The 265402-nt window shown below is 41.1% G+C and overlaps 13 protein-coding genes, 2 long non-coding RNA genes and 161 other non-coding genes across 190 annotated transcripts; 141 read left to right on the top strand and 35 right to left on the bottom strand.

The window, feature by feature from the left end:
• The first annotated feature begins 5227 nt into the window (after positions 1-5227).
• Positions 5228-8212, top strand: LOC124189670. 4 transcript variants are annotated; one of them, XM_046582096.1, is made up of 4 exons: positions 5228-6010; positions 6150-6222; positions 6883-6965; positions 7078-8200. In XM_046582096.1, the coding sequence occupies exon 4, from the start codon at positions 7187-7189 to the stop codon at positions 8087-8089; it is 903 nt and encodes a 300-aa protein (XP_046438052.1). In that variant the 5' UTR covers positions 5228-6010; positions 6150-6222; positions 6883-6965; positions 7078-7186; the 3' UTR covers positions 8090-8200. The 4 variants fall into 4 exon arrangements, with proteins under 4 accessions (XP_046438052.1, XP_046438049.1, XP_046438050.1 ...); XM_046582093.1 differs by having other exon boundaries at positions 6883-8212; XM_046582094.1 differs by having other exon boundaries at positions 5228-6000; positions 6883-8212.
• A 158-nt stretch (positions 8213-8370) lies between these two features.
• On the bottom strand, positions 8371-9429 carry LOC124189676 (fibulin-7-like). The gene is made up of 4 exons (XM_046582103.1): positions 9292-9429; positions 9017-9211; positions 8819-8941; positions 8371-8755 (listed from the first exon to the last, which is right to left on the bottom strand). Exons 2-4 carry the CDS (start codon positions 9072-9074, stop codon positions 8568-8570), a joined length of 369 nt encoding a protein of 122 aa, XP_046438059.1. The 5' UTR covers positions 9075-9211; positions 9292-9429; the 3' UTR covers positions 8371-8567.
• Positions 9375-10516, bottom strand: LOC124189867 (P-selectin-like). The gene is made up of 4 exons (XM_046582348.1): positions 10138-10516; positions 9717-10053; positions 9541-9653; positions 9375-9472 (listed from the first exon to the last, which is right to left on the bottom strand). The coding sequence occupies exons 1-4, from the start codon at positions 10514-10516 to the stop codon at positions 9375-9377; spliced, it is 927 nt and encodes a 308-aa protein (XP_046438304.1).
• A 1770-nt stretch (positions 10517-12286) lies between these two features.
• LOC124189673 (complement receptor type 2-like) lies at positions 12287-12912 on the bottom strand. The gene is made up of 2 exons (XM_046582099.1): positions 12504-12912; positions 12287-12391 (listed from the first exon to the last, which is right to left on the bottom strand). The coding sequence occupies exons 1-2, from the start codon at positions 12910-12912 to the stop codon at positions 12288-12290; spliced, it is 513 nt and encodes a 170-aa protein (XP_046438055.1). The 3' UTR covers position 12287.
• Positions 12913-22517: 9605 nt separating this feature from the next.
• Positions 22518-25466, top strand: LOC124189671. 2 transcript variants are annotated; one of them, XM_046582098.1, is made up of 4 exons: positions 22518-23289; positions 23429-23501; positions 24166-24248; positions 24361-25466. In XM_046582098.1, the coding sequence occupies exon 4, from the start codon at positions 24470-24472 to the stop codon at positions 25349-25351; it is 882 nt and encodes a 293-aa protein (XP_046438054.1). In that variant the 5' UTR covers positions 22518-23289; positions 23429-23501; positions 24166-24248; positions 24361-24469; the 3' UTR covers positions 25352-25466. The 2 variants fall into 2 exon arrangements, with proteins under 2 accessions (XP_046438054.1, XP_046438053.1); XM_046582097.1 differs by having other exon boundaries at positions 24166-25466.
• A 1150-nt stretch (positions 25467-26616) lies between these two features.
• On the top strand, positions 26617-29832 carry LOC124189697 (histone-lysine N-methyltransferase PRDM16-like). 6 transcript variants are annotated; one of them, XM_046582134.1, is made up of 8 exons: positions 26617-26865; positions 27511-27771; positions 27846-28094; positions 28166-28357; positions 28431-28519; positions 28595-29221; positions 29345-29421; positions 29501-29832. In XM_046582134.1, exons 2-7 carry the CDS (start codon positions 27545-27547, stop codon positions 29374-29376), a joined length of 1416 nt encoding a protein of 471 aa, XP_046438090.1. In that variant the 5' UTR covers positions 26617-26865; positions 27511-27544; the 3' UTR covers positions 29377-29421; positions 29501-29832. The 6 variants fall into 6 exon arrangements, with proteins under 6 accessions (XP_046438090.1, XP_046438084.1, XP_046438089.1 ...); XM_046582128.1 differs by having other exon boundaries at positions 26618-26865; positions 28151-28357; XM_046582132.1 differs by lacking the exon at positions 26617-26865 and adding an exon at positions 26905-26951 and having other exon boundaries at positions 28151-28357.
• A 260-nt stretch (positions 29833-30092) lies between these two features.
• On the bottom strand, positions 30093-31221 carry LOC124189704 (perlucin-like). The gene is made up of 4 exons (XM_046582145.1): positions 30982-31221; positions 30771-30865; positions 30603-30708; positions 30093-30519 (listed from the first exon to the last, which is right to left on the bottom strand). Exons 1-4 carry the CDS (start codon positions 31136-31138, stop codon positions 30269-30271), a joined length of 609 nt encoding a protein of 202 aa, XP_046438101.1. The 5' UTR covers positions 31139-31221; the 3' UTR covers positions 30093-30268.
• Positions 31222-35429: 4208 nt separating this feature from the next.
• LOC124189701 lies at positions 35430-39504 on the top strand. 2 transcript variants are annotated; one of them, XM_046582141.1, is made up of 2 exons: positions 35430-35528; positions 38399-39504. In XM_046582141.1, exon 2 carries the CDS (start codon positions 38508-38510, stop codon positions 39387-39389), a length of 882 nt encoding a protein of 293 aa, XP_046438097.1. In that variant the 5' UTR covers positions 35430-35528; positions 38399-38507; the 3' UTR covers positions 39390-39504. The 2 variants fall into 2 exon arrangements, with proteins under 2 accessions (XP_046438097.1, XP_046438096.1); XM_046582140.1 differs by having other exon boundaries at positions 35442-35584; positions 38343-39504.
• On the top strand, positions 35730-38266 carry LOC124189703. Its single transcript, XM_046582144.1, has 2 exons — positions 35730-36492; positions 37994-38266. The coding sequence occupies exons 1-2, from the start codon at positions 35756-35758 to the stop codon at positions 38079-38081; spliced, it is 825 nt and encodes a 274-aa protein (XP_046438100.1). The 5' UTR covers positions 35730-35755; the 3' UTR covers positions 38082-38266.
• A 739-nt stretch (positions 39505-40243) lies between the features above and the next one.
• Positions 40244-43445, top strand: LOC124189699 (histone-lysine N-methyltransferase PRDM16-like). Of its 5 annotated transcripts, none has more exons than XM_046582135.1 (9): positions 40254-40485; positions 40594-40671; positions 41123-41388; positions 41463-41711; positions 41768-41974; positions 42045-42133; positions 42209-42835; positions 42960-43036; positions 43116-43445. In XM_046582135.1, exons 3-8 carry the CDS (start codon positions 41162-41164, stop codon positions 42989-42991), a joined length of 1431 nt encoding a protein of 476 aa, XP_046438091.1. In that variant the 5' UTR covers positions 40254-40485; positions 40594-40671; positions 41123-41161; the 3' UTR covers positions 42992-43036; positions 43116-43445. The 5 variants fall into 5 exon arrangements, with proteins under 5 accessions (XP_046438093.1, XP_046438094.1, XP_046438091.1 ...); XM_046582136.1 differs by lacking the exon at positions 40594-40671 and adding an exon at positions 40887-41005; XM_046582139.1 differs by lacking the exon at positions 40594-40671 and having other exon boundaries at positions 41768-41782; positions 41858-41974.
• A 949-nt stretch (positions 43446-44394) lies between these two features.
• LOC124189702 (endoribonuclease CG2145-like) lies at positions 44395-45756 on the bottom strand. The gene is made up of 5 exons (XM_046582142.1): positions 45615-45756; positions 45407-45551; positions 45136-45335; positions 44839-45071; positions 44395-44747 (listed from the first exon to the last, which is right to left on the bottom strand). Exons 1-5 carry the CDS (start codon positions 45676-45678, stop codon positions 44514-44516), a joined length of 876 nt encoding a protein of 291 aa, XP_046438098.1. The 5' UTR covers positions 45679-45756; the 3' UTR covers positions 44395-44513.
• Positions 45757-50540: 4784 nt separating this feature from the next.
• On the top strand, positions 50541-55801 carry LOC124189794 (aminopeptidase N-like). The gene is made up of 18 exons (XM_046582265.1): positions 50541-51195; positions 51268-51729; positions 51802-52019; positions 52160-52315; positions 52498-52665; positions 52753-52862; positions 52948-52981; positions 53057-53176; positions 53261-53304; positions 53382-53640; positions 53719-53840; positions 53911-53969; positions 54036-54234; positions 54297-54762; positions 54831-55001; positions 55082-55225; positions 55300-55375; positions 55441-55801. The coding sequence occupies exons 1-18, from the start codon at positions 51181-51183 to the stop codon at positions 55585-55587; spliced, it is 2970 nt and encodes a 989-aa protein (XP_046438221.1). The 5' UTR covers positions 50541-51180; the 3' UTR covers positions 55588-55801.
• A 2877-nt stretch (positions 55802-58678) lies between these two features.
• LOC124190217 lies at positions 58679-60184 on the bottom strand. Its single transcript, XM_046582798.1, has 2 exons — positions 59892-60184; positions 58679-59826 (listed from the first exon to the last, which is right to left on the bottom strand). Exons 1-2 carry the CDS (start codon positions 59959-59961, stop codon positions 58898-58900), a joined length of 999 nt encoding a protein of 332 aa, XP_046438754.1. The 5' UTR covers positions 59962-60184; the 3' UTR covers positions 58679-58897.
• Positions 60185-80309: 20125 nt separating this feature from the next.
• Trnav-cac lies at positions 80310-80382 on the top strand. Its single transcript has one exon. It is a non-coding gene; the product is annotated as a tRNA-Val (tRNA).
• A 225-nt stretch (positions 80383-80607) lies between these two features.
• On the top strand, positions 80608-80680 carry Trnak-cuu. The gene has a single exon. It is a non-coding gene; the product is annotated as a tRNA-Lys (tRNA).
• A 102-nt stretch (positions 80681-80782) lies between these two features.
• Trnav-aac lies at positions 80783-80855 on the top strand. The gene has a single exon. It is a non-coding gene; the product is annotated as a tRNA-Val (tRNA).
• A 1639-nt stretch (positions 80856-82494) lies between these two features.
• Positions 82495-83539, top strand: LOC124190130. The gene is made up of 3 exons (XR_006872849.1): positions 82495-82553; positions 82618-82725; positions 82817-83539. It is a non-coding gene; the product is annotated as an uncharacterized LOC124190130 (long non-coding RNA).
• Positions 83540-85660: 2121 nt separating this feature from the next.
• Positions 85661-85734, bottom strand: Trnan-guu. Its single transcript has one exon. It is a non-coding gene; the product is annotated as a tRNA-Asn (tRNA).
• Positions 85735-85839: 105 nt separating this feature from the next.
• Positions 85840-85912, top strand: Trnav-cac. Its single transcript has one exon. It is a non-coding gene; the product is annotated as a tRNA-Val (tRNA).
• A 230-nt stretch (positions 85913-86142) lies between these two features.
• Trnak-cuu lies at positions 86143-86215 on the top strand. Its single transcript has one exon. It is a non-coding gene; the product is annotated as a tRNA-Lys (tRNA).
• A 97-nt stretch (positions 86216-86312) lies between these two features.
• Trnav-aac lies at positions 86313-86385 on the top strand. Its single transcript has one exon. It is a non-coding gene; the product is annotated as a tRNA-Val (tRNA).
• Positions 86386-88024: 1639 nt separating this feature from the next.
• LOC124190132 lies at positions 88025-89069 on the top strand. Its single transcript, XR_006872851.1, has 3 exons — positions 88025-88083; positions 88148-88255; positions 88347-89069. It is a non-coding gene; the product is annotated as an uncharacterized LOC124190132 (long non-coding RNA).
• A 2118-nt stretch (positions 89070-91187) lies between these two features.
• Trnan-guu lies at positions 91188-91261 on the bottom strand. Its single transcript has one exon. It is a non-coding gene; the product is annotated as a tRNA-Asn (tRNA).
• A 105-nt stretch (positions 91262-91366) lies between these two features.
• Positions 91367-91439, top strand: Trnav-cac. Its single transcript has one exon. It is a non-coding gene; the product is annotated as a tRNA-Val (tRNA).
• Positions 91440-91668: 229 nt separating this feature from the next.
• On the top strand, positions 91669-91741 carry Trnak-uuu. The gene has a single exon. It is a non-coding gene; the product is annotated as a tRNA-Lys (tRNA).
• A 102-nt stretch (positions 91742-91843) lies between these two features.
• Positions 91844-91916, top strand: Trnav-aac. The gene has a single exon. It is a non-coding gene; the product is annotated as a tRNA-Val (tRNA).
• A 6234-nt stretch (positions 91917-98150) lies between these two features.
• On the top strand, positions 98151-98223 carry Trnav-cac. The gene has a single exon. It is a non-coding gene; the product is annotated as a tRNA-Val (tRNA).
• Positions 98224-98453: 230 nt separating this feature from the next.
• On the top strand, positions 98454-98526 carry Trnak-cuu. Its single transcript has one exon. It is a non-coding gene; the product is annotated as a tRNA-Lys (tRNA).
• A 102-nt stretch (positions 98527-98628) lies between these two features.
• On the top strand, positions 98629-98701 carry Trnav-aac. Its single transcript has one exon. It is a non-coding gene; the product is annotated as a tRNA-Val (tRNA).
• Positions 98702-99216: 515 nt separating this feature from the next.
• Trnan-guu lies at positions 99217-99290 on the bottom strand. Its single transcript has one exon. It is a non-coding gene; the product is annotated as a tRNA-Asn (tRNA).
• A 408-nt stretch (positions 99291-99698) lies between these two features.
• Trnak-cuu lies at positions 99699-99771 on the top strand. Its single transcript has one exon. It is a non-coding gene; the product is annotated as a tRNA-Lys (tRNA).
• Positions 99772-99868: 97 nt separating this feature from the next.
• On the top strand, positions 99869-99941 carry Trnav-aac. Its single transcript has one exon. It is a non-coding gene; the product is annotated as a tRNA-Val (tRNA).
• A 6242-nt stretch (positions 99942-106183) lies between these two features.
• On the top strand, positions 106184-106256 carry Trnav-cac. Its single transcript has one exon. It is a non-coding gene; the product is annotated as a tRNA-Val (tRNA).
• A 230-nt stretch (positions 106257-106486) lies between these two features.
• Positions 106487-106559, top strand: Trnak-cuu. The gene has a single exon. It is a non-coding gene; the product is annotated as a tRNA-Lys (tRNA).
• Positions 106560-106661: 102 nt separating this feature from the next.
• Positions 106662-106734, top strand: Trnav-aac. The gene has a single exon. It is a non-coding gene; the product is annotated as a tRNA-Val (tRNA).
• Positions 106735-107252: 518 nt separating this feature from the next.
• Positions 107253-107326, bottom strand: Trnan-guu. Its single transcript has one exon. It is a non-coding gene; the product is annotated as a tRNA-Asn (tRNA).
• Positions 107327-107431: 105 nt separating this feature from the next.
• Positions 107432-107504, top strand: Trnav-cac. The gene has a single exon. It is a non-coding gene; the product is annotated as a tRNA-Val (tRNA).
• Positions 107505-107734: 230 nt separating this feature from the next.
• On the top strand, positions 107735-107807 carry Trnak-cuu. Its single transcript has one exon. It is a non-coding gene; the product is annotated as a tRNA-Lys (tRNA).
• A 97-nt stretch (positions 107808-107904) lies between these two features.
• Positions 107905-107977, top strand: Trnav-aac. Its single transcript has one exon. It is a non-coding gene; the product is annotated as a tRNA-Val (tRNA).
• Positions 107978-108703: 726 nt separating this feature from the next.
• Trnan-guu lies at positions 108704-108777 on the bottom strand. The gene has a single exon. It is a non-coding gene; the product is annotated as a tRNA-Asn (tRNA).
• A 105-nt stretch (positions 108778-108882) lies between these two features.
• Positions 108883-108955, top strand: Trnav-cac. Its single transcript has one exon. It is a non-coding gene; the product is annotated as a tRNA-Val (tRNA).
• A 230-nt stretch (positions 108956-109185) lies between these two features.
• On the top strand, positions 109186-109258 carry Trnak-cuu. Its single transcript has one exon. It is a non-coding gene; the product is annotated as a tRNA-Lys (tRNA).
• Positions 109259-109360: 102 nt separating this feature from the next.
• On the top strand, positions 109361-109433 carry Trnav-uac. Its single transcript has one exon. It is a non-coding gene; the product is annotated as a tRNA-Val (tRNA).
• A 518-nt stretch (positions 109434-109951) lies between these two features.
• Positions 109952-110025, bottom strand: Trnan-guu. The gene has a single exon. It is a non-coding gene; the product is annotated as a tRNA-Asn (tRNA).
• A 105-nt stretch (positions 110026-110130) lies between these two features.
• Trnav-cac lies at positions 110131-110203 on the top strand. Its single transcript has one exon. It is a non-coding gene; the product is annotated as a tRNA-Val (tRNA).
• A 230-nt stretch (positions 110204-110433) lies between these two features.
• Trnak-cuu lies at positions 110434-110506 on the top strand. Its single transcript has one exon. It is a non-coding gene; the product is annotated as a tRNA-Lys (tRNA).
• A 98-nt stretch (positions 110507-110604) lies between these two features.
• Positions 110605-110677, top strand: Trnav-aac. Its single transcript has one exon. It is a non-coding gene; the product is annotated as a tRNA-Val (tRNA).
• A 515-nt stretch (positions 110678-111192) lies between these two features.
• Positions 111193-111266, bottom strand: Trnan-guu. The gene has a single exon. It is a non-coding gene; the product is annotated as a tRNA-Asn (tRNA).
• A 105-nt stretch (positions 111267-111371) lies between these two features.
• On the top strand, positions 111372-111444 carry Trnav-cac. Its single transcript has one exon. It is a non-coding gene; the product is annotated as a tRNA-Val (tRNA).
• Positions 111445-111844: 400 nt separating this feature from the next.
• Trnav-aac lies at positions 111845-111917 on the top strand. Its single transcript has one exon. It is a non-coding gene; the product is annotated as a tRNA-Val (tRNA).
• Positions 111918-112435: 518 nt separating this feature from the next.
• Trnan-guu lies at positions 112436-112509 on the bottom strand. The gene has a single exon. It is a non-coding gene; the product is annotated as a tRNA-Asn (tRNA).
• Positions 112510-112614: 105 nt separating this feature from the next.
• On the top strand, positions 112615-112687 carry Trnav-cac. The gene has a single exon. It is a non-coding gene; the product is annotated as a tRNA-Val (tRNA).
• A 230-nt stretch (positions 112688-112917) lies between these two features.
• On the top strand, positions 112918-112990 carry Trnak-cuu. The gene has a single exon. It is a non-coding gene; the product is annotated as a tRNA-Lys (tRNA).
• Positions 112991-113087: 97 nt separating this feature from the next.
• Positions 113088-113160, top strand: Trnav-aac. Its single transcript has one exon. It is a non-coding gene; the product is annotated as a tRNA-Val (tRNA).
• Positions 113161-113675: 515 nt separating this feature from the next.
• On the bottom strand, positions 113676-113749 carry Trnan-guu. Its single transcript has one exon. It is a non-coding gene; the product is annotated as a tRNA-Asn (tRNA).
• Positions 113750-113854: 105 nt separating this feature from the next.
• Trnav-cac lies at positions 113855-113927 on the top strand. The gene has a single exon. It is a non-coding gene; the product is annotated as a tRNA-Val (tRNA).
• Positions 113928-114157: 230 nt separating this feature from the next.
• On the top strand, positions 114158-114230 carry Trnak-cuu. The gene has a single exon. It is a non-coding gene; the product is annotated as a tRNA-Lys (tRNA).
• A 98-nt stretch (positions 114231-114328) lies between these two features.
• On the top strand, positions 114329-114401 carry Trnav-aac. The gene has a single exon. It is a non-coding gene; the product is annotated as a tRNA-Val (tRNA).
• A 518-nt stretch (positions 114402-114919) lies between these two features.
• Positions 114920-114993, bottom strand: Trnan-guu. The gene has a single exon. It is a non-coding gene; the product is annotated as a tRNA-Asn (tRNA).
• Positions 114994-115098: 105 nt separating this feature from the next.
• Positions 115099-115171, top strand: Trnav-cac. The gene has a single exon. It is a non-coding gene; the product is annotated as a tRNA-Val (tRNA).
• Positions 115172-115400: 229 nt separating this feature from the next.
• Trnak-cuu lies at positions 115401-115473 on the top strand. The gene has a single exon. It is a non-coding gene; the product is annotated as a tRNA-Lys (tRNA).
• A 97-nt stretch (positions 115474-115570) lies between these two features.
• Trnav-aac lies at positions 115571-115643 on the top strand. The gene has a single exon. It is a non-coding gene; the product is annotated as a tRNA-Val (tRNA).
• A 515-nt stretch (positions 115644-116158) lies between these two features.
• Positions 116159-116232, bottom strand: Trnan-guu. Its single transcript has one exon. It is a non-coding gene; the product is annotated as a tRNA-Asn (tRNA).
• A 105-nt stretch (positions 116233-116337) lies between these two features.
• Positions 116338-116410, top strand: Trnav-cac. Its single transcript has one exon. It is a non-coding gene; the product is annotated as a tRNA-Val (tRNA).
• A 230-nt stretch (positions 116411-116640) lies between these two features.
• Trnak-cuu lies at positions 116641-116713 on the top strand. Its single transcript has one exon. It is a non-coding gene; the product is annotated as a tRNA-Lys (tRNA).
• A 97-nt stretch (positions 116714-116810) lies between these two features.
• On the top strand, positions 116811-116883 carry Trnav-aac. Its single transcript has one exon. It is a non-coding gene; the product is annotated as a tRNA-Val (tRNA).
• Positions 116884-117398: 515 nt separating this feature from the next.
• Positions 117399-117472, bottom strand: Trnan-guu. The gene has a single exon. It is a non-coding gene; the product is annotated as a tRNA-Asn (tRNA).
• A 105-nt stretch (positions 117473-117577) lies between these two features.
• Trnav-cac lies at positions 117578-117650 on the top strand. Its single transcript has one exon. It is a non-coding gene; the product is annotated as a tRNA-Val (tRNA).
• A 230-nt stretch (positions 117651-117880) lies between these two features.
• Trnak-cuu lies at positions 117881-117953 on the top strand. The gene has a single exon. It is a non-coding gene; the product is annotated as a tRNA-Lys (tRNA).
• Positions 117954-118050: 97 nt separating this feature from the next.
• Trnav-aac lies at positions 118051-118123 on the top strand. The gene has a single exon. It is a non-coding gene; the product is annotated as a tRNA-Val (tRNA).
• Positions 118124-118638: 515 nt separating this feature from the next.
• Positions 118639-118712, bottom strand: Trnan-guu. The gene has a single exon. It is a non-coding gene; the product is annotated as a tRNA-Asn (tRNA).
• A 105-nt stretch (positions 118713-118817) lies between these two features.
• On the top strand, positions 118818-118890 carry Trnav-cac. The gene has a single exon. It is a non-coding gene; the product is annotated as a tRNA-Val (tRNA).
• Positions 118891-119120: 230 nt separating this feature from the next.
• Trnak-cuu lies at positions 119121-119193 on the top strand. Its single transcript has one exon. It is a non-coding gene; the product is annotated as a tRNA-Lys (tRNA).
• Positions 119194-119290: 97 nt separating this feature from the next.
• On the top strand, positions 119291-119363 carry Trnav-aac. Its single transcript has one exon. It is a non-coding gene; the product is annotated as a tRNA-Val (tRNA).
• A 6124-nt stretch (positions 119364-125487) lies between these two features.
• Positions 125488-125560, top strand: Trnav-cac. Its single transcript has one exon. It is a non-coding gene; the product is annotated as a tRNA-Val (tRNA).
• A 230-nt stretch (positions 125561-125790) lies between these two features.
• Positions 125791-125863, top strand: Trnak-uuu. Its single transcript has one exon. It is a non-coding gene; the product is annotated as a tRNA-Lys (tRNA).
• Positions 125864-125961: 98 nt separating this feature from the next.
• On the top strand, positions 125962-126034 carry Trnav-aac. Its single transcript has one exon. It is a non-coding gene; the product is annotated as a tRNA-Val (tRNA).
• A 515-nt stretch (positions 126035-126549) lies between these two features.
• Trnan-guu lies at positions 126550-126623 on the bottom strand. The gene has a single exon. It is a non-coding gene; the product is annotated as a tRNA-Asn (tRNA).
• A 105-nt stretch (positions 126624-126728) lies between these two features.
• Trnav-cac lies at positions 126729-126801 on the top strand. The gene has a single exon. It is a non-coding gene; the product is annotated as a tRNA-Val (tRNA).
• A 230-nt stretch (positions 126802-127031) lies between these two features.
• Positions 127032-127104, top strand: Trnak-cuu. Its single transcript has one exon. It is a non-coding gene; the product is annotated as a tRNA-Lys (tRNA).
• A 123-nt stretch (positions 127105-127227) lies between these two features.
• On the top strand, positions 127228-127300 carry Trnav-aac. The gene has a single exon. It is a non-coding gene; the product is annotated as a tRNA-Val (tRNA).
• A 515-nt stretch (positions 127301-127815) lies between these two features.
• Positions 127816-127889, bottom strand: Trnan-guu. The gene has a single exon. It is a non-coding gene; the product is annotated as a tRNA-Asn (tRNA).
• Positions 127890-127994: 105 nt separating this feature from the next.
• Trnav-cac lies at positions 127995-128067 on the top strand. Its single transcript has one exon. It is a non-coding gene; the product is annotated as a tRNA-Val (tRNA).
• Positions 128068-128297: 230 nt separating this feature from the next.
• Trnak-cuu lies at positions 128298-128370 on the top strand. The gene has a single exon. It is a non-coding gene; the product is annotated as a tRNA-Lys (tRNA).
• Positions 128371-129684: 1314 nt separating this feature from the next.
• Positions 129685-129757, top strand: Trnav-aac. The gene has a single exon. It is a non-coding gene; the product is annotated as a tRNA-Val (tRNA).
• Positions 129758-130272: 515 nt separating this feature from the next.
• Positions 130273-130346, bottom strand: Trnan-guu. Its single transcript has one exon. It is a non-coding gene; the product is annotated as a tRNA-Asn (tRNA).
• A 105-nt stretch (positions 130347-130451) lies between these two features.
• Positions 130452-130524, top strand: Trnav-cac. The gene has a single exon. It is a non-coding gene; the product is annotated as a tRNA-Val (tRNA).
• A 423-nt stretch (positions 130525-130947) lies between these two features.
• Trnav-cac lies at positions 130948-131020 on the top strand. Its single transcript has one exon. It is a non-coding gene; the product is annotated as a tRNA-Val (tRNA).
• A 230-nt stretch (positions 131021-131250) lies between these two features.
• Trnak-cuu lies at positions 131251-131323 on the top strand. The gene has a single exon. It is a non-coding gene; the product is annotated as a tRNA-Lys (tRNA).
• Positions 131324-131420: 97 nt separating this feature from the next.
• On the top strand, positions 131421-131493 carry Trnav-aac. Its single transcript has one exon. It is a non-coding gene; the product is annotated as a tRNA-Val (tRNA).
• Positions 131494-132011: 518 nt separating this feature from the next.
• Trnan-guu lies at positions 132012-132085 on the bottom strand. Its single transcript has one exon. It is a non-coding gene; the product is annotated as a tRNA-Asn (tRNA).
• Positions 132086-137938: 5853 nt separating this feature from the next.
• Positions 137939-138011, top strand: Trnav-cac. The gene has a single exon. It is a non-coding gene; the product is annotated as a tRNA-Val (tRNA).
• Positions 138012-138241: 230 nt separating this feature from the next.
• Trnak-cuu lies at positions 138242-138314 on the top strand. Its single transcript has one exon. It is a non-coding gene; the product is annotated as a tRNA-Lys (tRNA).
• A 102-nt stretch (positions 138315-138416) lies between these two features.
• On the top strand, positions 138417-138489 carry Trnav-aac. The gene has a single exon. It is a non-coding gene; the product is annotated as a tRNA-Val (tRNA).
• A 518-nt stretch (positions 138490-139007) lies between these two features.
• Trnan-guu lies at positions 139008-139081 on the bottom strand. The gene has a single exon. It is a non-coding gene; the product is annotated as a tRNA-Asn (tRNA).
• A 408-nt stretch (positions 139082-139489) lies between these two features.
• Positions 139490-139562, top strand: Trnak-cuu. The gene has a single exon. It is a non-coding gene; the product is annotated as a tRNA-Lys (tRNA).
• Positions 139563-139659: 97 nt separating this feature from the next.
• Trnav-uac lies at positions 139660-139732 on the top strand. The gene has a single exon. It is a non-coding gene; the product is annotated as a tRNA-Val (tRNA).
• Positions 139733-145972: 6240 nt separating this feature from the next.
• Positions 145973-146045, top strand: Trnav-cac. The gene has a single exon. It is a non-coding gene; the product is annotated as a tRNA-Val (tRNA).
• Positions 146046-146275: 230 nt separating this feature from the next.
• Trnak-cuu lies at positions 146276-146348 on the top strand. Its single transcript has one exon. It is a non-coding gene; the product is annotated as a tRNA-Lys (tRNA).
• A 124-nt stretch (positions 146349-146472) lies between these two features.
• Positions 146473-146545, top strand: Trnav-aac. The gene has a single exon. It is a non-coding gene; the product is annotated as a tRNA-Val (tRNA).
• Positions 146546-147060: 515 nt separating this feature from the next.
• On the bottom strand, positions 147061-147134 carry Trnan-guu. The gene has a single exon. It is a non-coding gene; the product is annotated as a tRNA-Asn (tRNA).
• A 105-nt stretch (positions 147135-147239) lies between these two features.
• On the top strand, positions 147240-147312 carry Trnav-cac. Its single transcript has one exon. It is a non-coding gene; the product is annotated as a tRNA-Val (tRNA).
• A 230-nt stretch (positions 147313-147542) lies between these two features.
• Positions 147543-147615, top strand: Trnak-cuu. Its single transcript has one exon. It is a non-coding gene; the product is annotated as a tRNA-Lys (tRNA).
• Positions 147616-147712: 97 nt separating this feature from the next.
• On the top strand, positions 147713-147785 carry Trnav-uac. Its single transcript has one exon. It is a non-coding gene; the product is annotated as a tRNA-Val (tRNA).
• Positions 147786-154024: 6239 nt separating this feature from the next.
• Trnav-cac lies at positions 154025-154097 on the top strand. Its single transcript has one exon. It is a non-coding gene; the product is annotated as a tRNA-Val (tRNA).
• A 230-nt stretch (positions 154098-154327) lies between these two features.
• Trnak-cuu lies at positions 154328-154400 on the top strand. The gene has a single exon. It is a non-coding gene; the product is annotated as a tRNA-Lys (tRNA).
• A 124-nt stretch (positions 154401-154524) lies between these two features.
• Trnav-aac lies at positions 154525-154597 on the top strand. Its single transcript has one exon. It is a non-coding gene; the product is annotated as a tRNA-Val (tRNA).
• A 515-nt stretch (positions 154598-155112) lies between these two features.
• Trnan-guu lies at positions 155113-155186 on the bottom strand. The gene has a single exon. It is a non-coding gene; the product is annotated as a tRNA-Asn (tRNA).
• Positions 155187-155291: 105 nt separating this feature from the next.
• On the top strand, positions 155292-155364 carry Trnav-cac. The gene has a single exon. It is a non-coding gene; the product is annotated as a tRNA-Val (tRNA).
• Positions 155365-155594: 230 nt separating this feature from the next.
• Positions 155595-155667, top strand: Trnak-cuu. Its single transcript has one exon. It is a non-coding gene; the product is annotated as a tRNA-Lys (tRNA).
• Positions 155668-155764: 97 nt separating this feature from the next.
• Positions 155765-155837, top strand: Trnav-aac. The gene has a single exon. It is a non-coding gene; the product is annotated as a tRNA-Val (tRNA).
• Positions 155838-162043: 6206 nt separating this feature from the next.
• Positions 162044-162116, top strand: Trnav-cac. Its single transcript has one exon. It is a non-coding gene; the product is annotated as a tRNA-Val (tRNA).
• A 230-nt stretch (positions 162117-162346) lies between these two features.
• Positions 162347-162419, top strand: Trnak-cuu. Its single transcript has one exon. It is a non-coding gene; the product is annotated as a tRNA-Lys (tRNA).
• Positions 162420-162542: 123 nt separating this feature from the next.
• Positions 162543-162615, top strand: Trnav-aac. The gene has a single exon. It is a non-coding gene; the product is annotated as a tRNA-Val (tRNA).
• Positions 162616-163130: 515 nt separating this feature from the next.
• On the bottom strand, positions 163131-163204 carry Trnan-guu. The gene has a single exon. It is a non-coding gene; the product is annotated as a tRNA-Asn (tRNA).
• Positions 163205-163309: 105 nt separating this feature from the next.
• Positions 163310-163382, top strand: Trnav-cac. The gene has a single exon. It is a non-coding gene; the product is annotated as a tRNA-Val (tRNA).
• A 230-nt stretch (positions 163383-163612) lies between these two features.
• Trnak-cuu lies at positions 163613-163685 on the top strand. The gene has a single exon. It is a non-coding gene; the product is annotated as a tRNA-Lys (tRNA).
• Positions 163686-163808: 123 nt separating this feature from the next.
• Trnav-aac lies at positions 163809-163881 on the top strand. The gene has a single exon. It is a non-coding gene; the product is annotated as a tRNA-Val (tRNA).
• Positions 163882-164396: 515 nt separating this feature from the next.
• On the bottom strand, positions 164397-164470 carry Trnan-guu. The gene has a single exon. It is a non-coding gene; the product is annotated as a tRNA-Asn (tRNA).
• Positions 164471-164575: 105 nt separating this feature from the next.
• Positions 164576-164648, top strand: Trnav-cac. Its single transcript has one exon. It is a non-coding gene; the product is annotated as a tRNA-Val (tRNA).
• A 230-nt stretch (positions 164649-164878) lies between these two features.
• Trnak-cuu lies at positions 164879-164951 on the top strand. Its single transcript has one exon. It is a non-coding gene; the product is annotated as a tRNA-Lys (tRNA).
• A 123-nt stretch (positions 164952-165074) lies between these two features.
• Positions 165075-165147, top strand: Trnav-aac. The gene has a single exon. It is a non-coding gene; the product is annotated as a tRNA-Val (tRNA).
• A 515-nt stretch (positions 165148-165662) lies between these two features.
• On the bottom strand, positions 165663-165736 carry Trnan-guu. The gene has a single exon. It is a non-coding gene; the product is annotated as a tRNA-Asn (tRNA).
• Positions 165737-166144: 408 nt separating this feature from the next.
• Positions 166145-166217, top strand: Trnak-cuu. Its single transcript has one exon. It is a non-coding gene; the product is annotated as a tRNA-Lys (tRNA).
• Positions 166218-166314: 97 nt separating this feature from the next.
• On the top strand, positions 166315-166387 carry Trnav-aac. The gene has a single exon. It is a non-coding gene; the product is annotated as a tRNA-Val (tRNA).
• A 6544-nt stretch (positions 166388-172931) lies between these two features.
• Trnak-cuu lies at positions 172932-173004 on the top strand. The gene has a single exon. It is a non-coding gene; the product is annotated as a tRNA-Lys (tRNA).
• Positions 173005-173106: 102 nt separating this feature from the next.
• On the top strand, positions 173107-173179 carry Trnav-aac. Its single transcript has one exon. It is a non-coding gene; the product is annotated as a tRNA-Val (tRNA).
• Positions 173180-179420: 6241 nt separating this feature from the next.
• Trnav-cac lies at positions 179421-179493 on the top strand. The gene has a single exon. It is a non-coding gene; the product is annotated as a tRNA-Val (tRNA).
• Positions 179494-179721: 228 nt separating this feature from the next.
• Positions 179722-179794, top strand: Trnak-cuu. The gene has a single exon. It is a non-coding gene; the product is annotated as a tRNA-Lys (tRNA).
• A 102-nt stretch (positions 179795-179896) lies between these two features.
• Trnav-aac lies at positions 179897-179969 on the top strand. The gene has a single exon. It is a non-coding gene; the product is annotated as a tRNA-Val (tRNA).
• Positions 179970-180484: 515 nt separating this feature from the next.
• On the bottom strand, positions 180485-180558 carry Trnan-guu. The gene has a single exon. It is a non-coding gene; the product is annotated as a tRNA-Asn (tRNA).
• Positions 180559-180663: 105 nt separating this feature from the next.
• Positions 180664-180736, top strand: Trnav-cac. The gene has a single exon. It is a non-coding gene; the product is annotated as a tRNA-Val (tRNA).
• Positions 180737-180966: 230 nt separating this feature from the next.
• Trnak-cuu lies at positions 180967-181039 on the top strand. Its single transcript has one exon. It is a non-coding gene; the product is annotated as a tRNA-Lys (tRNA).
• A 98-nt stretch (positions 181040-181137) lies between these two features.
• On the top strand, positions 181138-181210 carry Trnav-aac. The gene has a single exon. It is a non-coding gene; the product is annotated as a tRNA-Val (tRNA).
• Positions 181211-181725: 515 nt separating this feature from the next.
• Positions 181726-181799, bottom strand: Trnan-guu. Its single transcript has one exon. It is a non-coding gene; the product is annotated as a tRNA-Asn (tRNA).
• A 408-nt stretch (positions 181800-182207) lies between these two features.
• On the top strand, positions 182208-182280 carry Trnak-cuu. Its single transcript has one exon. It is a non-coding gene; the product is annotated as a tRNA-Lys (tRNA).
• A 97-nt stretch (positions 182281-182377) lies between these two features.
• On the top strand, positions 182378-182450 carry Trnav-aac. The gene has a single exon. It is a non-coding gene; the product is annotated as a tRNA-Val (tRNA).
• Positions 182451-188689: 6239 nt separating this feature from the next.
• Trnav-cac lies at positions 188690-188762 on the top strand. Its single transcript has one exon. It is a non-coding gene; the product is annotated as a tRNA-Val (tRNA).
• Positions 188763-188991: 229 nt separating this feature from the next.
• Positions 188992-189064, top strand: Trnak-cuu. Its single transcript has one exon. It is a non-coding gene; the product is annotated as a tRNA-Lys (tRNA).
• A 102-nt stretch (positions 189065-189166) lies between these two features.
• On the top strand, positions 189167-189239 carry Trnav-aac. The gene has a single exon. It is a non-coding gene; the product is annotated as a tRNA-Val (tRNA).
• Positions 189240-195444: 6205 nt separating this feature from the next.
• On the top strand, positions 195445-195517 carry Trnav-cac. The gene has a single exon. It is a non-coding gene; the product is annotated as a tRNA-Val (tRNA).
• A 230-nt stretch (positions 195518-195747) lies between these two features.
• On the top strand, positions 195748-195820 carry Trnak-uuu. The gene has a single exon. It is a non-coding gene; the product is annotated as a tRNA-Lys (tRNA).
• Positions 195821-195917: 97 nt separating this feature from the next.
• Positions 195918-195990, top strand: Trnav-aac. Its single transcript has one exon. It is a non-coding gene; the product is annotated as a tRNA-Val (tRNA).
• Positions 195991-196505: 515 nt separating this feature from the next.
• On the bottom strand, positions 196506-196579 carry Trnan-guu. Its single transcript has one exon. It is a non-coding gene; the product is annotated as a tRNA-Asn (tRNA).
• Positions 196580-196684: 105 nt separating this feature from the next.
• Positions 196685-196757, top strand: Trnav-cac. Its single transcript has one exon. It is a non-coding gene; the product is annotated as a tRNA-Val (tRNA).
• A 230-nt stretch (positions 196758-196987) lies between these two features.
• Positions 196988-197060, top strand: Trnak-cuu. The gene has a single exon. It is a non-coding gene; the product is annotated as a tRNA-Lys (tRNA).
• A 97-nt stretch (positions 197061-197157) lies between these two features.
• On the top strand, positions 197158-197230 carry Trnav-aac. The gene has a single exon. It is a non-coding gene; the product is annotated as a tRNA-Val (tRNA).
• Positions 197231-197745: 515 nt separating this feature from the next.
• Trnan-guu lies at positions 197746-197819 on the bottom strand. Its single transcript has one exon. It is a non-coding gene; the product is annotated as a tRNA-Asn (tRNA).
• Positions 197820-197924: 105 nt separating this feature from the next.
• Positions 197925-197997, top strand: Trnav-cac. The gene has a single exon. It is a non-coding gene; the product is annotated as a tRNA-Val (tRNA).
• Positions 197998-198227: 230 nt separating this feature from the next.
• Trnak-cuu lies at positions 198228-198300 on the top strand. The gene has a single exon. It is a non-coding gene; the product is annotated as a tRNA-Lys (tRNA).
• A 98-nt stretch (positions 198301-198398) lies between these two features.
• Positions 198399-198471, top strand: Trnav-aac. Its single transcript has one exon. It is a non-coding gene; the product is annotated as a tRNA-Val (tRNA).
• Positions 198472-198986: 515 nt separating this feature from the next.
• Positions 198987-199060, bottom strand: Trnan-guu. The gene has a single exon. It is a non-coding gene; the product is annotated as a tRNA-Asn (tRNA).
• Positions 199061-199165: 105 nt separating this feature from the next.
• Positions 199166-199238, top strand: Trnav-cac. The gene has a single exon. It is a non-coding gene; the product is annotated as a tRNA-Val (tRNA).
• Positions 199239-199468: 230 nt separating this feature from the next.
• Positions 199469-199541, top strand: Trnak-cuu. The gene has a single exon. It is a non-coding gene; the product is annotated as a tRNA-Lys (tRNA).
• A 97-nt stretch (positions 199542-199638) lies between these two features.
• Trnav-aac lies at positions 199639-199711 on the top strand. The gene has a single exon. It is a non-coding gene; the product is annotated as a tRNA-Val (tRNA).
• Positions 199712-201495: 1784 nt separating this feature from the next.
• On the top strand, positions 201496-201568 carry Trnav-cac. The gene has a single exon. It is a non-coding gene; the product is annotated as a tRNA-Val (tRNA).
• Positions 201569-201798: 230 nt separating this feature from the next.
• On the top strand, positions 201799-201871 carry Trnak-cuu. The gene has a single exon. It is a non-coding gene; the product is annotated as a tRNA-Lys (tRNA).
• A 102-nt stretch (positions 201872-201973) lies between these two features.
• Positions 201974-202046, top strand: Trnav-aac. Its single transcript has one exon. It is a non-coding gene; the product is annotated as a tRNA-Val (tRNA).
• Positions 202047-208307: 6261 nt separating this feature from the next.
• On the top strand, positions 208308-208380 carry Trnav-cac. The gene has a single exon. It is a non-coding gene; the product is annotated as a tRNA-Val (tRNA).
• A 230-nt stretch (positions 208381-208610) lies between these two features.
• Positions 208611-208683, top strand: Trnak-cuu. The gene has a single exon. It is a non-coding gene; the product is annotated as a tRNA-Lys (tRNA).
• Positions 208684-208781: 98 nt separating this feature from the next.
• Trnav-aac lies at positions 208782-208854 on the top strand. The gene has a single exon. It is a non-coding gene; the product is annotated as a tRNA-Val (tRNA).
• A 694-nt stretch (positions 208855-209548) lies between these two features.
• Positions 209549-209621, top strand: Trnav-cac. Its single transcript has one exon. It is a non-coding gene; the product is annotated as a tRNA-Val (tRNA).
• A 230-nt stretch (positions 209622-209851) lies between these two features.
• Positions 209852-209924, top strand: Trnak-cuu. Its single transcript has one exon. It is a non-coding gene; the product is annotated as a tRNA-Lys (tRNA).
• Positions 209925-215691: 5767 nt separating this feature from the next.
• Positions 215692-215764, top strand: Trnav-cac. Its single transcript has one exon. It is a non-coding gene; the product is annotated as a tRNA-Val (tRNA).
• Positions 215765-215994: 230 nt separating this feature from the next.
• Trnak-cuu lies at positions 215995-216067 on the top strand. Its single transcript has one exon. It is a non-coding gene; the product is annotated as a tRNA-Lys (tRNA).
• Positions 216068-216165: 98 nt separating this feature from the next.
• Positions 216166-216238, top strand: Trnav-aac. Its single transcript has one exon. It is a non-coding gene; the product is annotated as a tRNA-Val (tRNA).
• Positions 216239-222477: 6239 nt separating this feature from the next.
• Trnav-cac lies at positions 222478-222550 on the top strand. The gene has a single exon. It is a non-coding gene; the product is annotated as a tRNA-Val (tRNA).
• Positions 222551-222780: 230 nt separating this feature from the next.
• Positions 222781-222853, top strand: Trnak-cuu. The gene has a single exon. It is a non-coding gene; the product is annotated as a tRNA-Lys (tRNA).
• Positions 222854-222977: 124 nt separating this feature from the next.
• Trnav-aac lies at positions 222978-223050 on the top strand. The gene has a single exon. It is a non-coding gene; the product is annotated as a tRNA-Val (tRNA).
• A 515-nt stretch (positions 223051-223565) lies between these two features.
• Trnan-guu lies at positions 223566-223639 on the bottom strand. Its single transcript has one exon. It is a non-coding gene; the product is annotated as a tRNA-Asn (tRNA).
• A 105-nt stretch (positions 223640-223744) lies between these two features.
• Trnav-cac lies at positions 223745-223817 on the top strand. Its single transcript has one exon. It is a non-coding gene; the product is annotated as a tRNA-Val (tRNA).
• A 230-nt stretch (positions 223818-224047) lies between these two features.
• Positions 224048-224120, top strand: Trnak-cuu. The gene has a single exon. It is a non-coding gene; the product is annotated as a tRNA-Lys (tRNA).
• Positions 224121-224217: 97 nt separating this feature from the next.
• On the top strand, positions 224218-224290 carry Trnav-aac. Its single transcript has one exon. It is a non-coding gene; the product is annotated as a tRNA-Val (tRNA).
• Positions 224291-230496: 6206 nt separating this feature from the next.
• Trnav-cac lies at positions 230497-230569 on the top strand. The gene has a single exon. It is a non-coding gene; the product is annotated as a tRNA-Val (tRNA).
• Positions 230570-230799: 230 nt separating this feature from the next.
• On the top strand, positions 230800-230872 carry Trnak-cuu. The gene has a single exon. It is a non-coding gene; the product is annotated as a tRNA-Lys (tRNA).
• Positions 230873-230995: 123 nt separating this feature from the next.
• On the top strand, positions 230996-231068 carry Trnav-uac. Its single transcript has one exon. It is a non-coding gene; the product is annotated as a tRNA-Val (tRNA).
• Positions 231069-265402: the final 34334 nt, after the last annotated feature.

The following is a 265402-nucleotide window of genomic DNA, read 5'->3' on the forward strand; positions in this document are numbered from 1 at the left end:
TGAATCGAAGTATGGGGTCATTCCGCCGGGTTTCGAATTTTTTCGTCGCAAAAAAAATTAGATTTGCTTCATTTTTTTATCACGTTTTCTTCATAACATGAAAAAAACATTGTACCAAAGCATTTTTTTTATCGTGAACGGGAAGCCTGCAATTAAATGTTAAAGTTTTGCGCTTTTTCGTTTTTTTCCTATGCCTTTTGTACGCGCGCACCATCCCTCCCTCTCCCTCTCTCCCTCCGCGGGGAAAGGAAGCGCGTGCATCATAGGCATAGAGAATAAAAACGAAATTTAAAAATTCATAACTCTTGAACGGGTTGCGGAACAAGTTTCATTCTTTAACAGCGCGTTCTTCACAATTACACCTATTACTCGTAAAAATTTGGATTCGATCCAAACGACCAGATTTGATCAGCTGATTATTTTAAAAAATATATTTGAACTGAGATTGCTGCATGAAGACAAAATGGTTTTAAAGTTCCAAATGCATCATTAGAAATAGAAATATTTTTTCTTTTTTATCGTTATTTTATATAATTTAAAAATTAACATAAATGACCAGTGCAGTAATTTAAATGAAAAAACGCACATAAAATTTGTGAAAAGGGGCAAAACTTTAACATTTAATTGAAGGCTTCCCGTTCACGATAAAAGAAATCCTTTGGTATAATGTTTCTTCGTGTTATGAAGAACACGCGATAAAAAAATGAAGCAAATCTAATTTTTTTGCGACGAAAAAATTCGAAACTCGGCGGAATGACCCTTTGGTGTAATGGTTAGCGTACTCAAATTGTAAAAGTGTTGCTAAAGGTTAAAGCCATCGTCCAACCGGTAATAATGTGGATAATTCAAAGACAGCAGATAACTGTGATAATATACCGTTAGCGATGGTGGTTTTCAATTATTTTCGTCAACATTTATTCATTCATTTTTTTACTTGTATTATTGGTGAGGGTATAAAATTTTAGTAGGGTACTACTGCAACTTGGCTCTTACATTGCAAATAACATTGCAATTACAATTTACATTTCTTATCGTGATTTAGGGCAGTTTTTAACGAAGTCGATTTCAAGCACAAAGTATTTAAAGTAGTGCGGTTCAAAATCCTCAGCTAGTCAAAAAACGAAAGTTAACGATAATTTAGTGTAGAGATTAGAGTGTTCAAATCTGCAGTCGATAGTTCAAGTCTACGTCTGGTCTGAAAATCAGCATAATAAAAAATAATTTTTCCTTCTGCTTTGTTAGTAGATTACGAAAGATGCGACGAGAAAATTCTCCTCGGGTAGGTTGTAAACTTGTAATAATGTTTCATATTGTAAAGTTCTCATAATATTTGTCATTGAATTTTTTTTCTAAAAACTTAATGTGTTTTCATGGTGCTTTAGCATTTCTCTGTATTTTAGTTAAATGCAATAACGTTCCCGCGTACGCCCTTCCCTACTAACACAGCGATGTACCATGGATATGACTGCAGCGTACTCTCAAGGATAAGGGAGATACAAACAGCATATCCATGGAATTCTTCATGTTGATCCTTATTTCCCCTTCCCCGCACGTACCATTTATATGTCCCTTGAATATACCGGTTTGTGTATGCACAGTATCCATATATAATAAAAGAACAAGCTTTTGTGGGAGGAGCCTGTGTCTGTCACGCATAATGTCACGGATAATGTCACGAATATTTTGGGGGAGGAGCTTATTCATGTCTCAAGGGGAAGGAGCTTATTCATGTCACAACGCTGTGATTGGTCAGTCGAGTCGCTGCCCAAACATGCCCAAACATGCCAATCACCACCAGATGTCTATAGCGTCGCCATGATGACGCAATCTTTGATGTCCCAGCCACGATCTACCAGGAGAGGTACCCAAACGCCCTATCCCTTTCGTCAGCCAGAATAATCAAGGGACTTAGAAGCTTCCTCAAAATGCCGCTTGGATCGCGGGCGTGGCTTGGCCACGAGCTGTTGTGTGTTGCACAGTCTCCCTCTCCCCTCCCTCCCTCGATATATTCGTGGAATCCCACCCCAAACCGCCGGCGGCAATTGGCGGCAATGACAGCATTGAAGAGTTCTGACCAAGCTACGCCCGCGATCCAAGCGGCAAATTAGGGAAGCTTCTGATTTCCTTGATTATGCTGCTGCCATGGCGTTTGGGTACCTCTCCTGGTAGACCGTGTCCCAGCCATGACGCAGCAACCAGCATCACCACCAGATGTCTATAGCATCGCCGTGATGACGAAATCTTCAAGTAAGGTAGTCACTGGGCAGATTTCCCACGATAAAATCTATTACGGGCAGATGATTAAGCTACAGGAAAGCGAATAGCAAAACAGTCCAACTTTACGCTAGACCAAAGTTCCCCGGATTTGAACGGGTCCCCCACAGTCTCGGACACGGACGAATATGAGTCCGGGCACGGATTCACAGATCGACCCGGAACCTGCTGAGAAATAGGAGATCTAACAGCCAGACGAGGGGTTGTCAACTCGATCCGAAGGTGTACGGATCTTAAATCCAAAAATCATTTTTTCAGATTTTTGGGATTTTTTCAGATTTTTTCAGATTTTTTCAGATTTTTTCAGATTTTTTCAGATTGCTATAAAGTCTTATTTTACCAGATGGAACACCCATTGATTGACGTGGCTTTACTTTACAGGTAATTGTCCAGCGCTGGACAATTTCTTTGCAAACCTCTGACAAAATTTGGAATGTAACTTTGTGCCCAGGTGAAAGTTTGAACTTGGACGGGCACCGTGAAAAGATAGATCAAAATATTTGTAGTTTTTCTTCTTTATTCATAATTTCGAGAACATCAGGATCACCAAGTACATCTCGGATGTACTCTTCAATCATGACACTTGACTCATTTACTTTAGCCAACGCACGAATTCCACTAAAATTGAGATCGTTAAGTATTTTTTTAATACTTTCAGGTACAATGACCTTGTTTTCTTTTAACAATTCCCATGTATCGTCATCCTCTCTAGAAATACCAGAATTTATAGAAGTCATTTTTCCCATCAAAAATTCCTAGCATGGCACTGACAGAAGACAGACCAAAAGACAGACAGAAGCCCAAAGGGGAATTATTAACACAGTAAGGGGAATTAGAATCGATAACGAAAAAAAATCGATTCTTGTAAAATTTTGTCGATTTATTAAACCAAAATTCTTGGAATTTTGGGATTTTTGGGATTTTTTGATTTTTTGATTTTTTTTTATTTTTGGGATTTTTTAGGGATTTTTTTGAAAAAATCCGAGGGTGTACGAGGATTTTTTTGAGTTGACAACCCCTCGCAGCCAGATTAGATCTTTCATTTTAAAGGTAAATCAGAAAAAAACATCACACTCTTTTTTTTTCGTTGATTTAATTTCAATATAATATGTTTGAAGCTGTTTCGATGAATTACAAAAAATCAGTTTTAAAAAATGTTTTTCTTAATAACGTTTTTTTTACCATCCATCGCCGTTTTGATTACTTAAAAAAGTTATAAAATCTTCATATTTTCTCTTTTGAAATTAACAAACAGTATATAGCCGTACATTTGAGCTAAGCTTGGAGCTTAAGCTTAGCCGAAGCATGATGGGTATGGAGAGATTATCGAATGGTATGGCTTTGGTATGGGTAAGGGTATTATCTGATTTGTTACAGCATGACGGAAATTTTTTAGTAGAATCATTGACCTGAATCAGTTAAACAATTTGTTTAACTCGTATTGCAAGTGAGACGCGTCCTGATGTGATGTGTGTCGACTGTTCTCGATCTTTCTTCCCGGAAGCCCAGATAGTCAGATACCTCTTAACATCGATGAAGGATGTCGAGGAAAAGAAAGAAGTCGCCAATTTATAGGAACTTGTATTTATAGAATAATTGTGGCCGAAAAAAAATTACCGTAAAATTACCGTACCTACAAGAAAAAGTAGAGAAAAAAATCCCACAAAGAAATGTCTGCTTCATAAAATTTATTAAATCCGATTAAATCAAGAAAATAAAAAATGTTTCTATCGGTATTAGGTCAATTTGTGCGATGACTTGAATGTTCTTTAGTGCCACGTAATCGAATCACGTCACTGTTCACCGGGCACGCCGTTGACACAACCATTGGGTTGCTCAATAATCCCGCGCAACTGAGCCCATTCACATCTTTTCTGTCCATTCGGCATAGTCTGACATCATCGCATACACGGACTGACCCTCTAGTATGACTTTAGATCATAACATCATCCGGCATTACACCTTCAGCAGCTGATTTCCAATTGGGATTCTAGTATGAACCTAACCATGGACTACTTAAGCTAGAGGACGGATCACTTCGTTAATTCCTATGTCGGCTACCATTTTTTTTTTTTGTTACTGAAATCAATAGAGCTTTAGAAATGAGCTATAGTTTATTAAATTATCCCTATGCGGCAAATATTTAATTTCGATGATATTCTAATTAGAAATTGACGGAGGTGCTCGTTAGTTGTCGCCGCCTAGCGGTGATTGTTGGTTTACCACTCTATGATTCTCTGGTTTTGCTTTGGTTTGGTTTGATTAGGTGCGTCTGCTATCTATGATTCTCTGGTGATTCTCTGGATTCTGTTTGTTTCAAAAAACCATAGTTTAGAATTCTTAGCGCTAGGTGGAGACAACCAACGAGCACCTCTCCCGTTCCCCTCAAAATTTAAGCGCAAATATCTTTTTTTTTAATATCTTCACAAGAAAGGAGCTTTGGAGACTTAGAATAGCTTTTTAAATCTCTATCGATTGACCCTTCTTAAAAAAATATGATTAAAAATTCACCCGACAAGCTATAACACGGCGGGATAGGACGAGGGTCCCGTCCTCTAGCTTAAGTAGTCCATGACCTAACCCGCGGACGGGACTTCTGTTTTGAACCGCTAGATTCGCCGATAGATCGATCAACCATCGGATAGAATTACAGTGGCGCCAGAGCGGGGGTGTGATCAACTAACGTTGCTCACTAGGGGGTTCGAACCCTGGTATTGATAGGTGCAACTGTTCCTAAGTGACGCCTTATCCAATACATCCACTGTTCCACAATTGAAATAATTTAAAAAAGGTCATGTTTTTAATTTTAGTAGATGATTGCCAAACATGTAATCTATTGAATCAGAGCTATAGACTCCGAATTCTATTGCTCTGATTGAATTTATTAAAATTTTAAAAAATTTAATTTTTCGTATACCGGCAACAGTGCCACTGCAACCTGTCATGTTTCATTTTCATTTCAAAACAAACAAATAACTTCGTCTGCAGCAACACCTCAAATAAAAAACAAAGAATCGAACGTTTCGTTGGTTTCGTTTAGGAAGTAGTAATTTAGTATAAAGATTTCACTTTTTACCAGAAAGATAGTAGTTGAAAAAAGTTGAGTAACAATGGAGTTAATCTTATCAAAGAATTAAAAACTTGTATCAAACTAAAGATAAAAAAATATTGTTTTATGCCTGCAACAAGCCACAACAGCCCATTCTTCTCCAGTCGGGGAAGAAGTAACATTCATCCCCAAGTGTCCAACAGGGAATAACAATGCCATGGCAATTGTCTTAAAAAAAATTTGGATAAATGTTAGTTACTTAAGCCATGTAAGGAAGTGTGAGTGATACTTGTGCTTGGCCTTGAATCGATGTAGTGCATTTCAACAGTTTCAGAATTATTTCTTTACCTTTTTATTTTATCATTTCTCGTTTTGACATTGGGGAGGCCCAACAGACAGGAATAGTGTAAAAAATAAGTAAAATAAGTAACAAGAATGGCCGGCTTGAGAGAAAGAACATTCATTTGTGTGTGAAGGCAATTACATTGTACTGCAACCGAAACTGTAAGAGTAGAATTTATAGAATGCAATTTGGGATCCCTACCTCCATCGTCAAGTTCAGGCGAGTTCAGGCATGTTCAAGGCCAGTTTTATTTTGTCACGGTGTTTGCTATGGATGAAACCGTGCAAAGAGCTTACCTTCATATTCAGTTCACGTTCGTCCCGTCCAATCGTCAGTAAATATGCGTAAATATGGAAATTTCAACCTAGCATAAGAATTAATTTCATTGACCCATAAAATTCTTATTACCACGTTTAATTATGTGTCATTTCTACTGTTCCGACATTTCTAATTTTTTTTCATTTATTTCCTTGTCCAAAACAGATTAACCCTTAACGTCTCCCTGCGTCTCCTTTGCGGCCTGATCAAAGAAGAGAAAGCTGATGGCGAAACAGACGTATGTATGCTATCATTTCGTGCCCTACAATCATAAGTTTTTGTTGCACACAACTGCAAACTGGATAACGACTTTATGCACAATCTCCGGTAGTGAATTCAAGAAATTCCTGATTGTCAGTAGTCTCTGCTGTTTGACCAGTGACGCGCGCATCATTTAGACTAAAAAAATGTGATAGCCTATAATTTTTCGATAATGACGATGGCAATAGATTCATTTAATGGAGAAAGAAAAGGTTGCTGGGCTCGACTTGACAATAGTTGAGCATTTTCAACGGACAACTTTTCGTTTAAGAGTCAATTTTTTTTTTAACGTGACCGAACATGAATTCAGGATTAAATCTTTTTGTTCGGCACATTATGTTCTATTGAGATAAGAAGCTAAGTTATTAGATATGTTGGTTATGTAAGTTAGTTATGTAAGCTTTGACATTTTTCAGTCGTCAGACCAATATTGAAATTACGCAATAGTTATAGATGGCGCCAGAATCTAAGAAAAGTGTCATGTAATCATTGACACTGACTTCCACATTTAAATTAAATTTGACTTATTTAATATTAAACTATTTAAACTATTTTTTTATTGAGTAATATTCGGAAAAATATTTTACATTTGATTAACATGATTACTAATTTGAAATCATTTAAATTTTACTTGTAGAACCGTTTAAACTGGGAAAAATGGGGATGCCACTGCTGCTAGTCTGACCAAAGGTTACTTATAGGGGACCGAAGATTTCTAAAGTAAATCGAATTTCACAGATCAAAACTTGAATTCAACCATGTCTTCCACCAACATGATTATTTCTCTCGTCTCTGTCTCTACTGTTGTCATCTTCGCGGGTCTCTTCGCCAGTTGGTGCGTTCGCACAATACGCACATTGATAAAATCTCCATCCAAATCGGAGCTGAAACTGCAAGGATTACCAGTACAACCGACCCGCAAAGATGGCCAACCCGAGTCGATGAGATTCCAACGTCGAATCCAATCCACAATGGCGGCGTTCATAGAAAACGGAATGGACGATGAATTGGCACCTCTTGTCGTCTCTCGTTTGGAATGGTGCAACCAAATCAACCGCTACCTGGACATGTTGAAGAATACGCCAGAGTCAATCGAGAGTGTGGCGAATGGCATCGAGGTCCTGATGAATTACCACCAACTTCATCGATCGGAAGCGGAACAAGACCTCGTCGATGCCATTTTCAGCAGAGCTTTGAAAAACGGAAGCATTTCTCACCTTTACGCCAAACTGTTGAAGCGACTAAGGAGCGGCGACCAGAAAGGCTGGACACAAAACATCGTCCGTCTCTTGTTCCAATTCGCCGTCGAGGAATTCAACCGGCCGCTTGACAGTGACGACGAAAATAGCAAGTCGAGAGTCGAAAAATTCAACAACGTCAAACTGATGGCCGCCATTTTCAAGAGAGAAATGCCCGGAGTGCCGGACGGTTGGATCACAGACTGTGCCGAGACTTTAATCTACCGTCTCGAGACCGGAGTCACTGAAGAATCGGTTAAGCAACTCTGCCTCTTCCTGACGACGCTGCTCATCGCTGAACCCGGAGAAAATTGTGATTCGATTACCCCGACCCGACAGAGACAATTGCTGACCTGCTTCGAGGCTCTGGAACGAGCGGCAACTCCACCCAAAGTCCCTCAACAACCGGACGTGAAAATACAGAAATCGGATGCAACGACACAGACGTTGAAACCTGAGAGCGACGAGAGCGACACGGACACTTCTACGGACGAGTCGGACACGGAAGAATATGAGGCGGGCCCGGATTCAGAGACTAATGGCCTTCTGGAACCTGCTGAAATCCGCACGAACTCGGCTTCTGCCTCTGACAACCGGATGAATTAGAAGAAACCGGATAGTGCGTAAACTTAAACTGAAAGCAAAGTTCTGATCGTACAATTAATTTCTTTTTGTCTTCAATGTAATACGTTCGAATTGAAGCTATCGATGAATTACAAAAAGTCTTTTAAAAATTTGTTTTTTCTTCTTTTTTTTTAACATTTCACCCTAAATACTGAAGGTGCAATACTTAATTATTTGTCAGTAACAACACATTTTTACAGTAACAACCCATGTATTTTTCCTTCACGAAACAACAAACATTTGTTGACATTTAGCTAGACCAAACAAACAAACAAAAAAACAACTTGTCGAGAAATTATTCTACACGATTAATTAGTAATAGCGTGCAATTGTGAACTAAATCTTTCAGTTGCTGTGGGTACGCGATTCAAGAGAGCAGCTACGTTTGTTTTATACGCAAACTAAATGTTAAATCTAATCAACTCAACTCAACATGCATTTAATGTAAAAAAAAAATGGTTTAAATACCGTGTTGACAACGGTCCCCGCTGTATCCAGGCTGACAAGTACATTTACGATTGTTGGAATTGCAGGAGCCTCCATTTAGACAAACCGTATCGCATTGAGATTCGCAAACCGGAGGCTGACCTGTCCATTGGCCGTCTGCCTGGCAAACTAATATGGCACTACTTCCCTTTAGATGGCGACCTGCATAATTAACGCCAATCGCATATGTATTACCCAAATATATGTTTTTAAGGGCAAATTTACCATGTTTGCAGCTAACAAGAAGTCGATCCCCGAAGTGGTACTGTCCACTTCCAGCATCAGCCTCTCCACTGATGACGACCACAGAAGCTGTTCCTTTAGCAACTGGATGACTGCAGTGCACTCCTAAATGAATCAAGTGGCCCAGTTTAATCATCTATGATGGCCTTTATTTAAACAGAAGATTAGAAATGTTTTTACTCTTGCAATGGCCCTTGACAGTGGACCACTGTTGATTGTGCAAACACTGAAGCGTCATGTCACCGACCGGTGTGAACCCTTCCTGGCAGCGAAGAATCAATTGCGTGAATCAATTGCGGTGGCTATTGGCTTTCCGGATGCCGGAGCTATCGTGTGGGGAACGGCTGGAGGAGGCGCGAAGCAAGTCAGAGCTGGCTGATGGAAATTTGCATATTTAGCAAAGCCAGTCCGCAAACGGAAAGTATTTGAATCATTTATTCGGGATGACGCTATACCTTCACACTGAGGCGACACGGTCGACCAAGTTCCATCCGCCTGGCAGGTGGAATCGTCTGCGCCGATTAACCGATAGCCGGTGCTACAACGTTGCGAACCCGGTCGCCAATTCGCCATATTGCCGGCCAGTTCCCATCACAACTCCTTGCAATGGTGCTTGAGGTTCATTGCACCATACTCCTATAATTTTTATTTGGTTTTATTATTTCATAGTTAGGATCAATTTTGTAATCAAAATTGATAAATACTTTGACATTGTGGTCCTCGATCGCTCCATATTCCTTGGTCCGTGCAAGTCCGTTGACCCGGGCCAAATAGTTGATATCCACGATTGCACGTGTAGTGAGCCGTAGAATGATAACTGGAAATCAAACCAAACATTAATGACATCAATCTAAATGAATTCCTTGAGAAATAAAGTTACCCCATGGCCAGCTGTTGATTATTGAGCTCTTGATTGTCCGAAATCCAATTGGTCAACTGGACAGTTCCATGTTCCGGATCTCTCAAAGGTGGACAAGTAATCAGCTGGCAACTAGGCGGGCGATCGCTCCACGATTTGTCCGTCAGGCACCTTACAGTGGCGGAACCGACCAGAGTAAAACCCGGTTTGCATTCGAAACGGATGGTGGAGCCCGGAACGAAACCACCTACTGTCCAGGATCCATGTTCCGGGGCTTCCGATACTGCACAAACGACCGGATCACAGGCAGGATCTTCTCCCGACCACCGACTGTTACTCAAACATGTTCTAGATTCGACTCTTAAACATCAGAAAATTGAAACAAAGTCAAATTTGCAGCAGCTTAAAATTTAAAATAATTAATTTCATTTCATTTGCGTACCAGAAAGGCAATGTCCGGTCTGACAGGAGTAGGAAATCGTATCACCGACTCCTGTGCCGCGGACGACGGCAAATCTATTGTCGATATTCGGAGGATCGCCGCACGAACGAGTCACACAGACGGGCATTGCTGGATGGGACCAAGTGCCGTCCGGCCTGCAAGTGATTTGCTCCTCCCCATTCAGTTGATATCCTTCCTGGCAGCTGAAAGTAATCCGGCTGTCCAGAATTGAGCTCGTTCCGCTGACAGTTCCATGTTTCGGCACCTGGACATCTGGGCAGCGAATGGGTTGACAAACTGGAATCTTCTGCTCGTCCCATTGCCCATCATCGGCGCAGGTTAGCGCAGATATTTGGGGGTGTTCCAGCACATAGCCCATGCAGCCGGCAACTGAACTGGATCGTCTCGCATAACCCGTACGAACTTTTCAGCGGTTGCGTGAATTTGAAATCACCGATGACTGCTTTCCCAGTTGACAGTTGTTTCGGAAGAGAACACAGCTGAGCTTCACATTCCGCTTTTCCTTTCCAAATGCCGGCCGGACCACAAGTCAAATTGGATCCGAGTAATCGAAAGCCGGGATCGCAACGGACTATCGCCGTGATGATATCCGGTCAAATGACTTTCGATTGGATTTGACTATTCGGTGGGATCGGCGGAGACTCGCACGGCCATGGAACACAAGCCGGAAACGGATGATTCCAGTCGCCCGTCGACGTGCATTCGGTCAACGCGCTGCTCACCAAATCGTATCCGTCTTGACAGGGTTTTGCCATTGGGCGCTGTTGGCGGCCCGTCTTCTGTCCATCCGACGGCGGATGGACGGGCGTGATGATTCCGTCTTCCACTATGTCGACGAAATCACATTCGTATTTGACGGAATCCAAATTTGAATATTCCTTTTTCCCGTTTCCGTCCAGTTTGCCGGTCTTGACGACGGGCGGTTGAGGGCACCGAATCAGCTCGTCTCCATTTGCCCGTCTCCAGACATTTGGCCACCTTGGGGTTGTCGTCGGTCAGCTGGTAGCCTTTTTTGCATCCGTAGTGGATGATTTGACCAACCATGGCCGCTTCCTCCGTTTCGTTGACGTTGGTCACTTCATTCTGAACGGGACGAGATGTTTACCCATTCTGAGGGATGACGGCCGGCGGGCAGGAGACTCTGGAACAGACGGGCGGTTTGGAAGACCAAGAGCCGTCGGCCAAGCAGCGCCTCTCCACGACGCCGGAATCGTTGTCGGATTTGACAATTACGTAACCTCTTCGGCAGGTGTAAACCAAAATGTCGCCGTAGGTAGGTAGGTAGACTTCCGGATCTAATCGAACATCCGCTTGTTTGAGTGAAACAACGAAGTTGGCAACGAGGCCCGGATTGGGACACTCCACCGGGCGACAGGTGGGCATTATTCCGCTCCAATTTTCGTCATCTTCGCAGGACAAACGTTCCGGGCCGTCTAATTCGTATCCCGGATGGAAAACGAATTGAACGACTGAACCGTTGTGACAGTCCCGTGCTCCATGGTGCTGGGCAGACGCTCGCAAAATATCTGATGGCACGACGGCTCTTGGTCCGTCCAATCGCCGGATGGCAAAGAGGATTGTTCCCGCGCTCCGACTAATTTGTATCCTTCCTCGCAGTCGTAGAGAATGACAGATCCGGTGCCGAGACTGGTGGCCGATCCGCCCACTTCGAATCCCATGTATCCGTGCTCAATGATGTCCGGGATGGAACACGTTCGAGGAACGCATTTGGGCTTGGCTCCGCCGATCCATTCGCCATCGCTTCCGCACGTCCTCTGCTGCGATCCGCTCAGCACGAATCCTTGGTCGCAGCGGAAGAGCGCCTTCAATCCGAAATTGGTGGACGTGAAAGTGACGGACCCGTTGGCGGGAGTTTCCGGCTCGCTGCACACGTCTTCCTGGCACCGGAACGGCTCGTTGGAATTGGATTCCGCGTCGCTAACGCTCCAGGTCCCGTCCGAATTGCAGACCAAAGTTGCCGGCCCCGAAGTGGCGCCGGCCTGGAAGCCCGTGTCGCATTCGTAGGTTACCAGTTGGCCCGTTTCGAAACCTTCGACAACAATTGTCCCGTGATCCGGGTTGTCCAATGCCGGACACGTGATTCCGGAAATCGATGCCAGAGTCCGGCATTAAGGTAGACCCTGGGGCATCCAGCCGACTGTTCCAGCACATCTTCGTCGTGTTCCACCCTCCAGCAGGAAGCCCTCGTTACACGAGTAAACCACTTCAGCACCTGTCGATTAATCGATTCAATTCAAATTTTAAAAAATAAGGAATGAATTCTTATTTGTCTACTCTGATTGGACTTTTAAAATATTCACAGACTGGATGGACACTGTTCTTGCCCGTGTAGAAAACGGTTTGGGCGTTGACCATTTCACCGTCAACAGCTGACGTGTAGACCCAGGCGCCATTGTCGATCGCATCCGGCGGAGGACACTCTTCCGGCAAGCATTCGGGAATGTTGCCCGACCAGGAGCCATCTTCCAGGCAAACTAGGAGGTCGGATGACGTGCTGTGGAATCCATCTTGGCAAGCGAAATTCAGCTCCTCTCCGGCGACGAACGGTTCGGCGGCCGATTGGGTCCCGTTGCAAACGAGCGGGGCTTCGGCGCAAGCGACGGGCAGACACTGAGGGGCGACACCCCATCGATTATCGGCTCCGCATTCGATCCAGCTGCTGGCGCCCATCAGTTTGAAGCCGGAATAACACGTAACCGGGGCTTTGCTTCCGAAAGTCTTTCTCTTCCGCATAGACTCCGCCGTTGTCGACGGTCGGCGGGGAGCCGCAGTCGACTGGCATGCAGACGGGCAGGGTGGCTTGTTTGTTGCGATCCAGCCAAGTGCCACTCTCCGTGCATTCGAGCTCGGCCGGACCGAAATGCTCGAATCCAGACTGACAGACGTAAGAGGCCACCGATCGGACACGGTCGTTATCTGGGCGAGAGAGCTGGACAGTGGCGTGATCAATTTCCGGAGGCGTTCCGCACTGGATGGGCACTCATTTGGAAATTTGGCCGATCCAGAATCCTTCGTGACTGCACTGGACCTTGGCCGAAGATTCCAGCTGGTAACCAAAGAGACAAGTGAACGTCAAGATGGAGCCGGGCACAAGAAAGTAGGGCAGATCTTCCGGCCACTCTGTTGGTGACGATGCCGTGCTCGACGTAAGGTGGGCGTGTGCACGCCAGAGGCTGGCAAACCGGAAGAACGTCGTCCCATTGCCCTTCGTCTTGGCAGGTCAAGGAATACGTTCCATCCAGCCGGAAGCCGGTCGAACACGGAAAAGTAATAAGGTCGCCAACGGCGTAAAATTCCTGCGACACGGGCGGCTCAATCTGGGAGCCGTTGACGGGCGGAATCGGTGGCTCACAAGTGACCGGAACGCATTCAGGCGGATAGCCGCTCCATTGGCCGTTTCCTCGCAAGTGCGTAATCCGTCGCCGGACAGGCGGAAGCCTCTCGTGCAGTTGTAGGAGACGGTGTTGTCGTAGACGAAATTGGTTCTGTTCACCAATCAGTTGAGAATGTATCCGGGAAATCCGCAACTGACCCGTTGGCATTCCGGATCGGGACCGGACCATCCGCCGTAGACGAGACAAGATCGACGAGACGACGGAGTCGAGAGGAGGCCCAGTTCGCATTCATAGACGGCCTCGTTGCCTTCGACTTTGACTCCGCCGTGTTGCGGCGGAATTGGATCGGAGCATCCGCGGCAAAAAATCGACTCCTCCACTCGAATTCCGCGGCGCAGTCCGTGCTTGAAATCGGCCCAGGTGATGAGGTTGCCACGATATTGGCTGCTGGACTCGCTGTCCAGCTGGTGGCAGGAGAGGGTCAGGCCGGCGATTTGTTGGTCGTCCAGGACGGAATCCCACAGTTTGACTCCGTACAGCTGGCCGACGAAGGATTCGGCATTGCTGAACCCTCCGGCGCGGACGTCCTGCTCCTGGCCGAGGATGACGGTCCCGTTGGGATGGATCGACGAATTGCTGGCCAATCCGAATCCCTTGTCTTTGAGCTCTCCGTCCGAGTAGATGCGCCACTGTCCGTCCAGTGAATTCCACGTGGCGCAAATCAGGTGCCAACGCCCGTCGTTGGCCGTCACGTCCGTCACCACTTTGGCGTCGTTGACGTAGAGAAACGAAGCCGGAATAGTCCGTCAAGGTCAGCGAATTGGCTTCGTCGTCGGTGGCGTAAGAGAAGACGGTGCCGTAGTTCTGCTGGTCCGTCGTCTTGATCCAAGCGCACATGGTCATCTGTCTGAGCGGCCTGGCGTTCGTCCAAGTCCGCCCTCCCAGACGGCGTAGTCCAGTTGGCCGGCGCTGGTGAATTATAAACTGAAATCGGAATTGACGGCCGTGTTGCAAGTCGATCCGACCACTCCAGGTGGGCACAAACAAGCAAAGGATCCCAGTCGGTTGACGCAGGTGCTTCCGGCTGCGCACGGTTCCGGCAGGCATTCGTCAACGTCGTTCTAGCAAAGTGGGCCGTTGTAGTTGACCGTTGAGCGGCTGGTAGAATCCGACCGGACAGGAGAAACAGGGGGCCAATCCCGTCTCGGAAACGAGTCCTCGTGGAGAGACGGACTTTCTAGTCGTCCAGACGACGGGCGCCTCGGCGCCATGTGGTCGAACCCGACGGGCAAGGAAGGCAGTTTCGCTGCGAGTACTCGGTCTGGTACGTTCCTTGCGGGCAAGTACTGCACCGTTCCAGTCCGGTTGGAGATTAACTTCCAGCCAAACATTGAGCTGAGCATTCAAAAAAGAATTATCATTTTGCTGATTGATTTCATGGCGGCAAGGATGATTTCTTGGTCATCAAATTTTCTGGATGCACTTTGCTTGAAGAAATTAAAGTTAAAAACACTTCTGAATGTGAAAAACATTCAACAATTTCAATTTTGAAACATTAGTTGTTATTTGTCGTCAAATAATTTCAGTGTTGTTCCTCCAAGAAAATCAAAACGTTTAAAATTACAAACAGCGAAGTAAAATATTGAATTTACTTACATAAACTATAAAACTTAATGCTGCAGCATGAAACAATTCAATAAGACTTACAGGAATATATGAAATTCAAAGTTTACCACTTTCTACTATCAACGTGATTGCTTTCACATTGACATGGTAGCCTATTTTTCTGCAAGAACAACACTGGAATGATTTCCTGACAAACAACTCATGTTGGATTCACAAAAACTAAGTTTATTAAATGATTTCCATTAACTTTTATCTCTAAAAGCATAGAGCAAATAGGAAATTTTGTGTTTTCCGAGATGTCTTTGCTATGGTGAAATCTATTGCAACGAAATATTTCGTTGCACTAACTAGCCATTTTGGCTATTGCAACGAAATCTTTTGTTGCACCACGATGATATGATGATCCCATGACCACCTGTCCCCAGAGAAAATGGTTTCGAGAAGTTTAAAAGTTTGTTTGTTGTTGTTTGACACTTTAAACTGTTTGTAGCAGACGACATAGCCATCTAGCGGATTAACATTGCCATAGGGGAACGGGTGGGGTAGTCGGATAAGGCGTCAGTTAGTAGTACTAATGTACTAACAACTTGACCCCGAGTTCGATTCCACATCCGGGTACATCCTTGAAAAAATGAAAAACAATTAAAAGAGCCTTTGACCGTAGCGTAATCGCTGCGGTATGGGGTCAGTCTCAAGACGATACCTGTGCGCTTCAGGTGAGATTTGACTGCAGCATGCTCTACTCAGAATTTCAAGGGGAATTCTGGGCTGCAATGGGTCCTTAAGTGTAAATTGCCCAAATGACGGCCTGCGATTGCTCACGCAGACGGTCCCACCCCCCACTGACGGGGAAGCGAGTGGCGGATAAAACCGAGCCAAGGCGAATTTGAGCAAATAAAAATGAATAAAATTCGCCGGACGGTGTACAGACTGCACGGGCAAGGGTCATTGACCTTCTTAAGGATGAACAGTCGCGCGTAGTCCTAGCATTACGTGGTATCCATTGAAAGAAATCGTCTTACCGAGTTTGTTGTCGCAAAGTTTCAACGCTGAACTACCGATATCTGTCGTCGTAGCTAGGTGAACCACTCCGCCAATTAAACTTGCCACCGACCTTCCGCCTTTCAAATAATTCACGAAATTAATTCACGAAAATGCCGAGGTTGCCGATGAGGCCGTTGAAGCCGTTGCGCACACCGTACTATGTCCCTTCCCACGCGATCTATGACATTGAAAAGTTTATAACAAGAAAGCCAACCAGGCCAAAGAGGATCAGATCATACAAACGTACGACACCAACCAAGTCAAAGGTCCAGAAGAATAAGCTTCCCAATAGAATAGTCCTGAAGACCGAGTCGAAGGCGGCAGTAGCGGCTGAAATCGCCAAGGCCATGAAATCGAAAGCACCAACTATCAAGAAAGAGGCGAATTGGACATCTCCTACCTCATCAGTCCTTACAACACCTGCAGCCCAGCCTTCGATTAAGTTAACTATACGACTGAAGGCCTCGAAGATCCACTCGTCAACTGAATATGAGATTGTGAAGCTGAAGAATGAATAGATGTAATTTGAAATTGATGCGATATCGGTGTAATACTTTCGGAACAATACAATCAAAATTTTATTTTAGTTATTATCGATTTTTCATTGATTGACTCCATTTAAAGAAGAAAAAAACAATTCTTAAATTATTTTTCAGATCCAGTAAATTGGATATTTCTTTTCACCAGAATTATGATTTCTCAGAAAGTTTTTTTTTGTCGTATCCACCAGCCCTTTAAGCCAATTGTTAGGACCTAAGCGCATTTGAAACCCCGCTCCCCACGATTCTGTTTTACTTTATTCATTCAGCAGATTGGTTGGATTGCAGGAGTATTAACTATTAATGTCGATTAAATTTCGGGTAAACTGTCCCAAAAAATTGTGGTATTCATCCTGTGTGAAAATATTGCCGAAAGTCAAAGCTCTGAACCTCAAAACCTTTCATGTTCTCGAAGCAGTAAAATGGAAATTGAGTAAAATCAAATCATGCGTTAAATAATTAAAAAAAAAGCGATTCATGAGGAAGTTTACTTTCATCGGAGCTTAATTGTTTATTGGTTTTTTTACTCGTGGTTTTTTCAACAGTTTTAGAAAGTATATACCCTCAAATAGACTACGGAGCAAAATGTGTTAATTATTTGTTGAGAAGGTTTTACGTCTTATTGCCGGCCCGATTGATTGCCCGTCAATGGACTCAATGCCCTTTGCCCTCTGGTTTATTTTGCCAGCAGTTGAAAATGAGAGACGAATAAAGTGAAAGTGTTTTTATGGTCTCGGGTTTTCCCCACAGGTTGAACTAAGTAAATTTTTTAATCGAAATTTATTATTTGTCCTGCCTTTACACCTTCTCTTTAGCATAAGTTGTTTTTGATCCTTTTAGCAAAATATAGTCCTTCATTGGATTTAACGTTTGATCGTTTTTTGAGCGGTGATGCTCGATTTTTCTATCGATTCTTAAGAACGGCTAATTAGAATAGAATTTTAGTGTCGTCTGCTTTCGCTTTGTGTCAAAGTTTCGAAGAGACGAATTTTAAGATTCTAAAGAAAACAGAACGATAGCGTTTTTGCCTTTTTGGATACTTGGCTGCACGAACAAAAAGTAAAGGTAAAACAAAAAATATTGCATGTGTCAACTCTGGTCGCAACTTTTTATAAAATCGCTTGATACACACAGCATGCAGTTCAGCAGGTAAATATAAAACGAAAGAATACAAATAGAATGATGTTACTTTTTCCCTTGTGAAGATCTGAGGCCTGAGCATCGTCATATCATATCCACAAGATATGCCAGTTTTGGTTGTGCTGGTGTTATATTTACCTGTCATTAGCAACAATTTCAGTATCATTGCTAGGATTATATATGATTTGTGTTATTACTTTTATTATTCCCACAATCTGCTAGATATTTTAATTATGCAAAATATGCATGCCTTGCACAAATGAAGATGTGGAAACCTTGATTGATTTTCCTGTTTATTAACAATTTGAGTTTACCCAGCACTGCCTTGTTTTCAACTTCTCCTTGCTTGTTTGTTCCTACAAATATTTTTCGTATCCCAATTTTTTATTTATCATTTAGATAAACATCATCCTGATTAGAGAAATCTCCAATGTCGGCCGATGAGTAACGTATTCCTCCCCAGTTCCCCTATCTTTAAATGTCCTCGTGTACACCCATGCGAGTGTGGGGGTATTCACGAGGACAACCCTTTTATCCTGTCTGGTGGATTCAACTTCGTTTCTACGGGTGGAGCACTTATTGTGGATGCCTGGCCGTATTTCCCAGGCTGAAAGGTAGGAAACGAATTTTTTTTTTCCTTTTGTGAATTAGAACAACTGCAGATCAGGCCTGTTTTTGTTACCTCACAACTTTGTCTGTGGGTAAACAATCCAATTTGAAAATATTTTCACTTTTACTAGTTTACTAGTTGCACTTAAAATTTCATGACTAAGAGGGACCTGCAGTCCTGCACTGGCACTTCCTGGTTATTTGTTAGAACAACAAACACGAGGTAGTCGTATGCTACAGAAATAAAAACGGGTTATTCTTTTTTTTTTTAATGAAATGTTTATTATCAGAATTAAATTTTGATCAATCAGCACAAAATTTTATTTTTAGAAGATTTTCTTTTTGTATCAGGCGGTGAACTTCGTGCTTCAGAGAAAGAGTTCCGAGGTGTTCATTGATGCGGAACTGTCGACCGTGACGGATCCAGCGGATTTTCAGGTTTTCGTAAAAGATGTTCCAGTGATTAGAGTTCGACGTAAGCGTCCACAGTCAAGTCCGGATAGGTGCGATCGCAATGCTCCCGTATCTTTACGACGTCACGATCGAATAGGATCAGCTCCACCAAAATCGGGTCAAAGAGAAGCACTTCTGTTGGATACGAACGGGTCCATCAGGGCCACGGGCGAACCGGGCAATAAATGACGGCCACTCGCGATTACCTCGAATCACTTTGGAGAATCCGGAATTATCGGCCATTTCAATCTCGAGTATCAAGTTCGACAACTCTTCCACCAGGTGGAGTAGTTCGTGGCGGAATTACCCCACATCCGGAATATTAATGCTGTCGCATGTCCCTCGAGTCAGAATCTTTTTGCTCTGCGTCACCTCCAAGTTTTGCCGATATTCCCTGAAGCTGAAATCCAATTTGTAAGTCGAATTTTGTTCAACAATTTCTTCAAAGTGGAGCCGGCCATTGCGCGGAAGAGGTCGGGTCTCTCGGTAAAGATGTTCCAGCGCGCGTTGAATCGTTTGCAAAGTTCAGTGGCGACATCGAGAGTGGCGTAGATTTTGTTCACTACCGTTTCATAATTTCATAATTTTCATAATTCCATAATTTTACAGAGCGTTATGGAGAAAATACGATCGTGCATTTGTCGATCCTGCAAATATATCGCCGGAGACCATTGCGCTCTTGCAAAAAGGTTGGTCAACCAAATCATTTGTCGGTGTAGTGGCTATGGCTGTAGATTCGTGGGGTGAAAATGGGTGGTTCAAGTCCACATCCCACCGCTATCGTTTATTGTGAACATCAGCGTGTATGGGTTAGGGTATGTGTAGTACCGACGAAATATCGTGATAAAAATTTTCACGAAAAAAAGCGACACAACAACAATAAATTTAATTTGAAAATGGTTCAAATTCTAAAAACAGAGGGAGTGTAGTTAATATAGTTAATATATGATCGACTACCGAATCCCACATTCGGCTAACCAATCCGGGATGGTCAGGTAAGTCAGCATTTGCAGCCATCGGTTCAACAGTTTCATCTGCTAATTTTTGGTGATCTTTGGCACTTTCTTTCTTTTCCGGTTCTAATGGTAATTCGGTAATGACTTTTTCAGTGGACGCGTCATTGTGCGGATGCAAAATCGGGTCGATCACCGAGTGCCACACACGGCTTACAAGTCCGGGAGTGGTGGGTTCCAGGGTCTTCTTATTCATATTCCTGGCCAATTCAGTCTTGTTTTTCTTAGCAATCGACACCGGTGGGTAAGGCTCGTTGTAGTGGCTGCGGGGAACAGGGTTGGCTTTGAAAGGTTTCGGTTTCGAATTTGTCCCGTCAGTCTTTTTAATAGCGCTTACCACTTCGGGTTTCGGGGGAAAAGTCCAATCACGTGGATGGATCTTTTTGTCCAAATGGGTTGGTAATGGACGGATAGTCTGGGAATTGGGAATGGCGGCCGTGATTGAGGTCGAGCCAAATCCTTGAAAAAGGAATCCAACTTTGGGCATTTGTTGGGCCCCATCAGCCGTAGTGGAATTAGCTGGTATTAAGTGGATTTTATCCGGATTCAAAGTCGTTGGTTTGGTCGCATTGACTGTTGTTGGTTTAGCCAATTGTCTCCGATTGTCGATTTTGGATTTGACAAAAGGAAATTCTTTCTTAGCTCCAGGCAGTTTTCGAATTGGTTGAGTATTCATTTCTGACTTGGAGTTCGTATTCGTAGGTTAATACAGAACGTATAATTTGTATAGGAGCGGAACACTCTCTACTTATAACCTCGCTATCCCGAAATTGTTCAGCAAAGCCCTGTCGCCACTGATTTGGCTACTTTTTTAAATTAATTGTTTAACGAAAATTGTTTTTAATCAGATAATATCAACACTTATTATTTTAGCAATAATGTTCATTCATATTTAAAAGAATTAATCTATTTAAACTTAATCTTTATCTAAAATTAGTTTTCGTTGTTTCGGCGATGTTACAAGATGCCCTGTGCTGGTCACTCTAAAGATTGCCGCAAAAATAAGTGGCGCCAGGTGTTTGCTGCGGCACTCTTGGGATAGCTAGGTCATAAATATGGGCAATCCTCCTATTCTAATTATACGTTCTGTATAAACTTTCACCGTAAATACTAAAGATGCATTAATTAATTATTTTTCGTCGGTGTTTCAACAACCGGCCGTTACAACGCAGACGCTAGAACCTGACAGCGACGAGAGCGACACTGACTCCATGATGAAACGGACACGAAATGAGAAATTGGCCCGGAACCTGCTGAGAAATAGGAGAGCCAGATCTTACATTTTAAAGATGAATCAGAAAAAAACATATCGCATAATTTATTTTTTTCTTGCCGTTGATTTAATTTCAATGTGAAATGTTTGAAGCTATTTCGATATGCCTTACAAAAAGTCAGTTAAAAATGTTTTTTTCTTAATAACATTTGTTTACCATCCATCACCGTTTTGATTATTTAAAAAAGTTATAAAATCTTTTTATTTCCCCTTTAGAAATTCACAAACAGTATACAGCCGTACATTTAAGCTAAGCCGAAGCATGATGGGAATACTGAATTTTTGGGAGTAATGTGACGAAAGGAAATGAATAAACACCAGTAAAAAATGTCCGTTTCATCGAATAAAGCGCAAGATTGCGATCTGTGCATTGATAGCTGTTTGGGAATTAAAGAACATCGAAGCGATTAAGCGAAGAGGATTAGATTGCTATTACTAGCAGGTAAAGACTGGGTAGTAGGGTTAATCAAAATAAAGGAGGAAAACGACAAGGATTGAAAGAAGAACAAACTGGTAACGGCGCCACCTGGTGGAGTGGGTCGAATGTTCTCGATAATTCTTCCCGGATACATTAAAGCTCAAACCATCGATGAAGAATGTCGAAGAAAGAAGAAGGCTCCAATTTATTAGGGACATTTGATAATTGTTGCCGAAAAAAAGTACCGTAATTATTATTAGTAATTTACACGTAATAAATCAAGGAAAAAGTAGAGAAAAGAATCCCGCAAAGAAATGCGAAAGAACTTCATCAAAATTATTAAATCAAAAATATTTCTTGTATTAGGTCAATTTATTATGCGATGACGCTGAATGTACTTTAGTGCCACGTAATCTAATCACGACACTGTTAACGGGCACGTCGTTGACTCAACCATTTGGTTGCTCAACCATTGGTCCGCGAAACTAAGCCCATTCGCATCATTTCTGCCCATTTGGCATAGTCGATTGGGATTGGAATTCGAACCAACGGATCGAATTACAGTGGCGCCAGAGCGGGGGTGTGATCAACTAACATTGCTCACTAGGGGGTTCGAACCCTGGTATTGATAGGTGCAACTGTTCCTAAGTGACGCTTTAACCAATACATCCACTGTTCCACAGTTGAAATAATTTAAAAAAAGGTAATGTTTTTAATTTTAGTAGATGACTGCCAAACATGTAATCTATTGAATCAAGTCTATAGCTCTGATTGAATTTATTTAAATTTGAAAAAATTTAATTTTTCGTATATCGGCAACAGTGCCACTGCAACCTGTCATGTTTCATTTTTTCAAAACAAACAAATAACTTCGTCTGCAGCAACACTTCAAATAAAAAACAAAGAATCGAACGTTTCGTTGGTTTCGTTTAGGAAGTAGTAATTTAGTATAAAGATTTCACTTTTTACCAGAAAGATAGTAGTTGAAAAAAGTTGAGTAACAATGAAGTTAATCTTATCAAAGAATTAAAAACTTGTATCAAACTAAAGCGAAAAAATATTGTTTTAGGCCTGCAACAAGCCACAACAGCCCATTCTTCTTTTTTCTCCAGCTGGGGAAGAACGAAGAAGTAACATTTATCCCCAAGTGTCCAACAGGGAATAACAATGCCATGGCAATTGTCTTGAAAAAAATTTGGATTTAAAATGTTAGTTACTTAAGCCATGTAAGGAAGTGTGAGTGATACTTTGGCTTGACCATGAATCGATGTAGTGAATTTCAACAGTTTCAGAATTATTTCTTTACCTTTTTATTTTATCACATCTCGTTTTTGGCATTGGAAGGCCCAACAGACAGGAATAGTGTAAAAAATAAGTAAAATAAGTACCAAGAATGGCCGGCTTGAGAGAAAGAACGTTCATTTGTGTGTGAAGGCAATTACATTTTACTGCAACCGAAACTGTAAGAGTAAAATAGAATGAAATTTGGGATCGCTACCTCCATCGTCAAGTTCAGGCGAGTTCAGGCGAGTTCAGGCGAGTTCAGGCATGTTCAAGGTCAGTTATATTTTGTCACGGTGTTTGCTAGGATGACACCGTGCAAAGAGCTTACCTTCATATTCAGTTCACGTTCGTCCCGTCCAATCGTCAGTAAATATGCGTAAATATGGAAATTTCAATCTAGCCTAAGAGTTATTTTCATTGACCCATAAAATTTTTATCACCGTCGTTAATTATGTGTCATTTCTACTATTTCGACATTTCTAATTGTTTTTCATTTATTTCCTTGTCCAAAATAGATTAACCCTTAACGTCTCCCCGCGTCTCCTTTGCGGTCTGATCAAAGAAGAGAAAGCTGATGGCGAAACAGACGTATGTATGCTATCATTTCGTGCCCTATAATCATAAGTTTTTGTTGCACACAACTGCAAACTGGATAACGACTATATGCACAATCTCCGGTAGTGAATTCAAGAAATTCCTGATTGTCAGTAGCCTCTGCTGTTTGACCAGTGACTCGCGTATCATTTAAACTAAAAAAGCATGATATCATTTTTCGATAATGACGAAGGCAATAGATTCATTTAATGGGGAAAGAAAAGGTTGCTGGGCTTGACTTGACAACAGCTGAGCATTTTCAACGGACACCTTTTTGTTTAAGAGCCAATTTTTTTTTAACGTAGACTGTGACCGAACATGAATTCAGGATTAAATCTTTTTGTCCGGCACAATATGTTCTATTGAGATAAGAAGCTAAGTTATTAGATATGTTGGTTATGTAAGTTAGTTATGTAAGCTTTGACATTTTTCAGTCGTCAGACCAATATTGAAATTACGCAATAGGTATAGATGGCGCCACAATCTGAGGAAAGCGTTGGTGATGTAATCATTGACACTGACATACGCATTAAAATAAAAGTTTACTTATTCAATATTGAACTGTTTAAACTATTTTTTATTGAGTAATATTCGGAAAAATATTTTACATTTGATTAACATGATTACTAATTTGAAATCATTTAAATTTTACTTTTAGGACCGTTTAAACTAGGAAAAATGGGGTTGCCACTGTTTCTAGTCTGTCCAAAGGTTACTTATAGGGGACCGAAGACTTCTAAAGTAAATCGAATTTCACAGATCAAAACTTGAATTCAACCATGTCTTCCACCAACATGATTATTTCTCTCGTCTCTGTCTCTACTGTTGTCATCTTCGCGGGTCTCTTCGCCAGTTGGTGCGTTCGCACAATACGCACATTGATAAAATCTCCATCCAAATCGGAGCTGAAACTGCAAGGATTACCAGTACAACCGACCCTCAAAGATGGCCAACCCGAGTCGATGAGATTCCAACGACGAATCCAATCCACAATGGCGGCGTTCATAGAAAACGGAATGGACGATGAATTGGCACCTCTTGTCGTCTCTCGTTTGGAATGGTGCAACCAAATCAACCGCTACCTGGACATGTTGAAGAATACGCCAGAGTCAATCGAGAGTGTGGCGAATGGCATCGAGGTCCTGATGAATTACCACCAACTTCATCGATCGGAAGCGGAACAAGACCTCGTCGATGCCATTTTCAGCAGAGCTTTGAAAAACGGAAACATTTCTCACCTTTACGCCAAACTGTTGAAGCGACTGAGGAGCGGCGACCAGCAGAAAGGCTGGACACAGAACATCGTCCGTCTCTTGTTCCAACTCGCCGTCGAGGAATTCAACCGGCCGCTTGACAGTGACGACGAAAATGGCAAGTCGAGACTCGAAAAATTCAACAACGTCAAACTGATGGCCGCCATTTTCAAGAGAGAAATGCCCGGAGTGCCGGACGGTTGGATCACAGACTGTGCCGAGACTTTAATCTACCGTCTCGAGACCGGAGTCACTGAAGAATCGGTTAAGCAACTCTGCCTCTTCCTGACGACGCTGCTCATCGCTGAACCCGGAGAAAATTGTGATTCGATTACCCCGACCCGACAGAGACAATTGCTGACCTGCTTCGAGGCTCTGGAACGAGCAGCAACTTCACCCAAAGTCCCTCAACAACCGGACGTGAAAATACAGAAATCGGATGCAACGACACAGACGTTGAAACCTGAGAGCGAAGAGAGCGACACGGACACTTCTACGGACGAGTCGGACACGGATTCAGAGACTAATGGCCTGGAACCTGCTGAAATCCGCACGAACTCGGCTTCTGCCTCTGACAACCGGATGAATTAGAAGAAACCGCCGTAAACTTAAACCGAGAAAAGTTCTGATCGTACAATTAATTTCTTTTTGTCTTCAATGTAATACGTTTGAAGCTATCGATGAAATACAAAAAGTCTTTTAAAAATTTGTTTTTTCTTCTTTTTTTTAAACATTCGCCGTAAATACTGAAGGTGCAATACTTAATTATTTGTCAGTAACAACACATTTTTACAGTAACAGCACATGTATTTTCCCTTCACGAAACAACAAACATTTGTTGACATTTAGCTAGACCAATATGCACGACTCAAGACCCATCCACAAATGCCATTGACTCTTCTATTTTCGGTTGGGAGTTTGGCTCTCTTCATGTAACAAACGCCATTGGTCCATGTAAAATGGTTGCAATTGGGATTAGCAATGCAGACGCCTCCGCACTGGTCTGCGGAGCTTGGCTTTTGGGCGATGTCGTTATTAATCCAGTCACAGTTCCACATCCAAATAGTTTGCCCGTTGTCACCATAATTGTACTGACGGACTTGATTTTCTCCGGCTGATGACACCCAAGCGACGCCTGCGACCAGCATCCAAAAGAACCAGCGGATTTGAAATGATTTGGGTGCCATGGTAATACTTTTTCTCGAACTTTTCCTTTTCTGTTTAATACCTAATGTAAAATAAAATAGAATTGAGGGTGTACTGAAAAATGGAGCCAAGAAAATTGTTGTGCATTACTGAGTGAAGTTTGAACTTGTCAGTTGTCACCGAGGAGATGGTAGGAACTGTGCTCTTTTCTAAAAAAATCTGTCTTTTTATATACTAGGGAAAAAGACACCTTAAACTGCAGTAATTGGATTTATCTGTTCAAAAGTGAACACAGACGATGATAGAGAAAGTGGATTGCTAGGGAGGGAGGGAGTGTCATCTGGGATTTTGGAAAAGTCACTGACCGTAAAAACGAAAAATAAATTTGCTCTAGTTGACTTAAAAGGTCAGTTTATTTAAAATAGTGCGATGCCGAACGTGTTAAGATAACCTTATCTAGGTAATGTTCGTATAAATTGTTTCTTTTTCGGCCATTGCTCTTCTCCTCCTCTTTTAGCGCTTATTGTTACATTGATTACTTTATCTTCTAATTTTCGTCCTTTTTCCTTGAGTTCATTTGGATTTGTTAGTTCATTTGGCGAATACAGATGACTTTAAATTAGCTAATTTTAATTTGAAGAATGTAGACTGAAACTGAATCATGACTGAATAAAAAATTGAAACTTATTTCGGCAATTGACAACACTGCTTCAGCTGACAGCTGTTAGTCTGTCATGATGATTGATGAATGAAGTTAATCGAATCACAAACAAAAGAAATTCAAAAATTTCATTTCCAGAAGTCCAAAAATAAAATTTGTTACCAGAAAAATAGCGGAAGAATAAATTTAAAGTAACGTTGAAGCTTATCTTGTTAACGTGTGGTCGTGTGGAAGCTTTTTTGGGCTCACAAATAGAAAACCGTCGCCCATGCTTATTATCGTCTGAAGACCATTTAAGGTAAGTTTACAACAAATTATGTCTTTAGTCAGCACAGTCAGTATTTGGCTAAAAGTAAACCGAATTAACCGGGCCATCAAAATTAAGTAATTAATATATTTTGTGTAGTTGTGTACTGTAGGTGCTGAAGTTGTGCATGTGGTTTTTTAAGAGACATATTTGCAGAGAGTGCATTTGAATTCCTTGGTATGCATATTTTGGTGATTAAGGACAGTAGACGGATATTTAAAGTTTAGATCACACATATCGCTTTGATATTTAAAACCTGTTTAAAGAGGTGCTTCAAAATGCAAATCAGTTAACTGTTTTCAAAGCAGTTAATAATTTGTTTATTACCTTTTGTAATGCTTGCAAGATGACCCCATCAATTAAAATCATGTTCTAACTCTGAGACAAAAAGTATGTAGGCAGGGAGTTTTTCCAGTTTGAAATTGTTTGTGAAAACATAGGAAAGTGAACTTGATTAACTTTGACTAAATCGCTGTTTGGAATTCAGCTATACAACATTTGAAACTTAGTGTAAGTCTGATCCCTCTATACCCTCTAGTTTATATCTATGCTATTATAACAATTAAATGTGTCACTGAAATTGATATTGACTAGGATTCCAAGTACATATATCTAATTACTTGTTTTACATCCTAGCTCAGCCAACAGATTTAGGTTTTGGTGACATCAAATGGATAGAATGCCAAAAGTTGGGAGGAGACACAAGTGGCGTTTAGTCCAAGAAAAAGGCTCTTTCGCCTGCTCACTATGTCCCTACAGCAACGATTTACGGTGCAGGTTAAAAGAACACTATACGAAAGCCCACGATAAGACTATCGGAGATAATGAGTGTTGCGGTATCAGTTTTACCAGCAAAGAGGACCTTAAAAACCACATCTCTACAAGTCATCTTCATAAGTAAGTCGAAATTATTTGCTTTAAAATTGAATGTGAACTGATTTTGACAAATTATTAACTGTCGTAAATTTCAGATACAAATGTCCTGACTGTGATAAAAATTTTACTTCCCAAATTGTACTAAAAAATCATCAGAATTTTGTCCACGGTGATTCCAAGGAATTCAAGTGTATCCTCTGCAAATACGAAACCAACTACAAAAATGGTCTGACAAACCACATGAAACACAAACACGGGAAAAGTTCCAAGTATATGCAGTATGGCAGCGTTTTTGTCAAAAACAAGTCCCTGAAACAGAACACCGCAACGCGGCTTCACCAAAGGTAATAAACAGACTATTAGCTGCTTTGAAAACAGTTTACTGATTTGCATTTTGAAGCACCACTTCAAACAGGTATCAATGCGATATGTGTGATCTAAACTTTAAATATCCGTCTATGCTCCTTCGTCACCGAAATATGCATACCAAGCAATTCAAATGCACTCTCTGCAAATATTCTGCAGCACGAATGGCTATTTTAATGAAACACATGAAAATGCATGAATCAGATGACGAACAGTCGTCGTCTTCGACGGTGATTGACAAGTAAGTCGTACTTTTAAAAAAATTTGCCAAAATTAATTCATCTCAAGATGATGCTCATTCGTCAATTGTGTAGTGCTACTCTTAGCAGCGAAAACCGTGAACGGACGGATGTCGAGGAAGAACCGATAGGGTTCAGTAGAAATGATGAAAATGAAATTAAAGGTGATCTTCATTTTAATAAATTTTATTAAATATTTTTGTCAGTCAGTTTGTTTACATGTATTTCACATTCCATAGAGCAAGACCCACCTGATCTTCAAATAGAAGACGTGGCAAGACCGGAACCCCATTCATCATTACATTACAGATCAAGTCAGGAGAACATCACTGATTTAGAAAATGTTGTAGACATGGAAGTGAGAAGCGATGACAGTAGTTCCCCTTCATCTGTCGTGGGAGTTGAGCCTCCAGATTTACACCCACTATCGTCAAGCCAATCGCGGCCAGTTGGGGCGACTCCATCTCATCGGCTAAACTCAATCCAGGAAGAGGCTCGCCAACTAAGGACGCAAATTTCCCCATCAACGACCCTTTCTGGGATTCTTTCTCTACTGGAGCGTTTACTAGAACTTTCCGCTTCCACCACGATTGAAATTCGTGATTCTGTGAAGTTTGAAATGCGTTCTCAAGCCATCGAATGCTTCGAATACTTGTGGAGCGCTTCTAAAAGGGCAGTTTGCGTCTGGGAAGACATTGAAGGATCGATGGAAAGCAACCCTTCCCTCAAAGCTGTCCAGTATGCATACGAATTACTTCCTACATTTATTAAGTGGCACAAGATAAAACATCTCGAAATGGTGGGACACGTAATTTTGCTCAGTATCAACACTGTTAAGAACTCTCAACATCAGGCATCGTTGATCCGTGAGTTTTTCAATTATAATTTTTTATCAGTTTTCTTTAGTTCGAAGCATAGCTTTATATTTTGCCCTTGTAAGCTCATTGTGTTTATTTATATGTTGTTTGGCCAACATATCGACGTGGTAGGACAACAAGGAGCGGAACGCAAGCGGCTTTAAGGACGATTGGGGTGCGTACCGCCTCATGTATCGATACGGAATTGGGCAAGTCATATTTGATGATACTAAGATCTTAATCGTAATCGGGTTTCATATGTTTAACATCACCATTGATCATTTTCAGGAAAATGCAAAGTCTTTATAGCCCAGCCGATGTATCGTATCTCAAGTATTGCGGGAAGGTCTTCGGTCTTTTTGGGTTAAAGGCTCATATATCTCAGTATCACAAGGCTGGCGGCAAAATCTAATGGAACCAACCATTTGACCCTTCTAATTCCGTTTAGTATATTAGTGTTCTCTTGTATTTGTTGCTACCTGGGTACTAAAATTTTATCGCTTGACTTAGTATAGTCGAGGAGAATTCTTCATTTTCAGTGTTTGGTTTACGTTTCTTTTCTCGGCTGTTTATAAGTTTTGCCAAGAAGTATTACTAATAAAGTTCCAGGTACCTTTATATCTGCCATTGTCGATTTACTCGGAACTTCGCAGAAAGTGTAGCAGATTGCTCATGCAGTTTGCACATGTATCGGCATTAATATTTTATCGTATTTCGTAACGTTTTTACTGTTTTAGGATAATCGCCTTTCTCTAGGACACAATCAACCGCGAAAATTGATGACAACATTTCGGTGAAACAACTTTTTAAAGTTCCTTTTTTATAATTGTAATTAGCACATGTGATCAAAACTAACTTACGTTTTTTAATCTATTTCCAGAATTATCTTAACATTCCCTTAAATTTTGTTGGCCTCGATTACAATTGAAAAAGGTCGATATTTGTGGTCACCACGATTTTATTCCCAGTTAAATTAAAATTGAAAAGTGAACATTAAGGAGGTTAGTAGTATTTGATAGTATAAATTAAATTAACTCAGATTACACCTTAATCGATTTACTGTTTTGGATTTGTCTCGCAGATTACTCCGGCAGTCTTGCTGCAGCGATAGTTGTCCCAGTGCCATTGATAGTAGTCGCCGTAAGAGAAACGTAGACTAACGCAACTTGCGGCCTCGTTGTTGGAAGGCTCACCCATTTTCCAGTTGGTGTACGTCATTGGCTTGTAGGGCCTGAAAAGAGCCCATTCCCATCTTCGGTCTTTTCTAGAAAATTTACCCGAAGTCCAGTAGTCCGAGTAATATAGTCCTAAAAAGTATTCATTCGATTATCGTGCACATATCTAAAAGAGGAGTATGATGTTGCCATTTGATTGATCAGTAATTTCTTACCTGGATTATATTTGCCATATACAAAAATCGAATAATCCTCTTCATAATCTTCAATCCTGAGCAGAGTCATCTCACCCTGTCTGCAAAATTCTCTTGCTCCAGCCCACTTGAAATAAGAAAGAATGTGAAGGAAATCAAAGAGAAAAGGAAAATAGCGGCAACACTTACGTCTAAATTCGCCTTCACAAAGCAGTAGCATTTTCCACCACCCTTGTAAAAACATCTGACGAAATGCGGACTTGCAAGGAAATAAGGACATTCTTCTGTTAAATAAAATCAAAATCAACTGATCCAGGTAAAATTTATGCAAAAACAAATTTCCGCTCAACTGATAATATCTCAAACTTTTTTTGAATCTACTTGATACTATTATATTTACTTGGTCTAATCGTTGTTATTATTTTGGTTGTAGTTTTCGGCTTTCCTGTAGTAGTTGGTGGTGGCGGTATGTTGCTGTTCGCTGTTATTATGGCTGGCATAAAAACTCCTGCTGTCATCAGGAAAAGGAACCAACGACCTCTAGAAGTTTTAATCATCGCCTCCAACTTCGCCTGTCGTCAGTGAGGAGAAGAAGATTGGAGTCGTTTCTAACAGAACTGTCCCGTCAAGACTACTCGTCTTTTAATCAAGTAAGCGCTCTTTTTATACCAAGGATTATAGTTGCAAGATTGTCCACTTGTTGCGAAACGTTTTGTGCAAGTGGAAATTCGAAATGCTTTCAAGTGATTACGGAATAGTTTATCTGGGTCTCCTTCTGGGGTAAAAAGTCAATCGAATTCAATTTACCGACTTCGATCAATGTACGCAACATCACCTTGTAGTTGTTGCATTTGTTTTAGCGACTTAGCGAGACCGTTAGATGCAATTTCTTCATTGGCTGTTGGGTCATTGATCTTGTTGTATCGTCTGTTATCGTCATTTTTCGGTTTGTGTGTTACATGAAGAATTCCGTATTTCGCATATCGTTTCTTTATTCTACTCTTCGTCTACTTTATATCTTTAAAAAGAAATCCCCCCCCCCCCGTACTCATCACTCCCATTTTGACTCATCCCATCTTCTCTTTTCACCACGTCTTCTCATCTCGTCTTCTCATCTCATCTTCTCATCTCATCAAATATTAATGGGTTGTCAGGGAAGGTGCTCCGATCATGCATAAATAGAGAAACAAAGACAGTCAGTTCCTTTTTTCTCCCATAAGTAGTGATATGTTTAATTATTAATAATGTTGTGTACAAAAATATTTCCTTGAGCGCAAGTTAAATATTTTCGAATGAAACAATTCCGAACATAAAATCCGTAACCACCCACACTGTTCAGCCACTTTTAAAGAATTGATACTTGGAACTTGTTTTACCCGTTTTACCGGCTTTTCAAGTTTTCAATAAGAAGTAATGGCAGTTGTTACCCGATTACAACTTTTTTTTCATTAATTCGAATTTCGATTACAAAATTCTTGTTGTCATTCTGCTTTCATGGTGTTGCCGATTACGGCGACAAATCAATTATTACCGAAATGTGACGTCTTGTTTAAATTAAGTCGTTTATTTCCGAAATGTTGAATGACTGTTGAACGAGCATGTTAGAGGTCTTAAACCATGAAGTAGGCTACAGGAGAAATTCCAGCTGTTTGTGACTTTGTGTGCAGTAGCTGTCTGCGCTAACCTGGCAGTTTTTCACCAGTTAAAAATGATTTTGTGCTAAATTGTTTCATTGTAATTTTCTTTAGATATTCTTAGTATTATTTTGCAGTTTGGCACATAGTTCAAAGAATTCAAGAAAAAAAAATTAGTTGACCATTGAACTGTTCGATTCCCATTGTTTGAAACATATTATAGGCCTACATCCCTGCAGAGATCCCCCTGAGTTTGAACGGACTAAATACGTATTACCATCGAAAGGCAGTTTCTGTCACAGTCTAAAAAACAACGCTTGAGTTCAGTATCGCCATACTCTCATCCTTATATAATGTTGGTACTATTGCATATTTGCCTTAAGTCAGGTAAATCAGGTTAGTTAATTTCATACCCCCTCCTTTTTCTAATCCTCTTCTGTTCCACCCTACGATGTTCGTGTGGGGAATTTGCGCAGGGTCGATTTGTTCTTTTGTGTTATTGAAGTTCGACATCATTAATAACTTGACATCATCATCAATAACCTTTTTTAGTTTGTTAAGAACGAAGCAAAAAATAAAAAAGCGCCACCCGGTGGCCATACCCTATTTAGTCCGTAAATTGGGGCGGGAAGTTGCTTCCTAGATCCTATTTAAATTATTAGTCCTTAAAACCTTCGAGTTACATACACGCATTTAGCTGCTTCGCTAGTGCGCTATCTTATAACTTTTGCATTTCGTTTAACAACATGCGTAATGGCTTATACGTAATCGGGGCGTTGTCGGAGAATATGGTTAGAGTGGGAAATTTTTGATTTATGAAGGATGCTTAACTTACCGTTACTATACCTACCTATACCCGCTACCCTGTCTTAATTCACAGATTATTCGATCTCCGAATCACATCACAGTGGCGCCGTAGCGGGTGTGTGAGGAACTAACAATGCTCACCAGGGGGTTCGAACACTGTCATAAAGGTGCACTATATTCATTCGTGATGCTGGTCAACGCCTTATCCGATACACCCACTCTTCCACAATATTAATAATTTTAAAAATGTAATATTTTTAATTTCATTGGACGATCGCCAAAAACGAAATCTGGTTAATCGATGATTTAAAAATACTGGTAAAATTTTAACACACTATATCTCAATCGGTTTGGTTTCGTAGTCTTCGAAGTTCGAATAGGTCTAACAAGTGTGTATGAGTAAGAAACTATTTAACGTATTGAGTTTACTGGTTTTACGAGAATTAAATTTATCGATTAGCATAAGTCTATGTTATACAAATTGTCAATTGCGACGAACATCAGCACGGAAATGTCCTCCAATTTTGATTGATGCCTGCGAATTTTAATATTTGTTTCAATCGCTTTTCTTTCTAAAATACCGGGCCAGTGTGTTGTAATTCCACAATTCCGCAATAGCACTGATGTTTCATCATGGGAGATTAGGGCGAAAACGAAATTAAAAAAACAGCAGATAATTCAATTTTTGGTTTTTAATGGAATAAAACCTGCTCTTTTGTAGTAGTTTTCTTTTCTTCAACTTCTGAGTTTCTTTCCAGGGAACTTATCGAGCCTTTTTGGCCTCGCTTGTCCAGAAACTTGAGAAAATTGTCCGTCCTCCCTACCGTGGGCGACCGTGGGTATCCAGTCATCAACCTCAGGGTATGAGGGTACATCCTTTCGTCTTCTTCTTTTTTACTTTCATATTGTTATTCCTTTTCGACTAGGGTGAGATGTTATTCCGGACGTGGAACGATCTGTTCCGCGGCGGGAGGGCCAGCGAATTATCCCCTGCCCGTCAGCTGCGACACGACATTTATAGTTTCAACAACCGCAGCATCTTCGGAGACATTGTCTGGCACGGCGCCGGACCCAGCGGCCAACGCCAACTTGACTCGTACTGCGACTCCTGGACGTCCAGCGACGCCAAGACGCTCGGAGTGGCCGCCTGTCTCATCGCCTCCTCTCCGTTCCACCAACAGCAGCAGCAGACGGTCGGCCGTGGCGGTGGTGTAAGTTAGTTATGTAAGCTTTGGCATTTTTCAGTCGTCAGACCAATATTGTAATTACGCAATAGGTAGATGGCGCCACAATCTGAGGACAGTGTTGGTGATGTAATCATTGACACTGACATACGGGCGTCCCTAAACTGCGAAAGCGAAACGCGAAACGCGAAACGCCTAAAATGCGGAAAAGCTGTGCGAAACGGACCAAAATTTTGGGACCGTTTCGCGGGACCAAATGCCGGAGGGCATACTAAAGAGCGAAACATCTTGCGAAACAAATAGTTTTCCTTTTCTCCACAGAGGTCCAAATTGACGGAGATTGCCGCCATTTTTCATTGTCTCCCGCTATGATGAGGCATTAAAGGAGGAAGGGGGGCAATCAAATTCGATTTCTTCGCCACTACCCCTGTATGTTTTCATGCGCATTTTACGATTATTAAACTAATGAAAGACATAGAGCAGCACGTTATGGTGATATTTTTAAATAATAAAATATTAGGTAATGGCCCAGGGATTATACGTTACATTAAATAATTTAAATCAACCAGTAGGTACGTGCACAAAGAAAGAATCGGCCATAACAGTATGAGTGCCTTATATCAAGCTAAAAATCAAAGCTACCATGTTCCAAATCAAGCTAAAATTTAATCAGCTAAAACTTTCCTTAAAATTAAGAATGTTAATCTGATTGATACTGATACATGGAAACGAGAAGTTCCATTAATTTTTTTTATACCAATCTTCTAATTAAAAACACCTATTGCATATTGCATTCAAGGTATTTCGTATTCATGGTCAACACACAAATAGACCAGCGGACCAGCCATAAGGTGCGCGAAACTCGAAGTCTCGAAAATTTGAAACTCTTAACAATTTGTTTGTTGACGGCGTCCATTGTCGTCTGCTACCAAGACGTTTACACTGCGACGTTTCGCACACACCGATTTCGCAGTTTAGTACGGACCCAAAGACTAAAATGCGAAACAGGGTCCCAACTTTTTGGTCCGTTTCGCACAGCTGTTTCGCATTTTAGGCGTTTCGCGTTTCGCGTTTCGCTTTCGCAGTTTAGGGACGCCCCTGACATACGCATTAAAATAAAAGTTTACTTATTCAATATTGAACTGTTTAAACTATTTTTTATTGAGTAATATTCGGAAAAATATTTTACATTTGATTAACATGATTACTAATTTGAAATCATTTAAATTTTACTTTTAGGACCGTTTAAACTAGGAAAAATGGGGTTGCCACTGTTTCTAGTCTGTCCAAAGGTTACTTATAGGGGACCGAAGACTTCTAAAGTAAATCGAATTTCACAGATCAAAACTTGAATTCAACCATGTCTTCCACCAACATGATTGTCGGTAAATTCGTTCGACATTGACTGTGTGCGACCTCTATATTTCAGCTGCTTCTCAGCAAACAAAAGAACAACAAAAACGGGGGATAGGTGAGAGATGGCGCTCAGGTGGGCGGACCTTTCCCTTAGACACATCAGATCTCTTTTCGCTCTCGTTGTGCAAACATCATGTCGGATCCCGAACAGTCAAGCGATTCTAGCTCAAATTCTAGTAGTTCAGGCTCCGACTCATCAAGAAGAGGAGGCGTAAAGAAATTTCGTCTCTCAAGTGAAAAGTCAGCTAGTTTGGCCGACTGGGTCGTATCGGGTTTAGATGACACTCGAGCGAAAAGTGCTAGAGAGGCCTTTAGACCCAAGCTAAAGAAGAACGCCGACCTGCTGATCAACCCCAATCTAGATGATGCATTCTACATCCGGCTGAAGGCAGTTAAGTCATCTTCGGCAGCCAAGGTCAACATCGACCCAATCGAGAAAATCTACAGAAACCAAACCTTCAAGATCCTTGACTTAGTCAAGCCCATCATGTTTCTAGCAAGTCGGCTCAAGAAAAAGAAGAAATCCCGAGCCGACGCCAAGGCGGTCAAAACAGCTCTGAAGCTCTGGGCGGTGGTGTACCACGACATCACGAACGCGCGACGCCGCAACATTCTGGCCCAAATCTACCCGCAGAATATTGGACTGCTAGACGACAAAGCTGTCCTGCCAACGGGTGGAGAACACCTCTTCGGTCCGAAGTTCACCCAGGCCCTGGTCGAGCAAGTGAAAACTCTGAACGCTCTCGAAAACGCGGGAGCCCCTCGCGCGCCCGGATCTAAAGGTGGTCATGATCAACGCCAATCGAATCGCGATTTCAGCCACCCCCCTTCATCTTCAGGCGGTCGCTATTCCAATTTTAAAGGATCTCGGTATGTCCAATCTATTCTCCTTTCCTTTTATGGGTTTTTTCTCTTGGACGCATAGCGCGTTTTTATGTTAAATTGTCAAGACCGGCTTTCGATCGGTGGAATTTATCAACGGTGGCCCCATATCTACAACTAAATTCTATTTGTGATCCCGTCCAATTATTTGGGAGCGGGTTGGCTCACCAAGCTGAACTTGATTGACTCATACTTGTCGGTCTCAATTTTTTCCTATTTTTGAAGGCCTTTTGAAATTCCTTCAGTTTAAATGGGGGCGTTTTTCTTCGAATTCGTGCCCCCCCTCCTTCGTTTTAAACTCAATGTGATGGGCGTTCACCAGACTAGTAAGGGGAGTGGTAACCTTCCTGCGGAAGAACGACCTTCGCCTCGAACTTTATTGGGATGAGATTTTAATCTCGGCGCACGGGTATAGCATTGCCCCAGCACACTTCCGTGCTCTTCGGATCCCCTTAGATTCCAAACCGGATGGTCATCTGATCAGGTCAAGAGAGCAATTTACGCTTTCGGCACGTTTACAAGAGGCTCGTAGAAGTCCTTCTTGGTTGGTTTCAAAGGCAGATTTTACATCTGGCCGTCCGCTCATTTTTCCCGACGACGGATTTGTCCAGGGCGTCGGATGCATCCTTTTTAAGAAGGGAGGGGGGCAGTATGAAACGAATAAGGACTAGGAAACTAGCCGAGATTGCCCTAGCAACACCACTGACCTCCCGTCCCTGATAGAGCTAGCAACGGAAATTCCGCTCCTTCTCTTCCCATCCAAGTAGGCTGATCTCCCCGTTGGGGGAGGGTCATCCATTGACAGGAACGAATCCATCTGTTTTATCGCTCGGTGGTTCTCCGGAGTTGTCTGGAAGAACGAACCTTTCCGAAGGAAATTATCGAGCTCATACTGGGAGCAATTCGATCGAATACGCACCCTGCATACCAGTCCGCTGAGGTCGCTGGGAGCAGTTGGTGTAAGCAACGGAACCACAACTCTCTGTTGTCTGGCGTCAAGGAGGTATTAGCTTTCCTTGTTAATTTTCATTCCAGCAAGAGCTGCAGCACGGTGGGAAGGAACCCTTCGACAACTATTCGTATGAAAGAGTATTGACGCCCTTTTAGACGAAATGCCGATTTGGTGGCGCATCCATGTTACACAGTCCAGCAGGGCTCCCACGAGCTCCAATTTTCAATCAGGCGTTGGTAACTGTCGACCATCAGGGGGTCTCATCTTATATCTTATTATATCTGATTATATCTTGCTTTAAAGACACAGTCAATGTCGAACGAATTTACCGACAATTTGTAAATTGTTCGAGCGAGCTTTAGCTCGCGATGAGCAATTTGGATTGTTGGGGGAATGGAGTGAAGACATTGACTGTCTTCTAACCACCCATCCCGCCCACTTCATTCCCGTTATCATTATGTTATTTAACTTGAATTAGGTGCAGCATCCGATTATTGACGGCCCACTAATTCCTCTTTCCTTCTATCTTTTTGCTAGATACAACAATGATAGCCGCAGATCCAATTTCGACCGTGGCTCACCCAATCCCGCCAATAAAGGCGATCAGAACATCAACAACAAATAGGCCATTTGAACCATGGATCACCTTACACATTTTCCGTTAAGCCAGATCCACAGTTTGTTTTTGCTTCCAATTCTGATGTGTCTAAGGGAAAGGTCCGCCCACCTGAGCGCCATCTCTCACCTATCCCCCGTTTTTGTTGTTCTTTTGTTTGCTGAGAAGCAGCTGAAATATAGAGGTCGCACACAGTCAATGTCTTCACTCCATTCCCCCAACAATCCAAATTGCTCATCGCGAGCTAAAGCTCGCTCGAACAATTTACAAATTATTTCTCTCGTCTCTGTCTCTACTGTTGTCATCTTCGCGGGTCTCTTCGCCAGTTGGTGCGTTCGCACAATACGCACATTGATAAAATCTCCATCCAAATCGGAGCTGAAACTGCAAGGATTACCAGTACAACCGACCCTCAAAGATGGCCAACCCGAGTCGATGAGATTCCAACGACGAATCCAATCCACAATGGCGGCGTTCATAGAAAACGGAATGGACGATGAATTGGCACCTCTTGTCGTCTCTCGTTTGGAATGGTGCAACCAAATCAACCGCTACCTGGACATGTTGAAGAATACGCCAGAGTCAATCGAGAGTGTGGCGAATGGCATCGAGGTCCTGATGAATTACCACCAACTTCATCGATCGGAAGCGGAACAAGACCTCGTCGATGCCATTTTCAGCAGAGCTTTGAAAAACGGAAACATTTCTCACCTTTACGCCAAACTGTTGAAGCGACTGAGGAGCGGCGACCAGCAGAAAGGCTGGACACAGAACATCGTCCGTCTCTTGTTCCAACTCGCCGTCGAGGAATTCAACCGGCCGCTTGACAGTGACGACGAAAATGGCAAGTCGAGACTCGAAAAATTCAACAACGTCAAACTGATGGCCGCCATTTTCAAGAGAGAAATGCCCGGAGTGCCGGACGGTTGGATCACAGACTGTGCCGAGACTTTAATCTACCGTCTCGAGACCGGAGTCACTGAAGAATCGGTTAAGCAACTCTGCCTCTTCCTGACGACGCTGCTCATCGCTGAACCCGGAGAAAATTGTGATTCGATTACCCCGACCCGACAGAGACAATTGCTGACCTGCTTCGAGGCTCTGGAACGAGCAGCAACTTCACCCAAAGTCCCTCAACAACCGGACGTGAAAATACAGAAATCGGATGCAACGACACAGACGTTGAAACCTGAGAGCGAAGAGAGCGACACGGACACTTCTACGGACGAGTCGGACACGGATTCAGAGACTAATGGCCTGGAACCTGCTGAAATCCGCACGAACTCGGCTTCTGCCTCTGACAACCGGATGAATTAGAAGAAACCGCCGTAAACTTAAACCGAGAAAAGTTCTGATCGTACAATTAATTTCTTTTTGTCTTCAATGTAATACGTTTGAAGCTATCGATGAAATACAAAAAGTCTTTTAAAAATTTGTTTTTTCTTCTTTTTTTAAACATTTCACCGTAAATGCTGAAGGTACAATACTTTACAATACTTAATTATTTTTACAGTAACAACACATTTTTACAGTAACAGCACATGTATTTTCCATTCACGAAACAAAAAACAATCGTTGACATTTAGCTAGACCAATGTGCACGACTCAAGACCCATCCACAAATGCCATTGACTCTTCTATTTTCGGTTGGGAGTTTGGCTTTTCTACAAAAGTCTGTCTTTTTATATACTAGGGAAAAAGACATATTAAACTGCAGTAATTGGATATATCTGTTCAAAAGTGAACACAGACGATGATAGAGAAAGTGGTGTGCTAGGGAGGAGGGAGTGTCATCTGGGATTTTGAGTAAAAGTCACTGACCGTAAAAACGAAAAATAAATGTACTCTATAGTTGACTTAAAAGGTCAGTTATTTAAAATAGTGCGATGCCGAACGTGTTAAGATAACCTTATCTAGGTAATGTTCGAATTTTTTTCTGACCATTGCTCTTCTCCTCCTCTTTTAGCGCTTATTGCTACATTGATTACTTTATCTTCTAATTTTCGTCCTTTTTCCTTGAGTTCATTTGGATTTGTTAATTCATTTGGCGAATACAGAAGACTTTAAATTAGCTAATTTTAATTTGAAGAATGTAGACTGAAACTGAAACTGAATCATGACTGAATAAAAAATTGAAACTTATTTCGGCAATTGACAACACTGCCTCAGCTGACAGGTGTTAGTCTGTCATGATGATTGATGAATGAAGTTAATCGAATCACAAACAAAAGAAATTCAAAAATTTCATTTCCAGAAGTCCAAAAATAAAATTTGTTACCAGAAAAATAGCGGAAGAATAAATTTTTAAGTAACGTTGAAGCTTATCTTGTTAACGTGTGGTCGTGTGGAAGCTTTTTTGGGCTCACAAATAGAAAACCGTCGCCCATGCTTATTATCGTCTGAAGACCATAAGGTAAGTTTACAACAAATTATGTCTTTAGTCAGCACAGTCAGTATTTGGCTAAAAGTAAACCGAATTAACCGGGCCATCAAAATTAAGTAATTAATATATTTTGTGTAGTTGTGTACTGTAGGTGCTGAAGTTGTGCATGTGGTTTTTTAAGAGACATATTTGCAGAGAGTGCATTTGAATTCCTTGGTATGCATATTTTGGTGATTAAGGACAGTAGACGGATATTTAAAGTTTAGATCACACATATCGCTTTGATATTTTGATACCTGTTTGAAGTGGTGCTTCAAAATGCAAATCAGTTAACTGTTTTCAAAGCAGCTAATAATCTGTTTATTACCTTTTTTGATGCTTGCAAGATGACCCCATCAATTAAGATCATGTTCTAACTCTGAGACAAAAAGTATGTAGGCAGGGAGTTTTTCCAGTTTGAAATTGTGTGTGAAAACATAGGAAAGTAAACTTGATTAACTTTGGCCAAATCGCTGTTTGGAATTCAGCTATACAACATTTGAAACTTAGTGTAAGTCTGATCCCTCTAGTTTACATCAATGCTCTTATAACAATTAAATGTGTCACTGAAATTGATATTGACTAAGATTCCAAGTACTTATATCTAATTGCTTGTTTTACATCCTAGCTCAGCCAAGCCAACAGATTTCGGTTTTGGTGACATCAAATGGAAAGAATGCCAAAAGTCGGGAGGAGACACAAGTGGCGTTTAGTCCAAGAAAAAGGCTCTTTCGCCTGCTCACTATGTCCCTACAGCAACGATTTGCGGCACAGGTTAAAAGAACACTATAAGAAAGTCCACGATAAGACTATCGGAGATAATGAGTGTTGCGGTATCAGTTTTACCAGCAAAGAGGACCTTAAAAACCACATCTCTACAAGTCATCTTCATAAGTAAGTCGAAATTATTTGCTTTAAAATTGAATGTGAACTGATTTTGACAAATTATTAACTGTCGTAAATTTCAGATACAAATGTCCTGACTGTGATAAAAATTTTACTTCCAAATTTGTACTAAAAAATCATCAGAACTTTGTCCACGGTGATTCCAAGGAATTCAAGTGTACCCTCTGCGAATACGAAACCAACTACAAAAATGGTCTGAAAAACCACATGAAACACAAACACGGGAAAAGGTCCAAGTATATGCAGTATGGCAGCGTTTTTGTCAAAAACAAGTCCCTGAAACAGAACGCCGCAACGCGGCATCACCAAAGGTAATAAACAGACTATTAGCTGCTTTGAAAACAGTTTACTGATTTGCATTTTATAGCACCACTTCAAACAGGTATCAATGCGATATGTGTGATCTAAACTTTAAATATCCGTCTTTGCTCCTTCGTCACCGAAATATGCATACCAAGGAATTCAAATGCACTCTCTGCAAATATTCTGCAGCACGAATGGCTATTTTAATGAAACACATGAAAATGCATGAATCAGATGACGAACAGTCGTCGTCTTCGACGGTGATTGACAAGTAAGTCGTACTTAAAAAAATCTGCCAAAATTAATTCACTGAAGATGGTGCTCATTCGTCAATTGTGTAGTTCTACTCCTAGCAGCGAAAACCGTGAACAGACGGATGTCGAGGAGGAACCGATAGGGTTCAGTAGAAATAATGAAAATGAAATTAAAGGTGATCTTCATTTTAATCAATTTTATTAAATATTTTGGTCAGTCAGTTTGTTTACATGTATTTCACATTCCATAGAGCAAGACCCACCTGATCTTCAAATAGAAGACGTGGCAAGACCGGAACCCCATTCATCATTACATTACAGATCAAGTCAGGAGAACATCACTGATTTAGAAAATGTTGTAGACATGGAAGTGAGAAGCGATGACAGTAGTTCCCCTTCATCTGTCGTGGGAGTTGAGCCTCCAGATTTACACCCACTATCGTCAAGCCAATCGCGGCCAGTTGGGGCGACTCCATCTCATCGGCTAAACTCAATCCAGGAAGAGGCTCGCCAACTAAGGACGCAAATTTCCCCATCAACGACCCTTTCTGGAATTCTTTCTCTACTGGAGCGTTTACTAGAACTTTCTGCTTCCACCACGATTGAAATTCGTGATTCTGTGAAGTTTGAAATGCGTTCTCAAGCCATCGAATGCTTCGAATACTTGTGGAGCGCTTCTAAAATGGCAGTTTGCGTCTGGGAAGACATTGAAGGATCGATGGAAAGCAACCCTTCCCTCAAAGCTGTCCAGTATGCATACGAATTACTTCCTACATTTATTAAGTGGCACAAGATAAAACATCTCGAAATGGTGGGACACATAATTTTGCTCAGTATCAACACTGTTAAGAACTCTCAACATCAGGCATCGTTGATCCGTGAGTTTTTCAATTATAATTTTTTATCAGTTTTCTTTAGTTCGAACCATAGTTTTTATATTTTGCCCTTGTAAGCTCATTGTGTTTATTTATCTGTTGTTTGGCCTACATATCGACGTGGTAGGACATCGAGGAGCGGAACGCAAGCGGTTTTAAGGACGATTGAGGTGCGTACCGCCTCATGTATCGATACGGAATTGGGCAAGTCATATTTGATGATACTAAGATCTTAATCGTATTCGGGTTTCATATGTTTAACATCACCATTGATCATTTTCAGGAAAATGCAAAGTCTTTATAGCCCAGCCGATGTATCGTATCTCAAGTATTGCGGGAAGGTCTTCGGTCTTTTTGGGTTAAAGGCTCATATATCTCAGTATCACAAGGCTGGCGGCAAAATCTAATTGAACCAACCATTTGACCATTCTAATTCCGTTTAGTATATTAGTGTTCTCCTGTATTTGCTACCTGGGTACTAAAATTTTATAACTTGACTTAAACTAGTCGAGGAGAATTCTTCATTTTCAGTGTTTGGTTTACGTTTTTATTTTCCGGCTGTTTATGAGTTTTGCAAAGAAGTATTACTAATTAAGTTCCAGGTACCATTATATCTATCATTGTCGATTTACTTGGAACTTCGCAGAAAGTGTAGCAGATTGCTCATGTAGTTTGCACATGTATCGGCATTAATATTTTATCGTATTTCGTAACGTTTTTACTGTTTTAGGTTATCGCCTTTCTCTAGGACACAATCAACCGCGAAAATTGATGACAACTTTCGGAATCAACTTTTTTGTGAAACAACTTTTTAATTTCCTTTTTTATAATTGTAATTAGCACATGTGATCCAAACTAACTTACGGTTTTCATCTATTTCCAGAATTATCTTAACATTCCCTTAAATTTTGTTGGCCTCGATTACAATTGAAAAAGGTCAATATTTATGGTCACCACGATTTTATTCCCAGTTAAATTAAAATTGAAAAGTGAACATTAAGGAGGTTAGTAGTTGTTGATAGTACAAAAGCGTGATAGTATAAAAACCCTCCTGTCAAATACTCATCGCTTTGATTTTCGCTCATCCCGTCTTCACTTTTTATCACGTCTTTTCACCACGTCTTTTGACCGCGTCTTCTCACCTCGCCTTCTCATCTCATCAAATATTATTGGTTAAATTGGTAAGGATGCTGCTTACTTTCGTATCGCTTTTGCCCTTGCTGACGTGACGTGTTTATACGGCAAATTTATGCGTCAGTGATGAAGTAAAAGAAACTTTCGTGTTTCCTTTTGGGAGGTGATAAATGCTTATATTAGTGTCTTTGCTGTGTGTATTTGAGCTATCGGGGAGGGTGATTTGAACCAAGCATAAATAGAGAAACTAAGTTTGACTAAGTTCCCTTTTTCCCCGTATTCTTTAAATTTAGGTTTCATTGGTTTTCTTTTTTTATTTCGCCTTAAAAAGTACTTAGTTAGTAGTTAGTAGAGTTACTTTATCTGTTATTTCTTGAACATATTTCGTTCCTATCCGCTCTTATTACCTAATTTAACAATTTAACATATTATAGCAATACGCATACTAGTATATTTCTTGAAGATAAGCCAATGGCGAAGGCTTGCATAAAATTTAAATACCGGCAGGTGATGATAGTTTGGGTTTTGGTCAGTGGGTAAATTAAATTTAATAGGTAGGGTAAGCGCTGCCAACATAGGTATTTCCATTATACGCCAAAGTGTAAGTTTGGTAAGCGTAGGGTGTGCCATCAGCGCCGAGGAGTGGGCACTTGGCGTTGGGTCTGGACAGGAAGCAGACGGTGGCCAGGGCCAATTCGATTTCGGGGCTGCCAGACACAGAGATGGAACTGATTGATTTGTAAATGCCGTCCCAGTTCATGGGCATTTCAACGACGGAGCTCTAGTTAAATAAATAACCAACCGAATTGAAATGAAGAATTTTATCGTTTTTAAATAATTGTTTAAGGTCTTCATATAATTGAAATACTAACCACGCCCAAATCGATTTTGGTCATGTAGCCCAGGTAGTTCATCTTTCCGGCCAATTCGTCGCGATAATACTTGATCCATCCGTGGTATCCGGAAATGCTGTTTCCGTTCTTTTCTCCCAGGAAGACGTGTTCCAGTCCGGAAGAGCCTTCAATTCCCCCACCGCGATTGTATTGGCCCATCCAGATGAGACGCAAGTACTCCTTGAAGACGGCGATATCCGCATCAGCCAATCCTGATTGTATTTTTGGTAACCAATAAAATATTATCTAGAATTTTTAAATGAATTAAGTTAATACCTTTGGAAACAAGGAATTCGTGGGCTTGTTGAAAAACACTAGTGGCCAGAATGGCGTCCAAGAAAGCATCGTTTTCGGTCTGCTCTGCAGCTGTGATCACTTCAGTCACTTTGCAGTTCTCGTCGTAATTGTCGAAAAGAGCCAACAGAGCGCTGATGGTCGGTCCGGAGAAGGCATCAGCCGGAACACTCGTAAATAGCCTAAAAAGAGGTAATAATAAACAAAGTGACACAAGTACATTTTAAAAATAATAATACGAATAATGACTAACGGTAGTGGAGCTTTGTCTGTGGTGCTTCCGGATGTCGTGGTTGATTGCATGTTAAGGACAATACCCTGGACAGCGTTAACGTCATCGATGTGGAGCTGCTGGGAAAGAGCCTGGAGCTCAGCATCGGTGACTGTTGCCCTTTCAACTATTGATAGAATTTGTGAGTATAAAATGAAATGAATTACGTTTTACTACATTTTTTATTTACCTGCATATGCATCAATTCGTAGAGCACCAATGGCGCAAACCGTTAAAAGAGCTAGGAACTTCATGGTGAACTTCTGTTGGGGAACAGTTTAGATCTCCTGAAACGACTGGTACACTCATTTCTTCATTTATAGTAGCCCCGTACTGAGCCAAACGTCGATAAGCAAGCAAGTAGTAAACACGGATATAACCATAAAAAAGGGAATGGTGCGATTGTTCGGACTTTGACGTTTGATTTACGAATAGGTATGCGCCCGTTTGCTTACAGTCCATCACGTTGATTACATGTGATTGAACGAGGTCACATTATGTTATAGTTAATCTAGACATGTATGCGCTCAATAAGCTTGTAAATTATTGCGATGAGGCAATCGTCGGTCGTTTTATTTATAAGTAAAATAATCTTTATTTGAACTGTTGGCCTTAGCTATCTACAAATAGAAGATAACACCGTGTATATTTCAAAAATTTTTGAACCAAGAGTTCAATAATCCTATATTTCAGTTTCACTGATCAATACCATAAGCAGTAAGATGTTTAATTCTTAATAATGTAATGTACATAAATATTTCCTTGAGCGCAAGTTAAATATTTTCAAATGAAAAAATTCCGAACAAAAATGCGCAACAAGCACAAATTCATAACCACCAACACTGTTAGCGACTTTTAAAGAATTGATGCTTATAACTTGTTGTACCAGCTTTTCAAAAAGAAGTAATAGCTGTTGTTACCCGATTACGTTTCTTTTTTTTATAAATTCGAATTTTGATTACTAAATTCTTGTTGTCATTACGTTTTCATGGTGTTGCCGATAACGGCGACAAAAACGGCGTTTACTTCCGAAATGTTGAACGAGCATGTTAAAGAGTTCTAAAACCATGAAATTACAGCTGTCTGCGCTAACCTGGCGGTTTTTCATGGGTTAAAAATTCTTTTGTGCTAAATTGTTTCACTGTCATTTTCTTTAGATATTCTTGGTATTATTTTGCTGTTTGGTAGGGCTACATAGTTCAAAGAATTCAAGAAAAAAATTTAGTTGACCAATGACCACTGAACTGTTCGATTCCCATTGTTTGAAACATATTATAACATCCCTGCAGAGATCCCCCTGAGTTTGAACGGACTACAAGTATGTACCATCGAAAGGCGGTTTCTGTCACAGTCTAAAAAACAACGCTTGAGATCAGTATCGCCATACTCTGATCCTTGAATAAAGTTGGTAGCTACTATTGCATGTATACCTTAGTAACTCAGGTTAGTTTATTTCATTCCCCCCCTTTTTCTAATCATTTTCTGTTCTAATTCTTTTGTGTTATTGAGCTTTTATTTTCTTACATCATCAATATCCTTTCATCATCAATCCTTTTTTAGTTTGTTAAAACGAAAAAAAGGGGTCACCCGGTGGCCATGCCCTATTATTTAGTCCGTAAACTGGGGCGGGAGGTTGCTTCTTCCTATTTAATTTAAGTCATTTGTCCTAAGCCTTCGAGAGTTACATACACGCATTTAGCTGCTTCGCTAGTGCGTTATCTGATAACAATGATGTGCATTTCGTTTAGCAACATGCGTAATGGCTTATACGTAATCGGGGCGTTGTCGGAGAATATGGTAGAGTGGGAAATTTTTGATTTATGAAGGATGCTTAACTTACCGTTACTATACCTACCTATGTGTCTTAATTCACAGATTATTCGATCTCCGAATCACATCACAGTGGCGCCGTAGCGGGTGTGTGAGGAACTAACAATGCTCACCAGGGGGTTCGAACACTGGTATCAAGGCGCATCGTATTTATTCGTGATGCGACGTCTTATCCAATACACCCGCTCCTCCACCATTATAATAAATTTAAAAGGGTAATATTTTTTGATTTCATTAGACGATCGCTAAACATGGAATCTGCTGTATCGATGATTACAAACGATACTGGTAAAATTTCAACACACTGAATTTCAATCGGTTTTGTTTCATAATAGGTCTAACAAGTGTGTATGAATAAGAAACTATCTAATGTATTGACTTTACTGGTTTACGAGAATTCAATTTACTTTTTCAAAAATAAATTGTGATGAAAGCATAGATGCCATGAAATCAAAAGCAATAAGTTGAAGGAACTTATTCTTACCTTACATATCATTATCTTCTAATTATTTTATTTTGGTAGAATTTTAACAAAAAACTTTGCAATGTATTGATATCGTTTGATTGCGACTTAATCGACGTAAACTAAAACGTTCACGTTAAGACGTAATCGTTGACGTAAGCTTATGCCCGAGTTGTTCGGCCCCGCTGTTGGTGGCGCTCGTGTCGTACCCATTCGATGGCACACCCATGGACTACTTAAGCTAGAGGACGGGACCCTCGTCCTATCCCGCCGTGTTATAGCTTGTCGGGTGGATTTTTAATCATAATTTTTGAAGAAGGGTCAATCGATAGAGATTTAAAAAGCTATTATAAGTCTCCAATGCACATTTCTTGTGAAGATATTAAATTAAAAGATATTTGCGTTTTAATTTTGAGAGGACGGGAGAGGTGTTCGTTGGTTGTCTCCACCTAGCGCTAAGAATTCTAAACTCTTCCATGGTTTTTAGAAAGAAAACAATCAGAAACCAGAGAATCACCAGAGAATCACAGATAGCAGACGCACCTAATCATACCAAACCAAACCAAAACCAGAGAATCACAGAGTGGTCAACCAACAATCACCGCTATGCGGCGACAACCAACGAACACCTACGTCAATTTCTAATTAAAATATCACCGAAATTAAATAATTCCCGCATAGGGATAATTTAATAGACTCTAGCTCATTTTTGAAGCTCGATTCATTAGAGTAACAAAAAAAAAATGGTAGCCGACATAGGATTTGTCGAAGTGACCCGTCCTCTAGCTTAAGTAGTCCATGGCACACCCCACAGGCCCACACGGCCACACCGATTTCCTGCTTGCTGCATTAGGCATTACTTGTCTTGTCCAAATGTCAAGTGCAAATTATTCCTTGATATTTTAGTTTCGATCTTTTGTTGTTGAGTCATTCTCTTCTCTGGTCAATTCATTTCTCGGTCAATTTTATTGCGACGAACATCAGCACGGAAATGTCCTCCAATTGTGATTGATGCCTGCGAATTTATTTGTTTCAGTCGCTTTTATTTCTAAAGTGCCGGACCATCAGTGTGTTGAAATTCGGTTTCTTCTTTGTACATTCAACTTTCGACAGTTATTACGTAATTTAAAAAAAAAAAAAAAATTGGGCTTCTTTGTGGTGGCGTCTTTGTGCTTGTTGATTTTTATTTCAAAACAGTTCCAAGTCAACTTGAATTTCATCCTCGTCAAATTGCAGCAAACCAGCTACTCACCTAAGTAAATCAATTTTAATAGACCAACAGAAACTAGTTATGTCTTTCGAGAATGTCCAACAGTAAAAAGTGAAATGTCCGGAAATATCATAGAAGAACACCTTTCAAGTTTTCCCGATCCAATCGAATCGCGACCACAAATTTTGTTGTCTGCATTTTATGCAACACTTCGAACGATATCTAAAATTGCAAATTACGTACCGTATTTATTTGAGCTTCATTTTTACCCTTCAAAGTGTTTGAAGACAATCATCTGTTGCCGTCTAATACCTGTTTGATTATTTATTGAAAATGAACCATGTTTAGGCTTACTTAAATTCTTTTCCTTTGAAAGCTTTGATGAGTAACGGTCGATGCCTTTCTTTCTTGTAACCCAAAGTGATTTGCAATTCGGTCGTTCAGTATCTCATTTGGTAGTGCTGGGTACATCCAAATCATCCATCTGGTTCAATGCAGAATTCTAGCGAGTTTATTGCGGGACTTATTGGAAAAGGCTTAGCTTTGATATTCGTCTCCATAGTACATTTCCATAGCCAGCTCATAAGAAGACGTGCACCGTACACCATAATCGTTTGGCAGGAAATGTGATTGGGCTGCACACTTGTAGTTGGGCTGATATCCATTTTTTCCCTTCTGTTTTTGTCAATTGCTTTCCATTTGACCCTTCGTTATTGGACTTTCCTCCTCATCTAAAGTGAACATGCAAATCCATCTCAAGTCACCTCAATCGGTGCCATTACAGAATTAGATCTTTGAATTGCGTTTAACTTTGTTTGGCTGATATCAAAAGTACTGTATTGCCGATTATATTGCGATTATATTTCTACCAGGCCACTGGTAACTGGTATATCGCTTATTTCTTTGTAATACCTTTTTTTGTTATTTCCTGAAATGTAAAATTTAGAAATTAGGTTGATGAAGTTGATTGCGTCATTAATTTCCCAATTCCTCAATAGCACTCAAGCATTTGCTGCGTATATACCTGCATCGTCAGTCGAGATGTTTCATCATGGGGAATCAGGGGGAAAACAGCAGATAATTCAATTTTTGGTGTTTTTAATGGAATAAAACCTGCTCTTCTGTATTGTCATGGGATTTCCCTAGCCGCAACCGTCCCCGTTCTTGCGCTTTTCCACGGCACACAAGGTCAGAAACAGAAAAATGTTGTGACCAAAAGAAACGACATTGTAGGAAAGTAATTTACTTGAATCGTTATTTACTGGTTTATTTTGGTTTTAATAGATTGTATTTTATTTCTTTATACGTGCTTATATTACACCTAGGTATTATATACAGTCTGGGAATTACGATACAAATTTCTTTATCATTAGACATTTAGACAGATAAATTTCTTTTCTTCAAATCAACGATCCGCAAAATTCATTTTAGACGAGATTTATTACCATAACTGTTTTTAATGCAATGCCAAAAGCACAAGAAAGGTTTAGAATAAATTCAAATTTGGGATATGAAAAGGGATGACAACCAGAGAAACCCGTTACCATTATTTCGATGTTATTTTTCTTTGGAACTTGTTTTAAAAATGCTGTTTTTTTTCAGAAAAGAAAGAAATTTCGTGATCGTTGGAGAGCGACAGGAGGAGGTGTCGAGATAGAACAGCAGCACACGATCGAGTCGTCCACAGTTAGAGATAACAATGAAAGACACGCATGAGTCAATTTAACTGGAAAATTCAAGAAAGGCCCATAAATAGTAATGTTGTTGGGACTGGCTTGAAATTGCGAACTCTTCTGCTGAAGGTGCAACAACCGCCGCCATGGCCAAGAGTGGCCAACGCCCTTATAGCCTACAATCCGCGCGCGATTCCTTTTCCAAAATGACTAGCGAAATGTTTTGATATTAATTTCAAGGCCAATGTCCGTAACCGGGGAACTGTTGGAAAACCCAGCCACCACCAATCTTCCTCGATCTTCCTACGTATATGTTGAAGAATCAATTCAATGTCGTGCATCGGTCATACACCAAAGTCAGAAAGAAAAAAGATATGCGAGCGAGATGAGAAACCAGTTGCTGGCTCATGTGAATGCACCTGTAGGGAGGGGACTTTGGGTGTGGCCCATATCTAGGGAAGGATTGTCATGCGGATTCGGACAGCGATTTTCGGGGGTATAAATTGGCCCAGCCGAAACATGAAAAAGACACACTTGATCGCCAAGTATCAGCCCAACAGCAACTCTCCTCATCCTCAACATGTACAAGTCAATGGTAAATATTCCAATTTAATATTCTCTTCTTACCAAAGATTAAAAAATGTGCAATCGCATTTTATTATTCCAGCCCCTTTGTTGGGTTTTGGCGACTTTGGCCGCTTGTGTCTTCGCCATGGAGGCCCAGGATCTGGAAGCTGCTGAGCAATTCTACCACATCCATGGTGTCTATTACCCAGCCTGGTCCGTCGCTGTTCCAGCTGCTGTTCCACCTGCTTATGCTGTGGGTGGTCAATTGGCCTCTTTTTCGCCCGATCCCGATCCCGAGGCCACCACCAATAAAGCCGCTGCTCCCGATTCGTCTGGTAGCGACAAGAAAGACCAGCCTCAGCACGACACCACCAGCAAGAAGGACGTCCGTTTGCCGCGGACCGTCCGGCCTATTCACTATGATGTCCGACTCTTCCCCGTCTTGGAGAAAGGCAACTTTTCCATTCTGGGTCAAGTGTCTATCGACCTGCAATGCCAAATGGAAACGGACCGCATAGTCCTCCACAGCGCTGACATTGTCGTCGATCCGCAATCCGTCAAGGTATTTACGGCCCAGTATATATCCAGCAGGGGATGCTGAAGGTTAATTGGAGCATTTTGTTTTCTTTCCCAGGTGATTGAACAGGGAAAACCAGCTGGAAAAACCCTGACGGTTGCTAGCGACGGGATCCATTATGATACGGATATGGAGTTTCTCATCATTCGTCTCAAAGATAAGGACAAGCTGGCCAAAGGCGCCAACTACACGTTGTCGATGAATTTCGTTGGCAACCTGACCGATCAGCTGCGGGGCTTGTACCGTTCCACTTATAAGGAGGATGGAGTTGAAAAGTAAAAACACACAAACTAAGTTACCTGATTAATTGTCTGCAGCCTCTCTCACCCGATCCAATCAAATTCCCACTTGATCAAATTTCCTTGATGAGCGAATTTCCTCGAAAGCGTCGATATAAATTACTCTTCGACATCAGGTCCATGGCCGTGTCTCAAATGGAGCCGACGGATGCCCGCCGAGCTTTCCCGTGCTTCGACGAACCCAACATGAAGGCAACTTTCACCGTCACTTTGGGTCGTCATCGCCATATGACTGCTCTTTCCAACATGCCGCTGATCAAGACAACACAAATGCAAGTCGCGCATCATCTCATAAAATATCTAGACATTATTATCTTATTATTTAACAATTTCATGTTCAATTGGCATCCGTATTGGTGATTGCATCTCAGTTTAACGGCAGTTTCACATGCATTCACGGCTTTCACGCCTTAAAATGATTCTTAATATCCTTTTTAAATATTTGGCTTGACAGGGAAGGCATGGAAGAATTTTATTGGGACCATTTCGCTCCTTCGGTCCCCATGTCGACTTACCTGGTCGCCTTCATTGTGGCCAATTTTACGCAAGTCGAGGCCGACGTCGGCAACGCAACGTGGAAGTTCAACATTTACGCACGCCCTTCGGCTCGCAACCAAACCCAGTGAGTTTTCTTTCCTCCTTATGTTCACTAATCAAATTTTCTCTCCCAATTTTGAAATAATAATCTCATTTGTGTGATCTCTCAAAGATACGCGAGCGAAATTGGGCCGAAAATTCAAACTTTCTTTGAAGACTATTTCCAGATTCCGTTTCCGTTGCCCAAGCAGGATATGATTGCCATTCCCGACTTTGCTTCAGGTCTTTTTTTAATTTCATTCAATTTTGTTTCGACTCTGCTTTGGGTTTTATTAACTGAGATTCGCTTGCATTTCTCTGAGTTCAGGTGCCATGGAAAATTGGGGATTGATTACTTACAGGTTTTTAAATTAAGACAATTCTTTGGCATTTTGAAAACATAATAATGTTCATTTCTTTTTTTTTTGGTTATTCAGAGAAACTGCGCTGCTGTACGATGAAAAGAAATCGTCGGTTACCAACAAAGAAAGAGTGTGCGAGGTAATCGCCCACGAATTGGCTCATCAGTGGTTCGGAAATCTCGTCACAATGGACTGGTAAGGATTGGATAGTTGCCATTTGAATTATTTCTCGAATACAATCACCACTGTGTTTTCTTTTTTTACTTAATCATTTAAAAGGTGGACGGACTTGTGGTTGAACGAGGGTTTTGCAAGCTACGCAGGTTTTATTTTAATTTGCTATTCATTTGCTAAATATCTTGGTTCAATAAGTATTGAATGTTTTTATTTATTGATGCAGAGTACCTCGGCGCCCAACATGTCGAACCAGGGCTGAAATGGCTGCAGCAGTTCGTGACTAGCGAACTGCAGAACGTGATGAGCTTGGACGCCCTTGAATCAAGTCACCCCATCAGCGTCGTCGTTCACCATCCGAATGAAATCCACGAAATTTTCGACCGCATTTCTTATGGAAAAGGTGCCACCATCATCCGGATGTTGGCCGCTTTCCTCGGTGAAAAAACCTTCAGACAAGGACTTTCAAACTATTTAAAATCACGGTAAGTGGCCTAATGGCGTAATAATACTCTGCTCGCTGTTTAAGACCTTCTTGAGCTGATTCCGTTTGTCGCCAACAGCCAATACGGTAACGCCGTTCAAGATGATCTTTGGGACGCGCTAACTAAACAAGCGAAAGTCGACAAGGTCCCACTGCCCACCGACGTGAAACAAATCATGGACACCTGGACTTTAAAAATGGGTAATTTGGCGTACTGAAGCTCTCGAATGTGCCTCAATCTAATTTTCTTGTTTAAATGGTGTTGTTGCAGGTTTCCCGGTCGTCACGGTGACTCGAGAATACAAAAACAATTCCGTTTTCCTCAGCCAGGTAACACAAATGGCATATCCTTATTACTCGACAGGCAATAAAATGTGTATATCAAATGGAGAATAGGAACGCTTCTTGATGCAACGTTCCAACGCCAGCAGCCAGGACAAAACGGTTTACCTTTGGTGGGTACCACTAACCTACACGACAGACTTCGAGACGGTAGGATCCACCTGGTTAGCTGACGGACAGACTAGCAAGAAACACGAACTGAGCATTCCAGCCGATAAAAATCAATGGGTCATTTTCAACGTTGACCAGACGGGTAAGTTTCTGTGTTTAACATGATTCGGCCAGTTTCACTATTAACGCGCATTATAATTTCAGGTTATTATCGCATCAACTATGATTCGAAAAATTGGCAGATGATTGGCCAGCAGCTGATGACCAACCACTTGGCCATTTCCGCCATCAACCGAGCTCAAATTATGGACGATTCACTTAATTTGGCCGAAGCCGGCCTGCTGGATTACGAAACTGCGCTGAACCTGACGCGTTACCTGGAACACGAAGCCGATTACGTTCCGTGGGATGCCGCCCTAGCGGGCATGAATTACATTTCCTCAATGATGTCTCGCACTTCCGGATACGGGTTGCTGAAGAAACATTTCCGCACAATCATCATGCCGCTGTACAACCTGGTGGGGTTCGACCAAAAGGTCGGCGAGGATCTTCTATTGACCAAATTGCGTACCAAGGCCGTTTCGTGGGCTTGTTCCATAGGCAACAAGGACTGCATCAGCCGAGCTGTCAATTCCTACGCTCAGTGGATGGCCGATCCTGAGAATATTGAGTAAATCAGAATTTTATTAGTAATCTAGTCTTAATTTACTTACAGCTTTTTGTTTCCTTTTTTTGAAGTATTATTTCACCTAACCTGAAAGGCACTGTAGCGTGCACAGCCATCGCGGAAGGCGACGAAGTTGAATGGGAATTCGCTTTGAACCGCTACATGGCCAGCAACGTGGCCAGCGAACGAGACGTTCTTCTTACTTCCTTGTCGTGTTCAGAAAAGCCCTGGATTTTAGCCAAGTAAAATCAGCTTTAAAATAGAATTTTTAATTTGATTTGATTTTTCAATTCTTTGATGACAAATTCTTGTTTTGGTATAGGATGTTGGAGATGAGTCTCAACCCGACCTCAGGAATCCGAAAACAAGACGCTGGTCGCGTCATCAGCCAAGTTGCTTCCAATTCACTGGGTCGCTACATGACTTTCAACTTCATTCGTGAAAAGTGGACGGAATTGCGTAAAGTGTAAGTGCTTGATTACTACTGCCTGTATCCTTCATCCTAAATAATTTGTTTGATTGATACCCTCTCTGATGTAGGGTTCCGACCAATTTCTTTTCTTACATTATCAAAGCAGTGGCGAAGTCGTTCAACACCGAACTTGAACTGAAAGAAGTAAATCAAGTTGCAAAAATGACTGACTGATCAATGCTAAATTTCCTGTTTCATGTACGCAATAGTTTATTCAGTTCCGGGAGGACAGGAGTGAAGAGCTTAGTGGTGCGGAACGAGCTACTGAACAGGCGATCGACCGGGCCAAGAACAATCTCAACTGGATGAGACAAAATTACCAGAAGGTGGTGGACTGGCTTCAACGCGTCTACTAGAGTCGGCAACAGCACACAAATCCTGATATTTATCTGCAGTAGAAATCTCCTCACTCTTTGCTTTTCTTCTTTTGGTTCCCCGCTACATTTCACACCCCAACTAATGATGACAAACCACATTACTGGATGATTTTCAGAGATGATTCCTTTTGGAAACTCTTAAGGAAATCAGGAATTCCCTTTGGTTAATTACACTTCGTCAATTAAACATCAATGAGCTCTACATAAATTTTTGATTATTGATTGATAAAAAAAGGTCACGATCAAAGCCGGGGAGAAATTGAAATTAGGCTCGAGTGCCAAAATATGTATGAATCGATGAACGGCAGTTCTAAACAGTTTTCGTGTTATCAAAGAAGAAAAGAATTAACTTAAGATAGGATTAATTTTGGGTTAATATTTGGAGGATGTGGCAACTACAGGACATTCCAGCCAACAACATGAAATAATAACTAAACATGTCCTTAGTTAATGCGGATGACACCCCTGTTATGGTAAAGGTTTAGGCGAGGACTTAGATTATTCTATCTCGACTACCGCGGTAGACAAACGGCATAATTAGTAATTATTTAAGGTTTTGAAAAAAAAAATCCGTACCTTGGCTTAGAGGAGCGTGTGTGCGGTTACCTAATACAACTCGGATGCTCAATCAAGCGCGGGAAATTTTAAAAATAAAAAGGTTTTTAAAATGGAGGATAATTGCAATTTGCTTTTATTTCACATCATAATTCTTCGTTGTGTACACAGACATGAAAGCAAGATGCTGTGTGTAATTTCACGAACCGATGTTGTTGGAAGAACGAGAAATAGTGGCGAATAACGACGACAATTAATCGACGAGTTCCGAAGCTATTCGTGAGTGGCTTTTAAACCGTACGCTTATCGCGGATCAATTGGGCCGTGATCTCGGCCATTTGGCGGAGTTTTTGTAGTGTGGCGATTCTCTGCTGATATCCTAGGCGATTTTCTTGTTTCTCGGTGGCTATCATCAAGTCGATATAGTCGGGCGCGGAGAAAGGGTGAGGCCGGAGAGCGATTTCGTCCAGCCGCTGGATGCACGGATAAGTGGATTGCATCAACTCCATCAGCTGTGACTCGTATTTGTCAATTTCTTTCTGAATGTTTTTCAGCAGCTGTTCATTGGTTATCGCCTCATTCTTGGCCCCTTGATACTGTTGCCGGATGGCGTCAGATGAACGCTTGACTTTCTCCTTCACCATTTCGTACCTGTACTTTTGATTGAAGTGTTCATTCCAAGGGCACTTGCAGATTCTGCAGCTACCGTTCGAATCCATAACGGAGCAAAGATGTTTATCTTCGTCATGAGCCCGTCCACAAGGGAAATGACAAGTTGTTCGACACTTTTGGCAGTTGGTGGTGAATTGGCCTGTCCCGCTAATGTCCGTCTCCTCTGGAACCAGAAATTCGACATCAAACTCAAAATTCTTGTTTGCGTCTATCTGTTCGTGATTATCTGTCAGAATCTTCTTGATTTGCTCGAACTCGTCGATACGGGCCAGTTTAATTTGTGTACGAAGTTGAAGACCTTCGACAAGAGCTTCAAGCCGCTTTCGTTCCTCGAAAACTTCCCGGGTCAGCGTCAAAGATTTGGCTTCCATGCGACTCAAATCGTCAAAGAATTTGTCAAAACCCTCGACTGCCATGTCGAAGTAGGTCCGGTTGAATTCGTTCGTCTGGCGGTCGCCCTTGTTTCGAAGTAAAGAAAATGGAATTATTAAATTTGTGGTGAAGAGGAAGACCGGTGGATGGATCCATGGCGACGGGATGCCGGCCTCTTTGACTGCACCAAGGACCGGCGGCAAAGCGCCGTCAGCAAATGTCACCATCAGCCGAATATTGTCCTTAATATCTTGTCCGAAAATAGACAAGATGGAGTCGAAAATGTACTGCTGAGTGGCCGTCAATCTGGAGAAGACGACTGGACGACGAAACAGACGGCCTCCAGTTGCTGAATTCCATGACGGCATTGGAAATAATCCTGAATTTGCTGCATAATCTTCTTGTCTTTCTCCAGCCCACGAGTGTCACCAAATCCTGGAGTATCGACCACACAGCCGCGTTAAACTGCTTATTTTAACGATTTCCAGTACCTACACACCCCTAACAGTTTCAGTACCCTTCAAAAGGGTCGAATATGCTACTGAAACGCAATTCAGTATTTTACTGTACTTGCTTAACTACAAATTCTCTACTAACAATTCATGTTGGGAATTTATTGCATCCCAACAGTGATCGACATTATTGCTACTGTTAATTCTGTGTAATTTGTAGGGACCTCAACAGAGGGCCCCAATTTTACCCTCTCTTCCCATTCAATCTATTGTTCCCTACCCTACTCAACCCTAAACCAACTATTGAAATACAAAAATGCTGTATTATACGGCAGTGTGAAATATATGGACTAACTAGCAACAACAAAGGTGTCATCTCTTATCTCAATCTTGGAAGTTGAACGGTCGACACCGCCAACAAGAGTTCCATTTCCAACAATTCATTTGCCTACTTTTTATGTTATTCCTAGTGAAACTGTTAGTAGGCATAGTTGTGTTCAGTAGGTTGGTCCAGCAGTTTATAAAGATTTAGTTAGTAGTCTGAAAAATTCAGTATGTTCGGGTAGGGTTAGTAGTTTGATTTTGAAAAGTAATCAATAATAAAAGCAATGTAGGTTATAGCTAGTAGTTTACAAAAATTTAGTACTTTTGTTATAAGTAGTATGAACAATTCAGTACCTTTGATCACTAGTTCAAAAAGTTCAGTAGGAAGGGTTAGCAGTTTGACGGAAAAAAGTAATCAGTTGTACGTTAGTCACATACAAAACTGTAAGTATGTTTCACATCGTCATTGCGGTTTAGTAGGTTACAACTTACAAGAAATAAGTAGTATTCGTTAGGATAGTAACTTTTGTATATATCAATGTGGCGTGCCTGTAAGGCACTAGACTGCCACACAAAAGGTCCGGGTTCAATTCCCGAATAAATCAAGTCTTCTTTCCAAGTTAAATAAAATCGAAATGGTTGGTAAGTAGGATTTATAATTGGTTAGTAGCTTGGTGCCGAATAATATTAGTAGAAATCTCCTACAACCAATGCCGTAAATGAAGTGGCCAAAACTTTTTAAGTAAGGGGTGGGTAGTAAAAGCAGGAAAGAATTTAAAGTGGTTTAGTTTATTCTTAGTAAGCTGAACACCGGATAGGGGTTTCTAATAAAATTAGTAAGGCGAGTAAGAAAAGGTAGAAGAATTGAGAAGTAGTTTCAATCAATTGGTTAGTAGGCTGTCACCGAGTAGCAGTTACATGAAAGTAGGATACCGCCACTGTGTGTCGCAACGAATTCGTTGCAAATGGTTCCATATAATTTGACAGCGAAGCACTATTTTCAACGACACATCTCGAAGATTTCGCGGGATCTTAGTTTTACCTTCTATATTAGGCATCAATTCTTGGAGTGGGTACAATAATACTTTCAGCGGAATTGCCATGTTGGCTGGATGGTTCAGTACCGACCTGCAGGCTTCGTACTGTTCTGCGACGGGCTTAGAAGTCCAGCTATTATTCCCGTCCCTTTTAACTTGATTGAAATCGCTGTAGAGAATGCACTGCAAGTCTAGCGGGACGAAACATTGTCCGCCGTCCTCTTTGTCACATTCTTGATCCTGATCCGGTTCTAAATGGTTTCTATCGTCCATGAGCCGATCTGCGAATATGCGGGCGTAGTTCCGCATTCTTTCAATGGCTTTGTCATCGTCATCATTTGTCGTGTTTGACTTTTGCTGTTGATGGGGAAAAATGCAAAAGGCTTCCAGGCCATAAGTGACGGCCACGACGACGTGAGTGGCTCCGCTCTTTATTAATTTTTCTGGACGGCAAATGATTTCCAGTTGTGAAATTGAATCGAGCGCCGAGACTTTCTTGCTGGAGCAACAACAATGTACCGCCACTTCGTTTTGACGAACAAACGTTTCCGCCTTCCAGTCCGCCCAGTCGGCCGCGTACTGCCAAGCTCTTCCGGATGGTGGACGCAACATGCCGGTCATCAGACTCATCGCCGTGTGATTATCCATTCCTAAATAAGATAGCCAAGGCCCATCACATTCTGTTACATCGTCTTTATTATCACTGGTTTCCTCAGTCGCCATCGAATGAACCTTGACAGTTCCTTTTTTTTTCGTTTTTACGACGACCAAACTGACCACATCGTCTGGATCCCACAAGCGCATATCTGAATAACATTTCAAAGTACATTAATTACAAATTCTATGTGTTTATACAGTTATTGTAGCTTACTTGGCACGATTGTATCTTCGGCGTAATTGTAAAGTGTTCCGATGGTGAATTGGCGGCCTAAAGTCATCATCTTGACACAATCTGGATCGGGTATTTCGAACGGTGTAGTTATACTTGCATATTTAACGTCTTAGCCGACGAGTGTTATTAAAATCTGCAAACTAAACCACAAATTTTTTGAGTCTGTTGTTAAAACAAACAAATGCAATCGCTACGACTCCAAAATGCCCAATTTTCCTTGGATCTGATCGTGACGAATTCCGTGTCCGATTGCGTAGTGTTGACTGACTGACTTCATTTCACAATCGATGTCCTTGTCCTACGGTGACGCCACCTATTTAGTCCAGACTATTTCAACATATGCCTCGTGATCGGTTCATAAAAACATAAAAATAGCGTTATCTTTATCTAGAAAAAAACCTGAATGCTTTTGCCGACTAGTGAATAGAATGCACACACTATTTAAATTTGAGTTACAAAGTCTATGTAGATGGGCAGGGTTTTGTACACCTGAAAAACAAACTCTGCTGTTATCTTTTAATGGCCTGACCTTCTGTCCGCAATGATACCAACGTGAAGGGATGTTATCGGGGGTTGGCAACTCACAACTTGGGTGTACGAAGATTCGGGATTCTAGAGAAATTCCGGAAGATTCTATGAGAGGAGAGATAGGGAGATTCTGGCCAGGGCGGACCAGGGTGTACGAAGATTCTGGGGAGTTGCCAACCCCCGGATGTTATATTATCACTTGCATGCGGAACATCTACTTATAAAACTATCGGGCAGACCGTGCACCTGCGAGTTTCCTTAGCCATATAATTATCCGTGGCAGCACAATCAACTTTGCCGCTTAAAAACTTTGCCAGCTTAAATTGTGGATTGAACTGATTGATAAGTAACGTTTTTGATCAGTGCCCTTGTTCAGTTTCTTCTGGATTCCGCCTGTATGAATTCCTAGCGTCAACATATAATTCAAGACAACTTATGTTTTTACTCCATTGACTTAACGAATTAAACAATTCCTAAAGGCATAAGTTAAAAAAAAAAGATGAGTTCTAGTGCCTAGTCATGTGCAGTTCCATTTTGGATAGTTAGCCCTTTATCTGCCGTAGGGACTTTTTCTCTTTTTCTTTCTATTCTTCTCTTCCTTTACCTACGAAAGAAAAAGAGAAAAAGGCGCAAAATACTGGGGGTACGGTAGGCATCGTAGTATCCCTTCCGTCAAATTTAACTTAAAACATAGAGAGCCATTTGCCTGTTCAAGAAACTTTCACGGATGACTGTATGTAAAGGTTTTGAGGTGATAAAAAAACTGTTACTCAGTATTTTTGTTGAAGAAATTGTTTCTAGTTTTGAGAAAGTCGTATTTAAGGAGGTATAAAAGAAGTGTATTCCTGGAGTCCATAATTTTGGACATTCCTTTCATTGGAAACAGGCTGGATTACGTAAGGCAAGATGAATTTTGGTTTCGGCTGAGAATATCCTAATATATACATATAATATAACTTACAAAGTTATATTACACCGCATTTCACCATTTCTTCCCAAACGGACTCAACTCTCAACAGTAAAGTGGAAACAAGAAAGTCCATAGATAAACGGACATACAATATTTACGCTTATGAACAAACCCGAAACTTATTACTTGTCTCTTCCCCATAAAATTTTCACATTTTTATAGAGCTCAATGTAAAACATGTCATCATATATTTAAATTTTCATCGAAAAGTTAAATGAATAGCTGGCATCTGTTGTCCAGGTAAATGATTAGGTATATTTCATAGTCTTATGCGACTTATTTGATCTCCAATTCAAAATGACAATTTTTGAAAATCAATTTTTTAAATCAAAATGAAATGTTGAGAAAAGGAAACTTATCCTTTGGCTGATCCCTATATCTTTTGACCATTGTAAAGGAAAAGGAAATGTCACTACGAAAGTTGAGTTTATAAGTTACCCAGTATTTATTATTCTTTCTTTTATGGTTGTCATTGGGGTTATGGTAGTCTAAACAAAGAGCTATTTTAACGAATAAAATTTATACAGAAAAGCAGATTGAAGTAATCAGAGTTATACAATATAAATTACTGAAATAAAAACAACGAAATATTCACAGGTGTCCTTAGAAATAAATTTTTTATTGAAAAATTGGAGCTTCAGCCTATACCGCTAGTGTTTACACAAACGTAAACAACCAGCAAAAATGGTGGACCCCAAAACAATTGACACGCGAAACCGTGAAGTGAATTGTCTCTATAGCGACGAACACAAGGGAAGAGAACGACAGAGAAAACGACAGAAGTTGTACTTTTAAATAAAAGGCAACGTCGCATAAACAAAGCTCAAGGCAAATTTAAACGCTCTTCAATTTGATTAAGCATTGTTATAACTTGGCAACTTTGCCGCTTTCCTCTTAGAGAATGAATATTGCAGTTGGTCTTGAATCTTTGGTCCAGCAAGCACGCATTTTATGTCGTTCCTAATAGAGTCCAATCTAACTTCATTCCAAGCATTTTTCAAGCGATGAAATATTTACAGAATTGACCAGTATTTTATGGGATTCCGAACAATTTTATGGAAAGGTTAAACAAATAATTAGATTGAGTTTGGGTTTATCCAAAATGAAAATGCCATGAATGAGGGAATTCCTCAATCTGTGAATTTCTATAAAGTCATTGCTCACACTTATCCAGAATTCATAAATTCTCTTCCTGCGATAAACAAATATTTTAGTTTATTAAATCTATGCTTAAACATTTTTAATGTTTCTATAATCAGATAAACATGGACAAATACAGGTTTTTTTATTTGGAACATCATATCAATGGTATTTAGTCTCCTTTCTGGAATTCTTTCAATACCGAAAACAATCTAGATTAATAGGATGCGAATGAGTACGCAGTAGTCGGGATTTGGCTCAATGCTGTCCGTAGGTAAAGAGCGATATCACTACTACTGCCACAGCACTAAAAGTAGATTGATTAAACGAAAAACTTGAGAAAAACTACTTTGAATTTGATGTTGAGATGAAAAATGAAAAAGTAGAGCAATTCATACACATACTAAGCATAAGCTTTAAAAATAATGCAAATATTTGGCCTACCTTGCATGGTTTTCGAACACGACCAAAGGTTCCACCAAGGCACCGGTTCAGTGACCATTCATCATCTTTCTAAACAATGTAAAATGAGCCTGTCAAATAAAGCATTTTTTAAGTGACTGGAAAAGTTGTAAAAAAAACAAAAAAAAACAATTATCTTTCCAAACTCCTTTATTTTAAAAGCCAAATACTTTTCCACTTATTTCCCCACCGCATGGCCAACGCGCGGTGCTGATTCGTCTGTCAATGGGAAATGTCACCTGCAGGGGATCATGTACGTTTCACTGATCACAGTAGTTATTGTTAACACGTTGAAACAGTTTTCTTCATCGGCTGATAAGAGGCGAAAATAAGTTTCACCGTGTCATAGTCTTAAATAATAGATGAATATTGACAACAAACATTAAGAGCAGAGCATAATTCTCCACAACTCGTCACTCGTGAATCAGCAATAAAACAAGTGCCGATGTAAACAAGGCCTTGTGGACTGGGCTGGGTAGTGGATAAGTGCCAGCTCCCCCTAGGGCTGAAAACCACAAACAGTTTGTTTTATTTTGGTGGGCTTCATAGAGGATTGCAATTGTCTGGCAAATCTGTTTTCCTTTTTCAACTCTACCCTTCAGGCTTCCGCCAAAATAAAACGCCCATCGTGAAATATTTACTCTCAATTGAATAAAAAGAAAAACAAATTTCGATAAAGGATTTCGAGCAATGAAACTGACCCAGTGCCATGAACTTTTCAGTTTTCCTTCCTTTGCAGCTTCCGCATGTTCCTGAGAGCGAAGCGAATTTTCCAACGGCGTTCTCGACTATATGCGGAGTACGTCCGTCTGCGGGCCACGCTTTCTTCCCTGTAAGTTAATTTTAAAAAATGCCGTTTGTTAGTTGATGAATAGACCTACTTGACGGTGGAACACTAAGATAAAGTTTAAAAAAATTATGTTAAACAAAACTGCAGAATATACACATGGAGGTGGAGGAATGACACATCTTCTCATCCTAGTTCAATGGAAATGGAATGAAGACGTTTATATGTTTGAATTATTTTGTCTACATCTCCAATATCCGGAAAAGGTCAACACACGAAAAATCCTGTTAGACAAGAAAAAATATTTATGCAGAGAAGGAAAGCCTCTGTGGTTGTGTCTCTAGTCTCTGGGCTGTGCATAGCCCCTTGAAAATTCAAACGATTTCTTTTGTTTCCTTTGTCATACTGGTTGTTATTTGTTACTTTCCGTAATTTAATAAATGCGAGGTTAAAAATAAATGAGCTTCATTTAACGGTGGATGGAAAAACCGACGCTTTCTACTGTGGAGCCCTTGTGTGTAGCAACCTATGTTTTAGAACCACTTATGAAATTAACGTTAAGCAGGCTGTCAATAGAAAAGGGAAATGTATAATTATTTAGCTTTATTGTTAGTATTTTCACAGTAAATTCGCTGTCCACGAAAAAACGGAACATTACGGAAATTTCACAAATGCGATTCAGAAAGCAGTGACGTGCTGTACTTCCGGATCCGGAAGATCTGAGGAAGTACCTGATACTTCATCGAGCAGCGAATTTACCTCCCTCTTAAAAACATTAAGAATAAATAGCGACTATAATTTAATCACGCAATAATTTGAAATGGCAAAATCTATAAACAAATACAGTATGGAAATACAACACGCAATTAACCTCCGCAAAAATAATTTTTTTAAATCTGCGCACCGAATACTGCTTGATATTGCTCGTTGTCAGAAAATTAATCAATTATTCACGCTTATTAATTGCTTTGAATAAAAATCTGAAAGTTTTACGCGGCGGACGGGAAGTGAAAACCAGTCAGCAAGATGATTTTGCAATGTTAGCAATCGCACTGTTGACTACAATCGCACGGGAATTACATTTTGAGATTGATTTATTACTAATTAAGTTACGACAACAATGTTAAAACAATGAACTATATTATTCTTTAAATAAAAAGTCAAAATATTCTGGTTCTCGTCCAATTGAAAGGTACCCGGTGCGAGTGTCTTCGTTCATGGACTGATAGTGACGCTATTAGTTAGTTGCAGAGAAACACTTTCTTTTTTCATTTTATTTCAACCCAATTCGGATAATGAGTGCTCACAAGACTATAACCTAGCTGACATTTCAAAACCTTGTTACAGGAGTTAGCGTCTGAAATGGGTTGGCTAATTCCTAGCACCATCACATTGTAAAGAACTGGACTCAAAAATCCAGAAAATAAATACATCTTCGCTTACTAATCACCGATAGCTAAGTAAAATTAAAATATTCTACGAACTATGTGTAAGAAAAGAGACTCCGTCGAAAACAACTTGAGTTTTCGGCACACTATCAATGCAGTAATAAAGTTCACTGTCAACCTTCGATATAAAACTCGTGGATGACTAGAGTTACTTTTACCAGAGGCGGGACTGGAAGAAATAACTGAGATTGTCGTCCGCTTTTAGAATCGAATCAAGATCATCAAAATAAAAGATAGTCCTGATCGGTATAAATAGTGTCAGCTAAACAAGCAACCGGCAATCAGCCGGTGGTTGATATTCAATAAAGCACGCCCAAACAACCGTCTAGGATGTCAATTCTTGCCTTCTTCTTGTCAAAGCTCGCCCACCACACCCCACACCACGGGTGTTTGTTACTTGAAAGAAAAAAGTGATTCGACCAAAATTCACGAGATGCAGCAATGGTAAATAGCTAACAAATCGGAAAAAATTGAAACCACTTAGAGCATCCCAGGTTCAAGAACAAAAGTAATGTAAGCATAACTAAAAAAAAAGTTAACAAATAATTCTATAATTACAAACCACGACCACCACCCGACCAGCTCTTAACAAGCTTTTTGCTGAACTCTAAAAAAATTCTGTTTCTAAAAGATAATACGACCAAATAGATAGTGTTTATAAAGTATATGGAATTCTATTGAGATTACTTACTTAAGAGTAAGACTACAATAAAAAACAGGCATCTGCAGCTGGTTACGATGCGAAACAATAGAGGAACTGAGAAGGCGGTTCACGGAAGTCATCAGCTCAGTAAATTGCTTCTTCTTGTATTGTTTATCAACAACTCTGCACATTGACTGGATGAATAATGAACCTATGCCAAAAATAAAACCCTAACACAGATTGCAACAATAAACTTAAATTAAAGAAATCGCGGTTTACTGTTCTGCTAAGCTCTTACCAGAGTCCCCATTCCTAATTGCCTGAAGTTCCTTGGGTTGACACGCCCATGCCAGGAAAAATGCTGATGTGGTGGGAAAGGCGCTGCGTACAACCACGTCCTGATTCACCCCGCTTCTACTTGGTGGTTTGGAAGCGATAAACGGTGGAGTGGCTGAGCCACAGTATACATAACTGTTTAAAACGGTGAATAAAACGTTCAATATAATTTTCAAATGTCCAATGTTTAAAAAATTACTCTCATTAAGACGCTCTCTTCAACAGACGTCGAGGAAAACAATTTTTGGTTTCCATCACAGCCCAGGGAATTTTTTGCCAGAAAATTCTGAACAAATATCGTTTATGTCTTTTTCGCCGCTATCGGCAGTTAAAAATCTAAAGCGTGTTTAAAGCGTCTATGTGACATTATAGCAATGACCAAGTGATCAAATAGATTCCAGTCAATGTCCTGGAGACTGTCGATCTTTTTGATCTCTTGGTCATAGGCAAGATCTCTTTTTAATACAACTGTGACGCCTAAACTTATGAATGTGAAATCCAGTGCATTGACATCTTTTTCAGATCCTGTTCGAGTTTTGTCTAACTAAAATGTCCTGCAATTAGTTTTACATGTTACACAAAGTAGTATACCTTTCAATTTTGCACGCAGTTTCCGATTTTCCTCTTGAACCATGGCGATGTTTTGCTCTTGTCCTGACCGGGGGATTGGCCCTTGAATTGGTGGAAGCAATTGCCGATTTCCTTTTGAAGAATGGCGATGTTTGCTCTTGTTCTGGGGGTTTAGACTTTGAATTAGTGAAAGCAGTTGCTGATTTTCATTTAAGAGGATGGAGATATTATTTTGCTCTGGTTTTTGCTGGGTCTGCACACCTCAATCTTTAAACTTTATTTTTATTGAATTTCAACGAGTTTGTTAAACTAAATAAAAATATTTATTATATTAAAATTGATCCTGCAACAATCCTTGGCTTTTCGAAAACGGAACTGTAATTTTTGGTAAGGGCTTTATTTGCGTAACGTAAATTTCTTTGCAAAATTGTTTCATCAATTGACCCCATCGGTTTAAATGGCATTAAAAAAAGATCAAAAATCACTTCTAGCAGACTTCAAACCAAAAAAGCTATTGCAAGCATATGGTTTTGTTCCAAGATAAGCATGGAGATCACTTCTGCTGATAGAATATGAACAGAATCGAAGCAGAAAATGATGAAATTAAATTTTATATCCGGTTCTTTAAGCTGTTTTGCAGATTCCTCCGTTAATACGGGTCTCTTTATATTTGAAATTCTGTTTTTTAAACCTTCTTACTATCTTTGAGAACAAAAGCAACGTAAACAGTTTTGGAGGTAAAAATTTTTCTTTTTAAGATTATGGCGTGTACTACAACCAAGTTACTTTTCAAATTAATAAACCGTCACAACTTCCCAACACCGCAATGCCGACATAAGTAAAATCTCAATTACCAAAACCACGATTTCGACACAAGTTCAAATTCCGACGTGCCAACTTCCGCCATTCGGCAGTATAAAAACTCCCGTGTTTTCCTCCAGCAGGGCTGGCTCGTTCGAGCAAGACCACACTGGCAATCCCTCTTAAGTATTCAGTAGTAACTTGTGTCTTGATACTTCTTCTCTACTATCCCGTCGTTACTGAAATACATTATAGTAATCCTCAATCCAAATTCGTGCACCAATTTCATACGAGTAAAGTAAGGCACAGAACAAACCTTACAATATTTTAAAATATATTTCTATTTCACTTTCAGAAGAACGGGAAAAATTCACTTGAGTCGTATACCAGGTATATACTAAACGGCCTAAGCTCCTACTAGTTAGTGTCTGCAAGCGGTCAGTTGAAATAAGCATCTATTTTTTAATATGATCAACTCATTATCAAAATTTTCGAATTGTTACTCTTCTTAAATCAAGCTAAAAACAACTTGTTTCTTTTTTTGCTTCTTTTCTTCCCTGGTTTCAAATTGTTTTTCCTACCCCGAAATGAGCAAGACGCGTAATTATAAAAAATACTTTAAATACTTTTACTGTTAAAAAATAAACGAAATACCAATTCTTTAGTAGTAATTATGGCTTCAAAATGCATAGTTAACAGCTGTGACTCGTGAGTCCCAAAAAGGTTATCACAAACAGGCCTATTTTACAGAATGCCTTCGGATAAGAAATAATGCAATTGTGAGTGTCTATTATCGAAGTTATTCCGGATTATGACCACTTATAGAAAACATTGTCAATTAAATAATGCGGTAGTAGGTGGAAAGCATTTTGGTGCTGAAAGTTTCCGTATAGCCATTCTGTGTATGAAAACCTCAAACTACTATCAATATCAATTGTCTTCGCTAATCAGGAATAGTAATCCTTCCTTTGCCTAAAACACTCCCTAGCTCGGCTCTATCTCGGCTCACCGAAAAGGGATGGTATTACAAATATCGTCAAGGAAGCAATGGGAGCAAAAATAGAAGAGCTGGGAGGAGGACTTAGGTTCCGTGAGTCTTATTTGAAGTTGAAATGAAACCAAATGAGACTTACGTTAGACATGCGACAAGCTGGGGGCAATTGGTTATCAATGGCCAATTATTATCTGCATATCTGTTTCTTCGTATTCGAGGTTTTTTACTGGAAAAAATTACGGAACGACTGCTTGTTATTCTGATTACAACATAAACAATTGAATTGTACATTTGCAGCCAGGGGAAAAAAATTAAATAGATTACATTTTTCAAATCGATAAAATGTGCACAGATATACATAAATGTACCCTTTTTAAGGGTGTGCGACGTTCAGGCCCAGTCATTCAGGCCCACGTCTTTCAGGCCCACTTTTTCTTTGGGGGGGGGGGGGTGGCCTGAACGTCGCAAAAATTGGGCATGGAATCCGGACTAGAAAGTCATTCAGGCCAAATATTTTCTTTTTTTATATTGGGCCGTTGTAAAAACGTTGTAAAATGTCTGAAAAAAATATTTTCCTAAATGGAGTTACTCGGTAGCCCCTGTTACAGAGATTTATGCAAACAACATTAAATTGGCTGCCTTCATTTATAAAATTGATTCATCAGTAAGAAACATTAATAGTTTTAGATGAGATCAAGTAAAGGAATATTAGTCAAGGAATGCTTATCAAGGCAAAAAATTTAAAAATTGTATTATTAATATTGTAAAATTCAAACTTGGTTGGAAAGTCCATTGAATTATATTGTCAACATAAATTGTATCCTGGCATTGTATAACCAGGTTGTTTTGATTGCTTTCCTATTTGTACTCTTCTTTCTCTTCTTTCTTATGCATTCAGACCAGTAATCACAGCAAAGAACGGGGATTTTCTAAAAGTGGGATGGATGATGGTACGGAACCACTACCGTCGGGCAGTAACGACGTAACGCGAGTCGTAAACTGCAGAATGATAAAGAATTTGGGCTAGTGAATATCAATTAAACATAAGATGTTTTATATTGTTTTAACTTTTGCTTAATAAAGAACATACCGAGGTCTATGTAGATCGTTCGCCGTTAGCTGGCAGTGAAATTTCGATTATTTTCCAATCGCAATAATATCCGGGTTGTTTCAATAACCAGAGTTTACACTGATGTATATTTTTCAGAGAAGGAATTCAAGCTTTATTAATTGTTCAATAATCCTAAAATTATAATGTAATTGTCAGCTAAATGGTTAACAGGGGTCTTATATTTTATACTTTATTTCGTGTTCCTTTTAGAATTTGAATTTACAAGAGATTTCAAGTTTGAGGTATTTCTTCTTGTATTTTTATTAATAATGCTTGGAACTGCTGCTAACAACAACAAAAAATTAATTTGCCACTTGAGTATCAATTGCGGCTATGACACCTTCCAGTATCTCTTTCCTTGGGGTATAGAAATGAGTACAAAATAATTCAATTAAAATTGTCTTTGATTAGATCCTAACAGGACCCTATTGGTCCCACTTGATCCTGGAGCTCTTCCGATGCACATTGAACTTCCGGCAGACGTACTCGTCATCATTTCTCCACCCCATCTAGGGTACCCGTTTGCCCCATGGATCCATCCTCAGTTTTCAGTAACTGATTGACAAAAGCCTTCAGTCTAGAACTGTTCATTAACCGTACAAATAAGTCGTCAGGCGAGTTCTACTCTTCATGCCCAAGTGTCGATCCATTACCTCCGCGTCTGCAGAGCGAACCCAACTGCTCCAGACGGTGACCGTCAATAAAAAAAAGCAACAATCGATCCCAGACAGCAGTACAGTAAGTCCAGGGATTTGATTTGATTCAAAACACTGGGCTCCGTGGTTTTAGTTTTGGGCGGCAAAATGGATCAGTTGGTGGTTCTATGATGAATCAGAGCCAATTTGGGATTGGATATGCCGCTAATGAATATGCAACCGAACCTGCATCAGATCCCATTTCTGAGTACCATTTTCTTACTTTTTTTCAGGCAATGTTAGATCGCAAGGACCTCATAACCACTAAACACAGCTATCGACCAGTGTGCCTGAATCGATAACGAGTCCAAGGCCTGGTATGATTCTTAACGAACGGCACTGCAGGCGTAGCCATGCCTTCACCTCGGTCCGCTGCAGGTCTTAATTTCTTTGCTGATGGCCAGCTGATGGCTCTCCCCAATCCCAACAACGGTGGCAGAGACCGGTTGATGAACCACCGAATACCAGTACGCCACCAGCTGAACCATGACTGCATGTCTCTCCCAGAATAGTAACCTCATGTATGCAAGGCAACCTCAACCTGGTAATTAATCTAATAGAATCATTTTATGGTGTGCAGTTTTTTCAATAACTTTTCGTGTTGTAAATGGCGTGTCTTCTTGGCCGTCAGCGGCAATCATTCAACCAGAAGTAGCACGGTGATAAGTAACCGAACAAGCAGCGGCAGCAGCAGAAAGAACCTTATTTTCTGTCCGTTTTCCGAATATGATTGGCGGGGGGGGGATAGCGGAGTTATTATTTCAATCAATATAATAATTGTTTTAGGAATAATAGTTAACGAACTCTAAATTGTACGTGGCTTAACAAACGTAATCGTTGTCAAGCCAACTTGTCGCGTCATCACGCCCATTGAATTGACAGTTGCCACATCGAGATCCACATCCACATCCAATCGAATTTTCAACATTGAAAATGGCGGATTAAACCTCTGATGCATCCACTGGAAACTCTTTGGATGCCATTGAAAACAATAATGTCTTATCCCACTACTCTTTAAACATATGCTTTTCCACAAAAAATTATAAGAATAATTCTGAAATGGAATTGGGCACTCAAATCTTGGCTGATGATGCTAAAGGAATGAGTAATAAAGCAAACATTATTTGTTTGGTCAAATCTATGCCAACAAGCCCAAAAAATTCAGTTGCTACCAGGGGGTAAAACATCAAAAATCGTCATTAAGGTGATCTAAAGGGTGTCGAAGAAGTGACTGAGCGTAACACTCAGAAAACAAAACAAATAATCAAACCCAAAATAAAGGCAGTTGATCGAATAACAAAAATTAATTGTGGTGGGCACATGTAAAAAATCAGCATACGTTTACTTCTAATTTATGTTGATGTATGTCTACGTAATCCAGTTGAAAATACTCCAAGTCCAGTAATGTCATTAACTGACTATTATGTGATACTGTGTCTTGGAGAAAACTGAGTCTCAAGTCTCTAGTCCACAAGGATTCCTGGAATCTGATTTAGATATTGGAGAAAATTTTATCTTGTGCAAAATGAAACCCCTACTTCACAAATATGCAACAAAAGACTGGCTGTTGGCCTTGATACATAGGGGAAGTGGAAGATCCCAAATTTCACTAGGATGTGTTAGAAAAACACGCGAAGAACTTACGTAATTACATTTTCCAGCAGGAAAGCAAAGTTGGTTTCCAGGTAAATTTACATTTGGAAATTTCATTATTCAGAATTTCATTAATTTATCTCTTTTTTCGAGAATATCTGTCAAAAGATATCTGCTTATTTGGGAAGTAAACGTCGTGAAAACTGATTTTACAAAAGTACTACAGAGGGTCGTCCCTCGCAACACCAAGATATTAAGGTTAATGCCGATGGCCATGGAAGAAGAACGACAGTAGCTGATGAACAATGTAATAATATACTGCCATAGGTAGTGCATGTTACTCACTTTTTTCTGGATTTTTTAGTGGATTAAGTTTCTTACGAAGAAAATGTGAACAAAATGATGGAGTTTATCACTTTTTTAAATCGGGAAATCGGAAACTTTTGGTGGCCGTCGTAAACAATTCGCAGAATGTGTTCTTTTTACAGTTGTCCAGGACATTGTTAAAAGTGTGTGTCCCCTGCTTCGGTTTCAGCCATTTGTAAGTAGGCAAAAAAATTGGCACTTGATTTATTTTGATTTATTTGAACAATGTGTGCATTTCTTCAGTTAAATAAAGAATTTAAAGGAATTTTGGGATGGAGGAATTGGGATGTGAAAATGATCTCATCAGATAACGGGAAGAAATCTTTAGCTAAAATTGTCTAGAGTTGTTGTCTTTACTAATCATACAGGGTATAAGAAAAAAGAATGCAAATCTTTATTTCATTGATTGCAGAGTAGTAAGTTGTGGTGTTATCGTTTTCTATAGTGGTTCAAGGTTGCCATCTTGGACAGGCGTTTTCCACCTTTAGTGCAACCACAACTACAAAGTATTGGCATTTTTGGGTTCTTTCATAAAGAATATTTATAATTTTCAAATCTTTGACTGGGAATATGAAAATGATATAATTTTCATGTCATGTAAATAAGATATTTTCTATACTATACCTACCGAAAGTCTTTGGAAGCGCGAGAGAACCCTATGCAATAACAATGTTTTTGCAGTCCTCTCCGTGATATATTTTTCAACAAACGATTGGATATCCATTTTGGTCATCCATCTTACGTAAAATCTCCCTCTTGATGTCACTAGTTTCTACGTTAACATGTCACGTCTGTGGGATATCCATTGTGGACGTAATCTGAGGGGTCGAATGCTGCTGAACCTCTGACTTGACTAAGTGTGAAACTTGACTTTCGGTGACTTGAGTCAAGTGCAAGTGAATTCAAGTTTTCTTTCGGAAACCCAAATTTTTCAGCTCAAGTTTAAGTCTCGTTTTGAACCAAAAAATGTAAGATACTTGACTCGACTTTCAATAAGTTTTTTACCCGACTTGATTTAGGTAAATACTTTATCTAAGTTGTAGGCTCTTAACCGATGCGAAAACGACACCTGCTACTTTCGACACTGGCTACCCCGACACTGGCTACCCCACACTGGGTACCCATACGGCCGACACTGGCTACCCCGACACTGGCTACCCGAGACTGGCTACCCCCGATTTGCTACCCCTGGAACACGGTACTTACAGAATACTCCCCTGGCCTTGTGTGTTGTGCCTGGCTGATTATTGACTGTAACAAACAGTCTAAGACTTTTGGCATATGTCTGCCTTTTGTGATATATGCATCTTTCATACAATAGCCTATGCTTTAAATCTCTGATATAGAATAAATTTTTTGATAGTAGCGTAGAATTAAGTTTAAGAGGGATGCCCACGGTATTAAAAACCAGTGTTCTCGTCGGATTCGAACCTTGGCCATTTCAAACTATAAACAAACTTTAATTCAGTTATACAAGGTGCTATCCATTACACCTCAGATATTGTATTGATAGCTGTTTTTATTGTTGCACAACAGTAATTGTAACTGCACAACCAAAGGTAGATGGCGCTGGTGACTGTCCCGCATTCGGATCTTTGTCCCATATTTTTATCGGTGTCCTGACTTAGGAAGGTGTTCGGCCTATACCATAGCATGAGAAACGGCAATAGCCAAAAAAGTTTCCCGAATTAGGAACAATGCCCTACATGTTACATGAAACCTAAAAATACTTATTAATACCTTGATAGGTGAAAGGGAAACGATAAAACAAGTTACCAATGTGAGAAGATTATGCAACAGATTGATGTGATCTTTATTGCCAGTTTTCGTGGTTTGCCCCTTTTTTTGGGACCTGGTTCTGCTAAATCTTTATTGCAGATAAAGCAAACCCAATATGCTAGGCAGAGGAGAAAGCTGTTGTAAGTTGTCATCTCCTAAAGCAACATGACCAGTCATTTTTTATTTAAGCAAATAAATATGTTTTGTTCACAAACCTGTAAATTGTAAATTTTCCTGTGGGAGATCTTGAAAAGAAACTTGTGTAGGATTGGGTAATATTTCACCATGTCCATCACTTGGGACCTCTGAGGGCTCTGCAAAATTGCAAATCTCGTCTGTTGATTCATAAACATCATTCTTATCTGAAGAATTGATTTTTATCCTTTGCGTCAAGCTTTCGCTTTCGGAGTAGATCCAACTATTCAATATTTCATAAGATAAAGTATTATATTTAACTGGTAAATTGGATAAATGAAATAAAATACTTAATCATTCTTTTGAAGTAAGTGGATTTATTAGATTTTCTTTGCGAAGTAACAGTGTTATATGATTAGGTAAAGCTGGAATTGTTTGGGCCACTTTGGATGATCTGTCTTGATTTTCAACAAGCGATCCTTTCCAGTATTTAAAGAGGGACGCATGAATCACCTCTCCCTTCCATATTCCTCCAACCCTTTCCGTACTCTTAAACTCTTGCAACAAGGAAAATAGAATAGTTGATTCAACATGGGTTCTGGCGATGGCAGGCATGATATCCTGGAGAGCCCAAAACGCAATTTTACAGGAATCCACGTTCTGTTTTGGAAATAATGTTGGATTGGCTTGAACTGTTTTTTTTTTTCTGGAGTAATCTGCGACCCTATTTTACTCAATTAAATTATATGTCACCATAACTATAGTTAAATGATATAGTGTACTACCTGGGTGAAAGTTAGCTATATCCTTCCATACATACCAAACGGAAAAAAGTGTGTTAATACCAGTTATGTGTGTTTTAATTGTATTATTATATATAGATACGTTATGGAAAATCTTTTGGTTTCACCGCTCGCTTAAAAGTTCCCGTTCGTTCCTGTTCGTCTAGATGGTGATGAATATTTTTTTCTGGATCAAACCGACATTGACAGCATTTTGTAGCGAAGGATATGCAGTTGGTCCCTATGCTCAATTATGTCCTGATTCATGAACAGCTATCTGTATAATCCGCGTTGTATAATTGCTGGTGAAACCGGTAAGTCTTTCCATTAAATAAAAAAAAAAACAAATTGCTTTTACTTTTGAAGTTTCATGAAATTCCCTTTTCTTAACACAGGCTTTTATCAAATGGAACACGAAATTTCTTTTATTATGTTCGTAACACACCAAGAAAATTTTTTTGTAGAAAGTCGTACACAAGAAGGTACTGCGTGTTTTCCATTGCCACCACATCGCACTTGTTCGCACTGGGCCAAACGAGGTACAATGAATTTCACCAAGTCATCAACGATTTTGCTTGTGGTCCATGATTGAGGAAATATTCTTCTGAAGAAAAAGAATAAAGTTCACTTTCTAGATTTCAGCCTTCACCAGGATATTTTAAACAACCTCTGTCTGAAGAAAAAGGTCACTTTGCAAAGATCAAGGTTAAATTCATATTGATAACGAATAATTACCAAGATTCTTATAATATTGCAGACTATGCAGAAATGGTCATGTTGACAATTTAAAACTTAAATAGTACATAACCAGTAATGTGAATTGGGATCGCTGGATAGGAAAACCTTAGTAAAAGGGAATATGGTCTAATTTTACAAAATAGTTTGTTAGATTTAACGAAATTCAGATATTTACAAACCTGTGGAAGAATTTAAGCTTCCCAATAAATATAAATTAACTGCATTCTTTTTATTCAAGATTTCTCTATCCCTTAATTTCGTGCATTTAGGTTTTCTTTGTTCATTATTAGGGCATTTCCTTTCTTTAGAACAGTCTCGTTTGCAAAGGCCTATTACAACTAATGGTCAATCGAGTTATATTAATTCTTTCAATCGCACTCATGCAGTGACCGGATAGCGGGATGACCATTGCTACCACAGTAATTCCGTACGGAAACATAAAAACATTCGAAGTTATCCGTGGAGAAACGTCTTGTGAGAACGAACTGAAGTCCACCATGTAGAAGAAACTTTATACCGTTTGCTGCAGAGCGGGAAGTCTTTGCTTCTAGTGTTTCTTTAGTAAAACATTCCATAGCATTTTTCTTTTGTTTATTCCACTTATGCCGGATATCCGGTATTTCCTAGTCGAGTTCATATAATCGTTTGTCGCTTTCATCCGAAAATGGTTGCTTGGGCTTCCCTCTGCCAAAAATGCTGACTGAGGTTGCAGATGTCGTGGTAGTTGTATCATTTTCAAAATAATTCAAGGAAATTTACGAGTGGTTCTACTTACTCAAAAACTCAATTCCTTGAAAACATGCATACTTCGCAATGCTGGAACAATCTCCGGTCTGAAAATATCCCTCGCATATGCAACTTTCATACTATCAAAATTTGTCGGATCAACATGTCTTCTGGTGAAGTCTACATAGAGAAATCCATCATTCATTGTGTTCGCAAACAGTACCTATATCAAGAAAAATAAATTAACTCCCCATTCCATTTCAGGAGGCGGTATATCATCTGGTTTCTGACATTTTTAAGAATGCGTCTGTGATCAAATGATACACACTAAAATCTAGTGAGATCCACCAGATTGGTGACTTTATATAGTCTCGTCAATCTGTTGCTCTTCTCAAAAGCTTAAACAGTTTTACATTGACTTTTGCGTTATCTCCAACAATTCTGTAAACTTTAAATCCATTTTCTTTCAAATTTTATAACGTGAATTGACAGGAAAAACTTATGATGTCTTCCGGTTAGTCTCGCAACTTGTCAACAGCCAACCAGAGCGGAAAATATCTTCGTTCAACCGGTTACGAAGAAGTTCAGAAGACTGTTCGCTAGAACGGGTGGTCCACCAGGATTCACTGCAAAGTCGTCGTGGGTGAATGCTGCATTTTTCTTAATGTTTCCTCCATCTTCATCTCTTTCGTGACCTACGATCTTCGTGACCCAGTTTCTTCCGGTTCCTCATCGTTATCATCTATTTCTTCTTCGCATTCTTTGTTGGTTGAGGTGTTTGTAATCTTCATTCATAGAGACGTCACCAAAGTCGACTTCACCCACAAACTGCTGTCTTGATTGTATCCAGAGAAAAATTGATTTAAAGGCCATTAAATCAACCTCAAAGATAATTCGTTTTTCTTGATCTGTTAGTTCATCCGCAATCAATTTTAGTCATGCCAAGTTGACGTTTGTTATTCTGACTGCGCTCTTGGTTGTTCCGGTCTAGCTTATAATTGTGTTTTTGCAGGGAAAGGAAAGTAGGTTATGCCCTCTGATAAACCTGAGTTGGACTTCTTCCTTGGTCCAGTTGACAGCGTTACGTAAAGTAAATGTCATATTTGAGGGTAACCTATTCGCTTGGTTTTTTTGTTAAATTTAATTTTTTTAAATGTAATGTTGTGTTACACAACCAGTGCACCGTCGTTTCTTACATTGAAGTGACATCTAGATAACCTGTCTACTATAGGGTGCGTTTTTCATGAAAGAAATTCCCTAACTTATTTCAGACAAGATGAAACACTGAACACTTAATTTTCTCCAAACTAAAAAACATTTTCAGATAACCAACTTTATCAGAGTCCCCATTTTTTCAGGGTCCAAAACTGTCCTAGAGTTTTTAACAAGTTTCTTTTTTTCGTATATAATTAACACGTAAGAAAATCTAGATTTTACATCGTTCTATGTATATCTAATTGACATAACAACGAATATATTGTAGAAAATATTTCTTACGTAAAAAATGCACTGAAATCTAATTAAAACAGTACCAGCAACTGTAATGTACTATTTCCATTCATAGTACAAAGCGTTTACATCTATAATATGTTAACGAAAAACGCAATGTTTATCGAAGTAACACGAAAAACAGTCAGTGAGATATAACGGTGCCGACAGGGGAATATATTCATTGACAATATCTTGATGGTTTCGGGGTTTTATTGAAATTTAGAAGCTAAATAAATAATAAATTGCTTTAATTTAATTTAGGAGTCTCAAATTGTCTATTTGGCTCAATAAAAATGCTTTTTTTTTCATGTCCTTCAGAATGATTTTCGTTTTCTGCTTAAAAACTTCTATTAATGATTATAAAGCTGATTTCGTACGCTTTTCAGAATTATAGACATTGATCGTTTTTAATCCAACAACATGTTTCAATTTGTTATTCAACTCTTTTTAAAAACTCTGCACTCTATGATGAAGTTTTTTCACAACCGTTAGGTTATGGAGTAATGGATCCTTGGGAAGCTTTTTTTTTGGAAGACTTCAATGTATTTTTCTTCGATTGAGGATCGGGGATTTCTTCAGATTGATTGGAAATTTCAACTTTCTTATATCTTTCAATTTGCAACAAATAACAAAAATTCAGTAAGTCATCGTTCGAAAAACCAGCAACTCTGTTTGAAATTTTATAGTTCAAATATCGCATTAGGTATCATATCCAAATCATCTAATTAACGTGAAATACCTTAATGGTGAAATTTAGTATAATCGAGAAAGCACCGAGAACATTGAAAACTGATTAGTTTATTAAGAACTGTAACTGATTGTTCAAAAGAAACAACTTTTTCTTCGAATAACGCATGTAGCAGCAATAGTACTGAAGTTCGCCGTGGGTTGAACAGTGGAATCGGTCCAATCAGAAATCTGTTCAGTTGCAGCATGAAAATGGAATTGCTTAGTTGTAATAGTTGATTGGATATTCACTGTTGAAACTGGTCGCATCTGATAATCAATGTAGATAGATCTTTTGGCTGAAAGAAAAAACAAAAGAGTTAATACTGTGATGCTTTCTTAGGTTCATGTTGTTAAGATTCAATTCAATAGACAAAGCTTAACAGCCACAAAATACCTGAGATGACTGCATTTTTTGAGGACCAGAGAACAAGAACAAGTATACAAGATGAGATAAGACAGAGAGACAGGATAGACGACGTTGAAATGTTATAGAACGACAAAGAGACGATCTTGGTGAGTAGACGAAAGAGAGGTTGGTTTGCATGAATGACGCTAGATGTCATGAAACTTAACACATGTTTCTTGTAGTAACTGCATATGGTGGACAGACGCTGTAATGTCCCCAGCATATTAAAAATAAAGTATATGTAACACTCAAACAATCTTATCTGGTCAGTTAAGTTCTGGCACAAAATATCTGTAAGATTGTTGTGTTATTTTAGTGTAGGGATGAGCTATTGCTTCAAAACGACTATCACTATTTATATTTTGCAATACAGAAAATGCAGTAGTTATAATATGAATGACATGTAATAAAAGTTAAAGGCTTACAGAGCATTTTCGTTGCAGCACATTTCCACGAAAGGTAAGAGGCTGCTTCTGTTGAGATATTGTTGTCGAGAACCAATTTTTAGTTTATTTTTAGATGTTTTTTTAATATTCATACCACTGGATTCATACCACTGGTGTATTTCTATTGTAAATAAAAAAAAAAACTGGTTTCACGCTAAGAAACGAACGCAACGTTCCTTTAAGCCGATTTCTAATTTAGTTAAACTAATCTGTACATACACCATGGAACGTCCGAAATTTGAGAACATAGGAATTTGAACGTTTGGATACGCTACCAATGAACAGAGTCCTCACAAGATGCCCAGGTTATGAATTATGTTTAACACTAAATTTATTGGGTATATAAGGCCCAACAGTTAAAGTAGTCCATATACCTGCATAAATATCGGTTGGGACAGCTGAAAGACGAGTTCCAAAACAACGTTAGTTCCATTTGTTTGGCTGGCATTCATTGAATGGAATTCAATTCATCCTTCCATTGTATAACAGTTTTAACCTGCTGGATCAAACGAGAAATCTTGACCAGAAAAAAGAAAGCATTCGAAAGCTGGCTGAAATTAAGGGTCGCCATAAAGAAATGAGACCGAAAATGACAGCAGACGTTGCGACAGCAATGAGGAATTCCATCATCATCTCATCGAACATCCGATCCCTTCAGCAGATACATTACATTTTTTTTAGTAAGGCCAACGCTAATAAAATGTTGCAGAAACATTGTGGGGCTTCCATAGTGTAGAGGTTATCACGTCGGCTTCACACGCTGAAGGTCCTCAGTTCGATCCTGAGTGGAAGCATCCCTATAACGTTAGGAAAAAGTAATCGTAAGAGAAAATGGAATGAAAATAATAACTTGTAATGTATCTTATCTAGACGACAACTAGACTAGAACAAAAAGACATCTGGAAACTACACACAGACAACAAACCAATCATAGCAAAAGTTATCTCACGGTTCCTGGAAAGGAAAAAATGTCGTCATTAAGACTTGGTTCATTACATTGGAATAGAGCGCAATAGTTAGCCTGGCTAGCTCAGTCGGTAGAGCATGAGACTCTTAATCTCAGGGTCGGGGGTTCGAGCCCCCCGTTGGGCGTCATGTCATATATTTGCAAATAAATGCAGATGAAAGTTAGAAGTTGGGAGACGATCGTTAGAATTTTGTAATCATTCCAGAATAATTCTATAGCGGATTGTAGTTTCCATAGTGTAGTGGTTATCACGTCGGCCTAACACGCTGAAGGTCCTCAGTTCGATCCTGGGTGGAAACAGGACAATGTATTTTTAGAAAGACTATCAAAAAAGCACATTTTGGTTTTTTTAAAAAGCCAAGTATCATGTTTCTTGTGAAAATGAAATCTACATTATGACAATGTGAAGATATTCGCAATGCTGTATCCGGAGGAAGTCAACAGAAAGGGGGAAATCAATGATGACTGTGGTTGTTGAAAAAGGTGCTATAACCCCGAAGAGACTTCTTCTGTAGCCAAACGTCAATGACTGTTGTTTTAGGGAATTGAGAAATGACTTGCTCTGGATGGGGAAGAATTCCATAAACACCGGAGGGGAATCTATATAGATTACACCTGAACCTGGAACAGTAGCTCCGGACAGAGGAAGAACATCATGAGCGTGCACCCTACGCTGCAAATGTTCAGTAGATTTAACAGTCATCAGTTAAAGAAGCCATATCGCGAGTGTGCGCTCTTCATTGGACGCTTCAGTTGGTTAAAGGAGTCATGAGGCGAAGAAATTGAATTAAAACAACAGTATTCATTCACCATGCGCCTCTCGCACGCCAAAGTTATTTTGGCCGTGCTTGACTGAAATTAAAATTACAGATTGCTGAGGACGTCTCAAACCACTCAATTAAAAAGAAATAAAAAATTCCTTTTATTTACTGTACTTTTTTTGCATTTTTGTTTTTTGTCCCGTCAGGAAAGTCCCGACCGGCACTTCAGTCACCGAAAAACGGCCAAATTTCCAAGCGACTGCCGTCCGCCGGGACAAAAAAAATTTCCCGACAGTTACACACAGCAGCCACTTAGAAAAAATTTGTCCCGTCAGACGGCTCGCACTAAAAGTCTTAGGGGTTTCAGCGAGTAGAACGCGAAAGATGAAAACAGAAATGATCCGACACTTCGGAAATTCTTCGTCTTTTCTCTTTCTCATTTTTCTCGGCCAAAAACGGAATCAAAATGTATCAATTTGAAACGGCGGAAGGAATGGAGCTTGTCCACGAAGGAATAAACTATTGAACCGGACACTTCTGGTTCATTTTCGCTTATTCCAAACAGCTACATCCAACATCCGCTTCGAATCCATTTCTTTCGACCGTTCCTATTTCAGTTGATATCAATCCAGGCTTTCGCCCGTGCCGGTGACCGCTCTTTCAGATCCCCAAACTCATTAAAAAAACAAATTGATACAACATAAAATAGTTTATTTAAGCCATTCGTCTTCATCTAAAAGGACACCATCATTTACATGATTATCAAGCACGTCAAAATCAGAATCATCAGAGGAATCAGATGAAGGATAAATCCCCAAAGGATCCGTTTCGACGGTTTGGACTGTGATCTCTTCTTCAGGATCGACAGCAAGTACCGTTTCAGCAGCAGCCTTTGTTGGATCGAGTATCCGATCATCGTGAAATTCCAAAAAGCAGTTTCTTTTCTTGGACAGACAAAGACAAATTTTGCACATACTGCACTGAGAGAATGGTCGAGATTCCTTCGTATAACCATTGGGTCTTCTCTCGGCCGTGGCTTGGCCCCATTCGCATCGTCCTCTATTATCAACGAAAATAGGATGATGGATTCCGACCTGACTGTAGCGTATTTCATCTGGCACGCTCAGTCTATCTTTCCTTCTTTTGGCATCGGGCTCTGCCGAAAGTGGAATCCCTTTCATTAATCTTGCTTCTGGAGCATCTCCTTTGCGGCCTATCTCATCATTCAGCCCGTAAAGTAAAAGAGAAGTAGTCACGCTTCGCTTGAATTCCAAAAGACTGAGATATCTTTTGTCCTTCAGGAAGGTTTTTCCTTTCTTGTTTTTCATCGTCTGGAAAGAAATTGAACAGAAAATTATTGAAGCTTGACACTCTGTCAATAAAATTTCTGAACTTACCACCAAATCGCAGTAAGTAATCCAGCTATTCACCATACATGTTTCCATGAGGGAGTAAAAGAGACGGTGCCACCATTTTTTTGATTTGCGGTCTCTCTCGTAGTAGGAACGCAGCTGGTTCTCCGTGTCTACACCGCCCATGTTATCGACGTAATCGCCAATAGCCTTTGGACAAGACTTTGTTCTGAACGAACCATCGCGCTGCTTCCTTTGCACCTTGACAGCCTCTGAGCCGTGGAAGTTGGAAGCGACCCGAAACGGCTTAGTGTCCTTCCAGATGAAAACACCCTTTCTTCCCGTTCCTGGTTCACCGCCAAACTTGGCCACAAATTCGTCCTGCGGAAGGTTCGATTCGTTGACCGTAAAAATGGGTTGCCCCACTCTGGTTTTAAGAATCGTTCCAACCGCATTGATCCCCCTTTTGTCGAGTTCGTCCAGGAGGGCGATGCTCGTGAAGAAGCGATCAAAGGCTACTACATGTCCGTTCTTGCCAAGGGCTTGCAAAGATCAAGAACTACTCCTTCCACCATCGTAAAATTGGAATCCTTGAGCGTTTCACCAATTCGAGCTCCATGATAGATCTCAAAATTATAGGTGTAGCCTCTACTACAGCATCGACTCCAGATTTTGAAGCCGCTTTTGATGGGTTTGCCCTTCATCGTTTGCCGAAGCATGGATCGACCTTTAAATTTCACCATGGATTCGTCTATACTTTGCCACCTGGGAGGCCGGCGACACTCATTAAATTGCTTATTGAGTACGTCCACCAACGATCGGATCTTATAAATAGGATCCTTTCGCACCTTCAACTGTTTATCCTTGTCTTATTCACCATGATCAGCGCAAGCCAAGTGTTTTTAAATGAATTAAAAACGCTCACGTGTCATTGCTTGATGAACGATTCCAAGGCCGTAACCAGTATCCGGCTGCCTTTCCCAATACATCGACAGCTCCGGCAAACGATGATAACCCATCAAGAACTGTATTCCGAGGAACGCAACAAGTTCATATCTGTCGACTAAACCTCCATGAAGTATTTCGCTAGACTGCCTCCCTTCTGGTCTGCCTCCAAATCTCCTAGATGGTGGATTGCCCTTTTCAACGTAATTCCAGGAGTCTCGGATCCGTTTATTTGTCTTTTCTAGCAAAAGATCAAAAGTTTGGAATCCGCCAAGCATAGACCAAAAGATGTGGAGAGGAGTATCACCCGGATGGAACTTAGAAAATACGGGGCCCACAGGTTCCTCTGGAGTAAACGCGTAGGAATACTGCCGGAACTGTGTCTCCTGATTCTCATCATCATTCTCTTTGTAATCTTCTTCCACATCAGTCCAATAGCTTACTCCCTTCCAATGCTTGTTGATGGCTTTATGGTGTGCGATTAATTTAGCATCGGCCTTTTGTTGCATTCTAAGCTTCACCGCATCTGAATTGACCTTTTTAGGGGCCATGGATGGATGTCCTTTAGAACTGCGAGGGCCACGATGTCTCAATTTCGCATTGGTCAGTCCGATTTTTTTTCGAGCGAAGTAACGAGTCACTTCGTCGTCGGTAACTTGACCGTCAGAAGAGCACCCTACCTTGGTGGTTGACCGGGTCATTCTTCTCCTCTTTTCAGGTGGCGAGGAACCACCTTCAAGATCAGCATCTTGTGCTTTATTTTTTGTTGCCTTCGACGAACCATCCGGATTAAAAGCCAGGCGTTCCAACCTGACGGACACTTTCCGCAAATTGACCGCTGACTTAGCTTTAACCGGAGGTTCTTCGTTGGCAGTCTCTTTTTCTTTTTCGGCAATTGGTTCCTCCTCATCAGCCGGCCCCTGATCAAGACCGGCTCCCTTTCAGGCGCCAGCTCCTGACCAGGCTCCTCAACCGGCTCCTCGGAGGCAACCGATTCCTCTACATTATTTTGAGCCTCATCTCCGGTATCAGTATCGATGGACGGCTCTTTATTCCCAGCTTCTCGTTCCTTTGCCTCTTTTAATTGCTGCCTTTTTAATAAGTGTAGAGGTTATCACGTCGGCTTCACACGCTGAAGGTCCTCAGTTCGATCCTGAGTGGAAGCATCAGTATAACGTTAGGAAAAAATAATCGTAGGAGAAAAGGAAATGAAATGGAATTAATAGCTTGTAATGTATCTTATCTTGATGACAACTAGACTAGAACAAGTAGACATCTGGAAACTACACACAGACAACCAACCAATCATAGTAAAAGTTATCTCACGGTTCCTGGAAAGGAAAAAATGTCGTCAATAAGACTTGGTTCATTACATTGGAATAGAGCGCAATAGTAAGCCTGGCTAGCTCAGTCGGTAGAGCATGAGACTCTTAATCTCAGGGTCGGGGGTTCGAGCCCGTACATAGCGTAGTGGTTATCACGTCGGCCTAACACGCTGAAGGTCCTCAGTTCGATCCTGGGTGGAAACAGGACAATGTATTTTTAGAAAGACTATCAAAAAAGCACATTTTGGTTTTTTGAAAAAGCCAAGCATTCATGTTTCTTGTGAAAATGAAATCTACATTATGACAATTTGAAGATATTCGCAATGCTGTATCCGGAGGAAGTCAACAGAAAGCGGGAAATCAATGATGACTGTGGTTGTTGAAAAAGGTGCTATAACCCCGAAGAGACTTCTTCTGTAGCCAAACGTCAATGACTGTTGTTTTAGGGAAATGAGAAATGACTTGCTCTGGATGGGGAAGAATTCCATAAACACCGGAGGGGAATCTATATAGATTACACCTGAACCTGGAACAGTAGCTCCGAACAGTGGAAGAACATCATGTGCGTGCACCCTTCGCTGCAAATGTTCAGTAGATTTAACAGTCATCAGTTAAAGAAGCAATATCGCGAGTGTGCGCTCTTCATTAGACGCTTTAGTTGGTTAAAGGAGTCATGAGGCGAAGAAATTGAATTAAAACAACAGTAGTAGTCATTCACCATGCGCCCCTGGGTGGGATCGAACCACCAGCCTTCCGGTTAACAGCCGAACGCGCTAGCCAATTGCGCCACAGAGGCATGCTGGTTGATTAACGACACACTCGTCAAGATCAACAGGCAAACCAAACATTACCTTTTTTTAGTGTGGCCAACGCTAATAAAATGTTGCAGAAACATTGTGGGGCTTCCATAGTGTAGAGGTTATCACGTCGGCTTCACACGCTGAAGGTCCTCAGTTCGATCCTGAGTGGAAGCATCAGTATAACGTTAGGAAAAAATAATCGTAGGAGAAAAGGAAATGAAATGGAATTAATAACTTGTAATGTATCTTATCTTGATGACAACTAGACTAGAACAAGTAGACATCTGGAAACTACACACAGACAACCAACCAATCATAGTAAAAGTTATCTCACGCTTCCTGGAAAGGAAAAAATGTCGTCAATAAGACTTGGTTCATTACATTGGAATAGAGCGCAATAGTAAGCCTGGCTAGCTCAGTCGGTAGAGCATGAGACACTTAATCTCAGGGTCGGGGGTTCGAGCCCCCCGTTGGGCGTCATATATTTGCAAATAAATGCAGATGAAAGTTAGAAGTTGGGAGACGATCGTTAGAATTTTGTAATCATTCCAGAATAATTCTATAGCGGATTGTAGTTTCCATAGTGTAGTGGTTATCACGTCGGCCTAACACGCTGAAGGTCCTCAGTTCGATCCTGGGTGGAAACAGGACAATGTATTTTTAGAAAGACTATCAAAAAAGCACATTTTGGTTTTTTTAAAAAGCCAAGTATCATGTTTCTTGTGAAAATGAAATCTACATTATGACAATGTGAAGATATTCGCAATGCTGTATCCGGAGGAAGTCAACAGAAAGGGGGAAATCAATGATGACTGTGGTTGTTGAAAAAGGTGCTATAACCCCGAAGAGACTTCTTCTGTAGCCAAACGTCAATGACTGTTGTTTTAGGGAATTGAGAAATGACTTGCTCTGGATGGGGAAGAATTCCATAAACACCGGAGGGGAATCTATATAGATTACACCTGAACCTGGAACAGTAGCTCCGGACAGAGGAAGAACATCATGAGCGTGCACCCTACGCTGCAAATGTTCAGTAGATTTAACAGTCATCAGTTAAAGAAGCCATATCGCGAGTGTGCGCTCTTCATTGGACGCTTCAGTTGGTTAAAGGAGTCATGAGGCGAAGAAATTGAATTAAAACAACAGTATTCATTCACCATGCGCCTCTCGCACGCCAAAGTTATTTTGGCCGTGCTTGACTGAAATTAAAATTACAGATTGCTGAGGACGTCTCAAACCACTCAATTAAAAAGAAATAAAAAATTCCTTTTATTTACTGTACTTTTTTTGCATTTTTGTTTTTTGTCCCGTCAGGAAAGTCCCGACCGGCACTTCAGTCACCGAAAAACGGCCAAATTTCCAAGCGACTGCCGTCCGCCGGGACAAAAAAAATGTCCCGACAGTTACACACAGCAGCCACTTAGAAAAAATTTGTCCCGTCAGACGGCTCGCACTAAAAGTCTTAGGGGTTTCAGCGAGTAGAACGCGAAAGATGAAAACAGAAATGATCCGACACTTCGGAAATTCTTCGTCTTTTCTCTTTCTCATTTTTCTCGGCCAAAAACGGAATCAAAATGTATCAATTTGAAACGGCGGAAGGAATGGAGCTTGTCCACGAAGGAATAAACTATTGAACCGGACACTTCTGGTTCATTTTCGCTTATTCCAAACAGCTACATCCAACATCCGCTTCGAATCCATTTCTTTCGACCGTTCCTATTTCAGTTGATATCAATCCAGGCTTTCGCCCGTGCCGGTGACCGCTCTTTCAGATCCCCAAACTCATTAAAAAAACAAATTGATACAACATAAAATAGTTTATTTAAGCCATTCGTCTTCATCTAAAAGGACACCATCATTTACATGATTATCAAGCACGTCAAAATCAGAATCATCAGAGGAATCAGATGAAGGATAAATCCCCAAAGGATCCGTTTCGACGGTTTGGACTGTGATCTCTTCTTCAGGATCGACAGCAAGTACCGTTTCAGCAGCAGCCTTTGTTGGATCGAGTATCCGATCATCGTGAAATTCCAAAAAGCAGTTTCTTTTCTTGGACAGACAAAGACAAATTTTGCACATACTGCACTGAGAGAATGGTCGAGATTCCTTCGTATAACCATTGGGTCTTCTCTCGGCCGTGGCTTGGCCCCATTCGCATCGTCCTCTATTATCAACGAAAATAGGATGATGGATTCCGACCTGACTGTAGCGTATTTCATCTGGCACGCTCAGTCTATCTTTCCTTCTTTTGGCATCGGGCTCTGCCGAAAGTGGAATCCCTTTCATTAATCTTGCTTCTGGAGCATCTCCTTTGCGGCCTATCTCATCATTCAGCCCGTAAAGTAAAAGAGAAGTAGTCACGCTTCGCTTGAATTCCAAAAGACTGAGATATCTTTTGTCCTTCAGGAAGGTTTTTCCTTTCTTGTTTTTCATCGTCTGGAAAGAAATTGAACAGAAAATTATTGAAGCTTGACACTCTGTCAATAAAATTTCTGAACTTACCACCAAATCGCAGTAAGTAATCCAGCTATTCACCATACATGTTTCCATGAGGGAGTAAAAGAGACGGTGCCACCATTTTTTTGATTTGCGGTCTCTCTCGTAGTAGGAACGCAGCTGGTTCTCCGTGTCTACACCGCCCATGTTATCGACGTAATCGCCAATAGCCTTTGGACAAGACTTTGTTCTGAACGAACCATCGCGCTGCTTCCTTTGCACCTTGACAGCCTCTGAGCCGTGGAAGTTGGAAGCGACCCGAAACGGCTTAGTGTCCTTCCAGATGAAAACACCCTTTCTTCCCGTTCCTGGTTCACCGCCAAACTTGGCCACAAATTCGTCCTGCGGAAGGTTCGATTCGTTGACCGTAAAAATGGGTTGCCCCACTCTGGTTTTAAGAATCGTTCCAACCGCATTGATCCCCCTTTTGTCGAGTTCGTCCAGGAGGGCGATGCTCGTGAAGAAGCGATCAAAGGCTACTACATGTCCGTTCTTGCCAAGGGCTTGCAAAGATCAAGAACTACTCCTTCCACCATCGTAAAATTGGAATCCTTGAGCGTTTCACCAATTCGAGCTCCATGATAGATCTCAAAATTATAGGTGTAGCCTCTACTACAGCATCGACTCCAGATTTTGAAGCCGCTTTTGATGGGTTTGCCCTTCATCGTTTGCCGAAGCATGGATCGACCTTTAAATTTCACCATGGATTCGTCTATACTTTGCCACCTGGGAGGCCGGCGACACTCATTAAATTGCTTATTGAGTACGTCCACCAACGATCGGATCTTATAAATAGGATCCTTTCGCACCTTCAACTGTTTATCCTTGTCTTATTCACCATGATCAGCGCAAGCCAAGTGTTTTTAAATGAATTAAAAACGCTCACGTGTCATTGCTTGATGAACGATTCCAAGGCCGTAACCAGTATCCGGCTGCCTTTCCCAATACATCGACAGCTCCGGCAAACGATGATAACCCATCAAGAACTGTATTCCGAGGAACGCAACAAGTTCATATCTGTCGACTAAACCTCCATGAAGTATTTCGCTAGACTGCCTCCCTTCTGGTCTGCCTCCAAATCTCCTAGATGGTGGATTGCCCTTTTCAACGTAATTCCAGGAGTCTCGGATCCGTTTATTTGTCTTTTCTAGCAAAAGATCAAAAGTTTGGAATCCGCCAAGCATAGACCAAAAGATGTGGAGAGGAGTATCACCCGGATGGAACTTAGAAAATACGGGGCCCACAGGTTCCTCTGGAGTAAACGCGTAGGAATACTGCCGGAACTGTGTCTCCTGATTCTCATCATCATTCTCTTTGTAATCTTCTTCCACATCAGTCCAATAGCTTACTCCCTTCCAATGCTTGTTGATGGCTTTATGGTGTGCGATTAATTTAGCATCGGCCTTTTGTTGCATTCTAAGCTTCACCGCATCTGAATTGACCTTTTTAGGGGCCATGGATGGATGTCCTTTAGAACTGCGAGGGCCACGATGTCTCAATTTCGCATTGGTCAGTCCGATTTTTTTTCGAGCGAAGTAACGAGTCACTTCGTCGTCGGTAACTTGACCGTCAGAAGAGCACCCTACCTTGGTGGTTGACCGGGTCATTCTTCTCCTCTTTTCAGGTGGCGAGGAACCACCTTCAAGATCAGCATCTTGTGCTTTATTTTTTGTTGCCTTCGACGAACCATCCGGATTAAAAGCCAGGCGTTCCAACCTGACGGACACTTTCCGCAAATTGACCGCTGACTTAGCTTTAACCGGAGGTTCTTCGTTGGCAGTCTCTTTTTCTTTTTCGGCAATTGGTTCCTCCTCATCAGCCGGCCCCTGATCAAGACCGGCTCCCTTTCAGGCGCCAGCTCCTGACCAGGCTCCTCAACCGGCTCCTCGGAGGCAACCGATTCCTCTACATTATTTTGAGCCTCATCTCCGGTATCAGTATCGATGGACGGCTCTTTATTCCCAGCTTCTCGTTCCTTTGCCTCTTTTAATTGCTGCCTTTTTAATAAGTGTAGAGGTTATCACGTCGGCTTCACACGCTGAAGGTCCTCAGTTCGATCCTGAGTGGAAGCATCAGTATAACGTTAGGAAAAAATAATCGTAGGAGAAAAGGAAATGAAATGGAATTAATAGCTTGTAATGTATCTTATCTTGATGACAACTAGACTAGAACAAGTAGACATCTGGAAACTACACACAGACAACCAACCAATCATAGTAAAAGTTATCTCACGGTTCCTGGAAAGGAAAAAATGTCGTCAATAAGACTTGGTTCATTACATTGGAATAGAGCGCAATAGTAAGCCTGGCTAGCTCAGTCGGTAGAGCATGAGACTCTTAATCTCAGGGTCGGAGGTTCGAGCCCGTACATAGCGTAGTGGTTATCACGTCGGCCTAACACGCTGAAGGTCCTCAGTTCGATCCTGGGTGGAAACAGGACAATGTATTTTTAGAAAGACTATCAAAAAAGCACATTTTGGTTTTTTGAAAAAGCCAAGCATTCATGTTTCTTGTGAAAATGAAATCTACATTATGACAATTTGAAGATATTCGCAATGCTGTATCCGGAGGAAGTCAACAGAAAGCGGGAAATCAATGATGACTGTGGTTGTTGAAAAAGGTGCTATAACCCCGAAGAGACTTCTTCTGTAGCCAAACGTCAATGACTGTTGTTTTAGGGAAATGAGAAATGACTTGCTCTGGATGGGGAAGAATTCCATAAACACCGGAGGGGAATCTATATAGATTACACCTGAACCTGGAACAGTAGCTCCGAACAGTGGAAGAACATCATGTGCGTGCACCCTACGCTGCAAATGTTCAGTAGATTTAACAGTCATCAGTTAAAGAAGCCATATCGCGAGTGTACGCTCTTCATTGGACGCTTTAGTTGGTTAAAGGAGTCATGAGGCGAAGAAATTGAATTAAAACAACAGTAGTCATTCACCATGCGCCCCTGGGTGGGATCGAACCACCAGCCTTCCGGTTAACAGCCGAACGCGCTAGCCAATTGCGCCACAGAGGCATGCTGGTTGATTAACGACACACTCGTCAAGATCAACAGGCAAACCAAACATTACCTTTTTTTAGTGTGGCCAACGCTAATAAAATGTTGCAGAAACATTGTGGGGCTTCCATAGTGTAGAGGTTATCACGTCGGCTTCACACGCTGAAGGTCCTCAGTTCGATCCTGAGTGGAAGCATCAGTATAACGTTAGGAAAAAATAATCGTAGGAGAAAAGGAAATGAAATGGAATTAATAACTTGTAATGTATCTTATCTTGATGACAACTAGACTAGAACAAGTAGACATCTGGAAACTACACACAGACAACCAACCAATCATAGTAAAAGTTATCTCACGGTTCCTGGAAAGAAAAAATGTCGTCAATAAGACTTGGTTCATTACATTGGAATAGAGCGCAATAGTAAGCCTGGCTAGCTCAGTCGGTAGAGCATGAGACTTTTAATCTCAGGGTCGGGGGTTCGAGCCCCCCGTTGGGCGTCATGTCATATATTTGCAAATAAATGCAGACGAAAGTTAGAAGTTGGGAGACGATCGTTAGAATTTTGTAATCATTCCAGAATAATTCTATAGCGGATTGTAGTTTCCATAGTGTAGTGGTTATCACGTCGGCCTAACACGCTGAAGGTCCTCAGTTCGATCCTGGGTGGAAACAGGACAATGTATTTTTAGAAAGACTATCAAAAAAGCACATTTTGGTTTTTTGAAAAAGCCAAGCATTCATGTTTCTTGTGAAAATGAAATCTACATTATAACAATGTGAAGATATTCGCAATGTTGTATCCGGAGGAAGTCAACAGAAAGCGGGAAATCAATGATGACTGTGGTTGTTGAAAAAGGTGCTATAACCCCGAAGAGACTTCTTCTGTAGCCAAACGTCAATGACTGTTGTTTTAGGGAAATGAGAAATGACTTGCTCTGGATGGGGAAGAATTCCATAAACACCGGAGGGGAATCTATATAGATTACACCTGAACCTGGAACAGTAGCTCCGAACAGTGGAAGAACATCATGTGCGTGCACCCTACGCTGCAAATGTTCAGTAGATTTAACAGTCATCAGTTAAAGAAGCCATATCGCGAGTAAGCGCTCTTCATTGGACGCTTTAGTTGGTTAAAGGAGTCATGAGGCGAAGAAATTGAATTAAAACAACAGTAGTCATTCACCATGCGCCCCTGGGTGGGATCGAACCACCAGCCTTCCGGTTTTTTTTTTTTTTTATATTTAAACGATTTATTGTCACAATTAAAATTTAAATTTCTTTACAGATACTTGGGGCATTTACGAGATTTGTGACATAAGTGACTTGCTGTGGCCAAGGAGAAACATTACAAAGAAAAAGAAACATTTCGAGACGGAAATGAAAGAGGACAAATGATTTTGGTGAAAAATGTGAAATTTAACAATACGACATCTGGGGGGATCCAAGAAATATTAACTGTAATGAGAGAACAATGTTGTATAAAGATAAGAAGAAATCAGTTGAGAAATTTGAGAGGGAATATTTATGGATTAGAAGGTGACATCTGGGGAGAATTTTTTGAATGAAGGAGGCTTGACCAGAGAGACTGTATTTCATTGATTGCTGGGGTGAGGTTTTGGCTGCGGGCGGTCCAGACGGTGATGATGTAGGATTGGATGAGTGCCAGTATTTTCTCTTTATTGGGGCCATTTCCAATGTCTCCATTTATTGTTGATTTGAGTGGTTTTTGACATCCAAGTTTCGTTAGTTGAATTCGAAGCCATAAACTGATGTGGACTTTCTCAGAACAGAGTAACATAAGATGGTCGTCAGTTTCTTGGCCGCTATTGCATAGAGGACATTGGTCATTTCTAGAAAGTCTGAAGCTTGTGAGGCGCATTTTGGTAGGGAGCTGATTATGGTTGAAATCCCAGACCAGTTCAGCGTTTCTTCCTTTCATTTTGGCCACCCAACGCCAGATGGAAGCCCAGTCGAGGTCTGGTTTCGCAACTTCGGTTCTCCCTGGTTGCCCAAGGTTAGCGATCAGGTGATTGTAGGTGGCGCGGTGATTGGATACGGTTGACGATGTGAAGATGCCAGCTTTAAGTAGAGCGGTGATGGTTGAAAGTGCGGTGGTGAAATATGGATGTGATGAATGGGATGCATTAAATCTGGGCTGGATGATTTGTTGAAGGAGATTCTTGAGGTGTGGACCCAACCAATAAACGGCTGCAGCTCTCTCAATAGCCTCGGGATGGATTAAAGATTTAAAGATTTGACGGGTGAAAAGGGATTGGAAGAATTGAAAAAGTAAGGTGACTCCAAGTCCACCTTGGAGTCGGGGGCGGATCAAAACATTTAGGGGTGGGTGCTCTCTTCGTTGTGCCCAAAGAAATTTGTTGCATTTTTGTTGGAGGAGAAGGGCTTGGGTTTTGTTGCAAGGGAGTACATGAGCTATATGAACAAGTTGTGATAAGACATGTTGTTTGATGAATAGGACGCGACCATAAAAAGTGAAATGACGGTGTGTGTTTGTGATAAGAATATTTTGTATGATGTTGAACTGTCTTTGCCAATTGTCTCTTACTGTTGTTTTTATTTCAGAAGAAAAAGTAATTCCAAGAATTTTCAAGTTGTCTACTTGAGTTATCCAATCATGTGGCCAAGTACGTTTAGGATGAGTTTGATTGAAATTGCTTCTACGTGGGATCGAACTCCTAACCTCAGGAATCCCAGCCGACGCTACTACCGTCTGCGCTACTACGGCCTGTGGACATTGATTTAAGGTCCAAGTGCCTAGACCAAGTAATTTTGTCTTCCCCTTGTTAATACGTGCATTTGTCCAGGCACAAAATTCTAGAATAATCTCGGATGCACGACGTACATCTTTCATTGATGAGACAAAAACTACTAGATCATCTACATATGCACGAACTTTGATGCGTTTTCCGTAGTGTTCAATTCCGTCAATACCCCTAGACAAGCAAACTAAAAGCGGTTCAATATAGAGGGCAAACAGATGGACTGACAGAGGGCACCCCTGTCGCACGGATTGTGCATTGTCCACAGTACCGACTATGTCATTACCGTTCAATGGGCATAGTTCAGTTATACTGTACAGCGTTTTCAACCAATCAACAAAGAGGGGGGGATAGCCCATGGCAGTCATTACTTCCCACAGAACGTCTCGATTGACAAGGTCATATGCTTTCTCTAAATCGTACGCGATAATGGCGGCCGGTTTGAGAGAAGATACCTCTTTTGATTTACGACCTGTATTATCAATGACATCTCGGATTAAACACAAGCTGTCAAAGATATAGCGGCCGGGTACACCACCTTTTTGATGTGAGTCTAGAGAGTTTTGAAGAGATTTTCTCAGACGAAAAGCCAATACTGACGCGATTAACTTATAATCGGTATTTAACAAAGAGATTGGTCGGTAATCGGTGATTTTACTCGGTGATGGGATTTTTGGGACTAATCTTATAGCTGCCCTTCCCTGCGACGGCTGGAGTTTTCTTTTTTCGAGGACGCAATTCATCATTTCCAGAAAATGAACACCAATAACATCCCAAAATTTTATATAAAACTCAAAAGGAATGCCATCTGTACCCGGGGCCTTGTTCTTTTTAGTTGCCTTAAGGGCGATGTTAATTTCATCTACTGTGAACGGATCTACAAGAAAGTTGCCACTCTCCGGGATCGAACCTAGTACTCCTCGATTCAACGCTTGAGCGTTTAACGACTGAGCTACCACTGATACACCCGAATCGTTTTTAGTGGGTTTTGTACGGGTAAGTGCACCTCTAATCCCTTCTAGAAATTTTCCAGCTAATTGGGTATCGGGGGAGGGCTGGTTCTGAAAAATTCTACTAAAGTGTTCAATTATTTCTTGATTAATCTGCTCAGGTTGGGTAATTTTACAGTTATCATTAGTTTTGAGCTGAGTGATCAGAGACTTCTGGAAATTGCTCGTTGACTTGTTCATATGAAAGGTAGATGGCTCTTCTTCGGCTATACTTTGAACGCGTGAACGTATTGCAAATCCCCTCAATGCTTCTCGCTCCCAGGCTAGAAACTCACGTTTCAACTCCATGTAACGCGCATGATTGAAATTTACATTGTTCACGGTTTCTTTTAGTTGATGTTGGAGTAATTTCCTTTTGACTCTCTGATCACAGATTCTCTTTTTACAATAGTTCATTGATAATCGCCTGAGGCTAGGTTTGAAAATAATCTCCCACCAATGATCTACGTTTTCAATACGGGATGGGTGTTGAGACATTTCTTCAATAAAGACATGCACCAAGTTTATATATTCTTCTTCCTCAAGAATTGATGAGTTAAGTTTCCATAAATTCCTTGACTTGTTCCTCACTACACTAGGAGGGGTGGTGCTGTTTATATACCCTACGATTGGTCTGTGATCCCCGAGTGGTAAGTCGTGCAAATGGATATCAGAAAATTTTACGTGATGGTGGCAATAAATTCGGTCCAATCTAGCCTGGCTAGCCGCACAATTGTACGTCCAACAAGGTTCATTTTTCCGAATTTCTCTCCAGACATCTGTTAATGAAAGGGCTTTTACTAAATCTCGGAGGGGTTCTAGTAATGCTAGTCTAATTTTAGGTGGTGTTGTCTTGCTACTTTTACGGTCATCGATCTCGTCAACGGCATTAAAATCTCCCAATATAATTGCTGGTGCCTTATACTGGGCAACATAAGCCGGAATAGTTTGCCGGAGGAAAGAATCTCTATAACTTTTATTTTGGTCACCAGATGGGGCGTAAATACACACGAAAGCAAGACCCTTTACTTCCATGGCTATCAGCCTCCCCTCCGGTTCAAACAAAATGTTTTTGGCGCTCAGCCCGTGTCGTACTAGGATGGCTGTCCCATGTTGTCTAGGACCGAGATTTGTGTGCATCTGGTAATGTTTAGTAAATACGGTGCTAGAGTGAAATACTACTTCTTGCAAACATATAATATCAAGTTTATTATGTAAAAAGAAATTGAGTATTATTTGAAGTTTGTCAGGTGACGATATTCTGTTGATATTATATGTCGCGATGTTAGTCATGATTAATATTTAAATTTGGGTTTAGAGGGTTGGGTTTTGTTATCGTGGGCTTTTTTCCTTCTAACGGCCTCCATTGCTTTGAGAGTTTTATCTACTATGGGGGTTGATGGAGTGCCGAGGGGGACGCCCAAGGACTCCTGAGTCTCACTCACATGACTAGCCTCCTGGCTATCAAGTGGCCGTTGTCCTGGCTGAATACTCCCACCAGAAAAAGAAATGTCTTCATCAGGATTTGAAATCGAAACCACTTCGGTTGCATCCATCTCTTCAACCACCTCGTTATCCATCTGATCTATCGTGGATGGAATAGATGGTACTCCAGGTGAGATTGGAGCGGGTGGAACATCGTTCCCCCCAGAGAGGGCGGGAAAAGAATTAATGTCCGCACCCGGTATCGAAACTGGAACCTCTCGAGTCGGAGACCCGAGTTCAACCAACTGAGCTACACCAGATACAATTTCCTCAGCTACCTCGCCCGAGCCAGAGGAAGAGGCAGTACGACTCCTCTTTTTTGATTGTTTTTGTTGGTCACGGAATTCCCTCGTCTGTTTCATTTTCTTTTTCTTGACCAATTTGGACGCAACAGACGAACCTACACAGTTGGTGTCTTCAGCGTCAGCATCGGTGTCAGAAGAAGATTCAGTTCCATCGGGTTTCGAAATCTGATCCTCTGGAGCTCCATCAAGAACGACAACAGTCGACGTCGTTGGCCTCTGGGCTAACTCGGGGAATGTATCAGCGTCAACAGTTGGAGCAATTGGCATTTGCCCGCCACCAATCGGGCCTGTCTCCTGGGGCTTCCTAACAGTTGTCCTAACTGGGCCACGATTTGTTAGTAATACACTGCTATAGCTACGTGTTCCAATGGGGCCTTTTGAAATGGTGCTGGGGTTTGTTAAACTACGGGGTTGCTTGGGGCAATTAGCTAAGACATGGGTGGGAGAATCACACATGCGGCATGTGTGCATTTGCCCTGCATAAGACACCATTATTGGTTCCTTGTAGCTTCCAAAGGTGATATAAGACGGAATGCTCTTGTGGATTTCCATATCCACGTTGACAATTCCAGTCTTTATCCCGTTCCACCTTGGGAGCGATCTATCCTGATACGTGTCCCAAAAAATCCGAGAAATCACTCCATACTCACGCAATCTCTTGTTTAGCAGGCTTAGGTCATCATCGAATTTGAAATGTTGAATTCTAACGCGTACAAGGTTAACTGACCTATCTCTCACTCTAATTTTGACCTCCTTGCCACTAATGACTACTGATTCTTTAGCACTAAATTTATTCAAAAATTCAATATGGTCATTGACGGTCTTGAACCCAATTCGGAAAACGCAAATAGCTCGTCCTGGTAGGCGAGAAACTGCATCAAAGATGCTATCAGATTCATTACTATCGTGCTCAAAACATTCGTAGAACTCATGCCTGGTCACTTCAGTATTACCAAAAGAGATTTCGGCAGTACGTGGCCAGACGTCTGGGGATTCCGATCCCATTTTACCCAAAATAGGGGCAAAAGGACGGGGAGAAAAATGCAAAAATAGGGAAAAAAAAACCAAAATGGCGCTCAACAAACAACAAGGGAAACAGGACACACATGCAACAATACAACAAAAGAGAAACAAAAAAAAGAACAAATAATTTTTTGACTCACAGCAAGATGTCACACTTTGGAGCTCAGTTAGACACGTCTAGTCACAGCCGAACGCGCTAGCCAATTGCGCCACAGAGGCATGCTGGTTGATTAACGACACACTCGTCAAGATCAACAGGCAAACCAAACATTACCTTTTTTTAGTGTGGCCAACGCTAATAAAATGTTGCAGAAACATTGTGGGGCTTCCATAGTGTAGAGGTTATCATGTCGGCTTCACACGCTGAAGGTCCTCAGTTCGATCCTGAGTGGAAGCATCAGTATAACGTTAGGAAAAAATAATCGTAGGAGAAAAGGAAATGAAATGGAATTAATAACTTGTAATGTATCTTATCTTGATGACAACTAGACTAGAACAAGTAGACATCTGGAAACTACACACAGACAACCAACCAATCATAGTAAAAGTTATCTCACGGTTCCTGGAAAGGAAAAAATGTCGTCAATAAGACTTGGTTCATTACATTGGAATAGAGCGCAATAGTAAGCCTGGCTAGCTCAGTCGGTAGAGCATGAGACTCTTAATCTCAGGGTCGGGGGTTCGAGCCCCCCGTTGGGCGTCATGTCATATATTTGCAAATAAATGCAGATGAAAGTTAGAAGTTGGGAGACGATCGTTAGAATTTTGTAATCATTCCAGAATAATTCTATAGCGGATTGTAGTTTCCATAGTGTAGTGGTTATCACGTCGGCCTAACACGCTGAAGGTCCTCAGTTCGATCCTTGGTGGAAACAGGACAATGTATTTTTAGAAAGACTATCAAAAGAGCACATTTTGGTTTTTTGAAAAAGCCAAGCATTCATGTTTCTTGTGAAAATGAAATCTACATTATGACAATGTGAAGATATTCGCAATGCTGTATCCGGAGGAAGTCAACAGAAAGCGGGAAATCAATGATGACTGTGGTTGTTGAAAAAGGTGCTATAACCCCGAAGAGACTTCTTCTGTAGCCAAACGTCAATGACTGTTGTTTTAGGGAAATGAGAAATGACTTGCTCTGGATGGGGAAGAATTCCATAAACACCGGAGGGGAATCTATATAGATTACACCTGAACCTGGAAAAGTAGCTCCGAACAGTGGAAGAACATCATGTGCGTGCACCCTACGCTGCAAATGTTCAGTAGATTTAACAGTCATCAGTTAAAGAAGCCATATCGCGAGTGTGCGCTCTTCATTGGACGCTTTAGTTGGTTAAAGGAGTCATGAGGCAAAGAAATTGAATTAAAACAACAGTAGTCATTCACCATGCGCCCCTGGGTGGGATCGAACCACCAGCCTTCCGGTTAACAGCCGAACGCGCTAGCCAATTGCGCCACAGAGGCATGCTGGTTGTTTAACGACACACTCGTCAATATCAACAGGCAAACCAAACATTACCTTTTTTTAGTGTGGCCAACGCTAATAAAATGTTGCAGAAACATTGTGGGGCTTCCATAGTGTAGAGGTTATCACGTCGGCTTCACACGCTGAAGGTCCTCAGTTCGATCCTGAGGGAAAGCATCAGTATAACGTTAGGAAAAAATAATCGTAGGAGAAAAGGAAATGAAATGGAATTAATAACTTGTAATGTATCTTATCTTGATGACAACTAGGCTAGAACAAGTAGACATCTGGAAACTACACACAGACAACCAACCAATCATAGTAAAAGTTATCTCACGGTTCCTGGAAAGGAAAAAATGTCGTCAATAAGACTTGGTTCATTACATTGGAATAGAGCGCAATAGTAAGCCTGGCTAGCTCAGTCGGTAGAGCATGAGACTCTTAATCTCAGGGTCGGGGGTTCGAGCCCCGCGTTGGGCGTCATATATTTGCAAATAAATGCAGATGAAAGTTAGAAGCTGGGAGACGATCGTTAGAATTTTGTAATCATTCCAGAATAATTCTATAGCGGATTGTAGTTTCCATAGTGTATTGGTTATCACGTCGGCCTAACACGCTGAAGGTCCTCAGTTCGATCCTGGGTGGAAACAGGACAATGTATTTTTAGAAAGACTATCAAAAAAGCACATTTTGGTTTTTTGAAAAAGCCAAGCATTCATGTTTCTTGTGAAAATGAAATCTACATTATGACAATGTGAAGATATTCGCAATGCTGTATCCGGAGGAAGTCAACAGAAAGCGGGAAATCAATGATGACTGTGGTTGTTGAAAAAGGTGCTATAACCCCGAAGAGACTTCTTCTGTAGCCAAACGTCAATGACTGTTGTTTTAGGGAAATGAGAAATGACTTGCTCTGGATGGGGAAGAATTCCATAAACACCGGAGGGGAATCTATATAGATTACACCTGAACCTGGAACAGTAGCTCCGAACAGTGGAAGAACATCATGTGCGTGCACCCTACGCTGCAAATGTTCAGTAGATTTAACAGTCATCAGTTAAAGAAGCCATATCGCGAATGTGCGCTCTTCATTGGACGCTTTAGTTGGTTGAAGAAGTCATGAGGCAAAGAAATTGAATTAAAACAACAGTAGTCATTCACCATGCGCCCCTGGGTGGGATCGAACCACCAGCCTTCCGGTTTTTTTTTTTTTTTTATATTTAAACGATTTATTGTCACAATTAAAATTAAAATTTCTTTACAGATACTTGGGGCATTTACGAGATTTGTGACATAAGTGACTTGCTGTGGCCAAGGAGAAACATTACAAACAGAAAAAGAAAACATTTCGAGACGGAAATGAAAGAGGACAAATGATTTTAGTAAAAAATGTGGAATTTAACAATACGACATCTGGGGGGGGGATCCAAGAAATAATAGTTGTAATGAGAGAACAATGTTGTATAAAGGTAAGAAGAAATCTGTTGAGAATTTTGAGAGGGAATATTTATGGATTAGAAGGTGACATCTGGGGAGAATTTTTTGAATGAAGGAGGCTTGACCAGAGAGACTGTATTTCATTGATGGCTGGGGTGAGGTTTTGGCTGCGGGCGGTCCAGACGGTGATGATGTAGGATTGGATGAGGGCCAGTATTTTCTCTTTATTGGGGCCATTTCCAATGTCTCCATTTATTGTTGATTTGAGTGGTTTTTGACATCCAAGTTTCGTTAGTTGAATTCGAAGCCATAAACTGATGTGGACTTTCTCAGAACAGAGTAACATAAGATGGTCGTCAGTTTCTTGGCCACCATTGCATAGAGGACATTGGTCATTTCTAGAAAGTCTGAGGCTTGTGAGGCGCATTTTGGTAGGGAGCTGATTATGGTTGAAATCCCAGACCAGTTCAGCGTTTCTTCCTTTCATTTTGGCCACCCAACGCCAGATGGAAGCCCAGTCGAGGTCTGGTTTCGCAACTTCGGTTCTCCCTGGTTGCCCAAGGTTAGCGATCAGGTGATTGTAGGTGGCGCGGTGATTGGATACGGTTGACGATGTGAAGATGCCAGCTTTAAGTAGATCGGTGATGGTTGAAAGTGCGGTGGTGAAGTATGGATGTGATGAATGGGTTGCATTAAATCTGGGCTGGGTGATTTGTTGAAGGAGATTCTTGAGGTGTGGACCCAACCAATAAACGGCTGCAGCTCTCTCAATAGCCTCGGGATGGATTAAAGATTTAAAGATTTGACGGGTGAAAAGGGATTGGAAGAATTGAAAAAGTAAGGTGACTCCAAGTCCACCTTGGAGTCGGGGGCGGATCAAAACATTTAGGGGTGGGTGCTCTCTTCTTTGTGCCCAAAGAAATTTGTTGCATTTTTGTTGGAGGAGAAGGGCTTGGGTTTTGTTGCAAGGGAGTACATGAGCTATATGAACAAGTTGTGATAAGACATGTTGTTTGATGAATAGGGCGCGACCATAAAAAGTGAAATGACGGTGTGTGTTTGTGATAAGAATATTTTGTATGGTGTTGTACTGTCTTTGCCAATTGTCTCTTACTGTTGTTTTTATTTCAGAAGAAAAAGTAATTCCAAGAATTTTCAAATTGTCTACTTGAGATATCCAATCATGTGGCCAAGTACGTTTAGGATGAGTTTGATTGAAATTGCTTCTACGTGGGATCGAACTCCTAACCTCAGGAATCCCAGCCGACGCCGCTACCGTCTGCGCTACTACGGCCTGTGGATATTGATTTAAGGTCCAAGTGCCTAGACCAAGTAATTTTGTCTTCCCCTTGTTAATACGTGCATTTGTCCAGGCACAAAATTCTAGAATAATCTCGCATGCACGACGTACATCTTTCATTGATGAGACAAAAACTACTAGATCATCTACATATGCACGAACTTTGATGCGTTTTCCGTAGTGTTCAATTCCGTCAATACCCCTAGACAAGCAAACTAAAAGCGGTTCAATATAGAGGGCAAACAGATGGACTGACAGAGGGCACCCCTGTCGCACGGATTGTGCATTGTCCACAGTACCGACTATGTCATTACCGTTCAATGGGCATAGTTCAGTTATACTGTACAGCGTTTTCAACCAATCAACAAAGAGGAGGGGATAGCCCATGGCAGTCATTACTTCCCACAGAACGTCTCGATTGACAAGGTCATATGCTTTCTCTAAATCGTACGCGAGAATGGCGGCCGGTTTGAGAGAAGATACCTCTTTTGATTTACGACCTGTATTATCAATGACATCTCGGATTAAACACAAGCTGTCAAAGATATAGCGGCCGGGTACACCACCTTTTTGATGTGAGTCTAGAGAGTTTTGAAGAGATTTTCTCAGACGAAAAGCCAATACTGACGCGATTAACTTATAATCGGTATTTAACAAAGAGATTGGTCGGTAATCGGTGATTTTACTCGGTGATGGGATTTTTGGGACTAATCTTATAGCTGCCCTTCCCTGCGACGGCTGGAGTTTTCTTTTTTCGAGGACGCAATTCATCATTTCCAGAAAATGAACACCAATAACATCCCAAAATTTTATATAAAACTCAAAAGGAATGCCATCTGTACCCGGGGCCTTGTTCTTTTTAGTTGCCTTAAGGGCGATGTTAATTTCATCTACTGTGAACGGATCTACAAGAAAGTTGCCACTCTCCGGGATCGAACCTAGTACTCCTCGATTCAACGCTTGAGCGTTTAACGACTGATCTACCACTGATACACCCGAATCGTTTTTAGTGGGTTTTGTACGGGTAAGTGCACCTCTAATCCCTTCTAGAAATTTTCCAGCTAATTGGGTATTGGGGGAGGGCTGGTTCTGAAAAATTCTACTAAAGTGTTCAATTGTTTCTTGATTAATCTGCTCAGGTTGGGTAATTTTACAGTTATCATTAGTTTTGAGCTGAGTGATCAGAGACTTCTGGAAATTGCTCGTTGACTTGTTCATATGAAAGGTAGATGGCTCTTCTTCGGCTATACTTTGAACGCGTGAACGTATTGAAAATCCCCTCAATGCTTCTCGCTCCCAGGCTAGAAACTCACGTTTCAACTCCATGTAACGCGCATGATTGAAATTTACATTGTTCACGGTTTCTTTTAGTTGATGTTGGAGTAATTTCCTTTTGACTCTCTGATCACAGATTCTCTTTTTACAATAGTTCATTGATAATCGCCTGAGGCTAGGTTTGAAAATAATCTCCCACCAATGATCTACGTTTTCAATACGGGATGGGTGTTGAGACATTTCTTCAATAAAGACATGCACCAAGTTTATATATTCTTCTTCCTCAAGAATTGATGAGTTAAGTTTCCATAAATTCCTTGACTTGTTCCTCACTACACTAGGAGGGGTGATGCTGTTTATATACCCTACGATTGGTCTGTGATCCCCGAGTGGTAAGTCGTGCAAATGGATATCAGAAAATTTTACGTGATGGTGGCAATAAATTCGGTCCAATCTAGCCTGGCTAGCCGCACAATTGTACGTCCAACAAGGTTCATTTTTCCGAATTTCTCTCCAGACATCTGTTAATGAAAGGGCTTTTACTAAATCTCGGAGGGGTTCTAGTAATGCTAGTCTAATTTTAGGTGGTGTTGTCTTGCTACTTTTACGGTCATCGATCTCGTCAACGGCATTAAAATCTCCCAATATAATTGCTGGTGCCTTATACTGGGCAACATAAGCCGGAATAGTTTGCCGGAGGAAAGAATCTCTATAACTTTTATTTTGGTCACCAGATGGGGCGTAAATACACACGAAAGCAAGACCCTTTACTTCCATGGCTATCAGCCTCCCCTCCGGTTCAAACAAAATGTTTTTGGCGCTCAGCCCGTGTCGTACTAGGATGGCTGTCCCATGTTGTCTAGGACCGAGATTTGTGTGCATCTGGTAATGTTTAGTAAATACGGTGCTAGAGTGAAATACTACTTCTTGCAAACATATAATATCAAGTTTATTATGTAAAAAGAAATTGAGTATTATTTGAAGTTTGTCAGGTGACGATATTCTGTTGATATTATATGTCGCGATGTTAGTCATGATTAATATTTAAATTTGGGTTTAGAGGGTTGGGTTTTGTTATCGTGGGCTTTTTTCCTTCTAACGGCCTCCATTGCTTTGAGAGTTTTATCTACTATGGGGGTTGATGGAGTGCCGAGGGGGACGCCCAAGGACTCCTGAGTCTCACTCACATGACTAGCCTCCTGGCTATCAAGTGGCCGTTGTCCTGGCTGAATACTCCCACCAGAAAAAGAAATGTCTTCATCAGGATTTGAAATCGAAACCACTTCGGTTGCATCCATCTCTTCAACCACCTCGTTATCCATCTGATCTATCGTGGATGGAATAGATGGTACTCCAGGTGAGATTGGAGCGGGTGGAACATCGTTCCCCCCAGAGAGGGCGGGAAAAGAATTAATGTCCGCACCCGGTATCGAAACTGGAACCTCTCGAGTCGGAGACCCGAGTTCAACCAACTGAGCTACACCAGATACAATTTCCTCAGCTACCTCGCCCGAGCCAGAGGAAGAGGCAGTACGACTCCTCTTTTTTGATTGTTTTTGTTGGTCACGGAATTCCCTCGTCTGTTTCATTTTCTTTTTCTTGACCAATTTGGACGCAACAGACGAACCTACGCAGTTGGTGTCTTCAGCGTCAGCATCGGTGTCAGAAGAAGATTCAGTTCCATCGGGTTTCGAAATCTGATCCTCTGGAGCTCCATCAAGAACGACAACAGTCGACGTCGTTGGCCTCTGGGCTAACTCGGGGAATGTATCAGCGTCAACAGTTGGAGCAATTGGCATTTGCCCGCCACCAATCGGGCCTGTCTCCTGGGGCTTCCTAACAGTTGTCCTAACTGGGCCACGATTTGTTAGTAATACACTGCTATAGCTACGTGTTCCAATGGGGCCTTTTGAAATGGTGCTGGGGTTTGTTAAACTACGGGGTTTCTTGGGGCAATTAGCTAAGACATGGGTGGGAGAATCACACATGCGGCATGTGTGCATTTGCCCTGCATAAGACACCATTATTGGTTCCTTGTAGCTTCCAAAGGTGATATAAGACGGAATGCTCTTGTGGATTTCCATATCCACGTTGACAATTCCAGTCTTTATCCCGTTCCACCTTGGGAGCGATCTATCCTGATACGTGTCCCAAAAAATCCGAGAAATCACTCCATACTCACGCAATCTCTTGTTTAGCAGGCTTAGGTCATCATCGAATTTGAAATGTTGAATTCTAACGCGTACAAGGTTAACTGACCTATCTCTCACTCTAATTTTGACCTCCTTGCCACTAATGACTACTGATTCTTTAGCACTAAATTTATTCAAAAATTCAATATGGTCATTGACGGTCTTGAACCCAATTCGGAAAACGCAAATAGCTCGTCCTGGTAGGCGAGAAACTGCATCAAAGATGCTATCAGATTCATTACTGTCGTGCTCGAAACATTCGTAGAACTCATGCCTGGTCACTTCAGTATTACCAAAAGAGATTTCGGCAGTACGTGGCCAGACGTCTGGGGATTCCGATCCCATTTTACCCACAATAACAGGGGCAAAAGGACGGGGAGAAAAATGCAAAAAGAGGGAACAAAACCAAAATGGCGCTCAACAAACAACAAGGGAAACAGGACACACAAGCAACAATACAACAGAAGAGAAACAAAAAAAAGAACAAATAGTTTTTTGACTCACAGCAAGATGTCACACTTGGGAGCTCAGTTATACACGTCTAGTCACTGCCGAACGCGCTAGCCAATTGCGCCACAGAGGCATGCTGGTTGATTAATGACACACTCGTCAAGATCAACAGGCAAACCAAACATTACCTTTTTTTAGTGTGGCCAACGCTAATAAAATGTTGCAGAAACATTGTAGGGCTTCCATAGTGTAGAGGTTATCACGTCCGCTTCACACGCTGTAGGTCCTCAGTTCGATCCTGAGTGGAAGCATCAGTATAACGTTAGGAAAAAATAATCGTAGGAGAAAAGGAAATGAAATGGAATTAATAACTTGTAATGTATCTTATCTTGATGACAACTAGACTAGAACAAGTAGACATCTGGAAACTACACACAGACAACCAACCAATCATAGTAAAAGTTATCTCACGCTTCCTGTAAAGGAAAAAATGTCGTCAATAAGACTTGGTTCATTACATTGGAATAGAGCGCAATAGTAAGCCTGGCTAGCTCAGTCGGTAGAGCATGAGACTCTTAATCTCAGGGTCGGGGGTTCGAGCCCCCCGTTGGGCGTCAAGTCATATATTTGCAAATAAATGCAGATGAAAGTTAGAAGTTGGGAGACGATCGTTAGAATTTTGTAATCATTCCAGAATAATTCTATAGCGGATTGTAGTTTCCATAGTGTAGTGGTTATCACGTCGGCCTAACACGCTGAAGGTCCTCAGTTCGATCCTGGGTGGAAACAGGACAATGTATTTTTAGAAAGACTATCAAAAAAGCACATTTTGGTTTTTTGAAAAAGCCAAGCATTCATGTTTCTTGTGAAAATGAAATCTACATTATGACAATGTGAAGATATTCGCAATGCTGTATCCGGAGGAAGTCAACAGAAAGCGGGAAATCAATGATGACTGTGGTTGTTGAAAAAGGTGCTATAACCCCGAAGAGACTTCTTCTGTAGCCAAACGTCAAACGTGACTGTTGTTTTAGGGAAATGAGAAATGACTTGCTCTGGATGGGGAAGAATTCCATAAACACCGGAGGGGAATCTATATAGATTACACCTGAACCTGGAACAGTAGCTCCGAACAGTGGAAGAACATCATGTGCGTGCACCCTACGCTGCAAATGTTCAGTAGATTTAACAGTCATCAGTTAAAGAAGCCATATCGCGAGTGTGCGCTCTTCATTGGACGCTTTAGTTGGTTAAAGGAGTCATGAGGCGAAGAAATTGAATTAAAACAACAGTAGTCATTCACCATGCGCCCCTGGGTGGGATCGAACCACCAGCCTTCCGGTTAACAGCCGAACGCGCTAGCCAATTGCGCCACAGAGGCATGCTGGTTGATTAACGACACACTCGTCAAGATCAACAGGCAAACCAAACATTACCTTTTTTTAGTGTGGCCAACGCTAATAAAATGTTGCAGAAACATTGTGGGGCTTCCATAGTGTAGAGGTTATCACGTCGGCTTCACACGCTGAAGGTCCTCAGTTCGATCCTGAGTGGAAGCATCAGTATAACGTTAGGAAAAAATAATCGTAGGAGAAAAGGAAATGAAATGGAATTAATAACTTGTAATGTATCTTATCTTGATGACAACTAGACTAGAACAAGTAGACATCTGGAAACTACACACAGACAACCAACCAATCATAGTAAAAATTATCTCACGCTTCCTGGAAAGGAAAAAATGTCGTCAATAAGACTTGGTTCATTACATTGGAATAGAGCGCAATAGTAAGCCTGGCTAGCTCAGTCGGTAGAGCATGAGACTCTTAATCTCAGGGTCGGGGGTTCGAGCCCCGCGTTGGGCGTCATATATTTGCAAATAAATGCAGATGAAAGTTAGAAGTTGGGAGACGATCGTTAGAATTTTGTAATCATTCCAGAATAATTCTATAGCGGATTGTAGTTTCCATAGTGTAGTGGTTATCACGTCGGCCTAACACGCTGAAGGTCCTCAGTTCGATCCTGGGTGGAAACAGGACAATGTATTTTTAGAAAGACTATCAAAAAAGCACATTTTGGTTTTTTGAAAAAGCCAAGCATTCATGTTTCTTGTGAAAATGAAATCTACAGTATCGTCCAAAAAAATCCGAACACCATGGTCTCTTTCTTTATTAAAAAAAAATATTTCTGCATTTTTTTCTTAATTCTAATAAATGAACTTTGTAAAACAATTAATTCTACACATAATATGAAGTCTTGAAAGTTAAAAACAAAGAATCTACATTAAACTGGGCTTTTGAAAAAGAGGTGCGTTCGGATTTTTTTGGACGATACTGTACATTATTACAATGTGAAGATATTCGCAATGCTGTATCCGGAGGAAGTCAACAGAAAGCGGGAAATCAATGATGACTGTGGTTGTTGAAAAAGGTGCTATAACCCCGAAGAGACTTCTTCTGTAGCCAAACGTCAATGACTGTTGTTTTAGGGAAATGAGAAATGACTTGCTCTGGATGGGGAAGAATTCCATAAACACCGGAGGGGAATCTATATAGATTACACCTGAACCTGGAACAGTAGCTCCGAACAGTGGAAGAACATCATGTGCGTGCACCCTACGCTGCAAATGTTCAGTAGATTTAACAGTCATCAGTTAAAGAAGCCATATCGCGAGTGTGCGCTCTTCATTGGACGCTTTAGTTGGTTAAAGGAGTCATGAGGCGAAGAAATTGAATTAAAACAACAGTAGTCATTCACCATGCGCCCCTAGGTGGGATCGAACCACCAGCCTTCCGGTTAACAGCCGAACGCGCTAGCCAATTGCGCCACAGAGGCATGCTGGTTGATTAACGACACACTCGTCAAGATCAACAGGCACACCAAACATTACCTTTTTTTAGTGTGGCCAACGCTAATAAAATGTTTCAGAAACACTGTGGGGCTTCCATAGTGTAGAGGTTATCACGTCCGCTTCACACGCTGAAGGTCCTCAGTTCGATCCTGAGTGGAAGCATCAGTATAACGTTAGGAAAAAATAATCGTAGGAGAAAAGGAAATGAAATGGAATTAATAACTTGTAATGTATCTTATCTTGATGACAACTAGACTAGAACAAGTAGACATCTGGAAACTACACACAGACAACCAACCAATCATAGTAAAAGTTATCTCACGGTTCCTGGAAAGGAAAAAATGTCGTCAATAAGACTTGGTTCATTACATTGGAATAGAGCGCAATAGTAAGCCTGGCTAGCTCAGTCGGTAGAGCATGAGACTCTTAATCTCAGGGTCGGGGGTTCGAGCCCCCCGTTGGGCGTCAAGTCATATATTTGCAAATAAATGCAGATGAAAGTTAGAAGTTGGGAGACGATCGTTAGAATTTTGTAATCATTCCAGAATAATTCTATATCGGATTGTAGTTTCCATAGTGTAGTGGTTATCACGTCGGCCTTACACGCTGAAGGTCCTCAGTTCGATCCTGGGTGGAAACAGGACAATGTATTTTTAGAAAGACTATCAAAAAAGCACATTTTGGTTTTTTGAAAAAGCCAAGTATTCATGTTTCTTGTGAAAATGAAATCTACATTATGACAATGTGAAGATATTCGCAATGCTGTATCCGGAGGAAGTCAACAGAAAGCGGGAAATCAATGATGACTGTGGTTGTTGAAAAAGGTGCTATAACCCCGAAGAGACTTCTTCTGTAGCCAAACGTCAAACGTGACTGTTGTTTTAGGGAAATGAGAAATGACTTGCTCTGGATGGGGAAGAATTCCATAAACACCGGAGGGGAATCTATATAGATTACACCTGAACCTGGAACAGTAGCTCCGAACAGTGGAAGAACATCATGTGCGTGCACCCTACGCTGCAAATGTTCAGTAGATTTAACAGTCATCAGTTAAAGAAGCCATATCGCGAGTGTGCGCTCTTCATTGGACGCTTTAGTTGGTTAAAGGAGTCATGAGGCGAAGAAATTGAATTAAAACAACAGTAGTCATTCACCATGCGCCCCTGGGTGGGATCGAACCACCAGCCTTCCGGTTAACAGCCGAACGCGCTAGCCAATTGCGCCACAGAGGCATGCTGGTTGATTAACGACACACTCGTCAAGATCAACAGGCAAACCAAACATTACCTTTTTTTAGTGTGGCCAACGCTAATAAAATGTTGCAGAAACATTGTGGGGCTTCCATAGTGTAGAGGTTATCACGTCGGCTTCACACGCTGAAGGTCCTCAGTTCGATCCTGAGTGGAAGCATCAGTATAACGTTAGGAAAAAATAATCGTAGGAGAAAAGGAAATGAAATGGAATTAATAACTTGTAATGTATCTTATCTTGATGACAACTAGACTAGAACAAGTAGACATCTGGAAACTACACACAGACAACCAACCAATCATAGTAAAAGTTATCTCACGGTTCCTGGAAAGGAAAAAATGTCGTCAATAAGACTTGGTTCATTACATTGGAATAGAGCGCAATAGTAAGCCTGGCTAGCTCAGTCGGTAGAGCATGAGACTCTTAATCTTAGGGTCGGGGGTTCGAGCCCCCCGTTGGGCGTCATATATTTGCAAATAAATGCAGATGAAAGTTAGAAGTTGGGAGACGATCGTTAGAATTTTGTAATCATTCCAGAATAATTCTATAGCGGAATTGTAGTTTCCATAGTGTAGTGGTTATCACGTCGGCCTAACACGCTGAAGGTCCTCAGTTCGATCCTGGGTGGAAACAGGACAATGTATTTTTAGAAAGACTATCAAAAGAGCACATTTTGGTTTTTTGAAAAAGCCAAGCATTCATGTTTCTTGTGAAAATGAAATCTACATTATGACAATGTGAAGATATTCGCAATGCTGTATCCGGAGGAAGTCAACAGAAAGCGGGAAATCAATGATGACTGTGGTTGTTGAAAAAGGTGCTATAACCCCGAAGAGACTTCTTCTGTAGCCAAACGTCAATGACTGTTGTTTTAGGGAAATGAGAAATGACTTGCTCTGGATGGGGAAGAATTCCATAAATACCGGAGGGGAATCTATATAGATTACACCTGAACCTGGAACAGTAGCTCCGAACAGTGGAAGAACATCATGTGCGTGCACCCTACGCTGCAAATGTTCAGTAGATTTAACAGTCATCAGTTAAAGAAGCCATATCGCGAGTGTGCGCTCTTCATTGGACGCTTTAGTTGGTTAAAGGAGTCATGAGGCGAAGAAATTGAATTAAAACAACAGTAGTCATTCACCATGCGCCCCTGGGTGGGATCGAACCACCAGCCTTCCGGTTAACAGCCGAACGCGCTAGCCAATTGCGCCACAGAGGCATGCTGGTTGATTAACGACACACTCGTCAAGATCAACAGGCAAACCAAACATTACCTTTTTTTAGTGTGGCCAACGCTAATAAAATGTTGCAGAAATATTGTGGGGCTTCCATAGTGTAGAGGTTATCACGTCGGCTTCACACGCTGAAGGTCCTCAGTTCGATCCTGAGTGGAAGCATGAGTATAACGTTAGGAAAAAATAATCGTCGGAGAAAAGGAAATGAAATGGAATTAATAACTTGTAATGTATCTTATCTTGATGACAACTAGACTAGAACAAGTAGACATCTGGAAACTACACACAGACAACCAACCAATCATAGTAAAAGTTATCTCACGCTTCCTGGAAAGAAAAAAATGTCGTCAATAAGACTTGGTTCATTACATTGGAATAGAGCGCAATAGTAAGCCTGGCTAGCTCAGTCGGTAGAGCATGAGACATTTAATCTCAGTGTCTTGGGTTCGAGCCCCCCGTTGGGCGTCATATATTTGCAAATAAATGCAGATGAAAGTTAGAAGTTGGGAGACGATCGTTAGAATTTTGTAATCATTCCAGAATAATTCTATAGCGGATTGTAGTTTCCATAGTGTAGTGGTTATCACGTCGGCCTAACACGCTGAAGGTCCTCAGTTCGATCCTGGGTGGAAACAGGACAATCTATTTTTAGAAAGACTATCAAAAAAGCACATTTTGGTTTTTTGAAAAAGCCAAGCATTCATGTTTCTTGTGAAAATGAAATCTACATTATGACAATGTGAAGATATTCGCAATGCTGTATCCGGAGGAAGTCAACAGAAAGCGGGAAATCAATGATGACTGTGGTTGTTGAAAAAGGTGCTATAACCCCGAAGAGACTTCTTCTGTAGCCAAACGTCAATGACTGTTGTTTTAGGGAAATGAGAAATGACTTGCTCTGGATGGGGAAGAATTCCATAAACACCGGAGGGGAATCTATATAGATTACACCTGAACCTGGAACAGTAGCTCCGAACAGTGGAAGAACATCATGTGCGTGCACCCTTCGCTGCAAATGTTCAGTAGATTTAACAGTCATCAGTTAAAGAAGCAATATCGCGAGTGTGCGCTCTTCATTAGACGCTTTAGTTGGTTAAAGGAGTCATGAGGCGAAGAAATTGAATTAAAACAACAGTAGTAGTCGTTCACCATGCGCCCCTGGGTGGGATCGAACCACCAGCCTTCCGGTTAACAGCCGAACGCGCTAGCCAATTGCGCCACAGAGGCATGCTGGTTGATTAACGACACACTCGTCAAGATCAACAGGCAAACCAAACATTACCTTTTTTTAGTGTGGCCAACGCTAATAAAATGTTGCAGAAACATTGTGGGGCTTCCATAGTGTAGAGGTTATCACGTCGGCTTCACACGCTGAAGGTCCTCAGTTCGATCCTGAGTGGAAGCATCAGTATAACGTTAGGAAAAAATAATCGTAGGAGAAAAGGAAATGAAATGGAATTAATAACTTGTAATGTATCTTATCTTGATGACAACTAGACTAGAACAAGTAGACATCTGGAAACTACACACAGACAACCAACCAATCATAGTAAAAGTTATCTCACGCTTCCTGGAAAGGAAAAAATGTCGTCAATAAGACTTGGTTCATTACATTGGAATAGAGCGCAATAGTAAGCCTGGCTAGCTCAGTCGGTAGAGCATGAGACACTTAATCTCAGGGTCGGGGGTTCGAGCCCCCCGTTGGGCGTCATATATTTGCAAATAAATGCAGATGAAAGTTAGAAGTTGGGAGACGATCGTTAGAATTTTGTAATCATTCCAGAATAATTCTATAGCGGATTGTAGTTTCCATAGTGTAGTGGTTATCACGTCGGCCTAACACGCTGAAGGTCCTCAGTTCGATCCTGGGTGGAAACAGGACAATCTATTTTTAGAAAGACTATCAAAAAAGCACATTTTGGTTTTTTGAAAAAGCCAAGCATTCATGTTTCTTGTGAAAATGAAATCTACATTATGACAATGTGAAGATATTCGCAATGCTGTATCCGGAGGAAGTCAACAGAAAGCGGGAAATCAATGATGACTGTGGTTGTTGAAAAAGGTGCTATAACCCCGAAGAGACTTCTTCTGTAGCCAAACGTCAATGACTGTTGTTTTAGGGAAATGAGAAATGACTTGCTCTGGATGGGGAAGAATTCCATAAATACCGGAGGGGAATCTATATAGATTACACCTGAACCTGGAACAGTAGCTCCGAACAGTGGAAGAACATCATGTGCGTGCACCCTACGCTGCAAATGTTCAGTAGATTTAACAGTCATCAGTTAAAGAAGCCATATCGCGAGTGTGCGCTCTTCATTGGACGCTTTAGTTGGTTAAAGGAGTCATGAGGCGAAGAAATTGAATTAAAACAACAGTAGTCATTCACCATGCGCCCCTGGGTGGGATCGAACCACCAGCCTTCCGGTTAACAGCCGAACGCGCTAGCCAATTGCGCCACAGAGGCATGCTGGTTGATTAACGACACACTCGTCAAGATCAACAGGCAAACCAAACATTACCTTTTTTTAGTGTGGCCAACGCTAATAAAATGTTGCAGAAACATTGTGGGGCTTCCATAGTGTAGAGGTTATCACGTCGGCTTCACACGCTGAAGGTCCTCAGTTCGATCCTGAGTGGAAGCATCAGTATAACGTTAGGAAAAAATAATCGTAGGAGAAAAGGAAATGAAATGGAATTAATAACTTGTAATGTATCTTATCTTGATGACAACTAGACTAGAACAAGTAGACATCTGGAAACTACACACAGACAACCAACCAATCATAGTAAAAGTTATCTCACGGTTCCTGGAAAGGAAAAAATGTCGTCAATAAGACTTGGTTCATTACATTGGAATAGAGCGCAATAGTAAGCCTGGCTAGCTCAGTCGGTAGAGCATGAGACTCTTAATCTCAGGGTCGGGGGTTCGAGCCCCCCGTTGGGCGTCATATATTTGCAAATAAATGCAGATGAAAGTTAGAAGTTGGGAGACGATCGTTAGAATTTTGTAATCATTCCAGAATAATTCTATAGCGGAATTGTAGTTTCCATAGTGTAGTGGTTATCACGTCGGCCTAACACGCTGAAGGTCCTCAGTTCGATCCTGGGTGGAAACAGGACAATGTATTTTTAGAAAGACTATCAAAAGAGCACATTTTGGTTTTTTGAAAAAGCCAAGCATTCATGTTTCTTGTGAAAATGAAATCTACATTATGACAATGTGAAGATATTCGCAATGCTGTATCCGGAGGAAGTCAACAGAAAGCGGGAAATCAATGATGACTGTGGTTGTTGAAAAAGGTGCTATAACCCCGAAGAGACTTCTTCTGTAGCCAAACGTCAATGACTGTTGTTTTAGGGAAATGAGAAATGACTTGCTCTGGATGGGGAAGAATTCCATAAACACCGGAGGGGAATCTATATAGATTACACCTGAACCTGGAACAGTAGCTCCGAACAGTGGAAGAACATCATGTGCGTGCACCCTTCGCTGCAAATGTTCAGTAGATTTAACAGTCATCAGTTAAAGAAGCAATATCGCGAGTGTGCGCTCTTCATTGGACGCTTTAGTTGGTTAAAGGAGTCATGAGGCGAAGAAATTGAATTAAAACAACAGTAGTAGTCATTCACCAAGCGCCCCTGGGTGGGATCGAACCACCAGCCTTCCGGTTAACAGCCGAACGCGCTAGCCAATTGCGCCACAGAGGCATGCTGGTTGATTAACGACACACTCGTCAAGATCAACAGGCAAACCAAACATTACCTTTTTTTAGTGTGGCCAACGCTAATAAAATGTTGCAGAAACATTATGGGGCTTCCATAGTGTAGAGGTTATCACGTTGGCTTCACACGCTGAAGGTCCTCAGTTCGATCCTGAGTGGAAGCATCAGTATAACGTTAGGAAAAATAATCGTAGGAGAAAAGGAAATGAAATGGAATTAATAACTTGTAATGTATCTTATCTTGATGACAACTAGACTAGAACAAGTAGACATCTGGAAACTACACACAGACAACCAACCAATCATAGTAAAAGTTATCTCACGGTTCCTGGAAAGGAAAAAATGTCGTCAATAAGACTTGGTTCATTACATTGGAATAGAGCGCAATAGTAAGCCTGGCTAGCTCAGTCGGTAGAGCATGAGACTCTTAATCTCAGGGTCGGGGGTTCGATCCCCCCGTTGGGCGTCATATATTTACAAATAAATGCAGATGAAAGTTAGAAGTTGGGAGACGATCGTTAGAATTTTGTAATCATTCCAGAATAATTCTATAGCGGATTGTAGTTTCCATAGTGTAGTGGTTATCACGTCGGCCTAACACGCTGAAGGTCCTCAGTTCGATCCTGGGTGGAAACAGGACAATGTATTTTTAGAAAGACTATCAAAAAAGCACATTTTGGTTTTTTGAAAAAGCCAAGCATTCATGTTTCTTGTGAAAATGAAATCTACATTATGACAATGTGAAGATATTCGCAATGCTGTATCCGGAGGAAGTCAACAGAAAGCGGGAAATCAATGATGACTGTGGTTGTTGAAAAAGGTGCTATAACCCCGAAGAGACTTCTTCTGTAGCCAAACGTCAATGACTGTTGTTTTAGGGAAATGAGAAATGACTTGCTCTGGATGGGGAAGAATTCCATAAACACCGGAGGGGAATCTATATAGATTACACCTGAACCTGGAACAGTAGCTCCGAACAGTGGAAGAACATCATGTGCGTGCACCCTACGCTGCAAATGTTCAGTAGATTTAACAGTCATCAGTTAAAGAAGCCATATCGCGAGTGTGCGCTCTTCATTGGACGCTTTAGTTGGTTAAAGGAGTCATGAGGCGAAGAAATTGAATTAAAACAACAGTAGTCATTCACCATGCGCCCCTGGGTGGGATCGAACCACCAGCCTTCCGGTTAACAGCCGAACGCGCTAGCCAATTGCGCCACAGAGGCATGCTGGTTGATTAACGACACACTCGTCAATATCAACAGGCAAACCAAACATTACCTTTTTTTAGTGTGGCCAACGCTAATAAAATGTTGCAGAAACATTGTGGGGCTTCCATAGTGTAGAGGTTATCACGTCGGCTTCACACGCTGAAGGTCCTCAGTTCGATCCTGAGTGGAAGCATCAGTATAACGTTAGGAAAAAATAATCGTAGGAGAAAAGGAAATGAAATGGAATTAATAACTTGTAATGTATCTTATCTTGATGACAACTAGACTAGAACAAGTAGACATCTGGAAACTACACACAGACAACCAACCAATCATAGTAAAAGTTATCTCACGGTTCCTGGAAAGGAAAAAATGTCGTCAATAAGACTTGGTTCATTACATTGGAATAGAGCGCAATACTAAGCCTGGCTAGCTCAGTCGGTAGAGCATGAGACTCTTAATCTCAGGGTCGGGGGTTCAAGCCCCCCGTTGGGCGTCATATATTTGCAAATAAATGCAGATGAAAGTTAGAAGTTGGGAGACTATCGTTAGAATTTTGTAATCATTCCAGAATAATTCTATAGAGGATTGTAGTTTCCATAGTGTAGTGGTTATCACGTCGGCCTAACACGCTGAAGATCCTCAGTTCGATCCTGGGTGGAAACAGGACAATGTATTTTTAGAAAGACTATCAAAAAAGCACATTTTGGTTTTTTGAAAAAGCCAAGCATTCATGTTTCTTGTGAAAATGAAATCTACATTATGACAATGTGAAGATATTCGCAATGCTGTATCCGGAGGAAGTCAACAGAAAGCGGGAAATCAATGATGACTGTGGTTGTTGAAAAAGGTGCTATAACCCCGAAGAGACTTCTTCTGTAGCCAAACGTCAATGACTGTTGTTTTAGGGAAATGAGAAATGACTTGCTCTGGATGGGGAAGAATTCCATAAACACCGGAGGGGAATCTATATAGATTACACCTGAACCTGGAACAGTAGCTCCGAACAGTGGAAGAACATCATGTGCGTGCACCCTACGCTGCAAATGTTCAGTAGATTTAACAGTCATCAGTTAAAGAAGCCATATCGCGAGTGTGCGCTCTTCATTGGACGCTTTAGTTGGTTAAAGGAGTCATGAGGCAAAGAAATTGAATTAAAACAACAGTAGTCATTCACCATGCGCCCCTGGGTGGGATCGAACCACCAGCCTTCCGGTTAACAGCCGAACGCGCTAGCCAATTGCGCCACAGAGGCATGCTAGATGATTAACGACACACTCGTCAAGATCAACAGGCAAACCAAACATTACCTTTTTTTAGTGTGGCCAACGCTAATAAAATGTTGCAGAAACATTGTGGGGCTTCCATAGTGTAGAGGTTATCACGTCGGCTTCACACGCTGAAAGTCCTCAGTTCGATCCTGAGTGGAAGCATCAGTATAACGTTAGGAAAAAATAATCGTAGGAGAAAAGGAAATGAAATGGAATTAATAACTTGTAATGTATCTTATCTTGATGACAACTAGACTAGAACAAGTAGACATCTGGAAACTACACACAGACAACCAACCAATCATAGTAAAAGTTATCTCACGGTTCCTGGAAAGGAAAAAATGTCGTCAATAAGACTTGGTTCATTACATTGGAATAGAGCGCAATAGTAAGCCTGGCTAGCTTAGTCGGTAGAGCATGAGACTCTTAATCTCAGGGTCGGGGGTTCGAGCCCCCCGTTGGGCGTCATATATTTGCAAATAAATGCAGATGAAAGTTAGAAGTTGGGAGACGATCGTTAGAATTTTGTAATCATTCCAGAATAATTCTATAGCGGATTGTAGTTTCCATAGTGTAGTGGTTATCACGTCGGCCTAACACGCTGAAGGTCCTCGGTTCGATCCTGGGTGGAAACAGGACAATGTATTTTTAGAAAGACTATCAAAAAAACACATTTTGGTTTTTTGAAAAAGCCAAGCATTCATGTTTCTTGTGAAAATGAAATCTACATTATGACAATGTGAAGATATTCGCAATGCTGTATCCGGAGGAAGTCAACAGAAAGCGGGAAATCAATGATGACTGTGGTTGTTGAAAAAGGTGCTATAACCCCGAAGAGACTTCTTCTGTAGCCAAACGTCAATGACTGTTGTTTTAGGGAAATGAGAAATTACTTGCTCTGGATGGGGAAGAATTCCATAAAAACCGGAGGGGAATCTATATAGATTACACCTGAACCTGGAACAGTAGCCCCGAACAGTGGAAGAACATCATGTGCGTACACCCTACGCTGCAAATGTTCAGTAGATTTAACAGTCATCAGTTAAAGAAGCCATATCGCGAGTGTGCGCTCTTCATTGGACGCTTTAGTTGGTTAAAGGAGTCATGAGGCGAAGAAATTGAATTAAAACAACAGTAGTCATTCACCATGCGCCCCTGGGTGGGATCGAACCACCAGCCTTCCGGTTAACAGCCGAACGCGCTAGCCAATTGCGCCACAGAGGCATGCTGGTTGATTAACGACACACTCGTCAAGATCAACAGGCAAACCAAACATTACCTTTTTTTAGTGTGGCCAACGCTAATAAAATGTTGCAGAAACATTGTGGGGCTTCCATAGTGTAGAGGTTATCACGTCGGCTTCACACACTGAAGGTCCTCAGTTCGATCCTGAGTGGAAGCATCAGTATAACGTTAGGAAAAAATAATCGTAGGAGAAAAGGAAATGAAATGGAATTAAAAACTTGTAATGTATCTTATCTTGATGACAACTAGACTAGAACAAGTAGACATCTGGAAACTACACACAGACAACCAACCAATCATAGTAAAAGTTATCTCACGGTTCCTGGAAAGGAAAAAATGTCGTCAATAAGACTTGGTTCATTACATTGGAATAGAGCGCAATACTAAGCCTGGCTAGCTCAGTCGGTAGAGCATGAGACTCTTAATCTCAGGGTCGGGGGTTCGAGCCCCCCGTTGGGCGTCATATATTTGCAAATAAATGCAGATGAAAGTTAGAAGTTGGGAGACGATCGTTAGAATTTTGTAATCATTCCAGAATAATTCTATAGCGGATTGTAGTTTCCATAGTGTAGTGGTTATCACGTCGGCCTAACACGCTGAAGGTCCTCAGTTCGATCCTGGGTGGAAACAGGACAATCTATTTTTAGAAAGACTATCAAAAAAGCACATTTTGGTTTTTTGAAAAAGCCAAGCATTCATGTTTCTTGTGAAAATGAAATCTACATTATGACAATGTGAAGATATTCGCAATGCTGTATCCGGAGGAAGTCAACAGAAAGCGGGAAATCAATGATGACTGTGGTTGTTGAAAAAGGTGCTATAACCCCGAAGAGACTTCTTCTGTAGCCAAACGTCAATGACTGTTGTTTTAGGGAAATGAGAAATGACTTGCTCTGGATGGGGAAGAATTCCATAAACACCGGAGGGGAATCTATATAGATTACACCTGAACCTGGAACAGTAGCTCCGAACAGTGGAAGAACATCATGTGCGTGCACCCTTCGCTGCAAATGTTCAGTAGATTTAACAGTCATCAGTTAAAGAAGCAATATCGCGAGTGTGCGCTCTTCATTAGACGCTTTAGTTGGTTAAAGGAGTCATGAGGCGAAGAAATTGAATTAAAACAACAGTAGTAGTCGTTCACCATGCGCCCCTGGGTGGGATCGAACCACCAGCCTTCCGGTTTTTTTTTTATTTTTAAACGATTTATTGTCACGATTAAAATTTAAATTGCTTTACAGATACTTGGGGCATTTACGAGATTTGTGACATAAGTGACTTGCTGTGGCCAAGGAGAAACATTACAAACAGAAAAAGAAAACATTTCGAGACGGAAATGAAAGAGGACAAATGATTTTAGTAAAAAATGTGGAATTTAACAATACGACATCTGGGGAGAATTTTTTGAAAGAAGGAGGCTTGACCCGAGAGACTGTATTTCGTTTATGGCTGGGGTGAGGTTTTGGCTGCGGGCGGTCCAGACGGTGATGATGTAGGATTGGATGAGGGCCAGTATTTTCTCTTTATTGGGGCCATTTCCAATGTCTCCATTTATTGTTGATTTGAGTGGTTTTTGACATCCAAGTTTCGTTAGTTGAATTCGAAGCCATAAACTGATGTGGACTTTCTCAGAACAGAGTAACATAAGATGGTCGTCAGTTTCTTGGTCGCCATTGCATAGAGGACATTGGTCATTTCTAGAAAGTCTGAGGCTTGTGAGGCGCATTTTGGTAGGGAGCTGATTATGGTTGAAATCCCAGACCAGTTCAGCGTTTCTTCCTTTCATTTTGGCCACCCAACGCCAGATGGAAGCCCAGTCGAGGTCTGGTTTCGCAACTTCGGTTCTCCCTGGTTGCCCAAGGTTAGCGATCAGGTGATTGTAGGTGGCGCGGTGATTGGATACGGTTGACGATGTGAAGATGCCAGCTTTAAGTAGATCGGTGATGGTTGAAAGTGCGGTGGTGAAGTATGGATGTGATGAATGGGTTGCATTAAATCTGGGCTGGGTGATTTGTTGAAGGAGATTCTTGAGGTGTGGACCCAACCAATAAACGGCTGCAGCTCTCTCAATAGCCTCGGGATGGATTAAAGATTTAAAGATTTGACGGGTGAAAAGGGATTGGAAGAATTGAAAAAGTAAGGTGACTCCAAGTCCACCTTGGAGTCGGGGGCGGATCAAAACATTTAGGGCTGGGTGCTCTCTTCTTTGTGCCCAAAGGAATTTGTTGCATTTTTGTTGGAGGAGAAGGGCTTGGGTTTTGTTGCAAGGGAGTACATGAGCTATATGAACAAGTTGTGATAAGACATGTTGTTTGATGAATAGGGCGCGACCATCAAAAGTGAAATGACGGTGTGTGTTTGTGATAAGAATATTTTGTATGATGTTGTACTGTCTTTGCCAATTGTCTCTTACTGTTGTTTTTATTTCAGAAGAAAAAGTAATTCCAAGAATTTTCAAATTGTCTACTTGAGTTATCCAATCATGTGGCCAAGTACGTTTAGGATGAGTTTGATTGAAATTGCTTCTACGTGGGATCGAACTCCTAACCTCAGGAATCCCAGCCGACGCCGCTACCATCTGCGCTACTACGGCCTGTGGATATTGATTTAAGGTCCAAGTGCCTAGACCAAGTAATTTTGTCTTCCCCTTGTTAATACGTGCATTTGTCCAGGCACAAAATTCTAGAATAATCTCGCATGCACGACGTACATCTTTCATTGATGAGACAAAAACTACTAGATCATCTACATATGCACGAACTTTGATGCGTTTTCCGTAGTGTTCAATTCCGTCAATACCCCTAGACAAGCAAACTAAAAGCGGTTCAATATAGAGGGCAAACAGATGGACTGACAGAGGGCACCCCTGTCGCACGGATTGTGCATTGTCCACAGTACCGACTATGTCATTACCGTTCAATGGGCATAGTTCAGTTATACTGTACAGCGTTTTCAACCAATCAACAAAGAGGGGGGGATAGCCCATGGCTGTCATTACTTCCCACAGAACGTCTCGATTGACAAGGTCATATGCTTTCTCTAAATCGTACGCGAGAATGGCGGCCGGTTTGAGAGAAGATACCTCTTTTGATTTACGACCTGTATTATCAATGACATCTCGGATTAAACACAAGCTGTCAAAGATATAGCGGCCGGGTACACCACCTTTTTGATGTGAGTCTAGAGAGTTTTGAAGAGATTTTCTCAGACGAAAAGCCAATACTGACGCGATTAACTTATAATCGGTATTTAACAAAGAGATTGGTCGGTAATCGGTGATTTTACTCGGTGATGGGATTTTTGGGACTAATCTTATAGCTGCCCTTCCCTGCGACGGCTGGAGTTTTCTTTTTTCGAGGACGCAATTCATCATTTCCAGAAAATGAACACCAATAACATCCCAAAATTTTATATAAAACTCAAAAGGAATGCCATCTGTACCCGGGGCCTTGTTCTTTTTAGTTGCCTTAAGGCGATGTTAATTTCATCTACTGTGAACGGATCTACAAGAAAGTTGCCACTCTCCGGGATCGAACCTAGTACTCCTCGATTCAACGCTTGAGCGTTTAACGACTGAGCTACCACTGATACACCCGAATCGTTTTTAGTGGGTTTTGTACGGGTAAGTGCACCTCTAATCCCTTCTAGAAATTTTCCAGCTAATTGGGTATTGGGGGAGGGCTGGTTCTGAAAAATTCTACTAAAGTGTTCAATTATTTCTTGATTAATCTGCTCAGGTTGGGTAATTTTACAGTTATCATTAGTTTTGAGCTGAGTGATCAGAGACTTCTGGAAATTGCTCGTTGACTTGTTCATATGAAAGGTAGATGGCTCTTCTTCGGCTATACTTTGAACGCGTGAACGTATTGCAAATCCCCTCAATGCTTCTCGCTCCCAGGCTAGAAACTCACGTTTCAACTCCATGTAACGCGCATGATTGAAATTTACATTGTTCACGGTTTCTTTTAGTTGATGTTGGAGTAATTTCCTTTTGACTCTCTGATCACAGATTCTCTTTTTACAATAGTTAATTGATAATCGCCTGAGGCTAGGTTTGAAAATAATCTCCCACCAATGGTCTACGTTTTCAATACGGGATGGGTGTTGGGACATTTCTTCAATAAAGACATGCACCAAGTTTATATATTCTTCTTCCTCAAGAATTGATGAGTTAAGTTTCCATAAATTCCTTGACTTATTTCTCACTTCACTAGAAGGGGTGGTGCTGTTTATATACCCTACGATTGGTCTGTGATCCCCGAGTGGTAAGTCGTGCAAATGGATATCAGAAAATTTTACGTGATGGTGGCAATAAATTCGGTCCAATCTAGCCTGGCTAGCCGCACAATTGTACGTCCAACAAGGTTCATTTTTCCGAATTTCTCTCCAGACATCTGTTAATGAAAGGGCTTTTACTAAATCTCGGAGGGGTTCTAGTAATGCTAGTCTAATTTTAGGTGGTGTTGTCTTGCTACTTTTACGGTCATCGATCTCGTCAACGGCATTAAAATCTCCCAATATAATTGCTGGTGCCTTATACTGGGCAACATAAGCCGGAATAGTTTGCCGGAGGAAAGAATCTCTAGAACTTTTATTTTGGTCACCAGATGGGGCGTAAATACACACGAAAGCAAGACAATTTACTTCCATGGCTATCAGCCTCCCCTCCGGTTCAAACAAAATGTTTTTGGCGCTCAGCCCGTGTCGTACTAGGATGGCTGTCCCATGTTGTCTAGGACCGAGATTTGTGTGCATCTGGTAATGTTTAGTAAATACGGTGCTAGAGTGAAATACTACTTCTTGCAAACATATAATATCAAGTTTATGATGTAAAAAGAAATTGAGTATTATTTGAAGTTTGTCAGGTGACGATATTCTGTTGATATTATATGTCGCGATGTTAGTCATGATTAATATTTAAATTTGGGTTTAGAGGGTTGGGTCTTGTTATCGTGGGCTTTTTTCCTTCTAACGGCCTTCATTGCTTTGAGAGTTTTATCTTCTATGGGGGTTGATGGAGTGCCGAGGGGGACGCCCAAGGACTCCTGAGTCTCACTCACATGACTAGCCTCCTGGCTATCAAGTGGGCGTTGTCCTGGCTGAATACTCCCACCAGAAAAAGAAATGTCTTCATCAGGATTTGAAATCGAAACCACCTCGGTTGCATCCATCTCTTCAACCTCCTCGTTATCCATCTGATCTATCGTGGATGGAATAGATGGTACTCCAGGTGAAATTGGAGCGGGTGGAACATCGTTCCCCCCAGAGAGGGCGGGAAAAGAATTAATGTCCACACCCGGTATCGAAACTGTAACCTCTCGAGTCGGAGACCCGAGTTCAACCAACTGAGCTACACCAGATTCAATTTCCTCAGCTACCTCGCCCGAGCCAGAGGAAGAGGCAGTACGACTCCTCTTTTTTGATTGTTTTTGGTGGTCACGGAATTCTCTCGTATGTTTAATTTTCTTTTTCTTAACCGATTTGGACGCAACAGACGAACCTACACAGTTAGTGTCTTCAGCGTCAGCATCGGTGTCAGAAGAAGATTCAGTTCCATCGGGGTTTCGAAATTGGATCTTCTGGAGCTCCATCAAGAACGACCACAGTCGACGTCGTTGGCCTCTGGGCTAACTCAGGGAATGAATCAGCGTCAACAGTTGGAGCAATTGGCATTTGCCCGCCACCAATCGGTTCTGTCTCCTGGGGCTTCCTAGCAGTTGTCCTAACTGGCCCACGATTTGTTAGTACACTACTATAGCTACGTGTTCCAATGGGGCCTTTTGAAATGGTGCTGGGAGTGGTTAAACTACGGGGTTGCTTGGGACAATTAGCTAAAACATGGGTGGGAGAATCACACATGCGGCATGTCTGCATTTGCCCTGCATAAGACACCATTATTGGTTCCTTGTAGCTTCCAAAGGTGATATAAGACGGGATGCTCTTGTGGATTTCCATATCCACATTGACAACTCCAGTCTTTATCCCGTTCCACCTTGGAAGCGACCTATCCTGGTACGTGTCCCAAAAAATCCGAGAAATCACTCCATACTCACGCAATCTCTTGTTGAGCAGGTTAAGGTCATCATCGAATTTGAAATGTTGAATTCTAACGCGTACAAGGTTAACTGACCTATCTCTAACTCTAATTCGGACCTCTTTGCCACTAATAACAACAGACTCTTTAGCACTAAATTTATCCAAGAATTCAATGTGGTCTTTGACGGTCTTGAACCCAATTCGGAAAACACAAAAAGCTCGTCCTGGTAGGCGACAAACTGCATCAAAGATGCAATCAGATTCGTTACTACCCTGCTCGAAACATTCGTAGAATTCATGCCTGGTCACTTCAGTATTACCAAAAGAGATTTCGGCAGTACGTGGCCAGACGTCTGGGGATTCCGTTCCCATTTTACCCACAATAAAGGGGCAAGGAGACGGAAAAAGAAACAATACAAAAAAAATGGAACAAAAAGCAAAATGGCGCTTAACAAACAATAAGAGAAACACGAAAGACAAGCAACAATACAATTAAGAGAACAAAAAAAAGAACAAATAGTTTTTTGACTCACAGCAAGATGTCACACTTGGGAGATCAGTTAGACACGTCTAGTCACAGCCGAACGCGCTAGCCAATTGCGCCACAGAGGCATGCTGGTTGATTAACGACACACTCGTCAAGATCAACAGGCAAACCAAACATTACCTTTTTTTTAGTGTGGCCAACGCTAATAAAATGTTGCAGAACCATTGTGGGGCTTCCATAGTGTAGAGGTTATCACGTCGGCTTCACACGCTGAAGGTCCGCAGTTCGATCCTGAGTGGAAGCATCAGTATAACGTTAGGAAAAAATAATCGTAGGAGAAAAGGAAATGAAATGGAATTAATAACTTGTAATGTATCTTATCTTGATGACAACTAGACTAGAACAAGTAGACATCTGGAAACTACACACAGACAACCAACCAATCATAGTAAAAGTTATCTCACGGTTCCTGGAAAGGAAAAAATGTCGTCAATAAGACTTGGTTCATTACATTGGAATAGAGCGCAATAGTAAGCCTGGCTAGCTCAGTCGGTAGAGCATGAGACTTTTAATCTCAGGGTCGGGGGTTCGAGCCCCCCGTTGGGCGTCATATATTTGCAAATAAATGCAGATGAAAGTTAGAAGTTGGGAGGACGATCGTTAGAATTTTGTAATCATTCCAGAATAATTCTATAGCGGATTGTAGTTTCCATAGTGTAGTGGTTATCACGTCGGCCTAACACGCTGAAGGTCCTCAGTTCGATCCTGGGTGGAAACAGGACAATGTATTTTTAGAAAGACTATCAAAAAAGCACATTTTGGTTTTTTGAAAAAGCCAAGCATTCATGTTTCTTGTGAAAATGAAATCTACATTATGACAATGTGAAGATATTCGCAATGCTGTATCCGGAGGAAGTCAACAGAAAGCGGGAAATCAATGATGACTGTGGTTGTTGAAAAAGGTGCTATAACCCCGAAGAGACTTCTTCTGTAGCCAAACGTCAATGACTGTTGTTTTAGGGAAATGAGAAATGACTTGCTCTGGATGGGGAAGAATTCCATAAACACCGGAGGGGAATCTATATAGATTACACCTGAACCTGGAACAGCAGCTCCGAACATTGGAAGAACATCATGTGCGTGCACCCTACGCTGCAAATGTTCAGTAGATTTAACAGTCATCAGTTAAAGAAGCCATATCGCGAGTGTGCGCTCTTCATTGGACGCTTTAGTTGGTTAAAGAAGTCATGAGGCAAAGAAATTGAATTAAAACAACAGTAGTCATTCACCATGCGCCCCTGGGTGGGATCGAACCACCAGCCTTCCGGTTAACAGCCGAACTCGCTAGCCAATTGCGCCACAGAGGCGTGCTGGTTGATTAACGACACACTCGTCAAGATCAACAGGCAAACCAAACATTACCTTTTTTTAGTGTGGCCAACGCTAATAAAATGTTGCAGAAACATTGTGGGGCTTCCATAGTGTAGAGGTTATCACGTCGGCTTCACACGCTGAAGGTCCTCAGTTCGATCCTGAGTGGAAGCATCAGTATAACGTTAGGAAAAAATAATCGTAGGAGAAAAGGAAATGAAATGGAATTAATAACTTGTAATGTATCTTATCTTGATGACAACTAGACTAGAACAAGTAGACATATGGAAACTACACACAGACAACCAACCAATCATAGTAAAAGTTATCTCACGGTTCCTGGAAAGGAAAAAATGTCGTCAATAAGACTTGGTTCATTACATTGGAATAGAGCGCAATAGTAAGCCTGGCTAGCTCAGTCGGTAGAGCATGAGACTCTTAATCTCAGGGTCGGGGGTTCGAGCCCCCCGTTGGGCGTCTATATTTGCAATATATTGCTTCTCTCATATATTTGCAAATAAATGCAGATGAAAGTTAGAAGTTGGGAGACGATCGTTAGAATTTTGTAATCATTCCAGAATAATTCTATAACGGATTGTAGTTTCCATAGTGTAGTGGTTATCACGTCGGCCTAACACGCTGAAGGTCCTCAGTTCGATCCTGGGTGGAAACAGGACAATGTATTTTTAGAAAGACTATCAAAAAAGCACATTTTGGTTTTTTGAAAAAGCCAAGCATTCATGTTTCTTGTGAAAATGAAATCTACATTATGACAATGTGAAGATATTCGCAATGCTGTATCCGGAGGAAGTCAACAGAAAGCGGGAAATCAATGATGACTGTGGTTGTTGAAAAAGGTGCTATAACCCCGAAGAGACTTCTTCTGTAGCCAAACGTCAATGACTGTTGTTTTAGGGAAATGAGAAATGACTTGCTCTGTATGGGGAAGAATTCCATAAACACCGGAGGGGAATCTATATAGATTACACCTGAACCTAGAACAGTAGCTCCGAACAGTGGAAGAACATCATGTGCGTGCACCCTACGCTGCAAATGTTCAGTAGATTTAACAGTCATCAGTTAAAGAAGCCATATCGCGAGTGTGCGCTCTTCATTGGACGCTTTAGTTGGTTAAAGGAGTCATGAGGCGAAGAAATTGAATTAAAACAACAGTAGTCATTCACCATGCGCCCCTGGGTGGGATCGAACCACCAGCCTTCCGGTTAACAGCCGAACGCGCTAGCCAATTGCGCCACAGAGGCATGCTGGTTGATTAACGACACACTCGTCAAGATCAACAGGCAAACCAAACATTACCTTTTTTTAGTGTGGCCAACGCTAATAAAATGTTGCAGAAACATTGTGGGGCTTCCATAGTGTAGAGGTTATCACGTCGGCTTCACACGCTGAAGGTCCTCAGTTCGATCCTGAGTGGAAGCATCAGTATAACGTTAGGAAAAAATAATCGTAGGAGAAAAGGAAATGAAATGGAATTAATAACTTGTAATGTATCTTATCTTGATGACAACTAGACTAGAACAAGTAGACATCTGGAAACTACACACAGACAACCAACCAATCATAGTAAAAGTTATCTCACGGTTCCTGAAAAGGAAAAAATGTCGTCAATAAGACTTGGTTCATTACATTGGAATAGAGCGCAATAGTAAGCCTGGCTAGCTCAGTCGGTAGAGCATGAGACTCTTAATCTCAGGGTCGGGGGTTCGAGCCCCCCGTTGGGCGTCATATATTTGCAAATAAATGCAGATGAAAGTTAGAAGTTGGGAGCCCGTACGCGACAGATAGCTTAAAAGTACTTTTTTAAGCTTAGAAAAAACGCAAAAATTTCGTTTTTCACTAAAGATTTAGTAAGCTTAACTTTGCAACACACAGAACCATGAAATATATAAGCTAAACATAGCTGTTCCCGTGATGAGCTAAGAATTGCTGTTTTTTCTGAAGCTTGATTCAGCTTACTCTCATCTATCCTAGAAAAAAGGGGGAAATAAAGAAATGGCGCGCGCGCACCTTTCTCTAAGCTTAACTAAGCTAACTTTTATATTTCTAAGCTTTTTCGTAAATTCTGGGTCACCTATCCAATTGCTGATGTGATGAGGGGTTGCTGCGTTCTTTGTTGACGGTCACCGTTGGTCCTGATGTGGCATTATTTGATATGTTAAATTTCTCAATAATGAATACTGCCAAAATTACACCAGATATATTTTTCTCTTCTCTTCTTTTTCTCTTTCCCTTAATTTAATGCATCGTTATCACTTATTACTTTTAACATTGTTCTTATTGAATATATATCTCGATCTAAATTTAGCCTTTAGTTGATATGGCGCAGGTAGTTGAAAAGCGCAGGGTATATCCGTAAGAAATAAGACTATCAAATAGTCAATTTATCGGTAAAAATAATAATTTACATTGTAGAATCTAGATTAAGAGAGCAGATGATGTACATATTGATTGCAGCATATGCTGATTATTAATTAGGAGAAAAGTTAGCTGTTTTCGGCTGTTTTCAGGTTATATAATCGTTACTTTTCTAATCATAGCATAGAATAAGCTTACATTAACTTAAGAATTATATAGCATAAAATCAAAAAGAAAATCTTAGCTGTTTTCAGCTTATTTTTTCCCTAGATGATAAAACGAAAGCTTGTCCAAGCTTTTATTTTCATTACTTTTATTATTTTAAGTAACTTTAAGGTGAATCCGGGTGAATCAAAACCAAGGAAGAAAAAGTAAAAGTAAGTTCAAGCTTACTAAAAAAAGTATGACCTGAGTTTAAGTCTGCTTGGTAAAATATAAGTAATTTTCAGCTTAATAAAGCTTGAAGACAAACATCATCGACGGAATAAAAAAAATCTAGCTACGTTAAGCAAAACAAACCTAACTCTTGGGCTACTATATGAAATATAAGCTAATGTAAGCTAACGTAAGCTTGGGAAACAGGGAAAAAAATAAAAAAGCACTTTTAAGCTATCTGTCGCATACGGGAGACGATCGTTAGAATTTTGTAATCATTCCAGAATAATTCTATAGCGGATTGTAGTTTCCATAGTGTAGTGGTTATCACGTCGGCCTAACACGCTGAAGGTCCTCAGTTCGATCCTGGGTGGAAACAGGACAATGTATTTTTAGAAAGACTATCAAAAAAGCACATTTTGGTTTTTTGAAAAAGCCAAGCATTCATGTTTCTTGTGAAAATGAAATCTACATTATGACAATGTGAAGATATTCGCAATGCTGTATCCGGAGGAAGTCAACAGAAAGCGGGAAATCAATGATGACTGTGGTTGTTGAAAAAGGTGCTATAACCCCGAAGAGACTTCTTCTGTAGCCAAACGTCAATGACTGTTGTTTTAGGGAAATGAGAAATGACTTGCTCTGGATGGGGAAGAATTCCATAAACACCGGAGGGGAATCTATATAGATTACACCTGAACCTGGAACAGTAGCTCCGAACAGTGGAAGAACATCATGTGCGTGCACCCTACGCTGCAAATGTTCAGTAGATTTAACAGTCATCAGTTAAAGAAGCCATATCGCGAGTGTGCGCTCTTCATTGGACGCTTTAGTTGGTTAAAGAAGTCATGAGGCAAAGAAATTGAATTAAAACAACAGTAGTCATTCACCATGCGCCCCTGGGTGGGATCGAACCACCAGCCTTCCGGTTAACAGCCGAACGCGCTAGCCAATTGCGCCACAAAGGCATGCTGGTTGATTAACGACACACTCGTCAAGATCAACAGGCAAACCAAACATTACCTTTTTTTAGTGTGGCCAACGCTAATAAAATGTTGCAGAAACATTGTGGGGCTTCCATAGTGTAGAGGTTATCACGTCGGCTTCACACGCTGAAGGTCCTCAGTTCGATCCTGAGTGGAAGCATCAGTATAACGTTAGGAAAAAATAATCGTAGGAGAAAAGGAAATGAAATGGAATTAATAACTTGTAATGTATCTTATCTTGATGACAACTAGACTAGAACAAGTAGACATCTGGAAACTACACACAGACAACCAACCAATCATAGTAAAAGTTATCTCACGGTTCCTGGAAAGGAAAAAATGTCGCCAATAAGACTTGGTTCATTACATTGGAATAGAGCGCAATAGTAAGCCTGGCTAGCTCAGTCGGTAGAGCATGAGACTTTTAATCTCAGGGTCGTTAACAGCCGAACGCGCTAGCCAATTGCGCCACAAAGGCATGCTGGTTGATTAACGACACACTCGTCAAGATCAACAGGCAAACCAAACATTACCTTTTTTTAGTGTGGCCAACGCTAATAAAATGTTGCAGAAACATTGTGGGGCTTCCATAGTGTAGAGGTTATCACGTCGGCTTCACACGCTGAAGGTCCTCAGTTCGATCCTGAGTGGAAGCATCAGTATAACGTTAGGAAAAAATAATCGTAGGAGAAAAGGAAATGAAATGGAATTAATAACTTGTAATGTATCTTATCTTGATGACAACTAGACTAGAACAAGTAGACATCTGGAAACTACACACAGACAACCAACCAATCATAGTAAAAGTTATCTCACGGTTCCTGGAAAGGAAAAAATGTCGTCAATAAGACTTGGTTCATTACATTGGAATAGAGCGCAATAGTAAGCCTGGCTAGCTCAGTCGGTAGAGCATGAGACTCTTAATCTCAGGGTCGGGGGTTCGAGCCCCGCGTTGGGCGTCTTATATTTGCAAATAAATGCAGATGAAAGTTAGAAGTTGGGAGACGATCGTTAGAATTTTGTAATCATTCCAGAATAATTCTATAGCGGATTGTAGTTTCCATAGTGTAGTGGTTATCACGTCGGCCTAACACGCTGAAGGTCCTCAGTTCGATCCTGGGTGGAAACAGAACAATGTATTTTTAGAAAGACTATCAAAAAAGCACATTTTGGTTTTTTGAAAAAGCCAAGCATTCATGTTTCTTGTGAAAATGAAATCTACATTATGACAATGTGAAGATATTCGCAATGCTGTATCCGGAGGAAGTCAACAGAAAGCGGGAAATCAATGATGACTGTGGTTGTTGAAAAAGGTGCTATAACCCCGAAGAGACTTCTTCTGTAGCCAAACGTCAATGACTGTTGTTTTAGGGAAATGAGAAATGACTTGCTCTGGATGGGGAAGAATTCCATAAACACCGGAGGGGAATCTATATAGATTACACCTGAACCTGGAACAGTAGCTCCGAACAGTGGAAGAACATCATGTGCGTGCACCCTACGCTGCAAATGTTCAGTAGATTTAACAGTCATCAGTTAAAGAAGCCATATCGCGAGTGTGCGCTCTTCATTGGACGCTTTAGTTGGTTAAAGGAGTCATGAGGCGAAGAAATTGAATTAAAACAACAGTAGTAGTCATTCACCATGCGCCCCTGGGTGGGATCGAACCACCAGCCTTCCGGTTAACAGCCGAACGCGCTACCCAATTGCGCCACAGAGGCATGCTGGTTGATTAACGACACACTCGTCAAGATCAACAGGCAAACCAAACATTACCTTTTTTTAGTGTGGCCAACGCTAATAAAATGTTGCAGAAACATTGTGGGGCTTCCATAGTGTAGAGGTTATCACGTCGGCTTCACACGCTGAAGGTCCTCAGTTCGATCGTTTTTTTTTTTTTTTTTTATATTTAAACGATTTATTGTCACAATTAAAATTTAAATTTCTTTACAGATACTTGGGGCATTTACGAGATTTGTGACATAAGTGACTTGCTGTGGCCAAGGAGAAACATTACAAACAGAAAAAGAAAACATTTCGAGACGGAAATGAAAGAGGACAAATGATTTTAGTAAAAAATGTGGAATTTAACAATACGACATCTGGGGGGGGGGATCCAAGAAATAATAGTTGTAATGAGAGAACAATGTTGTATAAAGGTAAGAAGAAATATGTTGAGAATTTTGAGAGGGAATATTTATGGATTAGAAGGTGACATCTGGGGAGAATTTTTTGAATGAAGGAGGCTTGACCAGAGAGACTGTATTTCATTGATGGCTGGGGTGAGGTTTTGGCTGCGGGCGGTCCAGACGGTGATGATGTAGGATTGGATGAGGGCCAGTATTTTCTCTTTATTGGGGCCATTTCCAATGTCTCCATTTATTGTTGATTTGAGTGGTTTTTGACATCCAAGTTTCGTTAGTTGAATTCGAAGCCATAAACTGATGTGGACTTTCTCAGAACAGAGTAACATAAGATGGTCGTCAGTTTCTTGGTCGCCATTGCATAGAGGACATTGGTCATTTCTAGAAAGTCTGAGGCTTGTGAGGCGCATTTTGGTAGGGAGCTGATTATGGTTGAAATCCCAGACCAGTTCAGCGTTTCTTCCTTTCATTTTGGCCACCCAACGCCAGATGGAAGCCCAGTCGAGGTCTGGTTTCGCAACTTCGGTTCTCCCTGGTTGCCCAAGGTTAGCGATCAGGTGATTGTAGGTGGCGCGGTGATTGGATACGGTTGACGATGTGAAGATGCCAGCTTTAAGTAGATCGGTGATGGTTGAAAGTGCGGTGGTGAAGTATGGATGTGATGAATGGGTTGCATTAAATCTGGGCTGGGTGATTTGTTGAAGGAGATTCTTGAGGTGTGGACCCAACCAATAAACGGCTGCAGCTCTCTCAATAGCCTCGGGATGGATTAAAGATTTAAAGATTTGACGGGTGAAAAGGGATTGGAAGAATTGAAAAAGTAAGGTGACTCCAAGTCCACCTTGGAGTCGGGGGCGGATCAAAACATTTAGGGCTGGGTGCTCTCTTCTTTGTGCCCAAAGAAATTTGTTGCATTTTTGTTGGAGGAGAAGGGCTTGGGTTTTGTTGCAAGGGAGTACATGAGCTATATGAACAAGTTGTGATAAGACATGTTGTTTGATGAATAGGGCGCGACCATAAAAAGTGAAATGACGGTGTGTGTTTGTGATAAGAATATTTTGTATGATGTTGAACTGTCTTTGCCAATTGTCTCTTACTGTTGTTTTTATTTCAGAAGAAAAAGTAATTCCAAGAATTTTCAAATTGTCTACTTAAGTTATCCAATCATGTGGCCAAGTACGTTTAGGATGAGTTTGATTGAAATTGCTTCTACGTGGGATCGAACTCCTAACCTCAGGACTCCCAGCCGACGCCGCTACCGTCTGCGCTACTACGGCCTGTGGATATTGATTTAAGGTCCAAGTGCCTAGACCAAGTAATTTTGTCTTCCCCTTGTTAATACGTGCATTTGTCCAGGCACAAAATTCTAGAATAATCTCGCATGCACGACGTACATCTTTCATTGATGAGACAAAAACTACTAGATCATCTACATATGCACGAACTTTGATGCGTTTTCCGTAGTGTTCAATTCCGTCAATACCCCTAGACAAGCAAACTAAAAGCGGTTCAATATAGAGGGCAAACAGATGGACTGACAGAGGGCACCCCTGTCGCACGGATTGTGCATTGTCCACAGTACCGACTATGTCATTACCGTTCAATGGGCATAGTTCAGTTATACTGTACAGCGTTTTCAACCAATCAACAAAGAGGGGGGGATAGCCCATGGCAGTCATTACTTCCCACAGAACGTCTCGATTGACAAGGTCATATGCTTTCTCTAAATCGTACGCGAGAATGGCGGCCGGTTTGAGAGAAGATACCTCTTTTGATTTACGACCTGTATTATCAATGACATCTCGGATTAAACACAAGCTGTCAAAGATATAGCGGCCGGGTACACCACCTTTTTGATGTGAGTCTAGAGAGTTTTGAAGAGATTTTCTCAGACGAAAAGCCAATACTGACGCGATTAACTTATAATCGGTATTTAACAAAGAGATTGGTCGGTAATCGGTGATTTTACTCGGTGATGGGATTTTTGGGACTAATCTTATAGCTGCCCTTCCCTGCGACGGCTGGAGTTTTCTTTTTTCGAGGACGCAATTCATCATTTCCAGAAAATGAACACCAATAACATCCCAAAATTTTATATAAAACTCAAAAGGAATGCCATCTGTACCTTGGGCCTTGTTCTTTTTAGTTGCCTTAAGGGCGATGTTAATTTCATCTACTGTGAACGGATCTACAAGAAAGTTGCCACTCTCCGGGATCGAACCTAGTACTCCTCGATTCAACGCTTGAGCGTTTAACGACTGAGCTACCACTGATACACCCGAATCGTTTTTAGTGGGTTTTGTACGGGTAAGTGCACCTCTAATCCCTTCTAGAAATTTTCCAGCTAATTGGGTATTGGGGGAGGGCTGGTTCTGAAAAATTCTACTAAAGTGTTCAATTATTTCTTGATTAATCTGCTCAGGTTGGGTAATTTTACAGTTATCATTAGTTTTGAGCTGAGTGATCAGAGACTTCTGGAAATTGCTCGTTGACTTGTTCATATGAAAGGAGATGGCTCTTCTTCGGCTATACTTTGAACGCGTGAACGTATTGCAAATCCCCTCAATGCTTCTCGCTCCCAGGCTAGAAACTCACGTTTCAACTCCATGTAACGCGCATGATTGAAATTTACATTGTTCACGGTTTCTTTTAGTTGATGTTGGAGTAATTTCCTTTTGACTCTCTGATCACAGATTCTCTTTTTACAATAGTTCATTGATAATCGCCTGAGGCTAGGTTTGAAAATAATCTCCCACCAATGATCTACGTTTTCAATACGGGATGGGTGTTTTCTTCAATAAAGACATGCACCAAGTTTATATATTCTTCTTCCTCAAGAATTGATGAGTTAAGTTTCCATAAATTCCTTGACTTGTTCCTCACTACACTAGGAGGGGTGGTGCTGTTTATATACTCTACGATTGGTCTGTGATCCCCGAGTGGTAAGTCGTGCAAATGGATATCAGAAAATTTTACGTGATGGTGGCAATAAATTCGGTCCAATCTAGCCTGGCTAGCCGCACAATTGTACGTCCAACAAGGTTCATTTTTCCGAATTTCTCTCCAGACATCTGTTAATGAAAGGGCTTTTACTAAATCTCGGAGGGGTTCTAGTAATGCTAGTCTAATTTTAGGTGGTGTTGTCTTGCTACTTTTACGGTCATCGATCTCGTCAACGGCATTAAAATCTCCCAATATAATTGCTGGTGCCTTATACTGGGCAACATAAGCCGGAATAGTTTGCCGGAGGAAAGAATCTCTATAACTTTTATTTTGGTCACCAGATGGGGCGTAAATACACACGAAAGCAAGACCCTTTACTTCCATGGCTATCAGCCTCCCCTCCGGTTCAAACAAAATGTTTTTGGCGCTCAGCCCGTGTCGTACTAGGATGGCTGTCCCATGTTGTCTAGGACCGAGATTTGTGTGCATCTGGTAATGTTTAGTAAATACGGTGCTAGAGTGAAATACTACTTCTTGCAAACATATAATATCAAGTTTATTATGTAAAAAGAAATTGAGTATTATTTGAAGTTTGTCAGGTGACGATATTCTGTTGATATTATATGTCGCGATGTTAGTCATGATTAATATTTAAATTTGGGTTTAGAGGGTTGGGTTTTGTTATCGTGGGCTTTTTTCCTTCTAACGGCCTCCATTGCTTTGAGAGTTTTATCTACTATGGGGGTTGATGGAGTGCCGAGGGGGACGCCCAAGGACTCCTGAGTCTCACTCACATGACTAGCCTCCTGGCTATCAAGTGGCCGTTGTCCTGGCTGAATACTCCCACCAGAAAAAGAAATGTCTTCATCAGGATTTGAAATCGAAACCACTTCGGTTGCATCCATCTCTTCAACCACCTCGTTATCCATCTGATCTATCGTGGATGGAATAGATGGTACTCCAGGTGAGATTGGAGCGGGTGGAACATCGTTCCCCCCAGAGAGGGCGGGAAAAGAATTAATGTCCGCACCCGGTATCGAAACTGGAACCTCTCGAGTCGGAGACCCGAGTTCAACCAACTGAGCTACACCAGATACAATTTCCTCAGCTACCTCGCCCGAGCCAGAGGAAGAGGCAGTACGACTCCTCTTTTTTGATTGTTTTTGTTGGTCACGGAATTCCCTCGTCTGTTTCATTTTCTTTTTCTTGACCAATTTGGACGCAACAGACGAACCTACACAGTTGGTGTCTTCAGCGTCAGCATCGGTGTCAGAAGAAGATTCAGTTCCATCGGGTTTCGAAATCTGATCCTCTGGAGCTCCATCAAGAACGACAACAGTCGACGTCGTTGGCCTCTGGGCTAACTCGGGGAATGTATCAGCGTCAACAGTTGGAGCAATTGGCATTTGCCCGCCACCAATCGGGCCTGTCTCCTGGGGCTTCCTAACAGTTGTCCTAACTGGGCCACGATTTGTTAGTAATACACTGCTATAGCTACGTGTTCCAATGGGGCCTTTTGAAATGGTGCTGGGGTTTGTTAAACTACGGGGTTGCTTGGGGCAATTAGCTAAGACATGGGTGGGAGAATCACACATGCGGCATGTGTGCATTTGCCCTGCATAAGACACCATTATTGGTTCCTTGTAGCTTCCAAAGGTGATATAAGACGGAATGCTCTTGTGGATTTCCATATCCACGTTGACAATTCCAGTCTTTATCCCGTTCCACCTTGGGAGCGATCTATCCTGATACGTGTCCCAAAAAATCCGAGAAATCACTCCATACTCACGCAATCTCTTGTTTAGCAGGCTTAGGTCATCATCGAATTTGAAATGTTGAATTCTAACGCGTACAAGGTTAACTGACCTATCTCTCACTCTAATTTTGACCTCCTTGCCACTAATGACTACTGATTCTTTAGCACTAAATTTATTCAAAAATTCAATATGGTCATTGACGGTCTTGAACCCAATTCGGAAAACGCAAATAGCTCGTCCTGGTAGGCGAGAAACTGCATCAAAGATGCTATCAGATTCATTACTGTCGTGCTCGAAACATTCGTAGAACTCATGCCTGGTCACTTCAGTATTACCAAAAGAGATTTCGGCAGTACGTGGCCAGACGTCTGGGGATTCCGATCCCATTTTACCCACAATAACAGGGGCAAAAGGACGGGGAGAAAAATGCAAAAATAGGGAACAAAACCAAAATGGCGCTCAACAAACAACAAGGGAAACAGGACACACAAGCAACAATACAACAGAAGAGAAACAAAAAAAAGAACAAATAGTTTTTTGACTCACAGCAAGATGTCACACTTGGGAGCTCAGCTATACACGTTTAGTCACAGCCGAACGCGCTAGCCAATTGCGCCACAGAGGCATGCTGGTTGATTAAAGACACACTCGTCAAGATCAACAGGCAAACCAAACATTACCTTTTTTTAGTGTGGCCAACGCTAATAAAATGTTGCAGAAACATTGTGGGGCTTCCATAGTGTAGAGGTTATCACGTCCGCTTCACACGCTGAAGGTCCTCAGTTCGATCCTGAGTGGAAGCATCAGTATAACGTTAGGAAAAAATAATCGTAGGAGAAAAGGAAATGAAATGGAATTAATAACTTGTAATGTATCTTATCTTGATGACAACTAGACTAGAACAAGTAGACATCTGGAAACTACACACAGACAACCAACCAATCATAGTAAAAGTTATCTCACGGTTCCTGGAAAGGAAAAAATGTCGTCAATAAGACTTGGTTCATTACATTGGAATAGAGCGCAATAGTAAGCCTGGCTAGCTCAGTCGGTAGAGCATGAGACTCTTAATCTCAGGGTCGGGGGTTCGAGCCCCCCGTTGGGCGTCAAGTCATATATTTGCAAATAAATGCAGATGAAAGTTAGAAGTTGGGAGACGATCGTTAGAATTTTGTAATCATTCCAGAATAATTCTATAGCGGATTGTAGTTTCCATAGTGTAGTGGTTATCACGTCGGCCTAACACGCTGAAGGTCCTCAGTTCGATCCTGGGTGGAAACAGGACAATGTATTTTTAGAAAGACTATCAAAAAAGCACATTTTGGTTTTTTGAAAAAGCCAAGCATTCATGTTTCTTGTGAAAATGAAATCTACATTATGACAATGTGAAGATATTCGCAATGCTGTATCCGGAGGAAGTCAACAGAAAGCGGGAAATCAATGATGACTGTGGTTGTTGAAAAAGGTGCTATAACCCCGAAGAGACTTCTTCTGTAGCCAAACGTCAAACGTGACTGTTGTTTTAGGGAAATGAGAAATGACTTGCTCTGGATGGGGAAGAATTCCATAAACACCGGAGGGGAATCTATATAGATTACACCTGAACCTGGAACAGTAGCTCCGAACAGTGGAAGAACATCATGTGCGTGCACCCTACGCTGCAAATGTTCAGTAGATTTAACAGTCATCAGTTAAAGAAGCCATATCGCGAGTGTGCGCTCTTCATTGGACGCTTTAGTTGGTTAAAGGAGTCATGAGGCGAAGAAATTGAATTAAAACAACAGTAGTCATTCACCATGCGCCCCTGGGTGGGATCGAACCACCAGCCTTCCGGTTAACAGCCGAACGCGCTAGCCAATTGCGCCACAGAGGCATGCTGGTTGATTAACGACACACTCGTCAAGATCAACAGGCAAACCGAACATTACCTTTTTTTAGTGTGGCCAACGCTAATAAAATGTTGCAGAAACATTGTGGGGCTTCCATAGTGTAGAGGTTATCACGTCGGCTTCACACGCTGAAGGTCCTCAGTTCGATCCTGAGGGAAAGCATCAGTATAACGTTAGGAAAAAATAATCGTAGGAGAAAAGGAAATGAAATGGAATTAATAACTTGTAATGTATCTTATCTTGATGACAACTAGACTAGAACAAGTAGACATCTGGAAACTACACACTGACAACCAACCAATCATAGTAAAAGTTATCTCACGGTTCCTGGAAAGGAAAAAATGTCGTCAATAAGACTTGGTTCATTACATTGGAATAGAGCGCAAAAGTAAGCCTGGCTAGCTCAGTCGGTAGAGCATGAGACTCTTAATCTCAGGGTCGGGGGTTCGAGCCCCCCGTTGGGCGTCATATATTTGCAAATAAATGCAGATGAAAGTTAGAAGCTGGGAGACGATCGTTAGAATTTTGTAATCATTCCAGAATAATTCTATAGCGGATTGTAGTTTCCATAGTGTAGTGGTTATCACGTCGGCCTTACACGCTGAAGGTCCTCAGTTCGATCCTGGGTGGAAACAGGACAATGTATTTTTAGAAAGACTATCAAAAAAGCACATTTTGGTTTTTTGAAAAAGCCAAGCATTCATGTTTCTTGTGAAAATGAAATCTACATTATGACAATGTGAAGATATTCGCAATGCTGTATCCGGAGGAAGTCAACAGAAAGCGGGAAATCAATGATGACTGTGGTTGTTGAAAAAGGTGCTATAACCCCGAAGAGACTTCTTCTGTAGCCAAACGTCAATGACTGTTGTTTTAGGGAAATGAGAAATGACTTGCTCTGGATGGGGAAGAATTCCATAAACACCGGAGGGGAATCTATATAGATTACACCTGAACCTGGAACAGTAGCTCCGAACAGTGGAAGAACATCATGTGCGTGCACCCTACGCTGCAAATGTTCAGTAGATTTAACAGTCATCAGTTAAAGAAGCCATATCGCGAGTGTGCGCTCTTCATTGGACGCTTTAGTTGGTTAAAGGAGTCATGAGGCGAAGAAATTGAATTAAAACAACAGTAGTCATTCACCATGCGCCCCTGGGTGGGATCGAACCACCAGCCTTCCGGTTTTTTTTTTTTTAATATTTAAACGATTTATTGTCACAATTAAAATTTAAATTTCTTTACAGATACTTGGGGCATTTACGAGATTTGTGACATAAGTGACTTGCTGTGGCCAAGGAGAAACATTACAAACAGAAAAAGAAAACATTTCGAGACGGAAATGAAAGAGGACAAATGATTTTAGTAAAAAATGTGGAATTTAACAATACGACATCTGGGGGGGGGATCCAAGAAATAATAGTTGTAATGAGAGAACAATGTTGTATAAAGGTAAGAAGAAATCTGTTGAGAATTTTGAGAGAGAATATTTATGGATTAGAAGGTGACATCTGGGGAGAATTTTTTGAATGAAGGAGGCTTGACCAGAGAGACTGTATTTCATTGATGGCTGGGGTGAGGTTTTGGCTGCGGGCGGTCCAGACGGTGATGATGTAGGATTGCATGAGGGCCAGTATTTTCTCTTTATTGGGGCCATTTCCAATGTCTCCATTTATTGTTGATTTGAGTGGTTTTTGACATCCAAGTTTCGTTAGTTGAATTCGAAGCCATAAACTGATGTGGACTTTCTCAGAACAGAGTAACATAAGATGGTCGTCAGTTTCTTGGTCGCCATTGCATAGAGGACATTGGTCATTTCTAGAAAGTCTGAGGCTTGTGAGGCGCATTTTGGTAGGGAGCTGATTATGGTTGAAATCCCAGACCAGTTCAGCGTTTCTTCCTTTCATTTTGGCCACCCAACGCCAGATGGAAGCCCAGTCGAGGTCTGGTTTCGCAACTTCGGTTCTCCCTGGTTGCCCAAGGTTAGCGATCAGGTGATTGTAGGTGGCGCGGTGATTGGATACGGTTGACGATGTGAAGATGCCAGCTTTAAGTAGATCGGTGATGGTTGAAAGTGCGGTGGTGAAGTATGGATGTGATGAATGGGTTGCATTAAATCTGGGCTGGGTGATTTGTTGAAGGAGATTCTTGAGGTGTGGACCCAACCAATAAACGGCTGCAGCTCTCTCAATAGCCTCGGGATGGATTAAAGATTTAAAGATTTGACGGGTGAAAAGGGATTGGAAGAATTGAAAAAGTAAGGTGACTCCAAGTCCACCTTGGAGTCGGGGGCGGATCAAAACATTTAGGGGTGGGTGCTCTCTTCGTTGTGCCCAAAGAAATTTGTTGCATTTTTGTTGGAGGAGAAGGGCTTGGGTTTTGTTGCAAGGGAGTACATGAGCTATATGAACAAGTTGTGATAAGACATGTTGTTTGATGAATAGGGCGCGACCATAAAAAGTGAAATGACGGTGTGTGTTTGTGATAAGAATATTTTGTATGATGTTGTACTGTCTTTGCCAATTGTCTCTTACTGTTGTTTTTATTTCAGAAGAAAAAGTAATTCCAAGAATTTTCAAATTGTCTACTTGAGTTATCCAATCATGTGGCCAAGTACTTTTAGGATGAGTTTGATTGAAATTGCTTCTACGTGGGATCGAACTCCTAACCTTAGGAATCCCAGCCGACGCCGCTACCGTCTGCGCTACTACGGCCTGTGGATATTGATTTAAGGTCCAAGTGCCTAGACCAAGTAATTTTGTCTTCCCCTTGTTAATACGTGCATTTGTCCAGGCACAAAATTCTAGAATAATCTCGCATGCACGACGTACATCTTTCATTGATGAGACAAAAAACTACTAGATCATCTACATATGCACGAACTTTGATGCGTTTTCCGTAGTGTTCAATTCCGTCAATACCCCTAGACAAGCAAACTAAAAGCGGTTCAATATAGAGGGCAAACAGATGGACTGACAGAGGGCACCCCTGTCGCACGGATTGTGCATTGTCCACAGTACCGACTATGTCATTACCGTTCAATGGCCATAGTTCAGTTATACTGTACAGCGTCTTCAACCAATCAACAAAGAGGGGGGGATAGCCCATGGCAGTCATTACTTCCCACAGAACGTCTCGATTGACAAGGTCATATGCTTTCTCTAAATCGTACGCGAGAATGGCGGCCGGTTTGAGAGAAGATACCTCTTTTGATTTACGACCTGTATTATCAATGACATCTCGGATTAAACACAAGCTGTCAAAGATATAGCGGCCGGGTACACCACCTTTTTGATGTGAGTCTAGAGAGTTTTGAAGAGATTTTCTCAGACGAAAAGCCAATACTGACGCGATTAACTTATAATCGGTATTTAACAAAGAGATTGGTCGGTAATCGGTGATTTTACTCGGTGATGGGATTTTTGGGACTAATCTTATAGCTGCCCTTCCCTGCGACGGCTGGAGTTTTCTTTTTTCGAGGACGCAATTCATCATTTCCAGAAAATGAACACCAATAACATCCCAAAATTTTATATAAAACTCAAAAGGAATGCCATCTGTACCCGGGGCCTTGTTCTTTTTAGTTGCCTTAAGGGCGATGTTAATTTCATCTACTGTGAACGGATCTACAAGAAAGTTGCCACTCTCCGGGATCGAACCTAGTACTCCTCGATTCAACGCTTGAGCGTTTAACGACTGAGCTACCACTGATACACCCGAATCGTTTTTAGTGGGTTTTGTACGGGTAAGTGCACCTCTAATCCCTTCTAGAAATTTTCCAGCTAATTGGGTATTGGGGGAGGGCTGGTTCTGAAAAATTCTACTAAAGTGTTCAATTATTTCTTGATTAATCTGCTCAGGTTGGGTAATTTTACAGTTATCATTAGTTTTGAGCTGAGTGATCAGAGACTTCTGGAAATTGCTCGTTGACTTGTTCATATGAAAGGTAGATGGCTCTTCTTCGGCTATACTTTGAACGCGTGAACGTATTGCAAATCCCCTCAATGCTTCTCGCTCCCAGGCTAGAAACTCACGTTTCAACTCCATGTAACGCGCATGATTGAAATTTACATTGTTCACGGTTTCTTTTAGTTGATGTTGGAGTAATTTCCTTTTGACTCTCTGATCACAGATTCTCTTTTTACAATAGTTCATTGATAATCGCCTGAGGCTAGGTTTGAAAATAATCTCCCACCAATGATCTACGTTTTCAATACGGGATGGGTGTTGAGACATTTCTTCAATAAAGACATGCACCAAGTTTATATATTCTTCTTCCTCAAGAATTGATGAGTTAAGTTTCCATAAATTCCTTGACTTGTTCCTCACTACACTAGGAGGGGTGGTGCTGTTTATATACCCTACGATTGGTCTGTGATCCCCGAGTGGTAAGTCGTGCAAATGGATATCAGAAAATTTTACGTGATGGTGGCAATAAATTCGGTCCAATCTAGCCTGGCTAGCCGCACAATTGTACGTCCAACAAGGTTCATTTTTCCGAATTTCTCTCCAGACATCTGTTAATGAAAGGGCTTTTACTAAATCTCGGAGGGGTTCTAGTAATGCTAGTCTAATTTTAGGTGGTGTTGTCTTGCTACTTTTACGGTCATCGATCTCGTCAACGGCATTAAAATCTCCCAATATAATTGCTGGTGCCTTATACTGGGCAACATAAGCCGGAATAGTTTGCCGGAGGAAAGAATCTCTATAACTTTTATTTTGGTCACCAGATGGGGCGTAAATACACACGAAAGCAAGACCCTTTACTTCCATGGCTATCAGCCTCCCCTCCGGTTCAAACAAAATGTTTTTGGCGCTCAGCCCGTGTCGTACTAGGATGGCTGTCCCATGTTGTCTAGGACCGAGATTTGTGTGCATCTGGTAATGTTTAGTAAATACGGTGCTAGAGTGAAATACTACTTCTTGCAAACATATAATATCAAGTTTATTATGTAAAAAGAAATTGAGTATTATTTGAAGTTTGTCAGGTGACGATATTCTGTTGATATTATATGTCGCGATGTTAGTCATGATTAATATTTAAATTTGGGTTTAGAGGGTTGGGTTTTGTTATCGTGGGCTTTTTTCCTTCTAACGGCCTCCATTGCTTTGAGAGTTTTATCTACTATGGGGGTTGATGGAGTGCCGAGGGGGACGCCCAAGGACTCCTGAGTCTCACTCACATGACTAGCCTCCTGGCTATCAAGTGGCCGTTGTCCTGGCTGAATACTCCCACCAGAAAAAGAAATGTCTTCATCAGGATTTGAAATCGAAACCACTTCGGTTGCATCCATCTCTTCAACCACCTCGTTATCCATCTGATCTATCGTGGATGGATTAGATGGTACTCCAGGTGAGATTGGAGCGGGTGGAACATCGTTCCCCCCAGAGAGGGCGGGAAAAGAATTAATGTCCGCACCCGGTATCGAAACTGGAACCTCTCGAGTCGGAGACCCGAGTTCAACCAACTGAGCTACACCAGATACAATTTCCTCAGCTACCTCGCCCGAGCCAGAGGAAGAGGCAGTACGACTCCTCTTTTTTGATTGTTTTTGTTGGTCACGGAATTCCCTCGTCTGTTTCATTTTCTTTTTCTTGACCAATTTGGACGCAACAGACGAACCTACACAGTTGGTGTCTTCAGCGTCAGCATCGGTGTCAGAAGAAGATTCAGTTCCATCGGGTTTCGAAATCTGATCCTCTGGAGCTCCATCAAGAACGACAACAGTCGACGTCGTTGGCCTCTGGGCTAACTCGGGGAATGTATCAGCGTCAACAGTTGGAGCAATTGGCATTTGCCCGCCACCAATCGGGCCTGTCTCCTGGGGCTTCCTAACAGTTGTCCTAACTGGGCCACGATTTGTTAGTAATACACTGCTATAGCTACGTGTTCCAATGGGGCCTTTTGAAATGGTGCTGGGGTTTGTTAAACTACGGGGTTGCTTGGGGCAATTAGCTAAGACATGGGTGGGAGAATCACACATGCGGCATGTGTGCATTTGCCCTGCATAAGACACCATTATTGGTTCCTTGTAGCTTCCAAAGGTGATATAAGACGGAATGCTCTTGTGGATTTCCATATCCACGTTGACAATTCCAGTCTTTATCCCGTTCCACCTTGGGAGCGATCTATCCTGATACGTGTCCCAAAAAATCCGAGAAATCACTCCATACTCACGCAATCTCTTGTTTAGCAGGCTTAGGTCATCATCGAATTTGAAATGTTGAATTCTAACGCGTACAAGGTTAACTGACCTATCTCTCACTCTAATTTTGACCTCCTTGCCACTAATGACTACTGATTCTTTAGCACTAAATTTATTCAAAAATTCAATATGGTCATTGACGGTCTTGAACCCAATTCGGAAAACGCAAATAGCTCGTCCTGGTAGGCGAGAAACTGCATCAAAGATGCTATCAGATTCATTACTGTCGTGCTCGAAACATTCGTAGAACTCATGCCTGGTCACTTCAGTATTACCAAAAGAGATTTCGGCAGTACGTGGCCAGACGTCTGGGGATTCCGATCCATTTTACCCACAATAACAGGGGCAAAAGGACGGGGAGAAAAATGCAAAAAGAGGGAACAAAACCAAAATGGCGCTCAACAAACAACAAGGGAAACAGGACACACAAGCAACAATACAACAGAAGAGAAACAAAAAAAAGAACAAATAGTTTTTTGACTCACAGCAAGATGTCACACTTGGGAGCTCAGTTATACACGTCTAGTCACAGCCGAACGCGCTAGCCAATTGCGCCACAGAGGCATGCTGGTTGATTAACGACACACTCGTCAAGATCAACAGGCAAACCAAACATTACCTTTTTTTAGTGTGGCCAACGCTAATAAAATGTTGCAGAAACATTGTGGGGCTTCCATAGTGTAGAGGTTATCACGTCGGCTTCACACGCTGAAGGTCCTCAGTTCGATCCTGAATGGAAGCATCAGTATAACGTTAGGAAAAAATAATCGTAGGAGAAAAGGAAATGAAATGGAATTAATAACTTGTAATGTATCTTATCTTGATGACAACTAGACTAGAACAAGTAGACATCTGGAAAGTACACACAGACAACCAACCAATCATAGTAAAAGTTATCTCACGGTTCCTGGAAAGGAAAAAATGTCGTCAATAAGACTTGGTTCATTACATTGGAATAGAGCGCAATAGTAAGCCTGGCTAGCTCAGTCGGTAGAGCATGAGACTCTTAATCTCAGGGTCGGGGGTTCGAGCCCCCCGTTGGGCGTCTATATTTACAATATATTGCTTCTCTCATATATTTGCAAATAAATGCAGATGAAAGTTAGAAGTTGGGAGACGATCGTTAGAATTTTGTAATCATTCCAGAATAATTCTATAGCGGAATTGTAGTTTCCATAGTGTAGTGGTTATCACGTCGGCCTAACACGCTGAAGGTCCTTAGTTCGATCCTGGGTGGAAACAGGACAATGTATTTTTAGAAAGACTATCAAAAAAGCACATTTTGGTTTTTTGAAAAAGCCAAGCATTCATGTTTCTTGTGAAAATGAAATCTACATTATGACAATGTGAAGATATTCGCAATGCTGTACCCGGAGGAAGTCAACAGAAAGCGGGAAATCAATGATGACTGTGGTTGTTGAAAAAGGTGCTATAACCCCGAAGAGACTTCTTCTGTAGCCAAACGTCAATGACTGTTGTTTTAGGGAAATGAGAAATGACTTGCTCTGGATGGGGAAGAATTCCATAAACACCGGAGGGGAATCTATATAGATTACACCTGAACCTGGAACAGTAGCTCCGAACAGTGGAAGAACATCATGTGCGTGCACCCTACGCTGCAAATGTTCAGTAGATTTAACAGTCATCAGTTAAAGAAGCCATATCGCGAGTGTGCGCTCTTCATTGGACGCTTTAGTTGGTTAAAGGTGTCATGAGGCGAAGAAATTGAATTAAAACAACAGTAGTCATTCACCATGCGCCCCTGGGTGGGATCGAACCACCAGCCTTCCGGTTAACAGCCGAACGCGCTAGCCAATTGCGCCACAGAGGCATGCTGGTTGATTAACGACACACTCGTCAAGATCAACAGGCAAACCAAACATTGCCTTTTTTTAGTGTGGCCAACGCTAATAAAATGTTGCAGAAACATTGTGGGGCTTCCATAGTGTAGAGGTTATCACGTCGGCTTCACACGCTGAAGGTCCTCAGTTCGATCCTGAGTGGAAGCATCAGTATAACGTTAGGAAAAAATAATCGTAGGAGAAAAGGAAATGAAATGGAATTAATAACTTGTAATGTATCTTATCTTGATGACAACTAGACTAGAACAAGTAGACATCTGGAAACTACACACAGACAACCAACCAATCATAGTAAAAGTTATCTCACGGTTCCTGGAAAGGAAAAAATGTCGTCAATAAGACTTGGTTCATTACATTGGAATAGAGCGCAATAGTAAGCCTGGCTAGCTCAGTCGGTAGAGCATGAGACTCTTAATCTCAGGGTCGGGGGTTCGAGCCCCCCGTTGGGCGTCATATATTTGCAAATAAATGCAGATGAAAGTTAGAAGCTGGGAGACGATCGTTAGAATTTTGTAATCATTCCAGAATAATTCTATAGCGGATTGTAGTTTCCATAGTGTAGTGGTTATCACGTCGGCCTTACACGCTGAAGGTCCTCAGTTCGATCCTGGGTGGAAACAGGACAATGTATTTTTAGAAAGACTATCAAAAAAGCACATTTTGGTTTTTTGAAAAAGCCAAGCATTCATGTTTCTTGTGAAAATGAAATCTACATTATGACAATGTGAAGATATTCGCAATGCTGTATCCGGAGGAAGTCAACAGAAAGCGGGAAATCAATGATGACTGTGGTTGTTGAAAAAGGTGCTATAACCCCGAAGAGACTTCTTCTGTAGCCAAACGTCAATGACTGTTGTTTTAGGGAAATGAGAAATGACTTGCTCTGGATGGGGAAGAATTCCATAAACACCGGAGGGGAATCTATATAGATTACACCTGAACCTGGAACAGTAGCTCCGAACAGTGGAAGAACATCATGTGCGTGCACCCTACGCTGCAAATGTTCAGTAGATTTAACAGTCATCAGTTAAAGAAGCCATATCGCGAGTGTGCGCTCTTCATTGGACGCTTTAGTTGGTTAAAGGAGTCATGAGGCGAAGAAATTGAATTAAAACAACAGTAGTCATTCACCATGCGCCCCTGGGTGGGATCGAACCACCAGCCTTCCGGTTTTTTTTTTTTTAATATTTAAACGATTTATTGTCACAATTAAAATTTAAATTTCTTTACAGATACTTGGGGCATTTACGAGATTTGTGACATAAGTGACTTGCTGTGGCCAAGGAGAAACATTACAAACAGAAAAAGAAAACATTTCGAGACGGAAATGAAAGAGGACAAATGATTTTAGTAAAAAATGTGGAATTTAACAATACGACATCTGGGGGGGGGATCCAAGAAATAATAGTTGTAATGAGAGAACAATGTTGTATAAAGGTAAGAAGAAATCTGTTGAGAATTTTGAGAGAGAATATTTATGGATTAGAAGGTGACATCTGGGGAGAATTTTTTGAATGAAGGAGGCTTGACCAGAGAGACTGTATTTCATTGATGGCTGGGGTGAGGTTTTGGCTGCGGGCGGTCCAGACGGTGATGATGTAGGATTGCATGAGGGCCAGTATTTTCTCTTTATTGGGGCCATTTCCAATGTCTCCATTTATTGTTGATTTGAGTGGTTTTTGACATCCAAGTTTCGTTAGTTGAATTCGAAGCCATAAACTGATGTGGACTTTCTCAGAACAGAGTAACATAAGATGGTCGTCAGTTTCTTGGTCGCCATTGCATAGAGGACATTGGTCATTTCTAGAAAGTCTGAGGCTTGTGAGGCGCATTTTGGTAGGGAGCTGATTATGGTTGAAATCCCAGACCAGTTCAGCGTTTCTTCCTTTCATTTTGGCCACCCAACGCCAGATGGAAGCCCAGTCGAGGTCTGGTTTCGCAACTTCGGTTCTCCCTGGTTGCCCAAGGTTAGCGATCAGGTGATTGTAGGTGGCGCGGTGATTGGATACGGTTGACGATGTGAAGATGCCAGCTTTAAGTAGATCGGTGATGGTTGAAAGTGCGGTGGTGAAGTATGGATGTGATGAATGGGTTGCATTAAATCTGGGCTGGGTGATTTGTTGAAGGAGATTCTTGAGGTGTGGACCCAACCAATAAACGGCTGCAGCTCTCTCAATAGCCTCGGGATGGATTAAAGATTTAAAGATTTGACGGGTGAAAAGGGATTGGAAGAATTGAAAAAGTAAGGTGACTCCAAGTCCACCTTGGAGTCGGGGGCGGATCAAAACATTTAGGGGTGGGTGCTCTCTTCGTTGTGCCCAAAGAAATTTGTTGCATTTTTGTTGGAGGAGAAGGGCTTGGGTTTTGTTGCAAGGGAGTACATGAGCTATATGAACAAGTTGTGATAAGACATGTTGTTTGATGAATAGGGCGCGACCATAAAAAGTGAAATGACGGTGTGTGTTTGTGATAAGAATATTTTGTATGATGTTGTACTGTCTTTGCCAATTGTCTCTTACTGTTGTTTTTATTTCAGAAGAAAAAGTAATTCCAAGAATTTTCAAATTGTCTACTTGAGTTATCCAATCATGTGGCCAAGTACTTTTAGGATGAGTTTGATTGAAATTGCTTCTACGTGGGATCGAACTCCTAACCTTAGGAATCCCAGCCGACGCCGCTACCGTCTGCGCTACTACGGCCTGTGGATATTGATTTAAGGTCCAAGTGCCTAGACCAAGTAATTTTGTCTTCCCCTTGTTAATACGTGCATTTGTCCAGGCACAAAATTCTAGAATAATCTCGCATGCACGACGTACATCTTTCATTGATGAGACAAAAACTACTAGATCATCTACATATGCACGAACTTTGATGCGTTTTCCGTAGTGTTCAATTCCGTCAATACCCCTAGACAAGCAAACTAAAAGCGGTTCAATATAGAGGGCAAACAGATGGACTGACAGAGGGCACCCCTGTCGCACGGATTGTGCATTGTCCACAGTACCGACTATGTCATTACCGTTCAATGGCCATAGTTCAGTTATACTGTACAGCGTCTTCAACCAATCAACAAAGAGGGGGGGATAGCCCATGGCAGTCATTACTTCCCACAGAACGTCTCGATTGACAAGGTCATATGCTTTCTCTAAATCGTACGCGAGAATGGCGGCCGGTTTGAGAGAAGATACCTCTTTTGATTTACGACCTGTATTATCAATGACATCTCGGATTAAACACAAGCTGTCAAAGATATAGCGGCCGGGTACACCACCTTTTTGATGTGAGTCTAGAGAGTTTTGAAGAGATTTTCTCAGACGAAAAGCCAATACTGACGCGATTAACTTATAATCGGTATTTAACAAAGAGATTGGTCGGTAATCGGTGATTTTACTCGGTGATGGGATTTTTGGGACTAATCTTATAGCTGCCCTTCCCTGCGACGGCTGGAGTTTTCTTTTTTCGAGGACGCAATTCATCATTTCCAGAAAATGAACACCAATAACATCCCAAAATTTTATATAAAACTCAAAAGGAATGCCATCTGTACCCGGGGCCTTGTTCTTTTTAGTTGCCTTAAGGGCGATGTTAATTTCATCTACTGTGAACGGATCTACAAGAAAGTTGCCACTCTCCGGGATCGAACCTAGTACTCCTCGATTCAACGCTTGAGCGTTTAACGACTGAGCTACCACTGATACACCCGAATCGTTTTTAGTGGGTTTTGTACGGGTAAGTGCACCTCTAATCCCTTCTAGAAATTTTCCAGCTAATTGGGTATTGGGGGAGGGCTGGTTCTGAAAAATTCTACTAAAGTGTTCAATTATTTCTTGATTAATCTGCTCAGGTTGGGTAATTTTACAGTTATCATTAGTTTTGAGCTGAGTGATCAGAGACTTCTGGAAATTGCTCGTTGACTTGTTCATATGAAAGGTAGATGGCTCTTCTTCGGCTATACTTTGAACGCGTGAACGTATTGCAAATCCCCTCAATGCTTCTCGCTCCCAGGCTAGAAACTCACGTTTCAACTCCATGTAACGCGCATGATTGAAATTTACATTGTTCACGGTTTCTTTTAGTTGATGTTGGAGTAATTTCCTTTTGACTCTCTGATCACAGATTCTCTTTTTACAATAGTTCATTGATAATCGCCTGAGGCTAGGTTTGAAAATAATCTCCCACCAATGATCTACGTTTTCAATACGGGATGGGTGTTGAGACATTTCTTCAATAAAGACATGCACCAAGTTTATATATTCTTCTTCCTCAAGAATTGATGAGTTAAGTTTCCATAAATTCCTTGACTTGTTCCTCACTACACTAGGAGGGGTGGTGCTGTTTATATACCCTACGATTGGTCTGTGATCCCCGAGTGGTAAGTCGTGCAAATGGATATCAGAAAATTTTACGTGATGGTGGCAATAAATTCGGTCCAATCTAGCCTGGCTAGCCGCACAATTGTACGTCCAACAAGGTTCATTTTTCCGAATTTCTCTCCAGACATCTGTTAATGAAAGGGCTTTTACTAAATCTCGGAGGGGTTCTAGTAATGCTAGTCTAATTTTAGGTGGTGTTGTCTTGCTACTTTTACGGTCATCGATCTCGTCAACGGCATTAAAATCTCCCAATATAATTGCTGGTGCCTTATACTGGGCAACATAAGCCGGAATAGTTTGCCGGAGGAAAGAATCTCTATAACTTTTATTTTGGTCACCAGATGGGGCGTAAATACACACGAAAGCAAGACCCTTTACTTCCATGGCTATCAGCCTCCCCTCCGGTTCAAACAAAATGTTTTTGGCGCTCAGCCCGTGTCGTACTAGGATGGCTGTCCCATGTTGTCTAGGACCGAGATTTGTGTGCATCTGGTAATGTTTAGTAAATACGGTGCTAGAGTGAAATACTACTTCTTGCAAACATATAATATCAAGTTTATTATGTAAAAAGAAATTGAGTATTATTTGAAGTTTGTCAGGTGACGATATTCTGTTGATATTATATGTCGCGATGTTAGTCATGATTAATATTTAAATTTGGGTTTAGAGGGTTGGGTTTTGTTATCGTGGGCTTTTTTCCTTCTAACGGCCTCCATTGCTTTGAGAGTTTTATCTACTATGGGGGTTGATGGAGTGCCGAGGGGGACGCCCAAGGACTCCTGAGTCTCACTCACATGACTAGCCTCCTGGCTATCAAGTGGCCGTTGTCCTGGCTGAATACTCCCACCAGAAAAAGAAATGTCTTCATCAGGATTTGAAATCGAAACCACTTCGGTTGCATCCATCTCTTCAACCACCTCGTTATCCATCTGATCTATCGTGGATGGAATAGATGGTACTCCAGGTGAGATTGGAGCGGGTGGAACATCGTTCCCCCCAGAGAGGGCGGGAAAAGAATTAATGTCCGCACCCGGTATCGAAACTGGAACCTCTCGAGTCGGAGACCCGAGTTCAACCAACTGAGCTACACCAGATACAATTTCCTCAGCTACCTCGCCCGAGCCAGAGGAAGAGGCAGTACGACTCCTCTTTTTTGATTGTTTTTGTTGGTCACGGAATTCCCTCGTCTGTTTCATTTTCTTTTTCTTGACCAATTTGGACGCAACAGACGAACCTACACAGTTGGTGTCTTCAGCGTCAGCATCGGTGTCAGAAGAAGATTCAGTTCCATCGGGTTTCGAAATCTGATCCTCTGGAGCTCCATCAAGAACGACAACAGTCGACGTCGTTGGCCTCTGGGCTAACTCGGGGAATGTATCAGCGTCAACAGTTGGAGCAATTGGCATTTGCCCGCCACCAATCGGGCCTGTCTCCTGGGGCTTCCTAACAGTTGTCCTAACTGGGCCACGATTTGTTAGTAATACACTGCTATAGCTACGTGTTCCAATGGGGCCTTTTGAAATGGTGCTGGGGTTTGTTAAACTACGGGGTTGCTTGGGGCAATTAGCTAAGACATGGGTGGGAGAATCACACATGCGGCATGTGTGCATTTGCCCTGCATAAGACACCATTATTGGTTCCTTGTAGCTTCCAAAGGTGATATAAGACGGAATGCTCTTGTGGATTTCCATATCCACGTTGACAATTCCAGTCTTTATCCCGTTCCACCTTGGGAGCGATCTATCCTGATACGTGTCCCAAAAAATCCGAGAAATCACTCCATACTCACGCAATCTCTTGTTTAGCAGGCTTAGGTCATCATCGAATTTGAAATGTTGAATTCTAACGCGTACAAGGTTAACTGACCTATCTCTCACTCTAATTTTGACCTCCTTGCCACTAATGACTACTGATTCTTTAGCACTAAATTTATTCAAAAATTCAATATGGTCATTGACGGTCTTGAACCCAATTCGGAAAACGCAAATAGCTCGTCCTGGTAGGCGAGAAACTGCATCAAAGATGCTATCAGATTCATTACTGTCGTGCTCGAAACATTCGTAGAACTCATGCCTGGTCACTTCAGTATTACCAAAAGAGATTTCGGCAGTACGTGGCCAGACGTCTGGGGATTCCGATCCATTTTACCCACAATAACAGGGGCAAAAGGACGGGGAGAAAAATGCAAAAAGAGGGAACAAAACCAAAATGGCGCTCAACAAACAACAAGGGAAACAGGACACACAAGCAACAATACAACAGAAGAGAAACAAAAAAAAGAACAAATAGTTTTTTGACTCACAGCAAGATGTCACACTTGGGAGCTCAGTTATACACGTCTAGTCACAGCCGAACGCGCTAGCCAATTGCGCCACAGAGGCATGCTGGTTGATTAACGACACACTCGTCAAGATCAACAGGCAAACCAAACATTACCTTTTTTTAGTGTGGCCAACGCTAATAAAATGTTGCAGAAACATTGTGGGGCTTCCATAGTGTAGAGGTTATCACGTCGGCTTCACACGCTGAAGGTCCTCAGTTCGATCCTGAATGGAAGCATCAGTATAACGTTAGGAAAAAATAATCGTAGGAGAAAAGGAAATGAAATGGAATTAATAACTTGTAATGTATCTTATCTTGATGACAACTAGACTAGAACAAGTAGACATCTGGAAAGTACACACAGACAACCAACCAATCATAGTAAAAGTTATCTCACGGTTCCTGGAAAGGAAAAAATGTCGTCAATAAGACTTGGTTCATTACATTGGAATAGAGCGCAATAGTAAGCCTGGCTAGCTCAGTCGGTAGAGCATGAGACTCTTAATCTCAGGGTCGGGGGTTCGAGCCCCCCGTTGGGCGTCTATATTTACAATATATTGCTTCTCTCATATATTTGCAAATAAATGCAGATGAAAGTTAGAAGTTGGGAGACGATCGTTAGAATTTTGTAATCATTCCAGAATAATTCTATAGCGGAATTGTAGTTTCCATAGTGTAGTGGTTATCACGTCGGCCTAACACGCTGAAGGTCCTTAGTTCGATCCTGGGTGGAAACAGGACAATGTATTTTTAGAAAGACTATCAAAAAAGCACATTTTGGTTTTTTGAAAAAGCCAAGCATTCATGTTTCTTGTGAAAATGAAATCTACATTATGACAATGTGAAGATATTCGCAATGCTGTACCCGGAGGAAGTCAACAGAAAGCGGGAAATCAATGATGACTGTGGTTGTTGAAAAAGGTGCTATAACCCCGAAGAGACTTCTTCTGTAGCCAAACGTCAATGACTGTTGTTTTAGGGAAATGAGAAATGACTTGCTCTGGATGGGGAAGAATTCCATAAACACCGGAGGGGAATCTATATAGATTACACCTGAACCTGGAACAGTAGCTCCGAACAGTGGAAGAACATCATGTGCGTGCACCCTACGCTGCAAATGTTCAGTAGATTTAACAGTCATCAGTTAAAGAAGCCATATCGCGAGTGTGCGCTCTTCATTGGACGCTTTAGTTGGTTAAAGGTGTCATGAGGCGAAGAAATTGAATTAAAACAACAGTAGTCATTCACCATGCGCCCCTGGGTGGGATCGAACCACCAGCCTTCCGGTTAACAGCCGAACGCGCTAGCCAATTGCGCCACAGAGGCATGCTGGTTGATTAACGACACACTCGTCAAGATCAACAGGCAAACCAAACATTGCCTTTTTTTAGTGTGGCCAACGCTAATAAAATGTTGCAGAAACATTGTGGGGCTTCCATAGTGTAGAGGTTATCACGTCGGCTTCACACGCTGAAGGTCCTCAGTTCGATCCTGAGTGGAAGCATCAGTATAACGTTAGGAAAAAATAATCGTAGGAGAAAAGGAAATGAAATGGAATTAATAACTTGTAATGTATCTTATCTTGATGACAACTAGACTAGAACAAGTAGACATCTGGAAACTACACACAGACAACCAACCAATCATAGTAAAAGTTATCTCACGGTTCCTGGAAAGGAAAAAATGTCGTCAATAAGACTTGGTTCATTACATTGGAATAGAGCGCAATAGTAAGCCTGGCTAGCTCAGTCGGTAGAGCATGAGACTCTTAATCTCAGGGTCGGGGGTTCGAGCCCCCCGTTGGGCGTCATATATTTGCAAATAAATGCAGATGAAAGTTAGAAGTTGGGAGACGATCGTTAGAATTTTGTAATCATTCCAGAATAATTCTATAGCGGATTGTAGTTTCCATAGTGTAGTGGTTATCACGTCGGCCTAACACGCTGAAGGTCCTCAGTTCGATCCTGGGTGGAAACAGGACAATGTATTTTTAGAACGACTATCAAAAAAGCACATTTTGGTTTTTTGAAAAAGCCAAGCATTCATGTTTCTTGTGAAAATGAAATCTACATTATGACAATGTGAAGATATTCGCAATGCTGTATCCGGAGGAAGTCAACAGAAAGCGGGAAATCAATGATGACTGTGGTTGTTGAAAAAGGTGCTATAACCCCGAAGAGACTTCTTCTGTAGCCAAACGTCAATGACTGTTGTTTTAGGGAAATGAGAAATGACTTGCTCTGGATGGGGAAGAATTCCATAAACACCGGAGGGGAATCTATATAGATTACACCTGAACCTGGAACAGTAGCTCCGAACAGTGGAAGAACATCATGTGCGTGCACCCTACGCTGCAAATGTTCAGTAGATTTAACAGTCATCAGTTAAAGAAGCCATATCGCGAGTGTGCGCTCTTCATTGGACGCTTTAGTTGGTTAAAGGAGTCATGAGGCAAAGAAATTGAATTAAAACAACAGTAGTCATTCACCATGCGCCCCTGGGTGGGATCGAACCACCAGCCTTCCGGTTTTTTTTTTATATTTAAACGATTTATTGTCACAATTAAAATTTAAATTGCATTACAGATACTTGGGGCATTTAAGTGATTTGTGACATAAGTGACTTGCTGTGGCCAAGGAGAAACATTACAAAGAAAAAGAAACATTTCGAGACGGAAATGAAAGAGGACAAATGATTTTGGTGAAAAATGTGAAATTTAACAATACGACATCTGGGGGGGATCCAAGAAATATTAACTGTAATGAGAGAACAATGTTGTATAAAGATAAGAAGAAATCTGTTGAGAATTTTGAGAGGGAATATTTATGGATTAGAAGGTGACATCTGGGGAGAATTTTTTGAATGAAGGAGGCTTGACCAGAGAGACTGTATTTCATTGATGGCTGGGGTGAGGTTTTGGCTGCGGGCGGTCCAGACGGTGATGATGTAGGATTGGATGAGTGCCAGTATTTTCTCTTTATTGGGGCCATTTCCAATGTCTCCATTTATTGTTGATTTGAGTGGTTTTTGACATCCAAGTTTCGTTAGTTGAATTCGAAGCCATAAACTGATGTGGACTTTCTCAGAACAGAGTAACATAAGATGGTCGTCAGTTTCTTGGCCGCTATTGCATAGAGGACATTGGTCATTTCTAGAAAGTCTGAGGCTTGTGAGGCGCATTTTGGTAGGGAGCTGATTATGGTTGAAATCCCAGACCAGTTCAGCGTTTCTTCCTTTCATTTTGGCCACCCAACGCCAGATGGAAGCCCAGTCGAAGTCTGGTTTCGCAACTTCGGTTCTCCCTGGTTGCCCAAGGTTAGCGATCAGGTGATTGTAGGTGGCGCGGTGATTGGATACGGTTGACGATGTGAAGATGCCAGCTTTAAGTAGAGCGGTGATGGTTGAAAGTGCGGTGGTGAAATATGGATGTGATGAATGGGTTGCATTAAATCTGGGCTGGATGATTTGTTGAAGGAGATTCTTGAGGTGTGGACCCAACCAATAAACGGCTGCAGCTCTCTCAATAGCCTCGGGATGGATTAAAGATTTAAAGATTTGACGGGTGAAAAGGGATTGGAAGAATTGAAAAAGTAAGGTGACTCCAAGTCCACCTTGGAGTCGGGGGCGGATCAAAACATTTAGGGGTGGGTGCTCTCTTCGTTGTGCCCAAAGAAATTTGTTGCATTTTTGTTGGAGGAGAAGGGCTTGGGTTTTGTTGCAAGGGAGTACATGAGCTATATGAACAAGTTGTGATAAGACATGTTGTTTGATGAATAGGACGCGACCATAAAAGTGAAATGACGGTGTGTGTTTGTGATAAGAATATTTTGTATGATGTTGAACTGTCTTTGCCAATTGTCTCTTACTGTTGTTTTTATTTCAGAAGAAAAAGTAATACCAAGAATTTTCAAGTTGTCTACTTGAGTTATCCAATCATGTGGCCAAGTACGTTTAGGATGAGTTTGATTGAAATTGCTTCTACGTGGGATCGAACTCCTAACCTCAGGAATCCCAGCCGACGCTACTACCGTCTGCGCTACTACGGCCTGTGGACATTGATTTAAGGTCCAAGTGCCTAGACCAAGTAATTTTGTCTTCCCCTTGTTAATACGTGCATTTGTCCAGGCACAAAATTCTAGAATAATCTCGGATGCACGACGTACATCTTTCATTGATGAGACAAAAACTACTAGATCATCTACATATGCACGAACTTTGATGCGTTTTCCGTAGTGTTCAATTCCGTCAATACCCCTAGACAAGCAAACTAAAAGCGGTTCAATATAGAGGGCAAACAGATGGACTGACAGGGGGCACCCCTGTCGCACGGATTGTGCATTGTCCACAGTACCGACTATGTCATTACCGTTCAATGGGCATAGTTCAGTTATACTGTACAGCGTTTTCAACCAATCAACAAAGAGGGGGGGATAGCCCATGGCTGTCATTACTTCCCACAGAACGTCTCGATTGACAAGGTCATATGCTTTCTCTAAATCGTACGCGATAATGGCGGCCGGTTTGAGAGAAGATACCTCTTTTGATTTACGACCTGTATTATCAATGACATCTCGGATTAAACACAAGCTGTCAAAGATATAGCGGCCGGGTACACCACCTTTTTGATGTGAGTCTAGAGAGTTTTGAAGAGATTTTCTCAGACGAAAAGCCAATACTGACGCGATTAACTTATAATCGGTATTTAACAAAGAGATTGGTCGGTAATCGGTGATTTTACTCGGTGTTGGGATTTTTGGGACTAATCTTATAGCTGCCCTTCCCTGCGACGGCTGGAGTTTTCTTTTTTCGAGGACGCAATTCATCATTTCCAGAAAATGAACACCAATAACATCCCAAAATTTTATATAAAACTCAAAAGGAATGCCATCTGTACCCGGGGCCTTGTTCTTTTTAGTTGCCTTAAGGGCGTTGTTAATTTCATTTACTGTGAACGGATCTACAAGAAAGTTGCCACTCTCCGGGATCGAACCTAGTACTCCTCGATTCAACGCTTGAGCGTTTAACGACTGAGCTACCACTGATACACCCAAATTGTTTTTAGTGGGTTTTGTACGGGTAAGTGCACCTCTAATCCCTTCTAGAAATTGTCCAGCTAATTGGGTATTGAGGGAGGGCTGGTTCTGAAAAATTCTACTAAAGTGTTCAATTATTTCTTGATTAATCTGCTCAGGTTGGGTAATTTTACAGTTATCATTAGTTTTGAGCTGAGTGATCAGAGACTTCTGGAAATTGCTCGTTGACTTGTTCATATGAAAGGTAGATGGCTCTTCTTCGGCTATACTTTGAACGCGTGAACGTATAGCAAATCCCCTCAATGCTTCTCGCTCCCAGGCTAGAAACTCACGTTTCAACTCCATGTAAAGCGCATGATTGAAATTTACATTGTTCACGGTTTCTTTTAGTTGATGTTGGAGAAATTTCCTTTTGACTCTCTGATCACAGATTCTCTTTTTACAATAGTTAATTGATAATCGCCTAAGGCTAGGTTTGAAAATAATCTCCCACCAATGGTCTACGTTTTCCATACGGGATGGGTGTTGGAACATTTCTTCAATGAAGACATGCACCAAGTTTATATATTCTTCTTCCTCAAGAATTGATGAGTTAAGTTTCCATAAATTCCTTGACTTGTTTCTCACTACATTAGGAGGGTTGGTGCTGTTTATATACCCTACGATTGGTCTGTGATCCCCGAGTGGTAAGTCGTGCAAATGGATATCAGAAAATTTTACGTGATGGTGGCAATAAATTCGGTCTAATCTAGCCTGGCTAGCCGCACAATTGTACGTCCAACAAGGTTCATTTTTCCGAATTTCTCTCCAGACATCTGTTAATGAAAAGGCTTTTACTAAATCTCGGAGGGGTTCTAGTAATGCTAGTCTAATTTTAGGTGGTGTTGTCTTGCTACTTTTACGGTCATCGATCTCGTCAACGGCATTAAAATCTCCCATTATAATTGCTGGTGCCTTATACTGGGCAACATAAGCCGGAATAGTTTGCCCTAGGAAAGAATCTCTATAACTTTTATTTTGGTCACCAGATGGGGCGTAAATACACACGAAAGCAAGACCCTTTACTTCCATGGCTATCAGCCTCCCCTCCGGTTCAAACAAAATGTTTTTGGCGCTCAGCCCGTGTCGTACTAGGATGGCTGTCCCATGTTGTCTAGGACCGAGATTTGTGTGCATCTGGTAATGTTTAGTAAATACGGTGCTAGAGTGAAATACTACTTCTTGCAAACATATAATATCAAGTTTATGATGTAAAAAGAAATTGAGTATTATTTGAAGTTTGTCAGGTGACGATATTCTGTTGATATTATATGTCGCGATGTTAGTCATGATTAATATTTAAATTTGGGTTTAGAGGGTTGGGTTTTGTTATCGTGGGCTTTTTTCCTTCTAACGGCCTCCATTGCTTTGAGAGTTTTATCTTCTATGGGGGTTGATGGAGTGCCGAGGGGGACGCCCAAGGACTCCTGAGTCTCACTCACATGACTAGCCTCCTGGCTATCAAGTGGGCGTTGTCCTGGCTGAATACTCCCACCAGAAAAAGAAATGTCTTCATCAGGATTTGAAATCGAAACCACCTCGGTTGCATCCATCTCTTCAAACACCTCGTTATCCATCTGATCTATCGTGGATGGAATAGATGGTACTCCAGGTGAGATTGGAGCGGGTGGAACATCGTTCCCCCCCGAAAGGGCGGGAAAAGAATTAATATCCACACCGAGTCGGAGACCCGAGTTCAACCAACTGAGCTACACCAGATGCAATTTCTTCAGCTACCTCGCCCGAACCAGAGGAAGAGGCAGTACGACTCCTCTTTTTTGATTGTTTTTGTTGGTCACGGAATTCTCTCGTATGTTTAATTTTCTTTTTCTTAACCGATTTGGACGCAACAGACGAACCTACACAGTTAGTGTCTTCAGCGTCAGAATCGGTGTCAGAAGAAGATTCAGTTCCATCGGGTCTCGAAATTGGATCTTCTGGAGCTCCATCAAGAACGACAACAGTCGACGTCGTTGGCCTCTGGGCTAACTCAGGGAATGAATCAGCGTCAACAGTTGGAGCAATTGGCATTTTCCCGCCACCAATCGGGTCTGTCTCCTGGGGCTTCCTAGCAGTTGTCCTAACTGGCCCACGATTTGTTAGTACACTACTATAGCTACGTGTTCCAATGGGGCCTTTTGAAATGGTGCTGGGAGTGGTTAAACTACGGGGTTGCTTGGGGCAATTAGCTAAAACATGGGTGGGAGAATCACACATGCGGCATGTCTGCATTTGCCCTGCATAAGACACCATTATTGGTTCCTTGTAGCTTCCAAAGGTGATATAAGACGGGATGCTCTTGTGGATTTCCATATCCACATTGACAACTCCAGTCTTTATCCCGTTCCACCTTGGAAGCGATCTAAATTGGTACGTGTCCCAACAAATCCGAGAAATCACTCCATACTCACGCAATCTCTTGTTGAGCAGGCTAAGGTCATCATCGAATTTGAAATGTTGGATTCTAACGCGTACAAGGTTAACTGACCTATCTCTAACTCTAATTCGGACCTCCTTGCCACTAATAACAACAGACTCTTTAGCACTAAATTTATCCAAGAATTCAATGTGGTCTTTGACGGTCTTGAACCCAATTCGGAAAACACAAAAAGCTCGTCCTGGTAGGCGACAAACTGCATCAAAGATGCAATCAGATTCGTTACTACCCTGCTCGAAACATTCGTAGAATTCATGCCTGGTCACTTCAGTATTACCAAAAGAGATTTCGGCAGTACGTGGCCAGACGTCTGGGGATTCCGTTCCCATTTTACCCACAATCAAGGGGCAAGGAGACGGAAAAAGAAACAATACAAAAAAAATGGAACAAAAAGCAAAATGGCGCTTAGCAAACAACAAGAGAAACACGAAAGACAAGCAACAATACAATAAAGAGAACAAAAAAAAGAACAAATAGTTTTTTGACTCACAGCAAGATGTCACACTTGGGAGATCAGTTAGACACGTCTAGTCAAAGCCGAACGCGCTAGCCAATTGCGCCACAGAGGCATGCTGGTTGATTAACGACACACTCGTCAAGATCAACAGGCAAACCAAACATTACCTTTTTTTAGTGTGGCCAACGCTAATAAAATGTTGCAGAAACATTGTGGGGCTTCCATAGTGTAGAGGTTATCACGTCGGCTTCACACGCTGAAGGTCCTCAGTTCGATCCTGAGTGGAAGCATCAGTATAACGTTAGGAAAAAATAATCGTAGGAGAAAAGGAAATGAAATGGAATTAATAACTTGTAATGTATCTTATCTTGATGACAACTAGACTAGAACAAGTAGACATATGGAAACTACACACAGACAACCAACCAATCATAGTAAAAGTTATCTCACGGTTCCTGGAAAGGAAAAAATGTCGTCAATAAGACTTGGTTTATTACATTGGAATAGAGCGCAATAGTAAGCCTGGCTAGCTCAGTCGGTAGAGCATGAGACTCTTAATCTCAGGGTCGGGGGTTCGAGCCCCCCGTTGGGCGTCTATATTTGCAATATATTGCTTCTCTCATATATTTGCAAATAAATGCAGATGAAAGTTAGAAGTTGGGAGACGATCGTTAGAATTTTGTAATCATTCCAGAATAATTCTATAACGGATTGTAGTTTCCATAGTGTAGTGGTTATCACGTCGGCCTAACACGCTGAAGGTCCTCAGTTCGATCCTGGGTGGAAACAGGACAATGTATTTTTAGAAAGACTATCAAAAAAGCACATTTTGGTTTTTTGAAAAAGCCAAGCATTCATGTTTCTTGTGAAAATGAAATCTACATTATGACAATGTGAAGATATTCGCAATGCTGTATCCGGAGGAAGTCAACAGAAAGCGGGAAATCAATGATGACTGTGGTTGTTGAAAAAGGTGCTATAACCCCGAAGAGACTTCTTCTGTAGCCAAACGTCAATGACTGTTGTTTTAGGGAAATGAGAAATGACTTGCTCTGTATGGGGAAGAATTCCATAAACACCGGAGGGGAATCTATATAGATTACACCTGAACCTAGAACAGTAGCTCCGAACAGTGGAAGAACATCATGTGCGTGCACCCTACGCTGCAAATGTTCAGTAGATTTAACAGTCATCAGTTAAAGAAGCCATATCGCGAGTGTGCGCTCTTCATTGGACGCTTTAGTTGGTTAAAGGAGTCATGAGGCGAAGAAATTGAATTAAAACAACAGTAGTCATTCACCATGCGCCCCTGGGTGGGATCGAACCACCAGCCTTCCGGTTAACAGCCGAACGCGCTAGCCAATTGCGCCACAGAGGCATGCTGGTTGATTAACGACACACTCGTCAAGATCAACAGGCAAACCAAACATTACCTTTTTTTAGTGTGGCCAACGCTAATAAAATGTTGCAGAAACATTGTGGGGCTTCCATAGTGTAGAGGTTATCACGTCGGCTTCACACGCTGAAGGTCCTCAGTTCGATCCTGAGTGGAAGCATCAGTATAACGTTAGGAAAAAATAATCGTAGGAGAAAAGGAAATGAAATGGAATTAATAACTTGTAATGTATCTTATCTTGATGACAACTAGACTAGAACAAGTAGACATATGGAAACTACACACAGACAACCAACCAATCATAGTAAAAGTTATCTCACGGTTCCTGGAAAGGAAAAAATGTCGTCAATAAGACTTGGTTCATTACATTGGAATAGAGCGCAATAGTAAGCCTGGCTAGCTCAGTCGGTAGAGCATGAGACTCTTAATCTCAGGGTCGGGGGTTCGAGCCCCCCGTTGGGCGTCTATATTTGCAATATATTGCTTCTCTCATATATTTGCAAATAAATGCAGATGAAAGTTAGAAGTTGGGAGACGATCGTTAGAATTTTGTAATCATTCCAGAATAATTCTATAACGGATTGTAGTTTCCATAGTGTAGTGGTTATCACGTCGGCCTAACACGCTGAAGGTCCTCAGTTCGATCCTGGGTGGAAACAGGACAATGTATTTTTAGAAAGACTATCAAAAAAGCACATTTTGGTTTTTTGAAAAAGCCAAGCATTCATGTTTCTTGTGAAAATGAAATCTACATTATGACAATGTGAAGATATTCGCAATGCTGTATCCGGAGGAAGTCAACAGAAAGCGGGAAATCAATGATGACTGTGGTTGTTGAAAAAGGTGCTATAACCCCGAAGAGACTTCTTCTGTAGCCAAACGTCAATGACTGTTGTTTTAGGGAAATGAGAAATGACTTGCTCTGTATGGGGAAGAATTCCATAAACACCGGAGGGGAATCTATATAGATTACACCTGAACCTAGAACAGTAGCTCCGAACAGTGGAAGAACATCATGTGCGTGCACCCTACGCTGCAAATGTTCAGTAGATTTAACAGTCATCAGTTAAAGAAGCCATATCGCGAGTGTGCGCTCTTCATTGGACGCTTTAGTTGGTTAAAGGAGTCATGAGGCGAAGAAATTGAATTAAAACAACAGTAGTCATTCACCATGCGCCCCTGGGTGGGATCGAACCACCAGCCTTCCGGTTAACAGCCGAACGCGCTAGCCAATTGCGCCACAGAGGCATGCTGGTTGATTAACGACACACTCGTCAAGATCAACAGGCAAACCAAACATTACCTTTTTTTAGTGTGGCCAACGCTAATAAAATGTTGCAGAAACATTGTGGGGCTTCCATAGTGTAGAGGTTATCACGTCGGCTTCACACGCTGAAGGTCCTCAGTTCGATCCTGAGTGGAAGCATCAGTATAACGTTAGGAAAAAATAATCGTAGGAGAAAAGGAAATGAAATGGAATTAATAACTTGTAATGTATCTTATCTTGATGACAACTAGACTAGAACAAGTAGACATATGGAAACTACACACAGACAACCAACCAATCATAGTAAAAGTTATCTCACGGTTCCTGGAAAGGAAAAAATGTCGTCAATAAGACTTGGTTCATTACATTGGAATAGAGCGCAATAGTAAGCCTGGCTAGCTCAGTCGGTAGAGCATGAGACTCTTAATCTCAGGGTCGGGGGTTCGAGCCCCCCGTTGGGCGTCTATATTTGCAATATATTGCTTCTCTCATATATTTGCAAATAAATGCAGATGAAAGTTAGAAGTTGGGAGACGATCGTTAGAATTTTGTAATCATTGCAGAATAATTCTATAGCGGATTGTAGTTTCCATAGTGTAGTGGTTATCACGTCGGCCTAACACGCTGAAGGTCCTCAGTTCGATCCTGGGTGGAAACAGGACAATGTATTTTTAGAAAGACTATCAAAAAAGCACATTTTGGTTTTTTGAAAAAGCCAAGCATTCATGTTTCTTGTGAAAATGAAATCTACATTATGACAATGTGAAGATATTCGCAATGCTGTATCCGGAGGAAGTCAACAGAAAGCGGGAAATCAATGATGACTGTGGTTGTTGAAAAAGGTGCTATAACCCCGAAGAGACTTCTTCTGTAGCCAAACGTCAATGACTGTTGTTTTAGGGAAATGAGAAATGACTTGCTCTGGATGGGGAAGAATTCCATAAACACCGGAGGGGAATCTATATACATTACACCTGAACCTGGAACAGTAGCTCCGAACAGTGGAAGAACATCATGTGCGTGCACCCTACGCTGCAAATGTTCAGTAGATTTAACAGTCATCAGTTAAAGAAGCCATATCGCGAGTGTGCGCTCTTCATTGGACGCTTTAGTTGGTTAAAGGAGTCATGAGGCAAAGAAATTGAATTAAAACAACAGTAGTCATTCACCATGCGCCCCTGGGTGGGATCGAACCACCAGCCTTCCGGTTAACAGCCGAACGCGCTAGCCAATTGCGCCACAGAGGCATGCTAATTGATTAACGACACACTCGTCAAGATCAACAGGCAAACCAAACATTACCTTTTTTTAGTGTGGCCAACGCTAATAAAATGTTGCAGAAACATTGTGGGGCTTCCATAGTGTAGAGGTTATCACGTCGGATTCACACGCTGAAGGTCCTCAGTTCGATCATGAGTGGAAGCATCAGTATAACGTTAGGAAAAAATAATCGTAGGAGAAAAGGAAATGAAATGGAATTAATAACTTGTAATGTATCTTATCTTGATGACAACTAGACTAGAATAAGTAGACATATGGAAACTACACACAGACAACCAACCAATCATAGTAAAAGTTATCTCCCGGTTCCTGGAAAGGAAAAAATGTCGTCAATAAGACTTGGTTCATTACATTTGAATAGAGCGCAATAGTAAGCCTGGCTAGCTCAGTCGGTAGAGCATGAGACTCTTAATCTCAGGGTCGGGGGTTCGAGCCCCGCGTTGGGCGTCATATATTTGCAAATAAATGCAGAAGAAAGTTAGAAGTTGGGAGACGATCGTTAGAATTTTGTAATCATTCCAGAATAATTCTATAGCGGATTGTAGTTTCCATAGTGTATTGGTTATCACGTCGGCCTAACACGCTGAAGGTCCTCAGTTCGATCCTGGGTGGAAACAGGACAATGTATTTTTAGAAAGACTATCAAAAAAGCACATTTTGGTTTTTTGAAAAAGCCAAGCATTCATGTTTCTTGTGAAAATGAAATCTACATTATGACAATGTGAAGATATTCGCAATGCTGTCTCCGGAGGAAGTCAACAGAAAGCGGGAAATCAATGATGACTGTGGTTGTTGAAAAAGGTGCTATAATCCCGAAGAGACTTCTTCTGTAGCCAAACGTCAATGACTGTTGTTTTAGGGAAATGAGAAATGACTTGCTCTGGATGGGGAAGAATTCCATAAACACCGGAGGGGAATCTATATAGATTACACCTGAACCTGGAACAGTAGCTCCGAACAGTGGAAGAACATCATGTGCGTGCACCCTACGCTGCAAATGTTCAGTAGATTTAACAGTCATCAGTTAAAGAAGCCATATCGCGAGTGTGCGCTCTTCATTGGACGCTTTAGTTGGTTAAAGGAGTCATGAGGCGAAGAAATTGAATTAAAACAACAGTAGTCATTCACCATGCGCCCCTGGGTGGGATCGAACCACCAGCCTTCCGTTTTTTTTTTTTTTTTTATATTTAAACGATTTATTGTCACAATTAAAATTTAAATTTCTTTACAGATACTTGGGGCATTTACGAGATTTGTGACATAAGTGACTTGCTGTGGCCAAGGAGAAACATTACAAACAGAAAAAGAAAACATTTCGAGACGGAAATGAAAGAGGACAAATGATTTTAGTAAAAAATGTGGAATTTAACAATACGACATCTGGGGGGGGGATCCAAGAAATAATAGTTGTAATGAGAGAACAATGTTGTATAAAGGTAAGAAGAAATCTGTTGAGAATTTTGAGAGGGAATATTTATGGATTAGAAGGTGACATCTGGGGAGAATTTTTTGAATGAAGGAGGCTTGACCAGAGAGACTGTATTTCATTGATGGCTGGGGTGAGGTTTTGGCTGCGGGCGGTCCAGACGGTGATAATGTAGGATTGGATGAGGGCCAGTATTTTCTCTTTATTGGGGCCATTTCCAATGTCTCCATTTATTGTTGATTTGAGTGGTTTTTGACATCCAAGTTTCGTTAGTTGAATTCGAAGCCATAAACTGATGTGGACTTTCTCAGAACAGAGTAACATAAGATGGTCGTCAGTTTCTTGGTCGCCATTGCATAGAGGACATTGGTCATTTCTAGAAAGTCTGAGGCTTGTGAGGCGCATTTTGGTAGGGAGCTGATTATGGTTGAAATCCCAGACCAGTTCAGCGTTTCTTCCTTTCATTTTGGCCACCCAACGCCAGATGGAAGCCCAGTCGAGGTCTGGTTTCGCAACTTCGGTTCTCCCTGGTTGCCCAAGGTTAGCGATCAGGTGATTGTAGGTGGCGCGGTGATTGGATACGGTTGACGATGTGAAGATGCCAGCTTTAAGTAGATCGGTGATGGTTGAAAGTGCGGTGGTGAAGTATGGATGTGATGAATGGGTTGCATTAAATCTGGGCTGGGTGATTTGTTGAAGGAGATTCTTGAGGTGTGGACCCAACCAATAAACGGCTGCAGCTCTCTCAATAGCCTCGGGATGGATTAAAGATTTAAAGATTTGACGGGTGAAAAGGGATTGGAAGAATTGAAAAAGTAAGGTGACTCCAAGTCCACCTTGGAGTCGGGGGCGGATCAAAACATTTAGGGCTGGGTGCTCTCTTCTTTGTGCCCAAAGAAATTTGTTGCATTTTTGTTGGAGGAGAAGGGCTTGGGTTTTGTTGCAAGGGAGTACATGAGCTATATGAACAAGTTGTGATAAGACATGTTGTTTGATGAATAGGGCGCGACCATAAAAAGTGAAATGACGGTGTGTGTTTGTGATAAGAATATTTTGTATGATGTTGTACTGTCTTTGCCAATTGTCTCTTACTGTTGTTTTTATTTCAGAAGAAAAAGTAATTCCAAGAATTTTCAAATTGTCTACTTGAGTTATCCAATCATGTGGCCAAGTACATTTAGGATGAGTTTGATTGAAATTGCTTCTCCGTGGGATCGAACTCCTAACCTCAGGAATCCCAGCCGACGCCGCTACCGTCTGCGCTACTACGGCCTGTGGATATTGATTTAAGGTCCAAGTGCCTAGACCAAGTAATTTTGTCTTCCCCTTGTTAATACGTGCATTTGTCCAGGCACAAAATTCTAGAATAATCTCGCATGCACGACGTACATCTTTCATTGATGAGACAAAAACTACTAGATCATCTACATATGCACGAACTTTGATGCGTTTTCCGTAGTGTTCAATTCCGTCAATACCCCTAGACAAGCAAACTAAAAGCGGTTCAATATAGAGGGCAAACAGATGGACTGACAGAGGGCACCCCTGTCGCACGGATTGTGCATTGTCCACAGTACCGACTATGTCATTACCGTTCAATGGCCATAGTTCAGTTATACTGTACAGCGTCTTCAACCAATCAACAAAGAGGGGGGGATAGCCCATGGCAGTCATTACTTCCCACAGAACGTCTCGATTGACAAGGTCATATGCTTTCTCTAAATCGTACGCGAGAATGGCGGCCGGTTTGAGAGAAGATACCTCTTTTGATTTACGACCTGTATTATCAATGACATCTCGGATTAAACACAAGCTGTCAAAGATATAGCGGCCGGGTACACCACCTTTTTGATGTGAGTCTAGAGAGTTTTGAAGAGATTTTCTCAGACGAAAAGCCAATACTGACGCGATTAACTTATAATCGGTATTTAACAAAGAGATTGGTCGGTAATCGGTGATTTTACTCGGTGATGGGATTTTTGGGACTAATCTTATAGCTGCCCTTCCCTGCGACGGCTGGAGTTTTCTTTTTTCGAGGACGCAATTCATCATTTCCAGAAAATGAACACCAATAACATCCCAAAATTTTATATAAAACTCAAAAGGAATGCCATCTGTACCTTGGGCCTTGTTCTTTTTAGTTGCCTTAAGGGCGATGTTAATTTCATCTACTGTGAACGGATCTACAAGAAAGTTGCCACTCTCCGGGATCGAACCTAGTATTCCTCGATTCAACGCTTGAGCGTTTAACGACTGAGCTACCACTGATACACCCGAATCGTTTTTAGTGGGTTTTGTACGGGTAAGTGCACCTCTAATCCCTTCTAGAAATTTTCCAGCTAATTGGGTATTGGGGGAGGGCTGGTTCTGAAAAATTCTACTAAAGTGTTCAATTATTTCTTGATTAATCTGCTCAGGTTGGGTAATTTTACAGTTATCATTCGTTTTGAGCTGAGTGATCAGAGACTTCTGGAAATTGCTCGTTGACTTGTTCATATGAAAGGAGATGGCTCTTCTTCGGCTATACTTTGAACGCGTGAACGTATTGCAAATCCCCTCAATGCTTCTCGCTCCCAGGCTAGAAACTCACGTTTCAACTCCATGTAACGCGCATGATTGAAATTTACATTGTTCACGGTTTCTTTTAGTTGATGTTGGAGTAATTTCCTTTTGACTCTCTGATCACAGATTCTCTTTTTACAATAGTTCATTGATAATCGCCTGAGGCTAGGTTTGAAAATAATCTCCCACCAATGATCTACGTTTTCAATACGGGATGGGTGTTGGGACATTCCTTCAATAAAGACATGCACCAAGTTTATATATTCTTCTTCCTCAAGAATTGATGAGTTAAGTTTCCATAAATTCCTTGACTTGTTCCTCACTACACTAGGAGGGGTGGTGCTGTTTATATACCCTACGATTGGTCTGTGATCCCCGAGTGGTAAGTCGTGCAAATGGATATCAGAAAATTTTACGTGATGGTGGCAATAAATTCGGTCCAATCTAGCCTGGCTAGCCGCACAATTGTACGTCCAACAACGTTCATTTTTCCGAATTTCTCTCCAGACATCTGTTAATGAAAGGGCTTTTACTAAATCTCGGAGGGGTTCTAGTAATGCTAGTCTAATTTTAGGTGGTGTTGTCTTGCTACTTTTACGGTCATCGATCTCGTCAACGGCATTAAAATCTCCCAATATAATTGCTGGTGCCTTATACTGGGCAACATAAGCCGGAATAGTTTGCCGGAGGAAAGAATCTCTATAACTTTTATTTTGGTCACCAGATGGGGCGTAAATACACACGAAAGCAAGACCCTTTACTTCCATGGCTATCAGCCTCCCCTCCGGTTCAAACAAAATGTTTTTGGCGCTCAGCCCGTGTCGTACTAGGATGGCTGTCCCATGTTGTCTAGGACCGAGATTTGTGTGCATCTGGTAATGTTTAGTAAATACGGTGCTAGAGTGAAATACTACTTCTTGCAAACATATAATATCAAGTTTATTATGTAAAAAGAAATTGAGTATTATTTGAAGTTTGTCAGGTGACGATATTCTGTTGATATTATATGTCGCGATGTTAGTCATGATTAATATTTAAATTTGGGTTTAGAGGGTTGGGTTTTGTTATCGTGGGCTTTTTTCCTTCTAACGGCCTCCATTGCTTTGAGAGTTTTATCTACTATGGGGGTTGATGGAGTGCCGAGGGGGACGCCCAAGGACTCCTGAGTCTCACTCACATGACTAGCCTCCTGGCTATCAAGTGGCCGTTGTCCTGGCTGAATACTCCCACCAGAAAAAGAAATGTCTTCATCAGGATTTGAAATCGAAACCACTTCGGTTGCATCCATCTCTTCAACCACCTCGTTATCCATCTGATCTATCGTGGATGGAATAGATGGTACTCCAGGTGAGATTGGAGCGGGTGGAACATCGTTCCCCCCAGAGAGGGCGGGAAAAGAATTAATGTCCGCACCCGGTATCGAAACTGGAACCTCTCGAGTCGGAGACCCGAGTTCAACCAACTGAGCTACACCAGATACAATTTCCTCAGCTACCTCGCCTGAGCCAGAGGAAGAGGCAGTACGACTCCTCTTTTTTGATTGTTTTTGTTGGTCACGGAATTCCCTCGTCTGTTTCATTTTCTTTTTCTTGACCAATTTGGACGCAACAGACGAACCTACACAGTTGGTGTCTTCAGCGTCAGCATCGGTGTCAGAAGAAGATTCAGTTCCATCGGGTTTCGAAATCTGATCCTCTGGAGCTCCATCAAGAACGACAACAGTCGACGTCGTTGGCCTCTGGGCTAACTCGGGGAATGTATCAGCGTCAACAGTTGGAGCAATTGGCATTTGCCCGCCACCAATCGGGCCTGTCTCCTGGGGCTTCCTAACAGTTGTCCTAACTGGGCCACGATTTGTTAGTAATACACTGCTATAGCTACGTGTTCCAATGGGGCCTTTTGAAATGGTGCTGGGGTTTGTTAAACTACGGGGTTGCTTGGGGCAATTAGCTAAGACATGGGTGGGAGAATCACACATGCGGCATGTGTGCATTTGCCCTGCATAAGACACCATTATTGGTTCCTTGTAGCTTCCAAAGGTGATATAAGACGGAATGCTCTTGTGGATTTCCATATCCACGTTGACAATTCCAGTCTTTATCCCGTTCCACCTTGGGAGCGATCTATCCTGATACGTGTCCCAAAAAATCCGAGAAATCACTCCATACTCACGCAATCTCTTGTTTAGCAGGCTTAGGTCATCATCGAATTTGAAATGTTGAATTCTAACGCGTACAAGGTTAACTGACCTATCTCTCACTCTAATTTTGACCTCCTTGCCACTAATGACTACTGATTCTTTAGCACTAAATTTATTCAAAAATTCAATATGGTCATTGACGGTCTTGAACCCAATTCGGAAAACGCAAATAGCTCGTCCTGGTAGGCGAGAAACTGCATCAAAGATGCTATCAGATTCATTACTGTCGTGCTCGAAACATTCGTAGAACTCATGCCTGGTCACTTCAGTATTACCAAAAGAGATTTCGGCAGTACGTGGCCAGACGTCTGGGGATTCCGATCCCATTTTACCCACAATAACAGGGGCAAAAGGACGGGGAGAAAAATGCAAAAAGAGGGAACAAAACCAAAATGGCGCTCAACAAACAACAAGGGAAACAGGACACACAAGCAACAATACAACAGAAGAGAAACAAAAAAAAGAACAAATAGTTTTTTGACTCACAGCAAGATGTCACACTTGGGAGCTCAGTTATACACGTCTAGTCACAGCCGAACGCGCTAGCCAATTGCGCCACAGAGGCATGCTGGTTGATTAATGACACACTCGTCAAGATCAACAGGCAAACCAAACATTACCTTTTTTTAGTGTGGCCAACGCTAATAAAATGTTGCAGAAACATTGTGGGGCTTCCATAGTGTAGAGGTTATCAGGTCCGCTTCACACGCTGTAGGTCCTCAGTTCGATCCTGAGTGGAAGCATCAGTATAACGTTAGGAAAAAATAATCGTAGGAGAAAAGGAAATGAAATGGAATTAATAACTTGTAATGTATCTTATCTTGATGACAACTAGACTAGAACAAGTAGACATCTGGAAACTACACACAGACAACCAACCAATCATAGTAAAAGTTATCTCACGGTTCCTGGAAAGGAAAAAATGTCGTCAATAAGACTTGGTTCATTACATTGGAATAGAGCGCAATAGTAAGCCTGGCTAGCTCAGTCGGTAGAGCATGAGACTCTTAATCTCAGGGTCGGGGGTTCGAGCCCCCCGTTGGGCGTCAAGTCATATATTTGCAAATAAATGCAGATGAAAGTTAGAAGTTGGGAGACGATCGTTAGAATTTTGTAATCATTCCAGAATAATTCTATAGCGGATTGTAGTTTCCATAGTGTAGTGGTTATCACGTCGGCCTAACACGCTGAAGGTCCTCAGTTCGATCCTGGGTGGAAACAGGACAATGTATTTTTAGAAAGACTATCAAAAAAGCACATTTTGGTTTTTTGAAAAAGCCAAGCATTCATGTTTCTTGTGAAAATGAAATCTACATTATGACAATGTGAAGATATTCGCAATGCTGTATCCGGAGGAAGTCAACAGAAAGCGGGAAATCAATGATGACTGTGGTTGTTGAAAAAGGTGCTATAACCCCGAAGAGACTTCTTCTGTAGCCAAACGTCAAACGTGACTGTTGTTTTAGGGAAATGAGAAATGACTTGCTCTGGATGGGGAAGAATTCCATAAACACCGGAGGGGAATCTATATAGATTACACCTGAACCTGGAACAGTAGCTCCGAACAGTGGAAGAACATCATGTGCGTGCACCCTACGCTGCAAATGTTCAGTAGATTTAACAGTCATCAGTTAAAGAAGCCATATCGCGAGTGTGCGCTCTTCATTGGACGCTTTAGTTGGTTAAAGGAGTCATGAGGCGAAGAAATTGAATTAAAACAACAGTAGTCATTCACCATGCGCCCCTGGGTGGGATCGAACCACCAGCCTTCCGGGTTTTTTTTTTTATATTTAAACGATTTATTGTCACAATTAAAATTTAAATTGCTTTACAGATACTTGGGGCATTTACGTGATTTGTGACATAAGTGACTTGCTGTGGCCAAGGAGAAACATAACAAAGAAAAACAAAAAGAACCAATTTCGAGACGGAATTGAAAGAGGACAAATGATTTTGGTGAAAAATATAAAATTTAACAATACGACATCTGGGGGGGGATCCAAGAAATTATAATTGTAATGAGAGAACAATGTTGTATAAAGATAAGACGAAATTTGTGGAGAATTTTGAGAAAGAATATTTAAGGATTAGGAGGTGACATCTGGGGAGAATTTTTTGAAAGAAGGAGGCTTGACCCGAGAGACTGTATTTCGTTTATGGCTGGGGTGAGGTTTTGGCTGCGGGCGGTTCAGACGGTGATGATGTAGGATTGGATGAGGGCCAGTATTTTCTCTTTATTGGGGCCATTTCCAATGTCTCCATTTATTGTTGATTTGAGTGGTTTTTGACATCCAAGTTTCGTTAGTTGAATTCGGAGCCATAAACTGATGTGAACTTTCTCAGAACATAGTAACATAAGATGGTCGTCAGTTTCTTGGCCGCCATTGCATAGAGGACATTGGTCATTTCTAGAAAGTCTGAGGCTTGTGAGGCGCATTTTGGTAGGGAGCTGATTATGGTTGAAATCCCAGACCAGTTCAGCGTTTTTTCCTTTCATTTTGGCCACCCAACGCCAGATGGAAGCCCAGTCGAGGTCTGGTTTCGCAACTTCGGTTCTCCCTGGTTGCCCAAGGTTAGCGATCAGGTGATTGTAGGTGGCGCGGTGATTGGATACGGTTGACGATGTGAAGATGCCAGCTTTAAGTAGATCGGTGATGGTTGAAAGTGCGGTGGTGAAGTATGGATGTGATGAATGGGTTGCATTAAATCTGGGCTGGATGATTTGTTGAAGGAGATTCTTGAGGTGTGGACCCAACCAATAAACGGCTGCAGCTCTCTCAATAGCCTCGGGATGGATTAAAGATTTAAAGATTTGACGGGTGAAAAGGGATTGGAAGAATTGAAAAAGTAAGGTGACTCCAAGTCCACCTTGGAGTCGGGGGCGGATCAAAACATTTAGGGGTGGGTGCTCTCTTCGTTGTGCCCAAAGAAATTTGTTGCATTTTTGTTGGAGGAGAAGGGCTTGGGTTTTGTTGCAAGGGAGTACATGAGCTATATGAACAAGTTGTGATAAGACATGTTGTTTGATGAATAGGACGCGACCATAAAAAGTGAAATGACGGTGTGTGTTTGTGATAAGAATATTTTGTATGATGTTGAACTGTCTTTGCCAATTGTCTCTTACTGTTGTTTTTATTTCAGAAGAAAAAGTAATTCCAAGAATTTTCAAATTGTCTACTTGAGATATCCAATCATATGGTCAAGTACGTTTAGGATGAGTTTGATTGAAATTGCTTCTACGTGGGATCGAACTCCTAACCTCAGGAATCCCAGCCGACGCCGCTACCGTCTGCGCTACTATGGCCTGTGGACATTGATTTAAGGTCCAAGTGCCTAGACCAAGTAATTTTGTCTTCCCCTTGTTGATACGTGCATTTGTCCAGGCACAAAATTCTAGAATAATCTCGCATGCACGACGTACATCTTTCATTGATGAGACAAAAACTACTAGATCATCTACATATGCACGAACTTTGATGCGTTTTCCGTAGTGTTCAATTCCGTCAATACCCCTAGACAAGCAAACTAAAAGCGGTTCAATATAGAGGGCAAACAGATGGACTGACAGAGGGCACCCCTGTCGCACGGATTGTGCATTGTCCACAGTGCCGACTATGTCATTACCGTTCAATGGGCATAGTTCAGTTATACTGTACAGCGTTTTCAACCAATCAACAAACAGGGGGGATAGCCCATGGCTGTCATCACTTCCCACAGAACGTTTCGATTGACAAGGTCATATGCTTTCTCTAAATCGTACGCGATAATGGCGGCCGGTTTGAGAGAAGATACCTCTTTTGATTTACGACCTGTATTATCAATGACATCTCGGATTAAACACAAGCTGTCAAAGATATAGCGGCCGAGTACACCACCTTTTTTATGTGAGTCTAGAGAGTTTTGAAGAGATTTTCTCAGACGAAAAGCCAATACTGACGCGATTAACTTGTAATCGGTATTTAAAAAAGAGATTGGTCGGTAATCGGTGATTTTACTCGGTGTTGGGATTTTTGGGACTAATCTTATAGCTGCCCTTCCCTGCGACGGCTGGAGTTTTCTTTTGTCGAGGACGCAATTCATCATTTCCAGAAAATGAACACCAATTACATCCCAAAATTTTATATAAAACTCAAAAGGAATGCCATCTGTACCCGGGTCCTTGTTCTTTTTAGTTGCCTTAAGGGCGTTGTTAATTTCATCTACTGTGAACGGATCTACAAGATAGTTGTCACTCTCCGGGATCGAACCTAGTACTCCTCGATTCAACGCTTGAGCGTTTAACGACTGAGCTACCACTGATACACCCGAATCATTTTTAGTGGGTTTTGTACGGGTAAGTGCACCTCTAATCCCTTCTAGAAATTTTCCAGCTAATTGGGTATTGGGGGAGGGCTGGTTCTGAAAAATTCTACTAAAGTGTTCAATTATTTCTTGGTTAATCTGCTCAGGTTGGGTAATTTTACAGTTATCATTAGTTTTGAGCTGAGTGATCAGAGACTTCTGGAAATTGCTCGTTGACTTGTTCATATGAAAGGTAGATGGCTCTTCTTCGGCTATACTTTGAACGCGTGAACGTATTGCAAATCCCTTCAATGCTTCTCGCTCCCAGGCTAGAAACTCACGTTTCAACTCCATGTAACGTGCATGATTGAAATTTACATTGTTCACGGTTTCTATTAGTTGATGTTGGAGCAATTTCCTTTTGACTCTCTGATCACAGATTCTCTTTTTACAATAGTTCATTGATAATCGCCTGAGGCTAGGTTTGAAAATAATCTCCCACCAATGATCTACGTTTTCAATACGGGATGGGTGTTGGGACATTCCTTCAATAAAGACATGCACCAAGTTTATATATTCTTCTTCCTCAAGAATTGATGTGTTAAGTTTCCATAAATTCCTTGACTTGTTCCTCACTACACTAGGAGGGGTGGTGCTGTTTATATACCCTACGATTAGTCTGTGATCTCCGAGTGGTAAGTCGTGCAAATGGATATCAGAAAATTTTACGTGATGGTGGCAATAAATTCGGTCCAATCTAGCCTGGCTAGCCGCACAATTGTACGTCCAACAAGGTTCATTTTTCCGAATTTCTCTCCAGACATCTGTTAATGAAAGGGCTTTTACTAAATCTCGGAGGGGTTCTAGTAATGCTAGTCTAATTTTAGGTGGTGTTGTGTTGCTACTTTTACGGTCATCGATCTCGTCAACGGCATTAAAATCTCCCAATATAATTGCTGGTGCCTTATACTGGGCAACATAAGCCGGAATAGTTTGCCGGAGGAAAGAATCTCTATAACTTTTATTTTGGTCACCAGATGGGGCGTAAATACACACGAAAGCAAGACCCTTTACTTCCATGGCTATCAGCCTCCCCTCCGGTTCAAAGAAAATATTTTTGGCGCTCAGCCCGTGTCGTACTAGGATGGCTGTCCCATGTTGTCTAGGACCGAGATTTGTGTGTATCTGGTAATGTTTAGTAAATACGGTGCTAGAGTGAAATACTACTTCTTGCAAACATATAATATCAAGTTTATGATGTAAAAAGAAATTGAGTATTATTTGAAGTTTGTCAGGTGACGATATTCTGTTGATATTATATGTCGCGATGTTAGTCATGATTAATATTTAAATTTGGGTTTAGAGGGTTGGGTTTTGTTATCGTGGGCTTTTTTCCTTCTAACGGCCTCCATTGCTTTGAGAGTTTTATCTTCTATGGGGGTTGATGGAGTGCCGAGGGGGACGCCCAAGGACTCCTGAGTCTCACTCACATGACTAGCCTCCTGGCTATCAAGTGGGCGTTGTCCTGGCTGTATACTCCCACCAGAAAAAGAAATGTCTTCATCAGGATTTGAAATCGAAACCACCTCGGTTGCATCCATCTCTTCAACCACCTCGTTATCCATCTGATCTATCGTGGATGGAATAGATGGTACTCCAGGTGAAATTGGAGCGGGTGGAACATCGTTCCCCCCAAAAAGGGCGGGAAAAGAATTAATGTCCACACCCGGTATCGAAACTGGAACCTCTCGAGTCGGAGACCCGAGTTCAACCAACTGAGCTACACCACATTCAACTTCCTCAGCTACCTCGCCCGAGCCAGAGGAAGAGGCAGTACGACTCCTCTTTTTTGATTGTTTTTGTTGGTCACGGAATTCCCTCGTCTGTTTCATTTTTCTTTTTCTTGACCAATTTGGACGCAACAGACGAAGCTACACAGTTGGTGTCTTCAGCGTCAGCATCGGTGTCAGAAGAAGATTCAGCTCCATCGGGTTTCGAAATCGGATCCTCTGGAGCTCCATCAAGAACGACAACAGTCGACGTCGTTGGCCTCTGGGCTAACTCGGGGAATGTATCAGCGTCAACAGTTGGAGCAATTGGCATTTGCCCGCCACCAATCGGGCCTGTCTCCTGGGGCTTCCTAACAGTTGTCCTAACTGGGCCACGATTTGTTAGTAATACACTACTATAGCTACGTGTTCCAATGGGGTCTTTTGAAATGGTGCTGGGGTTGGTTAAACTACGGGGTTGCTTGGGGCAATTAGCTAAGACATGGGTGGGAGAATCACACATGCGGCATGTGTGCATTTGCCCTGCATAAGACACCATTATTGGTTCCTTGTAGCTTCCAAAGGTGATTTAAGACGGAATGCTCTTGTGGATTTCCATATCCACGTTGACAATTCCAGTCTTTATCCCGTTCCACCTTGGGAGCGATCTATCCTGATACGTGTCCCAAAAAATCCGAGAAATCACTCCATACTCACGCAATCTCTTGTTTAGCAGGCTTAGGTCATCATCGAATTTGAAATGTTGAATTCTAACGCGTACGGTTAACTGACCTATCTCTCACTCTAATTTTGACCTCCTTGCCACTAATGACTACTGATTCTTTAGCACTAAATTTATTCAAAAATTCAATATGGTCATTGACGGTCTTGAACCCAATTCGGAAAACGCAAATAGCTCGTCCTGGTAGGCGAGAAACTGCATCAAAGATGCTATCAGATTCATTATTATCGTGCTCGAAACACTCGTAGAACTCATGCCTGGTCACTTCAGTATTACCAAAAGAGATTTCGGCAGTACGTGGCCAGACGTCTGGGGATTCCGATCCCATTTTACCCACAATAACAGGGGCAAAAGGACGGGGAGAAAAATGCAAAAAGAGGGAACAAAACCAAAATGGCGCTCAACAAACAACAAGGGAAACAGGACACACAAGCAACAATACAACAAAAGAGAAACAAAAAAAGAACAAATAGTTTTTTGACTCACAGCAAGATGTCACACTTGGGAGCTCAGTTAGACACGTCTAGTCACAGCCGAACGCGCTAGCCAATTGCGCCACAGAGGCATGCTGGTTGATTAACGACACACTCGTCAAGATCAACAGGCAAACCAAACATTACCTTTTTTTAGTGTGGCCAACGCTAATAAAATGTTGCAGAAACATTGTGGGGCTTCCATAGTGTAGAGGTTATCACGTCGGCTTCACACGCTGAAGGTCCTCAGTTCGATCCTGAGTGGAAGCATCAGTATAACGTTAGGAAAAAATAATCGTAGGAGAAAAGGAAATGAAATGGAATTAATAACTGTAATGTATCTTATCTTGATGACAACTAGACTAGAACAAGTAGACATCTGGAAACTCACACAGACAACCAACCAATCATAGTAAAAGTTATCTCACGGTTCCTGGAAAGGAAAAAATGTCGTCAATAAGACTTGGTTCATTACATTGGAATAGAGCGCAATAGTAAGCCTGGCTAGCTCAGTCGGTAGAGCATGAGACTCTTAATCTCAGGGTCGGGGGTTCGAGCCCCCCGTTGGGCGTCATGTCATATATTTGCAAATAAATGCAGATGAAAGTTAGAAGTTGGGAGACGATCGTTAGAATTTTGTAATCATTCCAGAATAATTCTATAGCGGATTGTAGTTTCCATAGTGTAGTGGTTATCACGTCGGCCTAACACGCTGAAGGTCCTCAGTTCGATCCTGGGTGGAAACAGGACAATGTATTTTTAGAAAGACTATCAAAAAAGCACATTTTGGTTTTTTGAAAAAGCCAAGCATTCATGTTTCTTGTGAAAATGAAATCTACATTATGACAATGTGAAGATATTCGCAATGCTGTATCCGGAGGAAGTCAACAGAAAGCGGGAAATCAATGATGACTGTGGTTGTTGAAAAAGGTGCTATAACCCCGAAGAGACTTCTTCTGTAGCCAAACGTCAATGACTGTTGTTTTAGGGAAATGAGAAATGACTTGCTCTGGATTGGGAAGAATTCCATAAACACCGGAGGGGAATCTATATAGATTACACCTGAACCTGGAAAAGTAGCTCCGAACAGTGGAAGAACATCATGTGCGTGCACCCTACGCTGCAAATGTTCAGTAGATTTAACAGTCATCAGTTAAAGAAGCCATATCGCGAGTGTGCGCTCTTCATTGGACGCTTTAGTTGGTTAAAGGAGTCATGAGGCGAAGAAATTGAATTAAAACAACAGTAGTCATTCACCATGCGCCCCTGGGTGGGATCGAACCACCAGCCTTCCGGTTAACAGCCGAACGCGCTAGCCAATTGCGCCACAGAGGCATGCTGGTTGATTAACGACACACTCGTCAAGATCAACAGGCAAACCAAACATTACCTTTTTTTAGTGTGGCCAACGCTAATAAAATGTTGCAGAAACATTGTGGGGCTTCCATAGTGTAGAGGTTATCACGTCGGCTTCACACGCTGAAGGTCCTCAGTTCGATCCTGAGTGGAAGCATCAGTATAACGTTAGGAAAAAATAATCGTAGGAGAAAAGGAAATGAAATGGAATTAATAACTTGTAATGTATCTTATCTTGATGACAACTAGACTAGAACAAGTAGACATCTGGAAACTACACACAGACAACCAACCAATCATAGTAAAAGTTATCTCACGGTTCCTGGAAAGGAAAAAATGTCGTCAATAAGACTTGGTTTATTACATTGGAATAGAGCGCAATAGTAAGCCTGGCTAGCTCAGTCGGTAGAGCATGAGACTCTTAATCTCAGGGTCGGGGGTTCGAGCCCCCCGTTGGGCGTCTTATATTTGCAAATAAATGCAGATGAAAGTTAGAAGTTGGGAGACGATCGCTAGAATTTTGTAATCATTCCAGAATAATTCTATAGCGGAATTGTAGTTTCCATAGTGTAGTGGTTATCACGTCGGCCTAACACGCTGAAGGTCCTCGGTTCGATCCTGGGTGGAAACAGGCCAATGTATTTTTAGAAAGACTATCAAAAAAGCACATTTTGGTTTTTTGAAAAAGCCAAGCATTCATGTTTCTTGTGAAAATGAAATCTACATTATGACAATGTGAAGATATTCGCAATGCTGTATCCGGAGGAAGTCAACAGAAAGCGGGAAATCAATGATGACTGTGGTTGTTGAAAAAGGTGCTATAACCCCGAAGAGACTTCTTCTGTAGCCAAACGTCAATGACTGTGGTTTTAGGGAAATGAGAAATGACTTGCTCTGGATGGGGAAGAATTCCATAAACACCGGAGGGGAATCTATATAGATTACACCTGAACCTGGAACAGTAGCTCCAAACAGTGGAAGAACATCATGTGCGTGCACCCTACGCTGCAAATGTTCAGTAGATTTAACAGTCATCAGTTAAAGAAGCCATATCGCGAGTGTGCGCTCTTCATTGGACGCTTTAGTTGGTTAAAGGAGTCATGAGGCGAAGAAATTGAATTAAAACAACAGTAGTCATTCACCATGCGCCCCTGGGTGGGATCGAACCACCAGCCTTCCGGTTAACAGCCGAACGCGCTAGCCAATTGCGCCACAGAGGCATGCTGGTTGATTAACGACACACTCGTCAAGATCAACAGGCAAACCGAACATTACCTTTTTTTAGTGTGGCCAACGCTAATAAAATGTTGCAGAAACATTGTGGGGCTTCCATAGTGTAGAGGTTATCACGTCGGCTTCACACGCTGAAGGTCCTCAGTTCGATCCTGAGGGAAAGCATCAGTATAACGTTAGGAAAAAATAATCGTAGGAGAAAAGGAAATGAAATGGAATTAATAACTTGTAATGTATCTTATCTTGATGACAACTAGACTAGAACAAGTAGACATCTGGAAACTACACACTGACAACCAACCAATCATAGTAAAAGTTATCTCACGGTTCCTGGAAAGGAAAAAATGTCGTCAATAAGACTTGGTTCATTACATTGGAATAGAGCGCAAAAGTAAGCCTGGCTAGCTCAGTCGGTAGAGCATGAGACTCTTAATCTCAGGGTCGGGGGTTCGAGCCCCCCGTTGGGCGTCATATATTTGCATATAAATGCAGATGAAAGTTAGAAGCTGGGAGACGATCGTTAGAATTTTGTAATCATTCCAGAATAATTCTATAGCGGATTGTAGTTTCCATAGTGTAGTGGTTATCACGTCGGCCTAACACGCTGAAGGTTCTCAGTTCGATCCTGGGTGGAAACAGGACAATGTATTTTTAGAAAGACTATCAAAAAAGCACATTTTGGTTTTTTGAAAAAGCCAAGCATTCATGTTTCTTGTGAAAATGAAATCTACATTATGACAATGTGAAGATATTCGCAATGCTGTATCCGGAGGAAGTCAACAGAAAGCGGGAAATCAATGATGACTGTGGTTGTTGAAAAAGGTGCTATAACCCCGAAGAGACTTCTTCTGTAGCCAAACGTCAATGACTGTTGTTTTAGGGAAATGAGAAATGACTTGCTCTGGATGGGGAAGAATTCCATAAACACCGGAGGGGAATCTATATAGATTACACCTGAACCTGGAACAGTAGCTCCGAACAGTGGAAGAACATCATGTGCGTGCACCCTACGCTGCAAATGTTCAGTAGATTTAACAGTCATCAGTTAAAGAAGCCATATCGCGAGTGTGCGCTCTTCATTGGACGCTTTAGTTGGTTAAAGGAGTCATGAGGCGAAGAAATTGAATTAAAACAACAGTAGTCATTCACCATGCGCCCCTGGGTGGGATCGAACCACCAGCCTTCCGGTTTTTTTTTTTTTATATTTAAACGATTTATTGTCACAATTAAAATTTAAATTTCTTTACAGATACTTGGGGCATTTACGAGATTTGTGACATAAGTGACTTGCTGTGGCCAAGGAGAAACATTACAAACAGAAAAAGAAAACATTTCGAGACGGAAATGAAAGAGGACAAATGATTTTAGTAAAAAATGTGGAATTTAACAATACGACATCTGGGGGGGGGGATCCAAGAAATAATAGTTGTAATGAGAGAACAATGTTGTATAAAGGTAAGAAGAAATCTGTTGAGAATTTTGAGAGAGAATATTTATGGATTAGAAGGTGACATCTGGGGAGAATTTTTTGAATGAAGGAGGCTTGACCAGAGAGACTGTATTTCATTGATGGCTGGGGTGAGGTTTTGTCTGCGGGCGGTCCAGACGGTGATGATGTAGGATTGCATGAGGGCCAGTATTTTCTCTTTATTGGGGCCATTTCCAATGTCTCCATTTATTGTTGATTTGAGTGGTTTTTGACATCCAAGTTTCGTTAGTTGAATTCGAAGCCATAAACTGATGTGGACTTTCTCAGAACAGAGTAACATAAGATGGTCGTCAGTTTCTTGGTCGCCATTGCATAGAGGACATTGGTCATTTCTAGAAAGTCTGAGGCTTGTGAGGCGCATTTTGGTAGGGAGCTGATTATGGTTGAAATCCCAGACCAGTTCAGCGTTTCTTCCTTTCATTTTGGCCACCCAACGCCAGATGGAAGCCCAGTCGAGGTCTGGTTTCGCAACTTCGGTTCTCCCTGGTTGCCCAAGGTTAGCGATCAGGTGATTGTAGGTGGCGCGGTGATTGGATACGGTTGACGATGTGAAGATGCCAGCTTTAAGTAGATCGGTGATGGTTGAAAGTGCGGTGGTGAAGTATGGATGTGATGAATGGGTTGCATTAAATCTGGGCTGGGTGATTTGTTGAAGGAGATTCTTGAGGTGTGGACCCAACCAATAAACGGCTGCAGCTCTCTCAATAGCCTCGGGATGGATTAAAGATTTAAAGATTTGACGGGTGAAAAGGGATTGGAAGAATTGAAAAAGTAAGGTGACTCCAAGTCCACCTTGGAGTCGGGGGCGGATCAAAACATTTAGGGGTGGGTGCTCTCTTCTTTGTGCCCAAAGAAATTTGTTGCATTTTTGTTGGAGGAGAAGGGCTTGGGTTTTGTTGCAAGGGAGTACATGAGCTATATGAACAAGTTGTGATAAGACATGTTGTTTGATGAATAGGGCGCGACCATAAAAAGTGAAATGACGGTGTGTGTTTGTGATAAGAATATTTTGTATGATGTTGTACTGTCTTTGCCAATTGTCTCTTACTGTTGTTTTTATTTCAGAAGAAAAAGTAATTCCAAGAATTTTCAAATTGTCTACTTGAGTTATCCAATCATGTGGCCAAGTACTTTTAGGATGAGTTTGATTGAAATTGCTTCTACGTGGGATCGAACTCCTAACCTCAAGAATCCCAGCCGACGCCGCTACCGTCTGCGCTACTACGGCCTGTGGACATTGATTTAAGGTCCAAGTGCCTAGACCAAGTAATTTTGTCTTCCCCTTGTTAATACGTGCATTTGTCCAGGCACAAAATTCTAGAATAATCTCGCATGCACGACGTACATCTTTCATTGATGAGACAAAAACTACTAGATCATCTACATATGCACGAACTTTGATGCGTTTTCCGTAGTGTTCAATTCCGTCAATACCCCTAGACAAGCAAACTAAAAGCGGTTCAATATAGAGGGCAAACAGATGGACTGACAGAGGGCACCCCTGTCGCACGGATTGTGCATTGTCCACAGTACCGACTATGTCATTACCGTTCAATGGCCATAGTTCAGTTATACTGTACAGCGTCTTCAACCAATCAACAAAGAGGGGGGGATAGCCCATGGCAGTCATTACTTCCCACAGAACGTCTCGATTGACAAGGTCATATGCTTTCTCTAAATCGTACGCGAGAATGGCGGCCGGTTTGAGAGAAGATACCTCTTTTGATTTACGACCTGTATTATCAATGACATCTCGGATTAAACACAAGCTGTCAAAGATATAGCGGCCGGGTACACCACCTTTTTGATGTGAGTCTAGAGAGTTTTGAAGAGATTTTCTCAGACGAAAAGCCAATACTGACGCGATTAACTTATAATCGGTATTTAACAAAGAGATTGGTCGGTAATCGGTGATTTTACTCGGTGATGGGATTTTTGGGACTAATCTTATAGCTGCCCTTCCCTGCGACGGCTGGAGTTTTCTTTTTTCGAGGACGCAATTCATCATTTCCAGAAAATGAACACCAATAACATCCCAAAATTTTATATAAAACTCAAAAGGAATGCCATCTGTACCCGGGGCCTTGTTCTTTTTAGTTGCCTTAAGGGCGATGTTAATTTCATCTACTGTGAACGGATCTACAAGAAAGTTGCCACTCTCCGGGATCGAACCTAGTACTCCTCGATTCAACGCTTGAGCGTTTAACGACTAAGCTACCACTGATACACCCGAATCGTTTTTAGTGGGTTTTGTACGGGTAAGTGCACCTCTAATCCCTTCTAGAAATTTTCCAGCTAATTGGGTATTGGGGGAGGGCTGGTTCTGAAAAATTCTACTAAAGTGTTCAATTATTTCTTGATTAATCTGCTCAGGTTGGGTAATTTTACAGTTATCATTAGTTTTGAGCTGAGTGATCAGAGACTTCTGGAAATTGCTCGTTGACTTGTTCATATGAAAGGTAGATGGCTCTTCTTCGGCTATACTTTGAACGCGTGAACGTATTGCAAATCCCCTCAATGCTTCTCGCTCCCAGGCTAGAAACTCACGTTTCAACTCCATGTAACGCGCATGATTGAAATTTACATTGTTCACGGTTTCTTTTAGTTGATGTTGGAGTAATTTCCTTTTGACTCTCTGATCACAGATTCTCTTTTTACAATAGTTCATTGATAATCGCCTGAGGCTAGGTTTGAAAATAATCTCCCACCAATGATCTACGTTTTCAATACGGGATGGGTGTTGAGACATTTCTTCAATAAAGACATGCACCAAGTTTATATATTCTTCTTCCTCAAGAATTGATGAGTTAAGTTTCCATAAATTCCTTGACTTGTTCCTCACTACACTAGGAGGGGTGGTGCTGTTTATATACCCTACGATTGGTCTGTGATCCCCGAGTGGTAAGTCGTGCAAATGGATATCAGAAAATTTTACGTGATGGTGGCAATAAATTCGGTCCAATCTAGCCTGGCTAGCCGCACAATTGTACGTCCAACAAGGTTCATTTTTCCGAATTTCTCTCCAGACATCTGTTAATGAAAGGGCTTTTACTAAATCTCGGAGGGGTTCTAGTAATGCTAGTCTAATTTTAGGTGGTGTTGTCTTGCTACTTTTACGGTCATCGATCTCGTCAACGGCATTAAAATCTCCCAATATAATTGCTGGTGCCTTATACTGGGCAACATAAGCCGGAATAGTTTGCCGGAGGAAAGAATCTCTATAACTTTTATTTTGGTCACCAGATGGGGCGTAAATACACACGAAAGCAAGACCCTTTACTTCCATGGCTATCAGCCTCCCCTCCGGTTCAAACAAAATGTTTTTGGCGCTCAGCCCGTGTCGTACTAGGATGGCTGTCCCATGTTGTCTAGGACCGAGATTTGTGTGCATCTGGTAATGTTTAGTAAATACGGTGCTAGAGTGAAATACTACTTCTTGCAAACATATAATATCAAGTTTATTATGTAAAAAGAAATTGAGTATTATTTGAAGTTTGTCAGGTGACGATATTCTGTTGATATTATATGTCGCGATGTTAGTCATGATTAATATTTAAATTTGGGTTTAGAGGGTTGGGTTTTGTTATCGTGGGCTTTTTTCCTTCTAACGGCCTCCATTGCTTTGAGAGTTTTATCTACTATGGGGGTTGATGGAGTGCCGAGGGGGACGCCCAAGGACTCCTGAGTCTCACTCACATGACTAGCCTCCTGGCTATCAAGTGGCCGTTGTCCTGGCTGAATACTCCCACCAGAAAAAGAAATGTCTTCATCAGGATTTGAAATCGAAACCACTTCGGTTGCATCCATCTCTTCAACCACCTCGTTATCCATCTGATCTATCGTGGATGGAATAGATGGTACTCCAGGTGAGATTGGAGCGGGTGGAACATCGTTCCCCCCAGAGAGGGCGGGAAAAGAATTAATGTCCGCACCCGGTATCGAAACTGGAACCTCTCGAGTCGGAGACCCGAGTTCAACCAACTGAGCTACACCAGATACAATTTCCTCAGCTACCTCGCCCGAGCCAGAGGAAGAGGCAGTACGACTCCTCTTTTTTGATTGTTTTTGTTGGTCACGGAATTCCCTCGTCTGTTTCATTTTCTTTTTCTTGACCAATTTGGACGCAACAGACGAACCTACACAGTTGGTGTCTTCAGCGTCAGCATCGGTGTCAGAAGAAGATTCAGTTCCATCGGGTTTCGAAATCTGATCCTCTGGAGCTCCATCAAGAACGACAACAGTCGACGTCGTTGGCCTCTGGGCTAACTCGGGGAATGTATCAGCGTCAACAGTTGGAGCAATTGGCATTTGCCCGCCACCAATCGGGCCTGTCTCCTGGGGCTTCCTAACAGTTGTCCTAACTGGGCCACGATTTGTTAGTAATACACTGCTATAGCTACGTGTTCCAATGGGGCCTTTTGAAATGGTGCTGGGGTTTGTTAAACTACGGGGTTGCTTGGGGCAATTAGCTAAGACATGGGTGGGAGAATCACACATGCGGCATGTGTGCATTTGCCCTGCATAAGACACCATTATTGGTTCCTTGTAGCTTCCAAAGGTGATATAAGACGGAATGCTCTTGTGGATTTCCATATCCACGTTGACAATTCCAGTCTTTATCCCGTTCCACCTTGGGAGCGATCTATCCTGATACGTGTCCCAAAAAATCCGAGAAATCACTCCATACTCACGCAATCTCTTGTTTAGCAGGCTTAGGTCATCATCGAATTTGAAATGTTGAATTCTAACGCGTACAAGGTTAACTGACCTATCTCTCACTCTAATTTTGACCTCCTTGCCACTAATGACTACTGATTCTTTAGCACTAAATTTATTCAAAAATTCAATATGGTCATTGACGGTCTTGAACCCAATTCGGAAAACGCAAATAGCTCGTCCTGGTAGGCGAGAAACTGCATCAAAGATGCTATCAGATTCATTACTGTCGTGCTCGAAACATTCGTAGAACTCATGCCTGGTCACTTCAGTATTACCAAAAGAGATTTCGGCAGTACGTGGCCAGACGTCTGGGGATTCCGATCCATTTTACCCACAATAACAGGGGCAAAAGGACGGGGAGAAAAATGCAAAAAGAGGGAACAAAACCAAAATGGCGCTCAACAAACAACAAGGGAAACAGGACACACAAGCAACAATACAACAGAAGAGAAACAAAAAAAAGAACAAATAGTTTTTTGACTCACAGCAAGATGTCACACTTGGGAGCTCAGTTATACACGTCTAGTCACAGCCGAACGCGCTAGCCAATTGCGCCACAGAGGCATGCTGGTTGAATAACGACACACTCGTCAAGATCAACAGGCAAACCAAACATTACCTTTTTTTAGTGTGGCCAACGCTAATAAAATGTTGCAGAAACATTGTGGGGCTTCCATAGTGTAGAGGTTATCACGTCGGCTTCACACGCTGAAGGTCCTCAGTTCGATCCTGAGTGGAAGCATCAGTATAACGTTAGGAAAAAATAATCGTAGGAGAAAAGGAAATGAAATGGAATTAATAACTTGTAATGTATCTTATCTTGATGACAACTAGACTAGAACAAGTAGACATCTGGAAACTCACACAGACAACCAACCAATCATAGTAAAAGTTATCTCACGGTTCCTGGAAAGGAAAAAATGTCGTCAATAAGACTTGGTTCATTACATTGGAATAGAGCGCAATAGTAAGCCTGGCTAGCTCAGTCGGTAGAGCATGAGACTCTTAATCTCAGGGTCGGGGGTTCGAGCCCCCCGTTGGGCGTCATGTCATATATTTGCAAATAAATGCAGATGAAAGTTAGAAGTTGGGAGACGATCGTTAGAATTTTGTAATCATTCCAGAATAATTCTATAGCGGATTGTAGTTTCCATAGTGTAGTGGTTATCACGTCGGCCTAACACGCTGAAGGTCCTCAGTTCGATCCTGGGTGGAAACAGGACAATGTATTTTTAGAACGACTATCAAAAAAGCACATTTTGGTTTTTTGAAAAAGCCAAGCATTCATGTTTCTTGTGAAAATGAAATCTACATTATGACAATGTGAAGATATTCGCAATGCTGTATCCGGAGGAAGTCAACAGAAAGCGGGAAATCAATGATGACTGTGGTTGTTGAAAAAGGTGCTATAACCCCGAAGAGACTTCTTCTGTAGCCAAACGTCAATGACTGTTGTTTTAGGGAAATGAGAAATGACTTGCTCTGGATGGGGAAGAATTCCATAAACACCGGAGGGGAATCTATATAGATTACACCTGAACCTGGAACAGTAGCTCCGAACAGTGGAAGAACATCATGTGCGTGCACCCTACGCTGCAAATGTTCAGTAGATTTAACAGTCATCAGTTAAAGAAGCCATATCGCGAGTGTGCGCTCTTCATTGGACGCTTTAGTTGGTTAAAGGAGTCATGAGGCGAAGAAATTGAATTAAAACAACAGTAGTCATTCACCATGCGCCCCTGGGTGGGATCGAACCACCAGCCTTCCGGTTTTTTTTTTATATTTAAACGATTTATTGTCACAATTAAAATTTAAATTGCATTACAGATACTTGGGGCATTTAAGTGATTTGTGACATAAGTGACTTGCTGTGGCCAAGGAGAAACATTACAAAGAAAAAGAAACATTTCGAGACGGAAATGAAAGAGGACAAATGATTTTGGTGAAAAATGTGAAATTTAACAATACGACATCTGGGGGGGATCCAAGAAATATTAACTGTAATGAGAGAACAATGTTGTATAAAGATAAGAAGAAATCTGTTGAGAATTTTGAGAGGGAATATTTATGGATTAGAAGGTGACATCTGGGGAGAATTTTTTGAATGAAGGAGGCTTGACCAGAGAGACTGTATTTCATTGATGGCTGGGGTGAGGTTTTGGCTGCGGGTGGTCCAGACGGTGATGATGTAGGATTGGATGAGTGCCAGTATTTTCTCTTTATTGGGGCCATTTCCAATGTCTCCATTTATTGTTGATTTGAGTGGTTTTTGACATCCAAGTTTCGTTAGTTGAATTCGAAGCCATAAACTGATGTGGACTTTCTCAGAACATAGTAACATAAGATGGTCGTCAGTTTCTTGGCCGCTATTGCATAGAGGACATTGGTCATTTCTAGAAAGTCTGAGGCTTGTGAGGCGCATTTTGGTAGGGAGCTGATTATGGTTGAAATCCCAGACCAGTTCAGCGTTTCTTCCTTTCATTTTGGCCACCCAACGCCAGATGGAAGCCCAGTCGAAGTCTGGTTTCGCAACTTCGGTTCTCCCTGGTTGCCCAAGGTTAGCGATCAGGTGATTGTAGGTGGCGCGGTGATTGGATACGGTTGACGATGTGAAGATGCCAGCTTTAAGTAGAGCGGTGATGGTTGAAAGTGCGGTGGTGAAATATGGATGTGATGAATGGGTTGCATTAAATCTGGGCTGGATGATTTGTTGAAGGAGATTCTTGAGGTGTGGACCCAACCAATAAACGGCTGCAGCTCTCTCAATAGCCTCGGGATGGATTAAAGATTTAAAGATTTGACGGGTGAAAAGGGATTGGAAGAATTGAAAAAGTAAGGTGACTCCAAGTCCACCTTGGAGTCGGGGGCGGATCAAAACATTTAGGGGTGGGTGCTCTCTTCGTTGTGCCCAAAGAAATTTGTTGCATTTTTGTTGGAGGAGAAGGGCTTGGGTTTTGTTGCAAGGGAGTACATGAGCTATATGAACAAGTTGTGATAAGACATGTTGTTTGATGAATAGGACGCGACCATAAAAGTGAAATGACGGTGTGTGTTTGTGATAAGAATATTTTGTATGATGTTGAACTGTCTTTGCCAATTGTCTCTTACTGTTGTTTTTATTTCAGAAGAAAAAGTAATACCAAGAATTTTCAAGTTGTCTACTTGAGTTATCCAATCATGTGGCCAAGTACGTTTAGGATGAGTTTGATTGAAATTGCTTCTACGTGGGATCGAACTCCTAATCTCAGGAATCCCAGCCGACGCTACTACCGTCTGCGCTACTACGGCCTGTGGACATTGATTTAAGGTCCAAGTGCCTAGACCAAGTAATTTTGTCTTCCCCTTGTTAATACGTGCATTTGTCCAGGCACAAAATTCTAGAATAATCTCGGATGCACGACGTACATCTTTCATTGATGAGACAAAAACTACTAGATCATCTACATATGCACGAACTTTGATGCGTTTTCCGTAGTGTTCAATTCCGTCAATACCCCTAGACAAGCAAACTAAAAGCGGTTCAATATAGAGGGCAAACAGATGGACTGACAGGGGCACCCCTGTCGCACGGATTGTGCATTGTCCACAGTACCGACTATGTCATTACCGTTCAATGGGCATAGTTCAGTTATACTGTACAGCGTTTTCAACCAATCAACAAAGAGGGGGGGATAGCCCATGGCTGTCATTACTTCCCACAGAACGTCTCGATTGACAAGGTCATATGCTTTCTCTAAATCATACGCGATAATGGCGGCCGGTTTGAGAGAAGATACCTCTTTTGATTTACGACCTGTATTATCAATGACATCTCGGATTAAACACAAGCTGTCAAAGATATAGCGGCCGGGTACACCACCTTTTTGATGTGAGTCTAGAGAGTTTTGAAGAGATTTTTTCAGACGAAAAGCCAATACTGACGCGATTAACTTATAATCGGTATTTAACAAAGAGATTGGTCGGTAATCGGTGATTTTACTCGGTGATGGGATTTTTGGGACTAATCTTATAGCTGCCCTTCCCTGCGACGGCTGGAGTTTTCTTTTTTCGAGGACGCAATTCATCATTTCCAGAAAATGAACACCAATAACATCCCAAAATTTTATATAAAACTCAAAAGGAATGCCATCTGTACCCGGGGCCTTGTTCTTTTTAGTTGCCTTAAGGGCGATGTTAATTTCATCTACTGTGAACGGATCTACAAGAAAGTTGCCACTCTCCGGGATCGAACCTAGTACTCCTCGATTCAACGCTTGAGCGTTTAACGACTGAGCTACCACTGATACACCCGAATCGTTTTTAGTGGGTTTTGTACGGGTAAGTGCACCTCTAATCCCTTCTAGAAATTTTCCAGCTAATTGGGTATTGGGGGAGGGCTGGTTCTGAAAAATTCTACTAAAGTGTTCAATTATTTCTTGATTAATCTGCTCAGGTTGGGTAATTTTACAGTTATCATTAGTTTTGAGCTGAGTGATCAGAGACTTCTGGAAATTGCTCGTTGACTTGTTCATATGAAAGGTAGATGGCTCTTCTTCGGCTATACTTTGAACGCGTGAACGTATAGCAAATCCCCTCAATGCTTCTCGCTCCCAGGCTAGAAACTCACGTTTCAACTCCATGTAAAGCGCATGATTGAAATTTACATTGTTCACGGTTTCTTTTAGTTGATGTTGGAGAAATTTCCTTTTGACTCTCTGATCACAGATTCTCTTTTTACAATAGTTAATTGATAATCGCCTAAGGCTAGGTTTGAAAATAATCTCCCACCAATGGTCTACGTTTTCCATACGGGATGGGTGTTGGAACATTTCTTCAATGAAGACATGCACCAAGTTTATATATTCTTCTTCCTCAAGAATTGATGAGTTAAGTTTCCATAAATTCCTTGACTTGTTTCTCACTACACTAGGAGGGTTGGTGCTGTTTATATACCCTACGATTAGTCTGTGATCCCCGAGTGGTAAGTCGTGCAAATGGATATCAGAAAATTTTACGTGATGGTGGCAATAAATTCGGTCTAATCTAGCCTGGCTAGCCGCACAATTGTACGTCCAACAAGGTTCATTTTTCCGAATTTCTCTCCAGACATCTGTTAATGAAAGGGCTTTTACTAAATCTCGGAGGGGTTCTAGTAATGCTAGTCTAATTTTAGGTGGTGTTGTCTTGCTACTTTTACGGTCATCGATCTCGTCAACGGCATTAAAATCTCCCATTATAATTGCTGGTGCCTTATACTGGGCAACATAAGCCGGAATAGTTTGCCCTAGGAAAGAATCTCTATAACTTTTATTTTGGTCACCAGATGGGGCGTAAATACACACGAAAGCAAGACCCTTTACTTCCATGGCTATCAGCCTCCCCTCCGGTTCAAACAAAATGTTTTTGGCGCTCAGCCCGTGTCGTACTAGGATGGCTGTCCCATGTTGTCTAGGACCGAGATTTGTGTGCATCTGGTAATGTTTAGTAAATACGGTGCTAGAGTGAAATACTACTTCTTGCAAACATATAATATCAAGTTTATGATGTAAAAAGAAATTGAGTATTATTTGAAGTTTGTCAGGTGACGATATTCTGTTGATATTATATGTCGCGATGTTAGTCATGATTAATATTTAAATTTGGGTTTAGAGGGTTGGGTTTTGTTATCGTGGGCTTTTTTCCTTCTAACGGCCTCCATTGCTTTGAGAGTTTTATCTTCTATGGGGGTTGATGGAGTGCCGAGGGGGACGCCCAAGGACTCCTGAGTCTCACTCACATGACTAGCCTCCTGGCTATCAAGTGGGCGTTGTCCTGGCTGAATACTCCCACCAGAAAAAGAAATGTCTTCATCAGGATTTGAAATCGAAACCACCTCGGTTGCATCCATCTCTTCAAACACCTCGATATCCATCTGATCTATCGTGGATGGAATAGATGGTACTCCAGGTGAGATTGGAGCGGGTGGAACATCGTTCCCCCCCGAAAGGGCGGGAAAAGAATTAATATCCACACCGAGTCGGAGACCCGAGTTCAACCAACTGAGCTACACCAGATGCAATTTCTTCAGCTACCTCGCCCGAACCAGAGAAAGAGGCAGTACGACTCCTCTTTTTTGATTGTTTTTGTTGGTCACGGAATTCTCTCGTATGTTTAATTTTCTTTTTCTTAACCGATTTGGACGCAACAGACGAACCTACACAGTTAGTGTCTTCAGCGTCAGAATCGGTGTCAGAAGAAGATTCAGTTCCATCGGGTCTCGAAATTGGATCTTCTGGAGCTCCATCAAGAACGACAACAGTCGACGTCGTTGGCCTCTGGGCTAACTCAGGGAATGAATCAGCGTCAACAGTTGGAGCAATTGGCATTTTCCCGCCACCAATCGGGTCTCTCTCCTGGGGCTTCCTAGCAGTTGTCCTAACTGGCCCACGATTTGTTAGTACACTACTATAGCTACGTGTTCCAATGGGGCCTTTTGAAATGGTGCTGGGAGTGGTTAAACTACGGGGTTGCTTGGGGCAATTAGCTAAAACATGGGTGGGAGAATCACACATGCGGCATGTCTGCATTTGCCCTGCATAAGACACCATTATTGGTTCCTTGTAGCTTCCAAAGGTGATATAAGACGGGATGCTCTTGTGGATTTCCATATCCACATTGACAACTCCAGTCTTTATCCCGTTCCACCTTGGGAGCGATCTATCCTGATACGTGTCCCAAAAAATCCGAGAAATCACTCCATACTCACGCAATCTCTTGTTGAGCAGGCTAAGGTCATCATCGAATTTGAAATGTTGGATTCTAACGCGTACAAGGTTAACTGACCTATCTCTAACTCTTATTCGGACCTCCTTGCCACTAATAACAACAGACTCTTTAGCACTAAATTTATCCAAGAATTCAATGTGGTCTTTGACGGTCTTGAACCCAATTCGGAAAACACAAAAAGCTCGTCCTGGTAGGCGACAAACTGCATCAAAGATGCAATCAGATTCGTTACTACCCTGCTCGAAACATTCGTAGAATTCATGCCTGGTCACTTCAGTATTACCAAAAGAGATTTCGGCAGTACGTGGCCAGACGTCTGGGGATTCCGTTCCCATTTTACCCACAATAAAGGGGCAAGGAGACGGAAAAAGAAACAATACAAAAAAAATGGAACAAAAAGCAAAATGGCGCTTAGCAAACAACAAGAGAAACACGAAAGACAAGCAACAATACAATAAAGAGAACAAAAAAAAGAACAAATAGTTTTTTGACTCACAGCAAGATGTCACACTTGGGAGATCAGTTAGACACGTCTAGTCAAAGCCGAACGCGCTAGCCAATTGCGCCACAGAGGCATGCTGGTTGATTAACGACACACTCGTCAAGATCAACAGGCAAACCAAACATTACCTTTTTTTAGTGTGGCCAACGCTAATAAAATGTTGCAGAAACATTGTGGGGCTTCCATAGTGTAGAGGTTATCACGTCGGCTTCACACGCTGAAGGTCCTCAGTTCGATCCTGAGTGGAAGCATCAGTATAACGTTAGGAAAAAATAATCGTAGGAGAAAAGGAAATGAAATGGAATTAATAACTTGTAATGTATCTTATCTTGATGACAACTAGACTAGAACAAGTAGACATCTGGAAACTACACACAGACAACCAACCAATCATAGTAAAAGTTATCTCACGGTTCCTGGAAAGGAAAAAATGTCGTCAATAAGACTTGGTTTATTACATTGGAATAGAGCGCAATAGTAAGCCTGGCTAGCTCAGTCGGTAGAGCATGAGACCTTTAATCTCAGGGTCGGGGGTTCGAGCCCCCCGTTGGGCGTCATATATTTGCAAATAAATGCAGATGAAAGTTAGAAGCTGGGAGACGATCGTTAGAATTTTGTAATCATTCCAGAATAATTCTATAGCGGATTGTAGTTTCCATAGTGTAGTGGTTATCACGTCGGCCTAACACGCTGAAGGTCCTCAGTTCGATCCTGGGTGGAAACAGGACAATGTATTTTTAGAAAGACTATCAAAAAAGCACATTTTGGTTTTTTGAAAAAGCCAAGCATTCATGTTTCTTGTGAAAATGAAATCTACATTATGACAATGTGAAGATATTCGCAATGCTGTATCCGGAGGAAGTCAACAGAAAGCGGGAAATCAATGATGACTGTGGTTGTTGAAAAAGGTGCTATAACCCCGAAGAGACTTCTTCTGTAGCCAAACGTCAATGACTGTGGTTTTAGGGAAATGAGAAATGACTTGCTCTGGATGGGGAAGAATTCCATAAACACCGGAGGGGAATCTATATAGATTACACCTGAACCTGGAACAGTAGCTCCAAACAGTGGAAGAACATCATGTGCGTGCACCCTACGCTGCAAATGTTAAGTAGATTTAACAGTCATCAGTTAAAGAAGCCATATCGCGAGTGTGCGCTCTTCATTGGACGCTTTAGTTGGTTAAAGGAGTCATGAGGCGAAGAAATTGAATTAAAACAACAGTAGTCATTCACCATGCGCCCCTGGGTGGGATCGAACCACCAGCCTTCCGGTTAACAGCCGAACGCGCTAGCCAATTGCGCCACAGAGGCATGCTGGTTGATTAACGACACACTCGTCAAGATCAACAGGCAAACCAAACATTACCTTTTTTTAGTGTGGCCAACGCTAATAAAATGTTGCAGAAACATTGTGGGGCTTCCATAGTGTAGAGGTTATCACGTCGGCTTCACACGCTGAAGGTCCTCAGTTCGATCCTGAGGGGAAGCATCAGTATAACGTTAGGAAAAAATAATCGTAGGAGAAAAGGAAATGAAATGGAATTAATAACTTGTAATGTATCTTATCTTGATGACAACTAGACTAGAACAAGTAGACATCTGGAAACTACACACTGACAACCAACCAATCATAGTAAAAGTTATCTCACGGTTCCTGGAAAGGAAAAAATGTCGTCAATAAGACTTGGTTCATTACATTGGAATAGAGCGTAATAGTAAGCCTGGCTAGCTCAGTCGGTAGAGCATGAGACTCTTAATCTCAGGGTCGGGGGTTCGAGCCCCCCGTTGGGCGTCATATATTTGCAAATAAATGCAGATGAAAGTTAGAAGCTGGGAGACGATCGTTAGAATTTTGTAATCATTCCAGAATAATTCTATAGCGGATTGTAGTTTCCATAGTGTAGTGGTTATCACGTCGGCCTAACACGCTGAAGGTCCTCAGTTCGATCCTGGGTGGAAACAGGACAATGTATTTTTAGAAAGACTATCAAAAAAGCACATTTTGGTTTTTTGAAAAAGCCAAGCATTCATGTTTCTTGTGAAAATGAAATCTACATTATGACAATGTGAAGATATTCGCAATGCTGTATCCGGAGGAAGTCAACAGAAAGCGGGAAATCAATGATGACTGTGGTTGTTGAAAAAGGTGCTATAACCCCGAAGAGACTTCTTCTGTAGCCAAACGTCAATGACTGTTGTTTTAGGGAAATGAGAAATGACTTGCTCTGGATGGGGAAGAATTCCATAAACACCGGAGGGGAATCTATATAGATTGCACCTGAACCTGGAACAGTAGCTCCGAACAGTGGAAGAACATCATGTGCGTGCACCCTACGCTGCAAATGTTCAGTAGATTTAACAGTCATCAGTTAAAGAAGCCATATCGCGAGTGTGCGCTCTTCATTGGACGCTTTAGTTGGTTAAAGGAGTCATGAGGCGAAGAAATTGAATTAAAACAACAGTAGTCATTCACCATGCGCCCCTGGGTGGGATCGAACCACCAGCCTTTCAGTTAACAGCCGAACGCGCTAGCCAATTGCGCCACAGAGGCATGCTGGTTGATTAACGACACACTCGTCAAGATCAACAGGCAAACCAAACATTACCTTTTTTTAGTGTGGCCAACGCTAATAAAATGTTGCAGAAACATTGTGGGGCTTCCATAGTGTAGAGGTTATCACGTCGGCTTCACACGCTGAAGGTCCTCAGTTCGATCCTGAGTGGAAGCATCAGTATAACGTTAGGAAAAAATAATCGTAGGAGAAAAGGAAATGAAATGGAATTAATAACTTGTAATGTATCTTATCTTGATGACAACTAGACTAGAACAAGTAGACATCTGGAAACTACACACAGACAACCAACCAATCATAGTAAAAGTTATCTCACGGTTCCTGGAAAGGAAAAAATGTCGTCAATAAGACTTGGTTTATTACATTGGAATAGAGCGCAATAGTAAGCCTGGCTAGCTCAGTCGGTAGAGCATGAGACTCTTAATCTCAGGGTCGGGGGTTCGAGCCCCCCGTTGGGCGTCTTATATTTGCAAATAAATGCAGATGAAAGTTAGAAGTTGGGAGACGATCGCTAGAATTTTGTAATCATTCCAGAATAATTCTATAGCGGAATTGTAGTTTCCATAGTGTAGTGGTTATCACGTCGGCCTAACACGCTGAAGGTCCTCGGTTCGATCCTGGGTGGAAACAGGCCAATGTATTTTTAGAAAGACTATCAAAAAAGCACATTTTGGTTTTTTGAAAAAGCCAAGCATTCATGTTTCTTGTGAAAATGAAATCTACATTATGACAATGTGAAGATATTCGCAATGCTGTATCCGGAGGAAGTCAACAGAAAGCGGGAAATCAATGATGACTGTGGTTGTTGAAAAAGGTGCTATAACCCCGAAGAGACTTCTTCTGTAGCCAAACGTCAATGACTGTGGTTTTAGGGAAATGAGAAATGACTTGCTCTGGATGGGGAAGAATTCCATAAACACCGGAGGGGAATCTATATAGATTACACCTGAACCTGGAACAGTAGCTCCAAACAGTGGAAGAACATCATGTGCGTGCACCCTACGCTGCAAATGTTAAGTAGATTTAACAGTCATCAGTTAAAGAAGCCATATCGCGAGTGTGCGCTCTTCATTGGACGCTTTAGTTGGTTAAAGGAGTCATGAGGCGAAGAAATTGAATTAAAACAACAGTAGTCATTCACCATGCGCCCCTGGGTGGGATCGAACCACCAGCCTTCCGGTTAACAGCCGAACGCGCTAGCCAATTGCGCCACAGAGGCATGCTGGTTGATTAACGACACACTCGTCAAGATCAACAGGCAAACCAAACATTACCTTTTTTTAGTGTGGCCAACGCTAATAAAATGTTGCAGAATCATTGTGGGGCTTCCATAGTGTAGAGGTTATCACGTCGGCTTCACACGCTGAAGGTCCTCAGTTCGATCCTGAGGGGAAGCATCAGTATAACGTTAGGAAAAAATAATCGTAGGAGAAAAGGAAATGAAATGGAATTAATAACTTGTAATGTATCTTATCTTGATGACAACTAGACTAGAACAAGTAGACATCTGGAAACTACACACTGACAACCAACCAATCATAGTAAAAGTTATCTCACGGTTCCTGGAAAGGAAAAAATGTCGTCAATAAGACTTGGTTCATTACATTGGAATAGAGCGCAAAAGTAAGCCTGGCTAGCTCAGTCGGTAGAGCATGAGACTCTTAATCTCAGGGTCGGGGGTTCGAGCCCCCCGTTGGGCGTCATATATTTGCAAATAAATGCAGATGAAAGTTAGAAGCTGGGAGACGATCGTTAGAATTTTGTAATCATTCCAGAATAATTCTATAGCGGATTGTAGTTTCCATAGTGTAGTGGTTATCACGTCGGCCTAACACGCTGAAGGTCCTCAGTTCGATCCTGGGTGGAAACAGGACAATGTATTTTTAGAAAGACTATCAAAAAAGCACATTTTGGTTTTTTGAAAAAGCCAAGCATTCATGTTTCTTGTGAAAATGAAATCTACATTATGACAATGTGAAGATATTCGCAATGCTGTATCCGGAGGAAGTCAACAGAAAGCGGGAAATCAATGATGACTGTGGTTGTTGAAAAAGGTGCTATAACCCCGAAGAGACTTCTTCTGTAGCCAAACGTCAATGACTGTTGTTTTAGGGAAATGAGAAATGACTTGCTCTGGATGGGGAAGAATTCCATAAACACCGGAGGGGAATCTATATAGATTACACCTGAACCTGGAACAGTAGCTCCGAACAGTGGAAGAACATCATGTGCGTGCACCCTACGCTGCAAATGTTCAGTAGATTTAACAGTCATCAGTTAAAGAAGCCATATCGCGAGTGTGCGCTCTACATTGGACGCTTTAGTTGGTTAAAGGAGTCATGAGGCGAAGAAATTGAATTAAAACAACAGTAGTCATTCACCATGCGCCCCTGGGTGGGATCGAATCACCAGCCTTCCGGTTTTTTTTTTTTTTTATATTTAAACGATTTATTGTCACAATTAAAATTAAAATTTCTTTACAGATACTTGGGGCATTTACGAGATTTGTGACATAAGTGACTTGCTGTGGCCAAGGAGAAACATTACAAACAGAAAAAGAAAACATTTCGAGACGGAAATGAAAGAGGACAAATGATTTTAGTAAAAAATGTGGAATTTAACAATACGACATCTGGGGGGGGGATCCAAGAAATAATAGTTGTAATGAGAGAACAATGTTGTATAAAGGTAAGAAGAAATCTGTTGAGAATTTTGAGAGGGAATATTTATGGATTAGAAGGTGACATCTGGGGAGAATTTTTTGAATGAAGGAGGCTTGACCAGAGAGACTGTATTTCATTGATGGCTGGGGTGAGGTTTTGGCTGCGGGCGGTCCAGACGGTGATGATGTAGGATTGGATGAGGGCCAGTATTTTCTCTTTATTGGGGCCATTTCCAATGTCTCCATTTATTGTTGATTTGAGTGGTTTTTGACATCCAAGTTTCGTTAGTTGAATTCGAAGCCATAAACTGATGTGGACTTTCTCAGAACAGAGTAACATAAGATGGTCGTCAGTTTCTTGGTCGCCATTGCATAGAGGACATTGGTCATTTCTAGAAAGTCTGAGGCTTGTGAGGCGCATTTTGGTAGGGAGCTGATTATGGTTGAAATCCCAGACCAGTTCAGCGTTTCTTCCTTTCATTTTGGCCACCCAACGCCAGATGGAAGCCCAGTCGAGGTCTGGTTTCGCAACTTCGGTTCTCCCTGGTTGCCCAAGGTTAGCGATCAGGTGATTGTAGGTGGCGCGGTGATTGGATACGGTTGACGATGTGAAGATGCCAGCTTTAAGTAGATCGGTGATGGTTGAAAGTGCGGTGGTGAAGTATGGATGTGATGAATGGGTTGCATTAAATCTGGGCTGGGTGATTTGTTGAAGGAGATTCTTGAGGTGTGGACCCAACCAATAAACGGCTGCAGCTCTCTCAATAGCCTCGGGATGGATTAAAGATTTAAAGATTTGACGGGTGAAAAGGGATTGGAAGAATTGAAAAAGTAAGGTGACTCCACAGTTAACAGCCGAACGCGCTAGCCAATTGCGCCACAGAGGCATGCTGGTTGATTAACGACACACTCGTCAAGATCAACAGGCAAACCAAACATTACCTTTTTTTAGTGTGGCCAACGCTAATAAAATGTTGCAGAAACATTGTGGGGCTTCCATAGTGTAGAGGTTATCACGTCGGCTTCACACGCTGAAGGTCCTCAGTTCGATCCTGAGTGGAAGCATCAGTATAACGTTAGGAAAAAATAATCGTAGGAGAAAAGGAAATGAAATGGAATTAATAACTTGTAATGTATCTTATCTTGATGACAACTAGACTAGAACAAGTAGACATCTGGAAACTACACACAGACAACCAACCAATCATAGTAAAAGTTATCTCACGGTTCCTGGAAAGGAAAAAATGTCGTAAATAAGACTTGGTTTATTACATTGGAATAGAGCGCAATAGTAAGCCTGGCTAGCTCAGTCGGTAGAGCATGAGACTCTTAATCTCAGGGTCGGGGGTTCGAGCCCCCCGTTGGGCGTCATGTCATATATTTGCAAATAAATGCAGATGAAAGTTAGAAGTTGGGAGACGATCGTTAGAATTTTGTTATCGTTCCAGAATAATTCTATAGCGGATTGTAGTTTCCATAGTGTAGTGGTTATCACGTCGGCCTAACACGCTGAAGGTCCTCAGTTCGATCCTGGGTGGAAACAGGACAATGTATTTTTAGAAAGACTATCAAAAAAGCACATTTTGGTTTTTTGAAAAAGCCAAGCATTCATGTTTCTTGTGAAAATGAAATCTACATTATGACAATGTGAAGATATTCGCAATGCTGTATCCGGAGGAAGTCAACAGAAAGCGGGAAATCAATGATGACTGTGGTTGTTGAAAAAGGTGCTATAACCCCGAAGAGACTTCTTCTGTAGCCAAACGTCAATGACTGTTGTTTTAGGGAAATGAGAAATGACTTGCTCTGGATGGGGAAGAATTCCATAAACACCGGAGGGGAATCTATATAGATTACACCAGAACCTGGAACAGTAGCTCCGAACAGTGGAAGAACATCATGTGCGTGCACCCTACGCTGCAAATGTTCAGTAGATTTAACAGTCATCAGTTAAAGAAGCCATATCGCGAGTGTGCGCTCTTCATTGGACGCTTTAGTTGGTTAAAGGAGTCATGAGGCGAAGAAATTGAATTAAAACAACAGTAGTCATTCACCATGCGCCCCTGGGTGGGATCGAACCACCAGCCTTCCGGTTTTTTTTTTTTTATTTAAACGATTTATTGTCACAATTAAAATTAAAATTTCTTTACAGATACTTGGGGCATTTACGAGATTTGTGACATAAGTGACTTGCTGTGGCCAAGGAGAAGCATTACAAAGAGAAAAAGAAAACATTTCGAGACGGAAATGAAAGAGGACAAATGATTTTAGTAAAACAAAATGTGGAATTTAACAATACGACATCTGGGGGGGGGGATCCAAGAAATAACTGTAATGAGAGAACAATGTTGTATAAAGATAAGAAGAAATCTGTTGAGAATTTTGAGAGGGAATATTTATGGATTGGAAGGTGACATCTGGGGAGAATTTTTTGAATGAAGGAGGCTTGACCAGAGAGACTGTATTTCATTGATGGCTGGGGTGAGGTTTTGGCTGCGGGCGGTCCAGACGGTGATGATGTAGGATTGTATGAGTGCCAGTATTTTCTCTTTATTGGGGCCATTTCCAATGTCTCCATTTATTGTTGATTTGAGTGGTTTTTGACATCCAAGTTTCGTTAGTTGAATTCGAAGCCATAAACTGATGTGGACTTTCTCGGAACAGAGTAACATAAGATGGTCATCAGTTTCTTGGCCGCCATTGCATAGAGGACATTGGTCATTTCTAGAAAGTCTGAGACTTGTGAGGCGCATTTTGGTAGGGAGCTGATTATGGTTGAAATCCCAGATAAGTTCAGCGTTTCTTCCTTTCATTTTGGCCACCCAACGCCAGATGGAAGCCCAGTCGAGGTCTGGTTTCGCAACTTCGGTTCTCCCTGGTTGCCCAAGGTTAGCGATCAGGTGATTGTAGGTGGCGCGGTGATTGGATACGGTTGACGATGTGAAGATGCCAGCTTTAAGTAGATCGGTGATGGTTGAAAGTGCGGTGGTGAAGTATGGATGTGATGAATGGGTTGCATTAAATCTGGGCTGGATGATTTGTTGAAGGAGATTCTTGAGGTGTGGACCCAACCAATAAACGGCTGCAGCTCTCTCAATAGCCTCGGGATGGATTAAAGATTTAAAGATTTGACGGGTGAAAAGGGATTGGAAGAATTGAAAAAGTAAGGTGACTCCAAGTCCACCTTGGAGTCGGGGGCGGATCAAAACATTTAGGGGTGGGTGCTCTCTTCGTTGTGCCCAAAGAAATTTGTTGCATTTTTGTTGGAAGAGAAGGGCTTGGGTTTTGTTGCAAGGGAGTACATGAGCTATATGAACAAGTTGTGATAAGACATGTTGTTTGATGAATAGGACGCGACCATAAAAAGTGAAATGACGGTGTGTGTTTGTGATAAGAATATTTTGTATGATGTTGAACTGTCTTTGCCAATTGTCTCTTACTGTTGTTTTTATTTCAGAAGAAAAAGTAATTCCAAGTATTTTCAAATTGTCTACTTGAGTTATCCAATCATGTGGCCAAGTACGTTTAGGATGAGTTTGATTGAAATTGCTTCTACGTGGGATCGAACTCCTAACCTCAGGAATCCCAGCCGACGCCGCTACCGTCTGCGCTACTACGGCCTGTGGACATTGATTTAAGGTCCAAGTGCCTAGACCAAGCAATTTTGTCTTCCCCTAGTTAATACGTGCATTTGTCCAGGCACAAAATTCTAGAATAATCACGCATGCACGACGTACATCTTTCATTGATGAGACAAAAACTACTAGATCATCTACATATGCACGAACTTTGATGCGTTTTCCGTAGTGTTCAATTCCGTCAATACCCCTAGACAAGCAAACTAAAAGCGGTTCAATATAGAGGGCAAACAGATGGACTGACAGAGGGCACCCCTGTCGCACGGATTGTGCATTGTCCACAGTACCGACTATGTCATTACCGTTCAATGGGCATAGTTCAGTTATACTGTACAGCGTTTTCAACCAATCAACAAAGAGGGGGGGATAGCCCATGGCTGTCATTACTTCCCACAGAACGTCTCGATTGACAAGGTCATATGCTTTCTCTAAATCGTACGCGATAATGGCGGCCGGTTTGAGAGAAGATACCTCTTTTGATTTACGACCTGTATTATCAATGACATCTCGGATTAAACACAAGCTGTCAAAGATATAGCGGCCGGGTACACCACCTTTTTGATGTGAGTCTAGAGAGTTTTGAAGAGATTTTCTCAGGCGAAAAGCCAATACTGACGCGATTAACTTATAATCGGTATTTAACAAAGAGATTGGTCGGTAATCAGTGATTTTACTCGGTGATGGGATTTTTGGGACTAATCTTATAGCTGCCCTTCCCTGCGACGGCTGGAGTTTTCTTTTGTCGAGGACGCAATTCATCATTTCCAGAAAATGAACACCAATAACATCCCAAAATTTTATATAAAACTCAAAAGGAATGCCATCTGTACCCGGGGCCTTGTTCTTTTTAGTTGCCTTAGGGGCGTTGTTAATTTCATCTACTGTGAACGGATCTATAAGAAAGTTGTCACTCTCCGGGATCGAACCTAGTACTCCTCGATTCAACGCTTGAGCGTTTAACGACTGAGCTACCACTGATACACCCAAATTGTTTTTAGTGGGTTTTGTACGGGTAAGTGCACCTCTAATCCCTTCTAGAAATTTTCCAGCTAATTGGGTATTGGGGGAGGGCTGGTTCTGAAAAATTCTACTAAAGTGTTCAATTATTTCTTGATTAATCTGCTCAGGTTGGGTAATTTTACAGTTATCATTAGTTTTGAGCTGAGTGATCAGAGACTTCTGGAAATTGCTCGTTGACTTGTTCATATGAAAGGTAGATGGCTCTTCTTCGGCTATACTTTGAACGCGTGAACGTATTGCAAATCCCCTCAATGCTTCTCGCTCCCAGGCTAGAAACTCACGTTTCAACTCCATGTAACGCGCATGATTGAAATTTACATTGTTCACGGTTTCTTTTAGTTGATGTTGGAGAAATTTCCTTTTGACTCTCTGATCACAGATTCTCTTTTTACAATAGTTCATTGATAATCGCCTGAGGCTAGGTTTGAAAATAATCTCCCACCAATGATCTACGTTTTCAATACGGGATGGGTGTTGAGACATTTCTTCAATAAAGACATGCACTAAGTTTATATATTCTTCTTCCTCAAGAATTGATGAGTTAAGTTTCCATAAATTCCTTGACTTGTTCCTCACTACACTAGGAGGGGTGGTGCTATTTATATACCCTACGATTGGTCTGTGATCCCCGAGTGGAAAGTCGTGCAAATGGATATCAGAAAATTTTACGTGATGGTGGCAATAAATTCGGTCCAATCTAGCCTGGCTAGCCGCACAATTGTACGTCCAACAAGGTTCATTTTTCCGAATTTCTCTCCAGACATCTGTTAATGAAAGGGCTTTTACTAAATCTCGGAGGGGTTCTAGTAATGCTAGTCTAATTTTAGGTGGTGTTGTCTTGCTACTTTTACGGTCATCGATCTCGTCAACGGCATTAAAATCTCCCATTATAATTGCTGGTGCCTTATACTGGGCAACATAAGCCGGAATAGTTTGCCCTAGGAAAGAATCTCTATAACTTTTATTTTGGTCACCAGATGGGGCGTAAATACACACGAAAGCAAGACCCTTTACTTCCATGGCTATCAGCCTCCCCTCCGGTTCAAACAAAATATTTTTGGCGCTCAGCCCGTGTCGTACTAGGATGGCTGTCCCATGTTGTCTAGGACCGAGATTTGTGTGTATCTGGTAATGTTTAGTAAATACGGTGCTAGAGTGAAATACTACTTCTTGCAAACATATAATATCAAGTTTATGATGTAAAAAGAAATTGAGTATTATTTGAAGTTTGTCAGGTGACGATATTCTGTTGATATTATATGTCGCGATGTTAGTCATGATTAATATTTAAATTTGGGTTTAGAGGGTTGGGTTTTGTTATCGTGGGCTTTTTTCCTTCTAACGGCCTCCATTGCTTTGAGAGTTTTATCTTCTATGGGGGTTGATGGAGTGCCGAGGGGGACGCCCAAGGACTCCTGAGTCTCACTCACATGACTAGCCTCCTGGCTATCAAGTTGGCGTTGTCCTGGCTGAATACTCCCACCAGAAAAAGAAATGTCTTCATCAAGATTTGAAATCGAAACCACCTCGGTTGCATCCATCTCTTCAACCACCTCGTTATCCATCTGATCTATCGTGGATGGAATAGATGGTACTCCAGGTGAGATTGGAGCGGGTGGAACATCGTTCCCCCCAGAGAGGGCGGGAAAAGAATTAATGTCCACACCCGGTATCGAAACTGGAACCTCTCGAGTCGGAGACCCGAGTTCAACCAACTGAGCTACACCAGATTCAATTTCCTCAGCTACCTCGCCCGAGCCAGAGGAAGAGGCAGTACGACTCCTCTTTTTTGATTGTTTTTGTTGGTCACGGAATTCCCTCGTCTGTTTCATTTTCTTTTTTTTGACCAATTTGGACACAACAGACGAACCTACACAGTTGGTGTCTTCAGCGTCAGCATCGGTGTCAGAAGAAGATTCAGCTCCATCGGGTTTCGAAATCGGATCCTCTGGAGCTCGATCAAGAACGACAACAGTCGACGTCGTTGGCCTCTGGGCTAACTCGGGGAATGTATCAGCGTCAACAGTTGGAGAAATTGGCATTTGACCGCCACAAATCGGGCCTGTCTCCTGGGGCTTCCTAACAGTTGTCCTAACTGGGCCACGATTTGTTAGTAATACACTACTATAGCTACGTGTTCCAATGGGGCCTTTTGAAATGGTGCTGGGGTTGGTTAAACTACGGGGTTGCTTGGGGCAATTAGCTAAGACATGGGTGGGAGAATCACACATGCGGCATGGGTGGGAGAATCACACATGCGGCATGTGTGCATTTGCCCTGCATAAGACACCATTATTGGTTCCTTGTAGCTTCCAAAGGTGATATAAGACGGAATGCTCTTGTGGATTTCCATATCCACGTTGACAATTCCAGTCTTTATCCCGTTCCACCTTGGGAGCGATCTATCCTGATACGTGTCCCAAAAAATCCGAGAAATCACTCCATACTCACGCAATCTCTTGTTTAGCAGGCTTAGGTCATCATCGAATTTGAAATGTTGAATTCTAACGCGTACAAGGTTAACTGACCTATCTCTCACTCTAATTTTGACCTCCTTGCCACTAATGACTACTGATTCTTTAGCACTAAATTTATTCAAAAATTCAATATGGTCATTGACGGTCTTGAACCCAATTCGGAAAACGCAAATAGCTCGTCCTGGTAGGCGAGAAACTGCATCAAAGATGCTATCAGATTCATTACTATCGTGCTCAAAACATTCGTAGAACTCATGCCTGGTCACTTCAGTATTACCAAAAGAGATTTCGGCAGTACGTGGCCAGACGTCTGGGGATTCCGATCCCATTTTACCCAAAATAGGGGCAAAAGGACGGGGAGAAAAATGCAAAAAGAGGGAAAAAAACCAAAATGGCGCTCAACAAACAACAAGGGAAACAGGACACACATGCAACAATACAACAAAAGAGAAACAAAAAAAAGAACAAATAATTTTTTGACTCACAGCAAGATGTAACACTTGGGAGCTCAGTTAGACACGTCTAGTCACAGCCGAACGCGCTAGCCAATTGCGCCACAGAGGCATGCTGGTTGATTAACGACACACTCGTCAAGATCAACAGGCAAACCAAACATTACCTTTTTTTAGTGTGGCCAACGCTAATAAAATGTTGCAGAAACATTGTGGGGCTTCCATAGTGTAGAGGTTATCACGTCGGCTTCACACGCTGAAGGTCCTCAGTTCGATCCTGAGTGGAAGCATCAGTATAACGTTAGGAAAAAATAATCGTAGGAGAAAAGGAAATGAAATGGAATTAATAACTTGTAATGTATCTTATCTTGATGACAACTAGACTAGAACAAGTAGACATCTGGAAACTACACACAGACAACCAACCAATCATAGTAAAAGTTATCTCACGGTTCCTGGAAAGGAAAAAATGTCGTCAATAAGACTTGGTTCATTACATTGGAATAGAGCGCAATAGTAAGCCTGGCTAGCTCAGTCGGTAGAGCATGAGACTCTTAATCTCAGGGTCGGGGGTTCGAGCCCCCCGTTGGGCGTCATATATTTGCAAATAAATGCAGATGAAAGTTAGAAGTTGGGAGACGATCGTTAGAATTTTGTAATCATTCCAGAATAATTCTATAGCGGAATTGTAGTTTCCATAGTGTAGTGGTTAGCACGTCGGCCTAACACGCTGAAGGTCCTCGGTTCGATCCTGGGTGGAAACAGGCCAATGTATTTTTAGAAAGACTATCAAAAAAGCACATTTTGGTTTTTTGAAAAAGCCAAGCATTCATGTTTCTTGTGAAAATGAAATCTACATTATGACAATGTGAAGATATTCGCAATGCTGTATCCGGAGGAAGTCAACAGAAAGCGGGAAATCAATGATGACTGTGGTTGTTGAAAAAGGTGCTATAACCCCGAAGAGACTTCTTCTGTAGCCAAACGTCAATGACTGTGGTTTTAGGGAAATGAGAAATGACTTGCTCTGGATGGGGAAGAATTCCATAAACACCGGAGGGGAATCTATATAGATTACACCTGAACCTGGAACAGTAGCTCCAAACAGTGGAAGAACATCATGTGCGTGCACCCTACGCTGCAAATGTTCAGTAGATTTAACAGTCATCAGTTAAAGAAGCCATATCGCGAGTGTGCGCTCTTCATTGGACGCTTTAGTTGGTTAAAGGAGTCATGAGGCGAAGAAATTGAATTAAAACAACAGTAGTCATTCACCATGCGCCCCTGGGTGGGATCGAACCACCAGCCTTCCGGTTAACAGAAGAACGCGCTAGCCAATTGCGCCACAGAGGCATGCTGGTTGATTAACGACACACTCGTCAAGATCAACAGGCAAACCAAACATTACCTTTTTTTAGTGTGGCCAACACTAATAAAATGTTGCAGAAACATTGTGGGGCTTCCATAGTGTAGAGGTTATCACGTCGGCTTCACACGCTGAAGGTCCTCAGTTCGATCCTGAGTGGAAGCATCAGTATAACGTTAGGAAAAAATAATCGTAGGAGAAAAGGAAATGAAATGGAATTAATAACTTGTAATGTATCTTATCTTGATGACAACTAGACTAGAACAAGTAGACATCTGGAAACTACACACAGACAACCAACCAATCATAGTAAAAGTTATCTCACGGTTCCTGGAAAGGAAAAAATGTCGTCAATAAGACTTGGTTCATTACATTGGAATAGAGCGCAATAGTAAGCCTGGCTAGCTCAGTCGGTAGAGCATGAGACTCTTAATCTCAGGGTCGGGGGTTCGAGCCCCCCGTTGGGCGTCATATATTTGCAAATAAATGCAGATGAAGGTTAGAAGTTGGGAGACGATCGTTAGAATTTTGTAATCATTCCAGAATAATTCTATAGCGGAATTGTAGTTTCCATAGTGTAGTGGTTAGCACGTCGGCCTAACACGCTGAAGGTCCTCAGTTCGATCCTGGGAACAGGACAATGTATTTTTAGAAAGACTATCAAAAAAGCACATTTTGTTTTTTTGAAAAAGCCAAGCATTCATGTTTCTTGTGAAAATGAAATCTACATTATGACAATGTGAAGATATTCGCAATGCTGTATCCGGAGGAAGTCAACAGAAAGCGGGAAATCAATGATGACTGTGGTTGTTGAAAAAGGTGCTATAACCCCGAAGAGACTTCTTCTGTAGCCAAACGTCAATGACTGTTGTTTTAGGGAAATGAGAAATGACTTGCTCTGGATGGGGAAGAATTCCATAAACACCGGAGGGGAATCTATATAGATTACACCTGAACCTGGAACAGTAGCTCCGAACAGTGGAAGAACATCATGTGCGTGCACCCTACGCTGCAAATGTTCAGTAGATTTAACAGTCATCAGTTAAAGAAGCCATATCGCGAGTGTGCGCTCTTCATTGGACGCTTTAGTTGGTTAAAGGAGTCATGAGGCGAAGAAATTGAATTAAAACAACAGTAGTCATTCACCATGCGCCCCTGGGTGGGATCGAACCACCAGCCTTCCGGTTTTTTTTTTTTTTATTTAAACGATTTATTGTCACAATTAAAATTTAAATTTCTTTACAGATACTTGGGGCATTTACGAGATTTGTGACATAAGTGACTTGCTGTGGCCAAGGAGAAGCATTACAAAGAGAAAAAGAAAACATTTCGAGACGGAAATGAAAGAGGACAAATGATTTTAGTAAAACAAAATGTGGAATTTAACAATACGACATCTGGGGGGGGGGATCCAAGAAATAACTGTAATGAGAGAACAATGTTGTATAAAGATAAGAAGAAATCTGTTGAGAATTTTGAGAGGGAATATTTATGGATTGGAAGGTGACATCTGGGGAGAATTTTTTGAATGAAGGAGGCTTGACCAGAGAGACTGTATTTCATTGATGGCTGGGGTGAGGTTTTTGCTGCGGGCGGTCCAGACGGTGATGATGTAGGATTGTATGAGTGCCAGTATTTTCTCTTTATTGGGGCCATTTCCAATGTCTCCATTTATTGTTGATTTGAGTGGTTTTTGACATCCAAGTTTCGTTAGTTGAATTCGAAGCCATAAACTGATGTGGACTTTCTCGGAACAGAGTAACATAAGATGGTCATCAGTTTCTTGGCCGCCATTGCATAGAGGACATTGGTCATTTCTAGAAAGTCTGAGGCTTGTGAGGCGCATTTTGGTAGGGAGCTGATTATGGTTGAAATCCCAGATAAGTTCAGCGTTTCTTCCTTTCATTTTGGCCACCCAACGCCAGATGGAAGCCCAGTCGAGGTCTGGTTTCGCAACTTCGGTTCTCCCTGGTTGCCCAAGGTTAGCGATCAGGTGATTGTAGGTGGCGCGGTGATTGGATACGGTTGACGATGTGAAGATGCCAGCTTTAAGTAGATCGGTGATGGTTGAAAGTGCGGTGGTGAAGTATGGATGTGATGAATGGGTTGCATTAAATCTGGGCTGGGTGATTTGTTGAAGGAGATTCTTGAGGTGTGGACCCAACCAATAAACGGCTGCAGCTCTCTCAATAGCCTCGGGATGGATTAAAGATTTAAAGATTTGACGGGTGAAAAGGGATTGGAAGAATTGAAAAAGTAAGGTGACTCCAAGTCCACCTTGGAGTCGGGGGCGGATCAAAACATTTAGGGGTGGGTGCTCTCTTCGTTGTGCCCAAAGAAATTTGTTGCATTTTTGTTGGAAGAGAAGGGCTTGGGTTTTGTTGCAAGGGAGTACATGAGCTATATGAACAAGTTGTGATAAGACATGTTGTTTGATGAATAGGACGCGACCATAAAAAGTGAAATGACGGTGTGTGTTTGTGATAAGAATATTTTGTATGATGTTGAACTGTCTTTGCCAATTGTCTCTTACTGTTGTTTTTATTTCAGAAGAAAAAGTAATTCCAAGTATTTTCAAATTGTCTACTTGAGTTATCCAATCATGTGGCCAAGTACGTTTAGGATGAGTTTGATTGAAATTGCTTCTACGTGGGATCGAACTCCTAACCTCAGGAATCCCAGCCGACGCCGCTACCGTCTGCGCTACTACGGCCTGTGGACATTGATTTAAGGTCCAAGTGCCTAGACCAAGCAATTTTGTCTTCCCCTAGTTAATACGTGCATTTGTCCAGGCACAAAATTCTAGAATAATCACGCATGCACGACGTACATCTTTCATTGATGAGACAAAAACTACTAGATCATCTACATATGCACGAACTTTGATGCGTTTTCCGTAGTGTTCAATTCCGTCAATACCCCTAGACAAGCAAACTAAAAGCGGTTCAATATAGAGGGCAAACAGATGGACTGACAGAGGGCACCCCTGTCGCACGGATTGTGCATTGTCCACAGTACCGACTATGTCATTACCGTTCAATGGGCATAGTTCAGTTATACTGTACAGCGTTTTCAACCAATCAACAAAGAGGGGGGGATAGCCCATGGCTGTCATTACTTCCCACAGAACGTCTCGATTGACAAGGTCATATGCTTTCTCTAAATCGTACGCGATAATGGCGGCCGGTTTGAGAGAAGATACCTCTTTTGATTTACGACCTGTATTATCAATGACATCTCGGATTAAACACAAGCTGTCAAAGATATAGCGGCCGGGTACACCACCTTTTTGATGTGAGTCTAGAGAGTTTTGAAGAGATTTTCTCAGGCGAAAAGCCAATACTGACGCGATTAACTTATAATCGGTATTTAACAAAGAGATTGGTCGGTAATCAGTGATTTTACTCGGTGATGGGATTTTTGGGACTAATCTTATAGCTGCCCTTCCCTGCGACGGCTGGAGTTTTCTTTTGTCGAGGACGCAATTCATCATTTCCAGAAAATGAACACCAATAACATCCCAAAATTTTATATAAAACTCAAAAGGAATGCCATCTGTACCCGGGGCCTTGTTCTTTTTAGTTGCCTTAGGGGCGTTGTTAATTTCATCTACTGTGAACGGATCTATAAGAAAGTTGTCACTCTCCGGGATCGAACCTAGTACTCCTCGATTCAACGCTTGAGCGTTTAACGACTGAGCTACCACTGATACACCCAAATTGTTTTTAGTGGGTTTTGTACGGGTAAGTGCACCTCTAATCCCTTCTAGAAATTTTCCAGCTAATTGGGTATTGGGGGAGGGCTGGTTCTGAAAAATTCTACTAAAGTGTTCAATTATTTCTTGATTAATCTGCTCAGGTTGGGTAATTTTACAGTTATCATTAGTTTTGAGCTGAGTGATCAGAGACTTCTGGAAATTGCTCGTTGACTTGTTCATATGAAAGGTAGATGGCTCTTCTTCGGCTATACTTTGAACGCGTGAACGTATTGCAAATCCCCTCAATGCTTCTCGCTCCCAGGCTAGAAACTCACGTTTCAACTCCATGTAACGCGCATGATTGAAATTTACATTGTTCACGGTTTCTTTTAGTTGATGTTGGAGAAATTTCCTTTTGACTCTCTGATCACAGATTCTCTTTTTACAATAGTTCATTGATAATCGCCTGAGGCTAGGTTTGAAAATAATCTCCCACCAATGATCTACGTTTTCAATACGGGATGGGTGTTGAGACATTTCTTCAATAAAGACATGCACTAAGTTTATATATTCTTCTTCCTCAAGAATTGATGAGTTAAGTTTCCATAAATTCCTTGACTTGTTCCTCACTACACTAGGAGGGGTGGTGCTATTTATATACCCTACGATTGGTCTGTGATCCCCGAGTGGAAAGTCGTGCAAATGGATATCAGAAAATTTTACGTGATGGTGGCAATAAATTCGGTCCAATCTAGCCTGGCTAGCCGCACAATTGTACGTCCAACAAGGTTCATTTTTCCGAATTTCTCTCCAGACATCTGTTAATGAAAGGGCTTTTACTAAATCTCGGAGGGGTTCTAGTAATGCTAGTCTAATTTTAGGTGGTGTTGTCTTGCTACTTTTACGGTCATCGATCTCGTCAACGGCATTAAAATCTCCCAATATAATTGCTGGTGCCTTATACTGGGCAACATAAGCCGGAATAGTTTGCCCTAGGAAAGAATCTCTATAACTTTTATTTTGGTCACCAGATGGGGCGTAAATACACACGAAAGCAAGACCCTTTACTTCCATGGCTATCAGCCTCCCCTCCGGTTCAAACAAAATGTTTTTGGCGCTCAGCCCGTGTCGTACTAGGATGGCTGTCCCATGTTGTCTAGGACCAAGATTTGTGTGTATCTGGTAATGTTTAGTAAATACGGTGCTAGAGTGAAATACTACTTCTTGCAAACATATAATATCAAGTTTATGATGTAAAAAGAAATTGAGTATTATTTGAAGTTTGTCAGGTGACGATATTCTGTTGATATTGCAGCATCGGTGTCAGAAGAAGATTCAGCTCCATCGGGTTTCGAAATCGGATCCTCTGGAGCTCCATCAAGAACGACAACAGTCGACGTCGTTGGCCTCTGGGCTAACTCGGGGAATGTATCAGCGTCAACAGTTGGAGAAATTGGCATTTGACCGCCACCAATCGGGCCTGTCTCCTGGGGCTTCCTAACAGTTGTCCTAACTGGGCCACGATTTGTTAGTAATACACTACTATAGCTACGTGTTCCAATGGGGCCTTTTGAAATGGTGCTGGGGTTGGTTAAACTACGGGGTTGCTTGGGGCAATTAGCTAAGACATGGGTGGGAGAATCACACATGCGGCATGTGTGCATTTGCCCTGCATAAGACACCATTATTGGTTCCTTGTAGCTTCCAAAGGTGATATAAGACGGAATGCTCTTGTGGATTTCCATATCCACGTTGACAATTCCAGTCTTTATCCCGTTCCACCTTGGGAGCGATCTATCCTGATACGTGTCCCAAAAAATCCGAGAAATCACTCCATACTCACGCAATCTCTTGTTTAGCAGGCTTAGGTCATCATCGAATTTGAAATGTTGAATTCTAACGCGTACAAGGTTAACTGACCTATCTCTCACTCTAATTTTGACCTCCTTGCCACTAATGACTACTGATTCTTTAGCACTAAATTTATTCAAAAATTCAATATGGTCATTGACGGTCTTGAACCCAATTCGGAAAACGCAAATAGCTCGTCCTGGTAGGCGAGAAACTGCATCAAAGATGCTATCAGATTCATTACTATCGTGCTCAAAACATTCGTAGAACTCATGCCTGGTCACTTCAGTATTACCAAAAGAGATTTCGGCAGTACGTGGCCAGACGTCTGGGGATTCCGATCCCATTTTACCCAAAATAGGGGCAAAAGGACGGGGAGAAAAATGCAAAAAGAGGGAAAAAAACCAAAATGGCGCTCAACAAACAACAAGGGAAACAGGACACGCATGCAACAATACAACAAAAGAGAAACAAAAAAAAGAACAAATAATTTTTTGACTCACAGCAAGATGTCACACTTGGGAGCTCAGTTATACACGTCTAGTCACAGCCGAACGCGCTAGCCAATTGCGCCACAGAGGCATGCTGGTTGATTAACGACACACTCGTCAAGATCAACAGGCAAACCAAACATTACCTTTTTTTAGTGTGGCCAACGCTAATAAAATGTTGCAGAAACATTGTGGGGCTTCCATAGTGTAGAGGTTATCACGTCGGCTTCACACGCTGAAGGTCCTCAGTTCGATCCTGAGTGGAAGCATCAGTATAACGTTAGGAAAAAATAATCGTAGGAGAAAAGGAAATGAAATGGAATTAATAACTTGTAATGTATCTTATCTTGATGACAACTAGACTAGAACAAGTAGACATCTGGAAACTACACACAGACAACCAACCAATCATAGTAAAAGTTATCTCACGGTTCCTGGAAAGTAAAAAATGTCGTCAATAAGACTTGGTTCATTACATTGGAATAGAGCGCAATAGTAAGCCTGGCTAGCTCAGTCGGTAGAGCATGAGACTCTTAATCTCAGGGTCGGGGGTTCGAGCCCCCCGTTGGGCGTCATATATTTGCAAATAAATGCAGATGAAAGTTAGAAGTTGGGAGACGATCGTTAGAATTTTGTAATCATTACAGAATAATTCTATAGCGGAATTGTAGTTTCCATAGTGTAGTGGTTAGCACGTCGGCCTAACACGCTGAAGGTCCTCGGTTCGATCCTGGGTGGAAACAGGCCAATGTATTTTTAGAAAGACTATCAAAAAAGCACATTTTGGTTTTTTGAAAAAGCCAAGCATTCATGTTTCTTGTGAAAATGAAATCTACATTATGACAATGTGAAGATATTCGCAATGCTGTATCCGGAGGAAGTCAACAGAAAGCGGGAAATCAATGATGACTGTGGTTGTTGAAAAAGGTGCTATAACCCCGAAGAGACTTCTTCTGTAGCCAAACGTCAATGACTGTTGTTTTAGGGAAATGAGAAATGACTTGCTCTGGATGGGGAAGAATTCCATAAACACCGGAGGGGAATCTATATAGATTACACCTGAACCTGGAACAGTAGCTCCGAACAGTGGAAGAACATCATGTGCGTGCACCCTACGCTGCAAATGTTCAGTAGATTTAACAGTCATCAGTTAAAGAAGCCATATCGCGAGTGTGCGCTCTTCATTGGACGCTTTAGTTGGTTAAAGGAGTCATGAGGCGAAGAAATTGAATTAAAACAACAGTAGTCATTCACCATGCGCCCCTGGGTGGGATCGAACCACCAGCCTTCCGGTTTTTTTTTTATATATTTAAACGATTTATTGTCACAATTAAAATTTAAATTTCTTTACAGATACTTGGGGCATTTACGAGATTTGTGACATAAGTGACTTGCTGTGGCCAAGGAGAAACATTACAAACAGAAAAAGAAAACATTTCGAGACGGAAATGAAAGAGGACAAATGATTTGAGTAAAAAATGTGGAATTTAACAATACGACATCTGGGGGGGGGGATCCAAGAAATAATAGTTGTAATGAGAGAACAATGTTGTATAAAGGTAAGAAGAAATCTGTTGAGAATTTTGAGAGAGAATATTTATGGATTAGAAGGTGACATCTGGGGAGAATTTTTTGAATGAAGGAGGCTTGACCAGAGAGACTGTATTTCATTGATGGCTGGGGTGAGGTTTTGGCTGCGGGCGGTCCAGACGGTGATGATGTAGGATTGGATGAGGGCCAGTATTTTCTCTTTATTGGGGCCATTTCCAATGTCTCCATTTATTGTTTATTTGAGTGGTTTTTGACATCCAAGTTTCGTTAGTTGAATTCGAAGCCATAAACTGATGTGGACTTTCTCAGAACAGAGTAACATAAGATGGTCGTCAGTTTCTTGGTCGCCATTGCATAGAGGACATTGGTCATTTCTAGAAAGTCTGAGGCTTGTGAGGCGCATTTTGGTAGGGAGCTGATTATGGTTGAAATCCCAGACCAGTTCAGCGTTTCTTCCTTTCATTTTGGCCACCCAACGCCAGATGGAAGCCCAGTCGAGGTCTGGTTTCGCAACTTCGGTTCTCCCTGGTTGCCCAAGGTTAGCGATCAGGTGATTGTAGGTGGCGCGGTGATTGGATACGGTTGACGATGTGAAGATGCCAGCTTTAAGTAGATCGGTGATGGTTGAAAGTGCGGTGGTGAAGTATGGATGTGATGAATGGGTTGCATTAAATCTGGGCTGGGTGATTTGTTGAAGGAGATTCTTGAGGTTTGGACCCAACCAATAAACGGCTGCAGCTCTCTCAATAGCCTCGGGATGGATTAAAGATTTAAAGATTTGACGGGTGAAAAGGGATTGGAAGAATTGAAAAAGTAAGGTGACTCCAAGTCCACCTTGGAGTCGGGGGCGGATCAAAACATTTAGGGGTGGGTGCTCTCTTCTTTGTGCCCAAAGAAATTTGTTGCATTTTTGTTGGAGGAGAAGGGCTTGGGTTTTGTTGCAAGGGAGTACATGAGCTATATGAACAAGTTGTGATAAGACATGTTGTTTGATGAATAGGGCGCGACCATAAAAAGTGAAATGACGGTGTGTGTTTGTGATAAGAATATTTTGTATGATGTTGTACTGTCTTTGCCAATTGTCTCTTACTGTTGTTTTTATTTCAGAAGAAAAAGTAATTCCAAGAATTTTCAAATTGTCTACTTGAGTTATCCAATCATGTGGCCAAGTACGTTTAGGATGAGTTTGATTGAAATTGCTTCTCCGTGGGATCGAACTCCTAACCTCAGGAATCCCAGCCGACGCCGCTACCGTCTGCGCTACTACAGCCTGTGGATATTGATTTAAGGTCCAAGTGCCTAGACCAAGTAATTTTGTCTTCCCCTTGTTAATACGTGCATTTGTCCAGGCACAAAATTCTAGAATAATCTCGCATGCACGACGTACATCTTTCATTGATGAGACAAAAACTACTAGATCATCTACATATGCACGAACTTTGATGCGTTTTCCGTAGTGTTCAATTCCGTCAATACCCCTAGACAAGCAAACTAAAAGCGGTTCAATATAGAGGGCAAACAGATGGACTGACAGAGGGCACCCCTGTCGCACGGATTGTGCATTGTCCACAGTACCGACTATGTCATTACCGTTCAATGGCCATAGTTCAGTTATACTGTACAGCGTCTTCAACCAATCAACAAAGAGGGGGGGATAGCCCATGGCAGTCATTACTTCCCACAGAACGTCTCGATTGACAAGGTCATATGCTTTCTCTAAATCGTACGCGAGAATGGCGGCCGGTTTGAGAGAAGATACCTCTTTTGATTTACGACCTGTATTATCAATGACATCTCGGATTAAACACAAGCTGTCAAAGATATAGCGGCCGGGTACACCACCTTTTTGATGTGAGTCTAGAGAGTTTTGAAGAGATTTTCTCAGACGAAAAGCCAATACTGACGCGATTAACTTATAATCGGTATTTAACAAAGAGATTGGTCGGTAATCGGTGATTTTACTCGGTGATGGGATTTTTGGGACTAATCTTATAGCTGCCCTTCCCTGCGACGGCTGGAGTTTTCTTTTTTCGAGGACGCAATTCATCATTTCCAGAAAATGAACACCAATAACATCCCAAAATTTTATATAAAACTCAAAAGGAATGCCATCTGTACCCGGGGCCTTGTTCTTTTTAGTTGCCTTAAGGGCGATGTTAATTTCATCTACTGTGAACGGATCTACAAGAAAGTTGCCACTCTCCGGGATCGAACCTAGTACTCCTCGATTCAACGCTTGAGCGTTTAACGACTGAACTACCACTGATACACCCGAATCGTTTTTAGTGGGTTTTTTACGGGTAAGTGCACCTCTAATCCCTTCTAGAAATTTTCCAGCTAATTGGGTATTGGGGGAGGGCTGGTTCTGAAAAATTCTACTAAAGTGTTCAATTATTTCTTGATTAATCTGCTCAGGTTGGGTAATTTTACAGTTATCATTAGTTTTGAGCTGAGTGATCAGAGACTTCTGGAAATTGCTCGTTGACTTGTTCATATGAAAGGTAGATGGCTCTTCTTCGGCTATACTTTGAACGCGTGAACGTATTGCAAATCCCCTCAATGCTTCTCGCTCCCAGGCTAGAAACTCACGTTTCAAAACCATGTAACGCGCATGATTGAAATTTACATTGTTCACGGTTTCTTTTAGTTGATGTTGGAGTAATTTCCTTTTGACTCTCTGATCACAGATTCTCTTTTTACAATAGTTCATTGATAATCGCCTGAGGCTAGGTTTGAAAATAATCTCCCACCAATGATCTACGTTTTCAATACGGGATGGGTGTTGAGACATTTCTTCAATAAAGACATGCACCAAGTTTATATATTCTTCTTCCTCAAGAATTGATGAGTTAAGTTTCCATAAATTCCTTGACTTGTTCCTCACTACACTAGGAGGGGTGGTGCTGTTTATATACCCTACGATTGGTCTGTGATCCCCGAGTGGTAAGTCGTGCAAATGGATATCAGAAAATTTTACGTGATGGTGGCAATAAATTCGGTCCAATCTAGCCTGGCTAGCCGCACAATTGTACGTCCAACAAGGTTCATTTTTCCGAATTTCTCTCCAGACATCTGTTAATGAAAGGGCTTTTACTAAATCTCGGAGGGGTTCTAGTAATGCTAGTCTAATTTTAGGTGGTGTTGTCTTGCTACTTTTACGGTCATCGATCTCGTCAACGGCATTAAAATCTCCCAATATAATTGCTGGTGCCTTATACTGGGCAACATAAGCCGGAATAGTTTGCCGGAGGAAAGAATCTCTATAACTTTTATTTTGGTCACCAGATGGGGCGTAAATACACACGAAAGCAAGACCCTTTACTTCCATGGCTATCAGCCTCCCCTCCGGTTCAAACAAAATGTTTTTGGCGCTCAGCCCGTGTCGTACTAGGATGGCTGTCCCATGTTGTCTAGGACCGAGATTTGTGTGCATCTGGTAATGTTTAGTAAATACGGTGCTAGAGTGAAATACTACTTCTTGCAAACATATAATATCAAGTTTATGATGTAAAAAGAAATTGAGTATTATTTGAAGTTTGTCAGGTGACGATATTCTGTTGATATTATATGTCGCGATGTTAGTCATGATTAATATTTAAATTTGGGTTTAGAGGGTTGGGTTTTGTTATCGTGGGCTTTTTTCCTTCTAACGGCCTCCATTGCTTTGAGAGTTTTATCTACTATGGGGGTTGATGGAGTGCCGAGAGGGACGCCCAAGGACTCCTGAGTCTCACTCACATGACTAGCCTCCTGGCTATCAAGTGGCCGTTGTCCTGGCTGAATACTCCCACCAGAAAAAGAAATGTCTTCATCAGGATTTGAAATCGAAACCACTTCGGTTGCATCCATCTCTTCAAACACCTCGTTATCCATCTGATCTATCGTGGATGGAATAGATGGTACTCCAGGTGAGATTGGAGCGGGTGGAACATCGTTCCCCCCAGAGAGGGCGGGAAAAGAATTAATGTCCGCACCCGGTATCGAAACTGGAACCTCTCGAGTCGGAGACCCGAGTTCAACCAACTGAGCTACACCAGATACAATTTACTCAGCTACCTCGCCCGAGCCAGAGGAAGAGGCAGTACGACTCCTCTTTTTTGATTGTTTTTGTTGGTCACGGAATTCCCTCGTCTGTTTCATTTTCTTTTTCTTGACCAATTTGGACGCAACAGACGAACCTACACAGTTGGTGTCTTCAGCGTCAGCATCGGTGTCAGAAGAAGATTCAGTTCCATCGGGTTTCGAAATCTGATCCTCTGGAGCTCCATCAAGAACGACAACAGTCGACGTCGTTGGCCTCTGGGCTAACTCGGGGAATGTATCAGCGTCAACAGTTGGAGCAATTGGCATTTGCCCGCCACCAATCGGGCCTGTCTCCTGGGGCTTCCTAACAGTTGTCCTAACTGGGCCACGATTTGTTAGTAATACACTGCTATAGCTACGTGTTCCAATGGGGCCTTTTGAAATGGTGCTGGGGTTTGTTAAACTACGGGGTTGCTTGGGGCAATTAGCTAAGACATGGGTGGGAGAATCACACATGCGGCATGTGTGCATTTGCCCTGCATAAGACACCATTATTGTTTCCTTGTAGCTTCCAAAGGTGATATAAGACGGAATGCTCTTGTGGATTTCCATATCCACGTTGACAATTCCAGTCTTTATCCCGTTCCACCTTGGGAGCGATCTATCCTGATACGTGTCCCAAAAAATCCGAGAAATCACTCCATACTCACGCAATCTCTTGTTTAGCAGGCTTAGGTCATCATCGAATTTGAAATGTTGAATTCTAACGCGTACAAGGTTAACTGACCTATCTCTCACTCTAATTTTGACCTCCTTGCCACTAATGACTACTGATTCTTTAGCACTAAATTTATTCAAAAATTCAATATGGTCATTGACGGTCTTGAACCCAATTCGGAAAACGCAAATAGCTCGTCCTGGTAGGCGAGAAACTGCATCAAAGATGCTATCAGATTCATTACTGTCGTGCTCGAAACATTCGTAGAACTCATGCCTGGTCACTTCAGTATTACCAAAAGAGATTTCGGCAGTACGTGGCCAGACGTCTGGGGATTCCGATCCCATTTTACCCACAATAACAGGGGCAAAAGGACGGGGAGAAAAATGCAAAAAGAGGGAACAAAACCAAAATGGCGCTCAACAAACAACAAGGGAAACATGACACACAAGCAACAATACAACAGAAGAGAAACAAAAAAAAGAACAAATAGTTTTTTGACTCACAGCAAGATGTCACACTTGGGAGCTCAGTTATACACGTCTAGTCACAGCCGAACGCGCTAGCCAATTGCGCCACAGAGGCATGCTGGTTGAATAACGACACACTCGTCAAGATCAACAGGCAAACCAAACATTACCTTTTTTTAGTGTGGCCAACGCTAATAAAATGTTGCAGAAACATTGTGGGGCTTCCATAGTGTAGAGGTTATCACGTCGGCTTCACACGCTGAAGGTCCTCAGTTCGATCCTGAATGGAAGCATCAGTATAACGTTAGGAAAAAATAATCGTAGGAGAAAAGGAAATGAAATGGAATTAATAACTTGTAATGTATCTTATCTTGATGACAACTAGACTAGAACAAGTAGACATCTGGAAACTACACACAGACAACCAACCAATCATAGTAAAAGTTATCTCACGGTTCCTGGAAAGGAAAAAATGTCGTCAATAAGACTTGGTTCATTACATTGGAATAGAGCGCAATAGTAAGCCTGGCTAGCTCAGTCGGTAGAGCATGAGACTCTTAATCTCAGGGTCGGGGGTTCGAGCCCCCCGTTGGGCGTCTATATTTGCAATATATTGCTTCTCTCATATATTTGCAAATAAATGCAGATGAAAGTTAGAAGTTGGGAGACGATCGTTAGAATTTTGTAATCATTCCAGAATAATTCTATAGCGGAATTGTAGTTTCCATAGTGTAGTGGTTAGCACGTCGGCCTAACACGCTGAAGGTCCTTAGTTCGATCCTGGGTGGAAACAGGACAATGTATTTTTAGAAAGACTATCAAAAAAGCACATTTTGGTTTTTTGAAAAAGCCAAGCATTCATGTTTCTTGTGAAAATGAAATCTACATTATGACAATGTGAAGATATTCGCAATGCTGTATCCGGAGGAAGTCAACAGAAAGCGGGAAATCAATGATGACTGTGGTTGTTGAAAAAGGTGCTATAACCCCGAAGAGACTTCTTCTGTAGCCAAACGTCAATGACTGTTGTTTTAGGGAAATGAGAAATGACTTGCTCTGGATGGGGAAGAATTCCATAAACACCGGAGGGGAATCTATATAGATTACACCTGAACCTGGAACAGTAGCTCCGAACAGTGGAAGAACATCATGTGCGTGCACCCTACGCTGCAAATGTTCAGTAGATTTAACAGTCATCAGTTAAAGAAGCCATATCGCGAGTGTGCGCTCTTCATTGGACGCTTTAGTTGGTTAAAGGAGTCATGAGGCGAAGAAATTGAATTAAAACAACAGTAGTCATTCACCATGCGCCCCTGGGTGGGATCGAACCACCAGCCTTCCGGTTAACAGCCGAACGCGCTAGCCAATTGCGCCACAGAGGCATGCTGGTTGATTAACGACACACTCGTAAAGATCAACAGGCAAACCAAACATTACCTTTTTTTAGTGTGGCCAACCCTAATAAAATGTTGCAGAAACATTGTGGGGCTTCCATAGTGTAGAGGTTATCACGTCGGCTTCACACGCTAAAGGTCCTCAGTTCGATCCTGAGTGGAAGCATCAGTATAACGTTAGGAAAAAATAATCGTAGGAGAAAAGGAAATGAAATGGAATTAATAACTTGTAATGTATCTTATCTTGATGACAACTAGACTAGAACAAGTAGACATCTGGAAACTACACACAGACAACCAACCAATCATAGTAAAAGTTATCTCACGGTTCCTGGAAAGGAAAAAATGTCGTCAATAAGACTTGGTTCATTACATTGGAATAGAGCGCAATAGTAAGCCTGGCTAGCTCAGTCGGTAGAGCATGAGACTCTTAATCTCAGGGTCGGGGGTTCGAGCCCCCCGTTGGGCGTCATATATTTGCAAATAAATGCAGATGAAAGTTAGAAGTTGGGAGACGATCGTTAGAATTTTGTAATCATTCCAGAATAATTCTATAGCGGATTGTAGTTTCCATAGTGTAGTGGTTATCACGTCGGCCTAACACGCTGAAGGTCCTCAGTTCGATCCTGGGTGGAAACAGGACAATGTATTTTTAGAAAGACTATCAAAAAAGCACATTTTGGTTTTTTTGAAAAAGCCAAGCATTCATGTTTCTTGTGAAAATGAAATCTACATTATGACAATGTGAAGATATTCGCAATGCTGTATCCGGAGGAAGTCAACAGAAAGCGGGAAATCAATGATGACTGTGGTTGTTGAAAAAGGTGCTATAACCCCGAAGAGACTTCTTCTGTAGCCAAACGTCAATGACTGTTGTTTTAGGGAAATGAGAAATGACTTGCTCTGGATGGGGAAGAATTCCATAAACACCGGAGGGGAATCTATATAGATTACACCTGAACCTGGAACAGTAGCTCCGAACAGTGGAAGAACATCATGTGCGTGCACCCTACGCTGCAAATGTTCAGTAGATTTAACAGTCATCAGTTAAAGAAGCCATATCGCGAGTGTGCGCTCTTCATTGGACGCTTTAGTTGGTTAAAGGAGTCATGAGGCGAAGAAATTGAATTAAAACAACAGTAGTCATTCACCATGCACCCCTGGGTGGGATCGAACCACCAGCCTTCCGGTTTTTTTTTAATATTTAAACGATTTATTGTCACAATTAAAATTTAAATTGCATTACAGATACTTGGGGCATTTAAGTGATTTGTGACATAAGTGACTTGCTGTGGCCAAGGAGAAACATTACAAAGAAAAAGAAACATTTCGAGACGGAAATGAAAGAGGACAAATGATTTTGGTGAAAAATGTGAAATTTAACAATACGACATCTGGGGGGGATCCAAGAAATATTAACTGTAATGAGAGAACAATGTTGTATAAAGATAAGAAGAAATCTGTTGAGAATTTTGAGAGGGAATATTTATGGATTAGAAGGTGACATCTGGGGAGAATTTTTTGAATGAAGGAGGCTTGACCAGAGAGACTGTATTTCATTGATTGCTGGGGTGAGGTTTTGGCAGCGGGCGGTCCAGACGGTGATGATGTAGGATTGGATGAGTGCCAGTATTTTCTCTTTATTGGGGCCATTTCCAATGTCTCCATTTATTGTTGATTTGAGTGGTTTTTGACATCCAAGTTTCGTTAGTTGAATTCGAAGCCATAAACTGATGTGGACTTTCTCAGAACAGAGTAACATAAGATGGTCGTCAGTTTCTTGGCCGCTATTGCATAGAGGACATTGGTCATTTCTAGAAAGTCTGAGGCTTGTGAGGCGCATTTTGGTAGGGAGCTGATTATGGTTGAAATCCCAGACCAGTTCAGCGTTTCTTCCTTTCATTTTGGCCACCCAACGCCAGATGGAAGCCCAGTCGAGGTCTGGTTTCGCAACTTCGGTTCTCCCTGGTTGCCCAAGGTTAGCGATCAGGTGATTGTAGGTGGCGCGGTGATTGGATACGGTTGACGATGTGAAGATGCCAGCTTTAAGTAGAGCGGTGATGGTTGAAAGTGCGGTGGTGAAATATGGATGTGATGAATGGGTTGCATTAAATCTGGGCTGGATGATTTGTTGAAGGAGATTCTTGAGGTGTGGACCCAACCAATAAACGGCTGCAGCTCTCTCAATAGCCTCGGGATGGATTAAAGATTTAAAGATTTGACGGGTGAAAAGGGATTGGAAGAATTGAAAAAGTAAGGTGACTCCAAGTCCACCTTGGAGTCGGGGGCGGATCAAAACATTTAGGGGTGGGTGCTCTCTTCGTTGTGCCCAAAGAAATTTGTTGCATTTTTGTTGGAGGAGAAGGGCTTGGGTTTTGTTGCAAGGGATACATGAGCTATATGAACAAGTTGTGATAAGACATGTTGTTTGATGAATAGGACGCGACCATAAAAGTGAAATGACGGTGTGTGTTTGTGATAAGAATATTTTGTATGATGTTGAACTGTCTTTGCCAATTGTCTCTTACTGTTGTTTTTATTTCAGAAGAAAAAGTAATACCAAGAATTTTCAAGTTGTCTACTTGAGTTATCCAATCATGTGGCCAAGTACGTTTAGGATGAGTTTGATTGAAATTGCTTCTACGTGGGATCGAACTCCTAACCTCAGGAATCCCAGCCGACGCTACTACCGTCTGCGCTACTACGGCCTGTGGACATTGATTTAAGGTCCAAGTGCCTAGACCAAGTAATTTTGTCTTCCCCTTGTTAATACGTGCATTTGTCCAGGCACAAAATTCTAGAATAATCTCGGATGCACGACGTACATCTTTCATTGATGAGACAAAAACTACTAGATCATCTACATATGCACGAACTTTGATGCGTTTTCCGTAGTGTTCAATTCCGTCAATACCCCTAGACAAGCAAACTAAAAGCGGTTCAATATAGAGGGCAAACAGATGGACTGACAGGGGGCACCCCTGTCGCACGGATTGTGCATTGTCCACAGTACCGACTATGTCATTACCGTTCAATGGGCATAGTTCAGTTATACTGTACAGCGTTTTCAACCAATCAACAAAGAGGGGGGGATAGCCCATGGCTGTCATTACTTCCCACAGAACGTCTCGATTGACAAGGTCATATGCTTTCTCTAAATCGTACGCGATAATGGCGGCCGGTTTGAGAGAAGATACCTCTTTTGATTTACGACCTGTATTATCAATGACATCTCGGATTAAACACAAGCTGTCAAAGATATAGCGGCCGGGTACACCACCTTTTTGATGTGAGTCTAGAGAGTTTTGAAGAGATTTTCTCAGACGAAAAGCCAATACTGACGCGATTAACTTATAATCGGTATTTAACAAAGAGATTGGTCGGTAATCGGTGATTTTACTCGGTGTTGGGATTTTTGGGACTAATCTTATAGCTGCCCTTCCCTGCGACGGCTGGAGTTTTCTTTTTTCGAGGACGCAATTCATCATTTCCAGAAAATGAACACCAATAACATCCCAAAATTTTATATAAAACTCAAAAGGAATGCCATCTGTACCCGGGGCCTTGTTCTTTTTAGTTGCCTTAAGGGCGTTGTTAATTTCATTTACTGTGAACGGATCTACAAGAAAGTTGCCACTCTCCGGAATCGAACCTAGTACTCCTCGATTCAACGCTTGAGTGTTTAACGACTGAGCTACCACTGATACACCCAAATTGTTTTTAGTGGGTTTTGTACGGGTAAGTGCACCTCTAATCCCTTCTAGAAATTGTCCAGCTAATTGGGTATTGAGGGAGGGCTGGTTCTGAAAAATTCTACTAAAGTGTTCAATTATTTCTTGATTAATCTGCTCAGGTTGGGTAATTTTACAGTTATCATTAGTTTTGAGCTGAGTGATCAGAGACTTCTGGAAATTGCTCGTTGACTTGTTCATATGAAAGGTAGATGGCTCTTCTTCGGCTATACTTTGAACGCGTGAACGTATAGCAAATCCCCTCAATGCTTCTCGCTCCCAGGCTAGAAACTCACGTTTCAACTCCATGTAAAGCGCATGATTGAAATTTACATTGTTCACGGTTTCTTTTAGTTGATGTTGGAGAAATTTCCTTTTGACTCTCTGATCACAGATTCTCTTTTTACAATAGTTAATTGATAATCGCCTAAGGCTAGGTTTGAAAATAATCTCCCACCAATGGTCTACGTTTTCCATACGGGATGGGTGTTGGAACATTTCTTCAATGAAGACATGCACCAAGTTTATATATTCTTCTTCCTCAAGAATTGATGAGTTAAGTTTCCATAAATTCCTTGACTTGTTTCTCACTACACTAGGAGGGTTGGTGCTGTTTATATACCCTACGATTGGTCTGTGATCCCCGAGTGGTAAGTCGTGCAAATGGATATCAGAAAATTTTACGTGATGGTGGCAATAAATTCGGTCTAATCTAGCCTGGCTAGCCGCACAATTGTACGTCCAACAAGGTTCATTTTTCCGAATTTCTCTCCAGACATCTGTTAATGAAAGGGCTTTTACTAAATCTCGGAGGGGTTCTAGTAATGCTAGTCTAATTTTAGGTGGTGTTGTCTTGCTACTTTTACGGTCATCGATCTCGTCAACGGCATTAAAATCTCCCATTATAATTGCTGGTGCCTTATACTGGGCAACATAAGCCGGAATAGTTTGCCCTAGGAAAGAATCTCTATAACTTTTATTTTGGTCACCAGATGGGGCGTAAATACACACGAAAGCAAGACCCTTTACTTCCATGGCTATCAGCCTCCCCTCCGGTTCAAACAAAATGTTTTTGGCGCTCAGCCCGTGTCGTACTAGGATGGCTGTCCCATGTTGTCTAGGACCGAGATTTGTGTGCATCTGGTAATGTTTAGTAAATACGGTGCTAGAGTGAAATACTACTTCTTGCAAACATATAATATCAAGTTTATGATGTAAAAAGAAATTGAGTATTATTTGAAGTTTGTCAGGTGACGATATTCTGTTGATATTATATGTCGCGATGTTAGTCATGATTAATATTTAAATTTGGGTTTAGAGGGTTGGGTTTTGTTATCGTGGGCTTTTTTCCTTCTAACGGCCTCCATTGCTTTGAGAGTTTTATCTTCTATGGGGGTTGATGGAGTGCCGAGGGGGACGCCCAAGGACTCCTGAGTCTCACTCACATGACTAGCCTCCTGGCTATCAAGTGGGCGTTGTCCTGGCTGAATACTCCCACCAGAAAAAGAAATGTCTTCATCAGGATTTGAAATCGAAACCACCTCGGTTGCATCCATCTCTTCAAACACCTCGTTATCCATCTGATCTATCGTGGATGGAATAGATGGTACTCCAGGTGAGATTGGAGCGGGTGGAACATCGTTCCCCCCAGAAAGGGCGGGAAAAGAATTAATATCCACACCGAGTCGGAGACCCGAGTTCAACCAACTGAGCTACACCAGATGCAATTTCTTCAGCTACCTCGCCCGAACCAGAGAAAGAGGCAGTACGACTCCTCTTTTTTGATTGTTTTTGTTGGTCACGGAATTCTCTCGTATGTTTAATTTTCTTTTTCTTGACCAATTTGGACACAACATACGAACCTACACAGTTGGTGTCTTCAGCGTCAGCATCGGTGTCAGAAGAAGATTCAGTTCCATCGGGTTTCGAAATCGGATCCTCTGGAGCTCCATCAAGAACGACAACAGTCGACGTCGTTGGCCTCAGGGCTAACTCAGGGAATGAATCAGCGTCAACAGTTGGAGCAATTGGCATTTTCCCGCCACCAATCGGGTCTGTCTCCTGGGGCTTCCTAGCAGTTGTCGTAACTGGCCCACGATTTGTTAGTACACTACTATAGCTACGTGTTCCAATGGGGCCTTTTGAAATGGTGCTGGGAGTGGTTAAACTACGGGGTTGCTTGGGGCAATTAGCTAAAACATGGGTGGGAGAATCACACATGCGGCATGTCTGCATTTGCCCTGCATAAGACACCATTATTGGTTCCTTGTAGCTTCCAAAGGTGATATAAGACGGGATGCTCTTGTGGATTTCCATATCCACATTGACAACTCCAGTCTTTATCCCGTTCCACCTTGGAAGCGATCTATCTTGGTACGTGTCCCAAAAAATCCGAGAAATCACTCCATACTCACGCAATCTCTTGTTGAGCAGGCTAAGGTCATCATCGAATTTGAAATGTTGGATTCTAACGCGTACAAGGTTAACTGACCTATCTCTAACTCTAATTCGGACCTCCTTGCCACTAATAACAACAGACTCTTTAGCACTAAATTTATCCAAGAATTCAATGTGGTCTTTGACGGTCTTGAACCCAATTCGGAAAACACAAAAAGCTCGTCCTGGTAGGCGACAAACTGCATCAAAGATGCAATCAGATTCGTTACTACCCTGCTCGAAACATTCGTAGAATTCATGCCTGGTCACTTCAGTATTACCAAAAGAGATTTCGGCAGTACGTGGCCAGACGTCTGGGGATTACGTTCCCATTTTACCCACAATAAAGGGGCAAGGAGACGGAAAAAGAAACAATACAAAAAAAATGGAACAAAAAGCAAAATGGCGCTTAGCAAACAACAAGAGAAACACGAAAGACAAGCAACAATACAATAAAGAGAACAAAAAAAAGAACAAATAGTTTTTTGACTCACAGCAAGATGTCACACTTGGGAGATCAGTTAGACACGTCTAGTCAAAGCCGAACGCGCTAGCCAATTGCGCCACAGAGGCATGCTGGTTGATTAACGACACACTCGTCAAGATCAACAGGCAAACCAAACATTACCTTTTTTTAGTGTGGCCAACGCTAATAAAATGTTGCAGAAACATTGTGGGGCTTCCATAGTGTAGAGGTTATCACGTCGGCTTCACACGCTGAAGGTCCTCAGTACGATCCTGAGTGGAAGCATCAGTATAACGTTAGGAAAAAATAATCGTAGGAGAAAAGGAAATGAAATGGAATTAATAACTTGTAATGTATCTTATCTTGATGACAACTAGACTAGAACAAGTAGACATCTGGAAACTACACACAGACAACCAACCAATCATAGTAAAAGTTATCTCACGGTTCCTGGAAAGTAAAAAATGTCGTCAATAAGACTTGGTTCATTACATTGGAATAGAGCGCAATAGTAAGCCTGGCTAGCTCAGTCGGTAGAGCATGAGACTCTTAATCTCAGGGTCGGGGGTTCGAGCCCCCCGTTGGGCGTCTATATTTGCAATATATTGCTTCTCTCATATATTTGCAAATAAATGCAGATGAAAGTTAGAAGTTGGGAGACGATCGTTAGAATTTTGTAATCATTCCAGAATAATTCTATAGCGGATTGTAGTTTCCATAGTGTAGTGGTTATCACGTCGGCCTTACACGCTGAAGGTCCTCAGTTCGATCCTGGGTGGAAACAGGACAATGTATTTTTAGAAAGACTATCAAAAAAGCACATTTTGGTTTTTTGAAAAAGCCAAGCATTCATGTTTCTTGTGAAAATGAAATCTACATTATGACAATGTGAAGATATTCGCAATGCTGTATCCGGAGGAAGTCAACAGAAAGCGGGAAATCAATGATGACTGTGGTTGTTGAAAAAGGTGCTATAACCCCGAAGAGACTTCTTCTGTAGCCAAACGTCAATGACTGTTGTTTTAGGGAAATGAGAAATGACTTGCTCTGGATGGGGAAGAATTCCATAAACACCGGAGGGGAATCTATATAGATTACACCTGAACCTGGAACAGTAGCTCCGAACAGTGGAAGAACATCATGTGCGTGCACCCTACGCTGCAAATGTTCAGTAGATTTAACAGTCATCAGTTAAAGAAGCCATATCGCGAGTGTGCGCTCTTCATTGGTCGCTTTAGTTGGTTAAAGGAGTCATGAGGCGAAGAAATTGAATTAAAACAACAGTAGTCATTCACCATGCGCCCCTGGGTGGGATCGAACCACCAGCCTTCCGGTTTTTTTTTTTATATTTAAACGATTTATTGTCACAATTAAAATTTAAATTGCATTACAGATACTTGGGGCATTTAAGTGATTTGTGACATAAGTGACTTGCTGTGGCCAAGGAGAAGCATTACAAAGAGAAAAAGAAAACAGTTCGAGACGGAAATGAAAGAGGACAAATGATTTTGGTGAAAAATATAAATTTTAACAATACGACATCTGGGGGGGGATCCAAGAAATTATAATTGTAATGAGAGAACAATGTTGTATAAAGATAAGACGAAATTTGTGGAGAATTTTGAGAAAGAATATTTAAGGATTAGGAGGTGACATCTGGGGAGAATTTTTTGAAAGAAGGAGGCTTGACCCGAGAGACTGTATTTCGTTTATGGCTGGGGTGAGGTTTTGGCTGCGGGCGGTCCAGACGGTGATGATGTAGGATTGGATGAGGGCCAGTATTTTCTCTTTATTGGGGCCATTTTCAATGTCTCCATTTATTGTTGATTTGAGTGGTTTTTGACATCCAAGTTTCGTTGGTTGAATTCGGAGCCATAAACTGATGTGAACTTTCTCAGAACATAGTAACATAAGATGGTCGTCAGTTTCTTGGCCGCCATTGCATAGAGGACATTGGTCATTTCTAGAAAGTCTGAGGCTTGTGAGGCGCATTTTGGTAGGGAGCTGATTATGGTTGAAATCCCAGACCAGTTCAGCGTTTCTTCCTTTCATTTTGGCCACCCAACGCCAGATGGAAGCCCAGTCGAGGTCTGGTTTCGCAACTTCGGTTCTCCCTGGTTGCCCAAGGTTAGCGATCAGGTGATTGTAGGTGGCGCGGTGATTGGATACGGTTGACGATGTGAAGATGCCAGCTTTAAGTAGATCGGTGATGGTTGAAAGTGCGGTGGTGAAGCATGGATGTGATGAATGGGTTGCATTAAATCTGGGCTGGATGATTTGTTGAAGGAGATTCTTGAGGTGTGGACCCAACCAATAAACGGCTGCAGCTCTCTCAATAGCCTCGGGATGGATTAAAGATTTAAAGATTTGACGGGTGAAAAGGGATTGGAAGAATTGAAAAAGTAAGGTGACTCCAAGTCCACCTTGGAGTCGGGGGCGGATCAAAACATTTAGGGGTGGGTGCTCTCTTCGTTGTGCCCAAAGAAATTTGTTGCATTTTTGTTGGAGGAGAAGGGCTTGGGTTTTGTTGCAAGGGAGTACATGAGCTATATGAACAAGTTGTGATAAGACATGTTGTTTGATGAATAGGACGCGACCATAAAAAGTGAAATGACGGTGTGTGTTTGTGATAAGAATATTTTGTATGATGTTGAACTGTCTTTGCCAATTGTCTCTTACTGTTGTTTTTATTTCAGAAGAAAAAGTAATTCCAAGAATTTTCAAATTGTCTACTTGAGTTATCCAATCATATGGCCAAGTACGTTTAGGATGAGTTTGATTGAAATTGCTTCTACGTGGGATCGAACTCCTAACCTCAGGAATCCCAGCCGACGCCGCTACCGTCTGCGCTACTATGGCCTGTGGACATTGATTTAAGGTCCAAGTGCCTAGACCAAGTAATTTTGTCTTCCCCTTGTTGATACGTGCATTTGTCCAGGCACAAAATTCTAGAATAATCTCGCATGCACGACGTACATCTTTCATTGATGAGACAAAAACTACTAGATCATCTACATATGCACGAACTTTGATGCGTTTTCCGTAGTGTTCAATTCCGTCAATACTCCTAGACAAGCAAACTAAAAGCGGTTCAATATAGAGGGCAAACAGATGGACTGACAGAGGGCACCCCTGTCGCACGGATTGTGCATTGTCCACAGTGCCGACTATGTCATTACCGTTCAATGGGCATAGTTCAGTTATACTGTACAGCGTTTTCAACCAATCAACAAACAGGGGGGGATAGCCCATGGCTGTCATCACTTCCCACAGAACGTCTCGATTGACAAGGTCATATGCTTTCTCTAAATCGTACGCGATAATGGCGGCCGGTTTGAGAGAAGATACCTCTTTTGATTTACGACCTGTATTATCAATGACATCTCGGATTAAACACAAGCTGTCAAAGATATAGCGGCCGGGTACACCACCTTTTTGATGTGAGTCTAGAGAGTTTTGAAGAGATTTTCTCAGACGAAAAGCCAATACTGACGCGATTAACTTGTAATCGGTATTTAACAAAGAGATTGGTCGGTAATCGGTGATTTTACTCGGTGTTGGGATTTTTGGGACTAATCTTATAGCTGCCCTTCCCTGCGACGGCTGGAGTTTTCTTTTTTTGAGGACGCAATTCATCATTTCCAGAAAATGAACAACAATAACATCCCAAAATTTTGTATAAAACTCAAAAGGAATGCCATCTGTACCCGGGGCCTTGTTCTTTTTATAGCAAGCGTTTTCTTCTATAGCAAATCCCCTCAATGCTTCTCGCTCCCAGGCTAGAAACTCACGTTTCAACTCCATGTAACGCGCATGATTGAAATTAACATTGTTCACGGTTTCTTTTAGTTGATGTTGGAGTAATTTCCTTTTGACTCTCTGATCACAGATTCTTTTTTTACAATAGTTCATTGATAATTGCCTGAGGCTAGGTTTGAAAATAATCTCCCACCAATGGTCTACGTTTTCAATAAGGGATGGGTGTTGAGAAAATCTTCAATAAGGACCTGCACCAAGTTTATATATTCTTCTTCCTCAAGAATTGATGAGTTAAGTTTCCATAAATTCCTTGACTTGTTTCTCACTACACTAGGAGGGGTGGTGCTGTTTATATACCCTACGATTGGTCTGTGATCCCCGAGTGGTAAGTCGTGCAAATGGATATCAGAAAATTTTACGTGATGGTGGCAATAAATTCGGTCTAATCTAGCCTGGCTAGCCGCACAATTGTACGTCCAACAAGGTTCATTTTTCCGAATTTCTCTCCAGACATCTGTTAATGAAAGGGCTTTTACTAAATCTCGGAGGGGTTCTAGTAATGCTAGTCTAATTTTAGGTGGTGTTGTGTTGCTACTTTTACGGTCATCGATCTCGTCAACGGCATTAAAATCTCCCAATATAATTGCTGGTGCCTTATACTGGGCAACATAAGCCGGAATAGTTTGCCGGAGGAAAGAATCTCTATAACTTTTATTAAATATTATTAAATTTTATTAAATTCCTTGACTTGTTTCTCACTACACTAGGAGGGGTGGTGCTGTTTAAAATATACCCCAGGGATAATATTTAAATTTGGGTTTAGAGGGTTGGGTCTTGTTATCGTGGGCTTTTTTCCTTCTAACGGCCTCCATTGCTTTGAGAGTTTTATCTTCTATGGGGGTTGATGGAGTGCCGAGGGGGACGCCCAAGGACTCCTGAGTCTCACTCACATGACTAGCCTCCTTGCTATCAAGTGGGCGTTGTCCTGGCTGAATACTCCCACCAGAAAAAGAAAGGTCTTCCTCAGGATTTGAAATCAAAACCACCTCGGTTGTATCCATTTCTTCAACCACTTCGTTATCCATCTGATCTATCGTGGAAGGATAAGATGGTACTCCAAGTGAGATTGGAGCGGGTGGAACATCGTTCCCCCCAGAGAGGGCGGGAAAAAAATTAATGTCCACACCCGGTATCGAAACTGGAACCTCTCGAGTCGGAGACCATAGTTCAACCAACTGAGCTACACCAGATTCAATTTCCTCATCTACCTCGCCCGAGCCATAGGAAGAGGCAGTACGACTCCTCTTTTTTGATTGTTTTTGTTAATCAAGGAATTCCCTCGTCTGTTTCATTTTCTTTTTCTTGACCGATTTGGACGCACTAGACGAACCTACACAGTTGGTGTCTTCAGCGTCAGCATCGGTGTCAGAAGAAGATTCAGTTCCATCGGGTTTCGAAATCGGATCCTCTGGAGCACCATCAAGAACGACAACAGTCGACGTCGTTGGCCTCTGGGCTAAATCGGGGAACCCATCTGGCGTTGGGTGGCCAAAATGAAAGGAAGAAACGCTGAACTGGTCTGGGATTTCAACCATAATCAGCTCCCTACTAAAATGCGCCTCACAAGCCTCAGACTTTCTAGAAATGTCCAATGTCCTCTATGCAATAGCGGCCAAGAAACTGACGACCATCTTATGTTACTATGTTCTGAGAAAGTTCACATCAGTTTATGGCTCCGAATTCAACTAACGAAACTTGGATGTCAAAAACCACTAAAATCAACAATCAATGGGGACCTTGGAAATGGCCCCAATAAAGAGAAAATACTGGCACTCATCCAATCCTACATCATCACCGTCTGGACCGCCCGCATCCAAAACCTCACCCCAGCCATAAATGAAATACAGTCTCTCTGGTCAAGCCTTCTTCATTCAAAAAATTCTCCCCAGATGTCACCTTCTAATCGATAAATATTCCCTCTCAAAATTCTCAACAGATTTCTTCTTATCTTTATACAAAATTGTTCTCTCATTACAATTAATATTTCTTGGATCCCCCCCAGATGTCGTATTGTTAAATTTCACATTTTTCACCAAAATCATTTGTCCTCTTTCATTTCCGTCTCAAAATGTTTCTTTTTCTTTGTAATGTTTCTCCTTGGCCACAGCAAGTCACTTATGTCACAAATCTCGTAAATGCCCCAAGTATCTGTAAAGCAATTTAAATTTAAATCGTCACAATAAATCGTTTAAATATATAAAAAAAAAAACAGAAGGCTGGTGGTTCGATCCCACCCAGGGGCGCATGGTGAATGACTACTGTTGTTTTAATTCAATTTCTTCGCCTCATGACTCCTTTAACCAACTAAAGCGACCAATGAAGAGCGCACACTCGCGATATGGCTTCTTTAACTTATGACTGTTAAATATACTGAACATTTGCAGCGTAGGGTGCACGCTCATGATGTTCTTCCTCTGTCCGGTGCTACTTTTCCAGGTTCAGGTGTAATCTATATAGATTCCCCTCCGGTGTTTATGGAATTCTTCCCCATCCAGCGCAAGTCATTTCTCATTTCCCTAAAACAACAGTCATTGACGTTTGGCCACAGAAGAAGTATTTTCGGGGTTATAGCACCTTTTTCAACAACCACAGTCATCATAACTATAATGATCGAAAATCGTCGTTAAATTGGCAATTACTTTTCTTTTGTTTTACTGTTTTCAAGCAAAAATTTTCATTTGTCCAAGTGTTGGGAAATCGCTGAAATAGCATTTTTAAACTTGGTAACCTTTGTCAGCGACAATTACTTCTCAGCGCAACTTATTCTGCTGTTTAACAGGTGAACTCTGACTCTCTCATCCTCCTCTGCCGTCTTCACTGGTTCCCGGAGCAACAACGCGCTGACTTCAAGACGCTGGTCATGATGGTAAGGTACATTCTCGGCACCGTGTACTTGTTGTCTCTCATCTACTTTCAGATGCTATCTAAACCTGGCTTACGATCACAGACCTCGACTTCGATGAACCTGACTGTTCTTAGCACTCGGACGGGCCACTGTGAAGAGGATGCCTTATCCAGGGTCACTCTGGTGCTTGGTTGGTCTTGACTTGTCTTGTCCAAGGCCATCACATATATCAAAGACCTAAAGACCTTTCGTTCTTGTCTCACTCTGTACTCCCCTACTGATTTAAAACTTGCTGTTCTCCCAAAAAATGAACAGAAATAACTTGTAGCGTCACTTCATCAAATGTTGTGTCTTTTCATTCACCAATTTAATGCCACAAAACGCAGATAGTAGGACTCGAACCTACGCTCCAAGATAGAAACTGATTTCGATTCAGTCGCCTTAACCACTCAGCCATATCTGCATTTAAATTCGTTGAAAAATATTTGGAAATCATCAGTACCTTTTTACAGTGAAAAATATTTAATGAAAAAATTACAGTGGCCCGTAAAATATGGAATTCAGGCTGTCCGCGTTATTAGTACGGCGCTCTAACCAACTGAGCTAACAGGCCTCACATTAACAACTGGTCAAGAATGATGGAAAATCGTTATCCCTCCAAAAAAATCAAATGTAGAGAGTATGACAGTGAAGGGATTCGAACCCTTGCCTCCAAATAGATTGGTGCCTTAACCCAGCGCCATAGACCACTCGGCCACTCTATCATTGTTGTTGTCGACCTAAGCTCCAAGATAGAAACTGATTTCGAGTCAGTCGCCTTAACCACACGGCCATATCTGCATTAACATTCGTTGAAAAATTAGCTGTTACTTTTTTTATGCTTGTCATGCTAAAAATTAAAGTAATTTTGGGGGAATAATCTTGAGGGATGATTAAATTTTTTATCGTTTTTGTCTCCATGACAGAAAAGAAGCGCTAGTAGTCACAGCAGCATATCCAGACAGGGGAACAGAAAAAATAGAGAGGGTCCATGGCCATCTTCTCTATTCAGATGGTTGAATATGGTTGCTGGTGGATGATTGTTAGATGAATGTTGGCGACTATTATTTCATGTTAGGAAAGCATAAATTGGGAAATATAAGAAAAGGGGAAATGTAAAAAAATATAATCTTTCTATCCCTGCTACTACTTCCCTGTGTTTCTCTTTCCCTTCCTTGCGCTTTCTAGAATTTTCCTATTACGCCAATATGAGCATATACGAGTCAGTGTTTGTCATATCATGTCTCTCTAGTACTAGACATGACTTTGCTTTATGTCCTTGTAACTAGAGAATTTCGGGAAGGGCAGGATCAGAATCGAAGAAAAATCTTGGGAAATTGAGGGTCTTCTCAAAATAGCCGTATAGCGACTTTTAAAGTAACTCCAATTCAGCCTGCAAATGCAGAATGCGTTGGTAATTTTCATGAACTCTGTTCTTGAAATATTTTTGAGAGATTAATAGATTTTAAATATAATTTGTCATGTGGTATATGATTACTCAATTAGAAACAAAAATTAAAAAAGGGACAGGAGAGAATTTTTTATTTCTACAAATTTAGATTTATTATTTAGTGGTACTTTCAGTCTTAAAAAATGATTATTTTCCTATTAAGTTTTCTTACTTAAAATTTACATTTACAACGTTCTTTTTTCCGTTGCCATCCACTTTACCACATCACTACAATCTTTTTTAAATTATTTTCTTGATTAATAACTATTCCTTAAAATTATTTGTCTAAAAATCGACACTTTTTTTCCTTATAAAATGAACAACAATATGTCGCAAACACTAATCAAGGGCAAACACTAAGGAGACAGTTATGCAGTATGGAGAGGAACGTTGGCAGTAAGAGTTTATATGTAACCTTGGTTTGGTCTTGACCTCGTTATTGATTGTTTATCTATCATAATCAAACTTCCACTTCGATGGCTTACTTACATCTCTTCATTGAACACTGAGATAGTTACAAAGCCGCCACTGCAATTAAAGGTAAAAAATTTTTTCGTATAGACACACCGATTTACACTTCTTGGATACATTTAATTTAGATTTTGAGGAATATTTTAATTTGCTTCCTCCAAGATGCTGATGCTGTACTCAAGCCCGTATGTGAGGCGATGAAAAGTTATATCCAAAAGGGTAGCTGAAGAATTCATCATTAAAGCTCGGTTAAAACGCCTTAGTCGCAATAAGCATTTTGATAGGGTAATGGTAATTTTTATACGTGTGTGACTTACTTTATTGAGGATTTCAATTTTTAGATTTAAAAAAGCCAGACGGTAAGCCTGGTTGCGTCATATTATCGAATAAAGAATACGGTCAGGGCGAACACTCGAGGCCATTTTTTGTAATCACCTCAAATACCCCATTAATATTGCCTAACATTTATTTTTGTTTTCAATACAAAACCCCCAGCCAACCTTTTTCTTGTTTCGCTGCATTACACGTATAATTTTACGCGACGCTTTTATGCTTTATGTGAAACTAAAAAAAACTATGCAAAAATAGTTTCAAGTATAGCAAAATTAACCGAGAAGTAACAAATAAAGAGTCGTTCAGAACAAAAGATGGATTGTCTTGAAGAAGACATAAGTCGGAAAAGACGAGATTAAAGGGGTATACATTTTTTAAAACGGTATACGTTTATTCATCAGGTAGTGTGTGTCTCAGGAGAGAAACGTTCCATTTTTGAACAGAATATCGTTTTAATATGTCAGAAACTACTTATAAAGGCGCAGTTACTCTGTGGGGCACTGCATACATTTTGCCGGCTATACAGTTCACATTGTAGATTACTAAATCACGACACTATTTTGGAAGCTAAATAGATTTGGAAGCAACTGGAGACTAAATGCTGTGTATGCGCATTTTCTAGTCTTAAAAACTCCTACCTCAGCACTAACTCGATTGAAATACTTATATGCAGACGATCATCCACGAAATTTACTCACACAACAACTGTCCCATTTTTCATTAGGCAGATGTTATTGCGGAATTTGTTTGTGATAGAAAATTTTGGAGAAAAAAGGGTTTTTGTTGAGTTTGAACGACGACCGACCGAGAAATCAACGACAATTTTTTCTTTTATATTAATAAAAATAAAAAGCTTCAGACCGTGCAATTTCAATTTTAAATAATTTCATCTCTTCAATAATAGTCTTAACGTTGGCAACATATATTTACTGGAATCTTTCATTCACCATGTCCCTTGTTGCTTGACTTTAATATTGGCCCAAATATTTTTTTTCATTCTGCATAACAGACAATCAATAACGAGCTATATTTTTTGCAGCAATGAAAACAACCATACCAGTAACGACGAAAAGACAAAAGAAAACATGACGTTTCTCGACTTTTATTCGAAGACAGACTTCTGACATCAAGGAAACTGCTCCGCCACCAATTAGGCATACTGCTTATTACGCCGAAGCCAACACTCTGCCGGCAACAGGATTGGATGACGACTCATCAAGTGAGGTACACCGCAGTTGTTGGTTAATGAATATTAATCGCATACAGGTGCCTAAACAAGTTCCATTGATATGCAAACGCTGAAGAAAGTCATTGGACTTTCCCTTCAACAACAACTGGCCCATTTTAAGCAACACGTTTATAGCCAGTTTGTAAAAATAAACCATCGGCTTGATCGAGTTGATTACTGAAACGTAGTCGACTATGCAAAAAGAAACGATTCTGCTCACGCAAAAGGGTTTGAAAAGGCTTTTCCCCTACTGCCGTGCAAAGCATTGAAGAAATTGAAGCCCTTAACACCGTTCTTGGCTGCACGATCATAGCAGTGAATGCGGTATGTACTTGAATCACTGTTTTTCAGTTCCAACATATTTTTCTTTTTAGGTTTGCCACTTGTCCCAAAAGTACAAGTCGGCCACACTTGTCAACAAATTCATGAAACTTGTTTTCTGAAATTTCGTTTCTAATCAGCTGTGCGACATGATCCAGTGGAGAGGATTTGTTGAGGGGAACACCGTGAAGCAAACGTTATAGAATGTATTAATCTACTATTTAACCTTGATTTTCTGTCTTTTGGACGTTTAAAAATATTCCCGAATGACATTACCGAAGGAATCTTGTAAACCAATTAAAATGTAAACTGAAAGCAACAAGTTGTGCTACTTCTGAGGCTGCCAAAACTATCGCAAAGGAAGAGACCAACGGTTTTTTTCTTTTGCCTGGCAGATGGAACCGACAAGTAAATTGGAAATAAATCTTATCGAAGGCTTGCTTCTATTGACTTATCAGTTTCCTCAACAACTTCAACAATTACAAGCAACAATATTGAAAAATATCAGTACATATAAAAATCTATGGCTATTACCCATCTACGACTAAAGCAATTGAGTCCTTCAAGTGTTTATTTGCTGAAGATTACTAGAAGATTAAAAAACTGAATTAATCCTACCGTAATATGATGCAGCTCAAACGCAGATGCCAGTATCAAACACCAGGCGGAAGTGCCTGATGTTCCATAAAAATGATCGATGCCAATTTATTTGAAAAAAAAAGAATATGAGACTATTAGAGCATCACATAGGGTACACATTCTAAATTTTCACATGCGAAACCAGTCTTCTTTATCTATGGCTTTGAGCTATAGTGTATTGGAAAATTTCTGCTTCCATAACGACAGACAGTCGTATCGTTTGCTCAACGTGACTCCTTTTTTGTGAAGTGACACGCCCACTGATGAAATTAAACAAGCAGACAACTGTCAAAACAAAATGTCATGACAACCGACTTCAAAACAGAAGTTCCCTGCCTATTTTCTTTCTCCCAAGTGGCACCCCTGGTCATCGAATACGATTCCCTCAATCTGGCAACTTTTTAGAAGGGGGTGACGCTGTGAGTCGTTTTTTTAAACATTGTGTTGTCTCTCCTTCATCTTTTTCTCCGTGGCCATGGGCATGAAACGGGCCTGCAGCAACTTGATAGTCTTCCCCCAGAAGCAGGGGAGTCGGATGTCGAGCATTTACCTGACAAGAGACGAAGCGACCTCGCAGTAGGGATAGACGGCCTGCGAAATGCGACATTTTATAAAATAGCAGAACGTTAGCGCGATTCTAGTCAATTGGTTTTCCGGTTTGAATCCTGATGGAAAAATTGAAATTTGAAAATGTATCAAGGCAACTTTAAAAAATAGACAAATATCGTAAAATTGGGTCTGGAATCACCTAAATTGCCGCCGGGAGAACTGTTAAACGTGAAGCCGAAATCGAGGTGGATAATGTGCCGTCGATCATGATGTCGTATCACAAACTACACAGAACATAAGTGTTCACATATTCCGGCCAACATAAGTTCCTTGCTGATTCATGCCGCCCTTTGTCGTTGAACTTTTCTATTCTAAAAAAGCTGTACCTTACGTCCAAAGTTTTTTTTTGTAAAATACTTAAGATTTATTTCGTTATATTGCGGATACTGCTTTAATAAAGTAAATATATCCCTACATAGTGGGTATTAATCCAGAAAATTGTAAAAATAGTTAGATATTCCCCCCAAAAAATCTAAATGTGTCGTTCTAATCCTGCTCCCATAAGGGAACTTGATGCAAAATCCGGACAGTCTCATCACAAGCTATCCCTATTCATTATTTTCTGAGAATTATATTCATCCGATAGCTTGTGTGGCTCTGTGGATGAAGTCTAGCGAGATGTTCCTTTATGTGAGGGTTCAAATCCCGAAAACAATGGGGGATATGATATAATTTTCATATCAGTATCATACAACGTAGAATATAGCAGGTTAATTCTTAATAAACATGAGGTTTCTTTTCTAAAATTTATTTTGACTTATAATTGAATTTATTAGACGATACATTTCGAAAAAAAAATGTATTGGCAATGAAGGATTTTGAACTCAAGTCCCTCGGTAAACGTAGATGCCACCATGTACGGTCTTACCACTGAGCTAATTCAAAACAACTTCATCTATCTCAATGATGTTAATCAAGTCTGTTATTTACCAATAAGCTGTTATGTATGCATACAAAATATAGAACATCATACCGATACGTAATGAAGATACATCTCACGAGTATCTTCGCAAAAATTCCTCCTAAGAATTATGCATCTTAGTTGAATCGTACATCATTTTCCCCGCATCGTAGTCTAAGACGCTACCACTAAGCCATACCATTACTTAATAACAATAATAAAAAGGATGTTATGCTAATCTACAGTTTCGCTGTCCGGAATTCGCATCGTTGGCTCAAATGGGGGAACAACGCCATTAATATAGTTAATAATATGAACGCTTTATTATATTTATGTAGCTCAAATTGTAGAGGGCATTATTCTGAATCTGTCTATACCAAGTTTTATTTAAAAAACATTTATTTGAAATAAGTATTAATTCTTCGATATTTCGTTAGATCCGGACATTCGCAACACGTATGTCAGGCTTAACAATAACATTTCTAGAAAATTCTACCACCGATTTTAGTTTAGTTTTTATTTAAGTATTCTGGACTTATTTGCTTCAGTAAAAGTTAGCTAGCCTAATGATATATAAAATATTTATAAAAAATCATTTAGAAATGTTAGAAAAAGAACCAAAAAATCGAATGACTTCGTCTGATGTCGTTAATCGCCTCACCCAAATTAACCAGATTGTCCGGATTCGCTGTTTTACCCTACTTTTGACACTGGCTACGACGATTGAGTTGTCGTTTCTATTTTATTAATTATTGGTGGTGGACGTCTTCAACGCTGATGGGCTGAAGGTCATGTTGGTGACGGATGTCAAGGAGGATGCGTGTCGTAGCTGTATATTTTTCTTTTATGGCTGCAGTTGCTGTCGGACCGGTCATCCCGTACGCGACAGATAGCTTAAAAGTGCTTTTTTATTTTTTTCCCTGTTTCCCAAGCTTACGTTAGCTTACATTAGCTTATATTTCATATAGTAGCCCAAGAGTTAGGTTTGTTTTGCTTAACGTAGCTAGATTTTTTTTATTCCGTCGATGATGTTTGTCTTCAAGCTTTATTAAGCTGAAAATTACTTATATTTTACCAAGCAGACTTAAACTCAGGTCATACTTTTTTTAGTAAGCTTGAACTTACTTTTACTTTTTCTTCCTTGGTTTTGATTCACCCGGATTCACCTTAAAGTTACTTAAAATAATAAAAGTAATGAAAATAAAAGCTTGGACAAGCTTTCGTTTTATCATCTAGGGAAAAAATAAGCTGAAAACAGCTAAGATTTTCTTTTTGATTTTATGCTATATAATTCTTAAGTTAATGTAAGCTTATTCTATGCTATGATTAGAAAAGTAACGATTATATAACCTGAAAACAGCCGAAAACAGCTAACTTTTCTCCTAATTAATAATCAGCATATGCTGCAATCAATATGTACATCATCTGCTCTCTTAATCTAGATTCTACAATGTAAATTATTATTTTTACCGATAAATTGACTATTTGATAGTCTTATTTCTTACGGATATACCCTGCGCTTTTCAACTACCTGCGCCATATCAACTAAAGGCTAAATTTAGATCGAGATATATATTCAATAAGAACAATGTTAAAAGTAATAAGTGATAACGATGCATTAAATTAAGGGAAAGAGAAAAAGAAGAGAAGAGAAAAATATATCTGGTGTAATTTTGGCAGTATTCATTATTGAGAAATTTAACATATCAAATAATGCCACATCAGGACCAACGGTGACCGTCAACAAAGAACGCAACAACCCCTCATCACATCAGCAATTGGATAGGTGACCCAGAATTTACGAAAAAGCTTAGAAATATAAAAGTTAGCTTAGTTAAGCTTAGAGAAAGGTGCGCGCGCGCCATTTCTTTATTTCCCCCTTTTTTCTAGGATAGATGAGAGTAAGCTGAATCAAGCTTCAGAAAAAACAGCAATTCTTAGCTCATCACGGGAACAGCTATGTTTAGCTTATATATTTCATGGTTCTGTGTGTTGCAAAGTTAAGCTTACTAAATCTTTAGTAAAAAACGAAATTTTTGCGTTTTTTCTAAGCTTAAAAAAGTACTTTTAAGCTATCTGTCGCGTACGGGATTGCTTGCCTTGTGGTTGCTTTTGTCTAGAGAGGTTTTGAACGGCTGTTGCCTTGGTACTTGGCCTAACGGTTGTCTTCATGATACGGTTCAAAATTTGACTGTCAATGGTTGGAACTTTACCTCCGCCGGGACTAATGCAAACGCAAAGTGACCAGCTCAACACCAAAAATAGTTGGTGGAGAAGCCATCACCTGTTCGTGACAAAACGTTCTTCACCAAAGTGGGTATAATGGGCCAACACTGAATCAAGTCAATTTTTTGATCCCGTGGATATATTTCATGGCGAGTATCCTCTCCCAAGCCTGTTTGGACCTAGGCTACCAAGTTCAAGAAACAAAATTAGGAATTGAAACTGGAATGTGGTGGACCTTACCTATGTTGAGATTAAATAAACAAGTACACAGAAAGAGTTAGTCTCATTAATCCAATACTGTATTGTAACCTGGGAGGTTTTCACTGCTGGGACATATAGCAAGCAATACAGTGCAATAATTCACACAAGATAATTTCTTACAATTATTTTACTAGCAATAGACTTTACCTCTTTACCAGATGACAGTTGAACACAGAGAACCCGAACAGCAGACGAATGAAAGTCAACGAAGACTGACATGAGATACTAAACAGTATCTCCGTCAGCGCGCATGTTTATTTGACATGAGATGCTAAACAGCATCTCCGTCGGCGCGAATGTTTATTTGGTTTGATTTATAGAAAATAAAACTCAACACTCTCCCTCAAACCAATAACCCTCATTCATCAAAAGAAATTAACAAACATAACATTACACAAAACATAAACATGGACATAAGATTTTTAGTCAGATCTTTTTCCAACACCAATTCTTTTTCGCATAGTTATAAATTTTGGACTTGGAAGTGCTTTAGTAAAAATATCTGCCAGTTGATCATTAGTAGAAATGTACTTGACTTCAATTTTTCCTTCTGCAACTTGTTGTCGAATATAGTGGTATCGAACCAGCACGTGCTTTGTTCTCTGGTGAAATTCAGCATTGTACGCCAGCCGAACGGCGCTTTCGTTATCACAGAACATTGGGACCTTTCGTTGTTCCGTTCCAGAGAAATCTTGGAGGAGGCAGCTAAGCCATACAGCAGTCTTCGTAGCCTCGCATGCAGCAATGTATTCAGCTTCGGTCGTGGACAAAGCCGTGCAGGTTTGCTTCTTACTTGACCACGATACCGGACCTCCGTGGAAGAAGAAAATACTTCCAGATGTTGATCGATAATCATTTTTGTCGCCGGCGTAATCAGCATCGGTGTAACCAATTAGTCCCGTCCGCTCTCCACCAAGCCAGATGCCAAAATCCATAGTTCCGTTTAAATAAGCAAATATTTGAGTAACGGCATTCCAATGAGATTCGTTGGGGTTTTGACAATATTTGGATACTTGGCCTACTGCGTAGGAAATGTCCGGACGGGTCATTAGAGCAAGGTAAAGAAGAGCGCCAACCGCTTCTCTGTACGGGTAAGGTGAAGTGGTCTTCTCTCCCTCGCTCTTCGGAGACTTGTTCGCAATAAGACGGATTGATGGATCTGCCGGAATGGATTTTGGAGCTAGATTAGACATTCCGAATCGGCTAGACAGTTTTTCAATCATGTGAGACTGGGATACAAAGATTCTCTTATTTGGTCGATCACGCGAAATATTAAGGCCAATGTAGCGAGTGGGTGGAACAGTGTGCATTATAAATTCAGCGCCAAGATGTGTCCCGATGTCAACGAGGACGCTCCTCTTGCTGCTTGCTGCAATGCCGTCGTCCACGTGAGCTATTACGATAGTCGTTTCATCTGGGGTGCGTCGAATATAGATGCATCGATCAGCCGCACAGTTTTTAAGTCCAAATTTGATCAAAACTTCGTCGAGTCTGTGGTGCCACAATCGGGGAGCTTGTTTGAGTCCGTAGAGAGATTTGACGAGTAAAAATACGTGATCCTCTTTTCCCGGAACAACAAATCCTTCGGGTTGTTTCATGTAGATAGTCTTGTCGAGTTTTGCATACAAAAAGGCAGTCTTGATGTCAAACTGTATGATTTCAAGATCAAGGGATGCTATTTCAGCAAATGCGGCTTTGACGGCTTCTTGATGTGGAACCGGAGCAAAAACGTCATCGTAGTCAACGCCATATTTTTGTCTCGAACCAATAGCCACAAGTCTTCCTTTGTAGCGTTCAGGAATTCTGTCGTAAGCTGGTTTAACTTTCCCAATCCACTTGCAATTGATTGTGGTACTGCCGGGAGGAAGAGGAACAATTTCCCAAGTCTTGTTTGCAATCAACGAATCATATTCTTCTTTAAATGCCGCCATCCATTTGTCTACATGTTCAGATTCAAGAGCTTCCTTGTAGCTCTGTGGTTCAAAAGACTCGGTGAACAAAGCAGTGGCATGCTTAATTTTGAAATGATCGATTAGTGTTGTCAACCCGAGTGATCGTCGGAACTCTTGATATCTCGCACTGTACTTTGGAGTGCGGTCTGATCTTCGCAAAGCATTTTCCTGTTCAGTATCATGTTGGTCAAGAGGTTCAATAACTTCAGGAAGTAGAGCATTATCCTCGAGTCCACGTTGAGCATTTTGAGGGAGTGGAAGGTTTTCAAGCTCTACCACTTGATGATCATCACCGATTTCCATATCAAGGTTAGGTGGTTCATCTGCTGGTTCCAAGACGTTCATTGGCTGATCTTCCTCGTGTTGAATGTCGACGTCATGCTGCTCTTCAACCAGATTAATCATATCGGGACCCGTCGTTTCATCCTCAAGTGGTGTATCAGGGTCCTAATTTGACACATTGGGAAAAAATACGAATACTGTTTATCACATGCACGATCTAAGAAATAAAAACATGATATACCAGGCCAAGTATTCCAGTTGCCAGCAAGAATGGATCAAATATAGTACTGTAGGACTGGTTCGATGCGTTGTGATTGGAGTCGTCTTTGAAGTCACTAATCAGCAGATTCTCATCAAATGTCACGTCCCGGCTTAGGATAATTTTTCTAGAGACGGGGTCCCATAGTCTCCATCCCTTCGTTTCTTCACCATACCCTACCAGCCAACATGGAGTTGCCTTCGAGTCCAGCTTCTTTCTTTTACAATCGGGAACATGGACATAGGCCCTGCAGCCAATTACGCGAAGATTCTCGATGTTTGGTTTCTTCTTGTAGAACAATTCATGAGGTGTCTTGGTGGATGAATTAGACGTGGCAGAACTAGACAGAGTGCGGTTCAGTACGTAAATAGCGCTTTTCAAAAATTCTCCCCACAGCTCCAGAATTGAGTTGTCGGCTTTCTTAAACAGATTTGTAAGTCTGTTGCTTCTCATGTGTAAGCTGCTTCGGGTTGACTCCATTGCTGTCCGGTTCATTCTTTCAGAGACACCATTCTGTTGAGGAGTGTAGGAGTTGCTTGTTTGGTGAACGATTCCGGAGGTGGCCAGGAAGTTGTTAAGGTAACCATTGTCATACTCTTTACCGCCGTCCGTCCTTAAAATTTTCACCGTTTTTCCCGTTGCAGTTTTTACAAACGCAACAAATCTAATGAAAAAGTCAGCTGCATCGGATTTCTTTTTCATAAGCGCCATCGATGTCCAGTTGCTATAGTCGTCTTTAAAAATTGAATAGTAGCGTTCGCCATTAGGAGTCGGAACAGGAACGATTCCGATGTCCGAGTGGATGATGTGACCTACATGTTCTGCCTGAGTGGAGCTGGTAGGAAAAGGAGACCTGCTCATCTTTCCGAATATACATCCTTCACATAGTTGGAAGTCAAGATTGCTTAAGTCGATATCGAGTCCAACGACAGCATTACTTCTTGCCATTTTCAAAATAGTCTTGCAGTTGAGATGGGCTACCCGTACGAAATTTTTAGCTAGTTCTATACTAGAATATAGCTACGAAGTTAGGGGTATATAGCTAGGAATTTTCAGGTCAAAAATTTTAAATTCCACATTGGGAATTTTAGAGTAGTTTTAGCTTTGAATTTGCTAGCTAGATTTCTTAGATTGAAGGTAGCTTGAAATTTTCTCGCTACCATACCAATTGATGAAAAGAGAATTTTGCGCGCATTCCCATTGTTAACAGGGTCACCCATCCATTTACTACCGTAGATTTCTTTGCTGCACTATTTTACCTATTGTCGCTGGTTGTCCTGATCTGGTATCTATTGATATATTTGTACAATAAAATTATTTGATGGTACTATATTTGTGTCTATAATTCTTCACATAGACTTCTAATTAAAAAACTAATGAGAAGCTTGTATAAAGATAAACCATTTTTAATGTAAACAAATATTTTCAAAATTTCAGCTATTGCCCATACACATATAGAATTATGCTATGCTTTTTTTTAGGTTATACATAAAAAAAATCTGTATGCATATATTTTGTATCTAGGACCACCCCACATGTCGCTTTTTTAACCTATTATTTTTTTAATCACGATTTATTCCGATCACATTAAGCGAAATAACCCTAGATTAAAAATTCAATACTAGAATTAGCTGAAAAAGTTAGGAAATATATTAGGGGGGGGAATTTCTAGCTGATTTTAAGGTTAATTATTTCAAGCAAGATCAGGAAACGCCCTAGCTTGGAAAATAAAAGCTGAAATCTGCTAAAAAAAAGTGGAGTGAAACCCTAGATTAAAATTTCCATACTGGAATTACCTTACAGTTAGGTAAAATATTTAGGGGGGAAAATTCTAGCTGGTTTTAAGGTTTATTTTTTCAAGCAAGATAAGAAAACGACCTAGCTTGGAAAATAAAAGCTGATATCTGCTAAAAAAAGGGGAATTATTTTGAGATGACAAATTTCGAGGTATTTGCAGCATGATAAAAGGTTTGATTTTTTAGCCTAGCACCGCGTGAGCTGTTATTAGCGGTTATTAGCTAACAGTAAAATTTTAAGCTAAAAGTTTCGTACGGGTAGACGTTGATGCCAGATTGGAATGGGACGAGTAGTGCTGGCAGCGGCTGCATAAGTGCTGTCTTGGTCGGAATTCTTGGCTATTACTTTAAGATGATACAGTGACTTGCCGACTCTCTGGCCAGACATTATCTCTGTGCCATTCTTCACAAATGCAACAGTGTCCTTGATGAAGTGCGCGTCAATACCGGAGTCGGTTGCAATTCCAATCGAGAAAAGATTCGTTCCCAGTCCAGGAACAAAAAGGACATCATGAAATTCGCCATTTTTTCTTTCTCCGTGGACATAGGAATGAACTGGGATAGTGCCGATTCCCAACGCGTTTAGCTGAGCACCACCGATGCCGTTCACCTTCCAAGTTTCACAGTCGATTTCCTTAAATGAGCTGAAAAAGGAACGTTGATCAGTCATATGATGCGTCGCGCCAGAGTCGGCATACCAGTCGATGGGTTTTCGTGCAACAAAACAGAGAGAAGAGAGAGCGGCAAAGGAGTTGTTTTTGGAGTCGTAGTCGCGGTTTTTGTCAAACTGATCATTTCTTGCATCTTTTCTTTCTTCATCTTTCTTGTTTCTGCAGTTGTAGGATTTGTGGTTTGTCATTCCGCAACTCCAACAGCCTCTTCCACCTCTTCCACGTTGTCCACCGCGATGGCTGTAGCTACGTTGATTGTGATCGTTGCGATAGCCTGACTGTTCGCCACGGAAATTATGCTTATTTCCCCGGTTGTAGTAGTCACCTTTTGAGCCTATAAGTTGCAGAAATATGATTTTAGTTCCACTTACTTAGCGAACTGTACTGTTGATAAAAGAATACAACCTCGGCTCCGAGCAGGATTAGCTTCTGAGTGATGTTGTTGTATCATTTGTTGTTGCTGGATTCTTGATGGATGTGAGGCAAAGAAGGCAACATCAGCAGGATCTGCTACACCATGGGTTTTGGCTCTGAGTTCTTCCGTTACGAGTCTCCCCGTTAGGTTAGCGATAGTTTGATCAGCTCGTGGAACACTATCCCAGGCCGACAAAAAGGATCGATAACTGGGTGGTAGTGTTTGAAGAATTCTCACAATTAGAGTTTCTTCAGATATTGGGGAATTGACACTCTTTAGTTCGTCAGCCATCAATCTGAGTCTATTTATGTGAGCCATGACTGAATGATCTGGTGAATAAAGAAAATTTCAAACATTATTCAATCATTCACATTTCGTGTCTAAACGAGTTCCTTCAATAATTATTTACCAGGATCCATTCGATATTGATGGAACTTTCCAAGAAGATGGGCAGAGTTGGCCACAGCTACTTGGGCATATTGCAGTATCAACCTATTCCACATTTCATGAGCAGTAGCAGATCCTTCGATGGAGGTTTGATACGTTGGCTCAATGTTGTAAAATATGATGGAACAGGCATCCACGTCTCTTTCGTTCCATGAGTCAATTGCATTCTGATTAGTCACCACATTTACTCCATCTCTCTCTTCAGGCACCTGTTGTTGTGATTCAAAAATAGAACTCTCTGAATATATGTCAAAATGATATCCACAACACAGTACTGTTTCAAATTCTATCATCAGGAATAGATTGAAATAATTCACTCGTTTTCACAGTCAGCTATTAAGTTACCTGTGCTACTCAATCATCGCAATCGGTAAGTTACTTGCGGTATTCTCAATATTCAATCAACAGACATATTCAATATGTTACCTGTGATACTCAAATCACAGTCAAAATGTCGCATAAGTTACCTGTTACCGAACAGTCACTGTCACTCATGACACAGCCAACAATGAGTTACCTGATGCACTCAACAGTCAATTTCACATTTTTCAGTTCATTTTGAATCAATCACTTGTGTCTCACTCGTTGAAATATTTGACTAATACTTTGTTACAAATATGAATCATTGTTCGATGACACATTCAGGCTATACAGAATTTCTACGAGTGTGACACATGTGTGTGAGACAACTTAGTCAATACAGGAACAATCTAAAGTTTCAAGTTGTCTAATTATTGGAATGAATTTTGTTACCTCAACTGGTCTTGTTTCAGTCCCAAGCACTATTCCGTCAAGCTTTTTCTTCTTCAGCTTTAGCATGACAGCAAATTTCCATTGGGGAAAGTTGATTCCATTGAATTTGACATAGTCACGTCGTCTATCGGGACTTTCGGCCATGATGAATGAATATTCTTAAATAACACGTGAATATCCTGGGCCCATAACCTGATGAGATTAAATAAACAAGTACACAGAAAGAGTTAGTCTCATTAATCCAATACTGTATTGTAACCTGGGAGGTTTTCACTGCTGGGACATATAGCAAGCAATACAGTGCAATAATTCACACAAGATAATTTCTTACAATTATTTTACTAGCAATAGACTTTACCTCTTTACCAGATGACAGTTGAACACAGAGAACCCGAACAGCAGACGAATGAAAGTCAACGAAGACTGACATGAGATACTAAACAGTATCTCCGTCAGCGCGCATGTTTATTTGACATGAGATGCTAAACAGCATCTCCGTCGGCGCGAATGTTTATTTGGTTTGATTTATAGAAAATAAAACTCAACAACCTATAGTGAAAAAAGTGAAAACAAAAGCATGTCTCCAGACTGATTAGAAAACCTGTTTTTCTTCTTTCTTTCTTACTTTTGGTCGTCCCTAAAACATTCTGCCAAACAAGGCAATTAATGGACTAATCGAAATAAAAAACAAACAAGTAATATGTGATGGAGTTACCTGCCTAACTTCGTTGGTCAACTTCTCCATTTCTTCTTCACGGACCGTGCTTGCTGATCCACTATTTCTTGCAATACATCCATCTGCTTCTTGCTATGATGATGGGAATAAATCACGAGGTGGATTGCCGACTCATCCCGTCATTCGCTATGAAAGTCATACGGCTGTTAACCGGAGCTTCTTCAGCTTCAGCCAATTTCTAAATAATTTCATTAAATGTTAGCAACAAATAGATGAACGTATTTTGGTGGCAATTACCTTAGGGATCTATAGAAACGCAGAAAAAAGGTCTTTGACAAGTGAGAAAAAGTAATAACCAAAAGACACACAACTCAGTTGCTGTGTTGTTCTCTCTCTAAATTGAACATAACTGGACTCTGATTCCTCCCAATCTTAAATTTTTTTAATGCACGGTGAACAATAGTGAACGCTGTGCGCGTTGCACGCAACACAGCAAAAGAGCAGAGAGCAGAGACGTGACTTAACGTAAAAATTAATCAAAACGTAAATGCAAGAGTTACCAATTCATCATGTCATCTTGTTTTTAAAATGGAACGTTCGACTTAACTATCAAGTATTACGAAACAACAATATGGTCATGTTTTCTGGCAATCCAGATAGACATTCCTACCAGATTATTTAAGACGGTATTTCAGTTCTTCAGCTAAGCGATACCAAAATGTTATCTACTTGTTTTAAAAAATTATTGGGAGGCAGGAATTCACATTTGGAAGATATGTGTTGACATCGGAGAGTGTTGACACCCTCTTTTTTTAGAGGGTCTGGTTAATACAAATAGTTGCATATTTCCATCCTGACATCGAAACTTCAAAATAACATAATGTTGAGTCACAGCAAGTGGTGCATAAAATCAAGTTGTCCCACCAAAATTTTGTTTCTGCTGGTATGTGGATGATTAAATCCCTTTGAAGAAACATGTTTATAAACTATAATTGATGCATTGAATTTCACTCATTCACTAACACATTGTATTTTCTCTCTTCAAGTTATGTGTTAGGGAGATGGAGAGACTCATCTGGATCAGTGACGGGGAACTTTACTTTTAATCTACATCGAATAGCAAAGCAGACCAGAAAAGAAAAAAGTGTGATACTTAAGAGTGAGTGTCAATGCCAATAAAACACAACGTAACAATGACACTCTTGCTACTACGACTATGACACCCTAGCCTTCCTTGATGTTGAGGCGTGTTTTTACGAAAAATTCATTTAAGTCAAAATTCAGGCAAATGGCGTGGTAGTATGCTGATTTACACATGGGTTAATAGGGCTACAGCTACACACAAATCTGAATCAGTTTTAAATTCATTTGCTCTTTAATGAATATTACCACACGAAAGTTTCTTAAGTAAAAGGCTTTTTTTGCTACTTGTCACTGAGAATCCTGCATTTAACGGGTGTAGTTTAATTCACCGTGACGAAAGGGCTTCTCAAAACGGAAAGTTGAGAGGAAGCAACGACACAAAACAACGGAATTGTTACAGAGAAAACTAACCGTTAATCGGGAAACAAAACACGTTTCAATCGGCCGGTCGGGCAGATTCAAGCTACGAATAAACTGAAGGGCGGAGACATACATGGATTCTACACACATCTTCTGAACTTCCTTCTTGTTTTGGACAAAATTCTTTTTCGTTTTGATCTCTACATCTGCACGATACGATACTTAACGAGAATTCCTGGTAACCATTTTGTTAAAGCCCCTTTTGTTTGGCATTGGAATTTGGACAGTTTTGGACACACAGAAATGTGTTTGGATAAGCAACGCTCCGCCATTTGCATCTTGCATGATTTTTGAAAATGATTAAGTTTGGAGGCATTGCTAAATATAAATATATCCTGTTTCCTCTTTCTTACTTTTTTGGCTATAGCAACACGAGAATCCGAAGCCTGAGTAGTACAGCCAGGCATCCATCCACAAGTGCTTCATCCAACCGCTGAATAGTTGAATCAACCAGGCGGGATAGCAAAAGAGGGTCCTTGTGAATACCCTCACACAAACAAAGAAAAGGGAGTAAATGGAAAGAACTCGAAAGAAATCATCATCGATAAAATCGGATTTCTATCCGACACCTGGAAGAATCTTAAAGAAGGATCTTGTAAACAAAATAAAAAAAAAGTATTGCTGCTTACCAAGTTTTTTGTAGAATAAATAAATGTATGAAGAACATCTCATAAATTTAAAGATAAATATACAAATCTAAAACAATCTAGAAAGAAAAAGTAAAAAAGAAAGTAGAGAATGATTCTTATGAATTAATGTTGGGTTAAATCTTTGATTTAAAAAGTATTAAAAAAGACGAAATTTAAGAACAACCAATCAAAAATATTACAGAAATTTATCAAATTGGAATGATAAATTCACCGATTCGTAGCATTGCAAATTTGCAATGCTTGAATAGAAGTTCGATTATCCTCGATTCAACGGATGAGGGAACAATTAAGCCACAAATATTGCCGCCTTGGAAGTGCACGACCCCAGACTTAATATCACACACGTAGGAAGTGGAATTATAAAAACTGACCAAAACTGAAGAATTACTAAGGAAAAAAAACAGATAAACCTTCAAAAACGATTTCTTTACATTCAATACTGATTCAACTTCTCTCAAAACCGAAATTAAAGGACCTCGCCAAATTGAACATTCTCAGCGTCGCAAACCATGATGATAATCAAGCCGATCGTCATAATTTCCAGAGAAGTCACCAGACCTGGAAATGGAAGAGAAGTTAATTTTCTGTTCAATTTTATTTTTCGGAATTCATCACTTACAGCTGAATGTGTTAGTCTGAAATGAAATGTTAGTCATGAAATTTTCTCTGGAGAGGAACTCATTTTTTTCATTGCTGAATCAAAACAACACAAATAAGATTTATCAGGAGAGGTCAAGAAATCACAATACACTGATAAATTGTAATCCAAAGGGACACAAACCCGCTATAACCAGAAGAATATTCGATTATGAGGAACTTAAGCAAAACTTTAAAGTCTTCTTTGTCTTTAGAAAAATTGAGGGAGGTACGAGCCAATTGAGCTGCGGATCGATTGCTCTTTCGGGCCCTTTCCCGGCAGCAAAATATATTCTTGAAACTCTTCATCCATTGCTACGGAATTCTCTATAGTCACCATAAGACCTCTGAACCCGGCAAGAGAGGCCCAGTTTGATTGGAACCTGATCCTCGAAGCTAAGCTATTCTGGGGAAGACTAAGCATAAGGTCACCGGCTCCCATGTCTTTTTGGGCTACGCCAGCTGTCGTTAAGTCGTGATGGCCTCTTTGCAACTCTAATCCTATAAGCTGATGAATAGCACTAAGAACCAATCCGTGACCGCAGGCGTCACCTGCCAGCGAATGGACTCGACGGCGCCCCTGACGAATGGCTTTGTACTATGCGAATAATGCAGTGAGCTTGTCGTCCCCTGACTCGAAGCGCCACCTTGGACGACCACGGGGCTTGATTATGACGAAGGACGCAATCTCGCAGCTTTTTTTCGAATCTTGCGTTCACGCAATATACTTACCCCCTGAAAGAAAAATAATTAAAATCATAAAGTAAAGTTTACACATTTCAATTAGTGGTAGCCTACATATTTAGTACACATGCTTCTATCAGAATTCAGAAAAAAACATTTTTGAAACCCATATGCTACGTTGCTATTTGGAGTTCTTGACTAACGGCTAAAACTTCAACAGCTGCATCAAGACCACAAAGTACTTCAAAAACCTCTAAAACCCTTATATTTAACAGATGATGTCTTAACCTAATTACCTCTTGATCGGGATTCTCAAATTCCAAGGATACAAAATCCAAGGATTCTCATCTTCAAGGCTAAAACTAAGGAGTTTACATATTTTTTGTTTACCCAAGCCGTACTTTAGAAAAGGTGAAGAAACTCTCCATAGCAGTGTCGTAATCGTAGTATCCGCTTTCAACAACAACCGCACCAGCTAAAGCCTAAAAAAATTCCCTAGCTCTTTAGGCCGGGATTTCGATCCTAACGGACATTTATTCATTACGAATTCCCGTTGGTTCAAAAACCTATTGCTTTAAAAAATATATAATTGGCAAATTATTAGTTTTAAGTAGGGTAATATTACAAGTAGCACTTATGTCCTCGATTAACTTGTGCCCGCATAGTTGTTGGCTTTGCACAAAGTTAGTGATGACTTGTTGTTTCCTGATGTTAAAGTTGTGTTTCAAAAACTCGTTTAGCCCGTGTCGACAACTCTGACTCCAAGGCATCATAACAGATATCTTTTGACCTTATTTCGGTCATTTCGCCGGCCGCGTTCTTTGTTGGGTCCCCAAATGAGTAATCCGAAACGACGGACCCTATTCCAAATAGAACAGTCAATTTTTATTACAGTTTTTTATAAGAGGCAGACTTACCTAATTTGACGTGGTATTCGGTAAATAAGGTATTCGAGCATTCGTAGCTGGAACACAAAGGATTATGAAATGTCCGAGATGCGTTGTTGCTTCCAAAAGAATCAATTTGTTGTTAAACTTGTACTTAATTATGCTCTCCAACTGATCAAGCCCTTCAAACAAACTTTGCCCAAATGACTTTAGATTGCGTAATAGAGAAGGTTATAGGTTGTATAGATCAAATGGATAGTATTCAATTGGGGTAATGTCTTGCTCGCTTCCGTATTCTGATGTGATTACGTTCGGCCTAAGCCTTTTTCTTTTTGACGGAAATGGAATAGAGGAAGTGACTGACATGTACCTCCCTTTTTCGAATTGACTCTTAGGGATTTCGCCATGTTATCCCCGAATCCGTTTTCCCCCGTGCATTTCCTATGGGAAAAATGTTGTCTCGCAAAACTATGAATTGTATATTAACAGTTTGCACTAGGATCTCGGGAATAATTTGAATCGAAAGGTAAGTGAAATAGCTTTATTAAGTACTAATTGTTGTGACGTATTTTTATGAAAATACGTCAAATTTGAATCTTATCCCTAATGTTTACGGTTTTAGAGACCGAATCCAGCACACAGAATCAGTCCGAAAGAAGAAAAGGGAGAAAAGGAAAGTATGAAAATAGGGGGGGGGGTACTTTTCTCTTCTCCCTTTTCTTTTCTGACCAATTCTCTGAAGATAACAAATTTTGTGAATTTCTTGAAAAATTTAAATTTCGTGACCTTTCTTGATCAGCATGGCAGATCAAGAATTTGTTTGTGCATAACAAATTTGCTGGAGAAATCGATTCTGGGTGTTGCTCCCTCAACATCAAGAAATGAATCAATTCACAATGTGAGGCATCACACTTAAAAAAACATGGAAATTAAATGCCATCAATTAGTTTTTCCACGTATTTTGGGACGTATTTTTATGAGAATACGTCTAATTTAAATCTTATCCTTAATCTTTACGGTTATGAGACCGAATCCACATAGAATCGGCCCAAGGGAAGAAAAGGCAAAAGGAAAATATGAAAATAAGGGGGGTCCATACTGTCCTTTTCTCCCTTTTCTTTCCTCTGGTCGATTCTCTGAAGATAACTAACTCATGTTTTGAATTTCTTGAAAATTTTAATGTTTCGTCACCTTTCTTGATCAGGGTGGCAGATAAAGAATTTGTTTGTGCATAAAAAATTTGCTGGAGGGATCGATTCTGTGTGTTGCTCCCTCAATATCAAGAAAGGAATTACTTACACAATCTGTGGCATCACACTAAAAACATGGCTAAATGTCATCAATTAGTTTTCCTACATTGAAATCTGGATTTCTAATTTGAAACGGTAGTTAAAAGAGTATATTCTAGGTGACAAAGGTTTGAAAGATTCTGACAAGTAGGTGATAGTTAGTACAATTTAGGTATTTAAGTTTACAATACTATTCTATTAGTCCTTTCATTTGTTATTTTGTTCAAATAAGTATGTGAAGATTTTCATTCCACCGTTAGATGCTGCTATTGCTTATAGGCAACATTTTCCATGTTGTAATAAAAAATGTTCTCGTGGCAGTCACAAAACGTATGTCTGATAGTTGTAGGCTATATATTTGGTTATCATTTATGTGTCTAGTGTACCTACATCTACATTCAATTGGTTTGCTTAATTCTATGACAGGACATTATGTCTAAATTCAAGTTTTTTAAGTTCAAAATGTTGTGGAATTTTTTAGATGAAATTAATCATTCGTGCAAGTCAGCCGCTGTCAACTGAATTCGCTGTTTATTTACCCAGTTGTATCAAATAATTTCCCTACTTCAGATTTGTAAAAATTTATTTTGTTAGGTATCAATTTAATAATTTGTTTTCAATATCAGATTGTGTTGTTTGCTAGAAGCAAATATTTTTATATATGCCTGCTGCAGGCCTCACTGCACAGTCCATCACCCACTAAAAATCATTTTAAATATCTACGAAGTAGTCTATTTGGAATCACAACCATGTTGGTACTAGGTGAGCCACTAATTTTATAGATGTGCATTGATAATGTTTTAACATTTATTTTAAAAGGTTGCCAGGCAGAAGGGATAATAATCGAGCTTACTTAAAGGGACAAGCTGTGCGTTGTATTATCGTTTGTAATTCGGATTCTCGTGTTTCCATAATCCAAAATAGTAAGAAAGAGGAAACAGGTTTTCTAATCAGTCTGGAGACATTCTTTTGTTTTCACTTCTTTTTCATTAGATAAGGTCCACCAAATTCCAGTTCCAATTCCGAATTTTGTTTCTTGAACTTGGTATGTCCAGGCAGGCTTGGCAAAGGATACTCACCATGAAATAGTTCCACGGAATCAAGAGTCTGACTTGGTTCAGTGTTGGCTCATTGAGTGTTTCAAACGTACCCACTTTTGCGAAGAAAATGTTTTCGTCATTCAAGAAAAAAAAAGAAAAAAATATGGGGATTTGGTCATGGCTGAAAAAAATGTTGTTTAAAAAAATGCAACTCTTGCGATTCCTTCTTTTCTTGGTAAACAAACACAGCTGTCAAACAAAGAAGTTGAGGATTCGAGAGGACTTGCACATAAGAGTACATGTAGTGAGTTATAGGTGCAACCAAACAATGATTCAGTATTTTTCAAGGTCCTATTCATCGTTCGACTCTTGCAATTTGTAAAGATGATACCTCCGCAATAATTGATAAGATTGTAATGGTATGTTGCGCGCTTTACAATCCATTCTCCTCAATGGTTCCCTCAATTTAGTAATGTTACCCTAACGAATCAAACAAAAAATAAAAAGTGTTAATTTATACGAATTTATTATCTGTGCTGGTGTAACAATCTTTGTAATCTTGGTTTAATACGTTTCTTATCGTTTTTAACAACGGATTTTTTCATTCCATTTATCAAATTTATAGTTATAAAATATTTGAAACATTTGAAAGAATATTTCTCTGCACCAGATTGGTATCAGGAACAAGAAGTAAGGTATGTATCCTTTTTTTGCTGCAGCGGTGCGATAAATCTTCCTGCAAGTATCACATTTCCAAAGCTTGGTAATCCTTTTCGGTGCATTCAGTTGCGATTTTATGGAGGATTCGTGAAATCTCTTCCTCTTGCAGTTTTCGTCCGCACAAAACACGGTTTTTTAACTTTCAGGTAATTCTTTTGGCAGTAACACCTCAGGTATTGATTAACAATGCTGTTGGGAGGTACTTCCGTTCGCATGTTTGATTTTAAGTAGAAGTATCCCCCTAGAACTTCAGGCATGATGACTTCGAAAAATTTCTTTGCTTTAGGGATTGACGCCGAAAGTAGATCAGCGCCATAGGGACGGTTACATAAACTAGATCAACGCAGTATAAACCACAAAAGCAAAGCGATACCCAGCAATGAAAAGTTGGAGCTGAACTAAAGTAGTATGCATGATCGTTGTCCATTGAATACATTTTGCTCTCTTCGCTGTAAATCAAAGGAAAAGTTTTGGATGCTGTGCTTATCAATTCGTTCTGAAATTTGAACGGGCAATTTATTTCTATAACTCCGCTGCCATTACACGAAAAAAAAAATATAGAATCAGGTGATGCAGCAAGGAATGGGAATTCAGTTTAAATGAGTGCACCTGCTCTTGAGATAGTAAATCCTGGATGTTCATTGAATTGATTCAATTTTCCTTCAAATTCCTCCAAGGCTAACTCTTTTTTCAAGCCCCAGCTATAAAAACAAATTTACGATATTAAGTCAGGTCTATAACAAATGAGACTACAATTTACGACACTAACGGACTAACCTTTTCGCTTCAGTTGTAAATTTAAAAAATTCTAGGTATCACTTTTCTTTTATTAAAGCAATTGATAGTTTATCAATACTTGTCTTGAGCACACCTTCTTTTCAAAGCTGTTTTTCGATATGCTCTGTACCGAAACCAAAAAAATGTTATCAATTTGATGAAGTGTTAATGAGGAAATTGCTTCAAATTTTGATCGAAACAATATTATATCCTCTTTAGATGGAACAATTATTTTTTGCTATTTCCCCAAGCATACCCTGTGCTGCTCCATTAACACATTAACAAAAATAGGTTATGCAATTGTTGAGATCAAACTCAAAAGTAGGGTAAGACAATGTCATCAATAACTTTTTTCCATCTTAGCCATGACCTTGTCACATTCTGGCATTAAAAGTAGATGCTGAGTTTGTAATTGGTATAGTTGAAATTGAAGTTGTAAGTTGAAGTTGATATTGTGTGATGTAGACAGTGAGAGTTCGGGTAAGGCTATCTCTATGGATTTCTATTATGGACTCCTGTCATTTTTTATTGTTTGTGGAACACTCCTATTACCCAGACCTGCATTAGATATTTGTATGACAGTATTATTTGTAGTTTTATTAGGTATTATTATTAGTTGGCTGACATTGGCTGTGATTGTCCATGCACAATATCCAAGACATTCTGGTCTTCTAGACCGGATATAGATAATGTCATTCCACCAGTTGAAAGAGGTGACCTATGGAACTATCTAGTCTATATGGAAAGAGTCTCTACACTGATAGCGAAATGAAGCGGCTGTATAGGAGGGTTAGGGTGTACCTATTTTTTAGTTGATATGTTTATTCGTTATTAACTGTATATTTTGTCTTATATTAGTGAATACTGTAGGCACGTTGGTGCTGTGTTATTTGCAGCTGAATTGATCAATGCACAAAAGAGAGAGTTATCTGTCACGGAAAAGCCAATGCAATGGATGAAGAAGACTTCTAGACCAGTCTTTATTAAAATTAAGAAAGTTCAGAAAGTAAGAGTAGATACATCACCAATCTCAACGGATGCATAAAAAGTGATGATGGAAGAATATATGGATTTTGGTATTCAATCTGCACTTCTTACAGTACTTCTGGACTACAGCAAAAACTTCATCCCTTTACGATTGAAAGTTACTCTACCAAATCCGCTGTCCAAAATTTTCACAAGTCACTTACGAGGAAAACCTCTTAGTGTGTATTTAGCTTACCAAATACAAAATGACGATTACACACTAAGTATCTTGTTTTGATGTTACCATTACTGATGTATAACCTAGCTAACCAGAGTTCTATTCTTTGTTTAATAATTATTGGATCCGATGGGTATCTGTTGTCTGGAGAAACAGGAACACCAAAGAACCGTACTACGCCAACTGACTTATCTCCTATTGCATTGTTTGAATGAATGAACACCCTTTGACAACCCTTTGACTACTTATAAAGATTTGAAATTTTTGGGGATGCCATGTACAAAACATTTTATTAATATGATGACTTTCACAACTTCAATAGTGGAAAACTTACATGCTACGGATTACCTGAATGATGTAGTATTTTTCAATATTTTCTTTGGTCGAAGTTGTTATCCAGTTAAGAGAAAAAAAACACTTTGAAAAAATACTTCCATAAGAGCCTGTGTACTAAAAGTGTGTGGTTTTATCAGCTGTCGGATTCTTGTAGTCCGACAATCTTGCTATCCGCACGGTGCAAGAGGTCTATTATAGGCAACACTTTCCTTTTTGTTTACTCAAACTTAAACCTAAACAAACACTGTAAAATGAGAAAATTTAGAATTTGTGCCCAATGTGATGCTCTAATAATCTCACATTCTTTTTTTTATAAATAGGCATCGATATTTTTAATGGAACATCAGGCACTGGTAATTGCTGCTGGCATCTGCATATGAGCTGCACCATATTACGGTAGGATTTAATCAGTTTTTAATATACTTGTAAACTTCAGCAAATTATAACATGAAGGACTCAATTGCTTTAGTCGTAGATGGGTAATAGCAATAGTTTTTTATGTGTACTGATATTTTCAATATTGTTGCTTGTATTTGTTGAAGTTAATTAGGTAATGATAAATCAATAGAAGCAAGCCTTCGATAAGGTTTATTTCCAATTTACTTGTTGGTTCCAAACTAGAGAAAAAAAACAGTTGGTCTCTTCCTTTGCGATAGTTTTGGCAGCCTCAAAAGTAGCACAACTTGTTGCTTTCAGCAGTCTACATTTTAATTGGTTTATATTGTAGTTCGCTATTATCAACAGACAGCGGCTGAAATTGCTTCGTTTTCATTCATTTTCTCTCTTTTGTTGTCTTGGTGCCGTTGACGTTTTACTTAGCTTGAATGAGAGCGACGTTTTTCAATCCAAATTTCTCAAAAGAGGTCAGCTGGTTACCGATTGCACTCTGTTGGATGCCAATCGACCACGCCCAGCCTAGCATCATTGGGTTGGGCTAAAGTCCAATAACAGATTTTTTCAGTAAATGACTAGACTATTTTTCGCTTAAAATTGTATGGGTATGTAATTTATCATGAAGAGTTCTTGCTCTCAAATTAAATTTTATAGATTTTTTTCCAGAAAGGGTGAATGCAATTTCATGTACAATAGTGTACCAATTGTTGAAACTCCGCGAAGTGGAGCAGGGATGGAACCGCGGTATATTGGCTTTAAAGGGGAAAATGATATGTTACAGCGTGTTAGTTTTTTTATATTTTTTTAGTAACTCTTATGTCGAAATATTTGAGGGCGTAGCTTGATGCCGCTTTCTTTGCAGTTTGGAAATTGAATCCCGCTTCTTTGAAGATCATGTTTCCAATTTTGAGACTTGCGGATGCTCTATTTCGAACGACGCCAAGGTCTCTAATAATTGAAATAAAATAAGATAATTTTTTATTTCAAAAATGGGGAATAAGTTTACTTAAATTTCGCGGATGGATAGAGCCCTACCACCTGTTGAATAACCGACTTGGGGTTTTGTTTAGCATTGACTGAAAAATAAAAACGAAATAGCGGTAGAAATATATTTTTTTTAAAAGAACACGTTTTTTGTTTACCCAATTCAAGCTTTAGAAAAAACTCTAAAAAAAACTCTCTATACAGTCTCGTAAGAACATCCGCTGTCAACAAAAACCGCACCAGCTAAAGACTCAAAAAATTCCCCCTAGCTTTTTAGGGATTTCGATCCGAACGGACATTTGTTCGTTACGAATCCCCGTTGGTTCAAAACCAATTTTCTGTAAAAAAAAAGAATTAGCAAATTATAAGTATTAAGTAGGGTAAGCCAAGTAGCACTTACGTCGTCGATTAATTTGTGCCGGCAAAGTTGTTGATTCTGAACAAAGTTAGTGATGTCGTGTAGTTTGCTCGTATTAAAGTTGTGTTTTTTAAAATCGTTCAGACCGTGTCGCACAACAAGGACTCCTAAGGCATCATAAGGCTACAAAGAGCTTTTGACATAATTTTGGTCATTTCGCCAGGAGTGTTTTTTTTGGGTCCCCAAACGAGTAATCCGAAACGATTTACGAAACGACGGACGCTATTTCAAATAGAACAGTCAATTTTTATTACAGTTATTTTATAAGATCCAGACATCCCAATTTGACATCACCAAGGTATTCGAGCTTCTCATAGCTTGAGCATAAAGGATTATGAAATGTTCGATGTGTTGAAGCCTCTAAAAGAATCAATTGGTTGTTGTATTTGTGTTTGATGATGATCTCCAATTGATCGAGCCCTTTAAACAGACTTTGCTCAAATGGTGTCAGATTACGTAATATAGAAGCGTATATTTGGTAGAGATCGATTGGAGGGCATTCAATTAGGGAAAAGTCTTGCTCATTTTCGTTTTCTAATGTGATTATGTTCGGCTTAAGCCTTTTAATTAAGGGAGCGCTTGCATCAAATTCTCCTTCTAACATATTAACAATTTCTTTCTTTTTAACGCCAATTGACCCATCCTTTTTTACGCCCAAGGTTGAGGTCTTGAAATTGAAAACTACAAGTATTTTAAATAACTAACGCTTAAGAGTCGATTCAGCGAACTGTTGCTACTTTTCGAAACTAGAAATATTAGTTAGGAGTCTTTTAATAAAGATATTTTCCTTTGCGAGTTAATTTATCAAAGTAACGGTCTTAACATCGGACGAGTACGAGTAATTAGCTAACACTGCTTTTAGATTATGATCGAATACAGTGGCGGTCCAGTAATCGGGCCACCTGGTGCAGTGGCCCCATGAGCGGGTGGCTCTATAACCGAGCTAATGATAAAGTTCGCAGAAAAAATTATTTGCCACTATGGTTCATAAAAGAGCCGCCGCATACAGGTGGCGTTTCGTTTCACGTTTCGTAAAAACGCCATCTGTATGAGGTGGCATTTTTATGAACCAGAGCGGAAAACAAATTTTTTCTGCGACCTTTAACAATGAATAACTAAAGAGCTATTAAATATTTTAAAAAAC

This window comes from Daphnia pulex, chromosome 3, assembly GCF_021134715.1.
Source record: "Daphnia pulex isolate KAP4 chromosome 3, ASM2113471v1".
Lineage (NCBI taxonomy): Eukaryota > Metazoa > Arthropoda > Branchiopoda > Diplostraca > Daphniidae > Daphnia > Daphnia pulex.

What these genes read in the sequence shown, in the direction of transcription:
- LOC124189670 (XM_046582093.1), top strand. Translation starts at nt 7,004, where the DNA reads ATGTCTTCCACCAACATGATTATTTCTCTCGTCTCTGTCTCTACTGTT.
- LOC124189699 (XM_046582137.1), top strand. Translation starts at nt 41,162, where the DNA reads ATGGAAAGAATGCCAAAAGTCGGGAGGAGACACAAGTGGCGTTTAGTC. An exon ending in GCAACGCGGCATCACCAAAG is followed by an intron (nt 41,712 to 41,767) that starts GTAATAAACAGA and finishes TGCATTTTATAG; the next exon opens with CACCACTTCAAACAGGTATC. An exon ending in TCTTCGACGGTGATTGACAA is followed by an intron (nt 41,975 to 42,044) that starts GTAAGTCGTACT and finishes TCAATTGTGTAG; the next exon opens with TTCTACTCCTAGCAGCGAAA.
- LOC124189671 (XM_046582097.1), top strand. Translation starts at nt 24,287, where the DNA reads ATGTCTTCCACCAACATGATTATTTCTCTCGTCTCTGTCTCTACTGTT.
- LOC124189676 (XM_046582103.1), bottom strand. Translation starts at nt 9,074, where the DNA reads ATGACGCTTCAGTGTTTGCACAATCAACAGTGGTCCACTGTCAAGGGC. An exon ending in TGTCAAGGGCCATTGCAAGA is followed by an intron (nt 8,942 to 9,016) that starts GTAAAAACATTT and finishes TGATTCATTTAG; the next exon opens with GAGTGCACTGCAGTCATCCA. An exon ending in TCTTGTTAGCTGCAAACATG is followed by an intron (nt 8,756 to 8,818) that starts GTAAATTTGCCC and finishes TTAATTATGCAG; the next exon opens with GTCGCCATCTAAAGGGAAGT.
- LOC124189673 (XM_046582099.1), bottom strand. Translation starts at nt 12,912, where the DNA reads ATGCGGAAGAGAAAGACTTTCGGAAGCAAAGCCCCGGTTACGTGTTAT. An exon ending in CCAAACCGTTTTCTACACGG is followed by an intron (nt 12,392 to 12,503) that starts GCAAGAACAGTG and finishes ATTAATCGACAG; the next exon opens with GTGCTGAAGTGGTTTACTCG.
- LOC124189867 (XM_046582348.1), bottom strand. Translation starts at nt 10,516, where the DNA reads ATGGGCTATGTGCTGGAACACCCCCAAATATCTGCGCTAACCTGCGCC. An exon ending in AATCAACAGCTGGCCATGGG is followed by an intron (nt 9,654 to 9,716) that starts GTAACTTTATTT and finishes TTTGATTTCCAG; the next exon opens with TTATCATTCTACGGCTCACT. An exon ending in TCGAGGACCACAATGTCAAA is followed by an intron (nt 9,473 to 9,540) that starts GTATTTATCAAT and finishes TAAAAATTATAG; the next exon opens with GAGTATGGTGCAATGAACCT.
- LOC124190217 (XM_046582798.1), bottom strand. Translation starts at nt 59,961, where the DNA reads ATGATGACTTTAGGCCGCCAATTCACCATCGGAACACTTTACAATTAC. An exon ending in CGAAGATACAATCGTGCCAA is followed by an intron (nt 59,827 to 59,891) that starts GTAAGCTACAAT and finishes AATGTTATTCAG; the next exon opens with ATATGCGCTTGTGGGATCCA.
- LOC124189697 (XM_046582128.1), top strand. Translation starts at nt 27,545, where the DNA reads ATGGATAGAATGCCAAAAGTTGGGAGGAGACACAAGTGGCGTTTAGTC. An exon ending in TCTACAAGTCATCTTCATAA is followed by an intron (nt 27,772 to 27,845) that starts GTAAGTCGAAAT and finishes CGTAAATTTCAG; the next exon opens with ATACAAATGTCCTGACTGTG. An exon ending in GCAACGCGGCTTCACCAAAG is followed by an intron (nt 28,095 to 28,150) that starts GTAATAAACAGA and finishes TGCATTTTGAAG; the next exon opens with CACCACTTCAAACAGGTATC.
- LOC124189794 (XM_046582265.1), top strand. An exon ending in AAGGAGGATGGAGTTGAAAA is followed by an intron (nt 52,020 to 52,159) that starts GTAAAAACACAC and finishes CTTCGACATCAG; the next exon opens with GTCCATGGCCGTGTCTCAAA. An exon ending in TCAAACTATTTAAAATCACG is followed by an intron (nt 53,641 to 53,718) that starts GTAAGTGGCCTA and finishes TGTCGCCAACAG; the next exon opens with CCAATACGGTAACGCCGTTC.
- LOC124189703 (XM_046582144.1), top strand. Translation starts at nt 35,756, where the DNA reads ATGTCGGATCCCGAACAGTCAAGCGATTCTAGCTCAAATTCTAGTAGT. An exon ending in TCCAATTTTAAAGGATCTCG is followed by an intron (nt 36,493 to 37,993) that starts GTATGTCCAATC and finishes TCTTTTTGCTAG; the next exon opens with ATACAACAATGATAGCCGCA.
- LOC124189704 (XM_046582145.1), bottom strand. Translation starts at nt 31,138, where the DNA reads ATGATTAAAACTTCTAGAGGTCGTTGGTTCCTTTTCCTGATGACAGCA. An exon ending in AATAACAACGATTAGACCAA is followed by an intron (nt 30,866 to 30,981) that starts GTAAATATAATA and finishes TTTATTTAACAG; the next exon opens with AAGAATGTCCTTATTTCCTT. An exon ending in TTGTGAAGGCGAATTTAGAC is followed by an intron (nt 30,709 to 30,770) that starts GTAAGTGTTGCC and finishes TCTTATTTCAAG; the next exon opens with TGGGCTGGAGCAAGAGAATT.
- LOC124189702 (XM_046582142.1), bottom strand. Translation starts at nt 45,678, where the DNA reads ATGAAGTTCCTAGCTCTTTTAACGGTTTGCGCCATTGGTGCTCTACGA. An exon ending in CGAATTCCTTGTTTCCAAAG is followed by an intron (nt 45,072 to 45,135) that starts GTATTAACTTAA and finishes AAATACAATCAG; the next exon opens with GATTGGCTGATGCGGATATC. An exon ending in CCAAAATCGATTTGGGCGTG is followed by an intron (nt 44,748 to 44,838) that starts GTTAGTATTTCA and finishes TTATTTAACTAG; the next exon opens with AGCTCCGTCGTTGAAATGCC.